At 38.7% G+C, this 288,358-nt stretch overlaps 1 protein-coding gene across 2 annotated transcripts; it reads left to right on the top strand.

The window, feature by feature from the left end:
* The first annotated feature begins 161,029 nt into the window (after nt 1-161,029).
* Nucleotides 161,030-287,768, top strand: LOC117435721 (cadherin-12-like). 2 transcript variants are annotated; one of them, XM_034059095.3, is made up of 13 exons: nt 161,030-161,143; nt 167,352-167,494; nt 213,606-213,979; nt 227,266-227,560; nt 239,819-239,938; nt 245,989-246,156; nt 249,951-250,138; nt 264,394-264,647; nt 271,791-271,927; nt 279,386-279,507; nt 281,834-281,951; nt 285,595-285,846; nt 286,632-287,768. In XM_034059095.3, the coding sequence occupies exons 3-13, from the start codon at nt 213,746-213,748 to the stop codon at nt 287,129-287,131; spliced, it is 2,388 nt and encodes a 795-aa protein (XP_033914986.3). In that variant the 5' UTR covers nt 161,030-161,143; nt 167,352-167,494; nt 213,606-213,745; the 3' UTR covers nt 287,132-287,768. The 2 variants fall into 2 exon arrangements, with proteins under 2 accessions (XP_033914986.3, XP_058876728.1); XM_059020745.1 differs by lacking the exon at nt 161,030-161,143 and having other exon boundaries at nt 167,165-167,494.
* The last annotated feature ends 590 nt before the right edge of the window (nt 287,769-288,358 follow it).

Genomic DNA, 288,358 nt, shown 5'->3' with positions numbered 1-288,358 from the left:
TTTAATGTAATACTAGGGTACATTTTTAACAATTTTTAATTTTCAATTCACGGGGCGTGAGCTGGGGAATGTAAGGATAGGGCAGAAGAAGCAGAAAGGAGCAGTTAGTAGGATAGAAAGTGGTCACTGACTGAGGGCGACGATGCTGACACATCTCAGGGGCGAAGGACCCAGCATCTGAAAACACATATGAGAGTATGTAATCGACTGCTGGGGAAGCTCAGCACCCTTTGCGCTCCATTTTCTGGAAATGAGGGCAGAGATGAGATGTCGACCATCCTATGTGTTAGTTAATACGGGATCGATCAGCGGTTTGCTACTATCATGTCTGCTTGGAATGGAAAAGGTGAACTCACATTCAGAGATTTGGGTTTCACAACTCCAGTCATTCTCCTAGTAGTGGAACTCCTTAACTCATAATCAAGACAGATTTCCAGTCTCGTACCACGTCTCTCACCATGTATTAATGCTGTAATATTTGAGAGTATGTGTGGACATATGGATAGATTGCTGAGAAAGTCAAGCGCCCCATATTTTTGATTAGATGGGGATAAGCGTTAGTCTTGATTGCAGAATGCTGCCACGATCTGCGTATTGGAGGAAAGCTGGAGTGTTGGAAGCTCTGGAGAAGTGCAGTTGCAGATTTAAACTGTAAACTAAAGCAACTTTTGCATGCTGTAATAGTGAGAGATCTGAAGAGGGAGCAGAGATCTGCTGTAGTGAGGAGCGATTAACAGTAGAGGACAGGATCTGCTGAACAGTGCAGAGATCTGAGGAAGTAAACAATGGAGTGCTGTCAATAGTGGGCAGTTGCCTACTGTAGAGAGCAGAGATCTGCTGAAGCAGTGATCTGTAATAGTGAACAGTGGACTGCCATCGGTAGAGTGTGGTGGTCTGCTGCAGAACGCAGAGATCTGCTGAAGCAGTGATCTGTAATAGTGAACGGTGGACTGCCATTGGTAGAGTGTGGTGGTCTGCTGCAGAGAGCAGAGATCTGCTGAATGCGGTGGATATTGGTCTTTAAGTGTTTAGGTGGTTTAGATGAAGCCGGAGATGGGGCAGAGATGAAGGATGCATACATCTGAGGCCGCTGCAGAACCTGAGAGGATGAAGAATGCGTTGCTCTATGACCGGGTCCTTGAAGGGGGGGGTAGAGTTGAAATTGAAGAATGTCAGTTGATATGGGTAGACAAAAGGTTGAGGCAGGTGGGGAACTCCCGAGAATCCCTCAGAGTGACAATAAACTGCAGAAAGGCATAGAAAAGCTGGATTGTCCGAGCTTCACAGCAATAGCAAACTGGCTTAAAATATATATAGAACTTGTGGTATTATACTGCCATCTAGAGGTTATGATATGAATTAAACCATTGACTTGAGTGAAGCAGGGTATGTGGTTATTGTGATTAAAATCCTTGTCTATGTAGAACAACATTTGCGTATTCCTTTAGATTTTAATAATAAATATTCGATACATGTTTTAGGATGGTTAGTCATGTATATGAATACGTTAACGCAGTATTTAGATGTCATGATTTGGTGAGTTGAACTCGTCCCCACCAGTTGTGAAAGTGCAACAACAGGAAGCCAGAAGATTGCAGTAATGAGGCACAGAGCACGCAGTGCCTGATGAATCTGCCTGGTCACCATAGCAACTTACCACTCCCTGCAGTCACTCAATGAGGGTGTTGCCATGGTAACCATAGTCTGTGAGGTGCCGGTGGAAAAGTTCAGTACAGCAGTGTTTTTGGAGCATGTTGTGACCAGTCAAATCACGAGCTGCCACTGGTTGAAATGGAGTTTAATGGGCTGGATAAGTCTTTAAAAGGTTGAACGTAGCTGATGGAGGTCCAGGGCAGGATCTTCTGATGGAACGGAATTGTGCTGCCTCTGTGGGATCGGGGATGCTGGCTCTGTGGGAGTGGGGGAGGGGCGTCTGATTGTAGGCGAGGAGTAAAGAGAGATTCCGCAGACAAAGCATTGTGGTGGATTTAAATAAAGCTAAAGTAAGGCATCATTGACAACGGGAATGTCGATGTCTTGTCGAAGGAGCTTGAAAGTTTAGCGGAGGACCAGTCTTTCTGATAAAGTTGCGGACAAGTTGAGTAAGGAAGCTACGCTTTGGACGGCGCTGTTGCTGGGGTGGAGACTGGATGGAGCAGGAAAGACTAACGTTGGAGCTCGAAGCCGAAAGGAGAAGCTGAATGAAAAGAAGGATCACCTGAGCAGGTAGGAAAATGATTGATAATATCTTGGCAAAGCTGTGCAGAGAATGACCTGCAGTGAGCGAGGCAACGCAGTTTAGATATTAGCGATGAAGCACAAAATGATGGCGTCTGAGCGTTTGCTACAAAACGAAACACTAGACAGCAAAGGTGCAAGTGATCAGGGCTTAAATAGGAAATATATACTAATTAACAGGAAATTAGAAGCCCCCAGCTCCACGCCCTCTGAACCACGCAAGCTAACATTTCCTAATCATAGTTTATTAATCCCATATTATTTACAGTAAATAGTGTTGGTATGTTTTTTTACATTTTGTTTTTAAATATAACTGTACCTTATTTTGTTTATTATGCACACTATTTTCCTTTTATTTTTAATTTGCAGTTAGTAAAAACATGTGTTGGTATCAAATATAGCAATAACAATACATTTGGTATTTCAAGCACCTGTTTGTTCAGAGAATGAAAATGGTTTGTTTCAAAACTCAAATTACTTTGGTGAAGATGTTGTGATTACCTCATATATCCAGTTTCAAGGGCATTGGGATCCCAGTCGTTTCATAAAAGTTTAATTCGATGCAGGTTATAGTCCTAGAGAGATATTACCATGCAACTGTCATCTGTGAAACAGATAGGTATAACAAAATGACTTGTCAGAATAACCTCAATAGGTATTTACAACTCCCCAGTGGAAAACATTATAGTAATTTGATTTTTAATTAAGAGAGGAACTAATGTAGAGTATGATTTCCAATAAAGTGTGGGCATGTTGAAATTAATTATTTCCAGTTGCTGAGTTTATTAATATACTATTAACAACAAAAGACAACATGGGGATAACATATGGAAGCTAATTCATATAAACAAGAGAGGCATTATTATTCTACCTCTTAAACTGGGCCACGCATTCAAGCATGGAAGAGAATTAACAATTTTGTTGGGTTAAAACAGGTTACTGCATATTTAAGGTGCTTCTCTCGCTATTGAATAAAAAAAGGTCCAGTCATGGCTCACTTTGTAGTGTCATGCAAGCATGGTTTCAGTTGGGCATTTTATATTCGGTAGAAATATGAAGTTACATTTATTGTAAACTACTGGGCACATTCTCATTGCACATTGATAAACAATGGCTACAAAGAAAACAGACAATGGTATGCTGTTGTCACACAATATAATAACAAAATGTGTCAGTGTTCTGAGATGGTCGTCATTGTATTTTAAGTGAGGTGGCATTGCACTACAGTGGTAAAGGAAATGAATGTTAAAATAAAAATATTAAATATTTAGTACATATAGTAGAGTAAAAGAAGTCAAATATGTTAACCATATAGCAAAGCCAAATATCACTGTAAATTGTCTTTAAAGCAGCATGGATGCCTGTTATAACGACTTCAGTTCAGTGGGGTGCTGCATAAATGTGCTTTAGTCTGTATTTAGCACATTCCATTTTTTGTAAATCAATTTCATAGTGACTCTTCTGTAAAGTTGCAATGCTGGTTCAGTGATGGCTTCTTTGAATACATCCTAAATAAGTGGTTTGAACCCTGCCTCTTTTTATAACTTTTTTATTTATATAAATATAATTTTAATACAGACAATGTATGCTTTTCAATCACATATTTTCTAACGCACACTATCATGTATTTATAAACAAAAACAAAAAGCAACACTCAGTTTTTTCTTTATCCAATACACCGAAAGTTTAATAATCAATCTGTCAACCAATCTATTATTAACCAGGTATATAAAATGGAAAGAGCAGCATTTTGGCAAATAAGGAAATAAGATAATAAGTCTAGCATTTCCTGTGTTAAAGTGCCTGACAACATTATGAATTATGGGATGAGAACATTGCATTCTGGCTTGCATAACATTGTTGTAAACACAGCCAACCACAACTGTTACACCTTACCCTGTTACTATGCCCATTAGAGTGATCATAGTTTATTTGTATTTGTTGTTGTTGTTTAATTGCTATAAGGAGAGTGGCAGCAATATTTTCTTTAAATCCTAGGATAAATCTCTGTTTGTAACAATTTTTACACAATGAAATAAAATGGGTTTCAAATTACATTTCATTAATCCAATCTGCCGCTTATAAAACCAACAGGTGGCACTCAAACCCAGTTTAAGTTTACTATTCACTAAAAGTGCAGTTGCTGTCAGCACTTGAAAAACAAAGATAGGACTGAAGGTATAAGGTTGTCCTTGTGAAAGCGGGATAAAATGGTTGATTTTTTAACAGTCAAAAAATTGAATGTATTCTTTAGATAAGATAAAATAAAATGATATATGTACCAAGACAGATATGTATTTAGTATTCAGAACTGGTGCAATACTGACATGTGTATTTTGGGTATTGTGTTCAGAATAGACATATTTTAATAGCTTTATTTATCTAGCCTAGAAACAAAAACTAAAACAAGCAAAACATAAACAGATATTGTATTTATTAGTAGGCACTGGTACTTTTTTGACAGTTTATTTTAGTTTTTTTTTTAAATGCTTTTTTTAAAATGATCCTTATTAGTTTTTACGATTTTCTACCAAATTTTACCATGCTTAATCATGTTCCTTTTTTCACGGTTTTCAAAAATAAACACCTAAAATTCCTGGGAAATTCTGAGAAAAAAAAAAGACGACGAAGAACCTTAAATATATTGTATTAAAAGACACATACCTTACCCTTGAGGATCTCATATGTCTTGCTTTCACAGCATCGATTAGATGTCAGTTAGGTGGTTTATACTAATATTATTGTATTTAGCCATTTTAAAGCAGTAACAGATATTTGAATAATCCTATTAATTTGACCTGCGTGTGCTTCAATAAGCTATGTAAATTTTGAAATAAGCACCTTAAAGCAAATATGTATTTCCATTTTTAAAATATGGCATCTGGTCCCAGGTGAAAGAAATCTCTCAAGTTTGAATGCATTACTAGGAAACAGTAGTCTTCCATCTATTATCTGTAACCGCTTAATCCTATAGAGGGTCGCAGTGAGTCGGAGCCTAACCCGGCAAACACAGGGCGCAAGGCGGGTCTACACCCTGGATGGGGCGCCAGTCACACCTAGCCAGCATGTCTTTGGACTGTGGGAGGAAACTGGAGTACCTGGAGAAAACCCACACGAACACGGAGAGAACATGCAAACTCCACACAGACAGACCCCTGAGGCCGAACCCAGGACCCTGGAGCTGTGAGGCAGCAGCGCTAACCACCGCACCACCCCAACAGTAGTCTTTTAGACTCATATTTAGACCTGTATGACGAGGGCACATTTTTTAAATAGTCTTAAATTTATCTAATAATTTGTAATCTATGTTCTTTCTAGATACTAATCCTATTGACAACAAAGCTATGGCACCTGATCTAATTAACTTGTCTGCAGTTCCACACATTTTTTTTCTCCTCTTTATAGGTCAGAATTGAAACACTGTTGATCTAGGTGCTGTACCTGGGGGTTTGCTACCACAGACAATATACACCAGTTTGGCGTCAAATCAATTTTAATCTGTGTATTTTGGGCTGAGTTGCGAATTGGAAATGTGTTTCATGCCCAATCAGGAGCTGTCTTTTAAGTGCTCTGGTGATGTAAAATGTTTAAAAAAGTGGCACTTTCTAGATGGGCTACTCTTTAATATTAAATAAAGGACTGCATAGCCCCAACGTCACTGTCTCATAGTCTCTATTGCTCCAATGTTTATAAGAAACTTTTGGTTTATTTTAGGTTGAAACAGGTACCCCTAAAAATGTATCCATACCGTAATCATCATTTTTTTATTTAAAAATTATTGCATGACTAGCAAGGGCTATTACTTCATGGTAGCAACCATATTTTATTGTGTCAAGTAAACCTAGGGCCATACTGACTAAAGAATTGGCCTTCTATACACATTTCTTTTTGTGTGTGTGTTTGTCAAGGCTCTTTTCAAACCAATATGTTGTAATGCTCTGTTTGATCTGTCTCCAGTAGCCCGTGAGTGATTTCTTTTATCCTGGTATAGAGTCAAGATATCTGTCCATTTTATGTGGTTAACATACAAGGACATGACCTTATATTGGACATACAACTATGTTGAGATGTCACTGTTAAACGAACTTAGCTTAAAATTAATGTCATAAAAAAACTTTTCTTAATTATTTTTAAACATTAACTAAATATATATTTCCAAAAAAAAGAGAAGGCATGTACCTGCCTCTATTTTTCAAAAGCCTTATTTTCTTTTAATTACCTTAGACATTCCTGTCAGTCCAGAAAAGGAGGTCTCAACTACACTCCTCTACAGTTTAGTCAAGGTACCTGAATGGATGGCTGGCTAATAGAGTTTTGGACCATGTTCCTCAAGCAGACTGAAAGCAGGGGTATTTGAGAAGCTGAATCAGCAGTACTGTGTATTGAGTCCCTGACTGGCCAGTGGACATGTCCTGGTGGAGAGTCTAACTATAAAAGGGAGCCGTGCTGCTGGCAGGTCCAGTGAGATTTAATCATAAAAGGAACAACAGTGCTGATTGTATTAGTAAGAACATGGAACAACAGTCAGTGAAACAGAAAAGGGGGTTTTGATGGCAGCCGAAATTGGAGAAGGAAAGGAGATTAAAGGCGTCCGAATATTGGAGGAGCAGGGATTTGACAGCAGCTAAAACGAGAGAAAGAAGGGGGATCAACAGCAGCCAGATTCTGGCATGGACATCAGAGGAGGTTGTTGGCGACCAAATCTCAGCAGAGCAGAGGAGAAGGAAAGGAGATTTGGCGGCAGCAAAATTTTACGGTACTGTAACAGGGACAAGATACCGTCACTGGCTTCTCGGGCACATGCACAAGTGTGCAGGAAAGATCAAGACTCTCTGTCTGAGCCATACTGTCGACTGTGTTTGTTTACAGGTAATGGCAGTTGGGGATAGGCCAGCTGCAGATTCCTGACAGTGGGTCTGTCCTGACAGAGCATCTGGCTATAAAAGGGAGCCGTGATGCTGGCAGGCCAGCTGAGATTTGATCGTAAAAGGAACAACAGTGCTGAACATATTAATAAGAACATGCAACAACAGTCAGTAAAACAGAAAAGAGGGCTTTGATTGCAGCGAAAATCAGAGATTCCTGACCGGCTGGTGGCCATGCAGAGTATCTGGCTATATGGGAGCCGCACACACCCTGGGGGCTGATGAGCCACGGATGATAAATCGTTGTTGGTATAGTCACTTGGTTTCACCAACTTAATCCCACCCTAGGAGTTACCATTGTTGGTAAGCTAGCGGAAGCTGGCTGCAATTGTTTGCAAAACAACGAAACCTGTACATATTGTAAATAAATCTTGGGCGCATGTGTGGCATTGCAATGTCACTTCTTGTGTGCCTCTCCCTTCTGTCAGTAGATACCCACATTCCTCGTTCACAGTGGCAAAGCTGTGTTTCACAGTGGCAGAGCTACACTTTCTCTGAAGCTTCCCCACAACAAAAATAATTATTTTTCTTTCCAGCATGTCATCTAATCAAGTGACTGTCAAAAAGATGGTAGTCTAATGTAACTAAAAATTGTATCCGTGAGTACCACTTCCATACAGCTTATGTGGCCCATTCAGCACAACTAAACTAAACTGGGCAAGCTAGCTCATACTCCAAGAGGTACTTCCATGTGTTCGCCTTGCTAGAAAACCACATAAGGAAATCCATATGCACACACCACAATATTTGTTAGTATCATTGTCTTATTTAAATAGGTAGAATTAAACTAAATTTCCATTTCACATCATACAAAAATTAGAAACATCCCTAAAAAGAATATCTTCTTCCAGTACAGTGCACATATTATAAGATAAATTAAGTCCTCTTCAATTAATATTATCAGAGCTTTCTGTGAGATTATTAAAATGAATCTAGCCAAGCTAATTAAAACCAAAAATAGAACAGTTTGTTTAGTTTGACAGGTCCTATATGAAGTAACACAAAGCTCTCTCAAGGGTAATTTAAATAGACAGTAAGACTGAAAAAGTAAATATCTTTGTAAATGGTTAGATATTATATCAGACATCTTAGAACTTGTTTGAAAACACTTGACTAGACTTGTATTTGATTTGATATTTTTTCACATTACAGCCTAAGGAATTCATCTAGATGCCCCTCTGTAATTCCAATTTGATGACTAACCCAGTACCTTTACTTTATTCTTTGGGATATTGGTTAGTGTTTTATTCTAAATGCAAAAAATACTTATTTTTGATTTGCTGATACTGTGCCTAGGGTATTATTAGATCATTTTTTTTAAAAAGTGAACCTTTGTAATTCAAGACTTGAATGAAAAAATAAATCATACAGTTGGTAGAAATACTATAGGATAGGTGATGGCAGTGTAGGGTGTACTAATATTATTATTTATTATAGTGAATCAGATAATTCTACTTTGATAGAATATTCAATTACACAGTTTATTGATTAATAAAGGATTATTCTTAACAGATTGTCAATACATGATTACATTTGTTTACATTCCAAGGGTCAGTCTTGGGTCCTCTCCTGTTCTCTCTCTACACCCGCTCCCTGGGCACCCTCATCGCATCCTATGGTTTCTCATACCATTTCTATGCTGATGATGCTCAGATTTTCCTCTCCTTCCCCACCTCTGACTCCACCATCTCCTCCCGTATCTCTACCTGTCTGTCTGCTATTTCCTCCTGGATGCACTCACATCACCTCAAACTCAACCTCTCTAAATCTGACCTCCTTTTCTTTCCCTCCTCCTCCCCCTCCTCTGATCTCTCTATCTCTGTTCCTCTGGAATCTACCACACTCTCTCCCTCTTCCTCAGCTAAGAACCTTGGAGTCACCCTGGACCCCTGCCTCTCTTATTCCCAGCACATCTCCACTCTGGCACGCACTTGCCGATTCTTCCTGAGCAACATCCGAAGAATCCGACCCTTCCTCACCAACTATGCTACCCAGCTCCTGGTCCAGGCCCTGGTACTCTCCCGCCTAGACTACTGCAACTCCCTCCTAGCTGGCCTCCCTGCGTCCGCTACCCGTCCGCTCCAGCTCATCCAGAACTCTGCTGCCCGCCTGGTGTTCTCTCTGCCTCGCTTCGCCCACGCTACTCCACTACTCCGCTCGCTCCACTGGCTCCCGATCACCGCTCGCATCCAGTTCAAGACTCTTGTACTAGCCTACAGATGCCTTGACCAGACTGCACCCAGCTACCTCCAGACCCTCATCTCTCCCTACACCCCCACTCGACCTCTCCGCTCTGCCTGCACTAGAAGACTAGCTCTACCTCCGCTACGCTCCCCTGCCTCCAGAGCCCGCTCCATCTCCACCCTTGCTCCGCAGTGGTGGAATGACCTTCCTACAGATGTCAGGACTGCCCAGTCCCTGACCACATTCCGGCGCCTCCTTAAGACTCACCTCTTCAAAGAGCACCTGTAGAACTCCTCTGTTTGTATCCTGGGACACTATCACCCTTCATTTAAATGTGCTTTATTTTGCTCTTATCTGCCCCCTATTTTACTGCATTTAATCCTGTATTTCAGAATACTGTAATACTGTTTAACCTGTAGTACTTTGTATTTAATCATATCCTGATGTAACTATCACTATTTAATCATATCCTGATGTAACTATCACTATTATTTGCTGTATTATTGAATTGTGGTTTGTCTTACTTGTACTTTGCTTGAACAAAAGTTATTGTATTTCTTGCTCTTATTGTATTACTTGTATTGTAACACTTGAAATGTATTTGCTACGATTGTAAGTCGCCCTGGATAAGGGCGTCTGCTAAGAAATAAATAATAATAATAATAATAATAATTCGAAGGTTATTCAAGATACAGAAACATCACAATTATTGCAACACATTTTTTCTAGATGAAACAATGGTAGTCGTCTAGCTTACTGTCAGAATAGTAATGATGTCATATTACCTCTTAAATGTGATGTCATATTACCTCTTAACTGTGCCCTTACAGACAGGTTAGGAAGGGATTCCTTTGATTCCAAACCCGAGCAACTCATCTGATTTTTTTTCTTACTTACTCTTATATAGTACAATTCATTTTCTAAAGAATAGGTACTATGTTTCACATCTGTTTCAAATTATGCATGAAACAGTACCCTCCATAGAGAGTTTAGGGAAAGGACTGGGAGCAGCAGGTTTTGATCCTTATATTTGCATCGAGATAGTCTTTGCTTGGTTGCTAATTTATTGTTGGTGTTTTTTTTTTAATATTTTGTTTCTTTGTTTCTTAAAATAAAAGTTCACAAGAAACACTTTGAACTGCAATCTCCTGTCTCCGGCCTCTGTTATTCCCGCCACTTACCTGGACTGCAGTGCTGCCCTACCAAATAGGCATATAGTTTGAATCATGTTTATTCTGTCAGTGTTGTATAACCTACTCTATCCTCCACCAGTTAATAAAATGAATTGACTGTGATGGCACTTAGGGACTAAAATAACAACTGTTCTTTCATCACCTATCCAATATGTCTCCTCAAATAAAGAATTTAAGGCTTCAATTATGTATGTTTTGTCTTTAAAGATGGTTGATGGTTTAAAGAGGAATAATATGTATTCCTTTATTCAGATTCCCACCAAATTACTGTCAAATCTGTGCATAATACATTGTATAATTGATACATTATACTGTACCATAAGCTTGACTTATTTTTAAATACATGATACATATACAGTTAAGTCTCATTAAAACATACTTGGAATAAACACATTTCCTGATAGGAGTGCAGAGATAAAATTCTATAACCCTGATTCTGCCAAGTCCCATTTCTTTTACCTTTACTCTTTTGCGCCATGAACTTTTTTTTGTCATAATGAAAGCTCTAATTGTGTTACTGAAATACTTGTTGTTATAAATGATTAATATTATTTCAAAATGATATAGTCAGCTTTTTTGAAAGTGCAGGTCTGTGTCAGTTTCAACATTAACATCAACATTATAGAAATCCCCTCTGAAGTTGGTTGATGTCGATTTGAAACATTCATTCCGTGGCTGGAGGCTGAGCTCTGCTGATATAAAAAAGTAAAGCCTTTATGATTGTATCAAATAGATTCAGATCCAGTACTGAGTCCATATATCGTAGAATAGTCAAACTTAGATTCTCTATAGAAGGAACTGAGGCAGTCAATTCCACTGTCATGATTAATTTTAAACAAAACTTTTAAAATATAATTTACCACATTTATAAAACCCACTTGTAACAAAATGCATCCTCTGTCCTTGAATAGGCATGTTGTAATGGTTTGCAAGAATGGATTTAAAACAGGTGTTCATGGACAACTTTGATCACTTCATGATTAGATGGTTTGGATTCAGGAAGAGTTCTTGAGCATTTTTTACTGAATTATGAATTATACTGAATAATTTTGACTATTCCATTTTATGTTCATGTCCACTACATGAACTATTCATGAACACTTTAATTGATGTTCTTGAACTAAGTTAGTGAATTGTTCATGAGCACTTAATGGGAATTCAAGAACAATTCTCCACTTCCTCACAATGGATGTGGCTATGAATCTTGCCAAGCCAAGATGTTTTAAAAATAAGTTTCAAGGATGTGTATGACGATTTTACATTTGTAAACCCTAATAATTCTACCTTTAAAAGTTCAGTTTCAGAATGTTCTGAAATTGAATACAGAACACTAAAATGTATATTTACTTTTGATATGTATTCACAGAATCTGGTAAGTCAATAGTTAATGTAGTCTACTGTATAGAGTTTTACACACAGCAAAACAAAACTTGTATTTACATTTCTTTTATTATTATTATTATTATTTATTTCTTAGCAGACGCCCTTATCCAGGGCGACTTACAATCGTAAGCAAAAACAATTCAAAGGTTACAATACAAGTAATACAATAAGAGCAAGAAATACAATAACTTTTGTTCAAGTAAAGTACAAGTTTGACAAACCACAATTCAATAATACAGCAGGTAATAGTGATAGTTACATCAGGATATGATTAAATAGTGATAGTTACATCAGGATGTGATTAAATACAAAGTACTACAGGTTAAAAACTTGGCAGATTACAGTATTCTGAAGTACAGGATTAAATGCAGTAAAATAGGGGCTGATAAGAGCAAAATAAAGCACATTTACATGAAGGGTGATAGTGTCCCAGGATACAAACAGAGGAGTTCTACAGGTGCTCTTTGAAGAGGTGAGTCTTAAGGAGGCGCCGGAATGTGGTCAGGGACTGGGCAGTCCTGACATCTGTAGGAAGGTCATTCCACCACTGCGGAGCAAGGGTGGAGAAGGAGCGGGCTCTGGAGGTAGGGGAGCGTAGCGGAGGTAGAGCTAGTCTTCTAGTGCAGGCGGAGCAGAGAGGTCGAGTGGGGGTGTAGGGAGAGATGAGGGTCTGGAGGTAGCTGGGTGCAGACTGGTCAAGGCATCTGTAGGCTAGTACAAGAGTCTTGAACTGGATGCGAGCGGTGATCGGGAGCCAGTGGAGCGAGCGGAGTAGTGGAGTAGCGTGGGCGAAGCGAGGCAGAGAGAACACTAGGCGGGCAGCAGAGTTCTGGATGAGCTGGAGCGGACGGGTGGCGGACGCAGGGAGGCCAGCCAGGAGTGAGTTGCAGTAGTCTAGGCGGGAGAGTACCAGGGCCTGGACCAGGAGCTGGGTAGCATAGTTGGTGAGGAAGGGTCGGATTCTTCGGATGTTGCTCAGGAAGAATCGGCAAGTGCGTGCCAGAGTGGAGATGTGCTGGGAATAAGAGAGGCAGGGGTCCAGGGTGACTCCAAGGTTCTTAGCTGAGGAAGAGGGAGAGAGTGTGGTAGATTCCAGAGGAACAGAGATGGAGAGATCAGAGGAGGGGGAGGAGGAGGGAAAGAAAAGGAGGTCAGATTTAGAGAGGTTGAGTTTGAGGTGATGTGAGTGCATCCAGGAGGAAATAGCAGACAGACAGGTAGAGATACGGGAGGAGATGGTGGAGTCAGAGGTGGGGAAGGAGAGGAAAATCTGAGCATCATCAGCATAGAAATGGTATGAGAAACCATAGGATGCGATGAGGGGGCCCAGGGAGCGGGTGTAGAGAGAGAACAGGAGAGGACCCAAGACTGAACCTTGGGGGACTCCAGTTAAGAGAGGGTGAGGTGTGGAGGTTGCTCCACGCCAGGTTACCTGGTAAGTGCGGTTGGAGAGGTAGGAGGAGAACCAGGCCAGAGCAGTGCCAGAGATCCCCAGGTCAGCAAGAGATGATAGTAGAATAGAGTGATCAACAGTGTCAAAGGCAGCAGAGAGGTCGAGGAGAATTAGGACAGAGGAGAGAGAGGCAGCTCGGGCACATTTAAGTGAGTTGGTGACAGACAGGAGGGCGGTTTCAGTAGAGTGAAAAGCAGAGTAAAGTAGAGTAAAAGTAGAGTAAAAGCTTGAAATGATTTTGCTTGGCATTTGGTGAAGTCCTCATTGACAACTTTTATTGACACAATTGGCATGATTTTCCACAGTGGGCAAATTGCTCTTTAATACATTTACTATGGAAGGGGCAATTTGCCTTGAGTTTGCCCCTAGAGAAAATATATTATTATTATTATTATTATTATTATTATTTGTTTATTTAGCAGACGCCTTCATCCAAGGCGACTTACAGAGACTAGGGTGTGTGAACTATGCATCAGCTGCAGAGTCACTTACAATTACGTCTCACCTGAAAAAACAGAGCACAAAGAGGTTAAGTGACTTGCTCAGGGTCACACAATACGTCAGTGGTTGAGGTGGGATTTGAAACGGGGACCTCCTGGTTACAATTGGATCACACAGCCTCCAGTGGTTTATATGTTTTTAAGCTCAGTCTTTTTGAACTAATATGAAATTAGGCTTGACTGTATTAAATAAAACAGTATTTATGTAGTTAATATATTATAACATTGTACTATTGAATTGTCCACAGTGTCCCAAATTTAGTAGTCTGAGCTTTGTTGCAAAGCCTCACTTGGGAATAAGCCTTTAATGTTCAAAATATTTTTGAATGAATGAATTTTACAAGTTCCCACAGGCAGTGTGAGATTGAACCTAGTTGGAAACCAAAAGTTTATATCCTGGAGAAGAGAATACAGATGTGCTGTACGATTGATGCAGTTCCTAATAAAAAATGAAAGCTTAATACAATAATACCTCACATTCCATATTATTTATTCATGACACAAAGTCTGCCCCAAGCTTATATACACAATGTAAATGTAGCATAGTAAATTATAGTTTTTCAGGTGTAACCATACTTATTCTTTCAAGAAGCATGATTTAATTGTGCAGCAGCCTCCCTAGTTAGATGATGAGCACTTTGGGGCATGTAGAAGGGGAGATACAGACGTTTCAAATGTGTGAGTACCCCATTGAACTCGGCAGTAGTGACGGACTCAAATTAATCATCCTTGTCATTAAAAAAATTATATATCCCACCCACCCCAGCCCTAAACGAATTACATGGAGGCATTCACCGTAGTCATGGCTATGACTCAATGAAAAAAAAAAAAAAAACAAGATTGCTGGTTGGACGCCTGAGATATGATGTGTTTTGTAATCAACATCAAAGTATCAAAATTACAGCACATCGGCAGCAAAGGGTTAAGTGAAGGGCATATTATTTTCATTGCTATTTTATACATTACCGAAGTACGAAAGGTGAAATATTTGTGGGGGTTTAAGTTTTACGTTTAAAACTCAACACATATACACTTTATTAAACCCCACAAATAACTCCCCTTTCGTACTTTGGTTGGATTAATTTGCAAACATTTTCTTGGTTAGCTACTTAAATTGATTGATTACTTTGTAGTTTTATTTCCCCTTCCATTATATTTATTAAAATGTTTAAATTGGCCAGGTGCTTGTAAACTTGTACGTTCATAGAAAACTTTTAAAACTTTTACCAGTTTACCACAGTTTCATGTGTATGACTACGAGTACAGGAGCAGAGTGAGAAATTGCTTCTCCGGCTCTCTCCTGTCAAGTTCAAGTTCTTTCCTGTCAGCGTAGATGTTGTCATGTGACTCCTCCTTGCTCACTGATTGGATACTTGTCCAGGGCGATTGCATTCAATTGCATGAAAATAGAGCCCCGCTCAATAGCTTGTGATAGGATGCAATCTGATTGAGCCCGATGGCATAGTGCAATAATGATGCAATAACCATGGAGTCACGGGCTGCAATCTGATTGCATGCGAACGGACTGCACTGAAATTGCATAGTGTATCATGGCCTGTAGGGTTTATGGCATCTCACACCTCGAGTGTGCGTAGAATCACATTACACATTACCTATTTATCTATTTTTTGCAAATATGCAGTTGTAGAAAGCAAGATAAAACTAAAAAAAAGCATTGGAAATTAATTAGATGTCCATTTTTATTTTATTTGGGTTTCTAACTATTTTTAAGCCCCCCCTCCCATTTTTTGTTCCTAATCTGCATAAAGTGGAACCCTATGGGGTAAGTTCCCCCATTCTGATGTCATGCAATCCTCTAACTATACTTCAGCATATTATGTACTCTGTCATCATTTGATACATTATAAAATAGTAAGGAACTAAACTGTGGTATCTGTTTCATGTATATAATATTGAAATATCTAAGGTTTTATCAGATTTCCCCTTGGGTCACATACTTGATCAATAGTTTGAGACCCAGCGCAGACAACTGAGAAGACTCACGGGTAATCTATGCAACGTATATTGATTTGTCACAAATCATGTCCAGTAAGTCCGACATAACAATATATGAAGAGAACCACTGTTAGAATGAGCCAACATTACAATGCCGCCTGTAATCTCTCAAGGCGAGCTAATTGATCAGTTATGTTAAACAGGAACATTGGGGCATTAATTCCGTACTGTGTAATACCCCCATCCCCAAAAGGTACATTGCTACTGTATTTCTCAAAATTAAAATGGTGCTTGCCATTAAAAGTAAGGTATCAGATAGGCCCCCATGCTTGTTGTAGCTTTCTCAATTAAAACACATTCGTTTTTAGACATATTTATTACATTAATATTAACTCTCACTAAAATTAGTGTTACATTGTTATTGTTCTCTAGATTAATACAAAGTTACTGGAGCTTATTCATTCTCTTTTTTACACATTTATAGTGAAGTATTGTCAGCAGCATCTGATCCTGGTATTCCCTTGTCAGAAAATAGTCTCTTGGTAATGTATCTGAAAGGATCCTGCATTTGATACATCATAAGGTGATAAATCATAAAGTGCAGATTAAATCAATTTGCTGCTTGCCTAGTCATGTCTGAAAATGATCATGTATTTAATAACAAAACTCATATTTGTGGGCTTATGTAAAACTGCATTACATAAAACTGTGTTATATAAATAATGTATACACTTTTTTAATAAAAAAAAAAGTTCTGTATTTTCCCATGCAAACATTTACATTAAAAAACATAAACACACAGCAATAGTGAAATACAAATGCCTCAGTTTAAGTATAAAAAAATACTCTTTGGTTTATTAACCAGCTTTGCTTTTATTGTTAAAACTCAAGAAATAATTACTATTAATTCGTGGTGCACTGTACGTGATCATTCAGTGGGGTAGGGTGCTGAGCCCATAACCTCCGGCAGTGGTAAACTTCGCTGTTTGGTGGAGTTGAACAGATCGATTGAAAAGATAAACATGAACATACATTGTTATTGGCCTCAGCCAACCATACAGTTTTTTCCCCTCTCAGGTGCTGTTCATGTGAAAAATCACAGACCCGACGGTGCGCTTCACGTGAACAGTTCTGTGAGCAGGCTGGGATGAAGGTTACTAGCACCGCGCTTCAGGTCCAGTGTGCCTAACTACAGAACATTAACAGACCATAAACAACCAATCACAGAACACACACACAAAAAGAACACAAAGTCCATTGGCCATGCCCCCCTGCTCGCGCCACAATTCTGACTTTTCGCATGCAGCAACAGAACACAGACGCTCACCGTTAAACTATGTTGTCTTTAACCCAGGATTTTTACATCACAGGAAGGTAGAAATGCGCAAATTTTGTATCCCTTATATGAGAAGTGGGTAAATGCTATATTGCCCAAATAAAAAGTGGGTAAACGCCGTTTACCTGCATATACCCTCGATTACACCACTGGCCTCCGGTACTGCAGCAATACCGTGTTGGTGCAGCTCCTAACAACTCCTAGCTCAGGGGAACTCTCAAGTGAGAATAGGTGCATCCACTTGCTTTTATCGGAGTGCACTGTGCTGCTATCTGATCCCTAAAAAGTCCTGAATGTTATTTCAAGGTATCTGGGATGATAGGAAATAACACAGCAAGGTCCAATACAGCTCACAAGTATTTTTATAACTTAAACTAGATAAATGTGATTCATGTGATACTGGTTCTTTGATCAAATCATTTTTGTTTTACCTCATGACATTTAGAAAAACTGAAAAGATCAGGAAAGAATCAATGCTTTTCTGAAAAGGCTGCAACTATGGAATTGATAAATACCACATCTGAAAGCTTGGAAATAATGTGTGAAATGTCACACTTGTTTATCACAGTTTATATCAGTAACAACTCTCATTTCACACTCCAGAATGCAGTATAAAATTATTGAAACTGCAGCATCAAGCATTATCTAAGCCAGTGCAGGCACATACAGAGGGTCCTCACAATCACATAATAATCATACAGAAACTAAAAAGCTACACATATTTGTAAAAAATCAGGAGTTTATTGGATTATAGTCAAATGCAATTTGAAATGTCAGTAATTGTTTGGTGATTGATAAAAAATCAAGGCAATTACCTTAATCACCATGTAGAGTGTGAGAGATGGACATGATCAGCTAATAAGAGTGACCATTTTTTTAAATGAGGACATTAAAAACTAAAAATATTTCCTTTTATTGCACTTCAAGATCTTCTAAAGCTGTTGGTCCTAGGTATTTGTTTATTCTGCAGAGTTGTTCAAATAAATGCCAACACACACATCAAAAAAAAGGAAATGTCATTACCATTAGATACAGACTAAAATATGTTTCATTATAATTTTGAAGTAAAACAAAAAAAAAGTATTATACCTCCAGGACTTCTCATGCCAATTGTTTATGACTGTAAAGTATACATAATAAGCTCTGACAGTAATGTATAAGGAATGAAACAAGTTGCATAATTATTTTAAATATGAACAATTCACACCAAGAGAAGTAGCATCATGTTTATTGTGGATAATTATTTACTTATAAACCCACATATACTGTGTTACTCTATTACATGAGAGTAGGTGTTAAAACTTCATGCTGATATTGGACTCAGCTCTCGTCGACTTGTTTCGTTGACTAGCTCACGACACCTTAAGAGGGCTCGACAGTGGTTCTGCCGTCACAGCATCACCCCCTTCTGTCCCCCACTCAGCTAAGTCCAACTTACTTACCTTCCTTTACATCAACGTTTTTTTTTTTTTATTTCTACTGTGCTTGAGGTCCCCGACCTGAATCTTTTCGTCTCAGAGCCAGTTACTGCTCCTCTCTGCTGCTTCAGATAAGTTCTTCACTATGTGTCACAACTCCTGACCACTGAATCTCTGAGAAACCGGGTTGTGGAGTGTGCCACAAATCCTCGACAACCCACCTCCACTGGGTAAACCTGGACTCTCCATCTTCACTGTTCTGCATCAGCAGCTAGTTGAGCGTACCAAAATGTCTTCCTTTCATATGCCTCATCCACAGCATCCTCCCATGGCACTTTTAACTCTACCAGATCCTCTCCTACCCACAGATTAAGGTTCTGTGGTGATGGGAGAACATCATATGTTGACCTGAGGAGGAAACTGATCCTGCTCTGTTCCATTGTCCCTAGACCTCGCCAGCCAATCTTGAGTTGTTCCACACTCTCCCATCTCATCCATTCTCCCTGCTTGGCCTGAGAAACTGCCTTTATGCACCTCATCATCTCCTCATGCTTTTGCACCTCGTTGACTACCAGCCTCCTCCGTTGAACTGGGGCTGCTTTGTGCCATGCAGGAGGAGCTGAACTGAGACCAAGGCCTCCTCTTCCATGCTGTACTTACCTCATGATATCACCGATTCGAAGGGCAGCCTTTGCATCCTCCACAGCTTCTTTTGCTGCCACTTTCTTCCCGTTTTCAACACAGGTGCTGCCTCCCTCACACATTCTTCGTGTGACTCTACCAATGTCATTTCCAATGGAACCTTGGCACACTTAAACTCCTCAGTTAGAGCTGAGCCTGGCAGCTGCAGTGTCCCTTTACCATACAGTCCCACTCTACTGAGGCAGCGTGGAACTCCAAACCATTTCCTGACATATGAACTGAATAATGCTTCCCGCATCTCTACTGTTGCCAAGGAAACCTCATACACAGTGAGTAGACCAAACTGAAAGCCCCAGAGTTTAAGTTTGCCCGATAAAGCGCTGCTATCTATGCTCTTCAACCCTTGCACTGCTTGTTGTCTCACTTCTCCCACACAAACTGTGTCCTTTAGGTCCCCATCATACCATCTCCCAAGACTTTTCACAGGCTTCTAAGACACTATTGGTATTGCCTCGTCATTAATGCAGTTGATGTTTAACTGATAATGTGTATGCGATCTGCAGTTCTACATTGAATGCTAATGTTTTGTTAAAGTAATTGGTGGTTAAAGAAAAGGGTCTTGTTACCAGGAGGTTCCCAGTTCAATCCCGGCTCAGTCACTGACTCACTGTGTGTGACCCTGAGCAAGTCGCTTAACCTCCTTGTGCTCCGTCTTTCAGATGAGATGTAAAACCGAGGTCCTATTCTATGTGAGTCTGCAACAGCAATTGTGATACATAGTTCACCCCCAAGTCTCTGTAAGTTGCTTTGGATAAAAGCGTCTGCTAAATGACAATAATAATAATAATAATAATAATAATAATAATAATAATAATAATAATGATAATAATAATAATAATAAATTGCATTTTTTTATAAAATAAACACGTAGAAAGTTTGTATTCAACCATACCATTTATCAAAGATATTTACTCCAATTTGTCATTCGTGCATTTTTTCCCAAAAGGAAAAACACTAAGATCAACTTTTAAAAGAATAAGAAACAACCTAAGAATGTTTCACAAAGAGAAGCAAGAACTGCAGTCTCCTGCCCAGCTGCCAGGCTCTTCCTGCTGTACTTACTCTCCTCTCATCTATTACCTTTGCTTTGGGTATGTTTTTAATATTTAGCCTCCAGCTCCTCTGAAATGGCTATGGCACTGGCAGGATCGACCCATTTGAAGATTAATTTCGACAGAAGCCAACAATTTCAAATAAAATGTGAGAACATAACATGTCCAGTCAAAATAAATAATCTACCTACATTTTGTTTCATCTTGTGAAAAACAGCTTTCAATCAAATGCAAAGGGACACAGTCACATCCTCTTTCTGTCCTTTCCTTTAATCAGTATATACCCTAATAAAGTTTTTTTTTTAATCAGCAACATCACTTATCCAAACAAAGGCACTGAGATCACACATCATGTTTGTCCTGTACCCACAAATCTAGGTTTTGTTTTAAAGAAAATAATGAGAAAAAGTTGTTTTCTAATAGCGATAGTGCCCTCTCGATGAAGGCTGTACTGTGTGGTATTTGACCTTGACCTTGGTTAGTGCCCTTGCCTTCAATTCGGGGCGCATGACTCTAGTGACGGTGAACTACCAAACGGTAGAGCCTTCATCGACGGCACTATCGCTTAATTAAATAACTAGTCTTGCGAAACTAGGCTCATTTCACCTCTACCTGCCAGTTTAGGAGCACACCAAAGGACAATTTTCCCTAATCAGTTACACACAATGCATTCTGATTCAGGTTAATAGTCTTTTGGGGAATAGGCCTAATTCTCTCAGAACAGCTACACATCAGTTGTCTTGATTGGATTTCTGAATGAGGAACCAATGTGAACTTGAAGGATTTTTTGTTTGTTTGTTTTTGCTTCTCTATACCATTACTGCAAGTTGCTTCTTTTCACAATTATTTCATTCACAACTAATGCAAGCCTGACAAATGACAGACAATGACCTTTATCTTTTACACACACACACACACACACACACATTTTTATATGTATATATAATAGGACAAGAAAAAATACCCAGATTATTTAAAAAAGATGTGGACCAAGCATTTATTTAAATATGTACAAAGCAAGACTCAGGTCTTTATATATGTGTTTTACATAGTTGGATCAGAAATGTTATAGCCAATCCAATCTAAAAGATAATGTTGTCTCGTGGTCTCTCTCTGTCTCATTGATATTAAAACAGCAGCAGCCCCTTCTTAATAACCTCATTTTTTATAGTGCCCTTTGAGTGATATATTCCATTCACAGCTTTAAAAGAACATGTTCATTAAATTGTGTTTTCCACATTGTATACGTCTAATATGCCTTGGTTCAGTGGTACAAACAGACTGATACATTACGATAGCTTGATTATGTTAGTATTGTGGTTAGAGAATAACATCATCTTAAAGACATCTGCCCCTAACCCTAACCCTAACCCTAACCCTGGCACACCCACAATTCATGGAAGTCAGCACCCCTAGCAGACTGAAAACCACCAGGGAGATAGAAGAGGGTCAAAACACCTGGATTCAGGTAGGCAGAAGCAGGGAAAAAAAGAAATCAAAACATCCAAGAAATTTGAGCCACTTCAGAATTTAGATGATCCAAACCAACATCAAGAGAACGAAAGGAACAACATCCAGGACCCTATAAACAGTGCTGGCCAGGCAGCAAAAAGAAGGGAGGTCATGATTGTTGGGGACTCCATATTGAGAAACACAGCAAGTTCAGTTCGCAGTTTGGACACCCTTACTACAACAGTGTGCTGCCTTCAAGGAGTCTCTGTCACGCACATCACTGAGAACGTGGACAGGCTCCTAGAATGAACAGGAGACAACATTGGAAGAGACAGGCCAAGATCCCTGGAAAACAAATTCAGAAAGCTAGGAATGAAATTAAAAGACAAGACCAAAACTATGGTATTTTCTGGGATACTGCTGGCACCTTGCAAAGGACCATATGTACAGCTGGAAATATATAATCAAAATGCATGGCTGAAATCGTGGTGCACACAGGAAGGCTTCACCTTTCTTTGGATTGGAACATTGGATTACATTCTACAACAAGGATTATCTATATAGACGGGACGGACTGCACTTAAACAAAAAGGGAACCAATCTACTCGGAGAAAGGACCGTTGAGGAGGTTCAGAAGCATTTAAACTAGAAAGGAAAGGGGGGAGAAAACAAAAAAACAGAAGGGAGACCACATCAAAACAAGAGCAACAACTCAGGTAAGACAGCCATTAAATGTATTTATCTAAATGCTAGAAGTCTCAGAAACTAAATGTTAGAACTTGAAGCTACTGCACTAACAAGTAACTACGATGTGATAGGTGTTACAGAAACTTGGTTGTCTGAGAGTGATGGAGACGAATATAATATTAGTGGTATACACTATATAGGAAAGACATGCAGGACAGAAGAGGCGGAGGGGTAGCGCTATACATAAGAAATAGACTTGAAGCCCAGGTGTTAAATCTGGATTAAGAAAACAACGCCGAATCAATATGGGTCAGAATAATGGACAAAAATTTAAAGAGCATAATACACCCCGGGGAATTATGCAATTACGCGCCCGCGTAATTTTACGCATAAAACTTATGATCAAGCATTGCCGCATAATAACCCTTAAGACCGTTAAAAATGGTCTATCATTGATACTCAGAGTGGGCAGCCCGCAATTAAGTTCTTGAAATGCGTACGGATTTTCAACCCCAGAAGAGTTCCTGTAATAAGAACATAAGAATATAAGAAAGTTTACAAACGAGAGGAGGCCATTCAGCCCATCTTGCTCGTTTGGTTGTTAGTAGCTTATTGATCCCAGAATCTCATCAAGCAGCTTCTTGAAGGATCCCAGGGTGTCAGCTTCAACAACATTACTGGGGAGTTGGTTCCAGACCCTCACAATTCTCTGTGTAAAAAAGTGCCTCCTATTTTCTGTTCTGAATGCCCCTTTATCTAATCTCCATTTATGACCCCTGGTCCTTTTTTCTTTTTTCAAGTCAAAGAAGTCCCCCGGGTTGACATTGTCTATACCTTTTAGGATTTTGAATGTTTGAATCAGATCGCCGCGTAGTCTTCTTTGTTCAAGACTGAATAGATTCAATTCTTTTAGCCTGTCTGCATACGACATGCCTTTTAAACCTGGGATAATTCTGGTTGCTCTTCTTTGCAATGTCTCATGTCAAGGAGGATTACGTTCAATTCCTGGCTTCAGTGCCATTCCACAAGAGGAGTTTGCTTTGTATACCGGGAAGGTGGCGCTCGACGCGATCCAGCGCGCTGAACAGTCAGGGGGAACCGACATCGTCATGTTTTGGTCAGCAACATCCGACCGACTCCCGAATATAAAAACATTAGCTTTTAGATACATACATGCTGTAACAAACACAGTTTACTTCAATCTTGCAATTTAAAAAGACTCCACGTCAACATAAAATCATTTTGATTAATCTTTGATGCTTTATTTAATTTTTACCTGCTGTGCTATGGTAGTATGAGAAGTACCCAATATAACTGCACATATTTTTTTGTTACATTGCACAGTACTTTTGTTTAATAGTTTTTTGGGGTTTTTTTGCACATGTGAGCATCTAATTCACAGCAGGGTAATTTTGCTGAAAAGTCCTTATTTTCCTTATTTAACAACTGCATTTAGTTTTAAAATTTACACCTGATGGGTCACTTTTTTTTTGTTCAAGGAATGATAAAGCAGTTGATTCTGTGATACAAATGTGCTGTGCGCTATATAAATACAAAATACCTGTACATATTTCTAAAGAAGCTTAAAACAGTGTTATATTTAATTCAAGTTGTAAACAAATAATACAAAGTATTTAATTTTGCATAATTTTGCATTTTTCCTTGCATATTTTTTTTTTTTCCTTGCATATTTTTTTTTTTTTCCTGTGCATAATTCCCTGGGGTGTAGCATAATAATAGGTGCATGCTATAGACCGCCAAATTCAGATGCTGAGCAAAATAATCTGTTATACAATGACATTAAAAATGTGTGTAGCAAAGGAGAGGTCATACTAATGGGGGATTTCAACTTCCCCCATATAAAATGGGAAAACCCGGTGGGGAGCGCACGACAGATGAAATTGAAATGGTGGAAATGACAAATGACTGCTTCCTAACGCAATTTGTCAAGGCATCGACTAGAGGGGAGGCATGCCTTGATTTAGTATTTTCAAATAACAAAGATAGAATAACTAAAACAGAGGTCAGAGAACCATTGGCAAACTCACAACATGGTCTCATTTGAAGTGATTTTTAAAACCCAAAAAGCAATGACTAAGGCTAAGGTTTACAATTTTAGAAAAGCAAACTATGAAGGTATGAAACAGAGACTAACAATAAAATAGAGAAAACATCCACAGAAAAAGGATGGCTGTTTTTTTAAAAAAATGTAGTACTAGAGGCGCAAAACAATTACATCCCACAAGTAGACAAATCTAAATCTAAAACAAAATGGCCAAAATGGGTTAATAGATCAATTAAAAAAAATATTCAGGGGAAAAAAGGCACTTTACAAAGCGTTTAAAAAGGACCAAAAGCAAAGTACACAGAAAGAGTACTTGAAACTGCAAACACAAGTCAAAAAGGAAGTTAGAAAGGCCAAGAGAGAGAGATAGAAATGAACATTGCTAACGGGGCTAAAACTAATTCCAAGATGTTTTTTTCCAATATTATAACAGCAAGAGAACATTCAAAGAGGAGGTTAAATGTATGAGACACAAATGGCAAAATCATAGATGAAGAAAAAATAGCAAATATATTAAATGATTACTTTTCACCAGTTTTTACAAAGGAGGACATGGATAACATGACCCACATGTCGACCTGTTCCTATCCAATTTTAAATAACTTTAGCATAACAAAGGCAGAAGTGTTAAAGGGACTAGGAGCTCTTAAAATAAACAAATCCCCTGGGCCAGATGAGATCCTCCCAATAGTACTGAAATGAAAGAAGTTATTTACAAACCGCTAACCAAGATCATGCAACAGTCTCTTGACACAGGGGTTGTACCGACAGACTGGAAAATTGCAAACGTAATACCGATCCACAAAAAGGGAGACAAAACCGGACCAGGTAACTACAGACCAATAAGCCTGACTTCTATTATATGTAAACTTATGGAAACTATAATAAGATCTAAAATGGAAAATTACCTATATGGTAACAATATCCTGGGAGGCAGTAAGCATGGTTTTAGGAAAGGGAGATTGTGTCTGACTAACCTGCTTGACTTTATTGAGGATGCAACATTGACAATGGATAATTGCAAAGCATACGACATGGTTTATTTCAATTTCCAGAAAGCTTTTGACAAAGTCCCTCATAAAAGATTAATTCTCAAACTAATTCTCATTCAAGGAAATGTATGTGTAGCGATCCTGGCTCCCGCAGGCAGGCGCATCACACAGGGCGAGGAAATCCACACAGAGGCGGAAGGCGGGCGCGAACCCGGGACCTCTCGCACTGAAGCATAGCGCCGATACCGCTGTACAAAAGAGCCGGCTCCTTTGCAAGGAGCGTATATCGGGCTCATGTCTCTGTGTGTGATTACGTCACCTACCAGCCCTACTGCTGCCTTCCCCCGTGCACGCTACACTCTCCCCTGCCAGCCTCAAGTCCGCCCCGGACTTGCTAACCAGGCTACAGTCCGACAAGTGCGTGCTGGGGTAGGCTTATCCCACTTCTCTGACACCAATGTAGCGTTCTCGGTTCCCGCGGGTTCGCGCCCGCCTCCGCCTGTGTGTGGATTTCCTCGCTCTGTGTGATGCGCCTGCCTGCGGGAACCGAGAACGCTACACATGCACATGTATTTGGGAGCGGTTAACATGTAGAAAACAGAAAGTACTGATTAGAGGAGAAACCTCAAAATGGAGCAAGGTAACCAGTGGTGTACCACAGGGATCAGTATTAGGTCCTCTGCTATTCCTAATCTACATTAATGATTTAGATTCCGGTATAGTAAGCAAACTCTTTAAATTTGCAGATGACACAAAAGTAGGAGGAGTGGCAAACACCGTTGCAGCAGCAAAGGTCATTCAAAATGATCTAGACAGCATTCAGAACTGGGCAGACACACGGCAAATGACATTTAATAGAGAAAAGTGTAAAGTACTGCACGTAGGCAATAAAAATGTACATTATAAATATCATATGGGAGATACTGAAATTGAAGAAGGAATCTATGAAAAAGACCTAGGAGTTTATGTTGTCTCAGAAATGTCTTCTTCTAGACAATGTGGGGAAGCTATAAAAAAGCCCAAAAAGATGCTCGGGTATATTGTGAAAAGTGTTGAATTTTGAAGTAATGTTAAAACTTTACAATGCATTAGTAATACCTCATCTAGAATATTGTGTTCAGTTCTGGTCACCTCGTTACAAAAAGGATATTGCTGCTCTAGAAAGAGTGCAAAGAAGAGCGACCAGAATTATCCTGGGTTGAAAAGGCATGGCATATGCAGACAGGCTAAAAGAATTGAATCTATTCAGTCTTGAACAAAGAAGATTACGCGGTGATCTGATTCAAGCATTCAGAATTCTAAAAGGTATTAACAATGTCGACCCAGGGGACTTTTTCGACCTGAAAAAAGAAACAAGGACCAGGGGCCACAAATGGAGATTAGATAAAGGGGCATTCAGAACAGAAAATAGGAGGCACCAACTCCCCAGTAATGAGTCTGGAACCAACTCCCCAGTAATGTTGTTGAAGCTGACACCCTGGGATCCTTCAAGAACCTGCTTCATGAGATTTGGGGATCAATAAGCTACTAACAACCAAACGAGCAAGATGGGCCGAATGGCCTCCTCTCAGTTGTAAACTTTCTTATATCCCAGCCATCATATTTGCTCTCCCATTTATGCCGACAATGCAGATTTATTTTACCCTCAAGTCCTTGGATTTAAGGTTTTGTCAGTGCTATCATTATGCCTTTAAAAAACATACCATTGAATAAGCATCAAATGCATACAGTTAAATGTCTTGACTTGATAAGATTATGTTAGTAGCTATCAAATTTGCACTCATTGTCCTTTCAACACATATACAGATTGGTTGTGCTGTGAATATTTGATCACTCTGTGCCAAGTTCTTCAAGGTTACAAAATTATCAAAGCTAAAGCCAATAAGTCTGGTGTACAGATTTCCCCAAAATCAGTTTCCTAGTCTCATTGCTTTAATAATATGTGGCCCTGTGGAAGGGTGGTGGGTAATTCACTGACACACAGGACACAGAGAAGTAATTTAGGAACACCGCACAGGTGCCCAGTTTTATTATGGGAGCTTAATTTCTTTTCAGCCCGCAGAGGGTGCTGTTGTCTGTGGTCTGCCATACCAACTATGGTAGCGACAGAGCCACAACTATACCGGGGGCGGTACAGGATACAGAGGTTCAAACAAAACAATAAATAAAAGGCGAAAGGAACAGGGAAAATAAAACACAGTAAACAAAACTACAAATAAAAGGTGCTGCGCTCGGCAGCTTCACCCCAACCGTCGCTACCCGCACGGCCCGGGTCTCCGTCTTACACTAGCGGCTCCCTCAGCCTGCTATACACTCTTTACCGGGGCTGCCCAAGGTTTTTCCCCGCTACCGCTAATTCTTTTATTTATTTATTTATTTATTTTTCTTGTTGGGATTTCCGTCCCCGCAGTTTTTTCTCCAGCGCTTCCGCACACCTTTTACGTCTCGGAGGGCAGACCTGAGGGAACAGCAGAATGTTAACTTATAGGGCCAGCAATTCCCCCAAGACCCGTCTCTCAGCCACTCAGAGAGAAGGAAAGCCCGCACACCCACTCTCCCACCTCTCCGTGTCACTGCCATGACTGACAGGCGGATATTGACGAGCCGCTGCCCCCTCCCTGCAGCACTATGAACACATCAGAAGAGTCAGCACAGGTCTCCCCCTGTTACAGGCCCACTGTTGACTTCGGGCAAGGCACTAACACCAATGGAAAGGTTGTTATCACCTGATTGTGATTTATGAGGTACTATTAAAAAATATATCTCATTCACCTGTAATACAATATACCCTTGTACATTATGAGGTTGAACAATGAAATGTGCATAACTTGCGTATAGAATCCCTGTACACCAGCTGATTTGACATCCATAAATCACAATCAAATCCCTAACCATTTCGAAATATACTCCTTCAAAGTTCATTTTACAGTCATTATATGGGATAACACTTGTATTTGTTAAATTGAGTAGATTGGGGCTCTTGCGCAAGACCATTTACATCATACTATACGTCCATTTGCAAGAGTTCAGTAAAAACTCCAGCTCCCTGAATATAATGAACTAGGTATTTGGGCATCACCACCAGATAATTCTGTCATATTCTGAGATGGTGACCCTGGAGCCATCTGCTGATTTTCGCATAGAATGTCACAATTAATAATTAGCACTGAAACAACAATATTACAGTGTCACATATACTACAGAATTGGATCAAACCAGTATATTAGAACTAACCTTTATGCCTGAAAACCCAACTAAATTAGTTTAACTATGCACTCAAGACATGTTATTAATTTGCTTTCTGGTGAAGAAAACATGAACCAGACAAGTGATTCTGCAACCATTTTTGTAAGCCTGCCATAACCAATACAGTGTGCTATAGGGCTGACATCCAGGAGTCTTTAAATATATAATTTGGTGTTCCAGTAATTAATAAAGAAATTAATATGAAGCATCATCTAAGAAACAATCATTAGAATTATAGAGGTTTTGTTCAGAGTAAAATAAGTTGTGTTTGTATTAAATATTATTTAATCATTAGATTGCAATTTACAGCCCTATTGCAAATGTTTCACCCCAGTTCAGTGCAAAAGAAAGATGAATGCTCAGATGACTTGGTTCAGATTGATTTTAATCAACCAGAAGGCAAAAAAAATATTTGGAAACAACGTGACTGTTATTATTTCTTCACATAGAACCACATTAAACTTTTTTTAAAAGTTTTAAATAGTTAATATTCAAGTTTTATTACAATGTGATTGCTTTATGGATACTTGTGGGGTTCCTGGTGGAGCAGAAGGTGTGATTTCCCTTCAGACAGAGTGGTAAGAAGTGGGCAAGTCACACGTCAAGATCTTTTTTATCAATGCAATGTGAGCAAGACAAGGAGTTGTCAGATGAAACAGCTGGACAGGGATCTGGAAACACTAAGGAATGGCAACAAACAGAGAAAAAGATCAGACTGAGATCTGAAGCTCTAGAGATCTTACAGTGTGTACTGTGTGTTTGCTGATTGTGTGTGTGCAGTGTGTTTGCTGATTGTGTGCTTGCAGTTTCTATGCTGGAAACAACTGCTTAGAGAAAAACAAGGATTGTGTCTCATTTTAACATACAGTAGCTATTAGTTGTAATAATTTGATATTCAGGTAAAGGAATTATTTGTTTCTTAGCTTTAAAATGGAAAGAATAAGGAACACTGGGTCATATTTAAATATATATATATATATATATATATATATATATATATATATACAGAATTTGAGATTTTTTTAAAATCTCATCACAGCCTATAGTTTCTCATACCATTTCTATGCTGATGATACTCAGATCTTCCTCTCCTTCCCCCCTCTGACCCCACCATCCCCTCCCGTATCTCTACCTGTCTGTCTGCTATCTCCTCCTGGATGCACTCACATCACCTCAATCTCAACCTCTCTAAATCTGACCTCCTTTTCTTCCCCTCCTCATCTTCCCCCTCCTGTGATATCTCTATCTCCATTCCTCTGGAATCTACCACGCTCTCTCCCTCCTCCTCAGCCAAGAACCTTGGAGTAACCCTGGACCCCTGCCTCTCCTACTCCCAGCACATCTCCACTCTAGCATGCAACTGCCGATTCTTCCTGAGCAACATACGAAGAATCTGACCCTTCCTTACCAACTACTCCATGCAACTCCTCATCCAGGCCCTGGTACTCCCCCGCCTAGACTACTGCAACTTCCTTCTGGCCGGCCTCCCTGCGTCCGCCATCCGTCCGCTCCAGTTCATCCAGAACTCTGCTGCTCGCCTGGTGTTCTATCTGCCTCCCATGCTACTCCACTGCTCCGCTCACTCCACTGGCTCCCGATCACCGCTCGCATCCAGTTTAAGACTCTTGTACTCGCCTACCAATGCCTTGACCAGACTCCACCTAGCTACTTCTAGACCCTCATCTCTCCCTACACCTCCACCTGACCTCTCCACTCCGCCTGCAGTAGAAGACTGGCTGTACCTCCGCTACGCTCCCCTGCCTCCAGAGCCCGCTCCTTCTCCACCCTCGCCCCGCAGTGGTGGAACGATCTTCCTACGGATGTCAGGACTGCCCAGTCCCTGACCACCTTCCGGCGCCTCCTCAAGACACACCTCTTCAGACAACACCTGTAAAACTCAACTCTTCCCTTCTGGACAATATAGCACTCTGCCTTTAATGCACTTTAACTTGCACTTATCTGCTCCCTATTTTACTGTATTTAATCCTGCACTTAATCCAATCTGTAGTATCGTGTATTTCACTTGCACTCGTATCTAACCCTGATGTAACTATAAGCACTGTTATCTGCTCTTGAATTGCCCCGATATTAAATCGTACTGTGTTTTGTATTTGCTTTTATTAGGACTGAAGTCACTGTATTTTGTATCTTGCTCTTAATTGTACTGTAATTTTGATATGTATTTTATTTTGTATACAACTGTAAGTCGCCCTGGGTAAGGCGTCTGCTAAGAAATAAATAAATAAATAAATAAATAAATAAATAAATAAATAATAATAATAAATTGGGCTCCTGTAGTAACGTGCAGGATCACTTCCACAAATTATTGTTTCCTGAAGCTGCTTGGAAACAAGCATCTGTTGGAGCTGATGCAATTTGACAAAGCTTCTGTAATGTCAAGTGGGAACAGAGGACATCAAACATTGAAAACTTAAAACAATTCATGTTCCTGCGGGTGTGAATGACAGAATTAAGGTAATGGGTTTTTAAATAGGTGTGTATTTAGACCCTCTTCCTCCTTTTGAAATGTTTTTAAGGTTTCAATTCACTAACTCTTTTACATAACATTTTTACTTTTTACATACAAATTCATATTTCATGTCAATCAATACTGGGAAAAAAAAGAAACAGTAATCTGCAAGTGCAGCATTTGTTTACTCTGCAAACTACTTATGAAAAGATAAGTTAGTGTTTCTGGAAAACAGAGATACCTAGCTTTGTGATGTTGTTTTTTCAATGGCTAGAATTACTGTTTCAGCCCCAGTGGGTGACTTAGACATAGTGATTGCAAGTGTTTTCAAGGTTTGAAGCACATGACCACACACAAATGGTTTACTTTATTTTTGCTTTGGCAATCTGTGGCTTTTTGACTTTGCTCCAAAGAGTATGAAATTGTACCTAAAGTCAGAGCTTCATCACAAAGCCATTTTTATCAAAGTGAAGCATAAAATGATACCCTGTATGATTTGTCAGCCATATATCTATGTCTAAATAATGAACAGCAAGTATCTCTACAAGAATAGTTTATATGCTATAAATCAATTCAATTCGCTTGTCTGCTTTGCAGAAAAAAGATGTCTGAATATTTAGAAAATATTGCAAATGTGTCACCTACGGAAGTAACTTAGCAGTGACTACAATATGTTAGTTACTATGGACCAATATTTTTGTTGGACTTTTCACTGGAAGAAACCCATACATTTGCCATTTGTGCCAAAAAGATGCAAAAATGAATTAATCAATTCAGCAATTACTTTGTCAATTCAGCAATTAATTCATCATTTCTTGCAGAAATTCATCAATTAATTAGTCAATTCGTCCGTCAAAATTCATCAATTAATTAGTCAATTTGTCCGTCAATTCATCCATACGAAAGGCTAGACGGGCTTCTTGGGTGAATCGATTGCTCCACGATTGACCTGTGATTTTACGAATTAAAAGATGATTTGCCAACTGTCAATCTCGCACTGTGCCAAAGATTTGTGACCATATCTAGCCAATTGGAGCAGGTACTGTAAAACAGGATTTTTTTGCGGCAACTTAATTTCACGAATGGCCTTCAATGTCAATTTTTGCTGCAATAAATGTTTGTGCTTCTTTTTCTTTTAGTGTACGGCACATGTATGAATAATATATTTCACGGCACATTCATTTTGCAGATTTTTAATAAACGCGAAATTAACAAACATTTCTTGCTCGCGAAATATTCTTGTTTTACAGTACTCAAATTTAAACCAATGAGAATCCAATCTCAAGCAAAACTGCTTCAGCCAATAACCTTGCAGCTTACTAGAAAAGGTGATTTAATCACCTCAGCCAACAGCTTTTTTTTTATATATATACTTTAATGGTGTATACTGAAGCCCTGAACTGCAGATGAAAAAAAAAAAAATCTTTTGATGAAATGTATGGAAATATTTTGATGAATTACACCGTGTAACATTTTTTTTTTTTTTTTTGGTTCCTGGTTAGTAAGTGTTATTTCCTAATTGCTTATGCCTCAAAAGTATAGAAAATGGCTATTATTCCCCACAAACTTTGCTTTTGTGACCAGGACAGTGATATTTTGAAATTTACCAAAAAACAAATGCTGTTTTGGTTTTTAATGATTTTAAATGAATTAATCTGTTTTGCTTAGTGTTTAAATACTGACAAATCGCAAGCTTGTATACTGGAGCCCTGTGTCAGTGCAGTGGGATTGAAATACAATTCCTATTGTTTTTTTTGGTTTTTTTATGGGTAAATTGCTCTATGTACAATTATTGTGATAGCCCCACAATAGTAGGGCTGTGTAAAAAAAAAAAAAATATATATATATATATATATATATATATATATATATATATTATTGTATTTTTATAGAGGGCATGGGCTGTAAATAGGCAGTTAATTAAAGAGTTGAGGACTCAGTAAAATGAAACCATTAAAGCTCTGTTAGAATACCCCACAATTTCTGGTAGGTACTGAACAATAGTAAGAACGGCTAATAGAAAAAATGGCTTGAATGCTAAAATTATAATAGTTACACAAAAGAGTTTCGTGTTCTCAACAATGAGACCATCAAACATATGAAGAGCCGTTGAGACCTGTCACTGTGAAACCATTAGAGAGCAGCAGAAAACAATCAAACCCAGTCATTGCTGTCTTGAGTCCCTTTAAACAATTATGAGCTGTCAGAAAGAAATAATGATGGCAAGTAGGATTTTGTTCTGTACATACAGTATTGAAACAATGAGAGGGATATCCTGGGCTTCTAGTGCACTATACAATAGGAATTCCCACCTGTTTCAAAGCATTTTCTTTCTTCCTAATATTTTCTCTAGTCCATAGGCACCAGGTTTCTAAAAGTTTTGGTGGTGCCCAGGGGTCAGATTCCCCTGTACAATAAAAAATAGTTGTATATAAATAACCTTATATGATTCTTCCAAAATTAGAACTTGTATTTCTGAAAATACAACAGATCAAAAACAAATATTCAATAAATAATTGTTGACTCAATCCCAGAGCTTTTCAAATGACCATATGATCCATCAGTTTACAGTACAGTTTCAGTAAAGCTTTGGATCACTAAATGTAATGATTGATCACTGCACAATTCAGTTTGCAGACTTTCTTGTTATCCCTGATGTTTCTTTGCAGGTCAATTTATCATTTCCAAATAACCAGCCATTTCAGACTATGGCTTAGTTTGCACAGTGATGGATAATGTTATCCCCCTGAAAGATGAGCAGGGATGTGCTTCTGAGTGTCTGTGACACCTGTCTCTAGTGTCTCCATGTTGGCATCTGGCAGAACAGAAGGGGCAGATATTAAGAGAAACTGGATCAACATTTTTGGTTGACTGACCCTGAAAATCTGTGCCAAATTATTTATAATGTGAACTGTGTGATGTATCTACTTAACATTCTGAGCAATGTATTAAAAGTATAGTGAAGGAAAGGAATGTCAATTGACATTTAGTGTAGAGGAGACCTCTAAAATAGTGCAAAGGTGCTTTCAGAATAAATAACAACTTTTGACACACTATATCCAACTGTGCATTCAAGAAGATGATGGCAAACTGGACTTTAAATCCAAATGGATTGTGGTTTGAATGAGTAATAGGAGAGATCTGTTTTTCTCATGGCATGACAATGATATTTACAAAGTAATAGGAGCTCCTATTTGATATTATTATTATTATTATTATTATTATTATTATTATTATTATTATTATTATTATTATTATTATTATTTATTTCTTAGCCAGGGCGACTTACAGTCGTAAACAAAAATACATTTCAAGAATCACAGTACAAGTATTAATACAATTAAGAGCAAGATCAACTACACTCACTTCAGTTCTAGCAAGTACAAGTATATGACAAAATACGATTCAATAACGGAGCAGATAACAGTGTCAGTGATAGTTACATCAGGATATAAATAATACAAAATACTACAGATTAAATGACACTTGACAGATTACAGTACTCTAAAGTACAGGATTAAATGCAGTAAAATAGGGAGCAGATAAGAGCAAGTAAAGTGCATTTGAGGAAGAGTGATAAGTGTCCAGATGGAAAAGAGGAGTTTCTACAGGTGCTGTCTGAAGAGATGAGTCTTGAGGAGGCACCGGAAGGAGGTCAGGGACTGGGGAGTCCTGACATCTGTAGGAAGGTCATTCCACCACTGCAGGGTGAGGGTGGAGAAGGAGCGGGCTCTGGAGGCATGGGAGCGTAGAGGAGGTAGAGCTAGTCTTCTAGTGCAGGAGCAGCGGAGAGGTCGAGTGGGGGTGTAGGGAGAGATGAGGGTCTGGAGGTAGCTGGGTGCAGTCTGGTCAAGGCATCTGTAGGCTAGTACAAGAGTCTTGAACTGGATGCGAGCGGTGATCGGGAGCCAGTGGAGTGAGCGGAGCAGTGGAGTTTCGTGTCCCCTGGTAAAAGCCCAAACGCATGTTTTGTAAGGTGAGTCATACAGTGCAGGTTCGAGTCCTGGCTGTGTGGAGTCACCGGTCTTCACTGGGGATTCTGAAGGGAGCATTGCACTGGACAGGCCCCGTAAGTTATACTTTTTAATAATACACTTCAATCTTTCTTATCAGGTGCTTTACAAATACCTCTATTTTACAAAGTGTAGTTAATTGCATTCAGGGGGTCATGATATATTGATCCCAAAACCCTGCCAACTTGTTCCAAATCTGTATAAAATGTATATTCAGAGTACTGTGCTGACACATGTTTTAACAACATTGTCTTATCAGCAGGGCCTGTGTAAGAGCATTAGGCGCCCGAGGTGAACCTCCAGCCTTGCGTCCCCACCTCCTCCATAATCAACTTTCGAAAATGAATACTGTGCATTAGTATGAATACAAATTCTGCATTTATAATTACAGATTTATTTTATATGAAAAGGGAGAAAATGATACTGATTGTACATTCTCATTGTTCAATTTGTTCCACACTTTTCACAGTATATGTACTAGAAGAAATGCACATTAGAATTTAGAATTTTACTTTCCGCGCTTTCAGTTTAGCAAATGTAGAAACAAGTTTCTTCAGGTCAATGTTTTGTGCAATTTCATGTTCTGTTGACAAGGTGTATAGTCCAACCAGTCTTTCTTGCATCATTGAGGAACGAATGTATTGTAGCACAGCGGGGATGGGGTTGAAATCCTCCCCGCAGTAAAATGTGTGGTTTTGTGTTAGTTTGAGGAAATGTAATTGTTTTATTAGTTTGTTAATTGGGGAAGGGTTTTGTTGATTGATTTATTGTGTTAATTTGATTATTGTTTAATTGTTATTTATTCCCTGCACCTGGAAACAATTGTAAATTAGGACCAGGTGCAGGTTATTTAAATGGGGCAGTTAATCTGCTCAGGGCTGCTGAAGGAGAGACACAGGAAGGTGTGCGCTGTGTCCCAGCAGTCACAAAAGAAGATGGTACAAGTTTTGGTATTTGTGTTACCGGTAAACGGGGTAGCCGTCCGGTATTTAGTGAGGGTCATTGTATGTGTAGTTAATGCTCAAAAGAGCCAGGTGTTTATTTTGTTTTGTGTTTATTGTTTATTTTGTGTTTAATTAAAAAGAATTGCGCATAAGCTCTAAAAAAATCAAAGTCTGCTGTACTGGGTCTCGTTTTTAAACTGCTAACGAACCCGAGCCGCAAGGCTCATGTTACAGTATGTAGTAGTAGTGTTACAGTATGTTTGATCAACTTTAGCTTGGACTTCGCTCACCACTGGCCACAGAAACAGGGAGGGTCAAGAGGATGCAGAGAGCAATAAATGTGTAGGGGACATTAGCTGTCAGCTAATTCTTGCATACAAAGTTCAATACATCTTGTGGTGATGCACACTTTGGAACTCCTCTTGCAATGGCACGCAATTCACTGCACAAATCTGAAGCATCAATATCTTTGGAGTCCCCATGTTGTAAAGCTTGCTCTAGCTTCAAGCAATGTTCCATAATTTGCTTTGATGTTCTATTCTGCAGACTGTGAACATTATAGAGGAAGCCAAACACAGAACTAATGTGATGCATCTGTGTGAATCTTTCTTCAACCGATTGTATTGCTGTATCAAGGACACATCCATAAGTGGGTCAAACAAAGCTAGATATTCTACAAATTTCAGGAAGTTCCCATTACCAGACGTGTGCAGTTTTTTGTGTGTTCCCCGAAAGGCCAGATTTTGCATACCAAGAACTCTCACTAAAGTAATCAGTCATTCTAAGATTTGCTGCCAATACTTTTCTTCTTGTTTAATGAGGTGCAAATTTTCTTCATCAGTTGTTTTCTTGTTTTTCAGTCGCAGTTCAAGTTCCTTCCATTTTTGAAAATTCTCCAAATGTTCTCTGCTTCTCTCGTGCGCTGCTAGAATTGCAAACATGTTTTTCAATCTTTTGAACCTTTATCAGAAAGAGATGACGCACCAATCGTGTTACTGGTAAACAGCTTGCAACAGAAGCAAAACACAGAGTCCTTTGACATGGAATACTGTAGCCACTGATGGTTCATTTCTTCTCCATTGGCAAGTAACCTTTTATAATGATTTGTTGAGAATTGTCTTTGATTACCATCTTTAGGGAAATCGATTTGCTGAACTTGTTCTGGCCATGATTTGTTGCACACGATCATCACATTTGGGCAGCAAATTGGCCCAAGTAACAGGGTCATCATAGTTCAAACTGGTGACATTTTCACTTTCACATCCTCTCAAATCTTGATCCTGGCGGACTTCATTTAGTTCATCTTCTATATTCAGATTATGGTCCTCAAACTCTACTTCAACTTGTGAGACTGTAGGCAAAATTGTCGTCTCAGCTTCAGTCTCAGGTTGATCCTTTGAACTACCTTCATCAGAAAGGAATCTTCTTGTTTCGCTTGTTCTTTTTCCTTTTCAACCTTCTGTTTGTGATACTGTGCCCCATAATCTGCCATGATGCCACGTTAACTGAAAAATTAAAATTTTATACCTAATAGATTTTTTCTAGAAAAACAGGATATTTAAAAACATAGCACACAAATAGAGACATTCAAAGTACAGTCTTCTGAGGTAAAACTATCACTTATTATGACATGTATATTATATTTACATTGAAGAAATGTTGTTTCAAAGTCCACAGCAAGATGTGCCCAGATAGAAATAAAGAAAATTATTGCTATTTATTTACGTAATATATGGAGGCTGTGTGGTCTAATGGTTAAAGAAAAGAGCTTGTAACCAGGAGTTCCCCGGTTCAAATCCCACCTCAGCCACTGACTCATTGTGTGACCCTGAGCAAGTCACTTAAACTCCTTGTGCTCCGTCTTTTGGGTGCGATGTAATTGTAAGTGACTCTGCAGCTGATGCATAGTTCACACACCCGAGTCTCTGTAAGTCGCATTGGATAAAGGCATCTGCTAAATAAACAAATAATAATATATATATATATATATATATATATATATATATATATATATATATATATATATATATAGATAGAGGTCAGTTCACAAATAAGGTCTTAGGTGTGTGTTGGATTATTTTCTTTTCAGAATCCTTGTAAAATGAATCCTTGCCCAATGAGATGCAAAGAACTTGGCATTGAGTGTTCTGTAGGAGGTTATATTTTACTTTGTATGCATAATGCCATTGATTCTATAAAGATCACCACTCAAATTGCCAATAAAGACCCTACTTTATCACATTACCTCCTCCAGGTTTTATCACTGTAAAAGAATTAGCCTTTCTGACAGTAAAGGAGAAAAACACATCTGTCACTTAGGCGATTTACATTACCATGATACTAAGGCCACAGGTTTGTCTTTACTAGTGGCTTATTTAAAATGACTTGATACTACATCTTTAGAGAGTCAATGAATTCAATCACAGGTGTGTGGATTGATCCTCCTCTGTCTTTTGCTATCCACATTGACAGACTTGGGGAAAAACATCCATTGCAGACTTAGAGTTTTATACAGAAATATGTGTTGTAAGGCAGTAGAATGTTGGACAACACGTGTTTTGAGCTATACAACATTTCAATTGGTCAAATTTAAACAGGGTAATTTACAGTAAAGACAAAGTAAAATATACAGCCCTTCAGTACTACAGGTCTATAAATCTAAGAAAGGTGTTTGTACCATATAATAAAACCATCCCAAGACCCATTGTACAGTATAGAAAATAATCTTAACCATCACATGACAAATGCCTGTGTTTTACTGCAGTGGAGTGCTTTAAATTAGAAAATGATTTCATACCATAATTATACTACAGGGTAACTGTACTCGTTACAGGTTTTGTTTCACTTTGGGGAGAAACCATGCACTGCTATAGGACAAAATAAAATAATACATTTTTTATGAAAGGTTATGTATTTTTGAACACCCAGTTGTACTGCTTTCATGTATGATGGCGCTATACAATAGTCATTAGTGTTTTAATAGAATTCTTAATCAAGTTGAATTAAGATAAATAATCCAACATTCCATAGATTAAATAAATACATTATAACGTTTAATGGCGGTCCTTTGACAAAGATGCTGCTGCTCCACTTATAGTTCAGGAGGTTTATATACTGTCGGCTAAATGTCCAGATCAGCATTAAAGAAACAAATTTACTTTTATACCCTGAAGGAGAAAATAAAAAAGTGTGTAGCACATACATACAGTGGTAGCCAAAACTAGCAATAAGAATGGCGAAATATGGTGCGGTACTCAAATCAATGTGACATGTAGTTTAGTTAATACGAGAGGGCGTTTTCTGTCTAGAAACTGGTCCTTCACAGATTACTACTGAAATACAGTGTTTCACCAGCAGGTGTCACATGCTGAAGTTTGAGAGTACAAAAAGTGCAAAGCTTATACTGAGTTTGTCATTTTTATACTGTACTGTACAATTGCAGTAACAGCTCGAATATGCCGAAGCCAACAGTATCTAATGAAGTTAAGCACTGCTTTTGCTGAAGAGATGGATACATGCAGCATGCTACAACCCAAATGAAAATAGTTATGGTGATATTATATAAATGCACCATAGAGGCTGAGTCAGTGAGTGCTCCGGGGCTATTTTAACATAATGTAGCATGCACTGAACACCTTGGCAATACAATAGATATTTTCCAGCCACACCAGGAAATCCTGTATGGATATGGGGGCTGTTTGGTCCCTGTTTTAATTCTAATCTACAGAACCGGCACAGCCGACCAGATGGCTGTGGTTCTGTCTGCTTTCTCTTTTTCTTCTCCTCCTTCTCCTCTACAGACATGTCCTCAGTTCTGACTTTCCTGTGTTTATTCCAGTCCAGAGGTACAGGGCGACATCCTTGTTCCACATACTGCAGTCCAAACCTCTATCCTGTATCTCTGGCTGAGATGTGCAGTGCAGGGTATTTCTCATTACCAGTGACTGTGCTTGAGGCTTCATTCAGGTCTGCTATTAAAGATGGGTTAACCATGGACGGTTGCACCACATCTGACTGTTTGAGGTCGACCACTCTCTGATAATTCCACCGTGCCACCCCCATCATACGCTGGGCTTGGAACAACTCATTAGAAACATGGTTTCCTGTAACCCACTGAGCCTGGTGGAAATGATAGCCTTCCTGCTGCAAGGTTCCTCTGATGGGCACCCGGACAGGTACAGAAGCACATTCTCCACGGACATGGCCCAATACCCAGTGGTATTGGGCCTTTTCTACAGCAGCATCTTCCTATCTCTTAGCCAGTCCATGGAACTTCAGCTCCAATGATGTCTCACTTCAGACTGGACCATCATCTGGGAAAGGATCATTCATCACACTATATGATGACACGGCGCCAGACCTCAGCCCCACCTTTCTGGCAATTTTCCTGATGTGGTCAGATATGATCACCAGCCCAAACGTGCCTTGCATATGTTTGTTGATTGCTGGTTCCTGTCGTTGATACTCCTGCAATAGACAGTCCATCAAACAGAAAGCACGAACTGATGTTCCACACCAGCCATCATGGTCACCATATCCACCAAACGGAGCTGGTGTGTTGTCTTGTCTGATGAATTGACCAATGGTTCTCTGGCCATACACTCCAGAATTACCATCCCTGACGTTCTGCACACTGAAAAGGTAGGCCAGGTGTGTTCTCTCATATTTAAGGTGCATTAGCTCCATAATCTGGTTTGCCATGTCGCTTGGAGAGCTAGCAGAGCATCTCAGTTCATCCATCACTGTTTTGCAGATAGCCTTTTTGTAGGTGAGGATTGCTGGCAAAATGTTGGTATACCTGGGAGGAAGTTTTTCCAACCACTGTGGATTATCAGAAAACCAGTGCTTCTTACAACCTTTACAACACAATCGGGATGAAAAGATATAATACTGTCCACTAATACCAACAATAACCCTGGGTCTCCCAACACCAGATGAGACTATCTGTGGCTGGGAACATCCATGTAAACAAGGAAGCCTGAAATTGTTTCTCAGCCAATCCATGATGGTTTTGTCTCAGGTTTCCAGACAAAGAATGGATGAAGGTGAAAGTATTTGGGTGAGGGAAGGCCTGTTACAAAGTCCATTATCTCTGACTGCTGTGGGTGACGCCACAGTGAAACACTATTCATTGTGTGGCATACTGGAGGCGATCCAGGCCACAGTCCCATATCTTACAGTTCCATTTTGCTCCAAACCTTCTGCTGGTGGGAACAGTTCCAGTCTCTGGTTTCGTATTCAAAACCAAATACTTGTGTAGAAAAAGAGAAGGGTGGCACTGAGGTTGGCAGAGGCAGTAGGGGTGCACCTGAAAAAATATTGATGTTATGATTTTAGAAATTCAGAAATCAAAAATTCATGTCATGAATAACCTATTATCATGTAAGGTAGACTAAGAAATACTTTAAATAAGTACAATATTGACCTCACTAAGATGATGATTCATGTGCAGAGCCTTCTGTAATACTTTACTCTTCAATAAATCATTTTTACCTGTGGATTGGTCAGGTCTGCTTGCAGTCGCACACACAGTCACAGGCTGATATTCAGGCACCAGTGATAATAGTGCTGATGAAGGCAGTACAGGTATATGTGGGCGTGGCAGGGCAGAAGCCCTGCATATGGGAAATATGTAGTTTTATTGTATATTTTTGGGTTAATGTTGTAAATAGATTGATTTAATTAATTGTTTAACTGTTGTGGTGCTCCGCCTGGGACGATTACCTGTCTGTGTGGAGCAGCAGCTGAAAGCAATCAGCTGCTCCAGCAGGCAGGTGGGCGTGTCTCAGCGGAGCGTCAGTATAAAAACATAGCGATCACTGTGATTGGGGCTGCTGCAAGGCCTGCCGTTTTCACAGCACCTTTGATTTAGAGTTTGTCATATTGTGTTCCATTTTGAGTGTTTGTACAGTCTTGTATCGTTCTCTGTGCGCTACCATTTCTGGTAGCGTCACATGACATTATTGTTTACTTTTTGTTAGTGTTTATTAATTAAATCCCGTGCGCCTGTGTTGGCGTAACAACGTCAATCTCTCTACCTCAGTCTCTTGTGTGTTCTCCTCAGCCGCCTGAGGCAAGTATACCAAGACACTGCCACAATTTGGTGTCAGAAGGGGGATTGCTGTATCCTGCGCAATGCAAAATCGACCCGCGACAGAGAGACATGGAGGAGAAAACCCCTGAATTTTTTTTGGGGGGGAGCAGGAGCAAGCCAAAGACCACCAGGTTCAACCCCAGCGTCAGAGAGGGTGGAGCTTCATGTCCGAAAGGACTGGGAGGGAGGAGTGTCCAGCCCGAATGCCCGAGTGGCAGGAGCCCGGTCCAATGAGGGAGGTGCGTCCTGCCGAGCATCGGAAGAGAGAGGAGGAGCTCCGGCCCCCAGAGCCTGAGGAGGTGGGCCAACCACTTGAGGAGTTTCTGCCTTCAGTCCAGCCATAGCTGCCAGAGCTGTCACTCACGTTCTCTGACGTCATGGGACTAACACGCTAGAGTGTTTCTGCCTTCAGTCCAGCCATAGCTGCCGGAGCCATCACTCCCGTACTGTGATTTCACAAACAAACAAGGTTTGAAAGACTTGACCGTCGCAGGGGCTGCCCTCTGCAGAGGAGCCCCGAGAAGGGACACTGGGTTTAGGGGGTCACCATGGGGTTAGAAGGGCACCCCGTGATTAAAAGCCCAGAGAGAAATTAATGGTGACAGTGGGGGTAAATGTAATAATGATTGTGAATAATGATGATTGTGATAATAATAATAGGTGTGATGAATGATAAAATATAAGATAATAGTGATGTTGATTGATTTGATGCTTGAGTGGAAGCTAACGTTGGAGCCTGGCGCGTGTTGATTGTTGCTGCTGGCTCCACTGTTCCCTCCCACCAACCCTTGTGATTTGTTTGTGTGTGTTTAAAATGAAAAAAAAAGAAATTGTCAAATGGACCCCTGTGGGATCCATTCTGAGCGGGAGGATATGTGGCAGGGTGGAAGCCCTGCACATGGGAAATATGTAGTTTTATTGTATATTTTTGACATGATTAATGTTGTAAATAAATTGATTTAATTGTTTAACTGCTGTGGCGCTCCACCTGGGACGATTACCTGTCAGTGAGGAGCAGCAGCTAAAAGCAATCATCTGTTCCAGCAGGCAGGTGGGCGTGTCTCAGCGGAGCGTCAGTACAAAAACATAGAGGTCACTGTGATCGGGGCTGCTGTAAGGCCTGCCGTTTTCACGGCACCTTTGATATATAGTTTGTCATATTGTGTTGTATTTTGAGTCTTTGTACAGTCTTGTATCGTCCTCTGTGCACTACTATTGCTGGTAGCGTCACATGACATTATTGTTTATTTTTTGTTTGTGTTTATTAATTAAATCCCGTGCGCCTGTGTTGGCGTAACAACGTCAATCTCTCTACCTCAGTCTCTTGTGTGTTCTCCTCGGCCGCCTGAGGCAAGTATACCAGGACACTACCACAGTGGGGGTGAAATGGAATTAGACAATTGATTTAAAAACAAAGCTGGCATCTGTGATTTTAATATTAACACGATTTCCATCTGCAAATAGAAACGTACATATACCATTTGACTGCAGTGCATCTGTCTTTGAAGCTTCATTCACAACATTGGTCCCTCAAGGATGGGTTGTCCTTAATACCACCTGTGGTTTGACTGGTCTGCCTGTCTGTACATAATTTGTTTTGATTGATTGCTCTACTTATTATGCAGATGAGACGTGAACTCTGTTCATTTGCATGTGATTATCATCTTGAGGTGTTGGGGGTCCTTTTGTTTTGCTGTTCTATATTTTTGGTTATTATGTGCTTATTTCAAATTGCCTTGGAAAGAAAATAATCAACAGCATTAATATAGAAAAAAATCAAATAATGATTACTATGACTAGTTCAAGTATTTTCGCAAGTTTATCTTGTTGCAAGCTGTGGAAGCTAAGTAACTCATCACTGCATTATTACTGTGAAAATGTGCTGCAAGTTTCACAAAATTTCTGATGGATTCATCCTAAAATTCGAATGAATTACCACCTTGATAGGGCTGGCCTCAGATCACATCTAACAAACCCTTTGAGATGAGAATGTTCTTATCTAACATAACAACCAGTTTCAGAGGTTTAACAAGAGCACACAGGTTTAAATGTTGCCTAGGGCAGACATTTGGTCACATTAATCCCACAAAAACAATATAAAATGTAACCATTTGCTGCCCAGTGTCCAATATATTTGACATTGAGGAAATAGGCAATAGGTATGGGGACATAACCTGGGCAGTAAAGAATGAATCCGATGAGAGCATTTACCTAAACCTTTTAGGTTGTTTTTTATCAAACGTCTATAAGCTTAGGCCCACACATTTATAGATCCTTCCCAATCAGCAGAACAGCAAAAAAACATCTGAAAAACACTCAAACTATCCCTCTCCTACATCGAACTCCACTGCCGAACCTTCCATTCTGGCCCCCAATGTTTCTGAGCCTCCTGCAGATCGAAACAAAAGCTTTCTTTTGATTCATTTCCAAGACTGGCCCAACTACTCAAAGCATTGTTTAAATTAGGTGTTCAAATCCCTGTGTGATCGCAATTCATTATTTCTCCTTTACTGTCTTCATTGCTGCTGATCCTGTCTTACCCATTCTCCCTCTAGTGTAGTGCCTGAGACCAGCCATCGAAAGACTTGCCCTTGTAGATAGGCAGTTAAATGCAGCCACAACAAGACCTGTGTCAGCTTCCCAGCTCAACTAAAATCTCTTCAACCGCTTTTTCCGCAGCTTCTGCATCAATGGTAGTGGCATACATGCTTCCACTGTCCATTCCACCTCTGTGTCCCGAAGCAGCCTCCACTCCATTTCCAACAACCCCATAATGTCCACCACCCAGAAAGACAACTGGAGTTTTATTAAATATAGGTGTTAAATCTGGACAAAGAAAACAACGCAGAATCAATATGGGTCAGAATAATGGACAACAATTCAAAGGGCATAATAATTTAGAGCATGCTATAGACCGCCAAATTCTGACGCAGAGCAAAATAATCTGTTATACAATGACATTAGAAATGCGTGTAGAAAAGGAGAAGCCATACTAATGGGGGATTTCAACTTCCCCCATATAAAGTGGGAAAATCTGGAGGGGAGCACGACGGACGAAATTGAAATGGTGGAAATGACAAATGACTGCTTCCTAACGCAATTTGTCAAGGCACCGACTATAGGGGAGGCATGCCTTGATTTAGTCTTTTCAAATAACAAAGACAGAATAACTAAAACAGAGGGCTATTGGCAAACTCAGACCACAACATGGTCTCATTTGAAGTGATTTTTAAAACCCAAAAAGTAATGACTAAAGCAAAGGTTTACAATTTTAGAAAAGCAAACTATGAAGGTATGAAACAGAGACTAACAGAAGTAGATTGGAGTAAAATAGAGAAAACATCCACAGAAAAAGGATGGCTGTTTTTTTTTTTAAATGTAGTAATAGAGGCGCAAAACAATTACATCCCAAAAGTAGACAAATCTAAATCTAAAACAAAATGGCCAAAATGGTTTAATAGATCAATTAAAAAAAATATTCAGCGAAAAAAGGCACTTTACAGAGCATTTAAAAGGGACCAAAAACAAAGTACACAGAAAGAGTACTTGGAACTGCAAACACAAGTCAAAAAGGAAGTTAGAAATTCCAAGAGAGAGATAGAAATCAATATTGTAAGGGGGCTAAAACCAATTCCAAAATGTTTTTCAATTTTATAACAGCGGAAGAACATTCAAACAGAAGGTTAAATGTCTAAGAGATACAAATGGCAAAATCATAGACGAAGAAAAGAAAATAGCAAATATATTAAATTATTACTTTTCACAGGTTTTTACAAAGGAGGACATGGATAACATGACCCACATGTCGACCTGTTCCTATCCAATTTTAAATAACTTTAGCATAACAGAGGCAGAAGTGTTAAAGGGACTAGGAGCTCTTAAAATAAACAAATCCCCTGGGCCGGATGAGATCCTCCCAATAGTACTCAAAGAAATGAAAGAAGCTATTTACAAACCGCTAACCAAGATCATGCAACAGTCTCTTGACACAGGGGTTGTACCGACAGACTGGAAAATTGCAAACATAATACCGATCCGCAAAAAGGGAGACAAACCCGAACCAGGTAACTACAGACCAATAAGCCTGACTTCTATTATATGTAAACTTATGGAAACTATAATAAGATCCAAAATGGAAAATTACCTATATGTTAACAATATCCTGGGAGACAGTCAGCGTGGTTTTACGAAAGGGAGATCGTGTCTAACTAACCTGCTTGGTTTTTCTGAGGATGCAACATCGACAATGGATAATTGCAAAGCATACAACATGGTTTATTTAGATTTCCAGAAAGCTTTTGACAAAGTCCTGCATAAAAGATTAATTTTCAAACTGAACGCAGTGGGGATTCAAGGAAATGCATGCACATGGATTAGCCCTTTGCAGTCCATTTATTAAGTGTGTGTCAGGCGCGTCAGGTCCAATTTATTTTCACACGCGCAGTTAATTTTAGACGCGCTGTTTAAAAGTATTTTTTTCCACAGTCAAACGGGTTTAAAAGGCCCTGCATATCAACAAAGAACTCACTAGGCATCTCCAGCCCCGCCCCACCCTTTCGTTCGCTATAGATTTCACCTATGCTAAGAAATAAATAATAATAATAATAATAGTCGTACATACCGATCAATCATCTCCTGATCACTCGTTTTATCACCAAACTCCTCAATAATGCGATCCAAGTCATAATTTTATTACTATAACATCTCAAAAAAGCTCTGCAAATGTCCATGATATTCTCTGAGCGCTGATGCAGTATCAGCCAGCTTGTTTCCTTATGACCTAATCATGAGATACGCCCTTTTTTTTCGACTTGTCTCGGCTCCTGTTGCTCCCACTCAGCCATTGAATGGTTTTCTCTGCTTTTTCCGGAGAAAAAACAACTAGAAACCCGTTTTTTGCATTTTTTTAATGATGTCAGACAGGGTCCGACATTGGACCGGATAGGAATAATTGCAATGTCGGACCAGTATTAGGTCCTCTGCTATTCCTAATCAACATTAATGATTTAGATTCTGGTATAGTAAGCAAATTTGTTAAAATTGCAAATGACACAAAAATAGGAGGAGTGGCAAACACTGTTGCAGCAGCAAAGGTCATTCAAAATGATCTAGACAGCATTCAGAACTGGGCAGACACATGGCAAATGAAATTTAATAGAGAAAAATGCAAAATATTGCATGCAGGCAATAAAAATGTGCATTATAAATATCATATGTTAACCTATAGGTGGGGTTCAGGGGGCGGAGCTAGGCACCAACAACCTATCATCTGCTGTCATCAATTAAATCTACCTTATTTAAACATGTCACCTCTACCTCGCTGTCTTGTGTTTTTTCGTTTTTGGCTTAAACCTAAGCAATTTCAAGACCCATCTACTTTTACGTACCTCAATAATGGAGTACTTACAGCAGTTGTCATCGGATTCAGAGGATTCCCAGGATTTTCTGTCATTAACAGATCATTCTCCTTCAGCTTCAATCCAGGGTCCATCCAGTCTCCGTTTTTTCTCCCCTTCTGGTATTTCAGTTACATCTGATCAGGCTCCTGATCAGGCTCTCGACCAGGTTCCAGTTCAAATGCTGCCTACCGTTCCTGCCACCCAAACATCGAATCTGCGGCGATCCAAGCGTCTTCGGCCTCAGGACGCCCCTCCGGATCGATTGTTTTGGAAGGACTGGCCCATGAATAAATTGATAAAAAAAATGGTAAAAATGGTAAAAATGGTAATGCGATTCCGGCAGGGAGTGATAGAGAGTCTCTTTTCATTCTCTATTGCAATTCAGTCTCAGCAGAACCAGTCTTTCCTCCGAAAAAACATAATCAGCCACGCCCAGCCATTCAGCGTCCTAAAACAGACAGCAGGCAGTCTATTCCGGATCTAACCACCCCCACAACTAGCACCGCTAACCAGCAGCCAGCCATTGAAATCCAACATTCGCAAATATTCAACGAGATAAAATCATTTATGCAGCCTTTTTCCGATACTCTATCTTCGGTCAGTTCTCAACTGTCGGATCTAGAAAAAAGGGTGTCTATTATGGAACAGGGAAAACAATCTACAGCGCAGTCATTAATTTCAGCATCAAATGCTGCAGCGCCGTCTACAGCTTCTTCCGGTCCAGCCCTAATTTCAGCAAGCGAAGCAGATCCTCCAATATACAACCTCGCTACTGCATCTACATATGGATCCTCCTCTCCAACTGCAGCGAGACGTCACACTATATCTCCACAAATCAGACGTGTCATTCTCGAAGGTAAGGACATTAATCTTGTTTCACTATTAATGACGACTTCGGAATTCTTGGACCATAGAGTAGTCGATTGTGGAGAATTGGCGGTGACTCTAAAATCCAGAGATCCCAGACTGCTTAAAAATCTTACATTAGGGGAGTTTGTCCTTGCTTTCTCCATATTCAGAGATGTGTTATGCTCGGTATATCCTAACCGCAGAGCTGAATTGGAATCTTACGAATATTACATCGTGGAGCTGTCTGTCAGATACGGAGGTACTATGTTTTATGAGTATCATAAAGCATTCTCTGCAAAAGCAGCAGCAATATTGGCAGCAGATAATCACATCATCAATTGGGCAAAACCTGATCCAGATCTATTTAATAGAATTTTTGGTGGTCTAAGGGCTAATGCATGTGGGGTCTGCGCTTCAACAGCTCATTCAACAGCCCTCTGCCCTAAAGCTGCAATTGCATCAACTTCTAAAGCACCCGGTTTCGCCGCTAATTCATACAGATCTTCAGTACCTAATCCTATACATTCTTCAGCTCCCCTCGATCAATCCACAAGGAAAGACAAATACGGGCGCAGTATTAGATTTTCAGGAGGAAGACAAATCTGCAACAATTTCAATACTGGCTTCTGTTCGAATAGGCAATGCAATTTTATCCACATGTGCAGCAATTGCGGTGACGCTCACTCTAATACAATCTGCCCTTTAAAACGCAAGTGACTTTCCCCGATGCTCACCGTCTTTACTCCTATAAACATCCTGGCGTTATCAAGTAAATTACAGAATCATCCCGACAGTAACTTAATTAATTACCTGATCGACGGATTAAAAAATGGTTTTTCAACCGGTCTTACTCAAATTCCTTCTTCCTCATTCCAAAGCAAAAATCTTTATTCAGCGACGCAAGATCCACAATCAGTGCAGTCTCTCATCGAAAAAGAAATTAAAAAAGGATTTATAGTCGGTCCATTTTTAGCTCCTCCTTTTCCAGTATATAGAATTAATCCTATCGGCATTGCCATGAGGAAAAGCGTCTTATTATTGATTTATCAGCACCACGGGGGTCAAGCACCAGCAGCATTAACTCATTAATTCCCCAAGATCAATTTTCCCTGCATTACATCACTATTGCAGACGCAATACATTCAATTAAATTAGCAGGTCGTGGTTCCTGGTTAGCAAAAGCAGATACAGACGTGCTCAAATTTGTTGGTACCCTTACAGCTCATTGAAATAATGCTTCATTCCTCCTGAAAAGTGATGAAATTAAAAGCTATTTTATCATGTATACTTGCATGCCTTTGGTATGTCATAGAATAAAGCAAAGAAGCTGTGAAAAGAGATGAATTATTGCTTATTCTACAAAGATATTCTAAAATGGCCTGGACACATTTCTTGGTACCCCTTAGAAAAGATAATAAATAAATGGATTATAGTGATATTTCAAACTAATTCGTTTCTTTAATTAGTATCACACATGTCTCCAATCTTGTAATCAGTCATTCAGCCTATTTAAATGGAGAAAAGTAATCACTGTGCTGTTTGGTATCATTATGTGCACCACACTGAACATGGACCAGAGAAAGCAAAGGAGAGAGTTGTCTGAGGAGATCAGAAAGAAAATAATAGACAAGCATGGTAAAGGTAAAGGCTACAAGACCATCTCCAAGCAGCTTGATGTTCCTGTGACAACAGTTGCAAAGATTATTAAGAAGTTTAAGGTCCATGGAACTGTAGCCAACCTCCCTGGGCGCGGCTGCAAGAGGAAAATCGACCCCAGATTGAACAGAAGGATAGTGCAAATGGTAGAAAAAGAACCAAGGATAACTGCCAAAGAGATACAAGCTGAACTCCAAGGTGAAGGTACGTCAGTTTCTGATCGCACCATCCGTCGCTTTTTGAGCGAAAGTGGGCTCCATGGAAGAAGACCCAGGAGGACTCCACTTTTGAAAGAAAAACATAAAAAAGCCAGACTGGAATTTGCTAAAATGCATATTGACAAGCCACAATCCTTCTGGGAGAATGTCTTTTGGACAGATGAGTCAAAACTGGAGCTTTTTGGCAAGTCACATCAGCTCTATGGTCACAGACGAAAAAATGAAGCTTTCAATGAAAAGAACACCATACCTACAGTGAAACATGGAGGAGGCTCGGTTATGTTTTGGGGCTGCTTTGCTGCACCTGGCACAGGGTGCCTTGAATCTGTGCAGGGCACAATGAAATCTCAAGACTATCAAGGCATTCTGGAGCGAAACGTGCTGCCCAGTGTCAGAAAGCTCTGTCTCAGTCGCAGGTCATGGGTCCTCCAACAGGATAATGACCCAAAACACACAGCTAAAAGCACCCAAGAATGGATAAGAACAAAACATTGGACTATTCTGAAGTGGCCTTCTTTGAGTCCTGATCTGAATCCTATCGAACATCTATGGAAAGAGCTGAAACTTGCAGTCTGGAGAAGGCACCCATCAAACCTGAGACAGCTGGAGCAGTTTGCTCAGGAAGAGTGGGCCAAACTACCTGTTAACAGGTGCAGAAGTCTCAGTGAGAGCTACAGAAAACGTTTGATTGCAGTGATTGCCTCTAAAGGTTGTGCAACAAAATATTAGGTTAGCGGTCCCATCATTTTTGTCCATGCCATTTTCATTTGTTTTCTTATTTACAATATTATGTTGAATAAAAAATCAAAAGCAAAGTCTGATTTCTATTAAATATGGAATAAACAATGGTGGATGCCAATTACTTTTGTCAGTTTCAAGTTATTTCAGAGAAAATTGTGCAATCTTCGTTTTTTGTGGAGGGGTACCAACAAATTTGAGCACGTCTGTATATCAGACGCATTTAAAGTAATGCCAATCCATCCTTCTCTCCGTCACCTGTTTGGTATATGCTGGGAAGGGAAGTTTTATTTTGCCACTCAATTGACTTTCGGCTGCCGTAGCAGCCCGAAGATATTTGATACCCTGTCGGAAGCATTATGCTGGATCCTTCTTAATGTCTATCATGTCCCGTTCTTGCTCCACTTGCTGGACGATTTTTTAGTAATTTCTCCTCCTTCAGATGCACCAGCAGAAACGATTTCCAATCTTAAAAGCTTATTTTCTGAAGTTGGCGTTCCGCTTTCAGAAGAAAAATCAATCGGTCCCCTTCATTCTTTGGAATTCCTTTTAATCATTTTAGATACAGAAAAGTTTGAAGCCCGTCTGCCTGAGTCTAAACTTAACCATATTCGTTTGCTCATTCAGGATTTTCAGATCGTAAAACTATTAAAAAACGAGCACTGCTTTCATTGCTGGGTTACTTTAATTTTGCAATACGTATCATTCCACAGGGGAGGACGTTCATATCTCGGCTGCTAGCGCTGGCATCAACAGCAAAAAATCTGGACTCATATTTAAATATCTCTTCAGAAGCTAGGAAAGACATTAAAATGTGGTCTGCGCTTATTCAGCACTGGAACGGTCTCTCTATGTTTTATGATGATTTCATTTCAGCTCCTCACGATATGGCTTTATTTACTGATGCCTCATCTCTGGGATTCGGAGGTCTATTTAATAATCAATGGTTTTGCAGTACATGGCCTGAGGAAATCCTCATCTAAAATCCACAGCTCTGCTAGAGATATACCCAATAGTAGCAGCTGCCCAGCTATGGGGTCATCTCTGGTCTAAGAAATCAATACTATTTTACTGTGATAATTCAACTACAGTGCATATTATAAATAAAGGACGTTCCTCCTCCGCTCTTATAATACAATTGCTGCGGCGGCTAGTATGGATTTCAGTCTCTGATAACTTCCTAATACAAGCTCGCCACCTACCAGGCATTTTTAATAATGCAGCTGATGCTCTTTCCCGTTTACAGATTTCCAAATTCCACAGTTTGCTGCCCTCAGCTCTGCAATATCCAGCAGCAACGCCACAGTTCAATCAGCTGATTTTCAACTAAATCCAACTATTAATAAACTTCTTAATTCAGCTCAAGATTACATGGCATCAGCACTTGCCCCATCTACCAGATCCTCGTACTCTACAGGTTGGGCGTGTTATGTAACTTTCTGTTTACAAAGCAGGATTAATCCTACTCCATTCAACCAGGACTGGATCATGGCGTTCATAGTGCATGCAAAGGACTCTCTACATCTGGCACCAGCTACAATCAGACTATATTTGTCAGGAATTCAGCATCAATTTCGCTTGATGTCCATCAATTCCCCAACTCTATTATCAATTCCAGCGGTTTGTCTCCTTTTACGAGGAATTTCCAAGTGCTCTCCGGCTCCTTCTTCTGCTTGCCTGCCTATTTCTATAGACATTCTCAGTAAATTGATTTCAATTCTCCGCCACGGCTGTTTTTCTCCATTTATTATTATTATTTATTATTATTTATTTCTTAGCAGACGCCCTTATCCAGGGCGACTTACAATCGTAAGCAAAAACATTTCAAGCGTTACAATACAAGTAATACAATAAGAGCAAGAAATACAATAACTTTTGTTCAAGTAAAGTACAAGTTTGACAAACCACAATTCAATAATACAGCAGGTAATAGTGATAGCTACATCAGGATATGATTAAATAGTGATAGTTACATCAGGATGTGATTAAATACAAAGTACTACAGGTTAAAAACTTGGCAGATTACAGTATTCTGAAGTACAGGATTAAATGCAGTAAAATAGGGGCTGATAAGAGCAAAATAAAGCACATTTACATGAAGGGTGATAGTGTCCCAGGATACAAACAGAGGAGTTCTACAGGTGCTCTTTGAAGAGGTGAGTCTTAAGGAGGCGCCGGAATGTGGTCAGGGACTGGGCAGTCCTGACATCTGTAGGAAGGTCATTCCACCACTGTGGAGCAAGGGTGGAGAAGGAGCGGGCTTTGGAGGCAGGGGAGCGTAGCGGAGGTAGAGCTAGTCTTCTAGTGCAGGCGGAGCGGAGAGGTCGAGTGGGGGTGTAGGGAGAGATGAGGGTCTGGAGGTAGCTGGGTGCAGACTGGTCAAGGCATCTGTAGGCTAGTACAAGAGTCTTGAACTGGATGCGAGCGGTGATCGGGAGCCAGTGGAGCGAGCGGAGTAGTGGAGTAGCGTGGGCGAAGCGAGGCAGAGAGAACACTAGGCGGGCAGCAGAGTTCTGGATGAGCTGGAGCGGACGGGTGGCGGACGCAGGGAGGCCAGCCAGGAGGGAGTTGCAGTAGGAGTTGCCAGGAGGGAGTTGCAGTTGCAGTAATAATTAATAATAATAATAGCAGTAGTCTAGGCGGGAGAGTACCAGGGCCTGGACCAGGAGCTGGGTAGCATAGTTGGTGAGGAAGGGTCGGATTCTTCGGATGTTGCTCAGGAAGAATCAGCAAGTGCGTGCCAGAGTGGAGATGTGCTGGGAATAAGAGAGGCAGGGGTCCAGGGTGACTCCAAGGTTCTTAGCTGAGGAAGAGGGAGAGAGTGTGATAGATTCCAGAGGAACAGAGATGGAGAGATCAGAGGAGGGGGAGGAGGAGGGAAAGAAAAGGAGGTCAGATTTAGAGAGGTTGAGTTTGAGGTGATGCGAGTGCATCCAGGAGGAAATAGCAGACAGACAGGTAGAGATACGGGAGGAGATGGTGGAGTCAGAGGTGGGGAAGGAGAGGAAAATCTGAGCATCATCAGCATAGAAATGATGATTTAACTATGGAAGTCATATGTCTATCTGCATTTTTTGGATTTTTGAGATGTTCTGAATATACAGTTCCTTCTATTGCCAGCTTTCCTACCCTAGGTATCCGCTGCAGTGACCTCAAGCTCATCCCAGATTCTCATTTCATCTTATTTCTTCGCATTTCAAAAACAGATCAACTGCGGCAAGGACAATGTATTCAGCTTTCTAAGATCAACTCTCCTCTGTGTCCCTTCACTTCCATGTTGAAGTACATTGCAGAACGCAAAGCCATTTCATCCTCCGACCCTTTGTTTATCAATTCAAGCCGGTCCATTGTATCAAGGCATTGGTTTTCAGCACACCTTTCCACTGTGGTATCCAGAGCAGGTCTTCCTTCGCAATTCTACACTCCTCATTCATTTAGAATAGGGGTAGCTACTTCAGCCGCAAAAGCCAACATTAACCAGCATTTAATTAAAAATATGGGGCGCTGGACTTCATCAGCAGTTGAAAGTTATATTCGTTCTTCATCATCTGAAATATCCTCCGCACATCAGTCCATTGCTAGTATGTCCGGAGTGGGGACGACCTTTCTGCCTGAGCCACCAAAGATTTCCCCCTAAGAAATAAAATTAAAGAAAGGGTTTTTTTCTTTCCACTGTGCAGAGGGTCTTCACATAGTCATTAGGGTACAGTCTACTAACCCCTTTGTCACGTTAAGTGTTTGTTTTCTTTCGTCTAAATGTTTTCTTCTTTCTTATGCATTGGCGGTTCTCTCTTTTTTCTTCATGTTGCGTCAGCGGGGAGCCGGGGGTCCATCTTTTGGGGGGTTAGTGATTCCACTTTCTCCAACCCTTTGTTAAGCTCTGCTTCATTTACCTCATAGAGGAGGGTTCTCCATGAGTCAGAGGGGACCCCCGGCCAAACCCTTCCATCTGCATGTATGTTTCTTTTGTGATTCTTCTTTCAGGTCTGATGCCTCTATGTGAGGGTCCCCAAGCGGTGGCATCCCTCATGTTTGTCGGGTCTCCTCAAAGACGATGGCCCCTCTCCTGTTTGTCGGGTCTCCTCAGCGACGGAACCCCCCTTCTATTATGTTGGGCTTCAAAGAGGTGGAACACCACGCATTATATGTTTTAACAAATACTAACTTTATGTTTTCTTTCCAGTTCGCGAGCCTCTTCGTATGTCGGGTCACCTCAAAGACAGTGGCCCCCCTCCTGTTTATTGTGTCTATCGATCAAGTAAATGTTGGGCCTGGAAGAGGGGGAGCCCCTCTCTCCATGTGTATATGTTTACTAACTCTGTCAATAAACAATATCAGGTGGCATAGCTCCGCCCCGTGAAATGGGAGATACTGAAATTGAAGAAGGGAACTATGAAAAAGACCTAGGCGTTTATGTTGACTCAGAAATGTTTTCATCTAGACAATGTGGGAAAGTTATAAAAAAAGGCCAGCAAGATGCTCGGATATATTGTGAAAAGTGTTGAATTTAAATCAAGGAAAGTAATGTTAAAACTTTACAATGCATTAGTAAGACCTCACCTAGAATATTGTGTTCAGTTCTGGTCACCTCGTTACAAAAAGAATATTGTTGCTCTAGAAAGAGTGCAAAGAAGAGCAACCAGAATTATCCCGGGTTTAAAAGGCATGTTGTATGCAGACAGGCTAAAAGAATTGAATCTATTCAGTCTTGAACAAAGACTATGCAGTGATCTGATTCAAGCATTCAAAATCCTAAAAAGTATAGACAATGTCGACCCAGGGGACTTTTTTAACCTGAAAAAAGAAACAAGGACCAGGGGTCACAAATGGAGATTAGATAAAGGGGTATTCAGAAAAGAAAATAGGAGGCACTTTTTTACACAGAGAATTGTGAGGGTCTGGAACCAACTCCCCAGTAATGTTGTTGAAGCTGACACCCTGGGATCCTTCAAGAATCTACTTGATGAGATTCTGGGATCAATAAGCTACTAACAACCAAACAAGCAAGATGGGCTGAATGGCCTCTTCTCGTTTGTAAACTTTATTATGTTCTTATCTAAATGATGTATTCATTTCTAATTTCATTAGAACATAAAATATGCAATTGATCTACAAAGGCATTCTGATGGGTTCTGCCTACTCTACTACATCGACACACTCAACACATTATCCATTAAGAAAAACAAAAATTGAAAAATATTATGCAATGCATTTAATATTGTTTACCATGGCTTACCGTGTTTTTTTTTTTTTTTTGTAATATGCTGTACGATACTTACCTGGGTTTACAATACTTGCTTAAGCTTAGGGTGTCTGATTTTCGCGTGAATTTTTTTCCAAATTCTGGTGAAAGCTTTTTTTAAAAATCGGGTAGAATTATTTAATGAAAAAATCGGGTGAAATCGGGTAGATTTTTTATATATAAATGAAGAAAGAATAAATATTCGGGTAGAAATCGGGTTTTATTTAGAAAGAAATAAACAAAAGCTTAAGCACAAAGTGTTGACAACAAAGTTGCCGTCAACAGTTTAAATCCCCAACGTATGTATATTTCCACACATTGTGGTATGCACACTTTTGACGACATCTCTCTCACACACACACACACACATACTGTATATGGAGTCATTGCTCTGTTCCAATCAAGTAGTGGAGTTGCAAGTATAATTGCACACAGAACTCAAGTTATGAATCAGATTTGGAGATTTGGAGTTATGAATCAGACTAACTGCATATGTATAAGAGCAAATACCAGCTAAAAGCAACATAAATTTGCCCGGAAGACCAAAAGTTAATTACATGCCTTTTTGCATTTTTCTTACAGGAGCGTGTTGAGATGACGTCTGCCAGTTTTGGCATGTAGCAGCCAGGTTTAATGGTAATCTTGAAGAAGACACATACAGTAAGGCAGATAGGAAAAACAACTCAATACTCATGATGACCTTTGGTATTGAGACATAATTCAAGGATTTTCCATGAATGATCTCAGTGTTTAATATGACAACAAGGGGCTATATACTTACTTACTGTGTATTATATTTGCATAGACAATTCAAGCAGCCTTCCGTGAAAACCTACATGTTTTTATGGACAGCATGCTTCTCTTTCATTGCATGAAAATCTTAGGTGCTGCCAAGCAGATTGGTTGCTGGTGCTATCAGCATCCTGCAGTGTTTCTGTTAATTATCTTAGCATGGTGTCTGACGCAGACAGTGATCTTTCCAAAAGAGCCAACACATTTAAAGAGGCAGAATTAATTCAAATTGGTTCTCACAGTCTATCCTGCTGAATGCAGCGGGGAGACCTTTTCTTAAACTCCCCGGTCAATGCTGTAAAACACTGCACAAGAGGAAACCACACCCGAGAATACTAATAATGTACAGGATTACAGTTTGCACACTGTGATTGGCATAAACAATAGCAGGCTTGAAATGCAATTGTGTTGCAAGGCTTCATCAATCACACCCCTGATGAAGAAAAAAATAGTGGTACAATTAGCATAGGGACAGCATGCTATGACATCAAAGCAAATACATATACAGACAGGCTTCCTTTTATAAATGTCTTACTCTCTGGAGAGTAGCCGGCATTTCAGTTGTTGCTCTTTGCACTGCTTTCAGAATCATTTTAATCCAAAACAGCTTTTCTGTATTCACACACACCCCCTACTTAAGGGCATTCAACAATATACAGCTAAAGTGGCACACGCTGGGTATTAAAAAACATTCTTCTAAACAAAGCACAGATTGAATTCACCTTCTCATAATTTGTCCCCCTACTATATGGGTCAAAATAAGGACATGCTTTGTAGTATTGTCTGGGCATGCCTCTTGGTGGCCTTCCTTTTGAACTCAGTGTGTGACTTAATTTATCCAGTGGCTATTTACAGCAAATTTAGCTTAAAATGACTACATTTCGAAAAGTGCACTTTTAGCACTGTCTGGTGGTATACTGCTAATAGACATATTGTGTGATGTATGATGTTGTTTCTTATCTCCCTCCACAGTGCAATAAAGCACATCATGTTTTTACAATGTGCTGAGAAAATATTTGCTGCACTAATGTTATTCCAATCAAACTAATTCCACTGAAGTTTTTTTTTAAAGCTACATAATATTAATATGCATTTTATTATATGTATAGTATGTACCATTAGCCTCATTGCTTCACTGTAATATGAACTTCAAGTTAAAACTAAATTTGTCTGTTGAAATAATGACACTTCTCAACTCCAATTTTCAAAGAAATGCTATTACTTCTATAATTATTAGAAGAGCATTGTTTTGTATTAAAATATTTTCTAACTGCTGGATTCAATACTGATCTTAGATACCGCAATTAAAGGCTTCATTGATTGAGCTTCACAGAGAGTTATGCTTGCTGATGAGATTTCATTGTTTTTATCATCTGGTGGCGAGTACATCTCAAATATATTATAATGTATTTGATTTGATTTTTTTATAAACAGATTAATATGTTTTGAGATTACTCAAGGAAACCTGTTGTGAAATGCCTGAGGATGTACTTTTTACACTGATGCAGCTCTGCCCTTTCCATGGGAGCTAATGACAACACAGAAATGCCAACTGCTACAATCCGACTGTAGCAGTTAATATATTGGAGGTTCTGCAATGGTGGTATGCCAAGGGGTAGTAAGCTAACATTTGTATTGAATAATAAATGGACGATCCATAAACATTCATTAAGAGCTCTTTTCATACCACATGCATATATTTCCAATTAATTTTCTTCAATAATTTCATTAGCCTAAATATACATTTCTGCTGTTGACAGTTGTGTCACAGCATTCTAACTGGCTCCCTCAAGCTCTTAGTACTGACAGCCATTTTACTTAGCAACTGGCAAAGGGGTCCTTCGGAAACTGATGCACAAATGCTGGTTGCTAAGTAAAATAGCTGTCAGTACTAAGAGCTTGAGGGAGCCAGTTAGAAACTGATGCACAAATGCCATCTTGCACATTGCTTACTTTATCAGTTAATAAAATTGGAAGCAGAAATCAGACTCGACCTTCTAAAACCTAAGGTCCCAGTCGGCTTGTCAGAAATATGGTGTGTCTGAGTGATAGTGCTAATGTTTGCTATGAATACTGCCGGTGTTGTGTCAAATAGTGTGGTGCCAAATACCATCTCTAGCACAATTGTAGTAATAAAGTAATAATGTGCAAGACGGTTTGGCATAACACCGGGAAGTCTTCTCTCTAAAATATAGTGGCTGTCATGACTGTGCAATCACATTGATAATTTGCAAGGAGACACAAGCATTACGAAAAGATAGGTTGTTAATTCAAAGTACATGGCTGACTTGTATTTAATGATGGAGATACTTCAGTGATAAAGCCAAACAGATATATTTTTTTATTGTTGAGCAAAATCTTCTGGTTGCTGTTACCAATAGCATCGGTCCTCTCTATGGAAAGCTGTGTTTCCTGACTCAAAAAGCGGCAAAACTAGCAAGAGAAATGCACAACTCAAACACAAGCAGCTCTGTGGCATTGGAAGCAGAGAGATCCTCAAACCCGTAAATAGGCTCTTAAGTATTAGCATTCACAGTCATTCTTAATATACTACTGCAAATATATAGTTTTTACACCATTGATTAATTAATAATAATGCAAAGCTGATGTTTCGAAGTTGTGCAAACATTATTACTAATTTGTTTCAGTGGGATTGTCGGTGTTACTGCTTTCTTAATAATGTTGTATAGTACATTTCCAAGCATACATCACTTGATCTCTCTCTGTAATGCATTGCAAGCTAAACCCTCAATCAATATAATTTTAAATTAATTTGCTTGCTGTCAGGCAGTGTATCTGCATTTTAGTGAATGTTTTAAGAGCCTTCATTGTATAGTGTTTTAGCAAGATTTGGCTTTTCATAATTGTTGTTATGTAATTAATCCAAATGATCCCATTTGCAAATACAGTAGTACCATCTAAAAACACTATCATTTCCAATAGTATACTACAGTACATGCTATAGCAAACAATACTGTTTTGGACATTACTACAGTATTTTCTTATATGGGATATTTGCAGGACATTAATATTACAATGAAAAAAGAAGTAATTATGGTGGATCTTTCTTGTGATGTTCTATTTCTATCAAAGTATTTTGATAGTTATTTTGCTGTGTAATATTTAAAGTCCATTTTTGATAGCACGTGAGATTGGAATAAACCCATCCTTGCTAATAATTAAGTCCAGAATACATTTTAAAAAACAGTATTTTACTGGAACTGTAAATGTATAAGTTTTGTGTATTTTCAATTACCAGAATTATGGATTGAATAGTAAGAATGAGTTTCACTGTCTTGTCAGATGATATTAGCCACTTGATTTCTGGGAGCTTGTAGCCCCTGGCCTTAAAAAATAAATTGTCTCACTTCACTCAGAACATGCTACTATTTTCTCCTTTCAAAAAGGCATTTATAGATGTGTGCATTGTTTTGCCGCATTGAAAAAAAATTATTTGGATGTTTGCATTAGAGCGGATTACTGACAATGCATTCCAATGTAACAGCTGATAACTCTCTACCGTGTAGTAATTTGGATTCATTTGCAAGTCTAGAAGGCAATAAAACTATGAAGTTGACAGACAACTGTGTAGATGCATGTTGCGTAAACAAAGAGCCACTTCAAGGTCTTGCTTTAGTTGTCACTTGCTTTTGACATACATGACTGTGCCATTTTGATAATCACTGTTTCAAGGTATAAAGTGTGACAAGAGAAAATGGATTTTTGGACAGGTTGTCATTATCTTGAAGTGTTACAGATATGCGGTCAATTTCTGTCATTGAAAAACAGAGATAAACATTTGACAAAACAAATCGCCCATTCCTTTACCTCCCTATAACTTTTTTACAAAATGTTTTATTTCAGTAAGTTTCTTGTAAATCTGCACATCCAACCCACTGCTCTCAACTTTTCTAATCCAGGTCAGGAAACACATTCAGATTGTCCGTTTTGCTCTCTTATGTAAGTGTGTACAATGGAGTGAAATGCATTTCACCTGATCTACACACAAAGTAAGCAGATTTACTAAAGTAGAAAAGTATAATTGAAAATAATACAGATCATTAAAATAATACTAATAACCAAATTAAAGCAGCTATACTGATTTAATTTAGACAATGAACATTTAAGAACATAAGAAGGACATAAGAAAGTTTACAAATGAGAGGAGGCCATTCGGCCCATCTTGCTCGTTTGGTTGTTAGTAGCTTATTTATCCCAGAATCTCATCAAGCAGCTTCTTAAGAACACAAGAACATGAGACAGTTTACAAACGAGAGGAGGCCATTCAGCCCATCTTGCTCGTTTGGTTGTTAGTAGCTTATTGATCCCAGAATCTCATCAAGCAGCTTCTTGAAGGATCCCAGGGTGTCAGCTTCAACAACATTACTGGGGAGTTGGTTCCAGACCCTCACAATTCTCTGCGTAAAAAAGTGCCTCCTATTATCTGTTCTGAATGCCCCTTTATCTAATCTCCATTTGTGACCCCTGGTCCTTGTTTCTTTTTTCAGGTCAAAGAAGTCCCCTGGGTTGACATTGTCTATACCTTTTAGGATTTTGAATGTTTGAATGAGATTGCCGCGTAGTCTTCTTTGTTCAAGACTGAATATATTCAATTCTTTTAGCCTGTCTGCATACCACATGCCTTTGAAACCCGGGATAATTCTGGTTGCTCTTCTTTGCACTCTTTCTAGAGCAGCAATATCCTTTTTGTAATGAGGTGGCCAGAACTGAACACAATATTCTAGGTGAGGTCTTACTAATGCATTGTAAAGTTTTAACATTACTTCCCTTGATTTAAATTCAACACTTCTTACAATATATCCGAGCATCTTGTTGGCCTTTTTTATAGCTTTCCCACATTGTCTAGATGAAGACATTTCCAAGTCAACATAAACTCCTAGGTCTTTTTCATAGTTCTCTTCTTCAATTTCCATATCGCCCATATGATATTTATAATGCACATTTTTATTGCCTGCGTGCAGTACCTTACACTTTTCTCTATTGAATGTCATTTGCCATGTGTCTGCCCAGTTCTGAATGCTGTCTAGATCATTTTGAATGACCTTTGCTGCTGCAACAGTGTTTGCCACTCCTCCTATTTTTGTGTCATCTGCAAATTTAACAAGTTTGCTTACTATACCAGAATCTAAATCATTAATGTAGATTAGGAATAACAGAGGACCTAATACTGATCCCTATGGTACACCACTGGTTACCTCGCCCCATTTTGAGGTTTCTGTTCTAATCAGTACTTTCTGTTTTCTACATGTTAACCACTCCCTAATCCATGTGCATGCATTTCCTTGAATCCTTACTTCGTTCAGTTTGAGAATTCATCTTTTATGCTGGACTTTGTCAAAAGCTTTCTGGAAATCTAAATAAACCATGTTGTATGCTTTGCAATTATCCATTGTCGATGTTGCATCCTCAGAAAAATCAAGCAGGTTAGTTAGAGATTAGCTATTGTTTTTAAATGTGCTGGATGTGTTCTAATGGATTTTATAATTATTTTGTTAGATATTGGTCTATTTATCATGATACTGTGTTTATGGTGAAATGTAAATTGCATGGTGATTTATAAATGCACATACAGTAAAGTATAGGACATGGGGTGTTAAGTCATTAAAGCCAATAGTCTCCATCTTATGTTATGAATAATGATTACTCTAAAAGTATTTCCATGACTATTCTAAAACATTGAAGCATGACACCATTTACGATTTGACTGGGATATAGAAACAGCTGACAACTGATCGATAACCTTGTGCAGTTGTGGTTCAAAGCTGTTATATTTGCACAATATAGAAACAAGCCCCATGCGTTCAATGGGCTCTTTACTGATTCAACACATATAGGTAAAAGCCTTGTTTCAAGGAGGCTGCATTAGAATTCTGAGGTGTCTTATTTCGATTCTGAGGTGTCAGCAGAGGATTTAAATTAACAAGACAGGAGGTCTAACTAATGCGTCCTCCAAGATTAAGGAGTTTTACAAATGTATGCCCCAAAGACATGTTTAATGTCACATTTATTTTGTTTTTACAGTGTAAATGTTGTTTTTTTGTATTTTTTAAGGATGTTTCTTAACTCTTTGCGGTCCTATGTCAATCAAGACTGGATTCTCGCTTTTATTGTTCATTCCAAGGAATCTCTCAATATCAAAGTCTACTTATCTTGAATCCAGCATCGGTATTATGTGATATCCGTTCTTCAACATTACACTCCATTGTAGCTGTTCGTCTTCGCCTGTGTAGGATCTTTAATTGTTGATAGGGTAATTGGTTCCTTCTTGATTGTGAAGTAATTAAGAGGCAAGTGTTGTAAATAGGTGATTGGCTGAATACAAGGCACAAGCAATGTTAGGTGTGTGACTTTCTATCATTTTGAACATCAGCATGCAGGAATGTAACAGCCACTATTTTTGTGGTATTGCCCCAGGGAGATATGTTCCAACAGGAGGTAATGTAGAATGGTGTCAGGTCTGTTTCAGTAACCCTGTCACAGCAAATTAACTTCATCAGTTATAACAAAGTAGCATATAGGTACCTAAAGCTACAAAAAAAATAACAAAACAAAACAAGTGGTGTGGTCAATGACAATATTGACATCCAATAATAATTGTTTTCAAGCTGTAACTTTATTAATTAGATTCAAGTTGTTTCCAAAAAAGTGCATTTAAACAGGAAGCTGTTTCTAGTGTCTAGTATTGCAGGAAACCCTTTTTCCTTTCACCATTGTTCACATTGCTTCAGCAAAATACAAATCTTGCAATATTTTACTAGAAAGGAGCAATTTATTTCACTCGTTCCATGTTCTGAGCACTGTGTTTACTGCTTACTGATCTTACCTCAGCTCTCCCCAATATTTTACTTTCAGTTCTATAAGACAGTATTCCACTGAACTTTCAAGTGATTACTAAAAAAAACTATATATTTTGAAAAGTAGAAATACTTAACTGTTACTATTTAATTTTAACATGTTCAACATTTATATTTTGTGTAAACAAACCTTTTTTTTCTTGATCACTAAAAATGTAAATTAAAAGAAAATCGCTTTATAGGAATGTGAAAAACACATTGGCTTCTTTCAAGTCAATATCTGTTAACGCAATGTCAAATGTCATGTGGCCATTTTTTATTTGTGTTATCTGAAATGTTTTTAAATTGGTTAATTGCATGAACTTGATTGGTAGTAGGGAATTAATAACGTAGCAGAGGTTTAATGGAAATTTGAGCTATTAATGCTTGATGAAGGGTACTAGTGGCTATATGTTTAAAGATGTAAGGCTTGGAGGTCAGGGTCTAAAGTATTTCATGCTGTAATTTTATTCCATGATTTCTGAGTGACAGCTAAAATCACACCTGTTTCCATTAAGATATAACTGACACATTCAAACCTGGTTCATTAGCAGTTAGGTAATGATGACCTTTTTTCTAGAATGGAGCACAGAGATAACTGACAGATTACTTATACTCAACCCCCATCCCACATAATCTCTGAAGACCAATTATTAAAGGAAATGACATAGCGTGCTGAACTTTGCTTCATTTATAAAACTGTGCGACGTGGGATTAGGCCATGACATGATATTTATGCATCATGTATGCAAGTACTACAGCTGAGTCCTATGTGGGATAATGGTCACAGAATGCCAGATCTGTACTCTGCAACAGATGGGCTACTGTACTTGTAATTATATTTTATATTTTATTCAGAATATATAAATATGCCTAACCTTTGTGTAATCCTTGAAGGAGTAATTACCAACATTGTTAATGAATAGTCAGGAAATAAACGATGGGATACACCTTCACTAATAAGCAAGGAATATTTTTGCAAAACTCATTAAAAGCACTGCTATGCTTGTTGCTCAGATATAGAAAAATAAAACAGCTAATTAGAATACCACACGTGCCTAAGAAAGTTATTTAGAATACACTGGCCTGCAGGGCAGCAGTGTGGAGTAGTGGTTAGGGCTCTGGACTCTTGACCGGAGGGTTGTGGGTTATATGTGATTATAACATAGTTCTGTGCAAAATCATTAGTACATTTGGAAGTGGTCTCTGCCACCTGGGACATTAAAGTAATTGTAGCAAAATAATTCTATAAATATTCCAAAATATAAAATGGGCATTATATCATACCAAAGTATACTCAACACAACCAACAGATTTGAATGCATTATTTGGTAATGCATATGGTAATGGGCTACAATAGCTGTTAGATTGGTGGTTGAGCCACCCTTCCCTCATGGCAGCCCTGCAGCTACTCCCTCGCACGCCTTTTGTTAATAATTGTATTATCTTGATGTTTAATACGGGAAATAATGTCAAATATGAACTCCTCGTCTTTTACTTCCTGGCGCAAGGGTGCATTAGGTTTTGCAAATCAATCCCTTAAAAACAGAAATGTAAATAATAGTAATAAAAGCGTATACAACACAGTAGAATCAATATAATGTGAGGGCAGGTTTAACACCAGATGCATGAACTTAAAGTAAGGAAAATGTTTGAGCCAGAGGAAAACTCTTCCTGTATGAAGACAGCATTGTCCCTCTGGAAAACTCTTCCTGTATGAAGACAGCATTGTCCCTCTGGAAAACTCTTCCTGTATGAAGACAGCATTGTCCCTCTCCCCTCCTCCAGCAGCACAAAGATGTGAACCTCAGGGGAGAAAGCATAAATCATTGTGCATGGAAAGGCTGGGTATTTGCCAGATGCTGAACTCTTTCTGACAGTTTAAAATGTCGTTTGGTACTGTTCGCCATAACAATGTAAAATGCTACATAATTCAGAGAAATGTTCTGAGTTTATTTGTTTCTATAGACCCAGGCTTCATAAAGTACTGTAATTGATATTCTACAACATGCTGAATGTCTCTTCTGTTAATAATCTGATATTCTGTTAATATTCTGATATTGGGCTGGCATTCAAAAGAAAAAAAATTACCTTGGAAATGATTATAATACATACATACATACATACATACAGTACTGTTTGATTTGTGTATAACATTATAATTTGTTTTGGTGAATTTTACTATTTTTGATTTCAGACACACAGAAACTTTATCTACATAAGCGCTTGCCCATGATTGTCATGCCCTTGAAGTATAGTCTCAGGAATTTCACAACAGATTACCCTGATTAATCGAAGAAAAAAATAAAAAAAATTCAAAGATAGAAGCTCAGCATTGTAAGATGTAAAGTGTAGTGCGGGATGATTCACTGTTTAGCCCAGGATGTCACCTCCTGGACCGACAGGAGCCGCCCTTGTTTGAGGTGCGACCTTCGACGATGATCAGAGGTCACCAAGATACAGTTGCAAAGGAGGCGGTGGGGAGGTGGAAGAGAAAGGCTTGCAGAACAAGTATTGGAAGGCAAGCCTGGACTATATAGGTTGAGGAACCAATAGGATTAGGGTAGCGAGCTGAGCCTCGCTCCTAGAACTACAGCAAGCCTCTATTAAAATAAATCAATAAATAAAAGCAAGGATGACAATTAGAACACTATAGTTGCATCTGGCGTAAACCCCCATGGCCATAAATAAAATTTGAATGGCTCTAATAACATTCTGCAGTCTTATAAAGCTGTTGTAAACACCCTTTTTCAATGCAATGCACATTTAATTTATAGTATGGTTCCTTTGATGCATGGCATCAGAAATATTAGTATAGCCCCTCCTTATTTATCATAAAATGACACCATCGGCACAGGACTTTAAAGCGTCTTATAAACCCACCTCAAAAAAGGACAGTGAAGGTCAAGTGGATTTTAATGTAAGTTGGCCCCTACTTTACAAATTGTTGTTGCGTTTCATAGAAGGTTGCTTACTAATATTGTGACAGATCACCTATACAATGCTTATTGTGAAAATGCTTTAACTTGCTGAATGGAAATGACATAAATAATGACTCTGTACGTTCAACACTCAATCATAAATTATGAGATTATTATTATTTTATTATTATTTATTTCTTAGCAGACGCCCTTATCCAGGGCGACTTACAATTGTTACAAGATATCACATTATTTTTTACATACAATTACCCATTTATACAGTTGGGTTTTTACTGAAGCAATCTAGGTAAAGTACCTTGATCATCAGCAGTGTCCCCCACCGGGGATTGAACCCACGAACCTCCGGTCAAGAGTCCAGAGACCAGAGCCCTAACCACTACTCAACACTGCTGCCCATATATCTAAAAAAGTATATCTAAAAAACGATATTTGTATAATTAGTTATGAGGCTATATAACTATTAGGCCATAAAAGATCAACTATTTCCAGTTGGTTTTGCAGTCTGCTAGGATTGTTTGAATTTAATCTATCAGACACGTTTAAATCCAGCCCCAGTCGTTGTAGTCTGAGCTCTACGGTATTGCTGCTTGCACTAAGCTGACCTTGAGGGAACAATGTGCTTGTTTTTCAGTTCTGATCCACATACTGTAGGTCAAAAAAGGTTTTCACTGTACAGTGCTAAAGGTTTATATAAGCAGCACAGCATTTTATATTTATTTATTGGTGTGTGTGACCTATCTTCATTATCACATTCAATTTATAATTAACATTTCAAACACTTTGAATTCCCTTTGCATATTCCTGTCATTAATAACCTCCCATGAAATCCTCAGAACTTATGTAATTTGCATAGGTACAGTATGTCCCTTAACCCCTTTAATCCTTTACTTTTACTGTTATTAAAAAGAAAAGAAAAAGTTTCTTACTGGAACAAAGAATTGCAACTTCAGAAATAAATGTGTTGTACTATTTAAGAAGACCAACATACTTAAAAAATAAATTATATATATATATATATATATATATATATATATATATATATATATATATATATATATATATGCCCTCAGGAGAATTTGGTGATCTTCCTCTGATTTTCTCTGTGTGTTGGCATCTTAATATGACTGATTGGATAGCTAACTACTCTAGAGATGTAGAGAGTTGTTAGATCTTTAGAATGCACAGTAAGGAGACTTTTTTATCAGATAAAGGAAAAATATCCTTTGTTGTACATTTACAGCACCTATCTTATCAGAAGAAGAGATTGATCTACAATCAGGGGTTGGCAACTTGTCCATACACGGACATGCATGTCCAAGGCAAGAGTTATCCGTGCCCGCAGCAGTGAATACATCGGACATGCTCACACACACACACACACACACACACACACACACACACACACACACACACACACACACACACACACACACATCATTCTATATAACTTCCGTTTTGTTTGTCCGTGGCCAAGATGTTGTGTTTTTTTTTTAAATGTCCATCACACTCGACATGGTGCCGACCCGTCTGTAGTACTTTAAACACTGATGACTAAATAATCCCCGCTTGAATAAATAATATCTCTTAGCATGTTTACATGTTTGTACAGACAACATACAATGGTAGCTGTTGATTTACATATACTTGGTACATAACATATCTGATTTCACTATAGTATCAGCAACAGTAGTATTTCTATCAGCCATTTTGTAGAAGAATCATTGAAAAAGGACCCAAGGTGCTCAATGTTGAAAAAAGCAAGAAAATATAATGTGTATTTTAAAGTGCCCAGACTCATGAGGATGCACAGCAGACATATGCCCAGGGATTATAGAGGGGAGATGGTTATCAGCAAGAGATCATGCATCTATTTCTGCAGGCAATTTATTTTAATACATTTTTTTTTATCAAGATTGGGGATCGAAAATCATAGGAAATATGAAAACACTAGATTTGCTTTTCAATTTGTGGTCCAGATTGAACAGCAATCTGTACCACATATTCTACAGATGAGTCAGCATAAACAAATGTTACCTCCAAAAACAGAGTATAAATACTTTTGGCTCTTCCAGTACATTTCAGTACCTTGTTCTAACCAGTTCCTGGACTAGAATGTTCAGTTCTGGTCACCTCGTTACAAAAAGGATATTGCTGCTCTAGAAAGAGTGCTAAGAAGAGCGACCGGAATTATCCTGGGTTTAAAAGGCATGGCATATGCAGACAGGCTAAAAGAATTGAATCTATTCAGTCTTGAACAAAGAAGATTAGGCGGTGATCTGATTCAAGCATTCAAAATTCTAAAAGGTATTGACAATGTCGACCCAGGGGACTTTTTCGACCTGAAAAAAGAAACAAGGACCAGGGGTCACAAATGGAGATTAGATAAAGGGGCATTTAGAACAGAATATAGGAGGCACTTTTTAATACAGAGAATTGTGAGGATCTGGAACCAACTCCCCAGTAATGTTGTTAAAGCTGACACCCTGGGCTGCTTGATGAGATTCTGGGATCAATAAGCTACTAACAACCAAATGAGCAAGATGGGCTGAATGGCCTCCTCTCGTTTATAAACTTTCTTATGTTCTTATTTTCTAGAAGTCCATAGCAAAAAAATAGAAAAAAATAAAATAAAAAATAATCTATGTTCCACACAGATGTGGTACTGCCTCTTAGTTCTACACCCAACACTGCCTCTTAGTTCTACACCCAACCCAGGGTTCCAGCCAACATCAGTGGCTCTAACCATCTTTGTTTGGCATAGTTTCAAGATAATACAATTTTATACAGTATACAATGAAACAGACCCCCAGCATTCAAACTACTTAGACCCCGTTCACACTACTGTGCTGGCTCAGGGCTGCCTCAGGGCCACCGCATATTTAGGACTGTAACCCCATTCACATTTGCGGTTTAAGGAGCCTTTGTGCATTCACATATGTTATTGAAAAGCAGGCCTAAAATGTGGTGAAATGTTTGTTTTTTTTAAAAGGAATGATAACCTGCATTCAGAATGGAAGAGCTACCGTGATCCAGTGATCCTTGATTTGTAGCAGATGTCTCTTATTAATATTCAAAGGGCATAATAATAGGAGCATGCTATAGACCGCCAAATTTAGATGCCGAGCAAACTAATCTGTTATACAATGACATTAGAAAAGGGTGTAGCAAAGGAGAAGCTATACTAAATGGGGGATTTCAACTTCCCCCGTATAAAATGGGAAAACCCAGTGGGGAGCATTGATATGGTGGAAATGACAAATGACTGCTTCCTAACGCAATTTGTCAAGGCACCGACTAGAGGGGAGGCATGCCTTGATTTAGTCTTTTCAAATAACAAAGACAGAATAACTAAAACAGAGGCCAGAGAGCCATTGGCAAACTCAGTGAGTGATATTTTGCTGCTCAAACATTTTCCGGCAGCAGCAAATCTGGGTCTAGCCAATCAGGTCCATGGTGTGGGATACGTCATGTGTTGATGGAGCTACTGATAGCTGAAGTTTCTCAGCATCAGTGTAGCAGTGTAGAGTAGGTGTTAGGGCTTTGGACTCTTGACTGGAGGGTCGTGGGTTCAATCCCCGGTGGGGGACACTGCTGCTGTACCCTTGAGCAAGGTACTTTACCTAGATTACCTGGAAAGGGTTACAAAGAAATTTTTCTAAGGCTCTGGGGCTCCACCGAACCACAGTCAGAGCCATATTGTCCAAATGGAGAAAGTTTGGGACAGTAATGAATCTTCCCAGGAGTGGCCGTCCTGCCAAAATCTCTCCAAGAGCAAGACCTAAAATCGTCCAGGAAGTCACAAAGAACCCTAGAACAACATCCAGGGATCTGCAGCCCTCTCTTGCCTCGGCTAAGGTCAGTGTTCATGAGTACACCATCAGAAAGACACTGGGCAAAAATGGGATTCATGGCAGAGTAGCAAGGCGGAAACCATTGCTCACTAAGAAGAACATGAATGCTCGTCTCAAGTTTGCCAAAAAGTACTTGGATGATCCTCAATGTTATATGGACAGATGAGTCAAAAGTGGAACTTTTTGGCCGACATGGGCCCCGTTATTTCTGGCGAAAACCAAACACTGCATTCCACAGTAAGAACCTCATACCGACGGTCAAGCATGGTGGTGGTAGTGTCATGGTTTGGGGATGCTTTGCTGCATCAGGACCTGGACGCCTTGCCATCATTGAAGGAACCATGAATTCTGCTCTGTATCAGAGAATTCTACAGGAGAATGTCAGGCCATCTGTCCGTGAGCTGAAGCTGAAGCAAGACAATGAACTGAAACACACAATCAAGTCTACATCAGAATGGTTGAAAAATAATAAATTTAAAGTTTTGGAATGGCCTAGTCAAAGTCCAGACCTAAACCCAATTGAGATGTTGTGGCAGGACCTGAAACGAGCAGTTCATGCTCGAAAACCCACAAATGTCACTGAGTTGAAGCAGTTCTGCATGGAGGAGTGGGCCAAAATTCATCCACGGCGCTAAGAGAGACTAATCAATAACTACAGGAAGCGTATGGTTGCAGTTATTGCTGCTAAAGTCTAAGGGGGTGATTACTTTTTCACAGGGGGGCATTGAGTGTTGCATAACATTAATAAATAAATGCAATATTTATCAAATGTTTGTGTTATTTGTTCACTCAGGGTCCCTTTTATCTAATATTAGGTTTTGGTTGGAGATCTGATAACATTCAGTGTCAAAAATATGCAAAAATGCAGAAAATCGGACAGGGACTTTTTCACAGCACTGTGTATATATATATATATATATATATATATATATATATATATATAAATTACACACATACACACACACACAAATGTATGTAAGCGATTATTCTTACTAATTAGGAGTAATCATCTCATATTTACCAGTCCGCAATGTGTTTAACTGTAATTAGATTACTTCGGTTGGATTAATTTGCTAACATTTTCTTGGTTAGCTACTTAAATTGTTTGATTACTTTGTATTTTTGTTTCCCCTTCCGTTATTTTTATTAACATGTTTAAATTGGCCAGGTGCTTGTAAACTTGTACGTTCATAGAAAACTATTAAAACTTTTACCAGTTTACCACAGTTTCATGTGTATGACTACGAGTACAGGAGCAGAGTGAGAAATTGCTTCTCCGGCTCTCTCCTGTCAAGTTCAAGTTCTTTCCTGTCAGCGTAGATGTTGTCATGTGACTCCTCCTTGCTCACTGATTGATTGCATGAAAATAGAGCCCCGCTCGATCGGATGCAGTCCGACGAGCCCGATTGCATGAAAATAGAGCCCCGCTCGATCGGATGCAGTCCGACGAGCCCGATTGCATGAAAATAGAGCCCCGCTCGATCGGATGCAGTCCGACGAGCCCGATTGCATGAAAATAGAGCCCCGCTCGATCGGATGCAGTCCGACGAGCCCGATTGCATGAAAATAGAGCCCCGCTCGATCGGATGCAGTCCGACGAGCCCGATTGCATGAAAATAGAGCCCCGCTCGATCGGATGCAGTCCGACGAGCCCGATTGCATGAAAATAGAGCCCCGCTCGATCGGATGCAGTCCGACGAGCCCGATTGCATGAAAATAGAGCCCCGCTCGATCGGATGCAGTCCGACGAGCCCGATTGCATGAAAATAGAGCCCCGCTCGATCGGATGCAGTCCGACGAGCCCGATTGCATGAAAATAGAGCCCCGCTCGATCGGATGCAGTCCGACGAGCCCGATTGCATGAAAATAGAGCCCCGCTCGATCGGATGCAGTCCGACGAGCCCGATTGCATGAAAATAGAGCCCCGCTCGATCGGATGCAGTCCGACGAGCCCGATTGCATGAAAATAGAGCCCCGCTCGATCGGATGCAATCCGACGAGCCCGATTGCATGAGAATAGAGCCCCGCTCGATCGGATGCAGTCCGACGAGCCCGATTGCATGAAAATAGAGCCCCGCTCGATCGGATGCAGTCCGACGAGCCCGATTGCATGAAAATAGAGCCCCGCTCGATCGGATGCAGTCCGACGAGCCCGATTGCATGAAAATAGAGCCCCGCTCGATCGGATGCAGTCCGACGAGCCCGATTGCATGAAAATAGAGCCCCGCTCGATCGGATGCAGTCCGACGAGCCCGATTGCATGAAAATAGAGCCCCGCTCGATCGGATGCAGTCCGACGAGCCCGATTGCATGAAAATAGAGCCCCGCTCGATCGGATGCAGTCCGACGAGCCCGATTGCATGGTGCAATGATGATGCGATAACCAAGCAGTCACAGGCTGCAATATGCAAAGGCCGGCCCTGGTCTCGGATTGCAGGCCCTGAGACACATATGAGAAAATGCAGCCCTGAAGCGGCCCTGGGCCGCCTTAAATTGCAAGGGTGAACAGGGTCTTGCTGTGCTGATCCGTTTACTTCTACCTGAAGTATTTCATTCCAACGGTTTGACATTAAAAGGAAAACATTTAATTATGGTTTTGTTCAAGGTTTATGCTGTAAATAAATATATGCTTTGTATAAATGATTCAATTTATTATTTATGGACATTTTGCAATTAAGATGTATTTTTATATTAAGTCAGTTGGGTAATTCAGTCAGGTTGGAATGTGTGGTTTGGATGTTGGGAAATCGAGTTAAGCTGTTTGCATTGACATGTTTGTAGTTACAGCAGTTTCATTATTTTTGGTAAAATAGCAAGGTTAGTAATCTATTGTTAAACATGAATTACACTATGTAACACAATTTTTGTTCCTAGGTAGTAAGTGTCATTTCCTAATTGCTTATGCCTCAAAATCCTTGATGCTCATCTTGATAAATTCAAGGAGAACATGGGAGCGTACTTGGAGGAGCAAGGCGAGCGCTTCCACCAGGATATACTGGACTTTGAACGCCACTACCAAGGACAGTATAACGAGAACATGATGGGAGACTACATTTGGGGGCTGATTCGTGAAAGTGATTTACAGTATAATCTTAAATCTCGAAAAACTACTCACTTCTAAATCTTTTGTAGTCATTTTTGTATTACTTTAGTATAAATACATGTTAATTTGGATTCATATGTTGCTTTTTTCTGACTTTATGTGAACGAAAAGACACAAATTCGCCCGTTTTCTCATTGGAAATAGGTACATTTCAAAATATCACTGTCCTGGTCACAAAAGCAAAGTTTGTGGGGAATAATAGCCATTTTCTATACTTTTGAGGCATAAGCAATTAGGAAATAACACTTACTACCCGGGAACCAAAAAAAAAAAAAAAAATTGTTACACGGGTGTAATAAATATTAAAAAAAAAAAGATTGAGCTTTTACTCCTAGAACCTGTAGTCTGTTAATTTTTTCTTTACTAATTACAGTTCACGGAAAAGACTGCCTTCTTACATTTATTTAACCAATTTCTTGAGCAGGCCAGTTTTAAATATCTGCAATGAAAACATTAACAATTCGCTTAATACAATGTTACCTTAGGGCCAGTTCTTTATTCCTTGATCTAATGTTACTCACCTTAACAACTGCATGCTTGCTTCAGATATTTGCATATTGCTATGCTCATGCCATAAGTAAAAGTTGTCAGCTCTGCTCACTAAAGCTGTACAAAGAACATACTCTGATCTCAAGCAAAGAAAGTTGATGGGATTATTTAATGTGAACCTCCATGTAAAGGGGTTCCTCAGGGAACAGTTCTTGGACCAATCCTCTTTACTCTCCATATAAACGACCTGGGATCTCTTTGGGTAATACTAACATACATTTATATACTGATGACACTACTGTGTATGCACAGGCAGTACAGAGGGATTTGCAGTTTGCATTTAATATTGTATTGTACAGCACAGACTGTTTCAGGACAGATTATTACTTTATGTTAGTCAAAAACTATGTTGTTCTGTTATAACAGAAGACAGATTAAAATCGGTCTTGGGTTATTATTACACTACATGGTGAGTTACTAGAGAAAAGTTTCCTTTTCTAAATATCAAGGTATATGGATTGATGAGCATCTTACTTTTAAATACCATAGTGATACATTGGTTTTAAACTAGGATTTATTTTTAGGAACAGGGAAGCTTATTCCCTGTCTAGCAGATTTAGTGACTGCTACTATTTCATGTTATGGTGATTATATTTATCCTGTTTGCTTGTAAGCAGTTTCTACATAAATTAGATTATATTATATAATTTATGTGGCAGATTTGTTCACCTTTGACAGACCAATATGTTATGTATATGCAACTAAACAGGCTCCCACCTTTGTACTGTAGGCTTTTTTATTATTATTATTATTATTCATTTCTTAGCAGACGCCCTTATCCAGGGCGACTTACAATTGTTACAAGATATCACATTATACATTATTTTCACATTATACAGTTATCACATTATTTTTACATGCAATTGCCCATTTATACAGTTGGGTTTTTACTGGAGCAATCTAGGTAAAGTACCTTGCTCAAGGGTACAACAGCAGTGTCCCCCACTGGGGATTGAACCCACAACCCTCCGGTCAAGAGTCCAGAGCCCTAACCACTACTCCACACTGCTGCTTTTGCATTGGTATTGTTTTGTGTTTACGGTAAAGGCTTAGGTTCATCCTATCTGAGTGCTCTGATAGAAAGGACTAGCAGTGGTTATAGTTTATGCTCTCAGGATCCCAATAATTTAGCTGTTTTAAAAGGGTATCTTTTACATATCAACTCCAGAAGATGTGGAACTATTTTCATCATAGTATGAAGATGGAATTTGATAACGTTTCTTTCTCTAGTTTTAAATATTGTAATTTGAAATTGATTTGGACCTCCTGCCAATGCTTCTCCTTCAGTCCACATTAACACATAGATGTATGTCAATCTTATTTATTCTTTCCTTTGATCTCTGTAAATTGCTGAATAAGTTGGAACCACACACCATGTAAATGAGCTCTCAGTCTCAATGGGTAAATCTCTAGGTTAAATAAATACATAATGTAAGTATTTCGTGGTCAGTCAATATATCTACAGGTGAGCAAGTTGCTGACATTAGTTCTGAAATATTAATAGAAGTGCTCAGGCCCGGACGAAGGCCTAGACAAACTAGGTAGCCGCCTAGGGCGGCAAATTTAGGGGGTCGGCAAAAAAACTAAAAATGAAAGAAAGGAATCTGCATTGTGTGAAACACTGCTCCGGTGACGTTTAACAGCACAGTTGTTGCATTCATTCGAATTATTATGCTGTTCTATGGAGAAAATAGCTTTATGACTGACTTAACATCATCCGTAATGGAGACGCGAAGTTTCAAGAAGTGATTAGACAGGCCTTGATTTTCACCATCAAATGAAGAATTTGGTAAGTTAATAATTTAAACGTAGGCCTAGTGAATGTGCGGTATTTTGACAGTCATCACATTCAAATCTTCCTACCCACATGTCGTCATTATGGGGTGACCAGACGGCTCTGTGTCACCAGTGAGACACTATTTGGTATAACACCAGGACAGACTGATACGGTTCAGGTTTATTACAGACTCCCATCATCACCAATGCATAACAGACAGGTGTGTAGGGTTGTTCAATTGATCTGTGATAACCATTCGTGTAGCTCAATTACAACTGAGAAATGCATAAATAATGATAAACTTGTGAAGTACTGTATTTCGTGTTTGTGTATTTGCTGTGCATACAGACACTGTTTGCTGCCTTCATGTATAACAACCTTCCATGCGTACCCTTAAGAAAAAAACACATGCATAGGGACTTGGCAAAAGGTGAAAGAAAAAAGGAAAACAAAACACTAAGGAAAAACTGCAAAATAAAGCATGCGGTTTTTTAAGCTGCGGCTCGTTGCTCCCTCTAGTGGTGGAAGCCCAGAGAAACAGGCACTGCTCAGTATCCTCTTTGCTTGAACAAAAGTTATTGTATTTCTTGCTCTTATTGTATTACTTGTATTGTAACACTTGAAATGTATTTGCTTACGATTGTAAGTCGCCCTGGATAAGGGCGTCTGCTAAGAAATAAATAATAATAATATTAATAATATACAAAGTGGCAACTAGAGTTGCCACTTTATCTCCCCAGTTTCTCCAGAATTTCCAGTTTTCGTTTCGAAATGTCAGGATTCCGCTTGAAAGTCACGCTCCGCTATACTTCCCATATGAGCCAGGGAGGATGCAAAAACAGTGCCTTTTTATTTAGCCATTCACCCCGTATATTCCCACCCCCAGCCAATGACAGAGCGCCAGCTGATTCATTCACAGCTGACTTCTGTCAAAAGACATTGCCTGACAGCGTGGGATACACGGGGCGTCTGAACCCCCCTACAAGCTGACGCATGGGCCTGATGGCCAGTCCAGATCCCTCCCCTCATGATCCATACAATTTTTCCAAACAGAAACCAGGTCATGTATGAGCACACAGAGTGATTGCACAATACAAGCCGATTTTAAAAATAAATAAAATAATCATGACATGACTGATAGAAGGGTGCCAAGTTAGGCTTTGCCTAGGGCTGCACGTTGCCTAGCACCAGCCCTGCATGTGCTTCATTATTAGAGGATGATCTAACCCGAGTACCAATAAGTACTAAATTATAATTTATGAATAGTGTTTAGAAGGTTTTACATAGTTTTCACTGTTTACAAGCATAGTGATGGTGACAGTGCTGAGTATAGTTATGTTATTGTCATGATTTAAAACTTAAAATAAAAAAAAAATTAAAAAAACTTAAAAAAAAAGCTTAAAATGCTAAACGCATTGGTTATCCCATGCTAAATTTCTGGATGAAAGGAAATTCATTTACCACTTAAATAATATAACAGTTGTGTGCCAACAGAGTCTGACAAGGACAATGGTCAGATCCTATAGCTTGGCTGTGTAAATGACACAACTTTTAAATATGACATTGATTTTATCTTTCCCAAGCACCTACACAACTCATCAAAATTGAATCCATCCACACTTAACTATGTCAAGGTATGGGGGAAAAGTTAGGTTTTGGGAAATTATTGAAAACATGTAAATCTCAAGACATTTCCATTTGTGAGACCTACTAAAAGTTATTCAAATCTAGATTATAATTACTGGCACCTTATAGTAACCGTCTGAAATACTAAAATGGTATACTTTATTTTTCTCGCTGTTGCTGACAACTTCATGCTAATTTAAACCTATAATAAATGGAATGTTTCAGAGTTAATTGAAAACATGTCTTTATTCATAAAGTATAATTGGAATAATCCATTATCAACAGATTGTTAATAGCATTGTGAACATCATAGCAATTTAGCAAGCTAGTGGGAACTTAATCAAGTAATTAATTAGCATTTGTTTTGTGGCACCCTCCTTTACACAAAATGGCAATTAGACAAATTAACATCTCGGTATATTTGCATGTGCAAACAGGACTGTTGAGCTTTTACTCTGTGTCACTGTGCTGAAAATGTGAACCTTTCTTTTAGTCCCTATGGCAACATTTGCGTCATGGCATTGGATTGCCCTTGTGCCACATTTTCATAAAAATGGTATTTCTTGAGACCACTAGGAAAGTTGTTGTGACCAGATTCTACAACTGCTTTATAAACATTTTAGCTAATTTGTTCTAAAATGTGAGTGGATGTTTTTTCTTTGTTTGTTTTGAAATGTCCTTAGAAAATAATGCTAGAACCCTTTTGGATGTACGGTAATGTAAATTATTAATATTAGCATATTTAGGTTATGCAATATACCACAATTCTTACCGGTCATCTGCTGAACATTATGCAATGATTTATTTATGTATTACAAAATGTATTCATGTTGTTTGTGTGTCAGGGGCTCAGTAAAGCTATACCTAAATCAACTAAATAAATGTAACCTTGACTGTCAGGATATGTCTCTTGTTGTTATATTTCTGTGTTTTATTTTACTAAATTGCCTGCATTCACACTGACAATCTAACTTGGTAGCTAACTATTTGTTTTCTCCTATAATGTATTTTACATGGGATTGTTTCACCCTTACACCAACATATTTGCATTTCCCATGCTATATTCTGAAAATACACCAAAACAGCCAGGTGGTACTCTAGTAAAATAGCTACTTTTTAAACATGTTGTGGAGGATTCAATTTGAATTTTGCTGAGATAGGATTCGAACCACGTACCATGGCAACAAACACAGCAGCTTTACAGAACTGGCACAATGCTACTTAAAAACAAAAGATTGCAAAGGAGACTTCAGTCGTAAGTGGGAGATCTGCCTCGGACAAAACTGATTTACAAATTTTTTTTAATGTACTAAATATAATGTGGCAGAGATGACGGAGGAAGTCTAGAAAGGAGAAAAGTTGTAGTCCAAGCTGCAGGACTACAGTGTGGAGTAGTGGTTAGGGCTCTGGACTCTTGACTGGAGGGTTGTGGGTTCAATCCCCAGTGGGGGACACTGCTGTTGTACCCTTGAGCAAGGTACTTTACCTAGATTGCTCCAGTAAAAACCCAACTGTATAAATGGGTAATTGTATGTAAGAATAATGTGATATCTGTATAATGTATAATGTGATATCTTGTAACAATTGTAAGTCGCCCTGGATAAGGGCGTCTGCTAAGAAATAAATAATAATAATAATAATAATACAACTCCCAGAAGACCACGGGACTGCAGGCGATCAGAAGAACCTGAGCTCAATTAAGTCTGCATGACAGCAGGAGAAACTCTGCAGGAGGGAGGCGGCTGACAGAGAAAAGTCGGGTGCACTCAGCGGAGTACAGCGTGTACAACTAAATAAGAAGTACTGAGCTGTTTGGGTAAGGCTACATTTACATTTGGTGGTAGTAGTGGGATGTGCGTCCTACACACCCAGCACAGAACTGAACAGAAGAAATGGAGGACATGTTAAAGGAATTGCTGCAAATGACAGCAAAGCAACCGACCGCTGAGGCAAAGGTGGGGGTTGCCGGCACCCGAGCCGTCGGAACTCAAGCTGGTCTTGGCGAAGTGAAGGGGGGGGGTCGCCTGCACCGGAGTTGCTGCCTGCACCAGAACCAGAGGTACTGGTACTGCCGTTGGAACAAGAGTTACTGCCACCGGACCGAGAAGTACTGCCGATGGCAACAGAGAAGGGGAAGGAGGTGAGGAGCCCACCACTACCACAGCCCCAACCACCACTCCGGTGTCACAGTTCGGAGCTGGTGGGTGCGGGCCCGCACACTCCCGCACACCCTGCTGGAGTGTTCGCACCTCTCTGTGCTGGGTCTAGAGATCAGGTCGGTGCACCATCAGGCACAGTTGTTCGCCTGGTCCCCTACTCCGCTCCCCCTGAAACCCTAGACGTCACTGCGCGGTTATACTTCGTTCCCCCTGGAGGATCAGACATCGCTGTGCCAGTTCTTTGGTTCTAACCTTTGCACGCTGCTGAGGACACCTCCTGCAAACGTAGGCTGGGCATTCGCCTTCACTACTTTACAAAAACAAAAATGTGCAGAAACATAGTGACAAACACAGTGCACAATCACCAAACTCCTCTTCCCAAATGGAGCCCTGGGCTCTCTCTGTGATGTGGCTGCTCCCAATTACCACTTAATCATTCAATCATGTTTTTGGCAGGGACAGGAATTAACCCCATCCCTGCCAACCAACACAAAAACACCACACTATTTACACCATAAAACACCACACTATTTACACCATAAAACACCACACTATTTACACCATAAAACACCACACTATTTACAGGCAGAGCTCCTTCTTTTAAATTACTGCTTTTTATTGCACACTCAGTGTGAAAGAAAAAGTGACATATGGGAAAACTCCCAGTTCCAAATAATAAAACAAACCTTGCTGTCAAATGCATTAAATAAACACATGATTTCCCTACCTAACGAAGAGGGCTAATCCCTTTACCTCCAAACAAAAAGATGAACACTCAGTTCAAAGGCAAAATAAAACAAGGTAATAATGAACAGAACCTAAAGAAAAACACCCAGACCTTTTCAATAGTCTTCCGTCCTCAAACTCTCTCTCCAAACAAAGGAGCTGGCTCTTCTTTTAGAGCATGTGACTGGGCTTAATTGATGATCAGTTAATCAATTAAGCACCAGCCACATTCAGCACCAGGATTTGGCAGAGATGAGATTTTAACCCCATCCCTGCTAAACTAATACAAAATAGATAATTTGTATTCACACAGCTACAAAAAGATTTAGATAGATTTAAGAAGATGAAAAAGTAACAGAAGCAAACTAAAGATATGCCTCTAAATAATTAGACTGCTTATTAAAAAATCTACAGGGCTGAATATTACATTTATACAGAAATAGTTCCACATCAATGTCTCAGTCCCGGTCGATGGAAGTCTGCCAGCTCAAGCACGCTAGTTCGCTTTGTTGACTTCGAAAAAAAAGCTTGCAAATCTGGATAACGTACAAAGAAAATTCTTGCTACTTTGATGAACTTTGCTGCTTGACTAATCACCAGGTTAAAGCGATGGGCATAACAGTGTATAAAAAATAGCCATGGGCACCTTTTTCTTAACCTTTGCCTGAAAGCCATTCAGTTGGGATGCCATCACTGCAGCACCATCATACGTTGTGCTACCAGTTTGTTTACTTAATCCTGCTCATTCATTGCACGATCAATACAATTAAAAATGGACTGAGCATTGAGACTCTCATACCCTGCCTGACAACAGACACGTCAAGATTAAGTATAATTATGAGTGGTGGAGGCTAGCCGCAAACTTGTATCGTGTAGCCAATACAGTAAAACCTGACCGACAAAGGGTGACTGAAGGTGGAATATACACGGAATCCCACCCATGTTTTTGAGGCTACAGAAAACTCAAAATGGGTGGGATTCTGTCATGTCAGCCAATATCAATACAGTAGACCTTGGAAAGCATGACGTAAGGTTTGGAAATGTATGGAACAGGCGCTAGAGGCTAAATGAACCCCACCCACAATGCATGGCTATTACAGATCAGTATGGTTATTGCACTGCAATTATTTTTAAAGTAAAATCATTTTTTTACTTTTACAAAATTACACGCATGCGCTTAGCCTCCATAACCTCTTATGATGAGCCGCCACTGGCTATTGTTTAGTTTGTATATGTCTGTGTACCATTAATAAACTGGCCATCCATTTAGCTGAAAATAAGTTATTAATTATCTGATTTGTATTGTATCTAAATGAATCTCTCAGCCTAGGCCTGCAGTGAATTCGAAACCTATGAGAACAGTAGTTCTGCTGCTGATTACACATTTTCCTGAAATAATTACTTTGTTTTTCATTCCTGGTGCTTATTGTTTAAAAGTTTATTTTTGTTGCTTTTTTGTTTTATAATCCCATATCTTTGCTTCAAGCCTTTTATTACCCCAAGCTCAGAAAGGGAGTCTCTATATACAGACAGCAACCATTCATTGCCTTACAGAAACATGCACATCACACAGAAGTGGTGGTTTGTTGCAATTCAAATTTATTTACAGGGTGAAACTTTTGTCTCTATCTCCTGCATTCAGGAGTGAAAGACACAAACATCTTCTAAATATCATTGCCTTTATTTTGCATACAAAGTATGCAACCTGGGAAAAATAATCTATCTTAAATTAGCACTACTCAACATGTTTATCTCCCATGTTTATGTGCAGTCATTGATTAAATAAAGATGTACTGCAAAGATTAGCCCTGCAGAGAGTATATCATATGGAGTGCTGTACGATACAAGCAAACTGATCCAGTCAGCACTCGGATATCCGTTACCCTGTTACACGTCAGTCGCGTTTTACCGCCCTTGTATAAAGAATAAAATTAATCTCCATTATATATATACATGTAACAAATGAATGCGCTTACCCGATTTCCAACTCCGTCACCAGTTTTCTGCTATAAAGCCCATCTCACACAGCGCTTCCTCCAATTTTACATGACGAAAATGCAGCAAAAACAAAGCGAACGAGACCAGCTATGGTAATGTAAAAGTTAATCATTAAACAGTTTTAGATACTGTGATGCATTTTTTTTTAAAAATCTGTGATCTTTTGTTGCATTTGTGCATTTTCATTTGCAAGTGAACTGTGACATTAGGGCCTTATCGAGTACTATATTCTGCAGTTTTGAATACTGACTTTGGATACTGTTTTAATTCTGGAAACTGTTGTTGTTGTTTTTTCTTTTTAATCTTTTGCTATATTGCATTGACTTTTATGTTTTACGCAGTCCAGTGCATGGGTAACATTGTGATTTAATTTCATTAATGGGGAACTTTAATACTGCTACAATACATACCGGATTTAAATGTATGTACTGTATTACAATCCACATGTCCACAGTCGTCTCTTTTGGCAAGTGATATTTTCAAAATCATATCGTTCTGTATTAAAATACTTCTTCTGTTAAAAAATACACTACTGTACCAACAAAACCAACTACAGTACATCAAAATGGAAGCCTACTTATTTTAAAACACAGTCCTTTCAGCTATGTATTTTTGACATTGTGTCTTTTTTGTGTTCCCGAAAAAACAGACAAGGGTTGGAAAGGGCCAAAATGAAATAATCGGATATGCATTACACTTGTTTAACTGTCACTGAAATCAACATTTTATAGGGTCGGGTATGTGAGTGCTAACTGTATATGAATGGGCTTTCTGGCCTCTGTGACCTTGAGTTCTGAAAAAATTTGCCTCAATTCAATGTGAGACTTGTAGTTTGTGTAAGCTGCAGCCCTGCTGAAGAAGCAACGTCACCCGAGTGATACCATTGTTGGTAGCTCGGTGGTGGTTCATTGTATTGAACCCACACTGTTTTTTGTTTTGTGAAAAAATAAAACAAAACAGGGATGCATGTGCTGGCAAACAACATTCCTGTCTCTCCCATACGCACGGTTATTGTTAGGAAACCAGCATTTGCAAGCATAGTTACATGACCCAAGATGAAGTCAACAGACAAGTTCAATTACCAAGTAGGAATGCTTATAGCAAACGTATTTCTATATTGGCATTGACAGTAGAATAATAATGTTGGTTGCTTAAGATGATATGTGAGGTGTTTAACAATACCTTTGTCATCAATTTATGAGTTACACGTGTATGCATGCTACTAGGAAATAATCAAGGAAAGAGTCCAATTAAAAACACATGTACAATGTATGTAAATGTAGAGGTGTTACTTAGCATACATAAATGACATGAAAGTTGAAAAACCCTTAGAAAGAGGATTTCTTTATATTTGCTTTAGCGATGCAAATAATTAGTTGAGAAAGAGTCTTATGTGGCAGAAGTAAGTATAGCCTAAAAATGATGCTGAGAGACTGAAAAACATGGAAGGTATACAAGAACAAAAACACCTGTGGTTCAAAGATTCACAGCATGAGAGGGAGTGGAAGATGTGACAGAAATCACATTTTTATTTTTTTTATACAGGAAGTGGGCAGTCATTACAAACTATGCCTATGGCTTTAATAAGGTTTTACAAAGTAGACTGGTGCATGTATGAATGGAACAGGAGTATTATAATTAGCGAGGAAATCCTTCTGCATGATTAAGTAGAGCTGTTATTTTGATAAACACACCGGGTAAATTGCAGTTAGGCTGAAAGGTTTTCCCATATAAACCTCCCAACATTTCTGTATGTTTAACATACCTTTGTCAAGGGAAAGTGTGTTTAAAAATAAACAGAGGGTACTTTTAGGTTTTTGATGCCATGGTAACTACCTGTTTATTAATATTGAATCTATTAATGTGCTTGTGATATAATTACTACATAGTTAATGACTGAACTGCAGTAAATGCTGCTTATTAGCAACCTCTCCGTTCCCAGCAAAAAGTTGTTATTAACCGAACGTTGTTATAAGAACATAAGAACATTTACAAACGAGAGGAGGCCATTCGGCCCATCTTGCTCGTTTGGTTGTTAGTAGCTTATTGATCCCAGAATCTCATCAAGCAGCTTCTTGAAGGATCCCAGGGTGTCAGCTTCAACAACATTACTGGGGAGTTGGTTCCTGACCCTCAGAATTCTCTGTGTAAAAAAGTGCCTCCTATTTTCTGTTCTGAATGCCCCTTTATCTATCTCCATTTGTGACCCCTGGTCTTTGTTTCTTATTTCAGGTCAAAAAAGTCCCCTGGGTCGACACTGTCAATACCTTTTAGGATTCTTAATGTTTGAATCAGATCACCGTGTAGTCTTCGTTGTTCAAGACTGAATAGATTCATTTCTTTGAGCCTGTCTGCATACGACATGCCTTTTAAACCCGGGATAATTCTGGTTGCTCTTCTTTGCACTCTTTCTAAAGCAGCAATATCATTTTTGTAGCGAGGTGACCAGAACTGAACACAATATTCTAGGTGAGGTCTTACTAATGCATTGTAAAGTTTTAACATTACTTCCCTTGATTTAAATTCAACACTTCTCACAATATATCCGAGCATCTTGTTGGCCTTTTTTATAGCTTCCCCCACATTGTCTAGATGAAGACATTTCCAAGTCAACATAAACTCCTAGGTCTTTTTCATAGATTCCTTCTTCAATTTCAGTATCTCCCACATGATATTTATAATGCACATTTTTATTGCCTGCATGCAATACTTTACACTTTTCTCTATTAAATGTAATTTGCCACGTGTCTGCCCAGTTCTGAATGCTGTCTAGATCATTTTGAATGACCTTTGCTGCTGCAACAGTGTTTGTCACTCCTATTTTTGTGTCATCTGCAAATTTAACAAGTTTGCTTATGTAACAAGGGTAGCTTAAGTTACAGTGCCTTGAGAAAGTATTCGGCCCCCTTGAACTTTGCGACCTTTTGCCACATTTCAGGCTTCAAACATAAAGATATGAAACTGTAATTTTTTGTGAAGAATCAACAACAAGTGGGACACAATCATGAAGTGGAACGAAATTTATTGGATATTTCAAACTTTTTTAACAAATAAAAAACTGAAAAATTGGGCGTGCAAAATTATTCAGCCCCCTTAAGTTAATACTTTGTAGCACCACCTTTTGCTGCGATTACAGCTGTAAGTCTCTTGGGGTATGTCTCTATCAGATTTGCACATCGAGAGACTGAAATTTTTGCCCATTCCTCCTTGCAAAACAGCTCGAGCTCAGTGAGGTTGGATGGAGAGCATTTGTGAACAGCAGTTTTCAGTTCTTTCCACAGATTCTCGATTGGATTCAGGTCTGGACTTTGACTTGGCCATTCTAACACCTGGATATGTTTATTTGTGAACCATTCCATTGTAGATTTTGCTTTATGTTTTGGATCATTGTCTTGTTGGAAGACAAATCTCCGTCCCAGTCTCAGGTCTTTTGCAGACTCCATCAGGTTTTCTTCCAGAATGGTCCTGTATTTGGCTCCATCCATCTTCCCATCAATTTTAACCATCTTCCCTGTCCCTACTGAAGAAAAGCAGGCCCAAACCATGATGCTGCCACCACCATGTTTGACAGTGGGGATGGTGTGTTCAGGGTGATGAGCTGTGTTGCTTTTACGCCAAACATAACGTTTTGCATTGTTGCCAAAAAGTTCGATTTTGGTTTCATCTGACCAGAGCACCTTCTTCCACATGTTTGGTGTGTCTCCCAGGTGGCTTGTGGCAAACTGTAAACGACACTTTTTATGGATATCTTTAAGAAATGGCTTTCTTCTTGCCACTCTTCCATAAAGGCCAGATTTGTGCAGTATACGACTGATTGTTGTCCTATGGACAGAGTCTCCCACCTCAGCTGTAGATCTCTGCAGTTCATCCAGAGTGATCATGGGCCTCTTGGCTGCATCTCTGATCAGTCTTCTCCTTGTATGAGCTGAAAGTTTAGAGGGACGGCCAGGTCTTGGTAGATTTGCAGTGGTCTGATACTCCTTCCATTTCAATATTATCGCTTGCACAGTGCTCCTTGGGATGTTTAAAGCTTGGGAAATCTTTTTGTATCCAAATCCGGCTTTAAACTTCTCCACAACAGTATCTCGGACCTGCCTGGTGTGTTCCTTGTTCTTCATGATGCTCTCTGCGCTTTAAACGGACCTCTGAGACTATCACAGTGCAGGTGCATTTATACGGAGACTTGATTACATACAGGTGGATTCTATTTATCATCATTAGTCATTTAGGTCAACATTGGATCATTCAGAGATCCTCACTGAACTTCTGGAGAGAGTTTGCTGCACTGAAAGTAAAGGGGCTGAATAATTTTGCACGCCCAATTTTTCAGTTTTTTATTTGTTAAAAAAGTTTGAAATATCCAATAAATTTCGTTCCACTTCATGATTGTGTCCCACTTGTTGTTGATTCTTCACAAAAAATTACAGTTTCATATCTTTATGTTTGAAGCCTGAAATGTGGCAAAAGGTCGCAAAGTTCAAGGGGGCCGAATACTTTCGCAAGGCACTGTAAATATATGGATGCTGACATGTGGGGAAGCAGTACAGGACCTTCGTTGTAGGCAGCATAATTTAATGCAGTATTGATAGTTACTAGCCTATCATTCTAATTCCAGGTCTGGTTTTCTTTACGACCCCGTAGATAGCTGGAGGGTGCGAGATCTCACTTAGGGGATCTCGCGAGAATGTTAATGTAGAAGCTACGTGTAGTGTTTTCCTGTACTGTGCATTTATGAGAAGCCCTGTTAAACGTCCCTCCTGATGTGTTTTAATTGCAGGAAGACAAAATAAAGAGCCATTGAACTGACCAGCAAGCTTGGGAGTATCGTGTTAAACCAATCTACACACTTTCACACAACGCAGAGCATCTGAATGGGTTGAGCCAGGCCCAGGAGTACTGCATGATAGACAGCCTGTAAAGTAGCCACCACCCTGACTTGACAGTAGTTTATATTTAAAGGGGAATTTTAAAGTAGAATAGCCCCAGTTTGCTATACCTTGTTTAGCCAGTAGGTTAATATATACATAACTCAGCCAGCTATATAATCGACCCCAAGTAAGGCTTACATATTTAGTGAACCCTGTTTACTGATATAGTCACGTTAATGAGTAGGGGTTACACTTACTATACCAGAATCTAAATCATTAATGTAGATTAGGAATAGCAGATGACCTAATACTGATCCCTGTGGTACACCACTGGTTACCTCGCTCCATTTTGAGGTTTCTCCTCTAATCAGTACTTTCTGTTTTCTACATGTTAACCACTCCCTAATCCATGTGCATGCATTTCCTTGAATCCCTACTGTGTTCAGTTTGAGAATTCATCTTTTATGCAGGACTTTGTCAAAAGCTTTCTGGAAATCTAAATAAACCATGTTGTATGCTTTGCTTATAAAGTGAAAAGCCACATTTTCAAGTGTATGTATATGGACGATGTATACTATATTTGTAGAAACAGCGCACTGAAAAACACATTTTGGTTCATTACAATGTTAAAAAATAAACACGAAAAACACAAAATATCAGAACAAACAACTGTTTACTAATACTACACGGATGTGTAAAACAAAAAAGTATACACAGTACTGTACTGTACACATAGTACTAGAACAACGTACTATCAATATCCTCAAACAGTAAACAAACTTGGTATACAGTACTTACATTTAATACAAGCATAATTTTAAAAGTAGTTGTCCAATGTTGTTTGTTTTTTTTACGATTTGCCACCTCCAGCTGTAAATCACTCTCAATTTTGCGTTCAGCTTGGTAATCAATTTCAAAATGTGGGATACAACAGATTTTGAAATGCCAAACTTTTCTGCAACCCGTACTTGTTTAGCAATGGGTTCACATATTGCCTCCAGAATCCGAACTTCATCGGCTATAGAAAGGTCTACACGTTCTGAAGCCATGATGACAGACAGCAATCAGACTCAATCAATGCACAGCTGTGTTATGAAAGCTGATACATAAATAGACGCTGCGATGCGTGCGTGCAAATGTATTCGTGTGCGTGCCGTAGCCATAGAAATTGTAAAAAAAAGTTGACATAACACTAACATTAAAGTCTATGGGATGGGATTTGTTCTCATGAAAATGTTGTTAATAACCCAAAGTTGTCTTTTTATCAGGGTTGCTAATAACCGGCATCTACTGTACCTATTATTCCTTTCTATTTAAACCTTCAGGCATTATGGTATTTTGTCTATCCATTGATTTTCCTTTATGTTTCTATAGTGGACATTATCTGGTTTTGTTTGTGCTAAAACTACACATTTTAGTTAATTTATGTTAAGTTTATTTTTTGCGGCGTGTTAAACTATTGGTTAATTTACTTTTTTGTTTCTTATGTTTGATAGGTGATTATGTATTATTTTATATAATGTTGTACCTGTCTCTAATACACTTTTGGCAAAATGTACCATAAACAAGATTGATAGTTGCATGACAGGTTTCTTAATACTGAATATTTATTTTCTCTATTTGCAATTTGATTTTTTGTGAACCACTAGTCAACAATATAACCTTTACCACAGTCCAGGGATTCACCTGTACAAACCGTCCATCAATCTGGGAGCAGTATAAAGCCGGACAGAGAACTGGTTCCCCACTCTTCTTTGTTTTCTTTGATCCGCTGAACTAGGACTGTGGAAGACTCCTGCATCACATAATGTACCAGTAAGTTAAAATAGAGAAATAAAAGCTGTATTTTCTCTGTGGTTGACAATTTTTAAGTAAAAGAGAGAAAGGTTTAAAATTTTAAGGTATTGTTTTGTATGCATGTTTTTTATATGTACATATATATATTGAAAAGGACTTGCTCATTGTTTAACTAGTGCTGTTTAGTTTACTGCATGTTTACAAAAAAATGAAAAGTGGTAGCAGTTTGGAGTAGTGGTTAGGGCTCTGGACTCTTCACCGGAGGGTCGTGGGTTCAATCCCAGGTGGGGGCACTGCTGTTGTACCCTTGAGCAAGGTACTTTACCTAGATTGCTCTAGTAAAAACCCAACTGTATTAATGGGTAATTGTATGTAAAAATAAATAAATAAATAATGTATAATGTGATATCTTGTAACAATTGTAAGTCGCCCTGGAAAAGGGCATCTGCTAAGAAATAAATAATAATATCAGATGAAGGATCTCATCTCGGTAACTAACATCAGTAGGGATGCTGTTTTAGAGGACATGAAGGTCTGTGCTTCCCTGTATGCTGATTCCAGCCCTCACTGTAAGAGATCCTTCTCACAATCTATTATTTTCTTCAACATGCAGCAGTAAGAAATGTTCAACACATTGTTTCCAGATCCTGGCATGCCTGTCAGTATAATAAAGACATAATTGCTGTTCCACCTGATGTAATCTCTAGCCCATCTCAAACATTCCTGAATGTGTTGGGGTGTCAGTGGTATGCGTAATAAGGTTCTTCTGAAAGTCATACTAGCCTCATGAAGCCACCTGCTAACGGTCTGTGTAGAAATTCTAATACCATTTTAAGGTAATTTTTCAATTGGTTAGCATGTGCTAAAGGTTGCTAAGATGAATCATTTTTAACATGAGGGGTTGTGACCCTAGCATTGCCACAGGTTTAGAATTGATTCCGCATATGGGTGACCACACTTTGGGACGTATTCGCTATTTGAGCGACTTGACGTTGAGTTGCCCCTTTTCAGGAATACTGATCCTGATGGGACCAATTCATCATTGGTGAGGATCATCTTGCCAGCTGTTACAGAGTCTTTGACAGAGCACCAGAGTAGATATAAAAAAAATCTGTTCATTCAACCTTCAACTCAACCTTGATTCTGTGATCGATCCAGTAAAATTCAATTTTATTAGATACCTGACATTCAGAGAGCCTCATTTCTACTTCAGGACAGGAACTTATTGTCCCAGGGGAAAGATACCTGATAATAAATCTAGTTACTAGATAATGATTCTAGTAGAAATTGTATTTAAGATGGAGGAACAGGTTACAGTTACCATAAGAGCCCTGCAGTGCATTCAGTCATGTATCACAAATATAAAAAATTTCAAAACTGCAGCTGATTTCTGAATGTGTGACACTCCATATCATTTAAAAATACTACTTTTTACCAAATTAAATGTTGATTTTTCATACTGCAATAGGGGCCACACTAGCCTACATATTTATCTTGGTTAAGAAGATTAATGATTTCTAGTGATGCAAATTATTTCCATCTATAAACTGTATGTGTTTTCTTAATGTTTATTGTTTTATACATAGATGTTCAAATGCTGGAATCTGAAAATACACAAACAGTGTAGTTGGTCAATTGTGTGTTGTTTCCAGATTGTAGGAGGGAGACTATATGACAGTGAGGAATTGCTGGTCCCACTACACATGGACTCACTATCCACTTCATGCAGAAAGTTTGGTCCCCATAAGCTCCACAATTTATCCCGCAACAATGAAGAAACAGCCTTGATTACTGCCTTAATCACCAAAACTGTCAGCTTCATCATCTGTTTTGTTTACTGATGAATTGATTTCATCTGTCCACTAATGATTGACATGTTCAAGTATGGAAAGCTCAATGCAACATCGTTGAATATGACCGTTTTGGAGGGGACTCAGTAATCATATGGAGAGGAATCTGGATTGGAGGTCATACAGATCTTATTGTGCTTTTAAAGCAAGGACTTACAGCTCAGCAGTACATAGACTGTTTTGTGACCCTGTAGTATGACTATTTGCTAATGCAATTGGCCATGAGGTTGTTCTGATGCAAGAACATGCCTGTTGTCATACTGCCAGGATTGTCATGGATTACCTTGAGAAGGTGACTGGAGGTTTTGGACTGACCAGCAAGAAATGTGGACTATAATCCCATAGAACAACCTTTGTGACCTTCTAGAAAGTTGTGTTCATTGACATTCTAACCCTCCATGGAACATTGGAGAGCTTGGTGTTGGACTGACTGAAGAATGGGACAGGATGCCCCAAGACTTCATCTTCCACCTGATTAGAAGACTGCCCCATCAATGTAAAGATTGCATCAACACTAGAGAGGCCCAGGAGTGAGGCGACAGCGTGGGAGAAGTACGAGTGGACAAGTACAGCGCAGTTGGAAGCAGAAAGGAGGAATCACATCTTTAAATTAAATCTGGAGTTGATTTAATCAGAAAACATTGCAGCTTAGTCTTACAGCTGCATGTATTTTTCTGATAACAAGCTGAAACTTGGAGCAGCTGATTCAAATTCCACGCCGTTCTGACACGGGGGAGGGGCAGAGCCCGCAGTACAAGCACAAACAAAGGCAGGCAGTTTCAGAGCGACAGCGAGTGAGGCGACAGCGTGGGAGAAGTATGAGTGGACAAGTACAGCGCAGTTAGAAGCAGTTTGAAAGCAGGTTGACAGCTGCAGAAGCTAAACTAAACTCCCCCCCCAAAAAAATTACAACATGGTCTTCAAGCCAGTAATCTGTGACAACTGCATGATGTGGGAAATCCGAGAAAACCCAACAGAGCTCAACCAAGTTTGTGTAAAGTGCCACACGATCCAGGACTTGCTTCAGAGTAAGTCCGCTAGAAAAGGAGCTGGAGGAAGTGAGACAGCAACAGGAGCTTGAGGAGCTGACAATAAATACAAAATCAAAATGCATGGCTGAAATCATGGTGCACACAGGAAGGCTTCACCTTTCTTGAACATTGGAGCACATTCTATAACAAGGACTATCTATATACTTGGAGAAAGGATCCTTGAGGAGGTCCAGAAGCATTTAAACTAGAAAGGAAGGGGGGAGAAAACAAAAAAACAGAAGGGAGACCACATCAAAACAAGGGCAACAACTCAGGTAAGACAACTATTAAATGTATTTATCTTAATATTAGAAGTCTCAGAAACAAAATGTTAGAACTTGAAGCTACTGCACTAACAAGTAACCACGATGTGATAGGTGTTACAGAAACTTGGTTGTATGAGAGTGATGGAGACGAATATAATATTAGTGGGTACACACTATATAGGAAAGACAGGCAGGACAGAAGAGGCTATAAATAAGAAATAGTCTTGAAGACCAGGTGTTAAATCAGGACAAAGAAAACAATGCAGAATCAATATGGGTCAGAATAATGGACAAAAATTCAGAGGGCATAATACTAGGAGCATGCTATAGACCGCCAAATTCAGACGCTGAGCAAAATTATCTGTTATACAATGACATTCGAAATGCATGTAGAAAAGGAGAAGCCATACTAATGGGGGATTTCAACTTCCCCCTGTATAAAATGGGAGAACCGGGTGGGGAGCATGACGTACAAAATTGAAATGGTGGAAATGACAAATGACTGCTTGCTAATGCAATTTGTCAAGGCACCGACTAGAGGGGAGGCATGCCTTGATTTAGTCTTTTCAAATAATGAAGACAGAATAACTAAATCGGAGGTCAGAGAGCCATTGGCAAACTCAGACCACAACATTGTCTCATTTGAAGTATTTTTTAAAACCCCAAAAGTAATGACTAAAGCTAAGGTTTACAATTTTAGAAAAGAAAACTATGAAAGTATGAAACAGAGACTAACAGAAGTAGATTGGAGTAAAATAGAGAAAACATCCACAGATAAATGGCTGTTTTTTAATAATGTAGTCCTAGATGCGCAAAACAATTACATCCCAAAAGTAGGCAAATCTAAATATAAAACAAAATGGCCAAAATGGTTTAATAGATCAATTAAAAAAAATATTCAACGAAAAAAAGGCACTTTACAAAGTGTTTAAAAAGGACCAAAAGCAAAGTACACAGAAAGAGTACTTGGAACTGCAAACACAAGTCAAAAAGGAAGTCAGAAAGGCCAAGAGAGAGATAGAAATGAACATTGCTAAGGGGGCTAAAACCAATTCCAAGATGTTTTTTTCCAATATTATAACAGCAAGAGAACATTCAAAGAGGAGGTTAAATGTATAAGAGACACAAATGGCAAAATCATAGATGAAGAAAAAAAAGCAAATATATTAAATTATTACTTTTCACAGGTTTTTACAAAGGAGGACACGGACAACATGCCCCACATGTCGACCTGTTCCTATCCAATTTTAAATAACTTGGAGCTCTCAAAATAAACAAATCCCCTGGGCCGGATGAGATCCTCCCAATAGTACTCAAAGAAATGAAATAAGTTATTTACAAACCGCTAACCAAGATCATGCAACACTCTCTTGACACAGGGGTTGTACCGACAGACTGGAAAATAGCAAACATAATACCGATCCACAAAAAAGGACACAAAACCGAACCAGGTAACTACAGACCAATAAGCCTGACTTCTATTATATGTAAACTTATGGAAACTATAATAAGATCCAAAATGGAAAATTACCTAGATTGTAATAATATCCTGGGAGAGAGTCAGTATGGTTTTAGGAAAGGGAGAGCATGTCTAACTAACCTGCCTGACTTTTTTGAGGATGCAACATTGAAAATGGATAATTGCAAAGCATACGGCATGGTTTATTTAGATTTCCAGAAAGCTTTTGACAAAGCATAAAAGATTAATTCTCAAACTGAATGCAGTAGGGATTCAAGGAAATGCATGCACATGGATTAGGGAGTGGTTAACATGTAGAAAATAGAAAGTACTGATTAGAGGAGAAACCTCAAAATGGAGCGAGGTAACCAGTGGTGTACCACAGGGATCAATATTACGTCCTCTGCTACATTAATGATTTAGATTCTGGTATAGTAAGCAAACTCATTAAATTTGCAGACAACACAAAAATAGGAGGAGTGGCAAACACTGTTGCAGTAGCAAATGTCATTCAAAATGATCTAGACAGCATTCAGAACTGGGCAGACACATGGCAAATGACATTTAATAGAGAAAAGTGTACTGCACGCAGGCAATAAAAATGTGCATTATAAATATCATATGGCAGATATTGAAATTGAAGAAGTAATCTATGAAAAAGACCTAGGAGTTTATGTTGACTCAGAAATGTCTTCATCTAGACAATGTGGGGAAGCTATAAAAAAGGCCAACAAGATGCTCGGATATATTGTAAAAAGTGTTGAATTTAAATCAAGGGAAGTAATGTTAAAACGTTACAATGCATTAGTAAGACTTCACCTAGAATACTGTTTTCAGTTCTGGTCACCTCGTTACAAAAAGGATATTGCTGCTCTAGAAAGAGTGCAAAGAAGAGCAACCAGAATTATCCCAGGTTTAAAAGGCATGTTGTATGCAGACAGGCTAAAAGAATTGAATCTATTCAGTCTTGAACAAAGACTACGCGGTGATCTGATTCAAGCATTCAAAATCCTAAAAGGTATAGACAATGTCGGCACCTGTGTTGAAAACTGGAAGAAAGTGGGAGGCAAAGGAAGCTGTGGAAGATGCAAAGGCTGCCCTTCGTATCAGTGATATCATGGGGAAAGTACAGCATGGAAGAAGAGGCCTTGGTCTCAGTTCAGCTCCTTTTACATGGCACAAAGCTGCCCCAGCTCAAGCAAAAGCAGGAGGAGAGGATGAAGTCTGTAAAGGCAGTTTCCCAGGCCAAGCAGGGAGAATGGACGATGGGAGTGTGGAACAACACAAGAGCGGCTGGCGAGATCTATGGACTGTCATGAATGAATCTAAAACATGTCTTCCTTTGTACAAAGTGCGACCACCTTTTTTGACTGAAAGGTGTATGCTGCAGAGATAGATGTCTCTTTGATAGAAACAGTTTCATTTATTTGAAGTCTTCCCATTGATGATGGAATGGGAATGTAGAAATGGAAGCTCTGCTAACAAGATTTAAGTTTTTGCAGGTATCGGGCTTTTAAAGACACACCTGTGGTGGCTTTGACAGACTCACTGAGAGCAGAAACTGACCCAGGACTGTGACAGCTACTGGAAGCAGGCTGATCTTTGGGATACAAATTGAACATTTGTGAAACTGCATGTGTGTTAAAATGTTGTAATAACTGTACTGTGTTTTAAAGACTATAAAGCCAGCAGAAATACTAAACACATTGTTAAAACACACTGTTCATACAATAAGTTATAATATGCTCTGTATTAACCTATAGTTATGTGGGAGCATTCTGTATTCCTGTTTATTCTGTTATAACAGTGACAAATGTTATTGTATTTTTGTAAGTCTGAGTAAAAAGGGAGCTAGGCTGGAGTCACGCTGACCAAAAAACACCTGTGAAATGAGCTAAGCTTGTCTTTGTCTGAGCTACTGGTGTCAAGGTTTATAACCTTGAGAAGAAAAGCAGAAGCGAGAATCTCATTTAATTAACTCAAATGTTCACAGTCAAGTTTCTTATTTACCTTGATCTGAAAGTAGTATTTAAGCTAAACACAGGTACTAGAATAATTCAAACAGAATATAAGTGTAATGTTTTATATAACAGAAGAACTGTAAGAGTTTGAAACTAAAAGTAGTGCAAAAATTAACTTACAGTAAAAAACTTCAGTCAAAGCATAATAACATAATAACATAACAAAGTTTACAAACAAGAGGAGGCCATTTGGCCCATCTTGCTCGTTTGGTTGTTAGTAGCTTATTGATTCCATAATCTTATCAAGCAGCTTCTTGAAGGATCCCAGGGTGTCAGCTTCAACAACAACATAGTACCAGTCTGTGTCAGGCATATAGTAGGATCTGCCAAAGAGAATGTAATTCATTTGTTAACCTTGTCTTTGCTTGAAACGAAACAGTACCAGGCGCGTGGGTAATTGAAGTAAATGACTTTTTGGCAACTAATGCAAGTTTTAATGTTTGGGGGGGTTTGAAATCCAACGTTTCTATAATGAGTGATCTTTTAAATATAAGAAATACCTCCTGGTACAGGAAAGGGGAATCAGTGGTGAACTATATACGATTGTAAGTCGCCCTGGATAAGGGCGTCTGCTAAGAAATAAATAATAATAATAATAATAATAATAATAATAATAATAATATATATGACTAATTAATAAATCTGATGGCTAATTAATCTTATAGAAAGAGTTACCGGGTGTTTTGAAAATGTTATTCACTTGAAGGACATGAGCTATCAAAGCATATTAATGTTTAAGATTTAATTATGACTTCTGACGTAAAAAGCAAAGCAAAAACTCTATAAAAACCGAGGTCAAATCTTAGTCAAGTGTCACTCAACTTGTTAACTACAAGCTGATGTGATCCATGCTCTGAAGATCTCTGATCGAGCTGATTGCTGTTGGTGTCATATTTAGAAGTCTTTCCCTTTTGAAGACAGTTTCTGTCCTTACATTATATTCTTCACTTCCATATACTGGAAGGTAAGCATATATTTTCAATCTATATCTATCTTATATTGATGCATTGCTATAAGGTATATTACTTATGTTTTAGTCTATGAGATTGATAAATTGGATATATATAAAAATAAAAAGAGTATGTGCGAATCTGACAGGACAATGGAACAGAGCAGGATCAGTTTCCTCATCAGGTCAACATATGATTTTCTCCCATCACCACAGAACCGTAATCTATGGGTAGGAGAGGATCTGTAGTGTCCTTTGTGTTCATCGCCAGCTACATTAAGACACATTTTGACAGGATGTAAGGTGGGTCTTAGCCAAGGACGGTTTACTCGGTGTCATGACCAGGTGCTGTGATGTTTGGCCTTAGCATTGGAAGACAAGTGCAGCATGACCAACAGGTTGCCACCAATGCCAGCAATATATAACACATGAAGAAGGGGAGCAACCTCCAAGAAAAGGTATTAAAGCCAAAAGTCGTCTAGGACAACTGGAAGCTGCTAGAGACTGGAAAATTCTGGCATTTCAGATGTTGGACAACGGGTTATTTTCGCACCCGAGATTGCCACCACTAACCTTCGACATGATATTGTCTTGAGGTCTGGATCAGCATTTTATTTATTTATTTCCTAGCAGACACCCTTATCCAGGGAGACTTACAATTGTTACAAGATATCACATTATTTTTACATACAATTCCCCATTTATACAGTTGGGTTTTTACTGGAGCAATCTAGGTAAAGTACCTTGCTCAAGGGTACAGCAGCAGTGTCCCCACACCTGGGATTGAACCCACGACCCTCCGGTCAAGAGTCCAGAGCCCTAACCACTACTCCACACTGCATGCCTTGTTTACCTGGTAGAGTTAATAGTGTCATGGAAGGATGCTGTGGATGAGGCGTATGAAAGGAAGAAACTTTGGTACGCTCAACTAGCTGCTGAAGCGGAACAGCAAGGATAGAGAGTCCAGGTTTATACAGTGGAGGTGGGCTGTTGAGGATTAGTGGCACACTCCACAACCTGGTTTCTCAGAGACATCAGCTTCAGTGGTCAAGAGTTGCAACGCATAGTGAAGAACAAAAAGATTCTGTTGGGGACCTCAAGCACAGTAGAAATAAAAAAAAAAAAACGATGTAAAGGAAGGTAAGTAAGCTGGGCTTAGCTGAGTGGGGGATGGAGGGGGGTTATGATGGGAAATCAAAATCACTCTCAAGCACGCTTAAGGTGTCGTGGGCTAGTCGACAAAACACCAGGGGTGGAAGGTGCCCACTTGAAGACCCCAGAGAAGTACCCTACTCAGCTCAGTCCAGACGGTTGTCATGCTGATGCGCTAGGGAGGCCACACTGTGGTTGATCCCTGGAGCCAGCATTGCAGTCGATGTGTGTGCTGATGCACCAGGGAGGCAAAATAGGCTGATCCTTGGAGCCATGAACACCAGGCAGACGGATATCTACATCATCAGATGGAAGGAAACGCAGATGGATCACATTAGTTTACGGTAAAAGAAGCTATGTTTTAGTTGGTGCTTATCTTGGCGAGAGCTGAGTCCAATATCAGCATGAAGTTTTAACAGCCACTCTCATGTAATGGAAATCATTAGGCAATCTAGAAAAAAGTCTCTTTGAAATTCCTGTAGTTTTTGCTTAATACCAACATCATACTGACAACTGTAAAACTGCATAGCTATGATTTAAGGTTGATGCACTATGTGCCATGATAATACAACTGCCCAGTAGCTGTCTGAAAGGATGTAAATCAGCATGTTTGCCAGTTACCAAATCCTTGTCAATAAAAGATTCATAGGGATCAAAACATACATCAAATGACATGACATTTACCTTGAATACAGCTTTGAACTACTAATATGTAGGAATGCATTGGTGGAGACAAAGCAAAAACATTATATAGGTGAAGATGTTACATGATTGTTAAACAAAACCCATCATTTCCTTGCAGATTTCTGAGCAATTTAAACTGCTGCACAATAACCACACAGTGGTGGCACTCAGGGGAAGGACACTTGGGGAGGCATAAATCATGGCAAGAATTAAAGGCAATGAACATTCATCTTCTTAACCTCTTAAAGCAATAGTGGAAAGCCTGGGATTACAACACAGCATGTATGTAATCATTGTTCAGGGATAAAGTTAGTTACATCTTTAACCCTTTCAGTTAGACAAGATGAAGGCAGTTTTGTGCATTAAGAATAACATAGCTACTTACATGCATATATAAATAGCAAAAAGACCAATAAACATTAATAACAATGAAATATTCCCAATTAAGCCCAACATTTGTGGCTGGTTGAACGATTGCTTTAAATAGATTTTTCAATATTTCCAATATTGAAAATGTTTAAACGTTTTCATTTTTTAAGTAGCACCACAAATCATTTTATTTTGTCTGGAAGATTAAACAAAATATTTTGCATAGCCCATTAAAGCTAGTTCCAGTCTTCAAAGCATAAGCATTTGGTTCTATTTTTGCAAGCTGAAATACTTTGTTCCCTTCATTCACCACCTCATATGCATAAATCAATTTTAACTTCTTATTTTATTGTCAAATTTAAAGAATTTGCTCTACCGAGAAATTATGGTGATGTCAAAATAGTTTGGGCAAAATAATATGGGTAAACTGTACTAAGCTAACATATTTTGCAATAAGATATCTTGGAATTTTTAAGGCTTAACAAAAAAAGGAAAAGCTACATAAATTGATGGAGAGGTAGAAGATGCATCTGTTTGGTCTATCTTGGGTCAATACACTTTATGAAAACAAGTAGCATACATTTTTATTTACTTCATACTAATATTGGACTTGAATGTTGCTAAGATAAAATTAGATAGTAGTGGTGGGGACCAACCAAGACATAAACTATGTTTCCTGTACGATAAATGATGTGCACAAATGCAATGGAAATACTTTCCAAACACATTCTATAAGCTACCACATACTTTTTCAGTCATATGGTGGCATTTACATGGTCAACGCAGCACATCTCTAACAGGACAGGGCACTTAATTAAAACTTAATGGCACATATCATATGTCAATCAAATCTATAGCTATGGCCAAAAGTTTTGCATCACCTAGAATTTTAGGATTGAGACATAATTAAAAAAAGAAACTACATGAACATAATTTAGATATTTTATTTAACACCATTTAATCAAACAAACTACAAAATTATATTGCAAGTCTACCGTAAGCCATAAGTAGTACAGAATCTCTGGTTAGATTTCAAAATGTCACATTTTTTAATGTTTTATTTTTGTTTTTCGTTAAGTATATGGAAATCTACAAAGCGGTAATTCAGTATGTTAACGTAAACATTATTCAGCAGGTTTCATTCGACTTTATGAAGCAAAACTGGTTAATTCTGTAGGACGCTGCACAACTTTTTCAATAGCTGTAATTGCTCCCCATAATTATCAAAAAGAATGATTCTTGAATCACTGTTTTTTTGTAATATTAAAAAAAAAGACTTGCTTGGGGAGCACCGGACAGAGCAGTTCCAGGAATTCAACTTAAATAACACATCACAGGGCTTGGCACAGTCATGTTACATGACGGACACCTTACAAAATACTAACCTCACTAATGGACATGATCATACATCATATTATGTACATTTAATTATAATATAAAATAAACATACTTCATAATGCTGTGCTAGCATTACTGACATGCCATCCGCGGTTTTCTGTACTGGATAATTATTTTGTTCATTTTCCAAACAACTGAATATGGCTGCACTCAGATTTTCTGTATTACAGCGTCCAGATATTTCTGTTTGGTTCAAAGACTCTGCTTAAGCATTTATAAAGCCATGGTAAATAATATGTTGATTCGTGTCACTTTGGTCAGTACTTTCATCACACATTCTGCACACACAGGGTAGATTTACCGTTGATTTCAGGGTTTCGCCACATTTCTCATTTTTTCTCTGGCAACAGTTTATGCACTACAGTGAAGGTTTTGGAAGGCAGTGGAACTGGGGTCAATTTTTGTGGTGATTTCTTTAGACACAACCTGTTGTTAATTGTAACAGCTTAACAGAACATGTATGCAATAACCATTTGTTTAAACTCGTGACGTCATTATGTACAGCTGTTTGTGGGCTACAAACCAGTTTGATGGAAACCTGTTTTTATACTATAAGATTTGCATATATTTTTGTGCAAAATTTTGCAAGTTTGTCACTGTAGGAAATTGAGTCAGATGGGTACTGGAGCTATAGTTATTACAGTTTTTTGTCCAGGTCTATACAGTATATATAATTATTTTGTTGGTCATTTATTTAAGTTTAGCAAATTAAGTCGATAGGTTGTGCATTACTTTTGTCAAGTATAAATGCAATATTGTTGTATACAGTGCATTTTTAAGCATACGCTGACAGTGTGTAACAGCTTATTACAATAAACTATGATGGGCTACTGTTGTCTTTTCTCTGCTGGCTAGTGGAGAACATTTGTTTAACAGCCAAATTGGGGTAAAACCTTAAGAAGATGTGAAAAGTATTGTCAGTCAAAATACAATAATAGCATTCTTCTGCTGCTGGGGGATTAAGGGGACCCCAAGCCCTGTGCTTTTTTTTGGTCAGTTTTCCAACAGTGCCAAGAAAGTACCAGGCAGTGATCAAGGAAGGGCAATATTCATATTCATAATACTATCACAATACTTTAAACTGCATTATTTAGAAGATAGAGATCCCAAGAGAATGACTGCCCAATGCTTAATCCTCAACACTTTTGATGTACATTTAATAAAAAATAACAACCAGTTTTATTCAAGCTGTCATGTTCAGTGCAGCCAAATCAAAATCAATATATTAGCATTATAACCAAAAACAATCTATACATGCTTTTTTCCCACGTATCATTCAAATGCCCTTTGATACTCCTAATTAGGAGTTGGAAGTAAAACAAGTTTAATCACTAGACCGTTACAGGGGTGTTACCTTTGAACTTCATCATAATAATTATAGTTGTTTTTCAGCTTCTCAATTTGAAAGATGTGAGACAGCCAACCTAAAGATAAATCAATAGTCTTGCAAGTGTACCTACTGGTTTAAATTAGGCACTAGAGATTTCTGGCAACACAGATCTGAAAATGAGAAGTCTTACAATGGTAACATAACAGTACACTTTTGATAGTTGTCTTTGTTACCCATTTCTGCAGCTTTTCTATTTAAAACATTGCTATAGCGGACTTGGTAAAAATACTAAATAAGAAAACAAACCAAAAGAGGAATCCATCAAACTGTTTGTTTTTGACAAAGTATGCAGTGTTAGCATAACATAATTTCACCCAGTTATAAAGTGATAGTGTGCGACAGTGCCAGTTTGAGTTTATATAACAGAATGGGGAAAATAGTAAACTTCAGCAAAAAAAGTGGTGAAATAGACTTTTAGAAAACAAAAAGGGAACTCAAATCTGAAAAGTTTCCTCGAAAGTCCAACAGTGCTGCCAGAACCAACTACTGGGGTGGAAACGCCTGAAGCGACTGGCTACTGCCATGGTCAGACACATCAGGGAAAGGGACCCTGAAGACAAAATTGGGAAGACCATCAACATGTGGGTAAGGAGCATGTGAGACTCCCCAGTAATGTTGTTGAAGTTGACACCCTGGGATCCTTCAAGAAGGCGCTTGATGAGATTCTGGGATCAATAAGCTACTAACAACCAAACGAGCAAGATGGGCTGAATGGCCTCTTCTCGCTTGTAAACTTTCTTATGTTCTTATGTTCTTATGAGAGAGCTGGTTGAAATGCCAAATACCGGAAGAAGAGGAGAGAAGTGGCCCAGAGAGAATTCATCTAGGTCTTGGATGAGGAGACGTGTGACTAAGCAAGGCAATTATATGAGACATCAAAAGCTTTTATCGAAGAATACCTCGCAACTCAAGGCCCTCGTCCTTGACGGCACTGATAAAATACTGTGCCTGATACTATTTCCAAAGGTATACAATGCCTTTAAGACAAAATGGGAAACAGCTATTGAATTCCGAGGGCTGGTCCAGTTTACCTCCAATGGAACAGCGGATAACAGGCTGTTTGAGGAGCTGATCACTGGGGACAAAGTCAGAGAACATCTGGAGGCCATTAAAAATATATCCTCACCAGGACCAGATGGAATTGATCACAATACCATCAGCGAGCAAGACCCCAAAGGCATGTCGTGGCAGAGCTATTCAATGCATGATTCATCACAGGGATAGTGCCTGATAACATCAAACCATGCAGAATGATATTACTGCCAAAGTACATTGATCCGAATAAACTCAAGGAGATAGCTAGTTGGAGACTGATTACAATTGGTTCAATGTTCCTAAGGCTGTTTTCACGGATTGTCACAGGAAGGCCTGTCCTCTTAATCCAAGACAGTGAGGATTCATCTCTGCGCCGGGCTGCTCAGAAAACCTGATGGTGTTACAGTTAATCACCGAGCATGCCTAAAAACAACATAACCAATTGACAGTAGCATTTGTGATATAGCGAAGGCATTTGACTTGGTCATCATGTGGGTGCTACAACAGAAGAAAGTGGACGAACATATCATCAGGATTGTCAAGAGCTCATATGACAAGTGCACCACTGTAATTGAATTGGATGGGAAGAAATCTCCAAAAATTTAGATGAAGATCGGCGTGAAGCAAGGGGATCCGATGTCGCCACTACTCTTCAATCAATTTGAGTCCATGGGCCAAGGGTATAGGATTCATGGAAACAGATTGGCAACACTGGCGTTTGCGGACAACCTGGTCTTGGTGAGTGAGTCATGGGATGGAATGGAAAAAAACTGGCAATCCTGGAGTCCTTCTGTAGTCTATCAGGATTGGTAGCACAAGCAAAGAAATGCTATGGGTTCCTCGTAACACCTACATCGGATTCATATACAGTCAACAACTGCAGGCCGTGGAACAGCAACGGGGCAGAGTTGAATATGATCACACCAGGGGAATCTGGGCATTATCTGGGCACAAAGATCTACCAAAGATCGACCAGGGCAGCAGTAAAAAAAAGGGTTGCATCTTACGACTTCCATATGTGATGGAATCATATAGTCAAGGGTTAGAGACAGAGGGATGGGTGTATTAATGCTGGCAAGCTTGATACCATCGATACAGATCAGGGGGCTGCAGCCAACACCAGTGACACAGTGATCCGCAGTTTGGCAATGACCGAGGAGGCCCAAGGGAAACTGCAGAAGCTGTGGACAAGAGCAGGGGGAACAGTGGAAAGTACCCCGAACCTGCAGAATCTCATAAGACCGGTTGAACCTCCAACAGGGAACAGGGCACAGGGAACAATCGTACCCAAACTGAAATATCTAAAGCCCACTAGATGGAAACAAGATGAGTTCCTGGCATGATGTGGACCCCCGGTGCAGGGTATTGGCGTACAAGTGTTTTGGTACAACCCCGTTAGTAACAACTGGCTAAGGAACCAACATGGGTTCCAACAAAAACACTTTATAGCTGCACTGTGTAGGAACAATTCAATAATTGATAATTTAATGTTTATCTGGGTTGATTAGTTCTCTTACTAACAATATTTAATTGACATGTTACAAAGATCGAGGATTTACTAAGAACACACATTCACACACAGACACAAGGAATGGTTAATCAATAGTAGTATTTTATTAAGTACACCAATAATAAACAGAAATCAGAAAATAAAGTAAATCTCTTAGCCCTTTGCGGTCCATTTATTCAGCGCATCTCAGGCGTGTCAGGTCCAATTTATTTTCACATGCACAGTTTATTTTAAACATGCTTTTAAAGTATTGTTTCACAGTAAAACAGGTTTAAAAGGCACTGCATATCAACAGGACACTCAGTACTGCATCTCCAGCCCTGCCCCACCCCTTGTTCGCTGTATTTTTCACATACCTCTTCATAGTCGTGCATACCGATAAATCATCTCCTGATCACTCATTTTATCACCAGTGCTCAATAATGTGATCCAAGTCATTATTTTATTACTATAACATCTAAAAAAACTGCAAATGTCCGTGATATTCGTGGAGCGCTGGATGCATAAGCAACTATCTTGTTTGTTTATGTACGTGTTATCTCTGTGGTGCCGGGGCTGTGTATTGCTCAGATCCACCCTTTTGTTTTGGCTTCTCTCGGCTCCTATCGGTCTCACTTGGCCATTGAATGGTATTCTTGTCTTTTTCCAGAGAAAAACGACTAGAGACCTGTCTTTTACGTCTTTTTTTGATGATGTCGGACAGGGTCCGACATCGGACCAGAAAGGGAAAATTGTAATGTCAGACCTGGTCCGACATAGGACCGCAAAGGGTTAGTCTCTAAGCACAAACACAGTTAAAAAAGCTCTCACTACACTCATGCTGGCTACCAGGAAATTGAAATATGACACCGCCTGTCTCCTCACACACAAACAGCAGCTTCAACAGCAAGCTGTGATGTAGCTAGTCGCTCGCTCACACACACACACCCACATCCAAGCACAGAGTAAATCTGAGATAATGCAGACAATCTTAGAACATATCACATTAAGCTTATTCATGGTATATACAGTACATTAAGTACATGGCAAGTTTACTTTTAACAAAATTCTTCATACAACAATATAAGGTAGATTACTTATAGTTACTTCATCAAGTTTCGCTAAAAGTTATTTCACACGCAAAGTGTGCAAACTAAATAATTAAAAGTTCAATTCTTGTGAATGTGTTATAATTAATTAATTTAGTTCCATGAAAGGAAAATGCAACTGGAATTATACTCACCGGTTCCTTGAAGCTTAGACTTTTGGTCTGCTGGCTTGGAAACTCAATCAGCTGAAGTGTCAGTACAAAAACTCTCCTCTCAGCAACAATGTCTTCAATCTCACGTTGGGTCAAACTTGGCAACAAAGCCTTCAATTCTCGATAGAATCAACAAACAGCTGCAACAAAGCTTCAGTCCTCGGTATGGGATCCACAACAGCGCTCTCCCGCTCTGTCCTCTTTGTTGAATCTTTTAACTACGCAGGTAGCAGGGCACAGCTTCTTTTGGATACTGTGATTTTAGGTGTACAGCAGACCTAGACTGGTTTGTCTGATAACAGTCTCTGTAAGTTTTACAGCAGTCCTCCAGCCGGGCCTCAGTCTTGTTGTTTGTGGTTGTTGCCTCACAGCTTGCTTCCTCGTCTTGATTCCGTTTTTAGGCAGAGTCCCGGAGTTGCAGCTTTGCTTAGCACAGTGACAGCACCTTGTTTAGCACTCGATGTGGAGCGCAAAATGTTCAGTTTTGCTTTGATATTTATAGTCTTTTTCACTCTGCTAAATAGCCACTTTCATGAGATCATTTGTTTATCTTGCCTTTTTTAAACTCACAGTCCTCTGATGTTTGAATGTCCTTTTCCACTGGGACATCGCTAGTTTATGTCTTCCTTGCGTCAAAACGATTGTTATTGCATGTCTGAATTATCTGTAAATAATTCAACTGTCCTCTCAGCCTAATCCTCTAATCAATATGTCACATAGTTCAGTATTCCTGTCAGGAACCAAGGGGCCCTTTTTCTTAAGACACAGCAGTTTGCTTTTTTCCTAAGACACAGCAGCTTCATTAATTAGTCCAGTTATATCATTAATACACGTTCATGTATTATCATGTATAATATGTCCCAGAACTACAACTAAGGGCCAACATGTAACCGACAAGGGAAAGCTTAAACAAAGGTCAGATGGGTGCATAATCATCATGCAGGACATGCCCAACAAGACTGAAATCTTGCTTGCATTCCTGGGACAATGTCCATCTGTCCAGGGGGCTAGGATTGCCTGCCACAACAAAATCTGAAATTGAAGAAGGAATCTATGAAAAAGACCTTGGAGTTTATGTTGACTTAGAAATGTCTTCATCTAGACAATGTGGGGAAGCAATAAAAAAGGCCAAGAAGATGCTCGGATATATTGTGAAAAGTGTTGAATTTAAATCAAGGGAAGTAATGTTAAAACTTTACAATGAATTAGTAAGACCTCATCTAGAATATTGTGTTCCGTTCTGGTCACCTTGTTACAAAAAGGATATTGCTGCTCTAGAAAGAGTGCAAAGAAGAGCAGAATTATCCCGGGTTTAAAAGGCATGTCGTATGCAGACAGGCTAAAAGAATTGAATCTGTTCAATCTTGAACAAAGAAGACCATGAGGTGATCTGATTCAAGCATTCAAAATTCTAAAAGGTATTGACAATGTCGACCCACAGGACTTTTTTGACCTGAAAAAAGAAACAAGGACCAGGGGTCACAAATGGAAATTAGATAAAGGGGCATTCAGAACAGAAAATAGGAGGCACTTTTTTACACAGAGAATTGTGAGGGTCTGGAACCAACTCCCCAGTAATGTTGTTGAAGCTGACACCCTGGGATCTTTCAAGAAGCTGCTTGATGAGATTCTGGGATCAATAAGCTACTAACAACCAAACGAGCAAGATGGGCCGAATGGCCTCCTCTAGTTTGTAAACTTTCTTATGTTCTTATGTATTGGCAGACAAAGCAGCCAACTTGGGATGGAGAGTATATAAGGAAGCAAATTTAAGGAATGCAGAAGGAGAATTGAGGAAGCCCGACCTTATATTCACCAAAACCACAAGAGTCATTGATGTGACAATACGGTTTGAATATACAGATGACACCATGGAAAAGGCTGCAAAAGACAAAGTGCAGTACTATTAAAAGTCATTTGGAAACACTGACAAACTCCTCCGACATACAGTTCTTCTGGTTCCCAATTGCAGCAAGACGTTAATGGCAGCTCAGTAATAATACAGTGTTAACAGAGATTGGGTATCAGAAAGCCAGAGTGAATATTTAACAAGGCTGTTAAGTCGTAGAATAGTCCTGTATTCTCTGGATTTATTGGCTATGTTTTGTGGAAACAGCACCATATTAGAGCAGTCTGCCTAGAGGTAGGATTAGGGGGACCAGACCTGCAGGCATTATAAGGTTGTACAGTTATATCTGTACTTGTAATAATGTTGTACAATTATATCTGTACCTTCAAGAAAGACGTGGGGATCTTGTAATGATTAAATGACATGCAAGTCTTTTACTTGACGAAGTGGATGAGCCACCTAACTCACAAAGGTACCTTCAAAAATGATTTCCATTACACGAGAGTAGATGTTAAAACTTCATGCTGATTTGAACTCGGCTCTCGCCAAGATAAGCACCAACTAAGACGTAGCTTTATAGTAAACTAATGTGATCCATATGTGTCTCCATCCATTTACGTTTCCTTCCATATGATGATGTAGATATCCTTCTGTCTGGTGTTAATGGCTGAAGTGTAATGCTGGCTCCAGGGATCAGCTTATTTTGCCTCCCTGGCGCATCAGCACACACAACGGCTGCGATGCTGGCTCCGGGGATCAACCACAGTGCGGCCTCCCCAGCGCATCAGCATGACAACCGTCTGGATTGAGCTAAGTAGGGTACATCTCTGGGGTTTTCAAGTGGGCACCTTCCATCCTCAGTGTTTCGTCGACTAGCCCACGACACCTCAAGAGGGCTCGACGGTGATTCTGGCGTCCCAGCATCACCCCCCTCCGTCCCCCACTCAACTCAGCCCAGCTTACTTACCTGTACATCAGCGTTTCTTTCTTTCTATTGTGCTTGAGATCCCCAGCCAGAATCTTTCCGTCTCAACCACAGCCAGTTGCTGCTCCTCTCTGCTGCTTCAGATAAGTTCTTCACTGTGCGACGCAACTCTTGGCCACTGAATCCGACGTCTCTGAGAAACCGGGTTGTAGAGTGTGCCACAAATCCTCAACAACCCACTTCCACTGGGTAAACCCGGACTCTCCATCCTCGCTGTTCCGCTTCAGTGGCTAGTTGAGCATACCACAGTTTCTTCCTCTCATACGCCTCATCTACAGCATCCTCCCATGGCACTGTTAACTCTACCAGGTGAACAAGGCGTGCTGATCCAGACCACAAGACAATATCTGGTCGAAGGTTAGTGGTGGCAATCTCAGGTGGAAAAATAAGCCGTTGACCAACATCTGCCAGCATATTCCAGTCTCTAGCAGCTTCCAGTTGTCCTGGGCGAGGATTGGTTTTAACACCTTTTCTTGGTGGTTGCTCTCCTGGGCAGAGGAATGTTGTCTTTTGTGTGTAATGTTTTGATGGAACAGGTGACAACTTATTGGTATTGTTACGCTTGTCTTCCAATGCTAAGGCCAAACATCGCAGCACCTGGTCATGGCGCCAAGTAAACCGTCCTTGGCTAAGAGCCACCTTACATCCTGTCAAAATGTGCCTTAATGTTGCAGGTGATGAACACAAAGGACATGAGGGATCCTCTCCTGCCCAGAGGTTTAGGTTCTGTGGTGATGGGAGAACATCATATGTTGACCTGATGAGGAAACTGATCCTGCTCTGTTCCATTGACCATAGGTCTTGCCAGCCAATCTTGCGTTGTTCCACACTCTCCCATCTCATCCATTCTCCCTGCTTGGCCTGGGAAATGGCCTTTATACACCTCATCCTCTCCTCCTGCTTTTGCATCTCGTTGACTACCAGCTTCCTCCTTTGAGCTGGGGCTGCCTTGTGACATGTAGGAGTAGCTGAACTGAAACCAAGACCCCCTCTTCCATGCTGAGCTTGCCCCATGATATCACCAATTCGAAGGGCAGCCTTTGCATCTTCCACAGCTTTCTTTGCCGCCCACTTTCTTCCAGTTTTCAACACAGGTGCTGCCTCCCTTACGCATTTGTCGCGTGACTCTACTAATGTCATTTCCAGTCTGACCTTGGCGCACTTAAACTCCTCGGTTAGAGCAGAGACTGGTAGCTGCAGTATTCCTTTACCATAAAGTCCCACTCTGCTGAGGCAGCATGGAATTCCCAACCATTTCCTGATGTATGAACTGATTAAAGCTTCCAGCTTCTCTACTGTTGTCAAAGAAACCTCGTACACAGTCAGTGGCCACAGCAACCTCGGCAGTAGACCAAACTGAAAGCACCAGAGTTTTAGTTTACCTGGTAGAGCGCAGCTGTCTATGCTCTTCAACCCTTCCACTGCTTGTTGTCTAACTTCTCCCACACGAACTGTGTCCTTTAGATCCCCGTCGTACCATCTCCCAAGACTCTTCACTGGCTTCTCAGACACTGTTGGTATTGCCTCACCATTAATGAAGAATGTTTTATCTACTACTTTGCCTTTAATTATAGAGATGCTCCTTGATTTAGTGGGCTTGAATTGCATTCGTGCCCATTCAATGTTATTGGTTAATTTGCCCAATAATCGATTAGTGCAGGCTACTGTTGTAGTCATGGTTGTCATGTCATCCATGTATGCTCGAATTGGTGGTAGTGGCATTCCAGAAGCCAAGCGCTCTCCTCCTACTAACCATTTTGATGCCCTAATGATTACTTCCATTGCCATGGTAAAAGCCAGTGGAGAAATGGTGCATCCTGCCATTATTCCAACCTCTAGGCATTGCCATGTAGTGCTGAATTCTGAAGTTGAAAAACTGAACCACATGGTAAGCGAGAAATAAATAGCCAAATGCCTTGTCATCTAATTAGTGATGCGCATGAATGGATGAACAAGATTCCCACTGTTCCTATCTACTATCTAAAGCAGGGGTGTCAAACTCAGTTCCTGGAGGGCAGCAGTGTCTTCTGGCTTTCGTTCCACCCGAGCTCTCAATTACTTAATGGGTCTAATTATTTGATTAACTGGACACATTTAACACTTCTCTTCAGGCCTCAAAATGTTTCGTAGGTAGTGTACCTTGAATCAAGTGCATTTCTAAAACCATCAACTGTAAAAGACCTTGAAAAATATTAAATATTCAACAAATAATTAGATAAATTATGTTAATTGAGAGCTTAAGTTGGAATGAAAACCAGAAGACCCTCGAGGACTGGAGTTTGACACCCTGATCTAGCGAAATCACAGCCAAGGGAATGGGCTTGGTGGAATCAGCGGGGAAATAAGACCCTGTTGAGCTTGACTCTAGTCTGGAACTGTGAAGAGACGTGAGAGGTGTGGAATAAGTGGGAGGCCTCTGCGGCCGCACGTGAAATGCCACTACTCTTATCGTTTTTTCACTTACCTGGTGAGACAGGGAGGTGAGTCCCGAGCGGCTTTCGATTCTGGTGTGAAGTACCGGGGACAGTGGCAAGTGGGGAGTTTGACTGGGGCGGTACACCTGTCAAACGGTAATGAAGGTGTCCTAGGCCAGGGGTTCAGAGTGGCCAGGGTCCTGGAACTAAGCCTGGGCTGTGGAAGCAATAGCCGGGGTCATAGAATCAAGCCTGAGGGAGTGGAAGCAATGGTCTGGGTCATAGAACCAAGCCCGGGCTGTAGAAGCAATAGCCGGGGTCTATTATAATTTAATGACAATATTGGGAAGTAAGCAGTGTTTATCCAAATGTGCCTCAAGTGAGACTGTTAAATATCCTCACTTGAATCTTTATAGTTATCTCTGAATAGATGCAATGTTTACACCAATAATATTGTAGGTGGCCGATCGGTGAATGAAAACCAATTCTAGACAGATGTTTGTGAAACCAATCCACGTAACCTTTATTCTTGTCTCCCGGATACACAGTAACTTGATTATGCATTTTCTGTTTATACAAACAGGAATATGAACTAATATTCTGCAAGTTTGAAGCTGCCAAAGTAACACATTGACTGCATGCTTGTACTTCTCCATAATTCCTCCACCGCTCCTGCAAGCACTGTGGCACATAACATCAATCTCTTAAAGCTACAGCAGCTCAATTATAAATCAGTAATACAACTATAACACAAACTGTGTTTTAATGATTACATTTAGAATGCTGTTTTTAGATTATATGTAATTTACACTATGTATTGCAAATGTGTCATAATGCCAGCTCTTGTTTAGTTGCTTACACGTACTTGGAAGGGAAAGGAGGGAAAACCAAGAATGGAGGTATAGTGCTTTTAAAGGCAAAAAAGGGGAACAAAGGAGGAAGATGTGTATGTTGAATACAAACTACAATAAAAAAGTACAATAAACCAACTTGTGACCAAGATGATAAACTTGAACTACTGCTGTGAAAGGAAAGCACCGATATCAGCAAATGTTGCAAGTTGCAGTCTTTTTTCTTCATTCTGAGGTATTGTGAAGTATTGGGTATACCTTCCAATAAGTACCCTCTGCCATTTTTAAAAATGTGTTTTTCATGTGTCATTTTGCTACCACTCTCAGGTAGACAAGATTAAATCGATCAATTATTTTTAATTGATCAAAGCCCACAGGTGTGATTAATTGATGAATCATGAATCGATTAAAACCCCAAATTTGGACCAACATAAAAGTTCAATACACAAGCAAGTAAGACCACATAGGTCCCTTCATCAGACAAAAGTGGTTTGAATAGAAATATACATTTGCAAAATGAAACTGCGAAAAAAAAAATTATTCAAGCTGAGATGAAAAGGTTTTGCCACTTGAAAGCCTGACTGAATAAATCTAGACAAAGCACATAACCATGTAAAAGGTGTATCTCTGAATGCATGTGTTAACATACTATTGTGAATGCTACAATGCTGCTGATGTTGTTTTTTAACTTAGTAAAATTCTCAATGAGCGTGATAAATAGTTACTGACAAACATTAACATTATACAGAGTCTTCCATATAAATACAATTCAAAGTGACAGGCAGTATTAATAGGAGCATGACAAATTGTTTCAGTTGCACTCAAAGGACACATTCAGATATTGCCACCTTTAAATGAAAACACTTTCTGTTCTCACAGGAGAATAAATAATATATGTTTTAAAGGAAACAGAAGGCAAGTAGTCCCACTAAAAGGTATATAGAATTAAATGCACCCATCCAATATAGTTAATACACTTGATGAGTAATCAGCTATCACCAATGTATCGTCCCTTGGGACTGAATGCTCTAAGTGTCTCTAATATAACATGTACAGTAGTTTCCTAATTTGGACAGGTTTCTACTTCTGTTTCTGTTTCACTATTTAATTAAAGCCAGTTTTAACTGTAGTGCACCGGATTAACCCTTACAGATGAGCACCTTGCAAAATGCAGCACACACCACTCGTGCCCAGAACCAACTCACGACATGTATTTTTGTGTGATAACTTTCTGACCCATGTTATATTATATATTCTGTGTTTCTTTATTTTTACCCATATGTTATTTTACATATTCTATATTTCTTAAAACATACAAAAGTGAGTAACATTTAAAAACAAACCACCACCATTATCACTCTCACTACAACAAGGACAGTATAACAGAGAAGAAATAATACATTCAAAATAAAGACATAGTTAACTTCAAAGGCTTCCTCATTTTTCTTTTTTAGTATCTACATAAAATCTGAAAGTTTTTTTCAGATATTTTTTCTTGTTTCTCCCAAATACAACTTTGTGAAGTTTATATCAGCAAGTGTTTTTTTCCCCTTGCGCTATTTAAAAACATTTCCTTGAATTCTTCTTGTATTGGTCTGAACTTGTTTCTGATTTCTCGTCATTGTTTGGCTGAATGTCCATGTCTTTATTTAGAATGTATTATTTCTTCTCCATGGTCCTGTGCTTGTTGTTGCGAGAGTGATAATGACGGCTGTTTGTTTTTAAATCAAGCCAGTCATGGCATAGTGAGAGAGAGGAAGAGAGGATATACCATGGCCCGAAATTATCAGATTTATTTTAAGAGTTAGCCTTGGCCTCTTCACAATCACGAGTGAAATAAAAACAATGTGGCAAATATTCAAAGGTCTTGCTAATTTTCTTATCCTTCTTGGAAGCTTGCGTTGCGAATGTTTTGCGAAAAATCGCAAGTGAGTGAAATCTAAGAGTTGCGGAGAAACTGCAATTATCACAGCGCTGCGGAAATGAATAAATTAACATGAATTAAGACAGGAAATCAACTGCAACTCTCTCGAGGTATAGAAGCATCGCAACTTGCAAAATGAAGACGCATTGTTTGGGCTTGACGAGGCACAGCCCCAGCACCTCTTCAACTGTGAAAGTTAAAAATATCATTAAATGTTTTGCCCTCAAATGCATTTTCTTATTCAAGTTATTGCGTGCGCTAAACAGAGACAGTCCACTGCCAGGGACATTTAATTACTTTACCATTACGTGCCATAAAGATGACACTGGCTGCGAAAGAAGGACTGCGACTCTGCTGTCATTTTTTATACACAAATTAAATAAGCTTACTTGATTTGAAAAACATCTTGAACGATACAAGCAAATCCCTACAATACTTGTTTGATTGAATGAGTAGTACACAACAAGTCTCAATATGAAAGCTGAACATTAATTTCAATAAACAACAAGTTTTCAATGAAAACAAATACTGTAGCCTACTTCACTAAAGTGAAAACTAGCTTCTGTTATTTTTAAATACCATTGCTTTTGATTATACTACTGCTTAATACAAGGAACAACATTTTATTTAGGGTTAGTGTTGAACTTAAACTCGTTCATGCCTGCCTGTACCCCTACCCCCATGCAGGAACATTGCCCTGCTAACTTCCCCTATTCAAAAAAATATATAAAAACAATAATAACGGTCTGGTTCTCTCTTTCCTTTTTTCGATTAATATAATTTAACAGATTTTTGATAAGGTGAGATTTATACCTGATAAATCAACAACCAGTGTCACATCTTCCTTGCTCCTCGCCTTCCTCTTTGATCTCCGTATCCGTCTTTTCTGCTTTGTAGATTGCGGGACCTTGTCACAGGGGGGCGTCTCCGTTGATCTTGTTCTAAAAAATCCTCATGATCAGAATCAATTCCTGAGCCACCGGACGTGGAATGTCTGCTATTAGATGTATTAAATCGTTCAGGTATTTAGAAAGTTTGGAGTATCTCCGAGTAGTTGAACCTCTAAGACAGGAATATACAGTATCCTCTTTATAGTCCAATGTGTCTTGCCGGTATTTTCTTAATTTCATTTGTTGAATTTCAGATTGATAGTTTACATTTTACAGTTTTACTTTTACATTGTTCCTCAATTTCTCGAAGTTTGAAAGCGTCATATCTTTGCATCATATCTTTGCATCATATCTTACAGAAATCTTCACCCAACCTTCCCAAAGTAGGTTCTTTATTCATTCTTAGACCCCTGGGTTTTCTTTTATTGTTCCAGTATTGTGATAAAGTGCTCCCATGTCCAAACAGTCTTACTTCTTTCTTTTTAAGGGATTCCATGCGTGTATGTAACATATCCAAAGAATCTCTTACTGTTTCATCTGGAAATAGTATCCGAACAGAGTCAACATCTGAGTGGGATTGAGTCACAGCTCTCTCCTCTGCCAAACCATCAATTTCTTCATAGGACATCGTGTTCCAAGGAGCAGTGTTTCAAATAGAATTCAATATCAAAAGGTTTGTAACAAATTGAACAAGTCAGCACTCCTTAAAAAGGATATTTTTATATTAGTTTAAAACATGGTTAGGCAGGCGACAAAAGAAAAAAAGATAAAATAGCAGATGCGTTGCGGCTATCGAGCCTTCATCAGTCCATCATGAAGGAACAAAGAGACTCAACTATATCGGCTTAACAAGAATGTGTATGATTAGAACGTTTGCAGTAAATTGCATTATGTTACTTGTTTGTTATAATGTTATCACATTTATAATGTTATTTTCATATGTACTTTTCATAATAGTGTTTCTACATTCTAGAAAACTGTACATTGTGTAATTAGCTTTCCTGTTCTTGGAACCTTAGTTTAATCAATACTCTGTACTGAAACATATCAAAACTGAGCAGCATATAAAACTGCTGCTCAGGTTTTTGCAAGGTTGAATGATGTACTGTACTTTATGCCTTTTTGTTAGATGTCTGCAAGCATAGCACTTTCTACTCTGCCAGTGTATGGTTTCCTATTTATTTTGTGTTGTGGAACAAACAGAACCCATGGGATGGTCCTGTCTTCATGAGGTAACTGGAATTGGAAGTGAAATATGCAGATCAGTCACTTCTGTTTGAGGGATCAAAGACTACCCTCCCCCTTTCATCTCCCCAGGCAATATTTCATCGTCATCTAGAAGCAGATTTCAGGTAAATACCCATGTTTTCCCATATTTAATCTTTCTGCTAGGTAAGTACTGTGCATCTTCACTGTCATACAGAAGAATTCAGTTAAAAAAAAAAAAAACATATGATCCATGTGAGACTACTAACCCCTTACAGCTTTGGTTACTTCAATTATTCAATTTGTACCCCAAAATAAAGTTTGAGTTTAAGCTTTCTTTATTTCAGACTGCCAATCAGAATATATTATATATACTATATGAAATCTGTAGAATGTGAATTAAATAATACATATACATATGAAGAAGTTAAAAGCAATAAGATCAATAAATCGGTAAAAAAGGTTAAGGAAATTGCGGAGAGACTATACAATAAAGGAATTATATCAAAAGAATTAAAAAAATACATGCAGCCACATAATGCAAGAACAGGCCTAGCAAGAGGAAATCCTAAAATGCACAAAGAAAATCACCCTATGCGAATGATAGTCAGCACGATTGATCCAACACACATAATAGCTGAAATAGCAGAAAAACAACTTAGGTCGCACGTTGAGAAATTACCAATCTATGTTAAGGATACAACACAATTTTTAAAAAGACTTGAATCACTAAAACACAACCTTCCAGAGATTACAATTTTGCATGGATGTAAAATCCTTGTACCCAAGTGTCCCTCGTAAAGAAACTTTAGAAGCTTGTCAAAAAGCACTAGATAATAGGCTAGATAAATCAATGCCAACAGCAGAGGTGCTGAACATGATCAAAGTAGTTTTAGAAAACAGTTATTTTACATTTGTTAATAAGAATTACAAACAAAACGATGGTACAGCAATAGGATCTAAATTAGGAATGCATATTGCCAGTACATACAGGGGGAAATGGGAAGAACAATTACTTAGAAAATCGGAAAGAGGACCTTTAGAATACATTCGGTTTCTAGATGATATTTTTGGGGTTTGGACACGTGGAGAAGAATCTCTTTTCCAGTTTCATAAAATGGCAAATGAAATACACAGTAATATTAAGGTGGACCTTCGATGGACAAGAAAAGAAATAGAATTTTTAGATACCATAGTAAAACTTGAAGAAGGTTCAATTGAGACTGACCTCTTCTGTAAACCTACTGACATGCACCAGTATTTACACATGTCCTCTGCACATCCGATACACACTAAAAGTGCAATCCCAAAGGGTCTAGGATTAAGAATATGAAGAATATGCTCAAAAGAAAGTGACTATGTAAAACAAAGAAATGTATTAAAAACAAATCTTAAAAAAAGAGGATACAAAGAAAGAATTATAGAGACGGAGTTAAGAAAAGTGGATAAACTAAAAAGAGGTGATCTACTAGATTATAAAAATAGAGATAAAAAGGTCAAAAGAGTCCCATTAGTAATGACTTACTCTAAACTTTTGCCCAATACTTCTAAGATAGTTTGGAAACACTTGCGGATTCTACACAATTCATAAAAATTAAAAAAAAGTATTTCTTAAGGCCCCCGTTTTTAGCATTCAAAAGAGAAGCTAATTTAGGTGATATTTTAGTTCACAGTAAGTGACATAATAGGTTCTACGAACATGTGCACCAGCAGACGTAAAGTGTGTAAATACATGGACAAAAGTAAAAATATAATTAAACATAAGAACACCACATATCCACTAAAAAGTAATACCTACTGTAAAAATAGCAATGTTGTTTATGGAATAGCCTGTGAAAAATGTGATGAAATCAAATATGTTGAAGAGACTGGAACTACTTTATATAAAAGAATTCAGAACCACCTTTCATTAATTAGAAATAAAAAAATGAATGAACCAATAGTACAGCACTTCACCAGTCAGGGACATGACATAAATGATGTAAAGTTTGTAGTATTAGAACAGCTAAAATTAGACAATGCTACATATAGAAGAATAAAAGAAAGTAAATGGATAAATAGACTGAACACAATTATGCCAGCGGGACTCAACAGAAAAGAATGAACTAATTAACTTCAATAGATATATAACATTTAAATAAATAAACAAAATTCATTCAAAAGTTGTGCATGCTGATGCGCTGGGGAGGCCAAATCAAGACTGATCCTCAGTCCCAGCATTGCATGATATAATAAAAAATATAAATATATATATTGTTAATTAGAATTAATACAGATTCAAAGACAGAAGTAAAAATGATGTCACAATATATAGAACACCATCACATCATGTAAGAATAAATCATGGATTTGAATGTAAACAATAACAAGTAGTTGTCATGCCATCAAAAACCTATAAATACCTCCAATGTTTTGATTCAAACACAGGCTCCCTTGAGAAAGATATGTTCAACATATTGAAACGTTGGGCAGCTGACTCTTTGAGCTAAAATATATATATATATATATATATATAGCCTTTTGGGATTAGGAGCGACATAACCACCCCTCTCCCACAGCCAGTGCAATCTAATTGATAAACACCTGATCCCTTCTTTGTCAGGGATAAGTAATAAGTAATGTATTTGATGTCTGGTACTCTATTTGTGAACAAATTGTTGTAGCTTTATCCTATTTGTGCACTATATTTTAAAACTGCTTGAAATGTTTTATAACTATTTATTTATGCTCTAAAATTTCATTTATATGTCAATGTATTGCAAGTGCAACAGCACTTCTGTTCATCTGAAACCACACGCTTTACAATTACATCACAATTAGGTGACGTGTGATTAGTCAACACTCAGCTTTCTAATCTACTATTTGGTGGTACCCGTATACCATACCAGTTTAATTTATGTATCATTCCAAGGCTTGTTTATATAACACATTGAAAATATCTTCATTAAAAAGTAAATTTAAAAAAAGAGATTATTTTTATTACCTGCTGTTCCTCTAGTTCATAGAGATCATACGTTTGGGGAACAATAAAACTAATTACAATCCTCGTCTCAGGCAAGGAAGTTCTGAGTAGAGTGGTCATTATCTTACAAACAGATTCCCTCTAAAAGCTATCAGGACTAGAATCTTCAAACTTAAGTAATTTAAAACAGCATTAATAAACATCTGTAGTCGTCATTACCTGGAGACAATTGTCTTTCGTTAAGTAACCTTGCCTTCGACTTGGTACACCTAACTGTCGCCTCAGTTAATTATCTAAAAAAATAAAATTAGGTTGCATTCCAACTGGGTCCGTTTTAAATGGATTTGGTCTGGTTCGTTTCGTTTTAAACAATTTGCATGTACACTTGGTTCGTTTATATGGTCTATGAACCGGATATTTACAATATTCCGCAAGGCATCTTTGTATTTTGAAAGACGGCAGCTATTGATGTATTCCTCCGGTTTTTCGCTAATTTAATTTATACATTTATTGAATGCCTACAGTAGGAGAATAGTGCAGTATTCAGTTGTGCCATACGGCACTGTTCTCCTACTGTAGGCATTCAACAAAGTCATTTGAGAAAAGACTGAGCATATTTTACTATTTTGTGAAATGTCCAGTTTGGCTTGGATCTTGGTGTCTGACCAAATTTCTTTCAGAGCTTTAGTTTCTCGTACTGTCCACGTAGCTTAGGATTTCCAGTCATTTAACAATTTTACTGTTTCCGACTGGGACAATCCCAGTGTTCCCGGGATGTCTGGTAACCCTAATGTAGTTTCCCGATACATTTTGTTTTTTGCTCTGCTTGTTTCCTCAGAATATGAACTGAACTAAATGCACAAAATGTTTACTTCTGAGTCAGGTTACCTTGAATGTGCAAAAGGGCAGCGTCCAGCAGTTGCTCACATTGAGGTTGAGCAAGCAAACCAAACTATGGTTTGTTTCCCAAGCGGACATTGTTGTTCACACCTCACACCAAACCCCTTAAACCGACCCAGTGTGAACAGAGCCTTAACACTAGAACCGCCGAGATTTCAGACTACATACAACAGCCGCACCCGCAAAATGTGCGGCTCCGTTTTAAAACGGCTTCAATATGAAAATGAAAAACAGACAATCGGATACAACTTAAAATTTCTATTTATGAACATCATACACAACATTTTCAGAGCAGAAACACCGTATTTACATTGAAAATTAAACTTTGTTCTTATTTTTTTCAAAAAGAGCACATATACATACACATGACAAACTGAAATAAAATAAACTTTATGCAAAAAAAACTTCTGTGTAAACAGGTGTAGAAAGCTGTATGCACATATAAAATTATAAAACAAAAATATAACACAACGTGGAAGCGCTTTGAGTGAAACAGAGTTGTCTGCCTGTCTGTTCAGAGTTCTATTACAGCTTTCTAAGTACAATCTACGCAGAAAAAACGCTTTTCAACTGTAGCAATGCATTTACCACAGACTTGCCTTTTCACAACGGGCGCAGACATCAAAAGTTCTGTTTTTATTGCATTTAGCAACCTGGCATTGTCTTTTATTCCATGTGCCAGTGGGTGCAGCTGAAGGTTGAGGGGCATTTGCCAGCCGGCTTTCATATCTCTTATCAAAATGTTTCTGCCGTAGCTCCAGGGCTAGCTGCAAAATGAAGTCCCTCCAAGTGATTGTGTTGCTGGTGCACTCCTTGTACAAAACCAAAGTGTTGATGGCTGCCAGGTCCAAAACATTATAAAAAACAGACACAGGCCACCTGCAAGTACCACCTTTGACAGAATACAGCTGTGCCATTCGATCCAGTATATCCACACTGTACTTTGTTGCATTGTAAAATGCAACAGTCTCTGGCTTTTGTTTAGCATCAGTCCTGATGGTTACTGATCTGTGCAGAGCTTAGAATATGCACATTTTTGCACCGTTACACTCAGGGTGGCATAGTCATTCTGCCTGAGAAATGTAGTGTAAATAACAATATATGATGTGTAGAATGACTTTCATCAGTGTTTCAAGCACTCAACAGGATTATAATACGTTATTTCACAATGATGTTAATTTTATTACAAAGCCAGACTAAATTGTTGGCTATATTGTATTGATTTCAATATGCCGCATAAACTGCAGGTCTGGCAGTTGAAGAAGCAAGTGCTTATAACTTCTTCATTTTTACAATGCTGCAGCTGAAACACCATATGGGTATTTAATTCAAATATTTAGTAACACTTAAGAATGGACATGCACGAGATATTCACATACGCGGAGATATTTAAATCTGAATTGCATACTGATCCTTGTTTTATTATAATAATATTGAATTGTATCATTGAGAATGCAGATCCAAAAACAAACACCACTGTAGAAGAATACTTCCAGTTTATTTAATTTGTATTTTAAGCAGTTAAACTAAGAATTCAGGTGCATTGAATTTTAATCCTACTGTGACCATGTGCTTAGGGGAATAGAGGTGAGCTCCCCCATTAGGTAGATTTGTAAAGGGTCTGAAGACCAAGGTATATAGTGCCCGCAGCTGCAAAGGTTTTTTTTAGAAAAAAGTGTTTTTTGTTTGTGCTGTAAAGGGCCAGTGCCCTAATTTAATAAATGTACACCACCCCATGTTTCACTGCCAACCGGATCTCCACCTTTCTACTTAACTATCCCTACAGGAAGCACGAGACGGTCTGTGTAGAATATCACAATACCAGTGCAATGGCCATATGAAATGCTAATAATTGGCATAAGAAAATACTGCAGTACACATATTCATCACATCAGCACAGTACACCAAACAAAATAGAATCAACACACTGCAGAATAATGAAGCCTTCTGTAGACTGTACCAATACACTGTATTTTTTTTTTTACTGGGATTAAAATGTCTCCATCTCGCAATTAGCAGTATTTCTACAGTGTCAAACAATGACTAAAAACTAGGTGGAGATAGACTTAGGACAGAGGGAAGGAGACACTTCTTTATACAGAGAGTGATGGGGGAAAGGAATGGGCTATCTAGTCATGTTGCTGAGGCAGAATCTCTTGGATCCTATAAGATCCAGCTTGACAAAGTGCTCAGATCAATCAGCTACTAGGAACCAGACGGGCTTTGACAGGTCAAAGGGCCTCCTCGATGGTAAATCTTCTTATAGTCCAATAAAACTGCAATGGTTTATGTTTTTTAAACTATTATTTTCTTACCTGGTAAACTGTAATTTATTTTCCTTTAGTTGTTCCCATAACATCATTAAGTACTAGGTGTCACCCGACAAACTCAGGATAACTCAGGATAACTCAGGGTAACTCGGGATAACTCAGGATAATGGTCCCATAAATATGTACAAGTACAGTTAAGTTCAATTTATAACACAATATCTATAAATTATAGTTAACGACTGTTCCAGCTTCACAGATGACCGCTCCTTATATTGGGATCTACACTTGAAAATGACTTCTGAGAAATACAGTTAGATAACTAATTGTGCCTGTCTGTGACAGATGGAGATCAGTAAATGAAAGAATGACATCAGGCACTGCACTCAGATTAACAGGAGAAAATCCTTCTGCTATGAAATAAAACCCACAAAATATAAAGTAAAAAATATTCAGTCAAAAAGCTAAAAGAATCCCCTGTCAAACTGTCAAAGATGTAAAATAAATCATACAATGAGGAAACAAATTTGGTTTGACTATCCTGGGTGCCTCACGCAAATATATATATTTTTTTCCTACTCTGGGTACTTTTGCCGCCATCCATAGCATAAGACAGCTGATAAGACTTTCAGTCCAGTGCTGTCTAAAAATGTAACTTTGTGTAAGCAGTAAGCTGTTCTGGCCACATTTGCTCTGCAGTTGGTATATCATCACACCGCAGTGTATTGTCCAGCTCTTGTTCATTTAAAGAAGTCAATCTTATGATAAGAAAATCCCCGCAATCATCATGCAGCCATATCGTCCTTCAACTGGCACTGTTACTTTATGTAGTTATTATGTTTTGTGCTTTACAAACCATGTTTTATTTTCTATCTTATAGTATTTATAAATTATTTCAAAATCCGGTACCTAGCTTTCATTTTTACATGTGGTTAATAAAACACAGACCCTTATTAACTGATTACCGTTTTGCAATATTTATTTATTTAAAGTGTATTGGGGACATTTGTGTATATATATATATATATATAGAGAGAGAGAGAGAGAGAGAGAGAGAGAGAGAGAGAGAATTGTGAATTCCAGAATCAATTAAGCAAATTGTTTCATTTATTTCATATAATATTTCAGTATGGTAATATTAAAAATAGTGACTGAAGAAGCCAAAGTACATTTGCATTAGCAGAGCAAGCTATGTTTATTACCATACTACTGCAGTAAATAAAATATTTTGCTACGTGGAGATATGATACTGCAATCACAAAACGTTTTTACACAGCACTAGAAAACCTGTGATCTAAACTGCGCATGTGCGGATAAAGGACTGTGTTCAGTAATTTTTCTTATCAATTCCGTATGTCATCATTCACCAGGTTGATATATTTCTTCCATGGACCATGGGCAACAGTGAAATAGACTTTAACCCTTACCGGTCCATTTATTCAGCGCGTGTCAGGCTCGTCAGGTCCAATTTATTTTCACACGCGCTGTTTAAAAGTATTTTTTTTCACAGTGAAACGGGTTTAAAAGGCCCCACCCTTTCGTTCGCTATAGCTTTCACATATGCTGAGAAATAAATAATAATAATAATAATAGTCGTACATACCGATCAATCATCTCCTGATCACTCGTTTTATCACCAAACTCCTCAATAATGCAATCCAAGTAATTATTTTATTACTATAACATCTCAAAAATGCTCTGCAAATGTCTGTGATAGTCTCTGTGTGCTGATGCAGTATCAGCTTGCTTTATTTTATAGATACTGCGTATGGTTTTGATTTTACACCAAATTGTTTGATGGGTGTGCAGGCTTGTCTACTTCAGATGCTGAAAAAAAAGCAATTACATCATCAATTGAATCCGATCGAATTATAACATGCCGTCTGCAAAGGGTTAAGCCTTTTTGTTATTCAGCATGTCTTGCATATGTTGAAGTATAACTGCATCTATTGTACTTCATCTAAAGTGATTTGTCTTCAATGCCTCTTGCCTTGTCAATTTCCACCCGCTGTTGTGGTGCCCAGTGATTCATACCATGTCATTGTTTTTTGTTAACACCAGCTATTGACATGCTGTACCTCCAGTTGAATTTCTAACACAGGTTCAAGAAGCAGTCATTAACTTAATTCAGTTCCCATGGTGAAATACTACTTGTGTTCCCTTTCTGAATTTATCTTGAGGTTCAAGTCACCCAATATCCCAAACATGTCTGTCTTCATATAAGCATGCGTTTCAGTTTCAGTTCAGTAACGATTGTAAAATGTACAGCTGCTTGTTCTTCCTACTGGCTTGACAGATTCGTATTTTGGATTCTAGTTATTTCCCAACGTATAGAGCTACCTTCCCCTTTCATTTCTGTTCTGTACTTTGGGAACTGTCTACATAGTACTTCTGTGTACTGAATTCCCATCTTCGAGGATTAAGCAGCTTTATGTAATACACACAGAATACAGTACCTACAGATTCATCATTTTCAGCATGCTATGGTATATTCTTTATAACTTAAACCCTTTGCGGTCCATTTATTCAACCCGTGTCAGGCGCGTCAGGTCCAATGTATTTTCACACGCGCAGTTTATTTTAGACGCGCTGTTTAAAAGGCACTGCATATCAACAGGGCACTCAGTACTGCATCTCCAGCACCACCCACATCCGACATTGGACCGGAAAGGGAAAATTGCGATGTCGGACCAGGTCCAACATAGGACCGCAAAGGGTTAAATACTTACAACAGCCTGATAATGGTTCCTGGTTTCAGTCCATTTTGTCAATCACTACTTTAAACCAGATCCCTGAAAGATTTCGAATTTAAACCTGGACTCCCTTATACAGAAGTTCACCATTACATCCAAGCATTGTTCAAATGTAACTGAGTTAAGTTTGCCTGCACTCTTATTTAGCAACAATAAAAACATGTTCGGCACGCTGGAGAAAATGTACTTGTACATCCTAATGGAGCAGCACCCAAGTTTACAGTCATCTCACCAGCACAAGGGATACAGCAAAACCAACTATCTACAATGATCTCCCCATTAAACACTGACTTTGGATATGCAGTGCTCCCTTGTTATGTCACCAAGTACTGGGCAGTTTCCAAACTGGTAGTATTGGGAGAGTAGCACTATAACAAGGGTAATTAAAAATCCAAGAAAATACAAGCAAGTGACCAATAATACCATTTTATTTTACAGTAATAAAACATGTAATACAACAATTACTGTATAAATAACATACAGTAGAATAAAAGCTGTTAGTACACCCACATCCTTTTACAAAAATAGGGACTGTATGATTGCAATACTGTAGCGATGCTGGTTTGACTTATCCACAACTGCATCATCATCATCGTTGCTTTCGCCATCCTCATCCTCAAGTTCTTGGCCCTGTTGATTCTCTACTCGCACCACATCCAGGATTTCTTTCTCTGTCCGCAATGCTCAGCTGGTCTTCAATCTGTTCAAACTATGACACTGTCATCACCTAACCCCTTTATATATTCAAAGCAGTAAATACCCTGTTCATATCCTCTTCTAAGATGTAATATTGGTCTTGGTTTGCCCCTTCAGTCTCCACAATTTCAATTTCAGCTTCCGGTATAAATTTCACATGGAGAAAACAACTACTGATTGTTTGGGGACTCACCATGTTCCATGCAACATGAATGTATGTCATTATAATGACTGTAACGTCAATAAAGTCTCCTTTTTCCATCTTAGTAATGTAGCCACATTTAGGTCCTATCTATCTTTGCCTTATTTCTTTTAGAACCGATTAGCAATGTGCTCTTTGCTGGCCTACCTGAAAAAGTTGTATCACATGTTCAGATTGTTCAAAATGCCACTGGAAATGTTAACTAAGCCTAGGAAACATGATCACATCAACCTGATTTTGAATTCATTACATTAGCTTCCGGTACGATTTAGAGGTCATTTCAATAAGATCCCTTTCCTTACCTATAAGGCGTTACATGGCCTTGCTTTCATTTAAAAACACATTTATTTGAAAAGGCATTTCTTGGTACATAGCCTTAAGGTTGTGGATTGCTTTTAAATAGCTAACTAATAACTAAAATGTGTCTTATTAAATTTTAGCTATTAGTTTTTAATCATATTTTCTCTCTAATATTTGTTCAGTGTTTTCAGAGTACGTGGTCTTGAAAGGCACTGTGTAAGTGCAATGTTGTTTTTGTTGTAATAAATTATTTTAGACAACAACGGTATCTATCATCTAGTTTAGAAACTTTCACATGGCGGTGATAACATAAAAGTAGCTTAACATATATATACATGCAAGAAATAAAGTAAAAACTTCTACAATACCTTTATATCCACATTACCAGAAGATTAGTCTTTATTGGTTTCAGCCTAAATATCTTCTTAAACAGCACAGATGTAATCAATTGAATTTCAGATAATATATATTTTTTTATTTATTAAACATTTCCTATTAAGTTAGGAAGCCTGTTTATTTTAAAGTATTTTATATACTAAAAATAGTCCCCCCCAATACCCATGTGTCAAAAGATAAGAGTTTGCTACTCCACTGCCATCATCTAAGAAAACAAAAATAAATGCATGTTATTGTGTTAGTGGCAGAAGGTGACTGACAGGATATACTAGATGTTTTTTTTTACTTTTAATATTTCTGTAATGTCGTCTTTTATTATTTTTATTTATATTTGCTTTAAAAATGTTCAAACATGTTTAGGGGTACTACATTTTTAGATGCTGCTTTATTGATCCTTTCAAAACAAGTTGGCTACCATGGCAACAAGCTTGCAAGCTGAGAATGAAGGGGAAAGAAATGGGACAGGTCAAGTCAAAGTGCCCAATCATGGACCAGGATTTGGGAAGGGCCTACCTCTTTTCAGAGTATACTTAAACTGAAACACAGGGTACACACATGCTCTGAAATAAAACACCTTCAAACCCTCCAGGGTGTCACTAACACCTCATCCCAAACACAGCACGTCCTGCAAGGAGGGACAACTGACTTTATCCTGCTGTACACTATAACAACGATAACAACGATAACAAGCATCTAAGACAAGGCTGCAAGGAAAAGATTGCCTGCCTGCATGTCCTCAATTTCTTCCTCATCTGAAACCAAGCTGAGGAAAGACCACTGAATTAATCCATGCTACTACAAGCCAATGATGAATTTCAAAGATAGAAAGGCAAAGTAAGCTAAAAATGTGTAAAAAAAACAAAAAAAAAAACACCCAAATAATCATTCAGGTGAAACAATGTCATGTAATGTGCCCAAACGTCAACACTTTCAGGAAGTATTGTAAGGTCCCTCAGGTCATAGAATAACAAGTCTGTATAAATCTCTTTGAAACATACTAAGTGGAATACATAATAATAATAAAAATACTTAACAGTTTTTTTTTCTTTTTTTAATAATAAAAAAATACTAAATATAGTGAAAAATAGAGAAGTTTGTATGGTTTCTGAAGTACTATTAAATGTTCCCCAGAATGTTCTTACATCAATTCCAAGATGCTTTTGTAAAAATGTGATTTTTAGTGAATTTGTACAGGAAGAGAGTCAAATACAGCCAAAAGAAACCTAGTCCTGGGGGAGCATCCCACTGAAAAATGCTTGGTCCTTAAATGGTTAACCTACCTAATTTTGTAACATTGAAATAAACAAAAGTAATTTTACTTTTAAACGGATTTGTCTGATTTTATTTGTGGATGTTAATTAAGCACTGTTATAAATAATATTGATTAAGCTAATGGTGAATATTGCTTAAAATATTAAATTAAAACAATATATTGAGTTATTAATTGTTACTCTTGTTATTTTAATTGAATTTATTTAACTGGTAAGAGCGGGATATTTTTTGAATTTAAGAAATTATAATTAATTTCGATACCAATGTCTGTGTCTAACTTGATTCCTTCTAAATAATCAATATTCAGTTTTAAATATCCGTCACATGTATATGCTTTTTAAATTTGTTTTAAACCTTAACTGGACAATCAGCCAGTTCCTCCATTATGTAATCTGCAATCAAACATTCACCGTCAGGTTGATTTTTTTTTTAATTTAATGTTTTTCTCAAGCTTTAACTTCCTGTTCCCAGGACAGCATCCAGCTATTTTTGCCATACAGAGTACCAAAACATATTTATTCTCACAGACATGACATCAAAAATAATTAACTAAGGAAATGTCTTTCAACTTGGATGCTTAAAATAAATCATTTTGTAATCAAGTGATTGCACTTATTTAATAAACAGCTCTACTGGGATGTGACTTCATGCTGTCCTTGGTGGGATGTATCCCTCATAATTCAGTTACTTATGCAGTCATTGTGTAATTATAGACATAAATCACAGCAAACATTTTACTACCACATATATCGTCTAAGTGGGTCAAGCAATAATAAGAAGCCTTCACTGATCTATGGGAGCAAAGAAAGCTTCTAAATGTAATGTCTTTGGTTAATTTAGCCATAACTGAAAACATCAATAGGCCCATTACTATTCCCTGTAGAGTTTGTCAAAAACATAAAGAATGACCATGTTTGCTTAAAATGATTACGCAAGCCCTTTATGTTTTACATGCATTTTTAAAGATTTGGATAAGACATCAATGAAGGATCAGGGGAACAATGGTATATCAGTTCCTTGTGTTATCTTACTAGCTAGCACACCATCCTCTAAAGAGTCACTTGTTCTGCACTAGAATAGGATTGTTAAAAAAAAATCAAATGTTACATGATGCGGAGTGTAATTTTGGTTAACAGATGTTGGCAGAAGCTTTTTTCAGGTTACGTTGTGATTAGTATTCACCAGCTGAATGGGATGTTACTACAGTAAACATGTCAAAATGTTTGAATATAGTAAACAGGCATGAATTAAAGATCAGGGTACTGGAACCAGCTGTCTTGACTGACAGTGGAACAGATGTACCTATTGAGCCTGGTATTTTAAAATCACAATCAGAGCTTGGGGTCCAAATAATGTAGCAAGTATTAAATATTTATAAACACAAATGTATTGCAACAGGGAAAATAGTTTTAAATGCTCATATGGCTCATTACAATTTTAAATAAAGAGGAATCAAATCATATCCTATTGAAAAAGCCTGGATCAGAACATCTGTTCAATATGAACAATGTAATTTAAGCACTCCGTTTAAAATTGGACTTTATCCATTTTTTTCTAAATTGATTTGAACGTTTGAATATTGATGTTTATGTTCTTCCCTCCGGAGGTAGAATGACTGTGGTTCTATGCAGATTGGTATAAAAGTTGTTCCTTTTTTAACACTGTTCACAATTAAGATTCAGGTCATATTATTTATATTAGACCATTTGAAGGGTAAAGCCTCCACCCCACTTTTCTCTGTTTCATTCAGTGACTTTAGTCTAATAACTACTCAGATCCATTTTACAGAGAGTAAAATCATTTTAAAACTGCAGATTGAAATCTTGCTTTCTAGGGGATCCAGATCATAATGTCACAGAGGTTTGTCACTTTACCTGGTTTAGTAATTTGAATCCAACTACCCGACTAAAATGAAGGTATTCATATTAAGGGGTTAAAAAAATGGTTTATTTTCATTCCTTAACATGATCTCAATGCAGTACACAATACTAATTGAACTGCTTTTATAGTAGTACTCTGCCATGCTTTCAGAATGATAATGCCCCATGTTTATTAGTAAAAGATAAAGGCTTCAGTATCTCAGTACTAATTATATTCAAAACCTTTTCAACCTTGTGCTTACATTATGGAATAATAAAAGGATTTGAATATAAAATACAGTAGGAGATATCCACATAGATTCAACTGCCAACCTTATTTTAAGTTCAACTGTTTTCATCTGGTGAAAACTGAATATACAGTTCCTTGCATAAGTATTCACCCCCCTTGGACTTTTCCACATTTTGTAGTGTTACAACCTGGAATTAAAATGGATTTAATTAGGATTTTTTGTCACTGATCTACACAAAGTAGTCCATAATGTCGAAGTGGGGAAAAAAATCTACATATTTTTCAAAATTATTTACAAATAAAAAACTGAAAAGCCTTGATTGCATAAGTATTCACCCCCTTTGCTGTGACACCCCTAAATAAGCTCTGGTGCAACCAATTGCCTTCAGAAGTCACATAATTATTTGAATGGATACCACCTGTGTGCAATTAAAGTGTCACATGATCTCAGATTAAATACACCTGTTTCTGGAAGGCCCCAGAGTTTGTTAGAGAGCATATCTAAACAAACAGCATCATGAAGACCAAGGAGCTATCAAAACAAGTCCGGGATAAAGTTCTGGAAAAGCACCAATCAGAGTTGGGTTATAAAAAAAATATCCCAAACTTTCAACATCCCCCGGAGCACCGTTAAATCCATTATTAAAAAATGGAAAGAATATGACACAACCGCGACTCAGCCTAGAGAAGGCCGTCCACCAAAACTCAGTGACCAGGTAAGGAGGGCATTAGTCAGAGAAGCAACCAAGAGGCCAATGGTAACTCTGAAGGAGCTGGAGAGATCCACAGCCGAGAAGAAAGCCATTGCTGAAAAAAACCCATATCAAATCCTGTTTGGATTTTGCTGAAAGGCATGTGGGAGACACAGGAAACATGTGGAAAAAGGTTCTCTGGTCTGATGAGACCAAAACTGAACTTTTTGGCCTTAGCGCAAAACGTTATGTGTGGTGCAAAGCCAACACTGCTCATCACCCTGAGAACACCATCCCCACGGTGAAGCATGGTGGTGGCAGCTTCATGTTATGGGGATGCTTTTCATCGGCAGGGACTGGGAAACTGGTCAGGATTGAGGGCAAGATGGATGGAGCCAAATACAGGGAAATTCTAGAGGAAAACCTGTTTCAGTCTGCAAGAGACCTGGGACTGGGGCAGAGGTTCACCTTCCAGCAGGACAATGACCCTAAAACACACAGCCAAAGCTACACTGGAGTGGTTTAAAAAGAAGAACCTGAATGTCTTAGAATGGCCCAGTCAAAGCCCAGACCTCAATTCGATTGAGAATCTGTGGCAAGATTTGAAAATTGCTGTTCACCAACGGTCCCCAACCAACTTGACAGAGCATGAGCAATTTTGCCAAGAAGAATGGGCAAAAATTGCAGGATCCAGATGTGCAAAGCTGGTAGAGACTTACCCAAAAAGACTCACAGCTGTAATTGCTGCCAAAGGTGCTTCTACCAAGTATTGACTCAGGGGGGTGAATACTTATGCAACCAATAAATGTCTTTTTTTTGTTTAATTAACTTTTGTGTCACAATAAAAATATTTGCACCTTCAAAGTGTTAAGTATGTTGTGTAAATCAAATGGTAAAAATCACAATTAAATCAATTTTAATTCCAGGTTGTAACACTACAAAATGTGGAAAAGTCCGAGAGGGGTGAATACTTATGCAAGGCACTGCACATGTTTTATATTTTACAGATATCAACTGAAAGCTTATCATCTTAAACTGTTGCCTTTACATTGAAAAAGGCAATGGGGTGTATTTAGCGGTACCTTAATTAGTTATTACACATTGGCAGTGTTTTGATCCACCAATATTTAGGTAACCGAACACACCCCAGTAGTTTACAGTAAAGTAAATTTATAAAGCATAACATTATTAAAAAAAATTGTGCTAGGCCATTTTATAATTACAAAGGGGTTATGTGGGAGAAAAGTAATCTAATGTGATATGTAGGCGACAGCAACAGAATGAAGGATGTGCCTTGTAATGTGAGAGGTAAGGAAGGGTTGGTAGCACAGAGAAATAATTAGTTTACTTACCAACTGAAAGAAATCTAAATACTCTGTTATCCAGAAACCAAACGCTCTCCAAAACAATTCTCACAACACTAAGGAATCTCAGTATGTCCTGGTGCAGTCTTCAAAAGTGACCAGGATGAAAAGGAAACAGAATACTCACTTTTGCATGCCCCCAAAGCAACTGACAGCAAATCTCAAAACAGTAAGGAACCTGAGTATGAACTTGTGAAAGCACCAAAGGAAAACCTCAAATGAGAGTGAAGAGGATCCCATATCTAGTTCTAATAGACTCTGAACAGAGAAAACAAAGTTGCCAGTCTATTGATTCAAACATAGCTACAAGAGAGAGAGAAGATGAATACAATATCCAGTTTTAAATAACTTTAGCATAACAGAGGCAGAAGTGTTAAAGGGACTTGGAGCTCTGTGACCGAGCAGCTGTTGTGTGGCGTGTGTGGTGATGTCACGGACCAGGAAGTACCAGAAACAAAACAATGGATGGGCGGGTGAAGCTGAACGCAACTGCACTCGGCGTATTTATTAAATAATAAAACAAAACAAAAGATTTAAACAAACAACAAAACCAAAGGGCACGTTGGCCAAACAAATAATCAAACAAATAAGCGTGCTGGTTTTAGCACCAGCACGATACTTAGCAGTTGTTTTTTAAATGTAGTTTCTCTCTCCTCGCTCTCTCCGCTCCCCGTACTCTTCTCTGTACCCTCTCCTCGCAGCACGGACAGCTGCAGGTTCTTATACTCTGGCCGAGGGGTTAACTAGCTGTTAATTATCTTATTACCCCTTGGCCACAGTCTGCACAAGTTTAGTAAGGATGCGTGACTGACAGCTAGTTAAATAAATCAGTAGCTGATCAGCCACGCATCCTCACAAGGTTTTTAAATTATAAAAACAACAACAAATACACGGCGCTTTGATCTGCGCCGCAAACAAAAATACAAATAATAATAAATATATATATAGGGGCGGGACAATCTGCCACAACCTCTTAAAATAAACAAATCCCCTGGGCCGGATGTGATCCTCCCAACAGTACTCAAAGAAATGAAAGAAGTTATTTACAAACTGCTAACCAAGATCATGCAACAGTCTCTTGACACAGGGGTTGTACCGACAGACTGGAAAATTGCAAACGTAATACCGATCCACAAAAAGGGAGACAAAACCGAACCAGGTAACTACAGACCAATAAGCCTGACTACTATTACATGTAAACTTATGGAAACTATAATAAGATCCAAAATGGAAAATTACCTGGGAGACAGTCAGCATGATTTTAGGAAAAGGAGATCGTGTCTAACTGACCTGCTTGACTTTTTCGAGGATGCGCATCGACAATGGATAACTAACTGCAAAGATTTATTTAGATTTCCAGAAAGCTTTTGACAGAGTCCCGCATAAAAGATTAATTCTCAAACTGTACGCAGTAGGGATTCATGGAAATGCATGCACATGGATTAGTAAGTGGTTAACCTGTAGAAAACAGAATGTACTGATTAGAAGAGAAACCTCAAAATGGAGCGAGGTAACCAGTGGTGTACCACAAGGATCAGTATAAGGTCCTCTGCTATTCCTAATCTACATTAATGATTTAGATTCTGGTATAGTAAGCAAACTTGTTAAATTTGCAGACGACACAAAAATAGGAGGAGTGGCAAACACTGTTGCAGCAGCAAAGGTCATTCAAAATGATCTAGACAGCATTCAGAACTGGTCAGACACATGGCAAATGACATTTAATAGAGAAAAGTGTAAGGTACTGCACGCAGGCAATAAAAATGTGCATTATAAATATCATGGGGCAGCAGTGTGGAGTAGTGGTTAGGGCTCTGGACTCTTGACCGGAGGGTTGTGGGTTCAATCCCCAGTGGGGGACACTGTTGTTGTACCCTTGAGCAAGGTACTTTACCTAGATTCCTCCAGTAAAAACCCAACTGTATAAATGGGTAATTGTATGTAAAAATAATGTGATATCTGTATAATGTGAAATAATGTATCATGTGATATCTTGTAACAATTGCAAGTCGCCCTGGATAAGGGCGTCTGCTAAGAAATAAATAAAATAAATAAATAATACTGAAATTGAAGAAGGAATCTAAGAAAAAGACCTGGGAGTTTATGTTGACTCAGAAATGTCTTAATCTAGACAATGTGGGGAAGCTATAAAAAAAGGCCAACTAGATGCTCGGATATATAGTGAAAAGTGTTGAATTTAAATCAAGGCAAGTAATGTTAAAACTTTACAATGCATTAGTAAGACCTCACTTGGAATATTGTGTTCAGTTCTGGTCACCTCATTACAAAAAGGATATTGCTGCTCTAGAAAGAGTGCAAAGAAGAGCAACCAGAATTATCCCGGGTTTAAAAGGCATGTCATATGCAAACAGGCTAAAAGAATTGAATCTATTCAGTCTTGAACAAAGAAGACTACGCGGCGATCTGATTCAAACATTCAAAATCCTAAAAGGTATAGACAATTTTGACCCAGGGGACTTCTTTGACCTGAAAAAAGAAACAAGTACCAGGGGTCACAAATGGAGATTAGATAAAGGGGCATTCAGAACAGAAAATAGGAGGCACTTTTTTACACAGAGAATTGTGAGGGTCTGGAACCAACTCCTCAGTAATGTTGTTGAAGCTGACACCTTGGGATCCTTCAAGAAGCTGCTTGATGAGATTCTGGGATCAATAAGCTACTAACAACCAAACGAGCAAGGTGGGCTGAATGGCCTCCTCTCGTTTGTAAACTTTCTTATGTTCTTAATACCCTTTAAACAGCTCATCTTTATGCTGGTTTTTTGTTTAATTATTATTTTTTATTTAAAGATTATGAATGCAATAGTTTATAATTTCATATTGTAATGAACTGCTGTATACAGTGAAGTCATTTTGTAAATTAAGTACACCATGTAAATGTTTCAGTGTGATTAAATGTCATAGATTATTAAAAAAAAAAAAAAAAAACTACAGTCCCGCTCCAAGTCTCTGAGTCTCTGTTTCTGCCATTTAGACAAATTAGGGCGACCAAAACAAATAGCTCATTTTTAAATTATTTTTTCCTTTCCCCTACCGCTGTCAGGCCATACTTCACATCTCTCACTCAGTGTTACGTCACGGTGCGTGTCTGTTTGGACTGTAAAGTGTAAAAGCTGTGTGCATTGTCCAATCAGAAGAGTTCAAGGATGAACCTCTCACGAATGACAGTAAATATCCCAATCACAAACAGAAATTTGAAACGCATCATTGGTCAGTTGTGAGTGGCAGGTCATGTGTATACTAACTGAAAGCGTTACTGATTGAAGCGTATTGAGGCCACCAAAAAATCTTATCAGCACTTTTTTTTCCTGTAAAACAGCGGCTAAGCCACTGCCTGGCAGAAATCTGGGGGGGCACGTGACCAGGCGTGCCCCCCCCCCACATGTCACCACTGTATGTATGGGTCTTGTACTGGGATGTGACTCCCATGACATGGTCCTATTCAGAGTGGTGTATATAGTATTAGCGTTTGTGTTGCCCATGATCACAGATTGGCCATGTGGCCTGTTTTACTTAAGGTTTAACCAAAAATGTCCTGTTATATGTAGATTTACTTGATTTATAATTGTTTTTCAGGTGTTATTTCTTACAGCCATTTGATGGTTGGTACAAAAACTTCTTGGATATACACTCCACTGACTTGTTACTGACAAAGATCGATCCATTTATTATTAAACTATCATTAACAGTTGACAGGCTACAGTGCACAACTGCAAGATTTTCTTTAACTAAGCCTGCCAAAATTGAAGATAGCAGATTCAGGATTTAGCTTTATGGTGCTTTTTCTAAATGTATTTCCTCATTTTCAATTTACTGGTAACAGTGAATCAATTGAAGGTTGCAGTATCATTAATCCTATCATAAACATGTTGAATTATGTATAATAATAATAATAATAATAATAATAATAATAATAATAATAATAATAATAATAATAATAATGTACTGCTGTTCTTATTACTTTTTTGTTGCAGTCACTATTTTAAACTGACAGATTGCCAAGTTGTCAGTGGATGTGTGGTTCCTGCAGTGGTGGTTAGCAGCCCCAATAGCAGCCTGTTTTCAAATGAATGTGTATTGTGCCATTTTTATTCCGGAAAACTTACTAATTAAAGTTCCAAAACTGGAAATGTTCAGATCATACATTTAATTTGAGGGCTGTTAAATAACTGAATACATTAAGCTGCTTGGACAAAAATACCAAGTACAGTAGTACAAAATACAGTCGCGTATCCGACTGCGGTGGCACCAGAGTAAGGGGGCGGATATGTAAAAAGTCAGCTAAATGAATCCTGTTTTAAATACCATTACATAAGTATTGTTTTGAGATTCAGCTTTTATTAGGGAGCTCCCCTAAATCCCTTGTTTAGAAAGATACAGGGTGTTATTGCTTGTGACAGGGAAGCCATCTGCCGTGTGGGTGTGTGCATTCACTGCTTAGTGACAGGCAGGAGATTGAGACGGAGGTTGAAGTTGATACGCCCAGCAGGCAAGCAGGATTTATTTACATATCAACACACTGAACAGCTCAGGTGACACTACCAGCAATGGTAGTGCACAGAGTTTATATAACGCAGTGTACGAAAACTTTGGTGGGGTCTACAATCTCCGAACTAATCTTCGCATTTCAGTAATAAACTAAATCATGCTACTCGCCGGCGGTTTTGACTTGCTTACTCACGCTTCAGTATTCAACTGTGGTTCTGCTTCTCCCTCTCTCTCTCTCTCACTCACTCACTCACTTACTCTGAAGATCTTGATCATGGCAGATAAACCGTTGGGGTGGATATGTGATGGACGGATACACAACGGAGTACTATAGCTGTTGTGTAAGAGATGTGTTACATTTAATAAATTATATTTTTCTCATGATAATAAATTCATTGTTGAAGTGGTCAGAGGAAGGGATGGAGTGGTGATGTTTAATACTTTAAAATCATGATCCCTGGCTAAATCCCTTGACAACTTTCTCTAATTTGGTAGCTTAGGGAGGCATGTGCATTTTGAGAAGCTGCTAGAATTGTACGGCTTTCCAGTTTGCACTGCCAATCTGCAAAATGGGAGGAGAGAGGTATAACGTGGGAATATCGTACATTTTGAGAGGGAACTGAAATTAATTTCCATGAAACAAAAGAAGTGGCTGGACCACATGTATTTTTCTAACTTGTATTATTAATTAAAGCATCTCACCCAGATAGGTATGTATTTAGTATATAGTGGTATACTTGGCCCTTTATTGTTTTTGTGGACAAAGTCCAGTCTTTTACATTGTAGAATATATATATTTTTTGTCAATAACAAATGGTGGTAAGTCTTTACACATTGTTTTAATGTATTTATTGGAGCAGGGAGGGTGGAAATGTGAAGCTATTTTTGCTATTTGTAAATAGAAATATGAATGTTTGCAAAAAATATGACCTTATAGGGCTACTGCATGTTGTCATTTTTTATTTTAGTAATTCTCTCTATTATACGGCAGACTACAATGGGCAGGATTTTCAAAAGGTTGTAAATGATAACGCTAGTGTTAATCAAGAAATCGGTATGTAGTATTGCATTTTCAAGCAGTCGTTATGCCTATTTCGTTATTAAATAATTGTCCTAATGTGATTTCTGAAATTATGTTGAATAATGTTAATATCTTAACAAGCAGTGCTTCTTGTGACTATTTCCTTTGTTTGCACGGGAATTTAAAAGCAAATCCGTGTTAATTGTCATAATTTATCAGGAGTTCATTTGCACTTGGAAAAAGAGGCTTTTAATTAACGAGTGATAACTCACCTTGAAACAGAAATTTAACAGACCGTGGCTGTGACACCGACAGTACAGAGAGAGTGTACAGGACCAGAGTTAATTTTTTACAGACTACCTAGATAATTCAGTATGTGTAGTTATGAAATATTTTTGCCTTCTCTATACTACATCCAGCCACTTTTCACCTCTTTCTTTCGGAACAAAATCGACAAGACCTATTCTATGCTCGCCTACCACAACCCCAGTTTACTACTTGACCACCTTGACTCTCCTCCAGTTGCCCCTCCTGCCCTCTCCTCCTTCTCTCCTCTCTCCATTGCTGATGTTTCCGGCTTACTGTTGAAATCACGTGCCTCCTAGATCCCTGGCTGACTAACCCTGTCCGTCTCTCTGCTTCTGATCTTGCTCCCTCCATTATGCACACTCTCAACCTGGCCCCATGACTCAGGCTCGATTCCTGCTTACCTCAAGCTTGCCCGAGTTACGCCGGTACTCAAAAAACCCTCCCTCGACCCGGATGACTTATCTAATTTCCGTCCCATCTCCAATCTCCCTTTTCTCTCAAAAACTCTTGAAAGGGCTGTAGCCAGTCAGCTGACGAAACATCTCACGGACAACAATCTGCTTCAATCTCTACAGTCTGGTTTCCGGCCGCATCACAGTACTGAAACTGCTCTGCTGTGGATTGTGAATGATCTCCTGCTCAATGCTGATGCTGGTGCTTCCTCTATGCTTGTCCTTGACCTCAGCTGCTTTTGACACCATAGATCATGGCATTCTTCTTGACCGCCTTCAGGAGTATGCTGGCATCTCTGGAACCTGTCTCTCCTGGATGTCCTCTTACCTATCCGGATGCATGCAGTCTGTCTCCTGTGATGGAAGCAGTGGTGTTGCAAACCCAGTATCTTGTTGTGTCCCCCAAGGATCTGCTCTTGGGCCCCTTTTCTTCAACATCTACATGCTTCCCTTGGGTCAACTCATCTGCCAACACAGCCTCATGTTTCACTGCTATGCTAATGACACCCAGCTCTACTTAAAACTCAACCCTGGAAGCCCCTCTGCCATGGTCCGGCTCTCAGCTTGCATTCAAGACATCAAGGCCTGGATGTCGGCCAATCAGCTGAACACTAGCAAATCCAAACTCCTTCTAGTAGGATCTGAAACTCAACCTACGAATCTCAATATAGCTGCCCTGAACCTCAGAAACTGTCTGCTGCTGCCTTCCCCCACAGTAGGAAGCCTTGGTGTACTTCTTGACAGCAACCTCTCCTTTGATGCCCACATCTCCTCATAGTCAAATCTTCCTTCTACCATCTTCGAAACATCTCCAAAGTCCATCCCTACATTTCCCTCCCAGATGCGGAGATACTTTGTCATGCATTTGTCTCCTCTCAACTCGACTACTGCAACTCTCTATATGGTGGTCTCCCGGCATGCACCATAAACCAACTGCAGCTAGTTCAGAATGCCGCTGCCAGGATCCTTACCAGATGTAAAAAAATATGATCACATCACCCCCCGTCTTGCCCAGCTGCACTGGCTACCTGTAAAGTTCAGGATTATTTTCAAAACTCTCCTGTGCACCTACAATACCCTTCATCACACAGGTCCTGAGTACCTCCTCAACCTGCTGACCCATTATGTCCCTACCCGCAAGAGGAGGTCCTCCGCCTCTGGCCTGTTCGTTAACCCCAAGCAAAAGTGCACCACACTTGGAGAAAGCTTGTTTAGCTTCATGGCTCTCTGGAACTCTCTCCCAGCTTTGGTGCGTGATGCTCCCACCGTCACTCGCTTTAAATCAATTCTTAAGACCCACCTGTTTCCTCTTGCTTTCCATGCTCTTTAAGCCTGATATCTGCTATTAGCTGCTGTGTTGCTGCTACTATTTCATGTATTATGCTACTATCATGTATTATGCACTTTCCACTGTATTTAATGTATTTGTAAGTATTATGGATTTCTTGTTACTGCATCTTGTAAAGCGCTTTGTGATGATGGTCCACTATGAAAGGTGCTATTGATTGATTGACTTGTGGTTATGAATGAGATTTATTCACTTGTAACCATTTGTAACCTTATGGAACATTTGTTGTATCGCTAAAATGATATACCATTATTTGCACCCAGTGTAATGTTACTACCAAGAAATTATCAATGCAGCTGTAGCCTTTTTTAATTCTGCAAACGTATGATAGCTGACCTCTACTGTAGATTTTATTTGAATTATACAACTGAAATCTTGGTATAGAAAACAGAATTTAAATATTACAATAAAGTTTCCTTAGGTGATTGTGGATTTGCAATGCATCCTTGGCTTTTAACACCTGTGTCTAATCCACACCAATAGATGTTCAAGGAGACACAGATCCACTAGGAACGTGATCGAGATCATTGACATGAATTTTGCCTAAATGTATTTGTAATGCTGTCACTTTATGTACCATGTACATTTCCACCTTCACACGTTTGTATGCATCTTTGTAATACTGCAAGTGTTTGGTGGCTACTTCTAATCATGTTGAGTTTATTTATAAACAACATTGTGTATTGGGTTAGGCCGGGAGTTATATCGTAATCTTAAAAGCTTAAGTATAATGAAGTGTTGCAACATGGTATACATATATAATATAACTAACAACTACAAACATTAATGGCACTTCAAACATATTGTAGCGAGCACAGGAATCACTGGAGACACACGCACCAAGGCTTATCAGACAGCTATTAAACAGTTAGCAACATCCACAGACTCCAACAAACACACACACACAGAGCTAGCCCTTCCCCACCCCAGAGAACTATCCTGCCTCTCAAGGTGACATTCATACTGCAAACAAAACAACACAGGAAGGGTTTCTACAATTACATGTAACACATCACAACAATACATGCACTTTCCAATCACTACAGTGAAACACAACATTTCCCACTCCCAGCACCCTCTGCTGCTACTTAGCATGTTGATGGAGGCTGGCTCCGGGCACGGCACTCAATCTGCCAACAAGCAGCAATGGCCGTTACAGTTTTTATTTATAGCCTCCAATCGTACATGCTAAAATACATACAAAATTAGATTTTGAAAATAAATTCCAACCAATATACATTAATGGCTTAATGGCTTACGGTAATTTTTTTCCCTTCTTTTTAACCAAAAAAAAAGATTTTAAAATGCACATTATAAGAGTTTGTAACAGGGAGAGATCTGGACTGGCCGTCTGACGCATGCACGATGCTGCAGGGAGGGGGCGGCAGTCCCGTGGGGTCGGCCTGTCAGTCATGGCGGTGACACGGAGAGGTGGGGAAGAGGGTGTGTGCGCTTTCCCCCTCTCTGAGTGGCTGGTAGGCGGGCTTTAATGGGATTGTTTGCCCTATAAAATAATACTCTGCTGTTTCCTCAGGTCTGCCCTTTTAAAGAAAAAACAAAAGACGTACTGGGAAGTACGGGAGCCGGGACCGAGAGAGAACCGGGACCAAAAAGAAAAACGAGGAAAACAGAAAAAGATAAAGAACGGAGAACTTAACCGTAGTGGGGAACCCGTGGGCAGACCCCTTGTGTAGTGTGATGGTAGGCTGAGGAGATGGCCAGAGTAGGACGGAGACCCGGGCCATGCGGCTAGCGACGGCTGGGGTAACGCTGCCGAAGTGCAGCACCTTTTCTTTTGTAGTTTTGTTACTGTGTTTTATTTTCCTTTTTACTTTCGCCTTTGGTTCTGGAATTATTGTTTGAGCACTTGTAAGTGCGCCCGCACTTGATCCGTACCGCATCGGTATGTCCGTGGTTCTGTTTTACCATAGTTGGTAAGCAGACCACGGTGAACAGCGCCCTCTGCGGGCTGAGAAAAGAAAGCACACCCGGCACAATAAAACTGGGCACCTGTGCGGTGCTTCAACTACACCTTCTGTCTCTTGTGTGTCAGTGAATCAGGTAAAATGCCTGATTTTGTTTTTTTCTTTTTTTGCTGCCCTTCAGTTAGAACACCCTAAAAAAAACTTACAGTTTATATCCTTGCTAAATCCTGCATTTATATGAAATATTTATCATAATAAGCCTAATAACTAAAAACACATTTACAGTCACTCACCAATGAAATGTTTGTAAAACGTATTACATAATGTGTCTCTTTAAATAATTAAATAGGGCTGTGTTCAAAGGTTCGTTCGCTAGCCAGGAATTCGAAGGTATTTCTAAACCTTTGAAGATTCGTCAGGCGGCATTCACGCTCTGTGTTTTTTTTCTTCTTTTTTTTCTCTGTTAACAGAAACCTTTTGACGATGTGTGAATACTATATATCACACATTAAATGCCACTCACATGGAAAATTATATTATATATAATGCATATTCCAAAATCCACTACCAAATCGTTACACGTAGCAACGGCTATATGGCGCCGTGCATTGGAACAGGGTATATTATGTCTAAGCACCTATTGCAGTTGTATTGCTTCAGTAAAATATGTACTGAATACCTAGTGTACAAGACATTGTAAGAGAAATGCTATGGTAGAATAAGTATGAAACATACAAAATATGCGCAAACACTGATAATTTTAATTTAGAAAACTGAGCACCCCCACTCCAGCTTGTGTTATCCAGAGGCAGAATTTGAATTTCTTCAGTCGCCATCTCGACAGCAAAGCATTGTAAAGTATGAGCAGTATTGAAAGAAATGTCTCGAAAACCCTCTGCTGTTTGGGATTTTTTTGTTAAATGCCCATACGACCAAAAAAAGTTGAATGCAAACTGTGCAAGCGATTCTTGTATCCTAGAGACACAACCAATCTCAGAGATTACTTGAGAAGTGTAAGTTCATATTATTATTGGTATTATTTTTATTTTTATTGGTCGTAGTATTAAAGTAGTAAAATGTGACTGTGACTGATAACCTGCTTGGTACGGACTCAAATAAAGCTTTGTTTTTTCTAAGTCAGCTGCAGTTTTTTTAATTGGCCGCAATAAGGGGCTGCTGCAATACAAGCAAGCTTACTGTATATATCACAAGCAGCATCAATTCCGTGTACATAAACAACGTGTATTTTTATTTAAATTATAAAAACATGATTACTGTGTTACATAACATATGTTTAAACTACATGTGAATGTTGTACTCCATTTATATGGATTATCTGTAAGATAATAGGATTTTCAATCACATATAAATTAGTAGCTGTGGTGACGTCACCAGTAAATTATGCAAATGAGTACCATCGAAGGTTCGAACCTTCATTCGGTAATGTGCTCCAAACCCTCGAAGGTCAAGATGTGCCCTTCTTTACAGCCCTATAATTAAAACACAATAAGAAAGACAAAGATCTATGTATTTTCTTAAAGGTTTTTTGCCCTTTACATGTAAATAGTCTATAGTTGTGTTTGGTGTACTTTGGTATGGAATAATGTTATGTGATTGTTTTTATATAAGAGCAACTTTGAAGCTGCCTTTTGTCTCTATAACGCTTGAACACATTAATGTGTCTTTATACCATGTTAAATGACACACTCACTACAAAATACCATCTGTGCAAAGACTTCCATTTCGTTTTAATACCAAGCAAATTGGTGGTTCTGTGAATCTGTTGTCTTAATGACAACATTTAGGCAGCACACAGAATTTAGATTTATTCTGCTTCCTGGTTTGTTTTAGTACTGAACACCAGTAAAAGGGTAAATGCAGTGAATAAATAAATAAATAAATAAACAGGCCTTCTTTATCATCTTGTAAGGCTCAGTGTAGGTATTCTGTATCTCAGGTTATCCAACTTACTACAGTTAGTAAGGTGTAAAGCTATGGTATTTTAGCTCTTAAAAGCATCTTCAATATCGAAAGGGTATTAATAATAGAAATATTGTTAAAAAAAAAACATTAACAAATATGTCTATGCTTTCAATATTCAAGTAATAAAAAATGTTATACAACGTTTTCTCACATTGTATTTTTAAAAGGAAACTGGTATTAGTCATTATTTATAGTATTGTAGCTTACCAGCTATTTGGAGGCTCCCCTTAAATAGCCCTTCACCCGCTAAAAACATTTCAATATACCGTCAAGATGTAATGCAGTGTGACAGATTCATTTTTTAACCCTTTAACCCTTTGCAGTCCATTTATTAAGTGCGTGTCAGGCGCGCCAGGTCCAATTTATTTTCACACGCGCAGTTAATTTTAGACGCGCTGTTTAAAAGTATTTTTTTCCACAGTCAAACGGGTCTAAAAGGTCCTGCATATCAACAAAGCACTCACTAGGCATCTCCAGCCCCACCCACCCTTTCGTTCGCTATAGCTTTCACATATGCTAATAAATAAATAATAATAATAATAATAATAGTCGTACATACCGATCAATCATCTCCTGATCACTCGTTTTATCACCAAACGGCTCAATAATGCGATCCAAGTCATTATTTTATTACTATAACATCTGAAAAAAGCTCTGCAAATGTCTGTGATATTCTCTGAGCGCTGATGCAATAGCCGCCAGCTTGTTTCCTTATGGCCGCCGTTATCTGATGCCAGGGGCAAGTATGACTATTCATGAGATACGCTCTTTTTTTTTCGGTTTGTCTCGGCTCCTGTCGCTCCCACTCGGCCATTGAAAGGTTTTCTCTGCTTTTTCCGGAGGAAAAACGACTAGAAACCCGTTTTTTTGATGATGTCGGACAGGGTCCGACATTGGACCGAATAAGAATAATTGCAATGTTGGACAAGGTCCGACATAGGACCGCAAAGGGTTAAGGACCGTGATCGTGTAAACACGATCATACTGAAGTGTCATTCTGGGCATGTGATTGGGTAAACACGATAAAAAACGCTCTTCGTTTCTTTGACTTACTGGGCCACCATACTTTGCAGTAGAGTCCTGCATCGGGTCGTGTACCTGCGGGTTGGGTTCTGGTTGGAATGTGAACTTTTTTGCGGTTTACGGTTCGGGTGTGGATCCAAAAAAAAATTGCGGGTCTGAATTTGAATCACCAAAAAAGTTTTCTGTCCTTTCAACGTACTTGTCTGTAACCCTGTCCCAAATAACATATTAAAAGGTAAATGGTCCATTATTTCCTGCACTAAAGCAGGAGGTGATTAGGGAGGAGTCAGCTGACTAAGCAGTGTTGTTCTCGCTTGTTTGATACGTCGCAAGATCCTTTTATCACATCTGCTTGGTGATATTAAAAATGTCTGTGGATGAGGTGAAACAAAAGATAGCGCAGGGTTTATATCATGTAGTGGATAATAGTTCAAGAGGTAAATCAGTAGTGTGGAATTATTTGGGAATCATAGCGAATGCAAATAATGAACATGTGACTGGATTTGTTGCTTGTAAAGCCTGCCATTATGTTTTTGTAAACGACAGCCACAAAACTGGTCTCTGCGAAAGCACAGGTGTCCGAAGGTGGGGATATAAGGAGAAAGTCGTCTTCCCAGCTGATCTCAAACAGGTGGTAGAGGGAGGGATGAATGGGCATGACTTGAAAGCGTCTAAAATTTCCGCTTTTAAAGTCTGCTGCTTTAATGGATTTAATAGCGTTGGAAGCTGTACTGTAACGAAGGGAGAATCAATCGTGAGGAATTAGGGCGTTACGTGGAACTGTCTCTCGAGGCGGAAAGATTGATGATTAGGCGCTTTTCCCGATATTCTGCTAGTCGCTATTCCGATGGAGCTAATTCTGAAGATGGAGAACAGACCTGGGAAGGGGCCAGCCATGAATTCTTTGTCCAGCTCGACTTGAATTAGAGACTCGTCGGCTTGAATTAGAGACTCAGTGATTCTGGGCTCAGAGGAAGCAGAAAGAAGATTTTTGCATTATTATTATTATTATTTATTTCTTAGCAAACGCCCTTATCCAGGGCAACTTACAATTGTTACAAGATATCACATTATTTTTACATACAATTACCCATTTATACAGTTGGGTTTTTACTGGAGCAATCTAGGTAAAGTACCTTGCTCAAGGGTACAGCAGCAGTGTCCCCCACCGGGGATTGAACCCACAACCCTCTGGTCAAGAGTCCAGAGCCATAACCACTACTCCACACTGCTGCCCTATCCACACTGCTGCCCTGCATATGAATGGAACAGAGATTATGAAGGGGACCAACCAAGGCTTTTAAAATAGGGCAAGTCTGTGACTGCGGGGCGGTGCAGAGTGTATGTGTGTATGTGTGACTGCGGGGCGGTGCAGAGTGTATGTGTGTCTGTGACTGCGGGGCGGTGCAGAGTGTATGTGTGTCTGTGACTGCGGGGCGGTGCAGAGTGTATGTGTGTGTCTGTGACTGCGGGGCGGTGCAGAGTGTATGTGTGTATCTGTGACTGCGGGGCGGTGCAGAGTGTATGTGTGTATGTGTGACTGCGGGGCGGTGCAGAGCGTATGTGTATCTGTGACTGTGGGGCGGTGCAGCGCGTATGTGTGTATGTGTGACTGCGGGGCGGTGCAGAGCGTATGTGTGTATCTGTGACTGCGGGGCGGTGCAGAGCGTATGTGTGTATCTGTGACTGCGGGGCGGTGCAGAGCGTATGTGTGTATCTGTGACTGTGGGGCGGTGCAGCGCGTATGTGTGTATCTGTGACTGCGGGGCGGTGCAGAGTGTATGTGTGTGTCTGTGACTGCGGGGCGGTGCAGAGCGTATGTGTGTATGTGTGACTGCGGGGCGGTGCAGAGTGTATGTGTGTATCTGTGACTGCGGGGCGGTGCAGAGCGTATGTGTGTGTCTGTGACTGCGGGGCGGTGCAGAGTGTATGTGTGTATGTGTGACTGCGGGGCGGTGCAGAGTGTATGTGTGTATCTGTGACTGCGGGGCGGTGCAGAGCGTATGTGTGTATCTGTGACCACGGGGCGGTGCAGAGTGTATGTGTGTATCTGTGACCGTGGGGCGGTGCAGAGCGTAAAAAAATCGGCTTTGCTAGGGTAAATTAAGAAAAACTTTAGTTCAGTAGCAGTAAAAACTGAAAGTGTACAGGATGGGAAAGTCCAGTAAAATAGCAGTGTGAAGCCTGTTTCCAAAATTTAAACAACAGAAACAGAAACAACAACTCATGTCTTAGCCCTTTCAATCCAAAATTTATTTTCACTCATAAGAAAAATATTTTAATTATTTAAACCTAGTCTTATTGCAACTAGAAATGAGGCTCAAACTAAATTTTGATTTTAGCCCAAATCTTTTATTGTTTTTTTTGTTGTCCACTCCAGTGGACATTGGGACTAAACAGCAGGCAAATCAGAAAAACGTCAATGTCAGGGATATGTGTACCTTTCTTATTCACATGTTGAAAACACATCTTAGAACATCTCAAAACATCTTAGAACATCTCAAAACATATTAGAACATTTCCTGAAATTAAAACATAATAAAAAAATACACAAAATAATGCTATTAAGAAAACAAAGATACTGTCATAGGCCCTCTGTCTAGAATTTTTACTTGCGGTGAGCAGCCTTGAAACAATTTCTATGTGGCACAAAACACAGGTGCACTTTGCATTTATCACAGAAGACATGGGTTTTGCCAGTGCAGAATGGCTGCTTGCACCTTGTAGCTTCTTTCTTGTCATCAAAGTTTGGCATGTGGTCGACCATGACTGGAGAGGAGGGGACGACCATGACTGGAGAGGAGGGGACGATCATGACTGGAGAGGAGGGGACGACCATGACTGGAGAGGACGGGACGACCATGACTGGAGACGATGGGACGACCATGACTGGAGAGGAGGGGACGACCATGACTGTAGAGGAGGGGACGACCATGACTGGAGACGACGGGACGACCATGACTGGAGACGACGGGACGACCATGACTGGAGAGGAGGGGACGACCATGACTGGAGAGGAGGGGCTGCTGCAGCCTGTCCTGGTTCACGCCCCCTGAACTCCACTAGAGTTAACATTAATGACATGAAGAACTTATTTTATTTATAAATATTTATTTAGGGAAAATAATAGTAGTGTCCATAGTAGTGTCCATTAGTGCTTATTATAGACCCTGAGAATAAACAAATATTATGTCATTGCAGTCACTCAGGTGAAACAATGTCTTGTAATCTGCACAAACATCAATATTTTTCAACAAAACTTTCAGGACGTTTTGTAAGGTTCCTCAGGTCATAGAATAACAGATTTTTATACATGTATCTCTAAGTAGAATAAATAATAATAAAAGAATACTTTAAAAATGTTCTTTTTCTTAATTAAATACATTATAATGTGACCCAGAGTGTTCTGAAAAAAGGACACCAATTCCAAGATGCTACTGTAAAAAAATGTTATAGGAAGAGAGTCAACTACAGCCAAAAAAAAAAACTGGTCCTGGGGGAGCATCCCACTGAAAAATGCTTGGCCCTTAAAGGGTTATTAATCTACACAAAAAGCTATATAACTGCAACCATATACCATATACTACTGATAACAACTTTAGCATTGCACCTTTCTTTCTCAGACTGATGAGAATGATTACATGCACATTTTCTTTATCAACAGGACACAGGGTTGCTCAATCTGTTCGTGAGATTTCTTTTCTTGTTGTTTTATGCAATTGGCTTTTCTTTGTGCCACACAATGTACCGTAGGAGTCCCCATATCTATAGAACCCAACATGCTTTTTTGTGTTATTATTTACTTGATGACTAAAATAATACCAATAACCAAGTAGCATTGATTTAAGCACAGGGAGTAGAATGGACAAGCTTTGTATTTAACAATATAGATAGACAAAATAATCTTTGTTGGTAAAGTACCTCAAAACATGTCTGCATTAGAAGACCTATTGAGGCAACAACATGCATAATTGTTTTCTGTAGTCATGTTTATGTCAAACTATATTCAAGCTGGCACACAAATATATCTGCAGTTTCACAGAGGTGTGAATAGTGTTTTGCTTATTAGACACATCACTCTTCGATGTTTAAAGAATAAAAATTCATTTTCTTAAACCTTTTTTAAAGCCCACCAGCTAGGATGTTTGGCCTGAAATCCAGTTTATTTTGAAGTGCAGATCAAAGGAGAGCATTGCAAACTCTGTGCCAATGAAATGACATGAGTTTGAATCTTATTATGTGGGTCAGGAGGTGACTAAAACGACTAAATATGTGGTAAATATGTGATGGGGGGTTTGTATGTGTAGTTTCTCCCAATGGGGTTTCTAATGGGAAAAGATTCTGCAGCAGTAACTGTGTGACAGACCAGTGGTTAAAGATTGGCAGTGACAAGCACATATTCTGCAAAAACACCACGACTAATGAACCCAGACTTCCCTGTAGAGGTTAGTAAAGAAAAGGTTTTTATAAAACTAGATTAAAAATTCATCAAATCGAAATTTAAAAAAAAGGCCTGAGGTTCTCCAGACTCTCTTTCCTTTATCTTTTCCAAGCACAATATTCTTCTTGGAAAGAAAAAAAAAACAACCAAAGAGGGTCCGAACCTCTTAAGGTCTATCTTAGTGTTGAAGACTGAAACCTGTTTTCTCATGCAAATACTATAGTATATGGAGGACTTTATTGCTATTCTGTGGCTGTAATACATTCACAGTATGAAGCAGGAAAGAATAACATTGTTCAATTAAGTCAACCTGCAAAGTGCACCCTGTGGACCTGATAAGCTAACAAGAAATTCTGTGCTGTAATTTCATAGGAAAGTACTGTATCCCTTTCATTTTGCCCCTTTCATTTTCAGATTTCAATTTAAACTAATTAGGTGATATGTTTTTTCCCCCTCCATATTGTCATGGTGATTATCTACAAGCAGTCAAATATCCACACTCCATTCACATATAAATAGCTTAGTCTGCCGATCTAAGGTTTGAACATAAGAACATAAGAAAGTTTACAAACGAGAGGGGACCATTAAGCCCATCTTGCTCGTTTGGTTGTTAGTAGCTTATTGATCTCAGAATCACATCAAACAGCTTCTTGAAGGATCCCAGGGTGTCAGCTTCAACAACATTACTGGGGAGTTGGTTCCAGACCCTCACAATTCTCTGTGTAAAAAAGTGCCTCCTATTTTCTGTTCTGAATACCCCTTTATCTAATCTCCATTTGTGACCCCTGGTCCTTGTTTCTTTTTTCAGGTCAAAAAAGTCCTCTGGGTCGACATTGTCTATACCTTTTAGGATTTTGAATGCTTGAATCAGATCACCGCATAGTCTTCTTTGTTCAAGACTGAATAGATTCAATTCTTTTAGCCTGTCTGCATACAACATGCCTTTTAAACCTTGGATATTATTATTATTATTATTATTTATTTCTTAGCAGACGCCCTTATCCAGGGCGACTTACAATCGCAAGCAAATACAAATACATTCAAGTGTTACAATACAAGTCATACAATAAGAGCAAGAAATACAATAATTTTTTTCAAGTGTGACAAACCACAATTCAATAATACAGCAGATAATAGTGAAAGTTACATCAGGATATGATTAAATAGTGATAGTTACATCAGGATGTGATTAAGTACAAAATACTACAGGTTAAACACTTGGCAGATTACAATATTCTGAAGTACAGGATTAAATGTAGTAAAATAGGGGGCAGATAAGAGCAAAATAAAGCATATTTAAATGAAGGGTGATAGTGTCCCAGGATACAACAGAGGAGTTCTACAGGTGCTGTTTGAAGAGGTGAGTCTTAAGGAGGCGCCAGAATGTGGTCAGGGACTGGGCAGTCCTGACATCTGTAGGAAGGTCGTTCCACCACTGCGGAGCAAGGGTGGAGAAGGAGCGGGCTCGGGATAATTCTGGTTGCTCTTCTTTGCACTCTTTCTAGAGCAGCAATATCCTTTTTGTAATGAGGTGACCAGAACTGAGCACAATATTCTAGGTGAGGTCTTACTAATGCATTGTAAAGTTTTAACATTACTTCCCTTGATTTAAATTCAACACTTCTCACAATATATCCGAGCATCTTGTTGGCCTTTTTTTTATAGCTTCCCCACATTGTCTAGATGAAGACATTTCTGAGTCAAAATAAACTCCTTTTTCAGAGATCCCTTCTTCAATTTCAGTATCTCCCATATGATATTTATAATGCACATTTTTATTGCCTGCGTGCAATACTTTACACTTTTCTCTATTAAATGTCATTTGCCATGTGTCTGCCCAGTTTTGAATGCTGTCTAGATCATTTTGAATGACCTTTGCTGCTGCAACAGTGTTTGCCACTCCTATTTTTGTGTCGTCTGCAAATTTAACAAGCTTGCTTACTATACCAGAATCTAAATCATTAATGTAGATTAGGAATAGCAGAGGACCTAATACTGATCCCTGTGGTACACCACTGGTTACCTTACTCCATTTTGAGGTTTCTCCTGTAATCAGTACATTCTGTTTTCTACATGTTAACCACTCCCTAATCCATGTGCATGCATTTTCCTTGAATCCCTACTGCGTTCAGAATTAATCTTTTATGCGGGACTGTGGCAAAGTGGTAATGACGTGCAGGTGAGTGCAGTGCAGAATAATCACACAGACAGACGTTGGTACAGGTGCAAGGGTGTTTATTTAATTTAATAAATGTCCAGAGCCTCAAGGCAAAACCTGTAAATAATAATAGTGCTGGAAGTGATACAGCGGCGTGTATCACTTCTAATTATAATCCTACGGGTTTGACCCGCAACCCCAAAGTCCCGTTCAGACACCCACACTAAACACAAACACAAAGACAGTGCGTGATTCAAGTGCTAAAAGGTGCAAACACAAAGACAGTTCCGGTAGTGAAAAGGTGAGTGGTGAAGTCCGGGTTTTTCGCTGGCCTGCGGCTGCAGCTCCGGATCGTGCTCAGTAATCTTCAGTGACAAATAACACACAAGACACACAGTGTTAATACACAGACACGAAAACACTCACGGTTTATTCACAGTACGGGCTCCTTCTCGGTTAGTTAACTTAACCATATGCAAAGGAACAGATCACTAAAGCCATGCCCCCTATTTATACCCTCGCCCATGACCCCGAGGTTAACGAGCGCATCCGCTCCTCCAGTCCTCGGATGCCACGCCGCTTACCGTCTGGGTCACTGAGCTCGGGTGCCATAGCTCCGCCCCCTTCCGAACTGACCGACTTCCATCTACCCTACGGAATAAATTGTCGTGCCATTTCATTAAGGGTACTCTGTTCCTCGTACACCGTGCTCTCACAGGTCGAGAGGGAGATCTAACACTAAGACTCATTCGATCTCTGTCACAGGGACTTTGTCAAAAGCTTTCTGGAAATCTAAATAAACCATGTCGTATGCTTTGCAATTATCCATTGTCGATGTTGCATCCTCAAAAAAATCAAGCAGGTTAGTTAGACACAATCTCCCTTTCCTAAAACCATGCTGACTGTCTCCCAGGATATTGTTACCCATTGTGACAACAAATTAGAATACAATATGCTGCGAGATGCCTATTGTAAATTATGCAACACGTTCACTTTGTTTTTTTCTCCCGTAATTTAATTGAGACTATGATTCTGTTTCATTGACAATGTAAAAAAATAAAGCAGTTCCTTCTTTTTAATTTAAATCAAATGCAAACTGCAAGTTACGTTAAACTGATTTAATTAAATCGTAGTTAAGTGGAAACTATTATTTGCAAAACAGGTTATAACATTTTTGCAACAAGTCATTAAGATTTTATATCCGGGAACAGCTATTTAACTGAACTCGCTTGTTGTGTTCTGTTTGACTTAAAAATAAGGAGCTGCCTATTTTATTTACTTTATCAATGAAACAGCCCTAACCACATGATATCTTCCAACATTCAATACAAAATAACAAACTACCAGAGTTTAACGAGGTAATACAGTATAACGCGTTCGATTTTTAATGGGAGTAATAATATTAGTTACTTTCTGCAAAAAATAAACCAGCTCATCTTGTTACCTTTTCTGTTATACCCCTATATTGGTGGACTTTTCTTTTATAAAGCCAAAGTACATTTCAGTTCAGTCGTAACACTAACAGCTCGGCTTACGGCAGTCCCTGCTATTTTCATTGACACATGGAAACCCTGAACACAGCTTTCACTGCATGTGTGCACACAATCAGGATTAGCTGGCTTGACTACAGGGCTTAATAAAGACATGAGATCCCGAAAGGAACATAAACAGCTTCTTCTTCAGTAACCTAAGCTCCTTTTGATGCGATACAACAAGGACTGTGTCGATTTATAAACAAAACGTTTAAATATCGTTCAACTGAATGTACATTTTGAAGAACTCAAATTGCATGCATATGAAAAATACTACAGTATAATTGATGTATAAGTATGTATCTACAAAATACATGTGTGTCTGTTACGTTAAGTAATTTACCTAACACAATGTTTTATATACATTATGTCAGTTTTTCCCATCTTACGCTCTCTCTTCTCTTATAAAAAAGCCTTTATGTAACTTGTTTCTTTTTATTTTTGCAATTTTCACTCCTTAAAAACCTGTTTGACACATTTAATACATAAATTACCAGACATACAGTTAAATAGTAAACAACTGTCACAACAACTGTTTCAGAAGACAAAACGAGAGAAAGAAATATAATGAGGACTTGTGACAGGCTAGCTGCAGGGAGGACTTCAGGCCAGAAAGAAACACACAGAGACAGACAGTACTGGGGTTGAAACTGAAAACGCAAATGGCAGCGCTCAGTATTTTAATAAACAAATAAATAAACGGTTGAACAAAACAGGACACGGCACTTGAGGCCAAATAAAACAGACAAACAAAACGGACTAACACTTAACAAACGGTGGACGGACAGACACACAAACACGGTGATTAAAAATAAACAAACAAGTATCGTGCTGGTCATACCAGCACGCGATAGCAATTGTTATTAATTTATTTCTCCTTCTCTCTCTCCCGTTCTCCACTCACCGAACACACAACCCCGAGTGAATGAAATGTGCATCTATATATACGGTTGTGCCGGGATTCAATTACTAATTAATTATTCAATTGAATCCCAGCATGTGAATTAATTATTTGCACCTCGTGCTCGCATATTAATTACTTTAAATGCACGTGAAGTGATGTGCAATCCACGTGCTTAAATACAATTATACATTTTAAATAACTCATGCTCCACACACCCATTTATATCCCGTGCAGCCATCTCTATACACCAACATTAACACACCAAACGCAACATACAATACAGAAATGCACACAGGGGCAGGGCACATTGCCACATATACCCCCCCTTGTGCGCAGCACACATGGTCTCAACGGCCACCTCCCCAAAATCCCCAAAGTCTCGCTCAAAGTCTCGGGCCAAGAACAGGGTCTTCAAGGGGTTCACGGGTGGCAATGTTGCCAGTAGCCAGGCTGCTACTGGCAATCTGTCAGCGTAACTGTTGACAGCAGGGTGGCACACTCCAGCAGTGGAAAGGCTGCTTCCTCCTGTAGCACTTCTGGCAGCGGAAAGACTGCTAGGTGCAATGCTGTCAGCGGACCTGCTGACAGCTCCCAGGCTTCCTTCAGCCAGGGCAGTCCTGTCAGCGGAACAGCTGCTAATGGTGAGGAGGTCAACTGACTTGCTGACCACACCAAAGCTGGCTCCTCCTGTTGCACCACTGGCAGCGAAAATGCTGCCAACAGTGAAGCTGTCAGCAGACGTGCTGGCAGCTCTAAGGCTGACTCATCCAACCCTAGCAAATCCCTGGAGACCAGCAGCAAACTACATCCAGGACAGGTATCTCCCGGCAATAGCGAGTTGGTCTCCCCGGGCGATGCGGAGAAACAGGCAGCCCCAGGCGATGCGGAGCAACAGGCATCCTTGGGCGGTGCGAGGCAGGCATCCTTGGGCGGTGCTGGAGTCAGGACCAGTCGTGGTACTGTGGTTGGCCACTGTGGCACTGGCTGCGGCGGTGCTGGCCCTCTTCGTAGCCGCTGCGGCCGGGCTGTTTTCCCCTGTGCTCCCCTCAGCAGACTATGCAGTGGTTGCTGAGGAATGCCAGCATCAAGTCCTGGTACTTCTTCTGGTGAAGGGAGAGGCAGCTCCTGCACCTCTTCCCCTGGTGGTGATGGAGGCAGAGGTAACTCCTGCTCCTCTCCTCTTGGGGGTGAAGATGGTGGTCGGGGAAGTGATACAAGCAGGCATTGACCCTGTGCAGGTGGAAGTGGACCCAGCAGGCATTGACCCTCTGCTGGTGGAAGTGGACCCAGCAGGCATTGACCCTCTGCTGGTGGAAGTGGACCCAACAGGCATTGACACTCTGCTGGTGGAAGTGGACCCAGCAGGCATTCACCCTCTACTGGTGGAGGTGGGAACAGCTACCTCTCGGGCTTTGGATTCCCGCGGTCCCCCCGTCTGGGCGCTGGACACTTGCGGTCCCCCCGTCCGGGCGCTGGACGCTCGTGGTCCCCCCATCTGGGCGCTGGAGGCACGGGCTCCTCCCACTCAGATGCTAGTTCCTCCTCATAACTGCAGAAGGGACAGACAGCAAAGTAATGCTTACCCTCACAGAGGGGACACAATGGCAATGACAGCCGGTCAGGTCCTGGCTTCCTAGCCTTCCGGCGAAACCACTCCAAAGTGTCTTCCCCCCATCCCATCTTTCGGGCCAGTGCCCGAAGAGCCACATGGACGGAGCAGTGCATGGTGATGTGACAGGTTTTGCCACAGGCGAAACACCACAGCCCTGCTTGCTCCTTTCCCCCTTTGCTCTGCTGTTGCTGATTCTTCAGGCTGTTTTTTCCCATTTTTTTTTTTTTTTTTTTTTAACAGTCCTGTGGTTCTTTTCACATCACCCGCAGTACCCTTTCTGGCCTGAGTGCTGGAGGCGCTGTCATCCCACTCTGACACCACGTGTGACAGGCTAGCTGCAGGGAGGACTTCAGGCCAGAAAGAAACACACAGAGACAGACAGTACTGGGGTTGAAACTGAAAACGCAAATGGCAGCGCTCAGTATTTTAATAAACAAATAAACGGTTGAACAAAACACAGGACACGGCACTTGAGGCCAAATAAAACAGTCAAACAAAACGGACTAACACTTAACAAACGGTGGACGGACAGACACACAAACACGGTGAGTAAAAATAAACAAACAAGTATCGTGCTGGTCCTACCAGCACGCGATAGCAATTGTTATTAATTTATTTCTTCTTCTCTCTCTCCCGTTCTCCACTCACCAAACACACAACCCCGAGTGAATGAAATGTGCATCTATATATACGGTTGTGCCGGGATTCAATTACTAATTAATTATTCACTTGAATCCCAGCATGTGAATTAATTATGTGCACCTTGTGCTCGCATATTAATTACTTTAAATGCATGTGAAGTGAAGTGCAATCCTCGTGCCTAAATACAATTATACATTTTAAATAACTCGTGCTGCACACTCCCATTTATATCCTGTGCAACCATCTCTATACACCAACATTAACACACCACACGCAACATATAACACAGAAATGCACACAGGGGCAGGACACATTGCCACAGGACTATAACGCACTACTCTTTTATTAAGTAATAAGTAAGGACATGCTATTAGTCTTTTTTTTTTAAAGAAACTTTACTTTTACTTTTTTCAGTAACATGCCCAACACTGCAAACTACCACCAAAATACACTTTATTTATAATAATTGTGCACATTAATCATGGGCCGGGTCTTCACCTTGATTTTTGGGATAAGTTATACAACAAGCAGTGGAAGGGTTGAAGAGCATAGACAGCAGCGCTTTAACGGGCAAACTAAAACTCTGGTGCTTTCAGTTTGGTCTACTGCCGAGGTTGCTGTGGCCACTGACTGTGTATGAGGTTTCTTTGACAACAGTAGAGAAGCTGGAAGCCTTAATCAGTTCATACATCAGAAAATGGTTGGGAGTTCCACGCTGCCTCAGTAGAGTGGGACTTTATGGTAAAGGAATACTGCAGCTACCAGCATCCGCTCTAACCGAGGAGTTTAAGTGCGCCAGGGTCAGACTGGAAATGACATTAGTAGAGTCATGCGACAAATGTGTAAGGGAGGCAGCGCCTGTGCTGAAAACTGGAAGAAAGTGGGTGGCAAAGAAAGCTGTGGAAGATGCAAAGGCTGCCCTTCGAATTGGTGATATCATGGGGCAAGTTCAGCATGGAAGAGGGGGTCTTGGTCTCAGTTCAGCCTCCTACATGGCACAAGGCAGTCCCAGCTCAAAGGAGGAAGATGGTAGTCAACGAGGTGCAAAAGCAGGAGGAGAGGATGAGGTGTATAAAGGCCATTTCCCAGGCCAAGCAGGGAGAATGGATGAGATGGGAGAGTGTGGAACAACGCAAGATTGGCTGGCAAGACCTATGGTCAATGGAACACAGCAGGATCAGTTTCCTCATCAGGTCAACATATGATGTTCTCCCATCACCACAGAACCTAAACCTCTGGGTAGGGGAGGATCCCTCATGTCCTTTGTGTTCATCACCTGCAACATTAAGGCACATTTTGACAGGATGTAAGGTGGCTCTTAGCCAAGGACGGTTTACTTGGCGCCATGACCAGGTGCTGCGATGTTTGGCCTTAGCATTGGAAGACAAGCGTTACACACAAAAGACAACATTCCTCCGCCCAGGAGAGCAACCACCAAGAAAAGGTGTTAAAACCAATCCTTGCCCAGGACAACTGGAAGCTGCTAGAGACTGGAAAAAGCTGGCAGATGTTGGTCAACGGCTTATTTTTCCACCTGAGATTGCCACCACTAACCTTCGACCAGATATTGTCTTGTGGTCCGGATCAGCACTCCTTGTTCACCTGGTAGAGTTAACAGTGCCATGGGAGGATGCTATAGATGAGGCATATTTATTTATTTAGCAGATTTATTTAGCAGATGCCTTTATCCAAGGCGACTTACAGAGACTAGGGTGTGTGAACTATGCATCAGCTGCAGAGTCACTTACAATTACATCTCACCTGAAAGACGGAGCACAAGGAGGTTAAGTGACTTGCTCAGGGTCACACAATGAGTCAGTGGCTGAGGTGGGATTTGAACTGGGGACCTCCTGGTTTCAAGCCCCTTTCTTTAACCACTGGACCGCACAGCCTCCTATGAGAGGAAGAAACTGCGGTATGCTCAACTAGCCACTGAAGCGGAACAGCGAGGATGGAGAATCCGGGTTTACCCAATGGAGGTGAGTTGTCGAGGATTTGTGGCACACTCTACAACCCGGTTTCTCAGAGACGTCGGATTCAGTGGCCAAGAGTTGCGTCGCACAGTGAAGAACTTATCTGAAGCAGCAGAGAGGAGCAGCAACTGGCTGTGGTTGAGACGGAAAGATTCTGGCTGGGGATCTCAAGCACAATAGAAATAAAGAAATGCTGATGTACGGGTAAGTAAGCTGGGCTGAGTTGAGTGGGGGACGGAGGGGGGTGATTCTGGGATGCCAGAATCACCGTCAAGCCCTTTTGAGGTGTCGTGGGCTAGTCGACGAAACACTGAGGATGGAAGGTGCCCACTTGAAGACCCCAGAGATGTACCCTACTTAGCTCAATCCAGACGGTTGTCATGCTGATGCGCTGGGGAGACCGCACTGTGGTTGATCCACGGAGCCAGCATCAGAGCCGTTGTGTGTGCTGATGCGCTAGGGAGGCAAGATAAGATGATCCCTGGAGCCAGCATTACACTTCAGCAATCAACACCAGACAGAAGGATATCTACATCATCATATGGAAGGAAGCGCAAATGGATGGAGACACCTATGGATCACATTAGTTTACTGTAAAGCTACGTCTTAGTTGGTGCTTATCTTGGCAAGAGTCAAGTTCAAATCAGCATGAAGTTTTAACATCTATTCTCGTGTAATGGAAATAATTTTTGATCTGCTCTTTTATATAAGGATTCAAAGAAAGTGGAAGTCATGGAACTCGCTGTACAATCAAATGCACCTGTTTTTAACATTTAAATCAGGCCACGGCAACTTGAAGCTGTGGAAAGTTTAGTCAAGAAACATTGTGTTACTGCATTGCTGCTGACAGATTATGGGAAGTACTTATTTTACTGGGGGTTTCAGTGTGAGATCCAACTGACATTTCAGTTGCATAGCATGTTGGCAGGGCTCTATAGACTTTGACTTGGAGATCTTGTGGTAGGGTAGTTATTGCTATACTGGAGGTAATACTACTGTGGTTCAGGGCTAGTGCATCTTGGTGCTGTGGCTGCAGTTAGTATCTCTTAACAGAATGCTAGCTGTTATCCTGTCATGGTACACTGGGAAAAGACTGTAAAAGAGTATGAGTCATATTCATAAAGCATATGTATCTCGTAGATGCACATAAAAAATGGCTGCACTTAAATCCTGTGGTTATTTTTAGTCGCTTATTCATAAAACATATTTATCTCTGCACGTGCTTAAGTCTGTTCTAGTCAAAGTCAAACCTGTAGTTAAACATGGGCACGAATTTGAAAGGGAAAGTGCTGTGGTTGTGCAGCAGTCATAAGAGATTGTTTCTTGTTAGTAATACAGTAATACACATAATAAAATCACTATATTAAAATACTGGGAGCAAATGATGTGTGTCCCAGTTCTGAGCATTAGAAATATGGCCACTCTGAATAATCATATCAGTCTGCAGTATCCATATATTTAAATATATGTCTGTAACATTTGCTTAGAGAATGAAATGCAACCTTTTTTGACTTTGCCAGAAGGTGCAATAACATGTACGTGGTACCTTTTATAAAGTCTAAGCTTCATTTTTACATTCTTTTTTTCATTTATTCCTCTTCATCTTACACAAATTAAAAGGTAGGGCTTTAATGAGTACATATTAACATGTAATAGAATTCATTAACATGCAGTTCTATGCTTGCTTTTCATTTTACATCATTTGCTTTTGTAAACCGGATTCTCTAGGATTGTTTCTGGTGCCCTTCTATTCTTCAGACCTACACTAATTAGTAAACGTGCCTGTGATTTACTCCCATAATCGCAGTCACATTGCGATTAGTCTTTTTCCCCCAAACAAACCAATGACTGCACTGCATTCCATCAGACCTCAAAGTGCTCACTTAAGACAATGCTGCCAAACCTGTGAAGTGTTTTATTTGATTTTTTCATGGTTCAGGTACTCTTTTAGGCCCTATAGAGCATTTAAATTCCACATTCTTGGATTTGAAGTTATGTTGTACTGCATTTAAGTGCACAGGAGAATACAGTACACTGTCAGATGTGATTTTACGTTCAGGGTAGAGCGTAAATTACATTAATCTAGCTTCACTGGCCTTTTTTCTTACACTTTTTTTTATTGTGTTTTATTGTCTCCAAATATTATTTTTCCCAACATTAAGTTAATCCACCAGCATTACCACAGAGTTCAAACTAGGATATCACAATCAGTTATTATCCATATTCTATCTTGTGGCTAATCATTTGTCATGTAAATGGATTTCTAAATTTGTAATGTTACCTTAACTTTGTAACTCCTGCATCATTGTGTCACAGTTTATCACTGAAATACAACATACAATCAAATTGTACACCTCTGTGTTGCAGCATATTTGATGCTGGTAGTTTTGTTTGAAAATATACTTATTATTGTTTTTATTACACCCATATTTAATGTGTATCCATCTTTGAAAATTCAGTTAGTAAAACAATAAACACCACAGTTTATCTCTTGATCAGTTCCAACATTTTAACATTGATAATGCATGTGCAATGGCCATAGTAAACCCTAAAAATTGGCATTAAAAAAATACTGTGGAGATGTTTTATACTAAAATCAGATAATATAGCTGTAATAAAAAAAGAAAAAAAAAATGTGATTGTGTGTTTTTCTTTTTTTTTTTTTTTCTTTTTTAAATTTACAGATACATGGTTGCCAACAGAATCTGCTTTTTAATTTTCAGTCCCTAGGCAGGAACCCACCCTCGTAGAAATGGCTATTTGTGAACTAATTAATGAACTGATGTATTACTTTTTTGCATGGCCTGGCCTGAAAATACTGGGCATGTGTTGAGTTGTTGCATTCTGTATTGTTTGGAAAGCTAGATGAGTTTCATTGTACAAACACAAACACAGTTTCACAAAGTACAGTTTCTACAATGTAAGCAAGGCACTACCTGTAGCTTACTATTATATTCTGTGTCGCAATGGAACAGAACGCTATATTTAAAGATATAGATATCCTTGTAATCTTAATGTAGATACGTAGGAACGTGCAAAAAAAAAAAAATTCCTATAATACAGGGGTTTCCAAACTGGCCCGCGGCCCAAAAGTGAGTGGGCTGCGGGAGCAATGATATTCTATGTATTTTTTACTATTAATAGCGAAAAGCAGGTGTCAGAGTCCGCTGTAACTGTAGAAAAATAACGTGTAGCAAGGCAGTATTAGCAGACTGTCAATCAAAGCAGAAATTCACAAATCAGAGCTAACAGATTGCCTACCTGTAGGCGGGATGTAGAGCGAGAGCTCTGACACTAGGGCAGTGTTATAAGGTCATGTGATCACTCTGCTGGCAGATGTAAAAAAAAAGTGTGTTCAGTATTAATAAAATTACAATATGTCGAATCCACTACCAAAGAATACGCTTTGCAAAGTATAACAACAAAAAAGGCAGCTGCAGGAGTTTGAATGCACTTGTACCGCGGGCTCAGGATTAAGGTGCTGGAATTTTTCTTTTGTAGTAACATTTTCATACTAACTTTTGTACTTGATAACATTCATTTAAAAATTCAGTTTATACGGATGAATACGTGTTTGTGACTAATTAGCTATTAACATTTAAAATATTGAGTACTTTGATGTAAGTTTCAATATGAACTAAATCAAGTTATGAATCAAACTGATAAATCGTGTTACATACCGATAATTGATTTATTAAAATGTTTGGATATACTGCTATTTTATTGATTACTGGCGTCGTTCACAGTCGTCTTAAAATAATGCTAGAAAATGTTCTAGCTGTTGGAAATAATAATACAAAAAAACGTGTTTTGAGTGATTCAAATTTCGCTGCAGATGGATTTATTTTTCTTTGTATAGTCTTCTTTTGGCTCAGCTGCGCTCTGATTTTTTTATTTTTTATTTTTTTTGGAGGGGGGGGGGGTGTTGCAAGCCAGCTGAATGTGATTTTTCATGTTGTATTTGGTTATACAGAGTAGTGGCGAAAAAAGTAACTTATGCAAGGCTCGTTTCCTTCTGTATTGTGAACATTCGTCTTTTTTGTGCATGACAGTTCAGCATGCGAGGTAACGGCTGGACGTTTTAGTTACACAGTGTTCAGGAATTAGGATTTAAGAGTTATGTTTTTGTGCACGTTGTACTGGTTTTACTCAAAAGTGATTCTTGTTCAGGTATTTATGAATGGGAAGAGACATGCACTTTCTTGTTTGATGACCAAGAAAAAAAAACTATTTCTAAAATGTTCAGTTATACAAAAGTACCTAATTTAAACGTTTGATAAAAACGGCTGTTTTGTTTTTGCAATTTGTTTTATTTACTAAAATTAAATTGTTTAAATCTTTTTTTCACTCCGTGCATATTCTGTGATTTCCATCTTTCACAATATTTATTCAAATGAATAAAGGACAGTTTAGATTAGATTTATTTATAATGTTATAGGTGTAAACATCTAAAATGTTTTTAATTTGACATTTTCGCAAGGAGTGCTAATAGTGGGCCGCAGTGCCAAATGCAACTGAACAGATGGGCCTCCGGTAAAAAAGTGTGGGAACCCCTGGTGTAATATACATGTTTCGCCCTGGTAGGCAACTTCATTTAAAAACAAACAGCCACCATTATCACTTTCACTACAACAAGCACAGCACAACAGAGAAGAAATAATAAATTCAAAATAAAGACATGGACATTCAGCCAAACAATGACAAGAAGTTGAAACAACGAGTTTCAGACCAATAAGAGATACATTCTAGGAGATGTTTTTAAAAGAGCAAGAAAATGAAAATACAAGGGCAAAATATAAAACTTGCAAAGTCGTATTTGCATTCTCTGGGAGAAACAAGATAAAATAACACAACTCAAAAGATCCACTATACACGTTTATCTGAGAGTTTTATTATAATCCCCCCTTTTGTTTTACCATCACTGACATCCAGTATGATCATTGTACTCAGTATAGGTTTTGTCAATATCGCACATAGTATAGCGCTGTGGTCCAAGCATGACAAGTCTACCCAGTAACCTGTCTCAGCTTCCAGCACTCATACACTGGGTGTGGAATGATTGGGGGGGGGGGGGTGAGGGCGGTTACATTTTATATACTTTGAAAATCTACATTATTCAGCTGTTTACAAATAAAAAAACACATTTACATTTCTTGTAAATCTGTAAGATTTGCAACAGATTAAAAACAAACAAAGATAACCTTGAACTGCACAGATGGACTCAGTTCCTTACATTGGGAACTACACTTCTAAAAAGATGTGAGAAATCTGTATACAGTCAGAGAACTCACCAGAAGACAAGTAAATTAATTAAACATGTCACACACACTTAATCATGAGGACATTCTCCTGTAAGTACATTAAACTAAACATTTGAGGTACAATGAAATACAACAAAATGAGTAAAACTAAAGAAAACCCATCCGTCAGGACCATCAAGGAAAGAAGTTCTGCAGCAGACTGTGTGCTTCACGCAAATCGGATTTTCTGTGGGCCAGTTGGGTACTTTTGTCACTAATTATAACATAAGGCATCAGGCATCTCATTAGACTTAAAAAAAAGCATAATTCAGTAGATTGTGTAGATTGTGCAGGAGCAACTTCTAGCACTGGGGAAAAGTAGGCAAGAGAAGAAGTGTGAATCAAGGGCCATATAAGACGAGGAAGAAGAGAAAATGAGAAACTGCTAGAGCTGAATGTAAAGGATGATGACTTCCTCCCTTGTTCAGTAGGAGAAGAATTGCAACCACCCCAAGTGGAATTGTGGTTTGACTTTGGGGACAGTGGCCCTAGATGTCCTTGGACAATTGCCTGTGTCAGAATGTAAACCTTAATCTGAATAGTTTTGGATGCCCCCGTGGCCTGGAGCATTGGTACTGGGATTCCTACACGTGACCCGTGAGCCTCTCAGTGCTGTGGCTTTAGACATGGACAGATGTAGACAGTATTTGTTTTCAGAGAGTATGGGTGCAGCAGGCAGATTGTATTTTGTGACCTGTTCCAGATGGCACAGCTCAGGGATTCTCGAAAGTGATGCCTTTCTAAATGTAATTATCTATTTACTTCACTTTCACTCTACAGAACAAAACAGAGAGCAAAATTATTCAATACAAAAAATGTCCTATAGGGGCTGCTGTTGAATTCCATATGGGTATATTGCAGGTTTTTATAACTATAATAGTGTGTGTTTCAGGCTTCAGCAGATTTGTTCAGCACCAGGTCACTCAATGATGTTAATGCTCATAGCAAATTAACCACATGATATTGACTTCAACAATTCATTTACATTTTTTCATTGTTTTCCTGACAGCTTATAATCTGCCAATATCACAGTGTACCCTTTGTATAGTCTCAAAATCTTCAGAAAAAAATGGTCTACATGGCTTTAGGTCAAAAGGGAGAATACAGAAGCTAGTCAGTCTGCTCATAAAATCCTTATTTTGTGCTAAATTTCCAATGATGTTGTGATAGCACAAGTATTTAAACTAAGTTATGTAAATGTAACACATTTAGAAAAAAACATGTATATATTGCACCCTTGGGAAAATATCTGCAACATGTTATATATCTAAAATAAAGCAAATGATAATGTAACTCAAAGGATAATGCAAAATATGTTTTACTAGGCACTAAAAGCTTAGCTTTCATTTTAGAAGTAGTTCTTTAGAAATTTAGCTGCATTATTTGCTTACAAAGCTATAGCCATTGTATGATGAATTTTCCTGTGCTTGTCACATGAAGTCATTCTTACACTAAATGTTTGTTTTATTCCCTTTTTATCCCATCACTGTCAACGTTATACTAGCATGCAATTTTAAAATGGATATTATTCAGTCACTTTCAGTACATTCTGTATTAGGAAAACACTAGAAGGATTACCAGTTTAATCCACTACTTTTTAGATAATTACAATAGACCCCATAATGTTCAACATATTTGTGTATTATTTTCAAATACTTTAGGTATATTTGGATACAACTGCTAGAGGATCATCTTTGACCTGATGATCCTCTAAAACCTTCAACCTGTAGGCAAAGATTACATATCACAGTGTATATTTCAGGTGCATTAGGTAGAAATGTTTTTGCAGTATCTTCAGAATAATACTTGTTCAAGACTATTCATACCTTGCAGGCAGTGGATCAGGCCATGTGAATGTGTGTGGCAGGGCAGACCTGCTCATATACTTTACTCACACTATATAAATAATGTGGGTTGAATATTCATGTTTGTCTTTCACTTCATTCAGAATGTCTCGATCTGTAAGGTGCTCCCACTGGTCAATGGCCAGTGCTGATCCTGGTGAGCGTATCGTTACTGCGGCCGGGATGAAGTGATATCCATGGTGCGGAAGGTCCACTTTCTGTTTTATTTTATTTAAATACTTTTATTTGCTGTATGTTTTGTGTAATTATTACAATTACAATATTAGTCTGGTTTTATACCAGACATAAGATAAAATGAGAGCTATAGATGCCTTCAGGATACAAGAGATACATATATGTTTAAATAATATTAGAACATAAGAAAGTTTACAAACGAGAGGAGGCCATTCAGCCCATCTTGCTTGTTTGGTTGTTAGTAGCTTATTGATCCCAGAATCTCATCAAGCAGCTTCTTGAAGGATCCCAGGGTGTCAGCTTCAACAACATTACTGAGGAGTTGGTTCCAGACCCTCACAATTCTCTGTGTAAAAAAGTGCCTCCTATTTTCTGTTCTGAATGCCCCTTTATCTAATCTCAGGTCAAAAAAGTGCCCTGGGTCGACATTGTCAATACCTTTTAGAATTTTTAATGCTTGAATCAGATCGCCGCGTAGTCTTCTTTGTTCAAGACTGAATAGATTCAATTTTTTTAGCCTGTCTGCATATGACATGCCTAAACCTTGGATAATTCTGGTTGCTCTTCTTTGCACTCTTTCTAGAGCAGCAATATCCTTTTTGTAACGAGGTGACCAGAAATGAACACAATATTCTAGATGAGGTCTTACTAATGCATTGTAAAGTTTAACATTACTTCCCTTGATTTAATTATTATTATTATTATTATTATTTATTTCTTAGCTGACGCCCTTATCCAGGGCAACTTACAATTGTTACAAGATATCACATTATTTACATACAATTACCCATTTATACAGTTGGGTTTTTACTGGAACAATCTAGGTAAAGTACCTTGCTCAAGGGTACAGCAGCAGTGTCCCCACCGGGGATGGAACCCACGACCTTCCAGTCAAGAGTCCAGAGCCCTAACCACTACTCCACACTGCTAATTAATTCAGTGGGAATTACAACATCCATGCGGTGGTGAATATGCAATAGAATGGGTATTAATCTGATATAATGCAAAACAAAGAAAGATTATTGAAAACCAGTGTTTGTGTTTATACAGCTTGTACTTGCTTGATTGCTATTGATGGAACAGAGAGTGCCAGTAAAGAAGTCTATGTGTACTGCTCTACTGTAGAGAACCCTACGAAGAGAACTAAAGAACACACAGTCAACTATTTACCAATTTAGATGTCATTCACCTATAAGAAAACCCCTTATGCAACAGCTTGTTTTATTCTATTACTGTGTGACAGTCAGCAATAACATTGATTCCATGGTTGGCATTGTTCACCCTCATTGTAACATTTTCCTGGAGAGTGAAACATTTGCTGTTTAATGGTGAAGGCTATTACGGTACACACTGCTTTGCTGTTAGGGATATCAAAAACTCTTATGAAAGATTTAGTTAATCTAAGATTAAACTGACATAACTAACTACCCAACAGATTGCTACGGCATAAGCACAGATGATTATTTTTTCTTTTCAGAAAATAAATGGTACCTTACAGATTTTGTAGCAATTGCATTGTAAAGTACAGGATTAGGAGTTCTAGATATTCAGCAGGATGCAATCATCATACAGTGTATTTTTCATACAGTTCTCATTGGACAGTAGTCCGAATTCAATTAGTTAGTTGTATACTTTGAAAGGGCAGATTGCATATGAAACCACGTTACATGGATACATTCCATGGCCGTTGTGCATTTTGTAAAACAACTCTAACATACTAAAATTGAAAATAAATTAGAGTTCCAAGTGGAAAGGGCATGCAATTGTAACAGAAAACGTGTAGATTCCAAAATTAGGTCACCCCATAACAAGGACATTATACATCAAAAGAAAAGTGCAGCATTAAATATTAAACACCTCCTGCTTTAACAAACACACTTGTGCAAATTTGGGGTGAAGACAGATGGAGATCTATCCAAACCAGCTGAGGCTGCTTTCTCCTTAGAGGGTTAACTCCTTCGCTACACAGACGTACCCCTTCCTAACCCCACCCCCTCCACACACACATACATTAACACTCTAACCACAACCCGCTACAGCATCTGCAAGTGCATTAACCTGGAAGAAACAAGATTCCCAAGTGACCCTGTCTTCTCAATTAAAGATCCCCTAGTGACCACAAAGCAAATCACTGCTTCACTAGAGGGAGGGAGCCACTAATCTGGTTGATGAAGACCCCACAGTTCTGGGGGCCTGACAGAAGCCGCTTCACAACAGTCACGGGTCTCTGACTATTAAATGCACAATCAAACGTCTGAGAGCACAGCATACTGCCCTGCCTGCCCTGAACCTCTGGTAAATACTGTTTTGCTTATGTATTTTCCCTTTCCTTCCTTCCTTCACACAGAACGCAGTTCTGCACTGAGATAAAGGCAGCTGAAGAAAAAATTCTAGTTATCAGAGAGAATTCCTAGCAGGGAAGTTTGATCGCTTTGTTCATTAGTCATTGGATTACTGGTTTACTCCATCTTCCACAGGGTTTTAATTAAGGTAAGTGCATCTGTCTTTATCTTGCTTTCTGTCTTTTGCTTAATAGCTGCTTTTTAGGGTCTCAGGGATTTAATTTGCTGATTGGTAGTAAGTCAGTGCGTTGCTGTTATGGGCAAAATAAAAATAAAAAAGCTCTATGAAATTGGCTAGATTGTATTTGTTTTTCTGTGTTATTGCTTCTTCAAGTTATGTTAAAGATCACTTGAGCTTTTTCCCATTTTTCTTTCCTTTGTTTTGTGGTTATGTTACGTAAAATGTCACTTATGATGACAAACCTCAATATTTTTTATATATTTGCTGTATTTTTAAGAGTTTATGAGAAACTAATTTCTGTAGTTCATGATTCTCTATCTTTTTAATCAAAAAATGTCACGTACCTGTGTATGAAAACAGCACTGGGATCATTGAAATCTGCACAGTGTCATTTTAAAACTTTGCTTATTATTTTGTTTTAATAGTTTATTTAGTTGAGTTATTTAAAAACACAATATTTCTACAGAATGTATATATTTTTTAATATACAACTGTTAAAAACCCTAAGAAACATAAGTATGTTGTAGGGTTAACAAATTAGTTTTTTCTTAAATACAGAATGTTCAGTACAGTTAAACATTGAAATCAGCATAACTTCAACCATACATGTTTTTATGTTTTAAATAATTAATGGCAATTGTGTATTTAGCTTTGATTATCAGATTGCATATTCAAAATGTGAAGATAATTGTGTTGCGAATGCTTCCCTCATTGTGCCCTAAAACACGTTTCGGTAAATGATGACTAACACCATGAATCTTGTGTGATGTGCTGCACTTTGTCCACGCTCACAGCCGTCTTCACTCGTCTTCATCAGTCGTTGCAGGCAGTGAGCTAAAGCTCATGCAGAACAAATGTATACAACATTGTCTGGATACCTTTATCAACACAGGTGTTATTTACATATTTTTGCTTAATTTTATAATAAGATCAGACATACATACTTGACAACAATTTGAAACTGTTCTGCGGGACTCTATTGCCCGGGGGGACATACACATGATACATGAGAGGGGTCCTATGCAAAAAAACACTCATGTATCACCCCAAGTCAACACCACATGACCATCATGACAGTAAAAATAGACATAATGAAGCGTTCTTACCTTTGTATATGTTAGTGATCAGCAGATGTGTCAGCCGCACGAAGAGCACAGCGTGTGGTTTTCACTAACTCTACTGTGCAGAATAAATGCATTTTTTTCTATGGGTAAATCTCGGGACTCTCGTCCTATGCTTCGGGACATGGGACATTTGCTAGTAAGTCAGGACTGTCCTGACCATATAGGGACTGTTGGCATATATGGACATATTATAAATTATTCTCCACTCATAAAAACATAAGAAAGTTTACAAACGAGAGGAGGCCATTCAGCCCATCTTGCTCGTTTGGTTGTTATTAGCTTATTGATCCCAGAATCTCATCAAGCAGCTTCTTGAAGGATCTCAGGGTGTCAGCTTCAACAACATTACTGGGGAGTTGGTTCCAGACCCTCACAATTCTCTGTGTAAAAAAGTGCCTCCTATTTTCTGTTCTGAATGCCCCTTTATCTAATCTCAGGTCAAAAAAGTGCCCTGGGTCGACATTGTCAATACCTTTTAGGATTTTGAATGTTTGAATCAGATCGCCGCGTAGTCTTCTTTGTTCAAGACTGAATAGATTGAATGCCTTTTAAACGCAGGATAATTCTGGTTGCTCTTCTTTGCAATCTTTCTAGAGCAGCAATATCCTTTTTGTAACGAGGTGGCCAGAACTGAACACAATATCCTAGGTGAGGTCTTACTAATGCATTGTAAAGTTTTAACATTACTTCCCTTGATTTAAATTCAACACTTCTCACAATATATCCAAGCATCTTGTTGGCCTTTTTTATAGCTTCCCCACATTGTCTAGATGTATTTGGGTTGTACATTTCTAACAGAAACTACAAGAGTATGCAATGTATATATATTTTTTTCCTGAATGATATGGGGTAGATGGCTAATTTGTATATAAGCTGTAGGGTCATGAAATATGATATATAATATTCTACTTTAAATGTATGCAGCACATTATTTAGGGTCATTTTTTAATTGGTCATGTGAGTCCTTTTTTATTAAACTGATTGTGCTGTTTCTAAGTATTCAGATTAAATATATGGTGCTGTTTAATCCTAACAACACAATACAATACAATATGAAAATCATTACATGTGTGAGAAATTAAGCTAGTATTTGCACAGGTAAATGGCTAGACAAACCCACACTTCCAGTGCCACTGCACATGTACAAAAGTATTCAAAAATACCAATAGGAATGCTCAATATTAGCCATTCTCCATTATTTCATATCAAGGTTATAAAAATAGAAATCTGGAGGGTTGTTGTCATCTGGGTCAATGGTTTTAAAAACTTACAGTTCAGGACTTCAGCGACTTAGATAGTCAAACACTTAACAAAAATTAAATATAATTGTAAAAAATGTAAATGATAATACATTTCTGTGGATTTATTTTCTTTAAAATCTCAAAATCTTGATTTCTTCTCGCCACAGCGATAGTTCCTGTAAAGCTTGCCGGACGGCAGAATCTGAAATCAGAGTGGAGATGTGTTGGGTTGGATCTTTACAATGAAGCCATGACAAAAAAACAAACAAAAAAAAAACACATAGGTTAATATTTTCAGGAATATGGTATAAAAAGTTAAACACATTATGGAAATTGCAAACATTAGCGTGTATGTTGACTGACATGATTGATGTGGCATTCTGCATGACTGCTTCACTGACTGGGGAAGTTAGTGTTGAGAAGAGACGTAGGCAGCGGGTTTGGATGAACACAAAACAAAGGTGTAGAGCGAGATTATTGTGATTTCAAAAATCAACTTTACTTAGCAAAGTGTATAAAACATAAGAAGTTATATTTGTACTGCACTTAAAAAACACACACACACTTTAATCCTTTAAGATACAAGGGACATATTTGTCCCACAAATACAAATTATGCTAACTTTCTTATTTTTGCAATGAGGGGCACTAAACAGAGTTTAAAATGTGCTGACAGGTTGGATCTGGTCATCCAAATCGACAGTTTCCTCATAATACTTGTCACTCTCAAATTTATTTTAAGAAGAAACCGTTTGAACAGCTGCTGAATTCCTTGTGTACTTAAGGGGTTAAAAAAAATTATAATTACAAATGTACTCAGTAGTGATATGTTTTTCTAATAGGTAGCTTCTAAAGAACTGTTTTGTACTGGCGGAAGGATACATTACATAAAACTTAATTTAAAATTTAAAATGTTATTGTTTTTTTTCTTCCTTAAGATATGTCTTACTGCACCCTGTCATGGGTTAATGCCTAGCTGTCAAATAAAGGGCACACCATGCTCTACTGTAATATTTTACAAAATCGCAGAACTTCTAAATAAATAATGATTTACATTTTTAATAGTCTATTGTCTGTAGCATTTTAAACAAATCGCTAAATAATTAATTCATACTTTACAGAAAAAGAAGAACTGACAACTGTATTATATATTATAGAATATATATTTAAAAAAGTATTGCCTCAAGGGTTGAACTAGTGACTAGAGTAATCATGTGGCATAGTTTAAAACGTTTCATGGCGATGGACAGACATACACAATTCGGCTGTGAAAAGAATGGCTGATATGACATTGCCAGAACAGGTATGTTTCAGTCAAACAGCAATGTTACAGGTACTGCTAGCAGTTCAATTGCCCTTCCTGTTGGACATATCTGTTCCCACTGTAACATGGTAACAGAGACTGGTAACAGATTAGCAAATCAGAGCATTACAGAGATATTTTGAAAAGCAAAATTCAACATGTATGTTTTTGTGGTGTGGGTAGAAAGTGTCCAACTTAGTATAAAAATCTTTATTAAATAAACTAAACAGATATTTAAGCTGGTTCTTTGTTTAACAGTGGACATCCTTTGAAGTGTGAGTAGACAAAAAAGAAAGGCCTACTTACAAATAGCTCTGTAAAATGTGGTGTGGCATACAGAAGAATTCAGTAATCACCTGCACGGACAAACATAAATCTGAATATCTATGCCAGCTCATAAAATACAAGCGTTTAATTTGCATACAAAACCAACATCATATTTGATATGCAAAGGGTGGATTAAATCTGAACTTCAATGCAGGGTTTTTGTTGTTTATATTACTAGCCCTGCTCATCAAAATCCATAGTGAATATCTGACTTACAATAATTTAATTGTGCATTCAATTAAAAACAGAAATAATTTGGCAAAGGAAATACAACTTTTAAATAAACATCAATATAATCATTTTATATATTCAGATCATGTTATCTGACTGTAAAAATCATCATTAGTTGAAATATGACATACATTGACCTTGCTCTTTATTATTCTGTTAAACTTAATTTTGCATGAAGGGTGCCATTCTTAAACTATTTGAAATGAACTATGTTTGTTTTAGGTTTTCACAGATTCTCAGACGTCTGTTTTATGTTAGTGTAACTCATGAAGACTGATATAAGTCCATATTGTTGCATGTCAGTTTTCACAAAAAATTACATTTGTAACATTGCCCTTAAGGAGATCAATCTTATCAATGCTTTTGTAAGTATAGGTTAGAAACTATACATTTAAAATAAGCAAGAACAGAAAGGACACATATTGTTTAATTGTTAATTGCATGTTTTCACAGCTTTGTAAATACAATTTAACACAGTCCCATACGATTATGCTTTCTGAACCAGTGTTTCGAATCCACACAAACATACAAGCTAAATGCATACTTTCAATTCCCACTAGATCGTAATCACATTTCTGACAACATTTCAGTTAAGTGACTGCAGAATTTACTGCTATGGTAATACATTTTTCTTTGTAGAAAAATACTCTATTCATAGCCATTCAATTTAGTAAAAAAAAACCAAACAGATTACAAACACTGTTTTTTTTTCTTAATAGTCATCCCCCAATATTCTGATGTTCTTTCCCTTCGAGTAGTTGAGAATGTAGTTGTGTTATTTTCATAATATAAAATGCATTTAGAACTGCATGTTCTGTACATGTGAATGTTTTACATTGCCAACTGAGATTTATTTAACCTAATATGGAATCAGATATCATTTTTAAAAATGAAAATATATAATTATATAACATGTACAGGACATTTCACACTTCTGTAGCAAATAGAAGTTCACAGTCAGTTATTAATATCTCTGCTGGCTTTGTAACATGATTTCTGATAGATACTCTAGCCAAGAACCCAACTTCTCCTAGCTTATGACCTCTTGATGTTTTGTTAGACCTGCTTGCAAGAACCATTGTGGCTTTCTCTTCACTGTCTTTAATATTTTTGACTAGAGTAGTCTGTAAATCCAGGCCATCTCCCACAATAGTTCCTACACACCTGGTCTCCTGAGATACTCTGGGACTTCAAGTTAAGTCAAGTGAAGTCAATTGAGATCTGTTAATTCGACAGGCAAAGGTTGTGTGGCAGTAGTACCTGAATATCAAACAGATGAAGTTCTGCTGCAGAGCATCATTTCTCGGATGGGTACTTAGTGAAGGCAACAATGCATCTAACCATACATTTTGCCTGTCAGATCAAAATCCAATCAAAGTCCTTTTGTATCAAGTTAATGGAGATATCTGGGCAGGGTGTATAACAATGTATCAATGTCATATAGCCTAGCAAACACAAAATAACTTCTGACTTGTTTACACAAAAAAATTATTAAAAAGTCTTATACAAATTCCTGTGACATAACTTGAAGCAGTCAACCACATGTTTTGAAGTAGAATCGACAATTGGGGAGAATGCTCAATCTTGTGCTGAGGAGTATCACAGTGGTACTGCACATACTGCTCTGTCCTCCTTGAATCTCATCAGCCTCTCTTTTTGTCTATAAAATAGATTTAAGGGCAGTGCCTGGTCCTGTTACCTTAATGCCCCATAATGCAGAAATATTAAGCTCCCTATCCCCCATCACTTCCTGTGTTAGTTATAGGGCCCCTCCTGCTATATTATTATCTGTAACACTGGAAGTAAAATACATGCATTGTGGCAGGAATAATTGGCTCACCTCAATCGAAGTGAAACAATCTTTGGAAAACCAAAAGATTAATAGGAAAGAAAAGATTTATTCAAGCCTTATGGCCATTATGCCTTCAACTCCATTTTCTACCTTTCTTGAAAAATGTGCCAATTGATTTATCACTCGAAGCAGAACTGGTATCCAGGCAGCATAACAAAGAGAAGCCAGCATTTACTTTAAACAAGGGGTGACGCCTCACCACGGGGTTCCTTGGTTTTAAATGCATCCCTATAACTCACTAGGAATGACAGAAAGTTCATTATTATTATTAATTATTTCTGACGCCCTTATCCAGGGCAACTTACAATTGTTACAAGATATCACATTATTTTTATATACAATTCCCCATTTATACAGTTGGGTTTTTACTGGAGCAATCTAGGTAAAATACCTTGCTCAAGGGTACAGCAGCAGTGTCCCCACCGGGATTTGAACCCACGACCCTCCGGTCAAGAGTCTAGAGCCCTAACCACTACTCCACACTGCTGCCCTTCATGTTCTTTAGCCCAGAGAAGCAGTAAATAGAAGCAGCAGTATGGTACAAAACCTCAATGTGTTTTTCTTCAGTAACATAACAGAGGAGAACAAAGTCATACGGGTTTATGGTTTTGCTAAACAATCCAATTAGTATTGATTAGATATATCAATATATCTGGACACTTTATCACTCTTCCTTAAATGCGCTTTACTTGCTCTTATCTGCTCCCTATTTTACTGCATTTAGTCCTGTACTTTAGAGTACTGTAATCTGTCACAAGTGTTATTTAATCTGTAGTATTTAGTATTTTATTATATCCTGATGTAACGATCACTGACACTGTTATCTGCTGCGTTATTGAATCGTACTTTGTCATATACTTGTACTTGCTAGAACTGAAGTCTTTGTAATTTATCTTGCTCTTAATTGTATTAATACTTGTACTGTGATTCTTGAAATGTATTTTTGTTTACGACTGTAAGTCGCCCTGGATAAGTAATACTTTATGCATATAACCCATTGTGTTATTTCTTCTTTATTCCAAAGAAAGCAAAGCAGCAAAGTATTAGGCAGAAGTAGCCTTTTAATATGTTTTAGAAGTTTTGATGATATTGAATCTCATCTTTGACAAGCCATTGGCAAGTTTTTTTTAGTTTAAATTTTATTTTGTTAAATGTGCTTTCTGTCTTGCTGGTGAAATGCCATTAGTAAGCAGACCCTGAAGATATTGGTGGCATCTTAATGGATACTGGTAATATTGCTCTATTAAGAATATGTCTTGTGGCAGAGGAATACTACACACTGATTTTCTTCTGATCTGCCCCAGAATGCTATGTTTTGTATATTAGCCATTTTCTTTTTTTACAGGTTTTGAAAAATGCTAAGAATGGTTGCATAATTTAAAACTACATTGGATTTCACTGAACTGTAATTCATTTGTGTCCCTTCAGGAATACGATTAAGCTTTTATTCATTTCCGTGTTAAAAATGATAAATGTAAAAGTAGCTATTCAACACTCAATACAGCTGAATTAAGAAATACTAAAATAAACTTTCAATGGCAAAAATTTTGACTAGAAGGTTTTGAAAAATAATTCTGTCGAAACGTTTGTATTTCATTTTAGTTTATTTTAGTATTGCACTTATGTAAATGTGTAAACAATGTTTACAATTACTTTTGGCACCCAGAATGGACAGTTCTTCTTCTAGAATTTGTTGCCATCATACTGTCATCGCATTATACTGTTCCAGGTTTTGGAAATACACGTTCCAAGCATGGCAAATTTAAAGGAGAAATTGAAGAAGCATTATTTTACTGAGACAGAAGTACTTATCCTTATCTCCTGTAATCCCTTTGTAAGTCTCATGTTAAGTAATGCTTATCACACAACTTCAGAAAAAATAACAGAGCCATTGAAACTCGGTGTCAAAAGTCTTCCCAAGGAAAGGGCACAGAGCTACATTAGTGCTTCACCACGACTGTCAAAAGTACATTATTAGGAATTTCAAAACATACTTAAACCAGGTTAATCACAAAACAGGTTAATCTGTTTATACTGTACATACACACCTCAGGACTTTTGCTGATAAAACCACTAAAATGCCAGAACCAAGCAGAAATCTCAGCGAACAATAACTTAGTCAGTAAAAACCTCAGCTTATGGGTCTTAAGAGCATAAGTCCCGCTGTTGGAAAGTATTTTAATACAAAAGGTACTTACTTTACTATAATTCTAGTAGTTATAACCTCTCTTTGAAGATTTAATTGATTTGGAATTAAGAACCGTGTGTCTTTTATGTTACATATTTTGTTTTAACTTAAATCTGTAAAAATGTGACCAAGGTTTTATTCATATTGGTGAAGCCCTTGGTACAGATGATTGCATTGCTGGCACGATACACATATTAACAGTATACCGTTGACAAATTGACTTTAGTACAATTAGTTCAACAAATAATGACTGTACATACATTTAACCATCCTTTTTATAAGAGATCTAGTGGTGTAATGGATTATTTTGAGCTCCATCCCTCTTTGTGGAATTGTACATGAATGAACTTACCCTTGCAGAAGAACAGTCCCTTATTAGTAAAACATCCTCATCCTGAACCTTACCGCTTGTATGCAATCTTAGTATGGAAATGCATCTTTTTATAAATGTCAAGAATATTCTTACAGGCAGCATGTAATACGAGCCTCAGGTTAACATTTAAGTATTCGATACAGACACCAGTTTTAGCAGAACATCTGCCAGATCTTCAATTTCCAAACAACAATTCTGCAAACCCCTCTGCTTTGTCTGACATGACCTTTTTATTAAGAAAAATGTGCAAGATTTATGGTGGTGGTTATTCATAACTAAAGTGACAAGGAATTCCAACAACAGCATTGAATGTAAATAGATTTGTTATCCCAAATACTGTATTAGTGTTACCTGCTTTTGCTGATTTTTACTTTTTGAGAGGGCCTAAGATTTAGTGAATAGGTAGATGTGTGTGACAGACCAACCAATGACCTTGCAATTCCCAAGAAATCATCGTGACCAATCTGCAAAATAGTGAATCCCCTCAGATATCTTCTTTTTTGCACTCATATCCCATCACCTTGTCTCATATGCAAGACGGCAGTATCTGGATTGTATTATGTATCTGCATTATTGAATATACTATCTTATTTTGTGTACAGTTTTGAGGGAGCATGTTATCGTTAATATATGTATGCATTAAGTTGATGTTAAACAATTCTCCATGCACAGTATAAATGTAGTTCCTTACTTGATATATTGGGTCATAGTCACAAGAGTTTTTATAATTATGTTTTTTTAAGTCTTTTTTTTTGATAGATTAAATCAAGTTTGATATCCCTCCATAGACTGTTGTAGGTTTCTTTAGAAAAAAATAAACAACAATAAATTCCTGCTTTTTTAAAATGATCCTTACTGGTTTTTACAGATATTTCTCAAAATAACCCATTACACCTCTCGATCTGTTATAAAAAGACGCATACAAATATGTATTGAACTATGCTTGTATTTTTCTTGCATCATTTATCTTGGCCCTCTAGACGCAATACCTCTTAAAACCACTAGTGGTGCAATACATTTTGTATGCGTGTATTGTAAACAAGTGGGAGCTCATCTGTTATGCAATGTGCTTGAGTCTTGTCAGGTGTGCTCAGTCAGTTTGTATGACCAGCGTCCACCATTCACAGCTAATACATCTTTATTTGAAAGAAAATGCTTTCTGTGTGCCTGTAATTAAAGTCATTTCCACACCTTATTGTGGTTATATGATTCCATCTTTTTAAGCTGCTTTAGTGAACATAAGTTATGTGACTTGTATTTGTTTAAAAATTGCCTGCACTTAGAGTTTGTTTTATCCCTGTGTACCAGTGTATTTTGCAAAGTTATGAACTGTGATGAGCATATTATTAGCGAAACACTCTAGAAATAATACTACTTGGTATTAAAACAACAAACAAACAGATTTTAGGGAAAAGCTGCTCACTCTTTGTTTATTAATTTATTTTCAAGTAGTTCTTGCATTAGCAAAACAATATTGAGTCATGGCATTAGTCTGCAAATGGGGCTGTTTGTGTAAATGTTCCTTGCACTTATTATACTGTAACGTGTTTGTAAACCCTCCTTAACCACTTCAACACCATGACGTCAAATGAAAACCCACTTACAGTACCATGTCGTACCTGCGTACGTCAAGTTTCCCATTATATTGTATGAGTGGTTTCTCAGTCTAGCATTTCAGGTTTCATTCTCTAAGGCAGTGCTAGTACTGTGCAATGAAAGTCAGGGGATGGTCAGGTGACATTTGTATCCAATTGCATGTCGTGTAGAGATTCCAATCTACCTGTGGGCGTTTAGAAGACTGAGATATATTGCGACAGTGATGTTGACTTATCACTCAGCGATGATGATGAAGAGGATGTGGAGCCAATAACAGCAGGTGACTGGGTGTTTATTACTGATCCCTATGATGATGCCAGTCCTCCATCATTTGATTGTGCACCTGTTTACACAGATGTGCACCCCGCCGTGGAACTTGAGAGTTTGCGTTCTCCATTGAAGTGCTTTTTTGGCTTTTGTTCCCGAAAAGCTAATCACTTATCTTTGTGACTGTAGAAACAAAAGAGCATGCAGCTACTTTACAGGTAAGCCAGCTGCAAACGGGAAGCTGTTTGGTTTGAAATGACAGTGCTGTGACAAAATACTATCAACATACAGTACTGGGTACAAGGCAATAAAGCAGGCGTCTGCAGCAACCAGATCCATCACAATGCCTGTGCAAAGAAACCCTGTACACGCATTTGTGACTACCCCTCCAACACAAAGGAAGCAGAGACCGCAAAAAAGGTGCAGGGTCTGCTATGAAAATAAAAACAAAAAAAGGACGCAAGAAAAATGTGCAGTGGTTGTGAAGGCAACTCCGGGTTCTGTTGTACTGAACATTTCAATAAATGGCACAGAGCAAGTCGATAATGGCACACATTTTGATGTTTTATTTTTATTTGATAATTACTGTTTACTGATTATGTTATTAGCGTTATGAGCAGCATTTGTGTTAACATTTTTTTATGTCTATATTGAACATGGGAATGTAGTACACAGGAGCATAAAGGGTTAATGATAAACACGGTTTAGGTCATTTATTCATTTATTTGTGTTTTATTAATCATATGTTAACATTTTATAGCAATTGCAAGGTTTGAAAACATTATTATTATTATTATTATTATTTTCAAAATCTGGTACCTGGAAAGGGGTTTTATTTTTACATCTGATAATGTTATCGTATTACAAAGACACGCCAATGGTGTACCAGTCTATTTTTAAGAGCCCAATATCATATATGATATTGTGGTAGCCATGGTCAGCTATAACCATCATTTTTTTATTTTGTTACTTAAAGACCTTTTCTTTTCTGTGTTTGAAAATTCCTTCTCATAGTTTCAAAGTGTAGCTTCAGACATTCATTTTTTTCCAGGATTATTTGAGTGTTTGCACATTAAGGAAAGGCTGTGAAAGAAAAAAACTAAGTATGAAAATGACCTTCCAATGTGACTCCTACCCGCTGGTGAATGATCTCATTGTAAGGAAAAATCTAAGTATGAAAATGACCTTCCTGTGTGACTCCTACCCGCTGCTGAATGAACTCATTGTAAGGAAAAAGCTAAGTATGAAAATGACCTTCCAATGTGACTCCTACCCGCTGCTGAATGAACTCATTTGTAAGGAAAAAACTAAGTATGAAAATGACCTTCCTGTGTGACTCCTACCCGCTGCTGAATGATCTCATTGTAAAGAAAAAGCTAAGTATGAAAATGACCTTCCTGTGTGACTCCTACCCGCTGCTGAATGAACTCATTTGTAAGGAAAAAACTGAGTATGAAAATGACCTTCCTGTGTGACTCCTACCCGCTGCTGAATGAACTCATTGTAAGGAAAAAGCTAAGTATGAAAATGACCTTCCAATGTGACTCCTACCCGCTGCTGAATGATCTCATTGTAAGGAAAAATCTAAGTATGAAAATGACCTTCCTGTGTGACTCCTACCCGCTGCTGAATGAACTCATTTGTAAGGAAAAAGCTGAGTATGAAAATGACCTTCCTGTGTGACTCCTACCCGCTGCTGAATGAACTAATTTGTACGGTTAACATCTCTTTAGCAAGAAGAGCGTCAGTCTAACCTGAAATCAATAAATAAAGCAGCAAAGTACTGGTCTTTTGTGATACAGTACTAATTTTAAAAAGTGATACTATTGAATTAAGTGCATCACTTCCTACAGATGTCAGGACTGCCCAGTCCCTGACCACATTCCGGCGCCTCCTTAAGACTCACCTCTTCAGACAGCAACTGTAGAACTCCTCTGTTGTTCCCCTGGGACACTTATCACCCTTCCTTAAATGCACTTTACTTGCTCTTATCTGCCCCCTATTTTACTGCATTTAATCCTGTACTTCAGAGTACTGTAATCTGCCAAGTGTTTAATCTGTAGTATTTTGTATTTAATCATATCCTGATGTAACTATCACTGACACTGTTATCTGCTGTATTATTGAATTGTATTTTGTCACACTTGTACTTGCTTGAACCAAAGTCATTGTATTTATCTTGCTCTTAATTGTATTATTACTTGTACAGTGATACTTGAAATGTATTTGCTTACGATTGTAAGTCGCACTGGATAAGGGCGTCTGCTAAGAAATAAATAATAATAAATAATAATCACCACACCGTTTAAGTTGTTCATTTGTTTTGCTGTAGCATTATTGTGCATTTGACCATCACTAATTATGCATTTCTATTGTGCAACTGAATCTTATTTTTAATCTAGGTTATATATCATGTACATTGATGATGATAATATTGCATGCACTGTTTTCTTGATTTCATTATACTACTAAATGGCAAAAGAAAATTGTAGTTAGTTTTTTTTTTTTTTGCTGCCTTATTTAAATTACTTATTCAAATAATTCAATGAAGAGCCATGATCAAAGTGTCTTTTTTCATAACATCATCACATTTTACCCAAAACATTGAATGTGACGTAAGGGATTGATGAGTCAGCTTAGAAGGCCAGTTGATCTTATTATTTGATGTGTGATTTGTTTATTTTCAGATGTGCATTGCTTGCATTGCTTAGTCATGCACTGATTATGTAAAACAATTCTGTGCAACCCAACAAAGATCATCAGAAAAATCTTATGACCTTCAATAAATTATATTTAAATTATAGATAACTGTATTAAACTGGGTATAGTACAAATACAGGGTAATACCACACACAAAATGAACATAAGGCTAACAGTTTCATCCTGTGGATTTGTTTTCAGTATGTACATTGAAGGTTTAACTTTCTCTTTACCTCTATGATGTGCTCAAATGCCCGAGGAAAGCTGGTTCTGTAGATTTGGCTCAGTTACCCTTTTATTTCTAAAATAGCAAAAGATGTGTTGTATTTTAGTAATTCATATTGATGTTGAGTTGCCTCAGGTCTGAACTGTGGAGGGTAAGGGGCCTGAAGTTCCACTGAGCTTGACAAGAGTGTGGGAAGGAAATCAATTAAAAATAAACCATAATATTGAAATGAGCCCCTCCAGTTCCACCTCGGGAAATTCATCTTTGGCTTTATATAAATTATTTGGACTGATGCACATCCTTGGGTAGGATATTTTTTGTTTGAATGGAAATGTTGTTACAAAGGCAAAACCCACAGCTGTGAAGATGAAATGCCTATTATTATTATTATTACTATTTATTCCTTAGCAGACACCCTTATCCAGGGCGACTTACAATTGTTACAAGATTTCACATTATTGACAGAAACACATGGATTTCCATTAGTATTGCAGTAGTGGCTTTATATTGTAAATGCTTGAGCAAGCCTGACAGACTGTTAAGCTTGAAGGAGAATCCTCATAAATTAGGTGTCAAAACACTAGATGCATTTACATTAATTAAACAATGGCATGAGCTTTGCCTCATGCCCAGATAGCTAAAAAGGATAATTTCATATTCAAACAGAAGTTGCAAAAGGCAATTCAAATAAAGCATGCCAGTGTTCCACAATACTTCTTAATGCATCTCCAGTATGTGTGTATATGTGTGTATATGTGTATATATACCGTATTACTCTAAATTAGCGCTGCAGCGTTTATTAAATTGTTAAAAACAGCTGCAGAACTTAAATCGAGGGTGGTGTTTATTCAAAGGCGGTGTCTATTAAAAATCTGATATCTGAGTGAGGCATTAATTCATGGGCGGTGCTAATTCGAAGTAATACGGTATATATATTATTATTATTATTATTTATTTCTTAGCAGACGCCCTTATCCAGGGCGACTTACAATTGTTACAAGATATCACATTATACATTATTTCACATTATACAGATATCACATTATTTTTACATACAATTACCCATTTATACAGTTGGGTTTTTACTGGAGCAATCTAGGTAAAGTACCTTGCTCAAGGGTACAACAGCAGTGTCCCCCACTGGGGATTGAACCCACAACCCTCCGGTCAAGAGCCCAGAGCCCTAACCACTACTCCACACTGCTGCCCTATATATATATATATATATATATATATATATATATATATATATATATATATATATATATATATATATATATATATATATATATATATATATATATATATATATATATATATATATAAATAATGAGGCACTTTTCTTCCTTCAAATTTAATTTGTCCTATTCAACATACAGAACGTTCAGCAGCAGCACTTTCCTATGGCCAATACAGTATCTAAGACTTCCTGTTCTCAATCAACAGCTAGTGTAGGACAGCTAGAATGTTGTTTACATGCATTGTGTGTGTGTGCGTGCATGTGTGTGAGCGTGTGTGTGTAGTAAATCCATTCAAGCACAAAACATCGAACTGTCAGTGATATGTGAATTACTTGAATCTCTGAAAACATTTCTGGATGAGATTCGTGATCATTTTGATGATTTTGAAAACCGTGCAATGGAAACTGCAGTGCTGAAGAAATATGGAGACGAAGAGCGACGGCAGAGACGACCACCCAGTACTCTGCAGGATCACGATTGCCCCAGTGGAACTAAAGATTCACTACAGGGCAGAGACAGATTTCGTGTCCATGTTTTCCTAAAGATTCTGGATTCTCTTTCAACAGATTTCTTGCACCGATCAAAAGAGTATGTTACTGTGCATGACTTGTTTGGCTTCCTTACTGACTTTCAGAACATGTCAGAATATGACATCAAAAACAAAGCTGCTACACTCGTGCAAACCTATTCTTCAGATTTGGATAAATATTTCCCATCAGTTTACTAAATTTGTTTCTGGCAAGGACAAGAGAACAGCGTTTGACCACCTTCAACTCATCCTGAATTCTCAAGTGATTTCCACGTTTCCGAATGTCACCACTTCTCTGTGCATTTGCCGATCCTTAATGTGCACAAACTGTTCCTGAGAACGATCATTCTCATGCATGGGACTCGAACGCGATGTAAGGTTTACTAGGATTAGGAACATTTAAGTAACGTGCTGTTTAATTTTAAGATAGATTGTGGTATTGAGCACTTACTAACATTTTAATATTCCCAACATTGTCTTTTAAAGGTTCTTTTCATATTAATCCAGTTATTAAAAGTTGTGTATTTAAGTCACTGGATGGCGCAGTGTAATGCCAATCTTTATAGCTAATTGTTTCATGAGTGTTTGGTATTTACGTTAAAACAATGGAGTGGTTATTTGAATCTGGTGTCAAAGTTATATTTTCCTTTAACGTTGATTTTTACATTGTTATAACAGTATTAATGGGGGGGGGGGTCTGTTCTGGTTCCTTGTCCAGGGGCCCATGATACCAAAATCTGGCCCTGCATACTGTACAATCCACACAGTTACTGTCTTTTCCAATGAGCATGCACAGAGGTTGACTGAGTCTAACCGCACCGTGAACGTTCAGAACGAGGTGACGACGGTATTCTTTGATACATTTCCACATGTGTGTGGTCAAATTAGAAAATAGTTTGCTGGAAAAGATTTTTATTTATTTTCAAAAAGGTTCAAAAAGGGAAGCCAAAAAGGGAAGTCAAACATAATCCTAAACGTTTACAAAATGTAGTGAGAAAGAAACCAACGTTTCGGCTGCAAAGCCTTCATCAGGGTAAAGTTTAGGAACTCTGTTCCGGTGCGTTCCGCCAGGACTCGAGCACTGCTGCTTGTAAACATTCATGTTCGGTAAATTATCGGGTGAGCTGCACGAGACTTCTCCAACTTGTATTATTATTATTATTTATTTATTTATTTCTTAGCAGACGCCCTTATCCAGGGCGACTTACAATTGTTACAAGATATCACATTATTTTTATACATAATTACCCATTTATACAGTTGGGTTTTTACTGGAGCAATCTAGGTAAAGTACCTTGCTCAAGGGTACAACAGCAGTGTCCCCCCACCTGGGATTGAACCCACGACCCTCCGGTCAAGAGTCCAGAGTCCTCACCACTACTCCACACTGCTGCACCTTGCTATTTATAAATTATGGACTCAGAAGTGATAAAGCCTTGCACTGCTCCAGTAAAATGAATAAGAAATCATTTTGACAGACTCTACATCTTGTCACCAGTCCTGGTTTCTTACATAGTTCATGTTATATGACAAATTCTAAGGAAATAGAAAGTGGTTAATGCATTCTGTTTAGCTGAAAGTGAAAGTAGCATAAAGGACTACAGGTGCTGTGAAGATGATTAAAGAAGCAGCATGGAACTTTGAGCGTCTGTCTGTAATGTTTTTGAATAGCATCACTATCTAAACATTTTTACAATTTACTTTAAATTTAAACAAGACAATTATTGTGGCTCTGATCCTATTCAGCCCTGTCGATTGTTATCATAGATATAGACTGCATGCTTAACTGGAGGCCTGCATAAAATTGCTTTATACTACTGCATAAAACACTGGCATCTGCACTGCCTTCAATTGGAACCATCTTTAGGGCTACTAATTGTTCCATTCTTGGGAATACCAAATTCAGTTTTTCAAAAATGGCCAATTCCATTTGTTCCCAATTTTTATCAACGTATTAAAATATGGCATTTGAACATAAATGTAATGTTGGTAGTTAAAATAAGTAAATTTAATAAATATTACCACAATTCTTTTATTTTTCAATCATACTCTTGCTGCTGTAATAGTAAGTAAAGCACCTGAAGACACTTCAAACCTGTCATAATATTTATAGACATCACTTCATTGCTGGCATTAAAATATGCAGGAAAACCTAAGAATTATATTACAACAGTTCAGAAAACCAAATGTCCAGAACAGTTGTGAGAATCATATTTACAGTCTTCCACTAACACAGAAGTTCAGTCTACAAATAAAGGTGTTTTGAAAAGACGTGTTTAGATTATTGGTGGCATTACAATAACAATAAAAAATATGAAACAGTTTACTAACAGTCCAGCAATGTCATGTGAGAGTAATCCTATATACAGGACTCCACAAATGAAGTTCAGCGTTTTACTGGCATTATAATAATAACCAGGATAAAATCTGAAACACTGACAAAGGCATGTTGCCTGACTCATTGCTCTAAAACAGGTTCTCTGCTGTGTGTCACCCGACTGTAATTTAAATAGCGCCCCTTTTAATGTAAACGCATAATTAATCCTCTCAATTGTTTCTGTCCTAATTCTGCAGTGTTATTTGCAAGATTTAAAAAGAGGCGTGTCTCCAGAGAGAATGTCTTTATGAAACCAATGGTGTGTAGTGTAGTGACCACATCAGTGGTCCTCAAAGTGGTGCCTGCTAAGCCAGGCCATCATGCCCGCGGCCGCTGTTCTTAAATTATGGGTCGTGAACACATTTCTGGGGGGTCGTGGCATGGAAAAATAAATAAAGCTTTAACACGTTTTCCAACAGAAGCATCACAGCAATCTGTTGACAGTGCTGCTCGCTTATGCTGTGAAGGGCCTCTGCGATACGATCAACCAATTGAATATGTGCATTTTCTCTGTGGTAGCCCAATCATAAGTTAGCTGGGTGTGACATAAACTGTGTCTGTTTTAGGTGCAGGTACTGACAGTAAGTTTAACCAATAGGAGAGTCAAATATCTGCCAAGTTTTACACAGCTATCCAGTCATAAGCAATTAAAGGCCTTTCACGGTATTCTGCATGAAAATTGAAGGCGAGTGAGTAGCCAATGGGGAAGTGAAAGATCTGACAGCTGTCCAAACATTCGTGAGCAGAGGCGAGGTGTTAATATGCAGGGTAAGTGACTGTTATTGAGAAAAATAATACATTTCAGTATTTAGAATTTAATTTTCTCTCTATATATTTTTTAATTTCACCAGATAAGGGAAACACCGTAGTAGATTTAGTTACAAATCCGCTTTCTCTGAATAATTATACTAGAGATAAAACAAGAGTAGTGTTGACAAATTTGCCAAATTGAAACAAGGCAAGATGCTAGCAATCCTCTTTTAGTTTATTCATGGTTATCTGTGTAAACATGTTATTTAAAATTATTTGCATTGCGTATTTTATATAAATTATTTAAAGAATAAGCGCAGCATGCACAATTACTGCCCAAGACTTGGCCTTATAAGAGTGAGCCAAGAATAACTCCCACTAAAACTCTTAATTATATATATATATATATATATATATATATATATATATATATATATATATATATATATATACACACAGTGCCTTGCATAAGTATTCACCCCCCTTGGACTTTTCCACATTTTGTAGTGTTACAACCTGGAATTAAAATGGATTTAATTGGGATTTTTACCATTTGATTTACACAACATACTTAACACTTTGAAGGTGCAAAATATTTTTTATTGTGACACAAAAGTTAATTAAACAAAAAAAAGACATTTGTTGGTTGCATAAGTATTCACCCCCCTGAGTCAATACTTGATAAAAGCACCGTTGGCAGCAATTACAGCTGTGAGTCTTTTTGGGTAGTCTCTACCAGCTTTGCACATCTGGATCCTGCAATTTTTGCCCATTCTTCTTGGCAAAATTGCTCAAGCTCTGTCAAGTTGGATGGGGACCGTTGGTGAACAGCAATTTTCAAGTCTTGCCACAGATTCTCAATCGGATTGAGGTCTGGGCTTTGACTGGGCCATTCTAAGACATTTAGGTTCTTGTTTTTAAACCACTCCAGTGTAGCTTTGGCTGTGTATTTAGGGTCATTGTCCTGCTGGAAGGTGATCCTCTGCCCCAGTCCCAGGTCTCTTGCAGACTGAAACAGGTTTTCCTCTAGAATGTCCCTGTATTTGGCTCCATCCATCTTGCCCTCAATCCTGACCAGTTTCCCAGTCCCTGCCGATGAAAAGCATCCCAATAACATGATGAACCACCATGCTTCACCATGGGGATGGTGTTCTCAGGGTGATGAGCAGGGTTGGCTTTGCGCCACACATAGTGTTTTGCGCTAAGGCCAAAAAGTTCAATTTTGGTCTCATCAGACCAGAGAACCTTTTTCCACGTGTTTGCTGTGTCTCTGTGACAGAGATCGAATGAGTCTTGGTGTTAGATCTCCCTCTCGACCTGTGAGGGCACGGTACACGAGGAACAGAGTACCCTTAATGAAATGGCACGACAATTTATTCCGTAGAGTAGATGGAAGTCGGTCATTTCGGAAGGGGGCGGAGCCATGGCACCCCGAGCTCAGTGACCCGGACGGTAAGCGGTGTGGCATCCGAGGACTGGAGGAGCGGATGCGCTCGTTAACCTCGGGGTCATGGGCGAGGGTATAAATAGGGGGCATGGCTTGAGTGAGCTGTTCCTTTGTATATGGTTAAACAAACTAACCGAGAAGGAGCCCGTAGCGTGAAGAACTGTGAGTGTTTTCGTGTCTGTGTCTAACCTCTGTGTGTCTTGTGTATTGTTTAGCCACTGAAGGATACTGAGCACGATCCGGAGCTGCAGCCGCAGGCCAGCGACAAAACCGGACTTCACCATTCACACTTTGCAGTATCCGAACTGTCTTTGTTTTCACCACTAGCACTATAATCACACACTGTCAAAACTGTGTTTGTGTTTTGTGTGGGTGACTGAACGGGACTTTGGGGTTACGGGTCAAACCCGTGGATTACAAATCATAAGTGATACACGCCGCTGTATCACTTCCAACACTATTATTATTTGCAGGTTTGCCTTAAGGCTCTGGACATTTATTGAATTAAATAAACACCCTTGCACCTGTACCAACGTTGTCTTTGTGATTACTCTGCACTGCACTTACCTGCACGTCTTTACCACTTTGCCACAGTCTCCCACATGCCTTTTGGCAAAATCCAAATGGGATTTGGTATGGGTTTTTTTTCAGCAATAGCTTTCTTCTCGCCACTCTTCCATAAAGCCCAGCTTTGTGGAGCGTCCGGGTTATAGTTGTCCCATGGACAGTTTCTCCCATCTCAGCTGTGGATCTCTCCAGCTCCTTCAGAGTTACCATTGGCCTCTTGGTTGCTTCTCTGACTAATGCCCTCCTTACCTGGTCACTGAGTTTTGGTTGTGCCATATTCTTTCAATTTTTTAATAATGGATTTAACGGTGCTCCGGGGGATGTTGAAAGTTTGTGATGTTTTTTTTATAACCCAACTCTGATTGGTGCTTCTCCAGAACTTTATCCCAGACTTTGATAGCTCCTTGGTCTTCATGATGTTGTTTGTTTAGATATGCTCTCTAACAAACTCTGGGGCCTTCCAGAAACAGGTGTATTTAATTTGAGATCATGTGACACTTTAATTGCACACAGGTGGACTCCATTCAACAAATTATGTGATTTCTGAAGGCAATTGGTTGCACCAGAGCTTATTTAGGGGTGTCACAGCAAAGGGGGTGAATACTTATGCAATCAAGACTTTTCCGTTTTTTATTTGTAAATAATTTTGAAAAATATGTAGATTTTTTTCCCCACTTCGACATTATGGACTATTTTGTGTAGATCAGTGACAAAAAATCCTAATTAAATCCATTTTAATTCCAGGTTGTAACACTGCAAAATGTGGAAAAGTCCAAGGGGGGTGAATACTTATGCAAAGCACTGTATGTATATATATATATATATATATATATATATATATATATATATATGTCGGGGGAAGGCAGTGTTTAAGATAAGAACCTATGCAATAGTCAGCGTGCCCGCAAACAACCAAGTAAGATCAACTTATGCCTGCGCCGAAATTACTGTGAGGACCACTGCACTGCATCCTTTACACAGTAAAGTGATCAGTTTCCTTTAAGGATTGCATACCTAGAAAAATAGTTTTGAGCTAATTTCTTCATCGTCAGAAAATATAATTCACTTAAGAAATATTTGGTGATAAAAGCATAGATTATTCTGTAATTAATTAGCATTGGCTTTTAAAAAATATTTTGTTTTCAGAAAAAGCATTTAAATGAGCATGCAAGTTTTATTTTAAAATCTAACAGTCAGCTCCTTATTTAGTGCATTAAAAAAACATCTTTAGGTTCAATAATGTAATAAATAAATGCATAAATACTGTAATAAAATTGAAGACAACAACAAAAACAGATCAATTTTGCTAATAAAGAAAATACGATGTACTAGATATAATAAAACAAAAGGGTAAAATTACCTATAAAACTCTGTCTTTAAAATTGAGCCATTCTGAGTCTTGCATGGCAGTATGTTTGAATAACAAGCTGATTATTATTATTATTATTTATTTATTAGCAGATGCCCTTATCCAGGGCGACTTACAATTGTTACAAGATATCACATTATTATTATTACTTTTTTACATACAATTACCCATTTATACAGTTGGGTTTTTACTGGAGCAATCTAGGTAAAGTACCTTGCTCAAGGGTACAGCAACAATGTCCCCCACCTGGGATTGAACCCACATACCTCCAGTCAAGAGTCCAGAGCCCTAACCACTACTCCACACTGCTGCACTGATGTTCCTTGTGCAAGATTGTTTTAATCATGTTGATGTTTATCCAGATACTGTGTTAGACAAGGAATTCAATCCAACCTCCATGTTTGCAACATATTTTCCTATGTGAACATCTTCACTCTGTGAACCCATACAGCAGGTGTCATTAGTTTAAATAATTTGGGGCTAGAGCACAGAATGTAACTGCTGAAGAAGTTGTATTGTGACATGAGCATTTCAAGTTTGAGGTAACATTATAAGTGTCATAATAAACCAATATTTAGTGCAGTTGTTCTGTATAATGCTAGACAGCATTCAGAACTGGGCAGACACATGGCAAATTACATTTAATAGAGAAAAGTGTAAAGTACTGCACGCAGGCAATAAAAATGTGCATTATAAATATCATATGGGAGATACTGAAATTGAAGAAGGGAACTATGAAAAAGACCTAGGAGTTTATGTTGACTCAGAAATGTCTTCATCTAGACAATGTGGGGAAGCTATAAAAAAAGGCCAACAAGACGCTTGGATATAGTGTGAGAAGTGTTGAATTTAAATCAAGGGAAGTAATGTTAAAACTTTACAATTCATTAGTAAGACCTCACCTAGAATATTGTGTTCATTTCTGGTGACCTCATTACAAAAAGGATATTTCTGCTCTAGAAAGAGTGCAAAGAAGAGCAACCAGAATTATCACAGGTTTAAAAGGCATGCTGTATGCAGACAGGCTAAAATAATTGAATCTGTTCAGTCTTGAACAAAGAAGACTACGCGGTGATCTGATTCAAACATTCAAAATCCTAAAAGGTATAGACAATGTCGACCCAGGGGACTTTTTTGACCTGCAAAAAGAAACAAGGACCAGGGGTCACAAATCGAGATTAGATAAAGGGGCATTCAGAACAGAAAATAGGAGGAACTTTTAAAAAACAAACAAAACACTCACGACAACAATATGGGTTTTCCTTCCGGTTTAGCATTTAACCAAACAAAGGAACAGATTACTTCGCTACGCCCCCTTTTGTACCGTCAATCATGACCCCTTGGTTAACCCTTTGCGGTCCTATGTCAGACCTGGTCCGACATTGCAATTATTCCTATCCGGTCCAATGTCGGACCCTGTCCGACATAATCGAAAAGACGCAAAAAACGTGTTTCTAGTCGGTTTTTCTCCGGAAAAAGCCGAGAAAACCATTCAATGGCCGAGTGGGAGCGACAGGAGCCGAGACAAGCCGAAAAAAAGGGCGTATCTCGTGAAAAGTCATACTTGCCCCTGGGATCAGATAACAGCGACCATAAGGAAACAAGCTGCCTGCTAATGCATCAGAGCTTTTTTCAGATGTTATAGTAATAAAATAATGTCTTGAATCGCATTATTGAGGCGTTTGGTGATAAAACGAGTGATCAGGAGATGATTGATCGGTATGTACGACTATTATTATTATTATTATTATTATTTATTTATTAGCATATGTGAAAGCTATAGCGAACGAAAGGGTGGGGTGGGGCTGGAGATGCCTAGTGAGTGCTTTGTTGATATGCAGGGCCTTTTAAACCCGTTTGACTGTGCAAAAAAAAAAATTTAAACAGCACGTCTAAAATTAACTGCACGTGTGAAAATAAATTGGACCTGACGCGCCTGACACACACTTAATAAATGGACTGCAAAGGGTTAACTAGTGCAACTGCTCCTCCAATCTGCGGCTGCCACGGTCGATGGTTTAGTGTATCGTAGCTCTGCCCCCTTTCTAGATGACCGACTTCCTTCTAACCCTTGGAATGAATTGTCTGGCCATCCAGTCCAGGGCACTCTGTTCCCTTTACACAGTGCCTCCACAGGTCGGGAGGGAGATTTATCACCAAGAATCATTCTGTCTCTGTCACAACCCTGTGTGTGATTTTAGTCATAGCATACCAATGGAAACAAATATAATAAGGTTTGTGTGTGCAATACAATCATTTGTGTGCAATGTAGCAATGTCACAGAGTGAGACCAGGCTACACATAGGGTCTCAGGGCCAGTGCTCTGTGATAAACCTAACAGCTGGATATTTGAAAACTGCTTCTATGAGACTGCTGTTACTATTAAGGCTGATCTAATGTTAACTCCTACCCAAAGATTGAGCTTTTCCTAGTATTGATTGCCAAGTACTATCTAAAAGAAAACACAGCATGGTCAGTGAATGTCCTGGGAATGCATCTAAGTGGGGAAAAAAGTTTTGTCCTTAAAGAGTTATGCGTCATTTTGTTTTATTTAGGTGATCGATACCCATATAGATCGATCTGTACATTTTAGCTCATTTAACATGTTACCTGATCAATGTAATACAAAATGTAACTGAATTTGGTCTAGTATAAAAATTGGCAGTGAGATAGGAAAAAAAAAACTGGACAGTCTAGAAATTAACAGATTGTATGGATCTAACAAAAGATATAGCAAATAGTTTTAGATCCTGTACTTTAGAGTACTGTAATCTGTCACAAGTGTAATTTAATCTGTAGTATTTTGTATTTAATTATATCCTGATGTAACTATCATGAACACTGTTATCTGCTCCGTTATTGAATCATATTGTGTCATATACTTGTACTTGCTAGAACCAAAGTCATTGTATTTTATCTTGCTCTTAATTGTATTAATACTTGTACTGTCATTCTTGAAATGTATTTTTGTATACGACTGTAAGTCGCCCTGGATAAGGGCGTCTGCTAAGAAATAAATAAATAAATAATAATAATAATAATAATAATAATAATAATAATGATAATAATAATGACTTACTGGGTGGAGAAAATGAGATTGTAGTACAATTTTTCTAATGCTAGATTAAACAACAAGTCTGATCCTTTATAGTTCACATACATAATATTTTAGATACATGAAATAAAGTTTTCCCCAGAGAGTAATGTTTAAATCAATTGGGTTGAATACACCAGTTATCTATTTTAAGACATGAGTCCCCAATTGTAACATAACATTTGAAGCAGAATTGCTGACATTGCACAAGCTGTCAGAAGCAAAGGTAGTCTATGGTCTTAAAATGAATTCCATCAATTTAAGTTACATCAAAAGGAAATGCTGTAGCATACACACCCTTTCACTTAATTTAGAAGAGTGACAGTTACTTGACTAAGTAAGCTAAAATCTGCTCTACTTTTGTTGTGCGTTGGGGGCAGGAGGATTAATACAACATCAGTTGTTAAATAAAACTCTAGTTTTAAAAGGCTTCAAAAACAGCAAAATACAGAACCATCTCTTTATAAAAATGTGGTTATAAAATTATATTTACATTGCTGTTATTCCAGATAAAATATCACATTTCTTTGTATACAAAATCTAGTTAGTCATTCTCATTGAAAAACTGTCTCTTCCTATTTACCAACTGTTATGAAATTTAGCAGAAAGTATATAAGTCACCTCAGGCATGCTAATTATTTTTGTAATTAACATTTCATAAGACAGATGTACTGTAAATCTGCTGTAGCATTCTAACTGCTAATATGAGCTACAACTACAAAATTAAACAGCTGGTTTATTTATTTTGACGCACAGGTGCAAAGGTGTTTATTGAGAAATGACTACAATGTCCAGAGCCTTTGGGCAAACACCTGTAAATAATAATGATGGAAGTGATTACAGTGGCGTGTATCACTTCGGTTTGTAAAAACCCACAGGTTTGACCCGCAACCAAAAGTCCAGTTTTTATCACCTACACGGAAACACAGACACAGTTCCTACGGGTCGTGAATTAAGTGCTTGTGGTTCAAAGACAGTTTCTAGTGGAAAGTGAAGTGCTGGTATCCGGGTTTAATGCTGACCTGCGGCTGCAGCTCCAGATCGTGTTTAGTAATCTTGGAACAGACAAGGAAAAACAAACAGCGTTACAAGACAGACTTAACAAACACTCATGTTTAGTTTATTTGCAGGGTATCCATCTAGGTTGTATTCTAACCATTCACAAAAGGAACAGATCACTTACACTATGCCCTCTATTTATACCCTCGCTCATGACCCCTAGGTTAACGAGCGCATCCGCTCCTCCAATCCTCAGATGCCATGCCGTCTCCCATCCGAGTCATTGAGCTTGGGTGCCGTAGCTCAGCCCCCTTCCTAAATAACCGACTTCCACCTACCCTACGGAATAAATTGTCGTGCCATTTGATTAAGGGTACTCTGTTCCTTTTACACAGTGCCCTCACAGGTCAGGAGGGAGATCTAACACCAAGAATCATTCTGTCTCTGTCACACGTATGTATTAAGCTTTCTTTTATACCCGTCGGCTTATTTTACTTTAGTGGTGTTCTGTTTACAAACCTCTATTTGCCACATATCTTCTTCTTCAGATCCAACCTATTGGACGACATGCCATCTGCATTTGCATTTTCTTTACCACTTCGGTGTTCAATTTTAAATTTGTAAATAAAAATGTACATTGACGTTTATTTAGATACCGTCCATTGTAATTGCTGATGCTTTAAAGAATGACAAAAATACATGTTACATGATTAATAGGTTACTCTTAATTTGATTGATTTTTGCAAAAACTGCTTTATTTCCTTCACTAGTACTAAAAAGACAACTGTTTGAACAATATCATATTTTGAAATAGGTTTTATTTGAAAACACTGTAAAATATGCCTACTAATTTTAACATGAAGTGTATTGTTATAGAAAAATGTAAGAAAACGCCTAGAAAATTGAGCTTTAAAATGATAGCTGAAATATTAATTTCAAGAAAGCAGCAATCCCCTCACTCTAGTGCCCCTGTCCCATTCACTGCCATTTCCCATACACCAAGTAGAATGATTAGTTTATCTGTACTAATGCTGGGGATCAGCTGATACCAGACTTTGTTCTCTGTATTTTTTCGTTGCAATTGGTACTAAGATAGTACAGAGCTGGGGATGATTTGCAGATAGTACCTTGCTAGTTAGTACTCAACTTAGTACAAAACTAAGGACTACATTCTCAAGTTTGTTGCAAGTGATGCAAGTTATGTCTACTTTATGTACACACACACACACATTTTAACTAGAACTCGAAGAATCCGACCTTTCCTCACCAACTACGCCACCCAGCTCCTGGTCCAGGCCTTGGTACTCTCCCGCCTAGACTACTGCAACTCCCTCCTGGCTGGCCTCCCTGCGTCCGCCACCCGTCCGCTCCAGCTCATCTAGAACTCCGCTGCTTGCCTGGTGTTCTCTCTGCCTCGCTTCTCCCACGCTACTCCACTACTCCGCTCACTCCACTGGCTACTGATCATCGCTCGCATCCAGTTCAAGACTTTGTACTAGCCTACAGATGCCTTGACCAGACTGCACCCAGCTACCTCCAGACCCTCATCTCTCCCTACACCCCCACTCGACCTCTCCTCTCCGCCTGCACTAGAAGACTGGCTCTACCTCCTCTACGCTCCCCTGCCTCCAGAGCCCGCACCTTCACCCTCGCTCCGCAGTGGTGGAATGACCTTCCTACAGATGTCAGGACTGCCCAGTCCCTGACCACCAGACAGCAGCTGTTGAACCCCTCTGTTTTTCCCCTGGGACACTATCACCCTTCCTTAAATGCGCTTTATTTGCTCTTATCTGCCCCCTATTTTACTGCATTTAATCCTGTACTTCAGAGTACTGTAATCTGCCAAGTGTTTAATCTGTAGTATTTTGTATTTAATCATATCCTGATGTAACTATCACTGACACTATTATCTGCTGTATTATTGAATTGTATTTTGTCACACTTGTACTTGCTTGAACCAAAGTCATTGTATTTATCTTGCTCTTAATTGTATTATTACTTGTACAGTGATACTTGAAATGTATTTGGATTACGATTGTAAGTCGCCCTGGACAAGGGTGTCTGCTAAGAAATAAATAATAATAATAATAATAATAATAATAATAATAACTAATGTATGGCATCTTTTTTGTAGTTAATTCAGTGGGTTAAAGTAAGGTCTTCATAACATACTCCTTCTTCTGGGATATTTGTTTTTACTTTGATGCAGTGTCTTTGATTGGTGTTGAAATACCTGTGTGGATATTTTAACTGATATCCGAACATGAAAATGTGTTCATCCCAGGACTAAAAATGACTTACAATTGTACTTGACTGCTGCTTGTGATGCTTTCCATGCTGAAATAACAACACAATAAAAGTAAAATTTTTCATGTTTTAGTTTTTTCTCACATTACATATAAATTAAGTAAAATAATTAATAATATATACAGTAAATCAATCAATTCAGACACAGTGACATACTTTAAGTGCTTCAGATATAAGTGGATTCTGCCAAGGGCATTTTCAGCTTTCATAATACTTTTTAGAATGTACTACTACTTATCTCACCAATCTGCAGCCTTTTGGTAGGTGAACAACATTGCTTAATGTTGTGTTCAATCCACCAGTTTAAGTTTTCCTCATGAAATAAATGAGGATCCTTCTCAGCAAGTGCTCACAGATGCTGCACACATTTTTCACTGCCAGTGCATTGTACTGTAACTCTGCTGTTGTAATTGGGTTTTTTCAATATGTATTTATGTAGGACAATATGGTATTAAGCAGTGCATCATGAAGAATGATTACTTTTGACGTTTTTTTTTCTATTCAGCAGTAAACTGTTTTCTGTTCCTGATTCAGATGGTTCTATCCTGAAATGTTAATGCTTCTATTTAATTTAAATAAATAATTTGCATTTCATAATTTTAAGTAATATTAAAATAAATAATTGCTATGCCATCTATAACCAATACATACCTCCACTGTTTTTTTTTTTCAAACGCATGCTCCCTTTAGAATATGAACCATATCCAAACATTAGGCAGCTAGGCCTATCTCTTTTCAGCAAAAATATATTTGAAAGCTTTGGTTATCAGTGCTTTGTTGTGAGAGAAATTGAAATAAATTGAAATATAAATGTACAATGCCGGTAAAAATGTTTTTGGTCTATGGATACACGTGAACGATCTTTCACTACTACTTTTACATCTGTAAAAAGGAAATCCATTTGTAGATGTTGATGAATGGGTCGTATGCCATTGCTAAATTTTCTTGGTACTGTTTACTATAATTTTCTTGTGTTCTGTTGCAATGTGTACACTAGTGATGTAAAAGACATGCGAGCCAAGCCGATCTGAGTCACCCTTGGGTGTAATGGTTTGAAAAAATGAAAAGGCTGAGTCCGGTTCTTTTTTTCTTGACATCTTCCCAAACAGTTCCACACTCCCATAAACACAGATACTGTGTGTTCATCCCTGTGAACCTACAGGCATTGTTTGGTGGAAATTAGTAAACTAACTGCATTCTATTCATTATAGAAGCCCATTGTTCTTCAAGAGATTATTATTATTATTTTCTTTCCTTCCACCGCAATGGTAAATCTTTAACAGCCCATAAAATGAACACCGTTGCACGTAGAGACTCGCCGTTTGGAACGTTGGTAGATACCTATGGGAAGTTGACCCTGAAGCAAAACACGTAGGTCACATAGTTTGGCAGCCATGTTGGATTTTTGCAAAATTTGTCATTTTCAAAACTGTTCTCCGAAACCACTTATGCTAGAGCTCTGAAACTTGCTGTACATGTTTATGAATGGTCAATCTTTAAAAGTTATTCAAAGAAAAGGTTTTCGTCAATGGCGGCTATGTTTATGACATCAGAGGTCAAAAGTGAAAGTAGTCGATAACTCCTTATAGAATGCGGATAGAGCCACTGTTATAATGGAACACATATAGTAACCCATATGTGTTCTGTCAAAAACAGTCATTGCCCGTGACCTTAGCCCTCTCTTATGATAGGATTATCACTATTATTATTTCTTATCGTCTGCCACGGACTTTAACAGCCCATAAAACGAAAACCATTGCACAAAATCGCTCGCATGTTTGGTATGGTGGTACATGACTATGGCTAGTTGACCCTGAAAAAAATGGAGTGAATAGGTCAGATGGTTTGGCAGCCATATTGGATTTTGTATTTTTGGTAACTCATTTTGAAGACACTAAAACAAAAACCATTGCTGCTATTTCCCTCAGACTTCTCACATATGTTGAGGAGGGGTGTGCAATTACACCTATCACGTGATGTGACACATAGCCGCCATTTTTTATTTCTACATTTTAGCTTTAAAATGCAACTCCTCCAGAACCGCTGGATCGATTGAGCTGCAACTTTCCAGGGATCTTATTAAACATGAGAGCATCAAAAGTTATTAAAATTGTGAGTTTTCGTCAATCCAAGATGGCCCAATGTTGCTTATAACTCCGTAGAGAGTGCAGATAGGGTCATGGTTACTATGTAAGACATATAGTAAGCCATACATGCTCTATGAAAATATATCCATGCCAGTGACCTCTGACCTCTCAAAGTTCAAATGCAAAACTTGATAACTCCTTATAGAGTGCACATAGGGCCATAGTTACTATGGAACACTTATAGCAACCCAGAGGTTAGCCTGTAACCTCTGACCTTTCCTAACAGTCAAATGGCTTGTTACTCATTAGATAGTGCAGAAAGGGCCATGTTTACTATGGAACACATATTCTAACGCTTCGCTAGTACCTTGGAAGCCTTATAGTTGCTGGCAACTCTAGTTTTGTTTTGTTTTGGTTGAAGCTGGGTTATATGTCAGCAAAAAAGACTGGTTGAATTGTACAGTACATGATGGAGGTAGTCAATCTATTGTGGACAGATGTGACCATTCTTCACTATCTTTCTATTGGTAAATTAATTATATTGTCCTCATTCAAAGTCATACAATCCTCTTATAGAAAAATCAGAATAACCTTTGGTCAGAATAGTTTGCTTTGGTAATAGGCCCTAAGCTTAGAAGCTATTTATTTGACAATGCTAAATTAATGTAGGCCTTGGGCATGTTCTAAATTCCAGAAAACAATATTAATGTTTTATTTCACTGACAAAAATCATAACACATAGTATGTCTATTATTTGTAAGAAATCTAGTTTGCATACTAAGCATTATGACTTATTTAGTTTCTATGTGTTATGAATATTTTTGTCTTGCTGCATACAACCATGGAATTCCATTACATTGCTACTCTTACAGAATACAAGTATGCAAAAAGCATACTGGGCGAATGGTGTTTTAGCATGTCTGGAAGGTATTTCATTATGATCTTCACAAGAAATATGTGCAAGATTACTGAGCAGACAGGCATATACAGTATGTATTTTTTTAGTGCAGTTGTTGCTGTTCTTTGCTTTGTCTCCTTATCAGGGTTCTCACCAGGAATTTTTCACAGCGTGGTGGTGGGAGGAGCAGGGGGTGGGGGCGGGAGCGGGGGCGGGGCTGCAAAAGAAACAGAGATCCTCGCAACCCCCTGCAGGCGAGGCAGGACAAGTCATGCACATGCTTACGCTTTGTGGAGGTAGTTATAGTATATATAATATTCTATATCTATAGTTGTCAGTAGGTAGATGCGGAGTCCGCGTCATAGGATGACGTACTCACTAGCAACGCATGGACGCCATTCCACGGAGGGGAAACTAGATTTGTGCCATAGTGTTATCGTTTCTGTCCGACTGAGAAACCTGTTTTACCTTTAAAAACATTAAGAATGGCCTACGATTATGTGGATGTAATTACTGCTGTTTTTCTAATTTTTTTTTTTTAAATTCACGACTGTCTCTTTTTTTCAATCGTAGCCTAATGCATAGTAATGTAGTAGTTTCTGCATGTGAGTTGTATTGTATTATTTGTAGCTACTTCTTGATTACTAAAAAGCTATACTAAAAACATGCATCATCTCACATTTTAAATATTCTATAAACTTCACTGTGATCATGTGATTGTGAGTTTTGCTTTTGTTGTCGTTGTTCCGATATATATGGCTGTTGCACCATTAAAAGACGTAACTTACACTTGATCACACATTTGCTTGAAAGAATAAGTGGAAAACCCATTTGTCACTGTTGTCCCACATTTTATATTTTAAAACCTACATACTATATGAAAAATCTATCTATGGGAAAATGAAGTCATACAAAAGGATTATTGTAAAATTGTGGAACTTTGGATTTTTTCTAAAGACCTTGAAATAAAAAAAGATTGAATATCTCAAAAGTGTTTGGAATACACATTACTGTTCTTCGTGTGAACGATTTATTTATTTAACCCAGCTTGTTATAGTGTAATAATAAAGACCTGCAGTGGTGTTGGTTGTTACAGAGCTGTGTCTAGTCTCATCCGTCAACAGGGGGGAATGTGTTAATAAAGTCCAGTGAAGTTCAATCTCGTCTCCGTGTCACATACATTACACGCACCAAACTAAAGAACATGCTGTCACAACCAACACATTGAAGAGTACTGAGAGCTGAAGCAAGTATTTTAAGCAAACCAATTTCTCACATAAATGAATAATCAACAATAGACAGCATTCAGAACTGGGCTGACACATGGCAAATGAAATTTAATAGAGAAAAGTGTAAAGTATTGCACGCAGGCAATAAAAATGTGCATTATAAATATCATATGGGAGATACTGAAATTGAAGACGGGAACTAAGAAATGTCTTCATCTAGACAATGTGGGGAAGCTATAAAAAAGGCCAACAAGATGCTCGGATATATTGTGAGAAGTGTTGAATTTAAATCAAGGGAAGTAATGTTAAAACTTTACAATGCATTAGTAAGACCTCACCTAGAATATTGTGTTCAGTTCTGGTCACCTCGTTACAAAAAGGATATTGCTGCTCTAGAAAGAGTGCAAAGAAGAGCAACCAGAATTATCCCGGGTTTAAAAGGCATGTGGTATGCAGACAGGCTAAAAGAACTAAATATATTCAGTCTTGAACAAAGAAGACTACGCGGCGAGCTGATTCAAACATTCAAAATCCTAAAAGGTATAGACAATGTCGACCCAGGGGACTTTTTTGACCTGCAAAAAGAAACAAGGACCAGGGGTCACAAATGGAGATTAGATAAAGGGGCATTCAGAACAGAAAATAGGAGGCACTTTTTTACACAGAGAATTGTGAGGGTCTGGAACCAACTCCCCAGTAATGTTGTTGAAGCTGACACCCTGGGATCCTTCAAGAAGCTGCTTGATGAGATTCTGGGATCAATAAGCTACTAACAACCAAACGAGCAAGATGGGCTGAATGGCCTCTTCTCATTTGTAAACTTTCTTATCTTCTTATGTTCTTATGTTTCACATTATTATTATTTTTTGGCCGTTATGCAAAACTGAAAACACAGCATAACGTCCTGAATGCAGCGTCATTTTTCCAGGTAACAACGTAACGGCCTGTTACGCTCAACAGCGCTGGCGACAACCCTGCTTATGCCCGAAGACCCCATGAAAAATGAGTCTTTGTTGTGCATTCCGCCACATTCATTTGTTAGCATGCCCCTGAAAGTACATATCTGAAGTACATGAACCTTTGCCCAAAGCATTATTGTTGTATTGACAGGATAGTTGAAATTTGCATTTAGATTACTGTTTTAGTAAAAAAAAAAAAAGTAAAAGGGACTCGTGGTTATATTGTTAAAAAAAAAATAGAACTTAACCACTTTAAAAGAATTTCGTTTTAGGAAATGCATTTTATCACTAATATTTAAACATAATTGAAATGGAAATGCCCTTTGGAAACTTCATTTACTTATTGATATTAATTGCAGAATATTCAATACAAGCAAGTTGCAGTATTGTACATGGCATGACTAATTTGAAACTTTTAGTAAATAAGGAAAGAAATATCAATATCCATACTATGGGATCATCTATTTTCTGTACATTTTAATTATGTGCTACTGAAAGGTGTCAGTCAATACACAAAGACCCCTGACACTGAATGAAGATTACATTAAGGTCTGGCCAATCATAACTAGATTGGGGTTCTGTTGCCAGCAGGAAAAAGAGCCATTGAAAAGGGCATGTAGAGGCTAGCACAACACAAACCTTTTACTGGCATTGACTGGCGTGAGAATGAAAGAGGCAAGACCTGTTATTTGGCAGAGAGAAACACCCAGGGACCAGGCTTATTGCTCGATATTTAATTAGGGCAATTACAATAAAAGTGCAGTTTCCCTGTCAGGGGATTGCATAAAGTCAGCCTACCTCTATTATAGTGTTACTTGTGTCATGAGCCTAGCTTGTTTCCAAATTAATCATTTAACAAAGTTCAGTGAAGGTGTTGCCAAGACTGAACAGAACAGTGTGGAGAGAACAATGAAAGAGAAGGTATCGAGATAGCTGTGCTTGTGTGCTGTTTTGTTTAGTAGTGTTTTGGATTTGTTTTGTTTAAACCTTTTGTTTGTTCCTTTTTGTTTTGTTTTTGTAAACCAATAAAAGAGCGCCAAGGCATTTAAACTCCAGTTAATGCCTCTGGGTGTGCTATTTGTTCCAGCATTGACTGCCTGCCACGTTACCACATAGAGCAATATTCAGTAATATTGCTCCATTCAGATATCTGGCACTGTCCAGATAAACTATAAGCAGCTCTGACAAGTAAAACATTATTTGTTTAATATTTTTTATTCTGTAATTATGTATGTGATTCTTTATGAACATTGTCTGGACTATTTTCCTAAAACTTTTCTCAGGGGAAGAGCGCCTGACCAATCTTGACAAGTTCAAGGCAAATCTAGGTTTTAAAGTGTTTTTTTTTCTTTTTTTTTAAATAATGAGAAAAATTGTTATCTAATTGCAAGAGGAGTACATTTCAGATAAAGCCTCTTAAGGAGCATATTGTTTCTTAAAGACAAACTAAAATGGGGAGGAAACATTCAAAAACATAAACTAGGTCCCCTCACTGTCTCACCAAGAAAAAGCATTGCCATATTCTGCTAACACCAGATTGCTCCAAACACCTTTTCCTTAAATCTGAAGTATACTTTTACATTTCTTAATCGTATAATAATTAATTTGAAATGATATCTTTGCACACACCCCTAACAAAGTCGATTGACCTTATTCTAGGCCGCACATGTATTTACATTACTGCTTATGTGGGGAAGTTGTAGTAAAGTAGCATATCGTCCATATTTATAACAACAGTGGCTGTACCCTTATTATATACTAAAGTTGGCTGTAATTGCAAAATCACAGACATTTCTTTCTTGTGTTAGTTTCTAAAAGACTGGCAGATGTTTGTGTATTAATCACTTATTTTCATTTTCATTCCCTGAATCCCAATCTTAGTCTGCAGTATCATGCTGTTCATGAGCATCACAAATAAAGCAAAGAGCTACACAGTGACAACCAAGATACCAGAAAAGTATAGTCATAGAAGCTCTCTCTGACCAAAGCTGGACACAACACCCATTCCATCCCCAGCAGTACCTTTGTTGAATAATTTATCATAACACATTATTATTTTTATATTTTGTTTTAGTTTTGGCATTCTCTTTCATTGTGTGGTGAGTTATAGGATGTTTTGATGCCACACTTCTATATATGGAATATAAATGTTATAACATTGTGAGGTGAGTGACTTGACTGTGATTTGACAGCTTGATGTATTTAATAATATTGTGCCCTGCGGCATTTGCTTGGCTTTTTTTTTGTTTGTTTGTAGTGGGGGAGTTTGGGGGGTGGGTAACTTGTTATGTACTGGATATACAGTGGAGGAATTGGAAATATGTCATATTCTATTGCACTCTTATCTCATTTGATTTTACATTCCTGTCAGCAAGACCTTCATGGGAGTTGGCATAGAAGGACCCTGTTCTGAGGGGCTGTAATGATTGTTCTGTAACATAGGGTTCTTTATGCAAAATGATATGAAAATGACGGGATGATTTTGCAACACATGTATGATCATACTGGTTCACATGAAATCATATAACATTCTTGCCACAGATTCAAATACCATAAGGTGCCATATGTGCTTTTTTATAATATATGTCCTAATAATATGTATCTGCCCTAAATACGTTTATTTGTAGGGTTTTTGTGAACAGTCATGACTTTGATGGTCTATCTTTGCAGCTGTCTACTTATCTCTTTATACTGCATGCCTGTAGTAAACAACAACGTCCTAATCCATATGCCCTACAAAAGAATCTGGATGATAGGATGACTATGGCTCTCTTTCTCCCTGTCTATATGTCTATCTACTGACATACATAATATAGGGGTAGATGTAAGGATACATGCAAAGTGATTTGTGAGTGCAAAACCGCCATAATGCGGCCGTAAATCGTGTTTAGCAGCTGTATAGTCTGATTTTAGCGTCTGCTAAGAATGCAGCGTATGTAAAGAATGATTTTCACCTGGTGTTCTGTACCTGCTATCAAATTTACTCTTTGCCATCATTAATCCATTAAAATTATCTGGATACTAAGCAGCGCAAACATTATAATGTGATGTAAGGATTTTGCCTTTTTCTGACCCTCCAAAAACTTGACACCTCTTCTTACAAGATGCAAGCCATTGTAGAAGCAAGTAATTAAGAGCTCTATTATTATTCATTATTATTTGTTTATTTAGCAGACACCTTTATCCAAGGCGCCTTACAGAGAATAGGGTGTCACTTACAACAACAGTTCTGTTTCATGCTGAGTGACCTCAGCCGTAATGACTCTCAGCTCCTTCTCAGAAAACCTTTCTTTTCTTTTCCGTGCACCAAGAGGACTTTGCTGCCCTTACTTTTTTTGTGCTCCACAATTGTCATACAGCGACTACTGCTCTCTGTACTCCGAACTCTGCAAGTGCGGCCGCTAAATAGACCGATGCACTCATTGAGACCCTCATTGTCATAATTCTGGATCATTATTTGTGCGGTTTGAGTAATTTGTATTGCTCTTAAGCTTACATAGGGCACAGTGCAAAATAATTGCCTGGCTGCAATGCAATTTGAATTTTGCATCAGCAATTATTTGCACTGCACCTATACTTGCATCTACTCCATAATGTATAACATTAATTTATTATATTGTGTTACCAAGCAATCAATCACTTCAAATATCAAGCCACACTACCCTGCAGATTCATAAAATACAGGATTCTGGCCCCTTTTAAAAGGATCAGAGGAACTCGGATGCTCCCCCTTAGAGATTTCCATTTTAACCAAGTGACAACCCACACGTATGCCCATCATGACAACATTTTTTTTTTTTAATTCCTTCCAAGGAGATAGTTGGTGTCGGGGAGTGAGGTTTGCTCATCTACATGATTTATATTCAGCACAGTTCATTCCACTATCTGTTAGTCATGTTTATTGCATTCTGACAGCTAATAACTTCTGTATAACTCTGTAACCATTTTTAATCGCATTCCCAGCTCTAGAAGCCATATGTTCTCTGATTATGAGAGGTGATGTGCAAGTATCTTGTCAGCCCTTTACTTCATGTTATCTGAACAAGACAAGAAGGTCAGAGCTTTGTACTGAGAGTTGACATATGGTAATGAACTTATCTCATAAAATATGCATCAAGTGAGAGGGATGAACATTTATGTAGGTTTTGAAACAGCCAAATCCCATTATGTTTTTACAAAGTGAGAAATGAACTAAGATATAGATTGACAGACTTTTATATGGCTTGTTCTGTACTTCATGGATGTCTGATTCGCTTTCGCTTTATGCAGTGAGAACCTATTTCATCCATGTCAAACAAACATTTTTTTAATATCAAACTGCCAACTGTATTCTGTTAAAGTAAGACAATTAATGCTACTGAATCAATTTTCCTTTATTGTGAATGTTTCTGTTTAAATAAAAGTAGCAATCAATCAAAATGTGTTTTTGTCTGGTTCCTGTGTTGAATCCCAAGTAAGCACAAAACCACACAAGGCATCTGTCTCCATATTATACACCACAGCAATTATCGAGAACATTTACTTCTGAAGCTTCCCTTCAGAAACTTGTATTGATGTGTGTTGTCAAGTCCACCAAGGAGACTTGCTGCCATATTTAACCTGGGGAAATGGTAGCTTTTTCTTTAGATGTGAACTGCATTAATACCTGTTTTAACAGAAGCAATTATAACTACTCACAAATTATTTTTTTTCAATAGAAGAAGATTGTTTATCATGCAACCTAACAGTTTACAAGCAATGCAATGTAGTGTGTGATACATAAAATATACAAAACTATTTAGAAACAATGTACACTTTAAAAATGAATAACCCAAAGTATCCCAAATATATCTGTAATTAAGTTTTTGTATGTGACTGGATTATGTAGGGTCAGAGTGCGTCATAATATCATTCTGTATATGAAATTAACAAAAATTTAGTATATAGAGGGGGGTCCTAAGCCATTCTTTGTGTCAACTTGGTTTCTGGTCACAGGGCTCCAGGCAAGAGAAAGAAAGGCTTGGAGTTCAGTGGAACGAAATGAAAGCTAAACTGCTCTGAAGAAAGTTTCTGAAGTCATGGGAGCATAAGTGCTTGAATTCACGGAAGGCAAGGAAGAACCAATGTTCTGAAGAATGGCTAAAATCATGTTCTGAGAAGGCTCGTTGCCCTACAAATGACTGAAACAGTAAATGGGACACTGCCTTGATCTTAAAGCGGGTCTGGGTTTCCACGTCGATCCACGAAACGGACGGAAGCATAGCCAGCAGCTGGGCCTAAGGTCATATACTAGCTGTACAGAAGAATTGCAACGAGAACACTTCTACGAACTACATAACTTTTCAATTGCAACGCATTATCTGAACTGAGTTATGTCTGATCACCGGAACTATTTCCAATTGGAAACTACCGACAACAAAGATAATGCTGCCAGACTATTGGAAATCAACAAGCAGATCTCCATTTGAAAATAACTATTTGTTTATTGCGAGCCGACGCAACATAATGCATACTTCAAGCAAAGTACAGAGAAGCTGCAGTGTTCATCAACAAAGAAGATTGGCTTCTTTGTTGAAAATTGATAAGTATTCAACATATTAAATACTTTATGACTCAAGAAATTAACTGTAGCAAATGCTATCAAGTTAGTGGTTACATTGTTCTAGGAATAGAATATAACTTCCTGTTTTAGAGTGTGTAAGAAATATATTTTGTTTGTTGAAATGTGTGGGAAAACACAAGGCAGACACCAGGCTCAAATATGAAACGCCGGCACAGGCGCCCAGATTTATTAGTCTGCACTCAGTTGGCAGGTCCTTCTGTGACAGTTCAGGGGCACTCCACCAGCAGTGATATTGTGCCCCGTCTTCATAAATCACACCCGCAGGTGTGTAAACCAAAAATGAATAAGCAAAAGGTGAAAGGAAATAGGACAACAAAACACTACATTATAAAATGTGCAGGTTTTTAACCACGGCTCATTGCTCCCTCTAGTGGTGGAAGCCCAGCGAAACAGGCACTGCTCAGTATCCTCTCCTATACACTGTGCGACAGCTCAGTCCCGCTAAACTACCTACGATAGTGATAAAGTAAATAACCGGTGCGTGGCTTGCTTGCACCACCGGGTCTGTGTGTCTCATGCTGGAGTTGCTGCACTGTCTCCCCAACTCACTGCTCCAGAGTTTCCAGTTTCCCTTCCGAGTCTCAGGATTCTGCTGTGAAGTCACGCTCCACTATACTTCCTGTATGAGCCAGAGATGATACAAAACAGTGCCCTTTTATTCATTCATTCAAACCGTATAGTCCCACCCCCCAGCCAATGACAGAGTGTCAGCCGATTTCTTCACAGCTGACTCCTGTCAACAAGACATTGCCTGACACAGTGGGAATACACAGGGTGTGCAGACCCCCTACAGGATCCCGCATGCACCTGATGGCCAGTCCAGATCCCTCTCCTCTCACAATAATCAATTGAGGTTGATAACATATTATTCGTTTGGTAGATCACGTCTAAACTAAATAAATTAACACGGTAAAACTAATTTGCTAAATTAGGCACTGGAATGTTGGATTCCATTCTGAATGGGAAGTTGAATGAATTCTCGTGCATTTTGATATGAATTACAACGAGAAACGGGTATTGAAAATACTAATGCAAAGTAGACACTTTGTGTGATCAGCCATAATTAATATTAGTATATTAACCATGTATGCTAATGATGTTATGGTTGTTGTAATTGTTTGACTATCATAAATGAATGAACTGTATTGACAACACAGATTAGATTGGCAACAAGTGAGAGAATTGGCTAGAAACATTGAAACATTTGTTCCCTCAAATCTCCATTGTAACGTAGCAACGTACATTAAAGATTTGAATTTTGCCCTGCAGTTTATGCCAAAAGCTACAGAGCTTGAAAATTGGTCTCTGTTTCGAATCACGAGTGACCCTACACTACTGGGTTGGATTTTTAGACAGAAGCTAGAAATTTGTGATAACTTTACGCAGCTGTGTCATAAGAACATAAGAACATAAGAACATAAGAAAGTTTACAAACGAGAGGAGGCCATTCAGCCCATCTTGCTCGTTTGGTTGTTAGTAGCTTATTGATCCCAGAATCTCATCAAGCAGCTTCTTGAAGAATCCCAGGGTGTCAGCTTCAACAACATTACTGGGGAGTTGGTTCCAGACCCTCACAATTCTGTGTAAAAAAGTGCCTCCTATTTTCTGTTCTGAATGCCCCTTTATCTAATCTCCATTTATGACCCCATGTCCTTTTTTCTTTTTTCAAGTCAAAGAAGTCCCCCGGGTTGACATTGTCTATACCTTTTAGGATTTTGAATGTTTGAATCAGATTGCCGCGTAGTCTTCTTTGTTCAAGACTGAATAGATTCAATTCTTTTAGCCTGTCTGCATACGACATGCCTTTTAAACCCGGGATAATTCTGGTCGCTCTTCTTTGCACTCTTTCTAGAGCAGCAATATACTTTTTGTAACGAGGTGACCAGAACAGAACACAATATTCTAGGTGAGGTCTTACTAATGCATTGTAGAGTTTTAACATTACTTCCCTTGATTTAAATTCAACACTTCTCACAATATATCCAAACATCTTGTTAGCCTTTTTTATAGCTTCCCCACATTGTCTTGATGAATACATTTCTGAGTCAACATAAACTGCTAGGTCTTTTTCATAGTTCCCTTCTTCAATTTCACTATCTCCCATATGATATTTATAATGCACATTTTTATTGCGTGTTCGCGCTCAGCATTTAATAAACAGAACAGAAAATAAAAGGTTTTCAACACAAAAACACAAGCACAAAACAGGACACGGCACTTGCGCCAAAATAAATAGACAAACAAAACGTACTAAACACTTAACAAACGGTGCACGGAGAGACAAACAAACACGGTGAGTACAAACACTTCTAGATTATTATTTTACTTAACTTTTACGTTCTCCTTCTGTCTCTCCCGTTCTCCACTCTCGAACACCCAACCCGAGTGACAGAAATGTGCATCTATATATACTGTTGTGCTGGGATTCAATTACTAATTAATTACTCACTTGAATCCCAGCACGTGAATTAGTTAAGTGTACTCCCGTGACCACACATTACATTTTACCAGCACGTGAAGTGATTTGTGCCCTCCTCGTGCCTAAATACAAATCTACATTTTTAAATACACGTGAAACACAGACCCGTTTATATCCCATGTATCAATGACTATACACCAACATTTACACACGCACGCAACACACAACACATAATATGCACACAGGGGCGGGGCACATTGCCACAATCCTCCTTTGTAAAAACTTGTGAAAAGTAATCATTTAATATATTTGCTATTTTTTTTTCTTCGTCTATGATTTTGCCATTTATGTCTTTTAGACATTTAACCTCCTCTTTGAATGTTCTCTTACTGTTATAATATTGGAAAAACATTTTGGAATTGGTTTTAGCCCCCTTAGCAATATTGATTTCTCTCTTGGCCTTTCTAACTTCCTTTTTGACTTGTGTTTGCAGTTCCAAGTACTCTTCCTGTGTACTTTGTTTTTGGTCCCTTTTAAACGCTCTGTAAATTGCCTTTTTTTGCTGAATATTTTTTTTTAATTGATCTATTAAACCATTTTGGCCATTTAGTTTTAGATTTAGATTTGTCTACTTTTGGAATGTAATTGTTTTGCGCCTCTAGTACTATATTTTTAAAAAACAGCCATCCTTTTTCTGTGGATGTTTTCTCTATTTTACTCCAATCTACTTCTGTTAGTCTCTGTTTCATACCTTCATATTTTGCTTTTCTAAAATTGTAAACCTTAGCTTTAGTCATTACTTTTGGGGTTTTAAAAAATACTTCAAATGAGACCATGTTGTGGTCTGAGTTTGCCAATGGCTCTCTGACCTCTGTTTTAGTTATTCTGTCGTCATTATTTGAAAAGACTAAATCAAGGCATGCCTCCCCTCTAGTCGATGCCTTGACAAATTGCGTTACGAAGCAGTCATTTGTCATTTCCACCATTTCAATTTCGTCCGTCGTGCTCCCCACCGGGTTCTCCCATTTTATACGGGGGAAGCTGAAATCCCACATAAGTATGGCTTCTCCTTTTCTACACGCATTTCGAATGCCATTGTATAACAGATTATTTTGCTCAGCGTCTGAATTTGGCGGTCTATAACATGCTCCTAGTATTATGCCCTTTGAATTTTTGTCCATTATCCACGTTCTCAGTGATGTGCTTGACAGAGGCTCCTGGAAGGCAGCACACTGTTGCAGTAAGGGGGTCCAAACTGCGAACTGAGCTTGCTGTGTTTCTCAATATGGAGTCCCCAACAATCATGACCTCCCTTCTTTTTGCTGCCTGGCCAGCACTGTTTATAGGGTCCTGGATGTTGTTCCCGTCATTCTCTTGATGTAGGTTTTGGTTATCTAAATGTTGAAGTGGCTCGAATTTGTTGGATGTTTGGATTTCTGGTGGTTGTGTTTGACGAAGTTTCTTTTTTTCCCTGCTTCTGCCTATTTGACTATTTCGACTCTCTTCCATCTCCCTGGTGGCTTTCAGTCTGCTAGGGGTGCAGACTTCCATGAATTGTGGGTGTGTCAGCTCCTCAAGCTCCTGTTGCTGTCTCATTTCCTCCAGCTCCTTTTCTAGCAGGCTTAATCGCTGAAGCAAGTCCTGGATGGTGCGGCACTTTACACACACTTGGTTGAGCTCTGTTGGGTTTTCTCGGATTCCCCACATCATGCAGCTGTCACAGATTACTGGCTTGAAGACCATGTTTTTTTTTTTTTTTGTTTGTTTTTTTTGTTTAGTTTAGCTTCTGCAGCTGTCAACCTGCTTTCAATCTGCTTCTAACTGCGTTGTACTTGTCCACTCGTACTTCTCCCACGATGTCGCTTCCACACGCTGTCGCTGGGAAGTCTGCCTGCCTTTTGTTTGTTTCTGTTTGTTTGTGCTGCATGATCCGCTCCTCCCCCGTGTCCCAGAACGCCGCGGGATTTGAATCAGCTGCTCCGAGTTTCAGCTGATCAGAAAAATACACGCAGCTGCAAGGCTTTAAGCTGCAATGTTTTCTGATTAAAGCAACTCCAGATTTAAAGATGTAATTCCTCCTTTCTGCTTCTAACTGCGTTGTACTTGTCCACTTGTACTTCTCCCACGATGTCGCTTCCACACGCTGTCGCTGGGAAGTTTTGTGTCAGTAATAATATAAAAATGATATCCCTATTTAGTTATCTTAAAAACATCTACATCTAGATGAAAATTATATTGCAAAATTACACTGTAACCTATGTGTCTTTTAAAAGTCTGTCAACTTCCACACTGAGGACAAACTTACAGACCGTACAGATTTGGCCTTTAACTTGGTTCTTTTACTAGTGCTAATGTTGTGTTAGGAGGCTGTGTGGTCCAGTGGTTAAAGAAAAGGGCTTGTAACCAGGAGGTCCCCGGTTCAAATCCCACCTCAGCCACTGACTCATAGTGTGACCCTGAGCAAGACACTTAACCTCCTTGTGCTCCGTCTTTCGGGTGAGATGTAGTTGTAAGTGACTCTGCAGCTGATGCATAGTTCACACACCCTAGTCTCTGTAAGTCGCCTTGGATAAAGGCGTCTGCTAAATAAACAAATAATAATAACTCATTTCTAACATCCAAGTGCAGCAGGGCTGAGGCCCTGCATATGAAAATGTGTTTTTGTGTTTGGCTTATTTTGGTTGAGGTTTTGTGTAAATAGTTATTAGAGAGCCAGATGCTCTGCCTGAGGCACTGCCAGCCAAGTTTGTTTACAGGGAATTGCAGTTGAGGATTGGATGGCTGGTGGACGTATCCCACAATAAAATGGGTCAGCCGACACACACCTTGAGGCTGCTGAAAAGCCAAAGGACCAGAACAGTCCACACTACCCAGACAACAAACCAGTGTTTGGTAAAAGAAACTACAAATCTCCGAACGTTGTGTGTGGAGCCAGGGTCTGTTTGTTTTTTATTATTATTATTAGTAGGGATTAGTTTAGGGATTCAGAAATCCCACAAGTATAGTGAAAAGTATGTCAATGGGACTTTGTTGATTAATGGAGTAGCGCGAGCCACATTCTCAGCAAACCTTTGTTCTAGTAGTGTTTTTTCAGCAGGTGGATGACCATGATTACTGCTTCAAAATTAGGAGTCTTGTTTTGTGGGTTGGGAAACTAACAGAGATGATGAATTAATGTCAGGCTAATTTTAGACCAACTTCTAATAATAATCAATAAAAAAAAAACATTTAAGGTTAAAACAGTTTTTGTGTACATATATCAGAAATACTAAAATAAACTAAATAAATACAATGACAAACATACTGTCAATGACTAGTATTTCCCAGTGTCTCAGAACCATTCCTAACAATATGAGAAATTAAATTGACAGTGAAAGTCCATTATTTTACATCACATTGGCTGTCTTCCTCCTTACGTAATGTATGTTAATAAGACAAGTCTCCATATTGCTGTTTCGTGTGCAGCTCCTCATGGCAGCAGGTATCAAAACATGGCAGGCTTGTACGTCACCAGTTACAGAAGAAAAAAGAGGGTTACGATTTTGTCTCCAACAATCGGTCTAGGAACAACCTTTATAAATGCAATTCTTTCCTTTTAAGTTAGTTATGTTAATGCACTTGATTGGTGTGCTGTGTGTGTTCTAAACCTTTTGTAATATAAAATCTATGTTGTTATTTTATTTTATAAATAGATACAATAGAATGGCATTTGAGCTGGATATGTTTAAGCATTCCTCTGTCAATGAACTAGCCAATCCCCTTAAGCAGTTTTATTACACAATATAACAAGTAAACTTTGAGTTTCAAAAAGAGTTCAAAGTAGGAGGCTTCAAGTCACAAAGTCACACCTTGAAAAGTGCTTTCCATTTACACCAAAAATGGATAAATTGCCATTCTTGTTTTTATATATATATATATATATATATATATATATATATATATATAATATATTCACAGAATACCCTGAGCACAAACTCAAGAGGTTAGAAGTTTTTGACACTGCACTAGCACTGAAACTATGTGGAGTGGCAGCAGGGGCAGCAGTGTGGAGTAGTGGTTAGGGCTCTGGACTCTTGACCGGAGGGGTGTGGGTTCAATCCCAGGTGGGGGACACTGCTGCTGTACCCTTGAGCAAGGTACCTAGATTGCTCCAGTAAAAACCAACTGTATAAATGGATAATTGTATGTAAAATAATGTGATATCTTGTAACAATTGTAAGTCGCCCTAAATAAGGGCATCTGCTAAGAAATAAGCTAATAATAATAACAACTATTTGTCATTCCACTGATAAATTTGTATGTGTATGTCATAAATAGCTTGTAGGGGGTGTAGTGCTGCTAGTCAATTAAAACTGCAGAAATAATCAAACAAAGATTTGCATACTGATGTATATTGGTTTACTGAATGATGGAATTGTACCAGCAGACTAAAAGTCCCCTTATAAAAGTGTTTTACACAGTTGCATTTTTCATATCATTTTACAATGCTGTACATTTACTCTACATTGCTTTGTTTTAAAATACAATACAATGCATTATTTACTGGCTTGCTTTTACTTTACCATTCTTTCACTATGCTTTTACTTTACCAACCATCATTTAATTAAAAAAAAAAAAACAATAGTAGCCGATAGACACTATGTAGGAACAGGGCCCTTTGTCATTCTAAGGTTGTTAAGGAAATATTTAACTATGCTTGCTACTCAAACATATTATTGGTAGAATTTTAAAAAGAAAAGTAAACAAAATGTAACTGTTACATCTTTTTCCACTTCAGGTACTATACAGGAAAGAGATTTGAACAGAACACATCGCTGGAGGAGCTCCTACTGAGTCAAGTTGTTCACCTTTCTGGTTGCTGTCAAATTCACATAAATCTTTTGGAGTTTACACCATCCTGTACTGAACAGATTGCCAATGCTTACAAGGAACTGCTTGTTGCTGTTTCTTTGGTTCCTGTTTGACAAAGGTCTCTTGACACCCCTGCAGTCGCCACCACATAGAAAACTGGGAAAGGAACATCCCGGGGGCATTGTGGGACTACTGAGAAATGTACAACCAAGTTTTCAACGAGTTAAACGTGGCTGGGTGTGGAACCAGTTCTTTGTCCTGGAGGAGTATATGGGATCGGAACCTCAGTATGTTGGCAAGGTAATATCTGTTTGTTTACTGTATTCTCAAACACCTGAAATTCATCCTTAAACAAGTGGTAGTATTATTTTTTGGTAAACCTTTCTTACCAAACCTATTTTTGTTTAAGCTTTTTTTTCCCAAAACACAAAATGATACCAGAGCAATCCACATATTAATACAAAACCTAACATTAGTAAACAGTAGTAAGATATTTTTGTACACGGTCCACACGTCTTTAAAACAAATGTGCCAGTCTTGGACCACGTTGCTGTTCTATTGGCATTAGATGTATCGCTACAAAAGTATTATATTTTGAAAACAACAACAAAAAAGCAGTATACAATTCAAAGTGCCTTTTTAAATTTAAAAAATAAAGTCAGTGTCCAACTTGAAGTTACTCCCAGAGTGCAGCACATTATCATGACAAGAAATGTATGCTGCACCACTCTCTCACTTTAGAACATGTGGAAAGTTTAGCATTCTTTACTGCACCTGTTATCAGTTGGTTAAAACCACATGTTTTGGCCTTTCTGCTTACAAGGTCCACACAGGAACATCACTGCACTGCATAGCAACTCTCCAAGCCCTTGACATAGTGACTGGTGTCTGAGGTGATAAGACACATAAGCATAAAAACCTGCATCCATCGGACAGTACAATTTAAGGACTGGCAGATCACCAATGTTTCATGTGTTTCAGGGATCACTTATATTTTACCAGAAAAATACAGCTTATATTTTCATCATGACCACACTGTATAAGGTAATATTCTTCTTCAATATATTCATATAGTAAAAGTTTACATTTTCAGTATTGAAATTCACACAAAATTAACTTTTATGAATCTCAACAGAGCTTGTTGTAAATTGCTTCTTATAATACGAATCCATTTAACACAGATTTCCCAAAAAAAGTTAATTTACAACCGCACTGTCAATAAAGTACACAGACTTTTAAATGCATAATCATTTTCATTATACTGTAATTCTGATTTGATTTCAGTAATGTCAATATAAATACTGTGAGTTTGTAATGTCAATACAAACTCACAGTATGCTTAGACTCCTCACAATTACTCACAATTACTGATAAGAATAATTGTTTTGCCAGCCCCTTAAAATTTATACTAATGAGAGATGACTGTATTTATGGAGTGGAAGTTCATCAATAGATTCTCCACCCACACATTGCAATATGTGTGCGGTCCAAAACCTTCTCACAGCAATTGCGGTGTTGCTTTTGTGCAGTTTTTAGAAGGTACAGTATATTTTGCCTGATTACCAAAGGAGCAGTTTATATTGAGGCATAATTAGAAATCACTGACAATCCTAATAATATATGTAAATGCCTTTAAAGTAGTATCAGGCGGTGGCTATATTTACAGTACATGCAGTCTTAAAATATGATATTGCCATGCACCTGTCATGAAATGATGATACAGCACAGGCCTAATGTATGGGGTAGACAATAGTCATCAGACTGCTGTACAAATGCAATCCATTGTGAAAATACCACTGAGCTTAAATTAACAGCAGCAATTGGGTTGCTACATAACCCAATTATATCATCATAAAGGGGCTAAAACCAGAGCTGCATGTAAACCCACTGCATTATGCTAAAAATTGCATGACGATTTTTTGGGGAAGACTGGAGCAAATAATAGTTGAAAATCACTTATTGACAACTTCCCCATCTACTCTTATGCATGCCGTCGGGTAGTTATCCTGCAACTTGTGTTAAGCTTTACTAAAACATTGTTATTCCAGTAACTATTGTTTAAATGCTACAGGACTGCATTACGACGAATCTGTTACAATGCAATAAATATTTTCAAAGGGACACGGTTATATAAATATAGTATACATAAAGGTTGTTATATACATTCCCCAACTTTCCAGGATTTCAGGATTTGTAGTTGATTGTGATCATGTCCTTATTAATGTTTGCAAGTTCTAACTGGTGATGCTGGTGAGACCATTTCAGCTCTTTAGTACTAATTTGTTAATCAACAGAACATCTGTTTATATTATTATTTGTATTATTATTGTTTGTGGCACGGACTGTTTTGTATTTTTGATTTTAAAACCTTGTGAGGATGCGTGATTGATCAGCTACTGATTATTTAACTAGCTGACAGTCACGCATCCTTACTAAACTCGTGCAGACTATCACCGAGGGGTAATAAGATAATTAACAGCTAGTTAACCCCTCGGCCAGATTATAAAAGCTAGCACGATACTTGTTATTGTTTATTGTTTGTCTGTTTGGCCAACGTGCCATTTTGTTTTGTGTTTGTTTAAATCTTTGTTTTATTATTTATTAAAGTGCTGAACGCCGTAGTGTTTCAGTTTTGCCTCGCTACTTCCTGGAGTTAAGTCTGTGTTTCTGGTCTGATGTCACCCCTGCAAAGCCATCCTTGTCACATGTACATACTATTCACAAAACAATGAACACTTTCTGTTTGGTTACATGCTCATCATTTCAAGCTAGATTTTGCTCTGGGTTAGAAACAATTTTTTTTTTTTATTAACCAATTTACAATTGGATGAAATGTATCATAATATCAGTCAGTATGACACTTTTTTTATTTTTTTTAATTTTTTTTTACAGTATTTTGTTTTAGCCAATCAACACGTTGACAAATATATTTATTTGTCCAGAAAATACCTCTTACATTTAGAAATTACAGTATAGCATTCAGACCCTTCTTTAAAAAACAAAATACTTTTCTAGTACAAACTAAAGTGTTGCAAAGGTAAAGTGTTGGGAATGTACAAAACATTATTCAATGAGTCTGCATTACTTGCTCTTGGAGAATTGGCAATGAGGGCTATGAGGTGGAAATATATAGCAGTGCATTTGAATTCTACTCATTAAACCTGGTTTAATGAACTGGGCTTGGAAATTAACTTTAACAATGTAATCACAGATATAATTATACATAAATAGTTTCTGCATTTTGGGCAAAGGAAGTCACTTACAATCTGTCATTATTATGTAATAAAGAGCTGAAAGATTTAATATTGCAATATATGCGGGTGATACATGCTGTGAGACTTGCTGAAAATGATGTCTGCATTAAGGGTAATGACACCATTTATTTGCCCTGCCAAATTATACTATTTTCAAATATGTTATTAACGAGACTGCTGTTCAAATCACAGTCAGGACATATTTATAAAATGTTAATGTCCCCATCAGTTTCACTTGCTGTTCATACTGGATCCAGGATTATGATTGATCCTGTAAAAATGAGCCTCCCCAAAGGGAAGATATATTCTGATTAATAACCTTTGTTATAAACCTGTCAGATGAATAGAACAGGAATGCTGGCTTCTGATTGGTTGCTGTAGAGGGCATTAATGGCCAGGAAATGCCCTCAGAATGTCCACACAACCATCACGATAAAGTACAGTAAGGTATCAATCCACCAGAAAGAACATCGAGTATAACTGTCAACTGTCAGAACCACAACAAGCCCTTGAAATAATGGCTGAACAGATCACAAAAACGAGTCCTCTATAAAAAATGACTGTCTCCATCTATTTCCAGCAAACGAGAACTGCCTTCACATCTTTCCAATGTCTTAACCTGCAGTTATTGATGTCTACCAGCCGTCAATAGTTGAAAATCAACAGCGAACCTTCCAACAAACTGCAAACCTGCAAAAGCACATTCAAAAACTGAAAACAATGCTTTGCTCCACCCTCAGAAATCTCATCCTGAACATACCCGCTATGTTTTAAAACTGCACTTTCACAGGAAACCTGCAATTCAACTTGAAATAAATAAACTTAAAAAAACAAAACAATAAAATAAAAAACAACGAACTTTACAAAATAAATAACTCAAATATTGAAATTACTATTACTTTTTTTTAATAATACTCTTAGTTATAGATTGTTATTTACCTATTTAAAACTTTCCTTTTCGAGTTCGCTTTGCTGTTCACAGGCGGAGTTAAACCGTCGAAGAACCGCTGCAGCAGCACGGGGCGAGCACCACAGGACATACAGAAAGAAATAACTAAAAGGTTATAAATCTTAATGTTATTGCTGTTAAAACCATAAAGATGGTTTATAATAGACTAACGCCTCGGGCCTTCAACTCTCCTAGCCGGGGCATTAACAGCCAGGAAATGCCCTGCCTGTCGGTCATTATTACTTAAATATATCGCTGGTGGGAAATAACAATTTATTTGACAGCTGTAGTGTCAGTTTTAACTAATGGAAGTTATTTTTGACAAATTTATCCACATTTATTTCATGAAAAAAGTAATGTCCAGTATGTGTTTATTTTGATACCAAGCACATCTTATTTCGACTCGGGAAACTGGAGTAATCCTCCTTCAGTGCAGATGGTACATTTTTGTGATGCAGTTTTTAAACAGAAACACTCTGTTCAGTCTGCATTCAGTACATGTATTATTATTATTATTATTATTATTATTATTATTATTATTACACATGGTGAACATTAAGTGTCCTATACACTTGGTATTACACTCTTATTATACACAGTGGTGGCGCAAGACCTGTGTATAATAAGATTAGGTGGTGATGCAAGACCCATATATAATAAGATTGATGATAAAACTGCTAACCTCAATTTATAAAAACAAACTCTAACACCAGTACATGAAAACAACAAAACACTGTTGATACCAAAACTGAATAATGCAAGCGCTCCTAAAAAAAAACTATATTATTATTATTATTATTATTATTATTATTATTATTATTATTATTAATAATAATAATAATAATAATAATAATAATAATAATAATAATAATAATAATAATAATAATAATAATCTATTTAAACATGCATAAGTGTTCAAGACAATTGAAGCAAGATGTTCAGGGTCTAGTACTGTCGTTTTGTTGGATAGGCTGTATGCCAAAAAATATTTTAAAATAGAAAACAATCATTATAAATCAGCTTTATTGGCTGCATTTACCTTTGTAATTAGGGTTACCATGTGGCTCCAGATTAACCGGACGCTGTGAGACAGAACGGGATTTCAAACTTGCCCCTAAATTGAAAATTTAAATGAAGGTGTAAATGAACCGTCCTTAGCTACAATTAATAATGGTGCTTAAATACCCGCATGCGCGTCAAATAATTGTATTATACTAAGAATGAATTGCAGCCAGGCGCTATTTTTTTTCCCATATTATTCTGCAAATACAATCGCATCATCATCTCGTTGCTCTATCGATAAATTAGCTATTCATTCATTAAGATCTGATCAGAAGCAGCTGATCAGTGTGAATTGTTTGCTGCGCCCAAGCAATTCCACCACAGCAGGATTAATCTCAGCAAAGGTGGAGCTCATTTATACGTGAATTACTTTCAATTTAGGGGGAATTTTGAAATCCCGGTCTGTCTCAAAGCATCCGGTTAATCTGGAGCCATATGGTAACCCTATTATAATAGGATGAATGATTTCTTGCAAGGACAAATATGACAAGGGGATTCCCTGTTTACAAGAAGTTAGAATCAGAAGAACATTTTTATTTTTGCCTTAAATAACATTTTGAACTCTTTTGTTCTTGGGCATAATATGATGTACATGTGAAATATGTCTAGTTACATCAGACAATGGTCTGTTTTACAATGCCTGTTCTGACAGGATTTGTCAGATATAAAGATATAAAGACTTTGATCTTCGTGCTGCATGAAGTTAATAGTGCAGAAAGGTAATCACACACACTTTAAATGACATGTAAAAATAGTTTATCCTAAAGCGTAATAAACATGGTTTCAATAGAACATGTTTTAAAAAGAAAAACAATATGTTCTGTTCTGCCATCCTCAGTAAATCTAAATACATGATGTTCTTGAATAACATTAGTTACATGCTATAAAAGCTATTTATTTATTTATGCATTTATTTTTCCTGAATAAATAAATAATGCATTATTATTATTATTATTATTATTATTATTATTATTAATACTGTCACAAGGTGACAATATAAAGGTTGTGCTTTGCTGTCAAACACGTCAAGGGGATTCACTTGAATTATTTATTATTTATTTTGCACTGAAGATTTGTTGTTTGTTATTATTTTCTTTTGAATCATGTTTGTTTTAGGATTATTTGAGCACAGTTGTCATTATTTATGTGTGGTATGGGTTTTTCACATTTTTGGTTTGTATTGGTTGCAGCAAGCGTTTTAACCCCCCTGTGATTATGTACACCTGTAAGCTATTGGCTTAATTAACGGGTGCTTGACTGGCTGTGGGTTTAAAAGGCAGGAAGCCGATACAGAAACGGAGGGGGGAAACACTACATAAGAACATAATAACATTTACAAACGAGAGGAGGCCATTTGGCCCATCTTGCTTGTTTGTTTTAGTAGCTTATTGATCCCAGAATCTCATCAAGCAGCTTCTTGAAGAATCCCAGGGTGTCAGCTTCAACAACATTACTGGGGAGTTGGTTCCAGACCCTCACAATTCTCTGTGTAAAAAAGTGCCTCCTATTTTCTGTTCTGAATGCCCCTTTATCTAATCTCCATTTGTGACCCCTGGTCCTTGTTTCTTTTTTCATGTCGAAAAAGTCCCCTGGGTCGACATTGTCAATACCTTTTAGAATTTTGAAAGCTTGAATCAGATCACCGCATAGTCTTGTTTGTTCAAGACTGAATAGATTCAGTTATTTTAGCCTGTCTGCCTACGACATGCCTTTTAAACCCGGCATAATTCTGGTCGCTCTTCTAGAGCAGCAATATCCTTTTTGTAATGAGGTGATGTGGCAGGCTGGCTCGCAGTGGTGATGTGGATGACGTCACGGACCAGGAAGTAACTCAAACCAAACAGTGGATGGGCAGTTGAAGCTGAGTGTTAGTGCACTCAGCGTATTTAATAAACAAAACAAAATATTAAACAAAAACACAAAACAAAAAGGCGCGAGGGCCAAACGAATAAACAAACAAACAAGTAAGTGTCGTGCTGGCTAATCCAGCACGTTTTAGCAATTGTTTTTTTAAATGTTATTTTCTCTCTCCGTTCTCCCGTACTCTCCTCTACACTCTCAACCCCGAGTGCAGAGTGCTGCTGGTTTATATACTCTGGCCGAGGGATTAACTAGTTGGTAATTATCTTATTATCCCTCGGCCAGAGTCTGCACGCGTTTGGTAAGGATGCATGACTGTCAGCTAGTTAAATAATCAGTAGCTGATCAGCCATGCATCCTCACGGGGTTTTTAAATATAATAACAAAAGACGCGGCGCTTTTACCCGCGCCGCAAACAAAAATACAAATAATAATAAATAGGGGCGGGACACTCCGCCACACATGCCCCCCCTTGTGCGCAGCACACATGGCCTTTTCGGCCACCTCCCCCCTTAGTCCCCAAAGTCCCGGTCAGCAGTCCCGGCGCAGGAACAGGGGCAGCAACGGGCCAAAGGTGGCGGCCACGGTGGGATGTCCTCCTCCCACCCAAACAGCCGTAGTGTTCCAATGGCCCGCGCACCGGCCAGCTCCTCTGGCCAAAAAATTTTTGGGGGTGGTCTCCAGACCTGCCCCCCCTTCTTCATGGCCGACAGCTCCCCTCCGTGGGGCTCTGGCCACCCTTTCTCCTGCAGCGAAATTGCTGCGGGGGAAGCTGGTCTCCTGACCTCCCCCCCCTTCTTCATGGCTGACAGCTGCCCTTCACGGGGCTCCAGCCACAGTATTTCCTGCCGCGAAAGTGCGGCTGGGGAAGCTGGTCTCCTGACCTCCCCCCCCTTTTCCATGGCTGGCAGCTCCCCTTCGTGGGGCTCTGACCACATGATCTCCGGCCGCGAAAGTGCGGCTGGGGGAGCTGGTCTCCTGACCTCCCCCCCTTTCTTCATGGCCGGCAGCTCCCCTCCGTGGGGCTCCGACCACAGTGTAGTGACCCCAGGCGAAGCAGGATCCCTGGCGACCCCAGGCAAAGCAGGATCCCTGGCGACCCCAGGCGAAGCAGGATCCCTGGCGACCCCAGGCGAAGCAGGATCCCTGGCGACCCCAGGCGAAGCAGGATCCCTGGCGACCCCAGGCGAAGCAGGATCCCTGGCGACCCCAGGCGATGTGGAACAGGCAGCCCCAGGCGATGCGAGGCAGGCATCCCTGGGTGGTGCGAGGCAGGGCAGGAGCAGTCCTTCCCATGACGGTGGATGTGGAACCAGCAGGTATTCACCCTCTGCTGGTGGAGGTGGGAGGGGAAAGCAGTCCTCCCACAGCGGCTGAGACGGAACCAGCAGGTATTCACCCTCTGCTGGTGGAGCTGGGAGTGGCAAGCAGTCCTCCCACGGCGGCTGAGGCGGAACCAGCAGGTATTCATCCTCTGCTGGTGGAGGTGGGAGGGGCAAGCAGTCCTCCCACGACGGTTGAGGCAGAACCAGCAGGCATTCATCCTCTGCTGGTGGAGGTGGGAGGGGCAAGCAGTCCTCCCACGACGGTGGAGGCGGAACCAGCAGGCATTCACCCTCTGCTGGTGGAGGTGGGAGGGGCAAGCAGTCCTCCCACGACGGTGGATGTGGAACCAGCAGGCATTCACCCTCTGCTGGTGGAGACAGTAGCGATGGCTCCTCTCCCTCTGATGCTGGAGACGGTAGCGATGGCTCCTCTCCCTCTGATGCTGGAGATGGCAGCGATGGCTCCTCTCCCTCTGATGCTGGAGACGGTAGCGATGGCTCCTCTCCCTCTGATGCTGGAGACGGTAGCGATGGCTCCTCTCCCTCTGATGCTGGAGACGGCAGCGATGGCTCCTCTCCCTCTGGCGCTGGAGACGGCAGCGATGGCTCCTCTCCCTCTGGCGCTGGAGACGGCAGCGATGGCTCCTCTCCCTCTGGCGCTGGAGACGGCAGCGATGGCTCCTCTCCCTCTGGCGCTGGAGACGGCAGCGATGGCTCCTCTCCCTCTGGCGCTGGAGACGGCAGCGATGGCTCCTCTCCCTCTGATGCTGGAGACGGCAGCGATGGCTCCTCTCCCTCTGGCGCTGGAGACGGCAGCGATGGCTCCTCTCCCTCTGGCGCTGGAGACGGCAGCGATGGCTCCTCTCCCTCTGGTGCTGGAGACGGCAGCGATGGCTCCTCTCCCTCTGGCGCTGGAGACGGCAGCGATGGCTCCTCTCCCTCTGGCGCTGGAGACGGCAGCGATGGCTCCTCTCCCTCTGGCGCTGGAGACGGCAGCAGCAGGGTCTCTCCCATATCCGCAGCCAGGTAGTTGAACACCATGGCTGCGATGTCTGGGAGGGAAGCTGGGTGGTGTTGCTGTTCCCAGGCCTCCCAGCGCTCCCCATCTCTTGCCCACAGGAGGTTGATCACTGCAGGGAGGGCTTCCTCATAATCCCTCCCCGGCTCCACCAGCCAGTCCCAGACTCCCTCAGAGGAGAGTGCATTCGTCCTCTTTGGAGGATGCAGGTCCTCCCTCACTGGACGCTCTGGCTCCTCTTTCTCCTGCCATGGAGGGGGTTGGTCTGGTGCCACGTGCCCAACCTCACCAACCGCGAAGCACCACTCCTCACCCTTCAGGCAGGTGAGGCAGATATCCAGTGTGGCAAGGTAAGGCTGATGTTGCTGCGCCTCCTGCTGCTGTTGTTGCTGCTGCTGCTGCTTTCTCCTCCGGCTACTTTTCCCCATTTTTAATTTGAAAAAAAAAACGAACAAACAAAAAAAAAAACGCACTTTTCAATCCTGGTCCGGCTGTTGGAGGCGTTGTTTGTCCCACGCAGGACACCATATGTGGCAGGCTGGCTCGCAGTGGTGATGTGGATGACGTCACGGACCAGGAAGTAACTCAAACCAAACAGTGGATGGGCAGTTGAAGCTGAGTGTTAGTGCACTCAGCGTATTTAATAAACAAAACAAAATATTAAACAAAAACACAAAACAAAAAGGCGCGAGGGCCAAACGAATAAACAAACAAACAAGTAAGTGTCGTGCTGGCTAATCCAGCACGTTTTAGCAATTGTTTTTTTAAATGTTATTTTCTCTCTCCGTTCTCCCGTACTCTCCTCTACACTCTCAACCCCGAGTGCAGAGTGCTGCTGGTTTATATACTCTGGCCGAGGGATTAACTAGTTGGTAATTATCTTATTATCCCTCGGCCAGAGTCTGCACGCGTTTGGTAAGGATGCATGACTGTCAGCTAGTTAAATAATCAGTAGCTGATCAGCCATGCATCCTCACGGGGTTTTTAAATATAATAACAAAAGACGCGGCGCTTTTACCCGCGCCGCAAACAAAAATACAAATAATAATAAATAGGGGCGGGACACTCCGCCACAGGTGACCAGAACTGAACACAATATTCTAGATGAGGTCTTACTAATGCATTGTAAAGTTTTAACATTACTTCCCTTGATTTAAATTCAACACTTCTCACAATATATCCGAGCATCTTGTTGGCCTTTTTTTTTTTTATAGCTTCCCCACATTGTCTAGATGAAGACATTTCTGAGTCAACATAAACTCCTAGGTCTTTTTCATAGTTCCCTTCTTCAATTTCATTATCTCCCATATGATATTTACAATGTACATTTGTATTGCCTGCGTGCAGTACCTTACACTTTTCTCTATTAAATGTCATTTGCCATGTGTCTGACCAGTTCTGAATGCTGTCTAGATCATTTTGAATGACCTTTGCTGCTGCAACGGTGTTTGCCACTCCTCCTATTTTTGTGTCGTCTTCAAATTTAACAAGTTTGCTTACTATACCAGAATCTAAATCATTAATGTAGATTAGGAATACAAGAGGACCTAATACTGATCCCTGTGGTACACCACTGGTTACCTCGCTCCATTTTGAGGTTTCTCCTCTAATCAGTACTAGGAGAAGACTGAAGAGGGGGAAGAAAACTGGAGAACAGAGAAAGGAAATGGTACGAACAAGAAGGAGAAACACTGGGGAACACAAAGGAAAGGAAGTCAATTTAAAACTTAAAACGAATTTAAAACAAAAAGTAAAGAACAACGCAGAAAGCAACAATGAGAAAAGGAACTGGGACAAAGAGAAGAACGGGAACACAAACCAGCGACACACAGAACAAAGGAGAGAGATTAAATAGACAGGACAGAGGATGGACGGATGGAGGGAGGGAGGGAGAAACAGAAACAAAACCAACATAGGAGATGTAACAGCCGAGCCGACTGCAACAAGGATTGGCAGAAGAAGAGGCATTGCAGGGGCTGGACAGATCAGCTTATTTTTAATGTGTGACTAGTGTCCTGTGATAGCATAGTTAAACACTGTTTCCTTTTGTCTGGTATAAAACACAATACTGAATATTCTTAGAAAAGTATTGCCTTTTTTCATCTGGAGTCTATCTGTTATATACATTTAGTTTGATCTTAATTAGCCTTAAACAGGATTGTTGGAGTTTTTTTACTTTTATTCTTTGTCTCTGTTTTTATTGAAGGAATGATTATGATTATGTGTCTTTTGTCCTGTTTTTCGACTTATTTATTTGTGATTACATCCCTGATTTTAAACTTCGGTCGTAGCTATTCAACAGAGCACTTTTTAAGTGTAATTTATAAATGGTATTTTAGAAGAATAGGTATGGTTTTAGTTTAGTGTTTTTAATTTTATTAATATATTAAAGTAAGTTTATTGGGATTAAGTACGGGTTTACACGCCTTGTCTCTGTTTATTTAAGTTGACCACTGCTATCACCCACAAGCATCAGTGCAGAGTGGGACAGGACTCCAAACACTATCCCCCATCCCGTCCCATCAGAACTTTACTGGACAAGCACTGTTGTGGGACAAGAATTCTGGACTTGTGTGGGAACAAAAGGAGATTGGATCTGAAGCCTTTTACAAGTGCAGTATTCAGAGCTGAGCGGTACAGGGTTTGGCTGGGTGGATGGCACTTGTGGGGGAGGATGTTATTTGGCTTTACAATTTCAATGAGTTTGGCTAATGTGAAATTGTAGTAAATTTATTTATGTAATACAGTTAATATGTGGGATAAAAATCCCAGCAGGATTATTGTAAACCACAATTTTTAGATCTACCTTTCTTTAGATGACTAAAATATATCTCATAATACTATTTTATGTAGCAGCTAAATTCCAAGGTATTTTTATTATTTAGTAAAATATGCATGTTTATATTTCATGGCTCTATATATGTACTGCAGTTCGGGTTATTTTTTTTCTACTGCTATGTTCTGTGGCGATTTGGAAGAGGTTTTCATGGGATAATGACCTGCCCTATTTTCCCGTTGCAGAGGACAGATTCATGGTTACACTCTTTTGTACCAACTACACTGGTCTGTACTGCACTGAGAGCTTCACTGAGGGCACAAAGGTGCTGTTAAGTTATTGAGCTTTTAAGTCACCAAGCTGTGATGACTGAAACAGAATATAATATGCAAAGTCATTCTAAACAAGAAGAAAGATACATTAGTTAAGATAATTGTTACATACCTCTTAAAGTACAGCTTTTTAAATGTCAAAGAGGAATGTAAACAGTGGCTTTATTGCATGTTATATATATATATATATTTTAATACATGCATTCATGTCACACAATTCTGTGCAGCCTACGATAAAAAGCTTTGTGTCAGTTTTTATAATAGTCTGTTTCCAACTTCATCAGAGCTAATATAAATAAAATAGTGGGCACTATAATAGGTTCAGAAACTATACCATGGTTGAATAATGATCTAGGACAAGTGTAAAAATAATATGAAAAGAAAATCATTATTCTGTTCAGATGTATGACAAGTTACAAGATGTATCGAGGTAGCCTGCCTATTTCTCAGGGAGAGGTCCTTAGAGTAGACAACCCCCACAACAACAAGGTCTCTCAAAGGAGAAACACTATTAAAGCAGGATGCAGTTGCATTAAAATGAAAACTGTAGCATGTTTCTTTGTGTTTTCCATGAACTTTTTATAATGTAATTCTGAATGCTGATTAAAATAACACGTTTACCTGTAGTTATTTTTCTTTATACTATAACAATCTCCAACTGGCTTTTCCAGTATCTTGCTTGAAGATTCCTAAGAGTGAGCCCACTGAATCTGTTTTCTTATAGATTTTCATTGAAATGCTGCTGCTTATTTAAAGGGGAGAAACTGACAAACAATGAAATAGGAATAATGTAATGCATAGTAACATATGTTCACAGATGCCTATTGTAGAAATTATGTTTAATCTCACTGGAGTCTATCAAGCTTTAAAGATCTAAATAAATGTTGTCAAATGTTGACAGGTTTAACCCCATCCCTGCCAACCTTACATGCATGTATAGTTTTTTGTTAAAAAAATATGTTGGGACAAACCTGTCTTAAATGTCTATTGTGTTTTTTCATTTTCTTTAGCTGCATACAGATCTGGACAAGGGTGACACTATAGTGAAGTACACTCTCTCAGGAGATGGGGCTGGCTCTATTTTTACAATCGACAAGACTACTGGGGACATTCATGCCTTAAGGAGACTTGACAGAGAAGAAAAGCCTTACTACACTTTACGTGCTCAGGCTGTAGATACAGAGACCGGCAGGCCCCTGGAGCCTGAATCAGAGTTTGTCATCAAGGTTCAGGATATAAATGACAATGAGCCCAAGTTTTTGGATGGTCCTTACACAGCTAGTGTACCAGAAATGTCTCCAGTAGGTAAGTGGATGTTTGGTTTGCAGCTTTCCTTGTAATCATACATTGTATCAGGACACTACAGTACATGTGCAATTCACTGTCGACATGATCTAACTGTGAATTAACCAAAATCAAGAATTATAAAATGGCATTTTGCAGTGTGTGTGCATGTATGTATGTATGTGTGTGTATATATATATATATATATATATATATATATATATATATATATATATATATATATATATATATATATATATATATATATATATGACACACACACAAATGTCTACAATGTTTACATGTGCACAAAAACATACTTATGGTTCATAAAGGCAACAATCCCCCCTGCAACATGCACATCCTGCTAGATCGGGACATGTTCTGTCATTAAGTGGCATTGCCATTGCTTAGTTTAGCTCATTTCTATCTCTTGCTGTCCTTTATATGTAACCCGCCAGGACACATTTTGCACTTACTCAATTAGAGATACAGCCTGAAAACCCATTCCAGACGTTGCCAATGCTGAGGCACTAGGGAGGCGGCACTTTGGTTTGATCCCTGGAGCCAGCATTACACTTCAGCGATCAACACCAAGCCAATAGGAAATCCACATTACCTGGCAAAGGAAAGGCACTGAAAGCTGATATATTACAGCGAAGCTACATCTTGGTTGGTCCCCACCGCTACTATCTCATTTTATCTTGGCAAAAGCCAAGTCTAATATTATAATGAAGTAAATAACAGCTACTCTCATGTAATACAAATCAGTACAACAAAAACATTGACATATTGCTTTGTAAAGAGGGCAGCATTAAAAAGGTCTTATCCCAGTGATAATAGCGTTGCCTTAACATGTGTATATAATGCTGCCTTAACATGTGTACCAGCAACTATATTTTTTCAGAATGAGACACAATTAAACAGTAAACATTGAATATTTAGACAGGCATGTCAGAATGTGTGCATGTTCAGCACAACTCAATTACATGCTTTGGTTATCCTCAGAGCAATTTTGCTGCTTACACTGACAGTTGCACCACATATTGAATACAGGAAATGAGAATTTCCACAAGGACATTCTTTGCATCTCTATATTCAAGCTATTTTTTTTTACCACCGTTTCAGTCTGCAAAGCATACCTTCAGTGCATGCTATTATGCCTAGAGAGGGTTGGTTCTCATTGTGAAATTACCTTCTACCCTAAAGCTGAATTAATATTATTGTGCAAGATATTCATCAAGGTATTACTCTTACTTACAGTACATACATGCAATACAAACAATTTATATCTAGAGATATAAATTAGAATTATAATACATGCAAATGAATAGGAAGTCATCTACTCCACGTTTTAGACCTTTGCACTTGTTACCTGCTTTAGAACAAAGGGTAAGAGGGAGAGAATATTCTCAAAAGTAAATGCAGTATTTGAGGTTAAACAGAATACAGAAGAAATGTAAAAATAAAATGAAGAGACAGTACAACCGAAATACAACCTTATCAAATCAGATGGGTAAAGTACCAGTTTCTAGTCTTTATAAAAAGATGAGCACATAATGCTGTATTTGAGCTTATACTGTATAACCAAAGCATGTAATTGTGTTCATGTAATCAGTACCTAAACATAATGAGGTAGATGGCATTGCTCAGATTCATGGGGCAAAGCAGTGAGGCCCCATAGACATATACTTTTCAGAATCAATGATACCCTTCCATTGTGAAATCTGAATAGGACACTGTGGCAAAGAGGTCAACAGTGTGCAGGTGTGCAGGTGTGCAGGTGATCAAAGAACAGACAGACAATTGTAATCCAGGTGAAAAGCTTTTTTTGATTTATTTTATGTCCAGTGCCTGACAGCAAAGCAAACAGTACATAATAATGCTGGTAAGTAATACAGCGGCATGCATTACTTACGTTATAATCCCCTGGTTGGTCCTGAAATAATAGTCCTGTTATTGTATCCCCACATTAAACACAAAACACATACACAAGTCCGGTTAGTGCGTGGATTGTGGTACAGATACAGTTTATAGTGATACGAGTGCAGTGCTGTTCCGGGTTTGTGCTGGCCTCTGGCGACAGCTCCGGAATGTGTTAGCTGTCTAGTGATTACAAGCAAACAAATAGACAAACAAAACAAACACTCACGGTTATTCACAACAATACAGGTCCTTCCAGGTCACTCACAATAACCAATAACGAAAGAACAGATAACATTGCTTCGTCCCCTATTTATACCGTCACTCATGACCCCTTGGTAAGCGATTGCAGCCACTCCTCCAATCCGCGGCTGCCACATCATTTCCCCTCCGGGTCAATGAGTTAGTGTACCGAAGCTCTGTCTCTTTTCTACATGACCGACTTCCTTTTAACCCTCAGAACGAAGTGTCAGGCCAAGCAGTCCAGAGTACTCTGTTCACGTTACTTAGCACCCTCACAGGTCGAGAGGGAGATTTACCACCAAGAATCATTGTCTTTCTGTCACAGACACTTCAAGAAAATTAAATGTTAACCGCAAGTCAGCTGGCATGTATAAAAGAAAAGCCCAAGGCAGGAGGTTTAATTGCAAATTTTCCCCAAAGACGGCTGGATTGGCCAAGCGAAATATTGAAAGCTATTTTAAGCCTTTCCTTTACACATTGTCTAATGTCTTCTATTCATTTAGGTACTGTACCCAAACCATAGACAGTATACAATCATTGCATTCTTTATAGTAAATTTAGAGAAAGATATAGACAGATAGCAGTGCCAAAATGGTAGTCAGGCCCCTTGAAAATACAGTATAGATCAATGTTCGAGTCATTCACTGGAAGCTGGAGTCTGAGTTGTGCTGTGGTTTAAAAAGTAAAGTCTTTATAATGTTTTCCCTTGTATCCAAAATGCTAGGATTCTACACTTTTTTTATTGGAAGAATCTTTATATCAGCAAGGCTATGGTTTTGAGAACTGAAGTGTTTTGAAACATGTTGATCCAGCTTTTTGGTAATCATTGCAGACTTGAGAATGGCTTTCTGGAGTTTAACTGAATTGGCCACTAATGGGTAATTTTTCATATATATGCAGTCGAAATTGTTGAGCAAATAATACACTGCTAGTCCAAAGCGCTGTCTTATGGAACCTCAGAATTTCCCCATGGACTGAACCTGGAAGACAATGCATTCTTTTAGGATTGTAACTTCACCTCTGAACTGTATATCACAGTGTTATCAGAACATGTATCTGTAAGTCACTGTGCAACTTTAAAACATTCAGACTTAAACAAACAACACCAGGCTGCCTAGCTATTTATTGAAATTGTGAATTTCCAGTCAATCAATTAATTTATGAGTATCCTATTAGATCCTGATTCTCCTTGGATATAGAGCTGTTTGTTGTTTTTGAATTCTCTGCACTCCCTCTCTGCCTGGGTTTTTGTTTCTTTTGTGTTTATATAACCCCTCACTCATTGAATAATTTTTACTATAGTCACTCAGTACTGTTGTGTCTCCTCTCTTTCTGTGTGGGTAAACATGCACCCCTGTGCTTATCAGTATTTTAAGTCTTCTGGCTTTTTATTTTGCCTTAGTAAATGGCATGTACCCTTTTCAGTGGAAGAAAACAGCTTACCCCATAAGGGAGATCTGATTTCAGCATCAGCAAGATTTTTCCTCATAATACATAATACCAGAGATTTACTTTTTTCTTGTTTGTGACAGAACACGTTAATATGCTCTGAGCTTGCCATTCCCTAATCGGAATGGTGGTGAAGCACTGCGGTAAGTCAGAAATATCATGGCTCCACATCTGTGATGTTATATCAGGCACACCTGGATGGATTCTTGCAGTTAGAATTGCACGAAATATGTTACATTTATTTTGTAGTTTACAGAGGCTTTTTTGATGGTACAGAACTATTTGAGGTTTGATCTACTTTTTTATTGCACTGCTTTTTGTGCAGTAGCATAAACAGATAGACATATTATTGTATTACAGTAATTTGGGGACATCATCTACGCATATGGAAGTGAGAGGTTTGGAGTTGAAAAAAGGAAGGAAAAAGTACAAACTATTCCTGGAAAGTCTAGACGGCAGCAGGAGATTGAACGCTTAGTTAGAGAAAGGAGACAGCTGAGGAACCAATGGAGAAGAGCAGAACAAAGTCAGAAGGAGGGACTCAATCTCTTACAAAGGGTCATAAAAGATAAGCTTGCAACATTGCGCAGAGCTGAGCGCCTACGGAAACGCTACAAAAAGAAGGAGCGTGCGAGAGCGAACTTTTATAAAGACCCATTCAAATTTGTAAAGAAGTTATTCACCAGTGAGAAGAATGGCACACTAAAAGCATCTAAGGTTGAGCTGGAGAGATATTTGGAGGAAACACATACAGATTCAAAAAGGCAGGAGCCTATGTCAGTTCCGTCAGACATCCCACCTATCAATCCACCAGAATATCAAATGGAGGACTGTGCACCTAAGTGGAAAGAAATAGAGCAAGCTGTGAAAAAAGCAAGGGCTTCATCATCTCCAGGGCCTAATGGAGTTCCGTACAGAGTGTACAAGAGTGCTTCAGGAGTTCTACGAATTCTGTGGAAATTGATGAAAGTGGCATGGGAAAAACAGGTTGTACCAAGAGCATGGCGCCGAGCAGGTGGAGTCTTTATACCTAAAGAAAAAGATTCTACAAGCATCAGTCAGTTTCGTCCCATTTCCCTATTAAACGTAGAAGGCAAGATTTTCTTCAGCATTATTGCTCAGAGATTGTCAGCTTACCTATTAAAGAACTGCTTCATTGACACTTCAATACAAAAAGCGGGCATTCCAGGTTTCCCAGGTTGCTTAGAACACATCAATGTGATCTGGCAACAAATTCAATCAGCTAAAAAGGAGAGGAAGGAGCTCCATGTGACATTCCTGGATTTGGCTAATGCATATGGTTCAGTGCCACATGATCTACTTTGGGCAGCATTTGATTTTTTCAGTGTACCGATGACAATAACACATTTAGTGAAAGCCTATTTTGGAGATTTGCAATTCAGTTTTTCAACTTCAGAATTCAGCACTACATGGCAATGCCTAGAGGTTGGAATAATGGCAGGATACACCATTTCTCCACTGGCTTTTACCATGGCAATGGAAGTAATCATTAGGGCATCAAAATGGGTAGTAGGAGGAGAGCGCTTGGCTTCTGGAATGCGACTACCACCAATTCGAGCATACATGGATGACATGACAACCATGACTACAACAGTAGCCTGATTGCACTAATCGATTATTGGGCAAATTAACCAATAACATTGAATGGGCACGAATGCAATTCAAGCCCACTAAATCAAGGAGCATCTCTATAATTAAAGGCAAAGTAGTAGATAAAACATTCTTCATTAATGGTGAGGCAATACCAACAGTGTCTGAGAAGCCAGTGAAGAGTCTTGGGAGATGGTACGACGGGGATCTAAAGGACACAGTTCGTGTGGGAGAAGTTAGACAACAAGCAGTGGAAGGGTTGAAGAGCATAGACAGCTGCGCTCTACCAGGTAAACTAAAACTCTGGTGCTTTCAGTTTGGTCTACTGCCGAGGTTGCTGTGGCCACTGACTGTGTACGAGGTTTCTTTGACAACAGTAGAGAAGTTGGAAGCTTTAATCAGTTCATACATCAGGAAATGGTTGGGAGTTCCACGCTGCCTCAGCAGAGTGGGACTTTATGGTAAAGGAATACTGCAGCTACCAGTCTCTGCTCTAACCGAGGAGTTTAAGTGCGCCAAGGTCAGACTGGAAATGACATTAGTAGAGTCACGCGATAAATGCGTAAGGGAGGCAGCACCTGTGTTGAAAACTGGAAGAAAGTGGGCGGCAAAGAAAGCTGTGGAAGATGCAAAGGCTGCCCTTCGAATTGGTGATATCATGGGGCAAGTTCAGCATGGAAGAGGGGGTCTTGGTTTCAGTTCAACTCCTCCTACATGGCACAAGGCGGCCCCAGCTCAAAGGAGGAAGCTGGTAGTCAACGAGGTGCAAAAGCAGGAGGAGAGGATGAGGTGTATAAAGGCCATTTCCCAGGCCAAACAGGGAGAATGGATGAGATGGGAGAGTGTGGAACAACGCAAGATTGGCTGGCAAGACCTATGGTCAATGGAACAGAGCAGGATCAGTTTCCTCATCAGGTCAACATATGATGTTCTCCCATCACCACAGAACCTAAACCTCTGGGTAGGAGAGGATCCCTCATGTCCTTTGTGTTCATCATCTGCAACATTAAGGCACATTTTGACAGGATGTAAGGTGGCTCTTAGCCAAGGACGGTTTACTTGGCGCCATGACCAGGTGCTGCGATGTTTGGCCTTAGCATTGGAAGACAAGCGTAACATGACCAATAAGTTGCCACCTGTTCCATCAAAACATTACACACAAAAGACAACATTCCTCCGCCCAGGAGAGCAACCACCAAGAAAAGGTGTTAAAACCAATCCTCGCCCAGGACAACTGGAAGCTGCTAGAGACTGGAAAATGCTGGCAGATGTTGGTCAACGGCTTATTTTTCCACCTGAGATTGCCACCACTAACCTTCGACCAGATATTGTCTTGTGGTCTGGATCAGCACGCCTTGTTCACCTGGTAGAGTTAACAGTGCCATGGGAGGATGCTGTAGATGAGGCGTATGAGAGGAAGAAACTGCGGTATGCTCAACTAGCCACTGAAGCGGAACAGCGAGGATGGAGAGTTCGGGTTTACCCAGTGGAAGTGGGTTGTCGAGGATTTGTGGCACACTCTACAACCCGGTTTCTCAGAGACGTCGGATTCAGTGGCCAAGAGTTGCGTCGCACAGTGAAGAACTTATCTGAAGCAGCAGAGAGGAGCAGCAACTGGCTGTGGTTGAGACGGAAAGATTCTGGCTGGGGACAGGTAAGTAAGCTTGGCTGAGTTGAGTGAGGGACGGAGGGGGGTGATGCTGGGATGCCAGAATCACCGTCGAGCCCTCTTGAGGTGTCGTGGGCTAGTCGACGAAACACTGAGGATGGAAGGTGCCCACTTGAAAACCCCAGAGATGTACCCTACTTAGCTCAATCCAGACGGTTGTCATGCTGATGCGCTGGGGAGGCCGCACTTTGGTTGATCCCCGGAGCCAGCATCGCAGCCGTTGTGTGTGCTGATGCGCCAGGGAGGCAAAATAAGCTGATCCCTGGAGCCAGCATTACACTTCAGCCATTAACACCAGACAGAAGGATATCTACATCATCATATGGAAGGAAACGTAAATGGAGGGAGACACATATGGATCACATTAGTTTACTGTAAAGCTACGTCTTAGTTGGTGCTTATCTTGGCGAGAGCCGAGTTCAAATCAGCATGAAGTTTTAACATCTACTCTCGTGTAATGGAAATCAATTACACATATTCACATACTAGAGTAATACAGTATAACAAATAAAATCACACCTTTTCCACCATTGAACAACAAATTGCATTTTCAGCACATGCCTTGTATGCTTTCAGAAAATTACAATAATTTTGGACGACCCCTAACATCTCTTAATACACTAGAAATTCATTAACACTAGAAGGACCGGAGAGATACTCATACCTAGAAGCCCCGCAGCCATCTTTCTGACAGCTGTATTCAAAACACTGTAAATAGTATACAAGAAAATGTAAATAAATAAACATCTGAACAGACATCGGTTTACAACATACCTACTTATAAAACTGAAACGATAGCAATACATTTTTAACTTTTCAACAGCAATCGGTTTATTATCAGATGAGCAAGAGCAACTGAACAATGTAGATGAATAAACTTAGAAGAAAACATTTTACAGAAATGCACAGCATAAGAAGTTATAAAAAAAAAGTCAAATTTATTTTTCTGTTTTTCGACAAAAGGCTATTCCTTTACCTTGAGTCTAAGGCTGTTCACAATCAACATAGATAATGCGCTTCTCCACGTCGTCTTTCTGCACAGGGAACAGCTGTCTGAAGTTTTATTTTTATTGCACTTGCCAACCTGGCATTAGCGTCTCTTGCAGCTCTCAGTGGGGTTGCCAGCTTCAGCTGTGGTTACACGCTTGGCAGTCTCCTTCTGTTCCATATGCTTCTTGCGAAGTTCCTGTGCTAACTGTAAATTATATTCTCTCCTTGGTAAATTCTTCTCCATGCATTCTTTGTAAAGTACCCAGGAGTTGATGGCTGCTAGGTCCAATACATTGTAAAACACCTGAACAGACCACCGTCAGGAGCCAGCTTTCACTGAATACTACCATGTCATCTGATCCAAAACATCAACTCCATATTTTGTTGCGTTGTAAAACTCCACAGGCTAATTGACTGACCAAAGCAGCGCAGCTGGCAAGCAGGCGCCTGCCTTTCAAAAGGCTGATTGAAAACAATAGACTGTCAGTCATTCACTCAGGCAGAGAGTAGAGACTAATCTGATTACAGCTAAACACATTGCGGACTGGTAAATAAAAATAATAAAGTAGAATACCGTTCTGTATAATCACAATACAATTGTTTTCTGAGTGGCCGTCAATGTGACTGCTCCCGGGGCTGTTAGGTATAATGTAATATACCTCCTTTATTTCTACACTCCTGCGTTTCATGCTTTGTGAGAATATTTAATATATATACGAACAGAAAGGTACACGAACGCACAGCCCCATATGTGTTACACGACTGGAGAAAATTACATTTTAAAACCAAAAACAGCCAAAATGACCGCCGCAGGGCTTCTAGTGTTAAGATTCTGAGTTTTATTCCAAGTCTTTTTAACAGATCACATATTGTTGTGTTGACCTGATTTTAAATTATAAAACAATGCTATAATAAAACACAATATTCATAATATTCTCACATCCAATAGCAACATTTCTTTTTAAATCAAGGGCCATTAGAATGCCAACGGAAGTTTTGTTTTTTGGAAAATAAAACATCAAATGAAACAAAAATGTATACATTTAATTCCACATTCAACAACAAAGACCATTAACAACTGCTAAGTTTTAGAAGATATCAGTACACACTACAGCCATATGAAGGTGTGACAGAATAAACACATTTCGACTGCCTAATAACAATTACTGTAGCTCACCAGTACAGTTTAGAAGGAGCATTCCTCAATGCTGTTATTTATTCCAACCAGGACTGTAAACTATTTTAAGATAACCTGCCACATAACATAACAAATGTTGTTGGAAAGCGGGTGTACCATTTAAGAAACAAATCTCATAAAGGATCTGGGAATAAAGAAAAGATAACTACACTATCTTGAGAAAAGTATGTTAGTCATATTTGGGACTGCAGAATTTGCATAATCAATGCGTCAGTGTGTTATTTACTTTCCTGTAGGATGTGTTACCTCGTAACAGCTGCATGCATATTATATGCTGCCTATAGAGAATAATAGGCAGGCTGCTGTGAATTATGAGGTTTGCATCAAGGGTATCAGGTGATATCATAAAATGAATTTCAGCTCCATTCTCTATTTTTTGGTACTATATGGATTCCACTTTTTATACAGAATAAAATGTGGGCTAAATGAACATGGAGCTCCCCAATGCCTATTTAATCTAAGTGTCTAGTCTGTCTCCTGCCTGTTGTAAGTATGTTTTCACAAGGTTTATATTGAAGGCAGTTTTCTTTATTGTGTTTACCTAATGTGGGACTTTCAAAACCGGTCGACCTTTTCAGTGCTTGGATCAGCAGTTTAAAAAAATATATATTGGTAGTCATGAATTGGCAATGTGACTTTATGATGTAACATTGCCTATTTATGTATTTTTTTGTTTGGCTGGAGATACAATTATAGTGTGTATATATATATATATATATATATATATATATATATATATATATATATATATTAGGGATGCACTGAATACCGAATCTACAAAATCTGTTAAGAAAACTGAAGGAAACTGTTGAATGTTGTCTGGCAGCTACCGAACGTAAATATATCCCTGAATAAGATTTCAGGTTGAAACGTACACAATTTACCGCTGGCCCCCTCCCCCCACAACAGAAACGTCAAAATGCAGAACGTTTACTTTACCTTTACAAGACAGGAGAGCTGCATCTTTACAATAAACAACTATTTTCTTTAATGACGGTTCAACACCTGCCTGCGAGGATCGTTTCCATCAATCAGACCTATACAGCAGCTGATTGGCTTTCTGAGTCTCTCACTGAGCGGGACTGTGTGAAGCAAGAAATATTAAACAAATAGAAAGTTTACCTGCTGCCACAAGGATAAATGAAAGAGAGCAGGTGAGTGCAAAGTTATCTATAATAATGGTGTTGCACTAGCTTGATAGATATTGTTTACTGTATAAAAAATTAAAGCAATATGATTAATCGTTGTTACGAGGCTCTCCGGATAGAATCGCCACCACAATTAAACAATTAAATACATTTACTAAACTGCTCAAGCAATTCACACTCACTTTACATGTCGAATACATTGCAGTTTAGAGAGGTGAGTTAAAAAAAAAACCTGACCTGCCTTAAAGTGTCCCGAGATTCTGGAGCCTGTTGACAACCCAATCTGAGAGCTATGAGGAAAAAATTACCCTGATGAGTGACCTGAATCTCCCTGCGAAATAAAACCCACGTTGATTTAAATGCACCGTGTGTGTGTGACACATACAATAGTCTACAAAAGAGTTTAAAAATATTTTAATAAAACACAGCAGTTCCCAAATGGTTCAGCATGTATTGGCACTTTACAATAACTTAACATTTAATTTACTAAAGCATATTGTTCAACAACGTCTTGCACATCTGACAGTTGTAAAGTTACAAAAAATATATATTTCTGTGCACTGATTATTATTATTATTTTTATCTCAGTATGATCCCTATAGAAGATGTTTGACATACAAAGCAACAAAGCACAAAAGTATACAACAGTTTGTCATTACTATATATTACAGGTTTACTGCATAACTTTACTCCATGAAAAGTGTGATGTGAATGTGCTGTTGCATACAGGGGTTTGTGCATTCAGCAGCTCCATGACTTGTTTAGTGCGTGCACCACCAGTGAGCAGTGCCTGTTTCTCTAACATAAGAAAGTTTACAAACGAGAGGAGGCCATTCAGCCGATCTTGCTCGTTTGGTTGTTAGTAGCTCATTGATCCCAGAATCTCATCGAGCAGCTTCTTGAAGGATCCCAGGGTGTCAGCTTCAACAACATTACAACATTAAAATGGATGTGCATCTGGGCAGATACAGGATTCGGAATCGGTGAACCGAATTCTAACCCTGCTCAAAATGTAGATATTCGGGCCGAATCCTGGATTCAGTGCATCCCTAATATCGCTAATATATATATATATATATATATATATATATATATACACAGTGTGTGTGTATATATATATATATATATATATATATATATATATATATATATATATATGGAGAATGTCAAGGCCCAACTAAAAACATTGGAATTATTTATTTTTTGAGCTAGCCACGACCTTGTGCCTTGATGTCATAGTTTATGACTAACACATAAAATAAATCCAGTATTTCACATTTTGACAGATTCACAATGCCACAAGCAAGAAGGAGAGAAGAGAGTTAAACAACCAGTATCACCTCTTCTGTCTAGAAATTATAACTGTCTGGGAGATGTGTTCAATCGTAGATTGCCTTTCAGAACTATTTCAGAATTTGTAACAGCTTTGGTGTGAACAATGTTTTTACATTAATAACATTTTCAGTCTTTTCCGGTCATGTAAAGTGTCACCGAGGTGCACCCAATGCTAGGCTGTGGCTGTGGGTATGACTGGGGCTGGGGGTGCACCTCTCAATTCTCACCTGTCCATGTGGAAAGGGTGTAGATCTGCTTTCCCTGAGCTAGCAGTGTGTTTACTACCTGACTTTATTACAGCGTATTTTTAAAGCTGCAGGATTGCCAACATATCGATTTTCACGGATACTTTTGAACAAAACCAAGGTCATATTTTACAGATCTACTCAGATCATAGTACTATCCCTGTGTTTTTCTCAATATGTCATTGTATAAAACTGAAAGCTAGGTTATCAATTCACTGGAAAGTAATACAAATTAAACAAAACTTATAGCCAGCATATTACATACGCTTTTATAGCAGAACAGAATGGATAACATTTATTAAATTTAGAAGACAATGATGTTTATTTTGGTGCTGTCTTCATTGTGTGTGTGTATATATATATATATATATATATATATATATATATATATATATATATATATATATATATATATATATATATATATATACACACTATATATTTCTCTCTGTCTTTCTCTCTCAAAAGGAACCTATGTGATGCAGATAAGTGCTACAGATGCTGATGATCCAACCTATGGCAACAGTGCCAGAGTTGTATACAGTATTTTACAAGGACAACCTTACTTCTCAGTTGACCCTAAAACAGGTAATCACATACCATCTTCTTTTTCTGATGCTTTATAGTAAAATACAGTGTTCCACAATTTGATTAACTTATGGATATTTATTGTTATTTTTTCCACATCCTGGGTATGAAGGTCACAGTGACCCCGGTCAGCTGATTGCCCGAGTCATTGCAAGCTACTTTACTTTCTACACTTTTTATACTGTGTTCTTGGTGTCACATGTTATCTTGTCAATATGTTAACTGAGAGTTTATTATTGTAGTTCAGTAAACATATCAGTGCAGAAATATGATAAGACCTCGTAATGCACACGTTAACTCTGTTAAGATACAGCTTTAAAAATACAATAAAACTGGATTTAGTTACATAACAACAGAACTAGCTAAAACCAAATTGTGAGCAGTTTATATGAAGGGGTAATAACATTCAATCCCAAATGATTTAAATATATTCAATATATAAAAAGTACTGTACTTACACATTTAAAAAGCTGTTTAAGGCCAGACCTATATATATATATATATATATATATATATATATATATATATAGTTCCTCTGTCTTACGGAGCCTGTGGCAGGACGGTTGGGTAGTGACATCCCCAGACCAGGAAGCCGACAGAGACGCTTTGACAGGTACTACGGGTGAAAGCGCTGCTGTGCATATTTATTGCAACAAAAATAACTAAAAAAGATATACAAATCGCTTAGTTCAGTTATTTGCGATGAATTTTGTTCTGGGGGCACATCTGCCCCGCAGGCAGAATAACACATCTCCAATCTGATTGGCTTACTATGGAGGTGGGGTTATTTTTGACTTTTGACTGTTGAAAGAAGCCACTGAGTTGTTCATTTATATTATATGAACTTACAAACGTTTTGATTTAGAAAGCTTTATAAGAGGTGATCCTTAAAAAAAAAAAAAAAACAAGAGAAAATGAGGAGTATTCTGTGCTCATTTGCTTAAACTTGTAGTTTTACTTGCTATTTTAACAAAACTTGCATGCATACTTATACAGTATTAATTAAGTAATCTTATTTTTAAACTTTATTTTTGAACATCTTTTTTTATTTAAGTTTCCCTCATATTAATTAAGCAACGTTTTCACACATGCAGTCCCAATTGTATTAATAAGGAAGGTGTCGTTTTAACGTTTTACTTAATTTAGGCTAGTAATAGAGTATGTTGGGTTTTTCTACAGAATATTCTTATTTTGAGTATTATTCAGAGAGCCATGTTTCAAAATGTCATCCTGCAGTTCACAGAAGCTGCCATTCATAGTCATACATTTTAACAATAATATTATATAGGCCGTATATAATTATGTACAGGTGTGGATAATTAATATTTATGTTTACAAATGAGTTACTGTCATGGTTGTCCTCTGCCTTGGGAGAATATGTGTTATTGTGAGTGAGAGAATCTGCCCTGGGGGAAGATGCTTGAGTCAGTGTGAGAATCTGTCTTTGAGGAAGATATGTGTGTGTAGCAGTGTGATAATCTACCTTGGGGGACGATGCTTGAGTCAGTGTGAGAATCTGTCTTTGAGGAAGATATGTGTGTGTATCAGTGTGATAATCTACCTTGGGGGACGATGCTTGAGTCAGAGTGAGAATCTGTCTTTGAGGAAGATATGTGTGTGTATCCGTGTGATAATCTACCTGGGGGGACGATGCTTGAGTCAGTGTGAGAGTCTGTCTTTGAGGAAGATATGTGTGTGTATCAGTGTGATAATCTACCTTGGGGGACGATGCTTGAGTCAGTGTGAGAGTCTGTCTTTGAGGAAGATATGTGTGTGTAGCAGTGTGATAATCTACCTGGGGGGACGATGCTTGAGTCAGTGTGAGAGTCTGTCTTTGAGGAAGATATGTGTGTGTATCAGTGTGATAATCTACCTTGGGGGACGATGCTTGAGTCAGTGTGAGAGTCTGTCTTTGAGGAAGATATGTGTGTGTATCCGTGTGATAATCTACCTGGGGGGACGATGCTTGAGTCAGTGTGAGAGTCTGTCTTTGAGGAAGATATGTGTGTGTATCAGTGTGATAATCTACCTTGGGGGACGATGCTTGAGTCAGTGTGAGAGTCTGTCTTTGAGGAAGAGATGTGTGTGTATCAGTGTGATAATCTACCTTGGGGGACGATGCTTGAGTCAGTGTGAGAGTCTGTCTTTGAGGAAGAGATGTGTGTGTATCAGTGTGATAATCTACCTTGGGGGACGATGCTTGAGTCAGTGTGAGAGTCTGCCTTGGAGGAAGATGTGAGCTTGTCAGTGCATCTGCCTTAGGGTGAGTGAAATACATTTTCTATTTATTATATTTTAATATTTTTAAGGTGTGTTCACACAAAGTTCAGAGGTAATTTAAAATGTCTGTGGAAGGGTGTGGGAAAACACAAGGCAGACACCAGGCTCAAATATGAAACGCCGGCACAGTGGTCCAGATTTATTAGTCCATGCTCAGTTGGCAGGTGCTTCTGTGACAGTTCGGGGCACTCTACCAGCAATGGTATTGTGCCCAGTCTCCATACAACACACACACAGATGTGTAAAACAAAAACGAATAAGTGAAAAGACAAAAGGAAAAAGGAAAACCAAATACTTTAAGGAAAAACTAGAGAAACAGGCACTGCTCAGTATCTTCCCCTATACACTGTGGGACGGCTCAGTCTCGCTAAACTATCTACGATAGTGATAAAGTAAATAACCGGTGCGTGGCTTGCTTGCACCACCGGGTCTGTGTGTCTCACGCTGGAGTTGCTGCACTGTCTCCCCAACTCACTGCTCCAGAGTTTCCAGTTTCCCTTCCGAGTCTCAGGATTCTGCTGTGAAGTCACGCTCCACTATACTTCCTGTATGAGCCAGAGATGATACAAAACAGTGCCCTTTTATTCATTCATTCAAACCGTATAGTCCCACCCCCCAGCCAATGACAGAGTGTCAGCCGATTTCTTCATAGCTGACTCCTGTCAACAAGACATTGCCTGGCAGCGTGGGAATACACGAGGTGTGCAGACCCCCTACAGGATCATGCATGCTCCTGACGACCAGTCCAGATCCCTCCCCTCTCACAGTCATTAAAACATTAAATGATGCTTATTAATACAATTGGGACTACATGTTGGAAAATGTTGCTTAATTAATATGAGGGAAGCTTAAATAAATGCTTTATTAAAAGTGTGTGATGTAAATCGGTCATTTTCTCTTCAGGTTGTTTTTTTTTTTTTTTTTTTTTAAGGAACACCTCTCAAGACATATTTTAGGACACACATTGCTTAAATACCAATCGGTTTCATCCATTTAATAAACCCACAATACATTTAAATACACCCATCAAACAATACATTTTTAGCAGGGCTTTGTCCTGCCCCATATTTACATGTCAAAAATGAAATGTAAACCTTTTGCAAATCTATTTTTGTGCAGGCATTTAACCGATAACACAACATTAAATCAGTACAATACACAAATTAATCAAATATCTGGTGTTTGTATATGTATTAGAAACCAACAAATTACAAACCAAAATGGGAATAATAACATACAGTAGAAAGATATTTTTGTACATGGTCCACAAGTCTTCAAAATGTGAAGGTCTTCAAAATGTGGTTTTAGATTTGTTGCTACACAAGTATTATATTTTGAAAAAAACAAAACAGTATAACAAGTGAAATACAAAGTGCCTTTTTTAATATAAAAAATAAAGTCACTGTCAAACTTGAAGGTATTCCCAGAGTAGGCCTACATGCAGCAAAAGAATCATGGCAAAATACTTATGCTATACAGAAAAATATCGCAGCAAAACATAAAACCTTGTTTAAATATACCAGTACATATATACTTAAAGTATTGTCATTTGATACATGTGGATGTATAAAGTATGCTTTTTGCAATGTAGTTTGTTTGAAACCCTGTAGCAACCACCACTACAATCACACTGCTGCTACACAGAGGGAAACTGGTTAGTAGCTTACTACTGGCAGTGTTGAACTGGGTGACTGAAAATGAAACGTAGGGAAAGTGAGATTGTGAAGGCACTGTTGTGGCAATAATTGGGGTCAGCACAAATGAAAAGTTTTTGAAATGCACTCATTTTCCACTTTCATAATTTGAAATAAAAGTAAACATATTGTTTGGGCGTGGCAATTCTGACGAAGTATTTATTTTTTAGGTCTGGCCTAATCTACATACCACTTATATAGTATGTAGCTCTAGACATATACTGATGTTTATGTGCACACATACAGTAAAAATATGAATTTATGTACACTGTAGAAACAATAATTATTTTAAAGTTTTCTCCTATTGATTTAGAACATGATTTGAATTATAAAACAGCTGTTAACAAAGGTGAATGTTATTATTATTATTATTTATTTCTTAGCAGACGCCCTTATCCAGGGTGACTTACAATCTTAAGCAAATACATTAAGTGTTACAATACAAGTAATACAATAAGAGCAAGAAACACAATAACTTTTGTTCAAGCAAAGTACAAGTGTGATCAGTACATCCCATAATGGCTGTGAATAGAGGTATTTATAAAGTTTTTCTGTGCTATAACAACAAAGGCCTGGTCAGATGTCAGTTGAATTTCACTGGGAAAAATAAATTAGCAATATGTTTCCATTGGATATGCAACTATGCAAATAACACAGACCACCCTTTGATATATTTGTGATGGTTTTTGAGCATGCTGGGTTCCCATGTAAAGCACTTTATCCCTGCTATTTATTAAACTTTAGTTAGAAATAGCAACTTCAGTCATGAGTCGCATAACAAAGATTGACGACTTTAATGCTAATAGTGACCATTACTGCTCGGCAGAGTATGCTTGCAGCACCAGATGGTCCATTATTTTAATTGGCCACTTTAACCAATAGAAAGTCTGCTGACGGGTCAAACATTGTATATCATCAATGCTTAAAAAATGTCGTGCCAATAAAATTGCTTAAAACATAGAGAGGATTTCTCCATGCAAGATGAACCGTGACCCATTTTGGAAATGCCGACTATTAACTGCATCAATATAACGATAAACTCTTCTTGGTGTCTGAAGCAAAGGACTGGTACCCTTGGTATGTTCACTAAATTCAAACTAGTGCACAAGATCCCCTAAAGATCAATGGCCAAAACAGTAGAATAGTTTTATTTCATCCCATACATTGTTTGCATCTTAAGGGTGGTACTATCCGTGCACTATTGCACTGCTATTATGTCATTGGAGATACCATTTCTTTAATCCCAACTTGCTACTTCTTATCTAATATTGTATTCTAGTAGTACTTGTACTTACTGTAAACTGCACTGTATTTAAATATTGTTTTGCACTGTAACCTTATATTGCCCTGTAACACCTGTAAGTCGATAACAGCAGCAGTGTTGAGTAGTGGTTAGGGCTCTGGTCTCATGACCGGAGGGTCGTGGGTTCAATCCCCAGTGGGGGACATTGCTGCTGTACCCTTGAGCAAGGTACTTTACCTAGATTGCTCCAGTAAAAACCCAACTGTATAAATAGGTAATTGTATGTAAAAATAATGTGATCTCTTGTAACAATTGTAAGTTGCCCTGGATAAGGGCGTCTGCTAAGAAATAAATAATAATAATAACAGCAGCATCTGCCAAAAAACTTATAAAAATAATAACAATTAATTATCAAAAATGGTTGTAAACACGCATTTCTCTGCTTTAGGTCATGATCATTTTTTTCTTATTGTTTATATCAGAACCCAAGTACAGTGGATTAATTAAGATATTGAGCTGACCTGTCGTTTATTGTACTGGTCAGAAAGGTTGTACACGGTTTGAACCTCAGTGTAAGTCTTCTTTGCAGTGGGGAAAGTTATTAGATCTGATGATCCCAGTTTCAAATGTCAATAGACCCTTTTCTGATCAAGTCTGAAATATGTACAGTATGTCTGTCTCATTATTGTGATTTAGAATTTAAGCTGCTGCTCGTAAGTGTTCTGAACATAATCATTAATTGAAACATTGTTATGCTCTAAGGAAGTATGTATTATCTTCTGTGAAATGAAATCCTTTCCTTTTTTTCTAATTGAATTCCATGACTTCACCAGGAGTTATAAGGACAGCTTTACCGAACATGGATAGAGAGGTGAAAGAGCAGTACCAGGTTCTCATCCAGGCTAAGGATATGGGTGGACAGCTGGGAGGGTTAGCTGGAACAACCACTGTTAACATTACTCTTGCTGATGTCAATGACAACCCACCCAGATTTCCAAAAAGTAAGTGAACATTAAAGTGAGATTTGTTTGTTTTATTCCTACTTGCAAAGTACATATCTTACTTTGTTAAGTCAACTGTATTTGCAAATCACTTTACTCACTTGCACAGGACAGGTTTTTAACATTACCGGACAACACACCACTGCTAAATGTGGGGTCCTTGTATGAGGTGCCGTTTGGGGCATAATTCACCCACTGATATTCACATACGCTATATTATTTATTTCTTATTAGACACCCTTATCCAGGGCGACTTACAATTGTTACAAGATATCATATTATTTTTACATACAATTACATTATTTTGACATACAATTACCCATTTATACAGTTTTTTTTTTTTTTTTCCTGGAGCAATCTAGGTAAAGTTCCTTGCTCAAGGGTACAGCAGCAGTGTCACCCACCTGTGATTGAACCCACGACCCGCTGGTCAGGAGTCCAGAGCCCTAACTACTACTCCACACTGCTGCCCTTATATACTGAAATACATACAATGTATACTGAGACACATACACTATATACTGAGATGCATACACAATATACTGAAATACATAAACTGTATACTAAAATGCATACACTGTATATTGAAATGCATAAACTATACACTGAGACGCATACACTATATACTGAGACGCATACACTATATACTGAGACGCATACACTATATACTGAGACGCATACACTATATACTGAGACGCATACACTATATACTGAGACGCATACACTATATACTGAGACGCATACACTATATACTGAGATGCATACACTATATACTGAGATGCATACACAATATACTGAGACGCATACACTATATACTGAGACGCATACACTATATACTGAGACGCATACACTATATACTGAGATGCATACACTATATACTGAGACACATACATACTGAGATGCATAAAAAAATAAACTTATGTTGAGAAAAGTCTTCGACCTGTAATCTTGTCTGTAATCTTCAAAATGGCGGATGTGCAAAAAGCAATTTTCTAAAAAAAAAAATTATAGCAGTTATAGCCAGCGGGCAGGACAAGTGGCACTCTGGGCCACGACCCCCCGCCCCGTGTTCTGGCTGAACTGTGATTCAATGATTATACATTGATAGCAGTTATAGCCAGCGGGCAGGACAAGTGGCACTCTGGACCACCTTCCTTCCGCCCCAACACACAGCAAGCAGGATAGGACAATCAATCCTGTGATTCCATCATGCTGTCCCATGATTCAATGCAAGTATCACTACGGACGCCATGACTGGAGCCCACGCAGAGGCGGAGGTAAGCAAACATTGCACGGAACGCAGAAAAAACTGACTTTTCGTACAATTTCTAATTTTGAAAGACAACTTAGACCCAAACTGAGTAGGAATTATTTAAGCAGTTATCAAAGATGTAAACATCAAGTGCTGTGTAAAACAGGCTTATTTAGAGCTATTTGGTAGAGCAAAAATAATTAAATAAAGACTGCAGCTTGTCAATAAAGTTTTTTAAGCTAAAACCTTGTTGTATTTCAGAAAATACTTTGAGTCAATCCACAAAATAGCACTCACTTATGTGAGGTGGTTAACATATCAACTCATGACTTAGCGGCGGTCACATTGCTGCTAGCACCATCAGCTCTGTGTTGAATTTTCTAAAGAGCAACAAGAAGTCCACCCTCTCAGTAACACCTGGCAGTGGAAGCACCAATACAACACAATATTGCTCTTTTGCTAGGACTGGCCAACACAACATGCGTATTGTTTCCATGCTGACACACTGGCCCTTTCTGTTTATGGCATGTCTACCAACCACTGTGCAGTCTCCGAGAGTGTTCAGCACAGCGGGTAATGCTGTTGTTGCTACTTAATTGTTGTGTATTTTATTTCATCATTCATGTATTTTCTCAGCTATGCATATACAGTATTTTCTCATTTATGTACTTTTTATTTTATATAAAGCACTCAGAGACGATGTTATTGATATGAAGTGCGATACATAAATAAAGATTGATTGATTGATTGACAGTTCCTGTATTTATCCAACAGTTTCCTTATTATCATCTTGTTTGTCCTAAGGTCTTGGTTTTGTTTTGTGTCGTTAAATCAGGAAAGGAAGCAATGCAGGACACCAACCCTCTCCACATACCTCCAATACACTACGAAAAGTTAACTTTTGCTAGAATGTCTGAGCATTATGAAAGACCTGAAACTTTACATTGGTTATACAGTATGCAACAAATACCCTGTACATGTTCAAACAATCATTAAAGAGTTGCATGTTCTTGTTTTCCAATAATTCCAAAATCATATATCCCTGAAAAAGTACAGTTGTGTATTATATCATTTTCTATGGTCATCATTACAAATATCTCCTCAGTATGCCTCTAAATTTGAATATCAGAAATGTTCTTAGATCTCCAACTGATTTGAAAAAGATTGTTAAAGTATGTCATTGAAACAGTAGTGGCATGTAGATAATAAGCAGAAAAAAGGGTAATAATCATCTTTAAATATTTTACAAATCCCAATACCCAGGATTTATTCCATTATATTTAATCTAGTACTAATCAAGAAATGCATTGGTTTAAGAAATGTAGTCATAAATCTGATCAGCATGCTGAAATGAAGATTGCATCTGTCAAATGATGTGTCTTGGGGCTCCAGAGTGGCGCATCCAGTAAAGGCTGCAGATCGCAAGTTCGAATCCAGGCTATGTCACAGCCTACCGTGACCAGGAGTTCCTAGGGGGCGGCGCACAATTGGCCGAGCGCCACCCGGGTAGGGAGGGTTTAGGTCGGCAGGGGAATCCACGGCTCACCGCGCATCAGCGACCCCTGTGGCCGATAGGGTGCCTGTGGTTCTGCAGTGGAGCCGCCGGATCTGTGTTGTCCTCCAGCACTATAGGTCTGGTGGCATCGCTGTGGATCCGCAGTGCGAAAAATGACGGCTTGGCAGGAGCACGTTTCAGAGGACGCGTGCTCCAGCCGCCGTTTCCCAAGTCGGCAGGGGGGTTGCAAGCGGTGAGCCGAGGATACAGATAATAATTGGGAATACTAAACTGGGGAGAAAATGGGGGTAAAAAAATTGGCGACGACTAAATTTATATTTAAAAAAAACCGATGTGTCTTGACATAAACCTCTAGATTTTAAAATGAATCCTTCCTTAAAGCTGGGGAACTGTGAACAAGGGACATTAAAAAGTAAGACAATAATAATTGTATACTGTATGCTAATGAAATGGTTCAATAGCTGATGCAGTATTTTTTATGTAATGTTTGATGGTAATATATTCCACAGCTATAAAGATGTGTCAAGGACTCAGGAATAACTGACTTTTATTGGACTTCTTCATGGGATAACTGGGGGTTGGGTTGATTTACCAAAAGCTCTTTCTACCTGTCCTTTATCACCTTCTTTAATCTTCTCATATTTATGTCTGCATTGGAGTTACTTGCTACTAGTTTTGTAAAATTACCAGGTGTTTGTCATTGTAATAGGAGCTTTGGCAGGTATGGTATAATCAACATATTTAAATATTGATTATATTATATTGATGAGATGTTAAATCAATGTCCTATTGTAAGTGACCCTGCATATACTGTAATGCACAGTTCACAGCCTAACTCTGTAAAGCGCTTTGTGATGGTGGTCAACTATGAAAGGCGCTATATAAAAATAAAGATATATTATTACTATATATAATGGAAACTGTTTTTGTTGAAGACATGGTTCATCCATATTTTCATTGTATATGTTCCAGTAATTTAAAAGGGTTTTTAAACAATATTGTTTTATTATTATTATTTTATAATAGGTATCTTCCACCTTCGCGTGCCAGAGTCTTCTCGTGTGGGATCATCTGTTGGAAGAATTAAAGCTCATGACCCCGATGCTGGTAAAAACGCTGAGATTGAGTACAGCATAGTTCCAGGAGATGGTGGAAACATGTTTGAAATTATAACAAACGAGCAAACTCAAGATGGAATTCTTATACTTAAAAAGGTACATTAAATTACTTTACACATGGTGTAATTCAGTGCTTGGAAATTCTGGCCTGTGATTGGTTAAAACCTCATCATAGGAGCAAACATAGATTTAACTATTGCCCTTACATCCTTACACCACCGGGCAATAGTCTGAGTCTGTGTCACAAAGATGGCTGGAGTGGGTGGCGCCAGACCAGATGGAGGAAATAAATAAACACAGAGATGGGGTTTTGGTAAAGCTGAGCGCGTGATTGCGCTCAGCATTTAATAACAGACAGAAAATAAAAGGTTTGAAACAACAAAAACACAGGACACGGCACTTGTAGCCAAAATAAACAGACGAACAAAACGGACTAGACAGTGCACAGACAGACGAACAAAACACGGTGAGCAGATAACACTAATACTACTTCTTCTTCTTCTTATTCTTCTTAACATTTACCTCCGCTCCAATCCCGTTCTCCACTCAACGAACACCTAACCCTGAGTGCAAGAAATGTGCGTCTATATATACTATTGTGCTGGGATTCAATTACTAATTAATTATTCACTTGAATCCCAGCACGTGAATTAATTCTGTGCAACCCCGTGCTCACATATTACATTTAACCAGCACGTGAAGTGATTTGTGCTCTCCTCGTGCCTAAATACAAATCTACACTTTAAACACACGTGAAACACAGACCCGTTTATATCCCGTGTACCAATCTATACACCAACATTAACATACGCACGCATACAACACGTAACACAAATGCACACAGGGGCGGGGTGCTTTGCCACAGTCTGTCATTGGTTCATATCACTGTCAGTCCTGCCCTTTTTCAAAGGAACACCCTCCACCTCCATTCCTAAACAACAAGATGAAAATAGCTGAATGAAAAAACTGCTGAACGGCAATTCTGCGACAGAAAATGAATTACACAGCATACGACAAAAGAAAGAAAAGAATCACACTCATAAAACCTATTTTGTTCCAGAAATGTTGGCAACCTTTTGCAATGGTAGAACACCAGAACATAAGAAAGTTTACAAACGAGAGGAGGCCATTCGGCCCATCTTGCTCGTTTGGTTGTTGGTAGCTTATTGATCCCAGAATCTCATCAAGCAGCTTCTTGAAGGATCCCAGGGTGTTAGCTTCAACAACATTACAGGGGAGTTGGTTCCAGACCCTCACAATTCTCTGTGTACAAAAGTGCCTCCTATTTTCTGTTCTGAATGCCCCTTTATCTAATCTCCATTTGTGACCCCTGGTTGTTGTTTCTTTTTTCAGGTCGAAAAAGTTCCTTGGGTCGACATTGTCAATACCTTTTAGAATTTTGAATGCTTGAATCAGATCACCGCATAGTCTTCTTTGTTCAAGACTGAATAGATTCAATTCTTTAAGCCTGTCTGCATATAACATGCCTTTTAAACCTGGGATAATTCTGGTACCTCTTCTTTGCACTCTTTCTAGACCAGCAATATAGTTTTTGTAGCGAGGTCATCAGAACTGAACACAATATTCTAGGTGAGGTCTTACTAATACATTGTAAAGTTTTAACATTACTTCCCTTGATTTAAATTCAGCACTTTTCACTATATATCTGAGCATTTTGTTGGCCATTATTATAACTTCCCCACATTGTCAACATAAACTCCTAGGTCTTTTTCATAGATTCCTTCTTCAATTTCAGTATCTCCCATATGATATTTATAATGCACACTTTAATTGCCTGTGTGCAGTACCTTACACTTTTCTCTATTAAATGTCATTTGCCATGTGTCTGCTCAGTTCTGAATGCTGTCTAGACCTTTGCTGCTGCAACAGTGTTTGCCACTCCTTCTATTTTTGTGCCATCTGCAAATTTAACAAGTTTGCTTACTAAACCAGAATCTAAATCATTAATGTAGATTCGGAATAGCAGAGGACCTAATATTGATCCCTGTGGTACACCACTGGTTACCTCGCTCCATTTTGAGGTTTCTCCTGTAATCAGTACTTTCTGTTTTCTACAGGTTAACCACTCCTAGTCCATGTGCATGCATTTCCATGAATCCCTACTGTGTTCAGTTTGAGAAGTAATCTTTTATGCGGGACTTTGTCAAAAGCTTTCTGGAAATCTAAATAAACCATGTCATATGCTTTGCAGTTATCCTTTGTCGATGTTGCATCCTCAAAAAAGTCAAGCAGGTTAGTTAGACACGATCTCCCTTTCCTAAAACCATGCTGACTGTCTCCCAGGATACTGTTACCATATAGGTAATTTTCCATTTTGCATCTTAATACAGTTTCCATAAGTTTACATATAATAGAAGTCAGGCTTATTGGTCTGTAGTTACCTGGTTCGGTTTTGTCTCCCTTTTTGTGGCTCGGTATTACATTTGCAATTTTCCAGTCTGTTGGTACAACCCCTGTGTCAAGAGACTGTTGCATGATCTTGGTTAGCGGTTTGTAAATAACTTATTTCATTTCTTTAGGTACTATTGGGAAGATCTCATCCGGCCCAGGGGATTTGTTTATTTTAAGAGCTCCTAGTCCCTTTAACACTTCTGCCTCTGTTATGCTAAAGTTATTTAAAACTGGATAGGAACAGGTCGACATGTGGGGCATGTTGTCCATATCCTCCTTTGTAAAAACTGGTGAAAAGTAATCATTTAATATATTTGATATTTTTTTCTCTTCATCTATGATTTTGCCATGTGTATCTCTTAGACATTTTACCTCCTCTTTGAATGTTCTCTTGCTGTTATAATACTGGAAAAACTTTTTTGAATTGGTTTTAGCCCCCTTAACAATGCTCATTTCTATCTCTCTCTTGGCCTTTCTAACTTCCTTTTTGACTTGCATTTGCAGTTCCAAGTACTCTTTCTGTGTGCTTGGTTCTTGGTCCCTTTTAAACGCTCTGTAAAGTGCCTTTTTTCTCTGAATATTTTTTTTTAATTGATCTATTAAACCATTTTGGCAATTTTGTTTTAGATTTAGATTTGTCTACTTTTGAGATGTAATTGTTTTGAGCCGCTAGTACTACATTTTTTTTAAAAAAAACAGCCATCCTTTATATATATATATATATATATATATATTATATGTCGCGTGAACAAATATCCAAGTATTCCAATAAATATTTTACAAGTATTCAGATACAAAACTCAGATGTTCATATTCACTACAAAGGACAAAAATACCTTGCACTTATTTACCCCCTCACCAGAAGTTGCGCGACAGATTAAAAAAAAAAAAAAGAGCTCTGTGATATGCAAGATTAATATATATATATATATATATATATATATATATATATATATATATAACAAAACAAAAAAAAACTGGATCAACACAGCAGTTCTTGAGCCTCTATTTAAAAGTTTTAGACAGCAAAAAGTAAACAAACCAGATTATGTGCATGCACGCATAGTGATCTCTATGGAAACCATCTGCGTCAAAAATGCGTTGTGCTACTTTAGAGCAAGTCAAATGCCTCACTTAAACAGTGCCCAACTTGCTGGAAATGTTGTGAAGTGATTTTTATATAGATTTTATATACTATATATTTTTTGTTGTCACTTTCTGCTATGTGAAATGTAATAAACAAGAACCAAAACGGTGAGTTTTTTCCCCTTCATTTTACAACGCCATTTCCACGTTTGTTTTATTTAAATTAAATTTCAGCTTTCGTTTGCTTGTTCAGCTACAAAAAGGCACAAGTAAACCTCATGTTATTACTTGATGACAACATGTCTATGGCCCGCTGTTTACTGTCTTTGCCTGCGTTCTGACCTATATAATGGCTTTTATTACATTTTGAAAACAAACGAAAATCTGAACGAATATTTAAATTATGAGCTAATATCCGAACATGAAAATCCCATGTTCATCCCTGCACAAACAGAACATGTTTTTTAAACTTAACAAAAGGCCTGCATGCACATATTTTATATTTTAAATATTTATTTTTAATAAACTGTAGCAATACTGGACTAATGCAAATAAATAAACAATAATATTGTATTCCTTATTAATCGCCTTGCTATAGCAATATCTCTCTAAACACAGAATATTGTATTTATTATAAATATTTACCTTCCAAAAATTTAGCTGACATAGATAAATTGGTAGACTAGGTTGAGGGGGACTAAGACAGCGGAGTATCAGGAATCCAATCGCTTATTCACAAGTCACAAACACGCATTGCAAGTGAGAAGATTCAACTAAACAGGATTTTTTTTTTTTGTAAATGAAAAATTGAAACTGGTCACGCGTTTTTGGCAATTCCCAGGCAGGCTGCAATTAGCTGCCCCTGCATTTCTGTGATCCATTCTCTAGCTGCCACATGCAGTATATTCACAATTGACCATTGAGATGCCGGGATCCAACGAAGTATAAGAAGGTTGATAACATGCAAACTCAAGCTGTGCAGAAAAATTGCTATGTGAATTCTTTACGCATTCAATTTAAATATCATGAGTAATTCATATATTTTCAGTGCGTAAAACACCCAGGACACAGTTTATCTGGAGGGTTGGATGCAGGTGTAGGTATCTTAGTAGTTTTAAGGGGATAACAACCCACATCATAGAGACAGTGAACACTTTGAGACATTGAAGCTTTTCTTATAATAGATCTGGAAACTTATAAGCATGTAGTTTTATTACCCTTATTCTCTAGAGGCTGATTCACACTTGAGAGATCTGTTGTATGAATCAATTTCCCCCAAAACAACTCACCTGGCGTTACATTGTAGTGTTCAAATTATTGCCTAGAATTTGATGTGAATAAAAGTAGCCTCTAAACACATATAATAATGAAGTAGAATTTAATTGAACATTGCCACCCTGTTTTCAATATTTTCACTGTAACAATGCAATATACTTAATTACATCTGGTGCTGTTTGAGGTGAACTGATGGCATGGCAAAATTATACAGGAAGCCTGTACCCTGGTTGTCAACTAATGTTCAATAAAGCACCTATTGGCTAGGACTGTAAAGCCAGGGGTGTAGTCGAGGGTATACTCAGCTAAACGGAGCTTACCTACTTCTAATTTGGGCGATATAGCATTTGCCCACTTCTCATATAAGGGGAAATGTATACTTTTGCTGGGAGCAGCAACGCATATATGATGTTGCTGCACTCGAGACTGTGTGGAGAGCTGTGTGTTGTGGGTGATAGGCTCAGTCAAACCTGCACGTTGGACCTACAGACCAAAAGTCATGACAAGCACACTGTTGACTATTCACGTGAACACAGTGCAAAGAAATGTAGCAGGGTGGGAGCGGGAAGAGGGCTCTGGTTGGCTAATCTGAATACGCTGCACGCTACACTAAAACAATTACAACTGCAAGGTGTATTTTGTTTTATTTATTTTCACTTGAGATGCGTTTTAAAATGAAGCATCTTGGGCTCCCAAGTGGTGCATCCAGTAAAAGCACTCGCTTAGAGTGCAGGATGCACCCTATAGTCTGGACGTCGCCGGTTCGAGTCCAGGCTATTCCTTTGCCGACCGAGGACAGGAGCTTCCAGGAGGCGGCGCACAATTGACCGAGCGCCAGGATGTCCTCAGGTCACCGCGCACCAGCGACCCCTGTGGTCTGGTCGGGCACCTGGGGGCTTGCCTGTAAGCTGCCCAGGGCTGTTTTGTCCTCTGACGCTGTAGCTCTAGGTGGCTGCATGGTGAGTCTGCAGTGTGTAAAAAAGCGGGCGGCTAACGGCACACGCTTCGGAGGACAGTGTGTGTTCATCTTTGCCCCTTCCAAGTCAGTGCAGGGGTGGTAGCGGTCAGTCTGACATACCGGTAGTTCAAGTTGAAAGCGATCATCAGACCACAGAGACAACACATAAAAATTGGCCGGATATTTGGACTGAAACAAAATGGGAAGAATTCAAGGAGAAGCTCCCCTGGCTGGACTGCAAAGACAAAAAGCTTGGTGAGTGCTCGTTAATACTGTGAATTTACAAGACAAGAGCTGAGTAAATATTGTTTTATTAGATCCACTGCCCCTTGATGTGTATTAAGAATTTAAAATGTGCTACATTATTATTATTTTTTCATAATTACTAGGTGACAGCATTTCTAATGAAAAAAAATAAAATAATGTAGCACATTTTAAATTCTTAATACATGTCAAGGGGCAGCGGATCTAATAAAACAATATTTACTCAGCTCTTGTCTTGTAAATTCACAGTATTAACGAGTACTCACCAAGCTTTTTGTCTTTGAAGTCCAGCCAGGGGTGCTTGAAATGTATTTGTTTACGACTGTAAGTCGCCCTGGATAAGGGTGTCTGCTAAGAAATAAATAATAATAATAATAATAATAATAATAATAATAATAATAATAATAGTTTTCTGATAAATACACATGTTAATTTCTTTCATTAAACTAAAATAACTTACCTGATATTCTGCACTTTCCATCACATAGATCGTTCATAGTAATTATCTAAGTGTTAACAAAAGCAAATTAAATGTTTCTTTTTTATTGTTTTTCATCTTTTTAAAAGGGGTGGTAAATTTAATATGATGTTCAAGAATACGGCCCCATATTGGAAATTTTACTATTTTAAAATATATTATTTAAAATGTAATATTAAAACTCAAAAATAGGTGAGCGTTCTAAAACGCCTTATTTCACTGTATTTAATATATATATATATATATATATATATATATATATATATATATATATATATATATATATATATATATATATATTAAGACAGCAGGGAGGGGGTTAATTCCTCCCTGCAGAAAACATGTGTGTAGGCACATTTTGGTTTAGTTTAATTGTTTTTATTAATTGGTTTTATTGTTAATTATCACCTGCACCTGGCTATTACTGTAAATTAGAGCCAGGTGCAGGGTATTAAAAGAGAGCAGTCAGTCTGCTCAGGGCGACTGATGTGTGTAGAAGCCCGAATGTGCTGGTGTGTGTGTACAGCCTTAAGCATAAAGGAAAAGGTAGTGTAAAGCCTTTTGGTGTGATCTGCGTGAAAACAGTGTGTGTTTTGTTTTTGTTTGAACAGGTAAACAGCTTAGCTGTCCTGTTATATAGTTTAGGTTCCTGTTTTGTGTTTTAATTTAGTGCTCAAGAAAGAGCTAGGTGTTTGTTTTGTTTATTTTGTTTTTGTGTTTCTTTATTAAAAATAGTGCGTGCAACTATCAGATTAAAGCATCTTGCCATGAAAGTAGAGATGTTAAATTGTCATCCCTCAGGATTAAAATTAAGAAGCATGTGGATTCCAAAGCTCATGGTGTAGCACAGAAAATCAAAAATCAGAGAAAGGCAAATACTCTAGGAAATATCACTGAGGCAATTTCAGAAGTTGCTGATCATGCAAGCGAGGCTGTATTTAGAACTGCATATTACCTAGCAAAGAACAACTGTCCATTCAGCAACCATGGAAGTCTAATTGAGTTACAGGAACTTAATGGAATAAACATGGGGAAAATGTTGCATTCATGATACAGTTCAACAGGCATTGTCAATCATATTGCAAAGGAGATGCAGAAAACAAGTCAAGACTCTTGGCTCTTCGAGTAAGCTGGCTGTAGTAATTGATGAGGCTAGTACTCTCAGCAGGAAAGCTGCCATGATCGTCACTTTTAAAGCTTCTATTGAAAGTGAAAGCCCTATTTTCTTGTTCCTTGACCTTGTGGAACTTGAAAATCAGAAAGCTGAGGGTGTTGCCTCAGCACTCCTTAAGGAAGACTGTATTCACTGACAGTTATCTTCAAGAAAGCTGGGTTTCATTTGTTTCTGATGGGGCTAGTGTTATGCTAGGTGACAAGAATGTGTTCAAAATACCCAAAACTTTTTATTTGGCATTGTATGAACCATAGACTTGAATTAGCAGTGGCAGATGCTATTGATGAGATCAACAGTGTCAACCATTTCAAAGCCTTTATGGAAAAGCTCCATAATATTTACAACCAGTCAAACAAAAATAAACGTGAGCTCAATGAAGCAGCAGCAGAAGTAGGATCCCAAATCTTACGCATTTGATGAATCTTGGATGTACGCTGGGTGGCTAGCAGTTTTAGGACAGTACGAGCAGTATGGGTGTCATTTGGGGCCCTTTGTAAGCATTTTGAAAATGCTGCTTCAAATGATCTAAGAAATGGCAAGGAAAGGCAAATATATAGAGGTTTAGCAGACTGCTTAGCAAATCCTGAATTCCTCTGTGACCTTGCCTTGATGAATGATGTGCTCTATGAGCTAGCTAATTTGTCTCTGGAGCTTCAGGCTCATTCTATGATGCTTCCCAGGATTGAACATTTAGTGAAATGGACTATTAGAGTGTTAGCCTCCTTCAAGGACTCCCCAGGAGAAAAATATGTGGAGGCTTTGAAAGCCAAAGACGTGGTAGAATTCAGATCAATTACTCTGAAGCCAAATCCAAAGCTGAAATGTATTAATGTTGGGCAGCTTCTTCAGAGTCTCAATAACAATATGGAAAAGCGCCTTTCATACAGAGGTGACATCTTGGCAGGTCTCATGGTGAGGAACAACTGAGAAGACTGTGCAGACGCTTCACTTTGAGTACAGAATAAGCCATTAATGGAATGCGAGACTATCTAAAAAAAAAAAAACAACAGTGAACCTGAGGACTTGAAACCTATTTTGCTCTGTGTGCAGATTTTTCCATGTAGCACTGCAGAGTGTGAAAGAGGTTTTAGCCTCATGAATAACATTGCAAGCGATATTAGAGCAGCTCTGTTAGTGTCAAATATTGCCAGTTTGATGATGATTAATTTGGATGGACCCCCCACTGCACTATTTGAACCAAAAAAGTAACTCAGCTTGTGGCTCCAAAAGCACCGTTCTGCCAATGACACTAGATCCAGACAGTACAAGGCCCACCCTTCAGATACCTCTCATGACAACAAAAAGGCCTTGTGGAGCCTGCTGTAATGTTTGTGCTGATGACTGTGTGTGCTAGTGGCAGCGTTAATGTAAATAATGTAGGGCAGTGGTTCTCAATCCTGGTCGTGCCCTGGTTTTATCACTCAGACAGGAGCTTTTATTTACATGTACACAGTTACCCTACATCAGTGGTTCTCAATCCTGGTCTTGGGGGACCCATGCCCTGTTGGTTTTTGTTCCAACCTAACTCTCAATTACTTAATTGAACCCACAATTGAACTAACAATTTGCTTAATTTTACATTTTAAATTGTGCATCTTATAAAAAGTTAGAGATTTAAAGTTCCTTATGCAATTTTGTACTTAACTTGAAACTTGTTTATTTTATAAAAAATCTATATTATATTGTGCACATTTTGTTTGCTTTGAAGGCTCTTCTTTCTTTAGCCAAGCAGGGGAGTTTACCCACGTTATTTTTATTTACCACTACACCACTGTGTAAAACCCATCACCTTCCCAGAGAAATACTTTAATCAAAAACAGAAAAAAAAAATCTCGCTTATACAGACATGTATTATTAAAATCGCTTAGCCCAGCAACAAACTAATTTAGACAAAATTCACTTTTTATTGATATATTTCACACAGCATTTGATTGATTTCTTGGGTAGCAACTTTAGGGCGCACCTGCACATATGGTGTAAATTAAATACTTTCTGGTTCAATGAAATGTAATATGATCATAGACGAGACAGGCAGTCTGATATTAAACTATGTAAGTATAGGCCATCATAACAAAATTATACCAAAACATGTGGAAAAACGTGGAAATATTTTAGTGATATTTTACCGACTACCAATAAACGGAACAGGCTTCATAAAAAATTGATCACCCTGTGTCTGCTTCCAAGCTTTAGGCAGGTTTTACATTTTTAAAGTCTTTGTAAAAACTTACAAATGCACAGGCAAAAAGATCTAAGACAACAAGGGAATCTTTACATGAAACAATACATATTTTACATTCAGAAAAAAAAAAAAACCTTGAATAAAAACTCTCTGCCTGGAGATAGAGATTTTAAATGCATCATATTAGTGTGTTTTAAAGAACTCTTACAAACGATGACTGTCAATAATGACTTTTTGGCTCACAAATTACTTTAATAATGACATTTCTAGAATATTCTATGTCAATTGATATTTAATGATGCGCCCTTCATTAAAATGTATAAATTGAAGCATGCCTAGAGCTTATTTCTGCAGCATTGTACTTGCATCTTGGCTACACAACTTTGCTTAGACATATGAGGAAAAACAAACTGAGATTTTAATGGCACTGTAACAGGGGGAGACCTGTACTGATTCCTCTGATGTGTTCATAGTGCTGCAGGGAGAGGGCAGCAGCCCGTCAATATCCGCCTGTCAGTCATGGCAGTGACACGGAGAGGTGGGAGAGTGGGTGTGCGGACTTTCCTTCTCTCTGAGTGGCTGAGAGGCGGGTCTTGGGGGAATTGCTGGCCCTATAAGTTAACATTCTGCTGTTCCCTCAGGTCTGCCCTTCTGAAAAGACGTGCGGACGCTCGGGTCAAGAACCGAGACACGGCCAGGGAGGAAAATCGCAAAGGCAAAGAGAACAAAAGAAAGAAAATAGTGCTAGCGGGGGAAACCGTGGGCAGACCCCATCAGTATTTTTAGCAGGCTGAGGGAGCGGTGAGTGTAGGACGGAGACCCGGACCGTGCGGGTAGCGACGGTCGGGGTGAAGCTGCCAAGTGCAGCACCTTTTATTTGTAGTTTTGATTGCTGTGTTTTATTTTCCTTTTAACATTCTCCTTTTGCTTATTCTTTTGTTTGAGCCCCTGCGAGTGCGCCTACACTAGTAAACGGTACCGCCTCTGGTATTTCTGTGGCTTTGCATATCATCGCTGATAGGCAGACCACAGACAACAGCGCCCTCTGCGGGCCAAAAAGTGAAACTACGCTCCCATAATAAAACTGGGCACCTGTGCGGTGTTCCCAAATTACTTTTGTGTCTCCCGTGTGTCAGTGAATTACACACCACCCTTCCACAGGCACATATTGTTTTTTGTAAATCTTTTTTTTTCAGGGGAAATTATGTCTCCAAAGCAGTTTTGCCTCTTGCAGATTTGATAGGAGCACACACAGACTGATAACATCACAAAGCAGCAGGCTTTCTTTACAGACTAATGACATCACAAAGCAGCAGGCTTTCTTTACAGACTAATGACATCACAAAGCAGCAGGCTTTCTTTACAGACTGATGACATCACAAAGCAACAGGCTTTCTCAAAGCACATTTCCAAGGTTGCGTTGTGTTGTTTTGGAAATGTAAACATTTCATAATTGGTAGGATTGAAAGGAAAATATGGTTCATATACTGTAACAGAATTTGGGACAATAATATTTTGTATAAGAACAGAGGTAAAATCAAAAGAAAAATAAATAAATATACATCCCAAAACATGTACAGTATGTTTGATAACCGTCTAACCTGCAAATTAAACTGAAACCAAAGCAACTTAGAAAAATACAACCTGGTGATATTGTAATAATACAAAACTATTCCATACCTATAAATGTGCATACAACATGTGTTTAAACTATATAAATATATACTGTCATGTACTCCTTTATTTATTTTCGGTTCTGAACTGTACTTTCTGTTTAGGATTTTTGCTGCTCAACCATCAAACAACGAGACAACCGTCGATTATGAGCAATATTTACTGGTCTATGTAGATAGTCATTTAGGTTGAGAGATAACATACCAAGTAAATGGAAACATAAAGCAGATTGATAAAAGTCAACCTGAGACTGAAGTGGGCGACATTAAGCAGCCTCTACATAATCCCTCTCCATCCTAACTGTCTTACCAAGCGTGACACAAGGTTGTAGATGCCTGTAGAGAAAAAACGGCTGTGCATCTATCAAAGACCCTTCTGCGCTATAGCCTTGACCTCGTCTCTACAGGCAGATGCAACCTTGTGTCACACCAGGACCGTGCAGTACTGTAAATGGGGATTATTTAAAAGAAGTAGCCTACCATACAGTATATCTGTATTGTGGCTGGTTTGTGGATAATTTGACTATCACATTGTCCCCTTACTTTCTGAATTACTCGTATAACATTGTTTTGTTTCCCCTCATACAATGCTTTGGAGTTAGCCCGATACAAGTCAAAAGACATTTAGAAGTACACTGATATACTGTAGGAATGAAAGCCAGGCATATACAGTACATAATATAAGAACATAAGAAAGTTTACAAACGAGAGGAGGCCATTCGGCCCATCCTGCTCGTTTGGTTGTTAGTAGTTTATTGATGCCAGAATCTCATCATGCAGCTTCTTGAAGGATCCCAGGGTGTCAGCTTCAACAACATTACTGGGGAGTTGGTTCCAGACCCTCACAATTAATTCTCTATGTAAAAAAGTGCCTCCTATTTTCTGTTCTGAATGCCCCTTTATCTAATCTCCATTTGTGACCCCTGGTCCTTGTTTCTTTTTTGAGGTCGAAAAAGTCCTCTGGGTCGACATTGTCAATACAGTTTAGGATTTTGAATGCTTGAATCAGATCACCACACAGTCTTCTTTGTTCAAGACTGAATAGATTCAATTATTTTAGCCTGTCTGCATACAACATGCCTTTTAAACCCGGGATAATTCTGGTTGCTCTTCTTTGCACTCTTTCTAGAGCAGCAATATCCTTTTTGTAACAAGGTGACCAGAACTGCACAATATTCTAGATGAGGTCTTACTAATGCATTGTAAAGTTTTAACATCACTTCCCTTGATTTAAATTCAACACTTTTTACAATATATCCGAGCATCTTGTTGGCCTTTTTTATAGCTTCCCCACATTGTCTAGATGAAGACATTTCTGAGTCAACATAAACTCCTAAGTATTTTTCATAGATTCCTTCTTCAATTTCAGTATCTCCCATATGATATTTATAATGCACATTTTTATTGCCTGCGTGCACTACCTTACAAGTTTGCTTACTATACCAGAATCTAAATCATTAATATATATTAGGAATAGCAGAGAACCTAATATTGATCCCTGTGGTACACCACTGGTTACCTCGCTCCATTTTGAGCTTTCTCCTGTAATAAGTACTTTCTGTTTTCTACATGTTAACCACTCCCTAATCCATGTGCATGCATTTCTTTAAATCCCTACTGCGTTCAGTTTGAGAATTAATCTTTTATGCAGGACTGTCAAAAGCTTTCTGGAAATCTAAATAAACCATGTCGTATGCTTTGCAATTATCCATTGTCGATGTTGCATCCTCAAAAAAGTCAAGCAGGTTAGTTAGACACGATCTCCCTTTCCTAAAACCATGCTGACTATCTCCCAGGATACTGTTACCGTATAGGTAATTTTCCATTTTGAATCTTAATATAGTTTCCATAAGTTTACATATAATAGAAGTCAGGCTTATTGGTCTGTAGTTCCCTGGTTCGGTTTTGTCTCCCTTTTTGTGGATCAGTATTACATAGGTCTCCCAACGGCAGTAGTGACCTTGTTGGCTTTTTTTTACAGCAGTTGCAAAGCTTCAATTCATACTTCACAGGAAAAAGATGCCCAGAGAAACATGCAAAGGCGGTTTACAAGAGACCACAGTGACCTACCAGAACGATGTATTTTTATACAAACTATTTTGAAAACAGCAGACTTAGGCTTTAGAGCTCGGTTATCAGCTTTGGCAAACACGTTAACTCTTATCTACACAATGTAAGACTCCACTACTGGTAGACAGATTCAACATTGCCGTGTATTGTTTTGTTGCTAAACTGACTACACACAAATAAAATAATAATAGTTGTGATACTCATGCTGCCCAATACTCTCGGTTTGCTTTTGGGGCATCAAAATTGCAGTTTAATTCCTCTGATATCACTGTCACAGCTGTTACATTTTTTGGACAGATTTGATTTAGAATCAAAACCCAGTTTGTTTTAATGCTCTCTCTTAAAATCTATTTTCTTTTCTTAGCTATGCAGAGCCCACCTATGTCTCCAAGATGAATTCTGAAATTCAAGAAAACACCCATGGATTATTAATTCAATGGACATTGTTTTTTTAAATCTTTGATTTACAAATGGCAGCTTGAATAGAACATAGTAGATAAGCCCCAATATAAAAAAAAGTACTAGACAGTGATGGTTATTCCTTCTGTGATGATTCCAAAATGTAACAATTATTGTTTACAGACACTGTGAAAGATAATAGACAACCCAGTATACAGGATGTTCTCTGAAAATGCTCTTGATTATTATTAGACAGCAAGTTGCAAATGTGACTTTAATCTCATTAATTCCAAATGGAACAGGAGTTTACATATAGATATGACTGTTGGTGTATATGTGGGGGAGAATGATGATTCCTATTTATGTGTCTTGTCTTCCAGCCATTAGACTTTGAAACAAAAAAGGCATATACTTTCAAAGTGGAAGCCTCTAATGCTCATCTAGACCATCGGTTTCATGCCTTCGGACCATATAAAGACACAGTTACTGTCAAGATTAATATTTTGGATGTGGATGAACCTCCAGTATTCACCAAACCTTCTTACACGATGGACGTGTATGAAGATACCCCTGTTGGCATTATTATAGGGGCAGTGACCGCTCAAGACCTGGATGCTGGTAGCAGTCCAGTAAGGTAAATTCTTTTGAACACGTTATTGTCTTCGGAATATATCATAACATACCTGTATGCATGATTTACTAAACTATATAAAAAAAATCTTCTGAAGAAACATCAAACTAATCAAATGTTAATGTATTTAATGATATGGTATTTTGTTTATAATTGATACAGTGAAGTTCTATGTGTTCATTTGGTAGCCTTGGAGTCTTTTTTGTTTCTAAATAGGTACTTACATACATAACAGTTGAAAACAAATGGAAAGATGCCACAAACACAAGCTTTGCTGCAATGCAGGGCAATACACTGTTCCCTTTCAATTCGAAGACAACCAACAACAATACTTTTGGGATATGCCTGCCACAGGTCAGGTATTTACTGAGCATTTTATGTCAGTGCTGCCGATAGGCCCCTCAGGGGAGTGCTGCATTTAACTTTTTCATTTCAACAGCCTACATTGCTTTACGGTTGTAGTCTGCTTTCTAACCTGTTTTGTGTTTTTTCCTCCGCTATTTGCAACAAAAAAAAAAAGAGATGCGTGTTGAGTCGATTCCGCCAGATTGTCTCGAACCGCCCTCTCGGTGCACTCAGCCAGAAATCTCACAGTTCACCGCGCAGTGACTTTCTACCCTCACAGCTCTTGTTGTGTGCGTGTGTGTGTTTCCTTACTTCCCCCTACAGGAGGAGAGAGAGAGGTCCAAGAGCTGACCCAGGAGACGGGCCCCACCTGTGAAGTTACCTCAGAGACTGGTGTTACCGCTTCGTCAAGCTCAATTCGGGCGCTTATGGAGCGAGTTTCCAAGTTCCTCCAGGTTCCCTGGATGGCAGCGCCTGAACGCTGCTCTGTCTTTAGACCGGCGCAGGCTCCCCCCCAGCCCTTCCTGGTATTCCCAGATTCTGTGGAGGAGGTACGATTTTAAAAGCAATCAGCCAAGCTGGGCGCGGGCCTGGTGCGAGCCCCTCCGGTAGTAGGTCTGGCTAAAGACCCTGCCTGCCCTAACAGCCAATGCAGAATAACATAGGCCCACCTTAAGAAGGCATTTGCAGCTGAAGCACAAGTTATGCACCTCGCCAACACGGCAGGTCTCCTCACGGCCTACCTAGATGGCATTTTGCAAATTGGTGCCCCTTCTTGAACCAGTAGCTTCAGAGCTACGTTTGGTCTCAGGTACGCTGCTACAAATATCAGGCTTCCAAGGGCACGCCCTGGGTCGAAGCCTGGCAAGCCTTATAGTGGTGCACAGACAGCTTTGGTGCTCCAGTGCAGGAGAGGATGAGATGCTGGCATCCACCCATGACACATACGGTGACACGAACGGCTCCGATCCCCACGGCGCTGCGTGTTGACCAGAGGCATCGCTTTCAGGCTTCCGCGGCAGCTAACAACCGGGGCTGCCCGCAAGGATGGGGAAACGCCAGACGAGGGGCCCCAGCACAACAGCGCTCAGAGAGGCAGTTCCAACACCGTCCTAGGCAATCTCCAAAGCAGGTTCCACCTCAGCCTCAGCAGCCCCTGAAGGCTTGTGGCCTCAGACCCACCCCTTCTCTCAACACCAGCTACAATACTGGTGCACTTGCACCTCAGATTCTTGGGTGCTCACCACCATACACACCGGTTACGTGCAGGCCCTCCTCCCTTTCGAGGGATCACGGTTACATCTGTGAGCAACCCTCTCTGTTGTGTCAGAAGTTACTGGGTCTGATGGCCGCAGCTTCATCAGCTCTCCTGTTGTGGTTACTTCATATGTGCCCGATTCAGGCGTGGCTCAATGCTTTCCGGCTCCATCTCAAACGCGACAAACACCGTCGACTGACCGTGTCCCGCATATGCTGGGAAGCCCTGTGCTGGAGGAGACAAGCCTCTCACCTGAGTGAAGGTGTAAGGATGGGAGTAATTCACAACCATCAGGTGGTGATGACAGACGCATCCAACTTGGGTTGGGGTGCGGTCTGCAGGCAGAGGAGTCAGTGGGTCCTGGTCGGGTAGCTGGACATCCCTGCACATAAATGTGCTGGAACTGCGAGCAGTTCACTTCACTCTCCAGCATTTCCTGCCAAGGCTCCAGAGGAGACATGTCCTTGTGCACGGACAACGTGTCTATAGTAGCGTATCTCAACCACCAGGGAGGGCTTTGGTCCCCGGGGTTGCACCGCATAGCCTTCCGGCTATTGACCTGGGCAAAGAGGAAACTGTTATCCCTCCGGGCTGTCATCTCCCTGGAGTGGTGAATTGGGCGGTGGACCTCCTCTCGAGGGAGGGTCCTCACCCGTCAGGGCGATCTCTTTGCCACGGCAGAGACGACTCACTGCCCCTTATGGTTCTCCCTCCACCGCTCCAGCGGTCCACTAGGCGTCGATGCCCTAGCCCACGAGTGGTCCAGGACGCTCTTGTACACATTCCCGCTGATACCGTTGCTCCCAGCCTTCCTAGAGAAAGTCCAGACAAAAGAGGCGATAGTACTCCTTGGCATTACTTATTTTACAGTTTCTGCAAGATCTGCTAGAGGTGTACCTAGCAGCTATATCTGCATGCCATGTCCCCATTGACTTAGTTTCCCTGGGCGCTCATATTCTGGCGACCCATTTTCTAAAGGGTGCTCGGCGGATGCCCTCCACAAGTGGAGTCTGCTGTCTCCGACCATGCTCACGCTCTCTCACGGCGGCTTTGATATACTTTCCCAAAAGTATTGTTGTTGGTCGTCTTCAAATTGAAAAGGAACGATAGGTTACGGATGTGACCCCGGTTCCCTGAAAGAGAAGACGACCAACAAACCTTGCGAGGTTGCATCACTCGCATTCACAGGTTCGATTAGATAAGTATCTACAACTTAACTAATTACATAATCAATGTACTGTGTGTAAGTATTTGTAAAGCAATGTTTTGCATATCATTTTTCATGTACATATTTCTTTTAATTAAATAAACGTGATAGCATTCTGTTTTTTGATGCTAAATAAATAGATTTAGCATACGGTTTTCATATTTTTTTCTGCAGTCTGTTTGACATTATTCTTTTGGAGATTCAGTTAAAAAGTGCAGTGATGCACCACAATTTTAAGTGAGGTCAAGGCTGCCAAATAATTTTTGATACACATAGAATGATACTTTTAGAATACTGTATTCTGTATTTTACTCCACTGGGACTTACATGCACCAAAATTAAATTGATAGGTGAGACTATATGTTCCATTAACCACTGAACCATTGTTTGTTTGTTGTTGTTTTTTTTATTATTCTGAGTCATCTAAAGTAATTTCTAAACCTATTCAGGTTCAAATACAAATCCACAAATAAGTTATTTAATCTGTGGTTTCAGTGGACAATATAGGTAATGTCAAGCACGACTGCTTTAGACTTGAACAGTGTAGGCATCCACTACAACTGTGCATTGGAATAGAGATGGACTTAGAACTTGTAGTTTGTTTTCAAATTGGGATACCTGGATGCATGTGTACAAACTCTTAATCAAGGTTTTAAGTAAGGCGTGCTGCCAATTTTTAAAACATTTTTTAGGAAACAACCTTTTGCAGTAAACTGGGATGTTATTTGCTTAATTAACGCATGAGCCACACCTGTGTGGAAGCCCTTGTTTTCAATATACTTGGTGTCCCTCAGTTACCCAGGTGTTTCCATTTTTGTGTCCACTACCTGTACTTGTGAGTATATAAACATATACCATGTAATTGTAAGCAGCAGTACATATAGTATACTTTTTCAGTTATAAACAAGTAAGAATAAACACAAATAATAGTTCCTTAAGGAAAAGTTAATTCCACATGTGTTCTTGGTGGTATTCGGAAAAGCAAATACATCGCCATACATCGCCAACTACGACACATAAAAGTGTCCTGGCTAGACCTTGGGGCATTGTGCAGGCTGTGGTTCATTAACAGACTTGCAACAAAGTGCAAGTGCGTAGAGAAAACAAATGCAAGTACAGACCATCTTTGCACTGAGAAAAGACTATGCTGTTTCATAACAGACTGGAAAGTTGCTGAGTTTTCATGTGACTGCAACACATTTAAAAAACAAACCTGATGTTAATATTTCACATTCAGTTTTAGTTTACAGTTCATGGATTCTTTAAATGATTCTTAGTTGTAGTGGTGTGCAGTAATTCCCTTTAGCATGTGTTTGTGTAAGCAGGTATTAAATTACTTTGTTCTGCACATACAGGATATTTTTGGTGCAATGGGAGTAATGCTGTGATAATACCAATTAAAATATAAAATGTTCTCTGGAAGTCGACATAGAGAATATAATGTAATCTGTCTGGAAGTTTATTTTATTTAGCAGACACCTTTATCCAAGGCAACTTACAGAGGCTAGGGTGTGTGAACTATGCATCAGCTGCACAGTCACTTACAACTACGTCTCACCCGAAAGACGGAGCACAAAGAGGTTAAGTGACTTGCTCAGGGTCACACAATGAGTCAGTGGCTGAGGTGGGATTTGAACCGGGGACCTCCTGGTTACAAGCACTTTTCTTTAACCACTGGACTGAGTTGTGGTTTATAAAAAGGTCATTTCAGTCTTTTTGACTTGCCCACACTGAACTTTCTCATGTTGTTTTATTAAGAACATAAGAACATAAGAACATAAGAAAGTTTACAAACGAGAGGAGGCCATTCAGCCCATCTTGCTCGTTTGGTTGTTAGTAGCTTATTGATCCCAAAATCTCATCAAGCAGCTTCTTGAAGGATCCCAGGGTATCCGCTTCAACAACATTACTGGGGAGTTGGTTCCAGACCCTCACAATTCTCTGTAAAAAAGTGCATCCTATTTTCTGTTCTGAATGCCCCTTTATCTAATCTCCATTTGTGACCCCTGGTCCTTGTTTCTTTTTTCAGGTAAAAAAAGTCCCCTGGGTCGACATTGTCTATACCTTTTAGGATTTTGAATGTTTGAATCAGATCTGAATAGATTCAATTCTTTTAGCCTGTCTGCATACGACAGGCCTTTTAAACCCGGGATAATTCTGGTCGCTCTTCTTTACACTCTTTCTAAAGCAGCAATATCCTTTTTGTAATGAGGTGACCAGAACTGAACACAATATTCTAGGTGAGGTCTTACTAATACATTGTAAAGTTTTAACATTACTTCCCTTGATTTAAATTCAACACTTCTCACAATATATCCAAGCATCTTGTTGGCCTTTTTTATAGCTTCCCCACATTGTCCAGATGAAGACATAAACTCCCAGGTCTTTTTCATAGATTCCTTATTCAATTTCAGTATCTCCCATATGATATTTATAATGCACATTTCTATTGCCTGCGTGCAGTACCTTACACTTTTCTGTATTAAATGTCATTTGCCATGTGTCTGCACTTTTTTGAATGCTGTCTAGATCATTTTGAATGACCTTTGCTGCTACAACAGTCTTTGCCACTCCTCCTATTTTTGTGTCGTCTGCAAATTTAAAAAGTTTGCTTACTATACCAGAATCGAAATCATTAATGTAGAGTAGGAATAGCAGAGGACCTAATACTGATCCCTTTGGTACACCACTGGTTACCTCACTCCATTTTGAGGATTCTCCTCTAATCAGTACTTTCTGTTTTCTACATGTTAACCACTCCCTAATCCATGTGCTTGCATTTGCTTGAATCCTTACTGCGTTCAGTTTGAGAATCAATCTTTTATGCAGGACTTTGTCAAAAGCTTTCTGGAAATCTAAATAAACCATGTCATATGCTTTGCAATTATCCATTGTCAATGTTGCATCCCCAAAAGACTGTTGCATGATCTTGGTTAGTGGTTTGTAAATAACTTCTTTCATTTCTTTAGGTACTATTGGGAAGATCTCATCCGGCCCAGGGGATTTGTTTATTTTAAGAGCTCCTAGTCCCTTTAACACTTCTGCCTCTGTTATGCTAAAGCTATTTAAAACTGGATAGGAACAGGTCGACATGTGGGGCATGTTGTCTGTGTCCTCCTTTGTAAAAACCTGTGAAAAGTAATCATTTCATATATTTGCTATTTTCTTTTCTTCGTCTATGATTTTGCCATTTGTATCTCTTAGACATTTAACCTTCTGTTTGAATGTTCTTTTGCTGTTATAATATTGGAAAAACATTTTGGAATTGGATTTAGCCCCCTTGGCAATATTTATTTCTATCTCTCTCTTGGCTTTTCTAACTTCCTTTTTGACTTGTGTTTGCAGTTCTAAGTACTCATTACTTTTGTGGTTTTAAAAAACACTTCAAATGAGACCGTTTTGTGGTCTGAGTTTGCCAGTGGCTCTCTGACCTCTGTTTTAGTTATTTTGTCTTCATGATTTGAAAAGACTAAGTCAAGGTATGCCTCCCCTCTAGTCGGTGCCTTGACAAATTGCGTTAGGAAGCAGTTATTTGTCATTTCCACCATTTTAATTTCGTCCGTCGTGCTACCCACCGGGTTCTCCCATTTTATACACGGGAAGTTGAAATCCCCCATTAGTATGGCTTCTCCTTTTCTTGTGAGATCCACTGCCTAGTTTGTATTCAAACAAAGACATATGACTGAGAGAGTGTATCCTGTGGTGCACAATATCACTTTAAGGATTAAAAAATGTTTTACAGGCGGATGGCATTAGTTTATACAAAACACAACATATCTTAGTCATAATACAGTTGTTTCACTTTTACAACCTGGTAAAGGTTAGAGAAATTATGATTCTATAGCTGACCAGACTTACCTCTGATTTCACAAAGGTTCCGAGTCGACTTTCATTCAATTTACTTACGTCAGATAATGCTTAGGCTGATCTACAGTAGTTTTGGTTTGATTTTACCAATACCCACCCTTTTAAACACTGCACACAACTAAGTGAAAAAAAAAACACACACACACAAAATATGTTTGCCAAAACCAGGCTTTATATGTGGGTGATACTGTATAAATAAAGTTCCTATGTAACAAGGTCTGCTGTCTGATAAAGAGTATGCACATGAGACTACACTATGAAACCATTTAGTAAACCATAGTCAAGATTGCGGGACACTGCAGCTTTAAATTGTGAAGAAAAAAAAGTATGAGGGCATGCATACTGTACTCACAAAAAAAATAAGCAAACTACCACTAATATAAACAATGCCATTTCTGTGGTCTGTTTTATAAAAATGTATTTCATGTTTTGTATATATTCATAAAAACTAAATCTTGTGATTCCTCAGGTATTCTATTGATTGGAAGAGTGAGTTGGACAGTTATTTTGAAATTGATCCAGTGGAAGGAACCATCACTACAAAGGAACTCTTGGACCGAGAGAACATGGCACAGCACAATGTATCCATTGTTGCAACTAAAGTTAGTAAGTATGACAAAGAATCAATACTGATTTATGGGGAATTACATGTTCCTTTTATTGTCAACAACCACGTATTATACATTCAAATCATTGTATTAAATGGCTGATTTCAAATCAACAGTATTGTATTGTCTTGGAATATAAAACATTATTGATTGCATTAGTAGGAACTTTTTATATATTGTAGGCAGAATGCTAAAAATAAATGCCTTGTGATTACAGCATCTATTGATTGGTATGTGAAGACAATTTTTGTTGCTTGAGACACCAGACTTTGTACTGACAGAGTCATTTATCTAAAATCCAGATGTATTCTTTAATAAACCAGTTAATCTGAAGTCAAGATTGTTCTTGAGTGTGTGGATGAGTTATGCCACATTTATACTTGTTTTCAGGGCCACTGTGGCAGGATGACAGAGGTTTGAGGCTGAGAGACAGTGAAAGGGCAAAATAATGATCTTTATTAAACAAAAAATAATCAAATAAATAGGCACAAAGGCCAACAAAAAGGTCCAAATACAAATACAGAAATGTAGGCTGGGCATTAGCCTTCACTACAGTTTCTTTCTCAAAAAAACGAAACAGCACAGCACCCCAACAAACAAACTCACCCAAAAAACCCCCACACAAAGGGTTTCACCTGCCTTTTATAGTCTGTGGCTGGAGCCCAATTAACTAATAATTAACAATTAAACACTTAAGGCTCCAGCCACATTCTCACATGTATTTTACAGGGAGGAATTTAACCCCCTCCCTGCCAATCCAAAACAAACAAGAATTCTAAGAAAAACAACAGTAAAAATAACAATAATAAACACAAATTATAGGAGCGCGCTGGCACCCCATCACAGCCACCTTTAGGCCACATATTGTAACTGACCTAGTATTATTCCTACTGTATGTCAGTGTTTTTCTGAAACGTGTCACTGCAATTTTACTATCCATTATCTGACTCACTTTTTGTACAATGTTCACTGCTCGCATGCATGACGCAGGTGCAGTTTTAATTTCAATGAATTTGACTTCTTACCTGCGTTCCATCTGAAAGCGAGCATGGAGATACTGCAAGCTCCCATCTATAGAGTGCTGTTTCTGTCAAAGAAATTCTGTACACTTTGTTTTGGCACCAAAAAGATAAACTTTACATAATTCTTTTGAACTTAAAAATCAGTTAACATGTAAATACTGTTGGAACAACTCAAAATAGGTTGTATGGTTTGTCAAAGACAGGTGTCACTGGTGTTATTTGTGTCTGGCTTTTCCCTGGGACACAATATAGATTGCTTTCTGAACTGCAGCTGTAAGCTTTCAGCTGGTACGGTTTTTAAAATCGATAAAACGTACCCTTTTTATCACTTAATTACAAAACTGTCACACCACACTTAGTCTTTAATATAAATTGTATAAACTCAATTATTACAAATGACTACTAGTAGTTTAATTCATGGCAATTGTTACTATGGGCCTAATTTATCAAAGTGTGGGCACTTTTGTAGGCATTATTAGAGCTCCTGTGCTCATTTAAGCCAGTTTCTAATTATCGACACCTTTTTCTCGTTTGGCTCAGCTATTATTTGCCTGCAATTTATCACCTGTAATTAGTGCTGGGATGATCACAGCATTTTTATGTTAGAATATTCGCTTATAATTTAAATATTCGTTCAGATATTCATTCATTTTCAAAAAGTAATAAAAGTAATTATATTGCTCAGAATGCAGGCAGAGACAGCATAGCAACAGCGGCAGGGGGCGTGGCCGTGGCCCTGTGTGTGCGCCTTTATTTTACAGCAAGACGTTACAACATGTGACACGTTAAAGTAGAAAAATATCCCCGGAGTAAAGAATACATTGTGTAGGCCGTACTTTACCCCAATTAACTACAAAACAAAGGATACCAAATAACAGTTCAAGTTAAACGTTGTTTTGTTTATTCCCAAAATAGTACATAAAGATGACACTGCATTTTATTTATTTTTTACTCTTGTTTTAATTCCTTGCCATTGCTGTTTTTCCACAGTAAACAGCGGCCATAGGCACTTTTTCATAAAGTAATAACATGAGTTTTACTTTAGTTTGCCTTTTTGTAGCAGAACAAGCAAACGAAAACTGTAATTTAATTTAAATAAAACAAACGTGGAAATGGCATTGTAACAGTAACAGAAAGTCGCAACAACAAATATTATAACATCTATATAAAATTCACTACACAACATTTCCAGCAAGTTTGGCACTGTTTAAGCGAAGCATTTCAGAATGACGTGGCAGGCTTTTTTTTTTGTCCCATGAGATTCTGACTCGCTCTAAAGCTCTTTTTCATTTGCCATTTTTTAAACTGTCGCGCAACTTCTGGTGAGGTGGTAAATAAGGGCAAGGTATTTTTTGTCATTTCTAGCGAATACGAACATCTGATTTTTGTATCCGAATACATGTAAAAAAATATCTGATTTGTCCCAGCACTGCCTGTAATAGTATTTGGGGTTTGTAACATGTATTATTATTAGTGTGGTGGTATTCAGTTTACCCTGACAGGTTTTACTTAATGTGCTGACTTGACAGGGCAGACATGAAATGTAATGTATTTTAATATATTAAATATTTTAAAGCATTTAATCACCAACCTACAGTTTAATGCAGGGACATGCCTATTATTACAGATTACAGGTCATATTAGCATCACATAGGTTTTACACAGAGAGCGGTGAGTGGATGAAATGGGTTATCAAGCCACGTTGTTGATGCTGGATCATTGGGATCTTTGAAGACCACACTTGACTCAATGGCTCAATAAGCTGACCTGAGCGAGCGCTGATGGGTCGAATGGCCTCCTCTCGTTGGTTTCGTAGGTCTGACTTGATTAAAACCACGCTCACAGTCAACTGTTGACATCGGTATTACACTTACAATAGAAGCGATTTGTGTTATGCACGGAAAGCTAGTTTTAAAATGATCATTGACCAACAGTTTTGACCATGTGCCTACAAAGGTGTTTCTTCTGAAATTATCACTTAGCATTGGTTTCACTAGTTTCCACTCACACAGTGCATCATTTTCAGTCACAGGATCAAACAGTGGCTTTGAAAATGCTTTACAGATGTTTACAAGTTCAGTTTCCCCATAGGAGGAAGATTCACTAGATGTTGGTGCTGGTAAATGTCCTGGATCTAACACCGAAAACACAGAGAAGATTTCACGACATTCAAAACGTTTATGTATGTTTTCACACAGATTGTCTAAAAACTGTGTTTTGAGTTTTGAAAATTTAGCCCTCTGTTCTTGACTGTCTTTAATTACATGACCAGACCATTCAAAGGTACCATTTGGTTCAGCTGGTACAGTGGATTCGAAGTACTTTAGGTTTTTCCCTGATGCCATCTTTAATTCCTCTAAAGCTGATAATGTAGAAGACAAAGCCATGCTAACATAGCTAAAGTCTATGTCTTGTTTTTGGAACGTGCGACACAAAATTCCAGTCACACCCATAACATCAGCCATGAAATGAACAACAGCTATAAATTCATAAGTTCCAATTAACTTTAGAAGGCCACTTGCAAGAGCATTTCCAGGTTGCTGCTTATCTTCCATTAACGCTGCCATCAGGGAGTCTAAGTTTTCTAGTACAGACTGCACTGAGCCCTCAAGGCTTAACCATCGGGTTTCACACACCTCTTTGAATTTAATCTGGGCTTTAGCTAAAACAAGTTACATGTTTTTTTAGGGTTTGCATTCTCTTCGGACTGTGGCTGTAGTATTTATATATCGATCCCAACACCTCTTGAAATGTGTTGAGATCATTTACATTATGACTAGCTTGACATACAGCCAAAGACAAACGGTGTGCAATGCAATGCACAGCAACAATGATTGGACACACAGCCTTCAGTTTTTTAACACCACCTCCCAATCTACCTGTCATCACTGACGCACCATCAGTGGCTATGGACACACATTTCTTTAGGTCAAGATTGTACTCCTGAAACACTTCAACAATTTTATTGTATATATGTTCAGCTGTTCCATCACCTTCAAGATTGCACACATACAAGAAATCCACAGATGGATTGCCATTTTTCAGGCATTTTGTGTAGATCATTAGAGTTTTTTTCATTTGTACAGTCCGTTGACTCATCTATCATTATTCCCATAAAATCAGATTGAGTCAAGTCTTCAATCAAATTTTCTACTGCAACCCTAGCTATGTCCCTCAAGCTGTTGTCATGTGTGTATGTTGTGTGGTTATCCACAGAAAGGGTCTGCAACATTGATAATCCCTTCAAAAAAAAAAAAAATATATCACAATTGCAATAAAAACACAGGCACAATTTAGTTTAACATAATATTTAGCAAATTGGATTAGACAGAAATACTATAGCATTTATTTGAGCAATTAATATTTGCATTCATAAAGATTTTCTAAAAAAAAATGTTCTAAATCTGAGTTACACAGTTTAGGTTTAGAACAAATAATACTGTGTAAAAAACACACACGTATAGTTTAAGAGAGGATGATATCCAGCACAGTGGTGTTGCTTTGGACAACATAACAGCATATATTTCTTATCTTAAATGGCAATCACTGGCAATTTGGTGAGTTACTATAGTTAGGGCCCTGTGTTTTTCATGACTATTTATTATTATTATTATTATTATTATTATTTTTTTTTTTTTTTTTTTTTTTTTTTTTTCACCCAACCTGTAAAGGTAAATTTCCAGTAAACTCGGAGGATCACACAACTCCGTCCGACCGACCCAATATAAACGTAACTATGCAGTACAGCAGGTGGATTTTTTTCCATGCAGTCTCTTAATGTAATGTTTTTTGATGTACAGTTAGGGTTATTTAATTTTTCTTGTGCCTCTGTTTAATTTAGAGGTTAACAATTAGCTACAAGTGAAACAAAATTCGTGAAACGCAGGGACCTAATAGTAGGCTACTACGCCACTTTATGTTAATTATTATGTTTACCTGATTTCGCTGGAACAAAATTAGATCCTCGAAGTCTGAATTAGGTCTGTTCTTCTTTGCAAGGTAATATGCAGTCCGCATAGCTGACATTACTGCGTCCTTCTCCTTGCTAAACGCAGTAGTGATGGCTTGCTCTGTACATGGCTGCATTTCTCGTGCTTCTGTTGCAGCAATGTGATCTTTTGTATGGCTGTGTTTTGTCAAATTGTCCTTTAAGAAATCTCAACAGCCTTTTGTAAACGCGTTGCATTTATTTGCAGCAATGCAGTAAGTACAAGTCATCTGTGAAATTTCGGCATCATATACAACCCATGGAAACAGAGTTTTCCAATAAGGCTGAAACTTTGCTGCTTGTTTTCTTTTTCTTTTATCGGATGCTTGTGAACTTTGTTTGTTCTTTTTTGTCTGGTGTTCCGAATCCAAGTCTTCATCTTCTACAACTTGTTCTATTTCACTCTTGCTGTGGCCGCGCTGAAAAAACGAGTGGATTTTCTTCTGCGACATTTTAGTATTGGCTAACAGTTTTTTTTTTAATTTGCGCGCATATTTAATTTACCGCTTTCACAGCGGATGCAAATGGTATCTGACACGCAACATGAAACTGAGGCGCTGAATAGTTGACTGCATTTACGTAGCCTACCACGCCATGAGAACGCTTCAGAGTCAATGAATCAAGAGGCTGAGGCGCTGATTTGATCAACAGCAGTGACTATGATTTCGCGATCCCTTCTTTTGAAGAAAGAGAAGTTGTGTGTGTCTTTAACAAAAGGGATTTTTTTTTTATAGTACAAACAGAAACAATCGTCACTAGTGACGATTCCACATTTTTTTTTGTCGTCACTTTCAAAAAACATTCGCAAATTACGAGAGTGACGAGCGACAGCGAACCCCCTGATGTAGTAGTTCCCTCTTGCTGTATGTTTTTCAGAATACTAAATACACATATTCATACTTGGTCTTCAGCATTTTACATGTCCGAAGGAAAATGTAAAAAAAAATAATAAATACATAAACCTGTGCAATGTATTCATGTGGCAGCGTTTTGAGCGTGTGATTAAGTAATAATTTTGCAGTGTGGCCGTTGACCCCCCTTTGCAAACTTCTGATTTAATAGATATTTAAAAATGTCATGTCATTGGGGTAGGTTTATGTTAACCATATGACCATGGTATGTACAACAATTCAGCTTGAAGTGTTTAACCATACGCCTCCTTACCTGAGAATCCAGCATGCATACAGAGAACAGCTCTGTTTATGAACAGAATTGCATCATCCTAATCAAATAAAAAATAACATAACATGGATCTAAAACTGCCATGACTTACATAACCTGTTGAGATGAGAAAAACAGACCTCACTATTAAATAACTTTGAGAATCAATCAAAGCAGTTTAGCAATATACAGCAATGTTATAAAGACACTAGTTATTATACAATGCCATAGTGGAGTTGATTCAGACTCCAGTAGCTTATAAAAAATCAACTGCTTCCGGGATGATACGAATTCCTGTTTAACATTTTCTTTTCCCTCAGCACACATTTTGACAATTGGAAATATGAAAACATTTTGTTTTGATGTATATACGTCCTTAACAGTATAGCAAGCATCAACCAAACAGATATGTAAGCTTTGGGTATGGCTACACAATATATTTAAAGTATTATTTTAAGGTGCCTGAGGAAATTGCAGCTGTGCTGTGTTTGGCATACCGTAGTTAAACAGTAGTTCTCAGACCTGTTCAAATTGAAGTTTATTTGTTTTAACATTGTGAAAATGTTAACTCTCTTAATTATACCTGGAACTCAAGAGCTCCATACATACTGCTGAGTAATGTACCCTTTCAGAGCTGCAGCACACCAGTAAACCACTAGATGTTGCTCATTCACTGTATAACAAAGGGCAAACTGTAATTCATGTTCAGCTTCATTTTTTTCTCTCTTTCATGAGATACACTTCTTGAACATTAAAAAAAAAATCAATAGCTGCTCAAGAGGACATCACTTTACTATTATTGATGATTAATGATTTGCATATTTATATGGTTTATTTTATCTATTGATGCAATATATTTTTGAATTGATTATTTGATGCATTATTTATTGTGTGAGTGCACATGCTTGTTGACCCAAGAAGTCATCAGAAACAGGATGAATCACCTCAAACAGCTTTCTTTTAATGTATGAGTACTATTGGCAATGGCATGTTCATTTACAGTCACCCATGTATATTTGTTAAGGTTGTTTCATGTACAGGACACCTAGGGAATATTTTAGTCATTTCTGGGCCACCCCCTGAGATGGTCTCACACATGATTTGCACACCCTAAACATGAAGTCCTCAGACCAAAGATGGCTTAAAGCTTACATGGGGGGGGGGGGGGGGGGTGCAGGATATGTATATAAATGTATTTAAAACACATACATTAAAGAAAAAGTCTGCTCAGAGAATTGCGTTTTCATCATTGTTTATTAATATGTTTTTGTGTTTTTTAATGTAGATAATCCTGTGCTTTCCAGCAAAGTCGCAGTCATCGTCCATGTGTTGGATGTCAATGAGTTTCCCCCAGAATTGTCAATACCGTACGAGACTTTTGTATGTGAAAATTCTAAGACAAACCAGGTATCAACCATTTTTTCTATGTTTTGTTTTATAAGTATATTTAAAAACATGTAGATATAATATATACATAAACCCCAATACATTATTATTTTACAGAACTGTACATCTTTACAAAAGCTGAAATGAAATGATAACCAAGGCTTTGGTAACTGCTTATAGAGTATAAGACAGATGTATGCAATCTTTAATAAATAGATTTATTTACTGAACAAACAGTGTGACACTGGAAAAGGTCATTGAACAACTGGTGTCTGCCACAGTCAGAATCATTCCATGGACACTCCTGAAATATAGATTTTTTATTACATAATGTTCATGACAGCCCACAATAAACCTAGTGTGAAGGGGATTATGAGATAGATATGAAGCTTGAATGCAAAGCTCCAGTGCTTTACATGCTTCCATCAGATATGTCAAGTGGGATTACAGGGTGGTGTTCATAATATTTTTTTGTATTTGATAATGCTGCATCTTACCATCAGTGCAGTGTAAAACTGTCTAGTATGAAAACAAAACAAAAAAAGACCTTCTCTTTAGAATTGCAACAAAACACTAACTGCTGTTACACGTCGTTCTGGAGTATTTTACAAATGTAAAAATGATGACAGCCACCTGTGAAAATAGCTGTTGGCACATTTACAGATGTAGGCATATTAGACTGAATTGCATAACCAGAGCTGGATTTGGTACCACAACTGGGGGACTAATGAAAGACCTACAGCGAGCTGTGCCTCCAGCCGCACGTAATGTTGGAAGAAGAATGTCTGCTTTAGACACTGAAGCTAAATCATTCTCATCTTGCACACATTTGTTGTAATTTTTCAGCATTGTTGTTGACCGTACAGCTCGAACTCATGGAAACAGACTAACAAATATTCAAACCCTAATATATAAAATAAAACTAATACTATAAAACACTGTAACTACAAATGGTTCTAATTACAGCAGCACTACAGACTAGAGACAGAAAAAGTTGCATCTCATCTCCTCCCTTCCTAGTTAAGTTTGTCTTGCTTGTTTTATTTTCCTGCAATGGGTTCCTGAAATATTTATATATCAAACTCCAACCCTGCACAACAGTAATTCTGCACAAATCAGGGATGAGGCCAAATGAGGCCAACCCAGATCCCACATTCCAAGTGAAAAAGTAAGAAATCCACTGCGTTAATAATGCCAGTTCAAGAAATGCAGTGTATTCAAAACCAAATGTGAAATAAATGATAACGATAAACTTGTATAAAACTATTATTGCGGCATGATAGTGCCATCATAGTTCTAGTTTCCACTTTGCTTAAGTCCAGTTTTCAACCATTAATATCTTGGCAATGGTTGGGGGTAGAGTGCAACATAAACACTTCGTAACATTGTCTCTTTAAACTCTCCCCTGTGTACAATGCAAATTATAACGTCATTTTTCATCATACTTGGATATCGGCTCAATGCAGCTCATGGATTTCAGGCCACTTCAACAGCATATATTATGTGCTAGATGTTGTGTATATGGGGTTTCTGATCCTGTTTAAGGTGTTGTTGCTAAGGTTTTAAAATAATATTCACTGCCTCCCTTATCATTGAATGCTACCTGCAGAATATCTCTGCTACATACCTAATAGCTATAGGTGGCATGGCATTTCTTGACTTTTGTGACTTCAAGCTGCACCATTGAAGTTCATTTAATTATATTTCCGTAATGACATGTGTGGCTTCAAGCTTAAACCATAACTGTTTTTAATTAAGTTTTTTATAATGAATAGTCATATATCTGAAGTGAAAATCCATTGCACCTATAAGCCCTGGATTTCAAGTAGATGACAATGTACACATCCATCTGCCAAAACAAAAAAAAAATGTAAATGTAGAAAAAGATATACAGTGTGTGTGTGTGTGTGTATGTATGTATGTATGTATGTATGTATGTGTGTATATAAATTGTTACAGTTTATAAAACACAACTGCTGTCTAGCTGTCAGTTAATGGTCTATAAAATTATTTTATAGACCATTAAAGAGAACAATAACCTTACATTTGCAAAATACCAATACAAATATATAGCAGCATTCATTTTATGGTCATTAAATTAAAGACAAAAGTCAAGAAGCTGCCCAGAGTAAGATAGATTTTATTTTTTGTTTTTTTTTTACTTTAAAAACCAGAAGTTACTGCAATTTCAAGGCTACACTTAACAGCCTTGGACATTGCCAGTGAGGTTGGCTGATGCTAAAATGATGCCATTAACTCAATAGCTTTGTGCAGTACAGTGCCCAAATGCACTTTTCCTTTTTTATACATTGAACAGACATAACCTCAACTTTATTTCCTTATACAGCTAATTCAAACCGTCAGTGCAAAAGACAGAGATCTGCCCCCTGCTGGTCAGAAATTCTATTTTAAATTACCCCCAGAGGCCACCGCGAAACACAATTTTACAGTCTACGATTACGGAAGTAAGTATGCTTTAATCTGCACTTGTTTCCACATCTCTTTTATATCACAACAGTCTTTTTCCAGCAGTGTACACCTTACCATCTTAAATAAAAGGTTTACTGAAATCCTGATGAAACTAATAGTGTGTATTGTGCTACTAGGATTTTAGTACACAAATCTAATACAATAATTCTCTGTGCAGGTCTCAAACTCTGGGGTTTGAAATAAACATTGATGCTTAACTTTATAAAAATATTTTGAATCAGCATGAAGACTTATCGCAGAACTTTTAATTACTTTCTATGGGGAATCATTTTTATCCTATCTCTGATCATTGAACTGCATCATTAGTGTGTTCTAGGTTTAAACAAAATCACACCTCTTTTTATCTGATACCCAGCCTGTGTTGACCTTCTGATATGATATTTGATGTCACTCATGACAGTCACTGTGCATTGCTACAAGATGGATTTACATATCCTGTCTAAACCTGGATCACAATAATGATGATATTAGCTTCCCTCATACTGATTGCAAATATCAAAATCCTAATAAATCTTCTGGATACTTAGTGTTGCTTTCAAACCCAAGAATGGGAGACTTGCAGTATAAAAGGCAATAATAATTGTATCAACATTGTGGATAGCAGGTTAAGTTTGTTTGTAATTCATTTTGCTAATGATGCTGTTGCATTTAAGTTTCAAACATTTTAAGTCTGATAAGTAACAAACGACAGCAGTAAAGGTCATGCAAGGTGTGCTTTAACCGTTCTCCTTGATTCTAAAGTCTTGGCAACTCACGTCAAGAAAATCTTTGTTAATATGAGTGGAACAAATTAATAGTGACGGGATCGGCTAACCTTCCCTCACTGGAGGAGCACATTCAGTGTACTGCTTGACACATACTCAGTCTCTTATAGACATGTTTAGATGTTACTCACTTTAGGCAAAAATACTCCTCCAGGCCTCCCTTTATTGTGTTTGTTTCAGAAAAAAAATAACAACCTTCACCTTCCCCTAAGTCAAAACCTCAGTTTGACAAAGTATGTATTCCAACAACTGCTGGCTCTATTAGGAACAGATTGAAGGGTTAGACATTTGGAATTTGAAGCAAGCTTATAGCAACTATTAAGTATTTTATTTAAGTTCAAACTATTCCATATTATGAACCACTTTAATAAATAATTTCCTGGTGTAATTCTTGTTGCTACAAGTATTTTGAAAAGATAAACTACGGTCTGTTACCTCTGGATTGATCATGCTTACGAAAGAGTTTTGAGTAACATTCAAGAGTGTCTCACCACCAAACCTTGTTCAACTGTTATATTTACCAAGTCTCCTCGACTTGGGAAAAACTGTGATTGCTTTACTCATTCTGAAAAACTGTGATTGCTTTACTCATTCTGAAAAACTGTGATTGCTTTACTCATTCTGAAAAACTGTGATTGCTTTACTCATTCTTGAAGCACATTTCACATTCTCACATCCAACAACGTTTCCAATTGCAAGAGCACAGGATTGCACAGACACAAACTCTTGTTATTATTATTATTTATTATTATTATTATTATTATTTATTTCTTAGCAGACGCCCTTATCCAGGGCGACTTACAATCGCAAGCAAATACAAATACATTCAAGTGTTACAATATAAGTCATACAATAAGAACAAGAAATACAATAATTCTCAAGTGTGACAAACCACAATTCAATAATACAGCAGATAATAGTGAAAGTTACATCAGGATATGATTAAATAGTGATAGTTACATCAGGATATGATTAAGTACAAAATACTACAGATTAAACACTTGGCAGATTACAATATTCTGAGGTACAGGATTAAATGCAGTAAAATAGGGGGCAGATAAGAGCAAAATAAAGCATATTTAAATGAAGGGTGATAGTGTCCCAGGATACAACAGAGGAGTTCTACAGGTGCTGTTTGAAGAGGTGAGTCTTAAGGAGGCGCCGGAATGTGGTCAGGGACTGGGCAGTCCTGACATCTGTAGGAAGGTCGTTCCACCACTGCGGAGCAAGGGTGGAGAAGGAGCGGGCTCGGGAGGCAGGGGAGCGTAGCGGAGGTAGAGCCAGTCTTCTAGTGCAGGCGGAGCGGAGAGGTCGAGTGGGGGTGTAGGGAGAGATGAGGGTCTGGAGGTAGCTGGGTGCAGTCTGATCAAGGCATCTGTAGGCTAGTACAAGAGTCTTGAACTGGATGCGAGCGGTGATCGGGAGCCAGTGGAGCGAGCGGAGTAGTGGAGTAGCGTGGGCGAAGCGAGGTAGAGAGAACACCAGGCGAGCAGCAGAGTTCTGGATGAGCTGGAGCGGACGGGTGGCGGACGCAGGGAGGCCAGCCAGGAGGGAGTTGCAGTAGTCTAGGCGGGAGAGTACCAGGGCCTGGACCAGGAGCTGGGTAGCATAGTTGGTGAGGAAGGGTCGGATTCTTCGGATGTTGCTCAGGAAGAATCTGCAAGTGCGTGCCAGAGTGGAGATGTGCTGGGAATAAGAGAGGCAGGGGTCCAGGGTGACTCCAAGGTTCTTAGCTGAGGAAGAGGGAGAGAGTGTGGTAGATTCCAGAGGAACAGAGATAGAGAGATCAGAGGAGGGGGAGGAGGAGGGAAAGAAAAGGAGGTCAGATTTAGAGAGGTTGAGTTTGAGGTGATGCGAGTGCATCCAGTGCAATAGCTTTTATTTTAGCCTGTACCTTTTTGTTAGTTTATCAAAATTAAGGTTTGGGGCGGCTTACCCCCTCGACTGCGAATATATTGTCCCTGAAATTAACAAAAAAACACCTACAGTAAATAATACTTTCAAACCAAATAAATACAGTAAAAATAAATAAGTGAAAACACTTACACCACTCACACGCACTCTCAGCATACACACTGAGAGAGAGAGCGAGATGGGCGCCAAGCGGCTTAACTGATGCAGCTCTACACCCATAGATTGTTGTTCAGAATTATTATTTTTATTATTAATAAGGTTAAGCCTTTTATATAATGCAGCAACAGATATACAGCATACATACAATAGATAGGAACAACGGGGTTTGGATAATCCACCACCATGGGAATTGAATGGGAACAGGAGGCCCACGGGCTGAAATAACTTCCAGGGTGCCGATATCCCCCGCCGAGCGGACAGCATTCTCACACAGCGCCTCCAGGTCTGCTGAAAAATGACACGGGAAATGTGTACGTGTTGACCACCCTTTTATCGTTTAAAATGCTAATCCTATTGACTGTTTAAATATTTAAAGAGACAATGTCACAAAGTTTTTTATGATCCAAAGGACATCACTCTACCCCCACCATTGCCTATTGGACAGTTTAATATAGAAACAAAGTTGAAACCATAACTTCTTGTGCACAAACAACAATCCACTTATATGAATAATAAAGACAACCCCCTCTAAAAAACATATAATTACTTAATGGATAAGGGTGTGAAGCACAGCTAAGATCTTCTAATTGGGTATGTGGGTTTAGTTTTGATCCATAGCATTGTTTTTAAATTGTACTGTAGAGTGTCACAATGCCACTATATTGTTTCACGTGGTAGTGTATCTTCACAAGCTTTTTTCATCACAGTCTTCTTATCAGCACTGTGGTAGATGCGACTGGTTCAGCCTGTATTAACACTGCTTTGTTCTATTTTGTTTTAGACAACACAGCTGGGATTCTAACCAAGCGGAATGGCTATAGTCGTAGAATGCAGGAGATTCATTTCCTGCCTGTTGTAATAGAAGACAGCGGGTATCCAGTCCAGAGCAGTACAACTACTCTGAACATTCGAGTCTGTGGATGTGATACTGATGGCACCCTCTTATCTTGCAATGTTGAAGCAATTTTCTTACCAGTGGGGCTCAGTACAGGGGCACTGATAGCAATCCTTGTATGCATCATTATACTCTTGGGTTAGTTATCTTTCCCTTTTCTTCTCATCAGCCCTTTCTGGATTGGGATGCATTTCACAGGTCCAGGTTAGGCAGGTTCATAGAGACTTCAAGGAGTGTTATAAGCAAGTTCTTTAAGCACCACTCAAATGAAGGCAGTGCATTTGCAAACATTAAAATATGTATGTTAAATAAGGGAAAAATTGCCCAAGTGAGCCTTAATAAAAATGTGTGTTTTTCTGAGTAAAATTAAATATAATAAATGAATGTCAGTCCTAGTACTTAGAATCATTTTTATGTCAAATTATTATTTTACTCAATGTTTTGTGGCCATACTCCATATACAATATGTGATTAATTGATTAATTAATTGTTACCATGCTCTGATAAAAGTGACGATTAAAGCGCTTACATGAAACCCTTCACAAATATGTACCATGAATCCACTCTTTGCTTTTTAATTTGTTTTTGATAACTGCAACACAAGAACAGTTGTAGGTTCCTTGGATCATCTCATTGTTATCCCCTTCCATTGTGCCTTATTGCTTTAGTAATACTATCAAAGTTTTTTTTTTAATAGAATAACATTCATCTTGTTATAGTCAGACAAACCCCCTGAGATTCTAGATATTTTCATTATAGCTGTTTTGTTATTTAGTTAATAGTTATTTTACAACAGGATACAATAGGTCAGTATGCAGAACTTTTATTAAAAAAAAGAAAGAAAAAAAACCCTACCATATAAAAATGGATTTGCAACATTTTTAACTCGGGTTGTCTATCTTTTTTTTTGCTTCTTCTTGCAGTGATCGTGGTTCTCTATGTTGGGCTCAGGAGACAAAAGAGGAAAGAAACATTGATGACCTCTAAGGAAGACATCCGTGACAATGTCATACAGTATGATGATGAAGGTGGTGGAGAAGAAGATACCCATGCTTTTGACATGGGCACCCTGAGGAACCCCAAAGTGATTACAGACAACACGTTTCGGAGGGATGTGAAGCCAGAGACTGAGACCTGTCCCAAGCCACCTATTTCCCAAGAAAATGCAGACATCAGAGATTTCATTCACCAGCGGCTACAGGAGAATGATATTAATTCCAATGCACCCCCATACGACTCACTTGCAACATATGCCTATGAAGGTGATGGCTCTGTAGCAGAGTCCTTGAGCTCCATTGAGTCACTGGCTACTGACGCTGATGAGGATTATGATTATCTCAGGGATTGGGGGCCTCGATTTAAAACCCTGGCAGGAATATTTGAAGAACATGAGTCTCATTTGGAAAAAACAGACAAACTTTAAGGTTTTTTACAGGAGTAGGGGGTCTTTTTTGTGTAAACCTACTGTTTAAGTTTGGGGGTTTATTTATTATCAAGTAATTGTGGTTTGCTCTTCAAAGAGAACAGAGAAATGTGGTACAGAAGACTCAAAGGAAATAAGCCAGCCTTCCAATTAATATTTACAGTTATGTCTACTTCTAAGAGATAGATGAAAGAAAGACTAGAAAGGAAGGCAAGGACTCTCTTTGCTATTCTTATAAAGTGCCTCAAGATAACTATTTTTGTTTCAAATCTCCTGTTACAGTAAGAAAAAAATTAATGTGTTCAACAGTTTGATCCTACTATAAGAAATAGAAGGCAACTTGCTAAAACGGAACCCCCAAAACAAAGTTTTCTTGCGACAGCATTACTAATGACAAAAATGTGGGGACATGTATGTGGCCCTAGTTTGGCCAAAGCTTTTGTACATTATTTATTTATTTATTTACTACAAATTCTACTTCCTCTTGATGTTTTATCATGAACTACATGCAGCAGATGTGTCAGTCATGAGCGGGTTGTTGTAATGAGTTGTAACTTGTAAAAAATGTTCGGGCTTAACATTGAATATTAATATTCAGTTCCTGTAATAAACACCCTTTTTTCTTAAATAAACAAAACAGCAGTAAAAATGGTTTTATAATTGACTTTGAAATTATATGTTTTTCATGAGAATATGAAGGCATTTTAGTTCCAAATCTAATAGGGTTAATTATTTATAATAATTATTTGCACACTGGATAGTTTTATTTTCAATATGTACAGTGCACATTTACATATATATATATGACACACACCCACACACAGTGTAATCCTTTTTCTCAAATCTTTTGCAGCATGATAAAAGTTTGGTATTGCCATTACAGATTTTATAATGTGTACACATGTTTTAAATAGCCCTGGAGGCATGTTCACCACCCTGGACAGTGGCCAGAAAAGAAATGCTCTTGCTTGCCAATTCATCACCAGTCACTGAACATTCCAGTGGTGCTCCCAAAGTCATAGCGGCCTGCTGGAACTTTTATCAAGGTACCTGTGTGCGAATGTAGAAGAAACTAGCTGATCAGTTCTGCCACAGAGGGCTTACCTACCTATACCATAAGTCATGTGCAAGAAATACTATTATTATAACCTGCTCCACCTGCACAGAGATATAATGCTAGTAAACGGAGGTGAATATTCTGATCCTGGGCTGGAACCATCTGTCTTC

Source organism: Acipenser ruthenus, chromosome 3 (genome assembly GCF_902713425.1).
Source record: "Acipenser ruthenus chromosome 3, fAciRut3.2 maternal haplotype, whole genome shotgun sequence".
Lineage (NCBI taxonomy): Eukaryota > Metazoa > Chordata > Actinopteri > Acipenseriformes > Acipenseridae > Acipenser > Acipenser ruthenus.
The sequence above is the reverse complement of the archived record's forward strand: the minus strand, read 5'-3'. Positions and strand labels throughout refer to the sequence as shown.

Excerpts from the sequence above, each read along its gene's own strand:
- LOC117435721 (XM_034059095.3), top strand. The coding sequence starts at position 213,746 with ATGCTTACAAGGAACTGCTTGTTGCTGTTTCTTTGGTTCCTGTTTGAC. Across the intron at positions 246,157-249,950 it reads CCCACCCAGATTTCCAAAAA|GTATCTTCCACCTTCGCGTG; the intron begins GTAAGTGAACAT and ends ATTTTATAATAG. Across the intron at positions 279,508-281,833 it reads AAAATTCTAAGACAAACCAG|CTAATTCAAACCGTCAGTGC; the intron begins GTATCAACCATT and ends TTCCTTATACAG.